This window comes from Astatotilapia calliptera, chromosome 20 (assembly GCF_900246225.1).
Source record: "Astatotilapia calliptera chromosome 20, fAstCal1.2, whole genome shotgun sequence".
Classification (NCBI taxonomy): Eukaryota; Metazoa; Chordata; class Actinopteri; order Cichliformes; family Cichlidae; genus Astatotilapia; species Astatotilapia calliptera.
Window position 1 is genome coordinate 15,920,810 of NC_039321.1, and position 288,358 is coordinate 16,209,167.

Genomic DNA, 288,358 nt, shown 5'->3' on the forward strand with positions numbered 1-288,358 from the left:
GGACATATACAGGTGCAGAGGAAGACTGAGTCACGGCTGCCTTCACCTGGGGAACAGGTAACGGTTGGACACCAGCTGTTCCCACCCAAGGAACAGTTGGGGACAGCTAAGAGTGGAGACAGTCTCAGAGTACCGACTGAGTGGCACAAAACACTATACACAGTTTTTGAATGGGTGACCCTAGGAAAAGAAAACACAGCTTCTGAGAGCTGGGAAACACACAGTCCAGTTTATTTGGGGCCCAGTTTGGGTTCAACACAAACAGAAACAGAAACTTCTGCTTCTTCAGATTTAGAAACAAAATCAAAGTTTTCGAGCTTCAAAGAAAAACAGTCTGTATGAACTGATGAGATTGGCCAGCTCCTGGGCTCACAGCGAGTGAGATCCCTTTCCCTCTCGAGGTGAGCAGAATCTGCTGGGTCTATGGTGTGGTCGCATTGTTCTGTGAAGATTGCATTGTGTGGCTGGCAGGATTGGACATGGATGTGAACATCTGAGCATAGCAAACATAAAACGTAAACTAAACAAGAAACTAAACTAGGGAGCTAGGAAAACAATAAACAGAAAAACTAGGAGCCAGGAGCTAACTAGTAACCACTCGGGGAAACAAGGAACATGGGAGAGACACACAGGAACATGAGGGACGACGTGACAACAGGCAGAGGGAAACACAGGGCTTAAATACACAGAGAGATAACGGGGGAATGAGACACAGGACGATAGCACAGCTGGGAGTAATCACACACAACGAGACTGGGGAGAAGCAAAACTGAACACGCTGCACACACCAGACAAGGAACTGTCAAAATAGAACAGGAAACATGAGACACAGAATGAGAACCGGGGAAGAACGGACATGAAAACTGAAGTTGACTAGACATGACACAAGGAACACAGGGGAGACACAGAGACGGAACCCAACAGACTAGAAACTATCCGGTTGTTCAGTCTGACGTCACTAGCCGTGTCTGGGTCTAAACTCCGCTGCAGGTCCATATATCAAACGATCACTATGGCATTACTGAGAGTTGAAAAACTGTCTAAAGTCTTTCATCTTTAATAAAATGATCAGCGTTCTGCTCTACCAGGTGTAACAATTGAGTTTGACGTCCAGGCATCCATGAAAACGGAATTTATGACATTTAACGGAGTTAGAAGTCAGGGAGTTACGGTGTGTTCACACCGAACGCGATGGACGCGAATAGAGCGTCAGGTTTACATGTAAAGTCAATGGAAAGGCGCGATGACGCGCGATTGCGGGTCCCGCGAAAATTCGGAAGCAGATTTGCGTCGCGAAAACGCCAAAACGCGTGAAACGCGCGTCAGTGTAGCGCGTCTGGCGCGTTTGACTCGCGAATAAAACCACGCGCGTGAGTTTTTGTGTTGCATTTTGTGCATACGCGCGTTTCGCGTCTACCACTCGAGTTGGAAAAATCTGAACTCCAGCGTCAAATCGCGCCGCGACAACCAATCAGGAGCCTGGTGACGTGGCTGTTACCTAGGTCAAAGGGGCAGATCCAGCCAAAGCCTTTCATACTTCAATGGAGGGGAAGGCTAATCAATGCGGTAGCAAACAACTCGGAGCTGTACAACACCAGCTGCTTTCAGTACCGAGACAGGAATAAAAAGGACCGAGCTTGGAGGAAGATATGTGAAAAGATCGGGAAACCTGGTAAGTTCATTCATTTCTCTTTTGAAAGTTTTCACTGACCCGTGAAGCCGCACAAAAGCTAGCAAGCCACCGCTATTTTCCCACTGACGTACAAATACCGTTCTGCTTTTATGCATGTTGTCATTTAGGAATATATTTTATTGTTTATTAATAAACAGTACACAGTGGTCCCGCTGTTCATCCGTCACTGCTTTGCTTTTTCGCTGATTTTTTATTGCACAGTACAGCATTGCATTCTGCAGCCTGATTGACAAATCTGCTCCATGCCGTGTCTCCTGCGCTTGCCAAATTTATCACGTTTGGTTTTGATAACCATCGCGTCCAATAGAAAAAACAGCACAAAAACACCCATAACTATGAGCCTCATTCGGAAATAGACACCTGCACCGTGAGGGGAAAAGGCGCACGAAAGTGGCGGGCAGATGAAGACAAACCGCGGCATAATAATACTTTTACGTTTTGCAATCTACAAAGGTTTGCACTTTGAGAATCAATTGTGAGAACTGTGACCAGGGGCTAGTTATTCTGAGAACCCCTGCAATAAATGAGGGACCACTGTCTACTCTACGATTATTATATCCAACCTGTTAACATTTAATACTGTATTGATAGAACCAACTGATTCTGCAGCAGAGCATCCCCAGTCCCTGAGCTCCTGCTGCTGCACCCACAGATATGTACAGCAAGCACTGATACCTTTTTAGTCGGTGGGATTCCCTTGTGATCACCTTTACTAAATATCTACAACCAATCTGATTATATCCTGTTATTGTTTTTTGTTTTTTTCAATGTTGAAATTAAAATCTAGTAGCAGCCTTCTCATTTCTTTGTGTTTTGTGCTGTTTTACAGGCCCACAGAGGAGGACGGCTCCGAGGCAGATGAGGGACGGGTCCCAGGACGGTCCATCGGCGGTGGAGCTGGCCATCCTGGAGTCTCTGAAGAGGCCACACCAGTCTCCAATGGAGCATTTCCTCCTCAGCCTTGTTCCTGCTCTGGAGAGCAGCTGGTCCTTTTTATTCCTGTCTCTCTGTAAATTCTTATATTTTATATATTTATGTTTAATGTTTTTCTGTTTGAGACTTTTAATATTATTTCAAATAAATGTTTATAATGACTAATGTCTCAGTTCTACTACACAGCAAATGTTGGCACACAACTTGACACATGTAGAATTTATTTCATATTATACTAATGACAAAATATACTGATACAGTGGGATGCAGATGTTTGGGCAACCTTGTTAATAGACATTATTTTCCTGTATAAATCGTTGGTTGTTACAATAGAAAATGTCAGTTAAATATCATACAGGAGACACACACAGTGATATTTGAGAAGTGAAAAGAAGTTTACTGGATTTACAGAAAGTGTGCAATAATTGTTTAAACAAAATCAAGCAGGTGCATCAATTTGGGCACCACAAAAAAGAAATGAAATGAATATTTAGTGTATATCAATGTGTGTGTCTCCTATATGATATATGGGGTGCCTTTGTCTGGATGTGCTTCCCATCCAGAGCTGCACAGCACAGAGGAAAGTTCCAGCGCTCCTGGAATCCCTCTGTGATGGACGCCAGTCTCCAGGTGAAGGCACAGCCATGAAGTCGTCCACTAGACAGTCCCAGATGGACGTCGCTGCCTGGGGGGTGATCTGGCTCACCGTGGACACACCGACTCTGAAACTGAACGCGATGGTCCTGAAGGAGTCCCCGGTGACAAGGAACCTGGACAAAATTGTTCAAAATCAGTATTATATGTACTGCAGTTACAAAATACATTATTCAAATTCCAAAATACTTTTGTGATGTCAGATATAAATCACAAAACTTAAATCTTACATAAAACATTTTGTAATTATAAGGATAATTACAAAATGTATATTAGGTCATACCTAAAACAGTTGTGTTTTATTTTAACTTTAATATATCATAATTTGATTGGTAGCAACTTTCACAACTACAGTGAGCCAATCACTCACAATTCCTAAACATGTCAATCAGGTAGGAATGAAGTAAGACATTAATAGAAATAAAGAGTTGTGTGTTGACATGTAGCCCTTTCCTTGCTTAAATCATTAATATTTTTGAAAAATTAATCTGTGATAAGACAGCTTATCAAGATAGAACCATGTAACTAAAGATGAACCAAACTGTTCAGTTTTATCTAACTCTGTTTTAATAAAGGCTGTGACCCCTGCTATAGAGTCTGACAGCTGCAGGGATTATATACAAATATTCAACTATCCCAGAATTAAACCAGGTCTAAATAAAAAGGAGTGAGTATCACTACAAAGGTTAACTCAGTGGTCCTAATGCTACAGTTTGATATCAGCAAACACCGAGCGCATACATTGATGTGACACCACAGCCATGCTATCATTCAAACACTGATAACAGCATAAATCGAATTAAATCGGGACTTGATGAGAGCTTCTGAGTATCACTAGAAATATTATAAAGAGTCGTCTCTGTACCACAGTTTGCTTTCAGTAAACACCGACAGCATTCACTGTTAGCATAGCACATCCATGTTAGCAGTGTATAACTGGATGGATTAGCATATTAGCACAGATATCAATAAAGGACTACCGTATTAAATAGTTTTACTAACCTCAGGCAGACGGACAGGCGCTCTGCAGGTGGGATTGAGCGCCTGTAGTTGGTGTTTAAGCGGGCGATGCTGGGACCGACGAGGGAAAGCAGGTCCTCAAACTGGCCGACGGTGATAGCGCTGGAATCGGCCGTCATCCAGGCGCAGCTCCTGGAGCAAGTGGTGAAACTCACCAAACTGCTCATGCCTCTGGAGGACCTGATGGACCCAGGTACGGCGAGGACGTCTTTTACGCTGCTGCTCTGCTCTCCACAGTACATAGAGAAGGGAGACTCTCTCATCAAGCGCTAGCTCGATAGCTGCCATCTTGCAAAGATACCAGTCTGGCACAACTCCCTCCCACATTCCTCCCACATTTCCGGTTCACGCGCGTCAAAATATCATATTTTGAGGCGCGATGGATTTTTCTTGGACACGCGTTGAGACGCGAATGTACACGCGTCAAATTAGGGGCGTTTGGGGCGTTTTATTCGCGTCCATCGCGTTCGGTGTGAACACACCGTTAGCTCGCTAGCTTCTATCTAAATACAATATAACACGTCCTGACTGCGGCGGTTTGGAAACAAATTAAATCGTACAGCTCTATTATCACTTCCAGCATAAATGAAGACAGAAAACTAAACAGCAGTGACGTTTGTAGGGTTACTGAAGTTGGGCTAGCTGGTATATAATGATGTGCTACGTGACCGCTAGCGACACAGCTATGTTAGCATAATATAAACAAGCTAACTTTTTTTCCACTCGATAAAAGTTAACGTGAGTGTTCTCGGTGGTCAGGAACAAATGTAATCGCATGGCAGGATGCTGTAAAAGGACCAAACTTCAGCCAGGAGAACAACTGAGATAATCCATCCACAATACGAGGTTAGTCATTCATATACTGCTGCATGGGCTGGGCTGTAGTTACATCCTAAGGTTTTAAAAACTGAGCTTAAATAAATGATTAGCGGTAATAAAGGCCGAGGGAAGTCAACAGTGATCACTGACTGTTTTAGGAGCTTTTTGAGATCAAATAGAAGAAAATACAAAACATTAAACATGTTAACAACCCAAAAGCCATATTAAACGCAGACTACTTTAGGCCCGGAAGTAGGATTCGTCGCGTCATCACTGAACAACCGGATAAATAACTATAAATAATTCAAAAACACAAAACACTGGGTTATAGACCCAGGACCATGACAGAATGGCCCTTATACAACAGGGCCAAATATTAAGCTGTGAACCTGATTTGCTTGTAGCTGAAAGAAACTCTTAATTAATCTCTTTGAATACAGTAACACATATTTTATGATGATAAAAATATGAATGAAGTCTAAAAGAATGTATTGGCAGCTATCTTGATCATGTAGCATAACTGTCATTTTGTCAGGGAAACTGTGAGAAAGCTTTACTTTAACAAATAAGTTTGTAGTATTCAACCTCAGTAAAAACACCAGAAAATCACATACAGCTCAATTAGGACCTCTGAATTTAAATATGTTCAACTGTCAAACTGTATTCCACAAAAACATATTTGTCATAATAAACAACAACATGAATATGTAAATAAAGAATATAATGATGTGATCGAACTCTTTTTGACGCATTCATGCGGGGGTCAGTGTTACATTTATTCTGAAATGCAATTACTCATTATGAGTTAACATCAAGCAGATAGTTTAACATTTAGTTATTCATTAGAGATGCAAAACTGACTGTGTTACAGGGTTCTTTAATATGACTTGAACTGTTCAGAAGACTTTCCAAATAAAATACATCATTCATGTATTTTTCTGAGTCGAGTCTGCCACTTCATGCCATAGCTGATTTCTGTCTCATTTGATGTCTGACATCTCATTTCCATGTAGACATTAGCTTCAATATCTGCATGCAAATGGGGAAAAAATCTTGAACATTGGCATGCAGTGAAGTTTCTACAGCAGAGGTCTTACCCTTCAGTTGAAACTAACAAAATATGCACAAAGTTCTCTGAAACAGGTGAGACCCGGGAGTCCATGAGTGACATCTCAAGCCTCACTTTTGCACATTTAAACTCCTCTACCAGGCTAGGGATAGGCAATGATAGTATCCCAACACTGCTGAGTCATTTGGGAAGTCCGAACCACTTCTTAACGTAGGAGCTCACTAGCCTCTCCAATTGATTGGCATGATTGAGTGAGACCTTTGTCAACGGCCACGGTAGTCTGGGTAACAACCCAAACTGGAAGCAACAGAGCTTCAGTTTCCCTGGGAGTGCAGTGTTGTTAATCCGCCTGAGGTCATTAGCCATATTCTGCTGTAGTTGTTCAAGTTGCCAGGTATCATTGAGATTGGCATTATACCACTGTCCCAGGCTCTTTATCATAATCATTAGTTATTAATAATAACTAATGATTAAATGCAAAATATCATATGAACACAGAGAGAGTGAAAAGAGGTGAGTGACGGAGTTCCATACATCATGGGAAGCACCCAGAAGGCTTGGCCTCTTACATGATAAGTAAGTTAAGGGTTCAGAGTCACTTGATCAAGCCCTTACTTTAAATTATCAAAAAGGAAAATTTTAAGACTAATATTTAAAGTCAAGATGCTGTTTGTTCCTGAATCCAGACTGGGAGCTGATTACATAGAAGAGGGGCTCTAGGAACCACAAGTAAGCCTGCTGTAAGAGAGAGAAGTACTCTATTCATGTGGTAATCTACTATGAACTCTTCAAGATGATGCCTAATTATTCAGGGCCTTGTGTGTAATGAGAAGAATTTTAAATTATGGATTTAACAAGTAGCCAATGAAGAAAAGCTAACATTGGAGAAATATGCGCTCTCTCTAGTCCCTGTCAGTACTCTCGCTGCTGGATTTAGGATCAACTGAAGGCTTTTCAGGGATTTTTTAGAATGACCTGATATACACTGAACAAAAATATAAACGCAACACTTTTGTTTTTGCTCCCATTCCCCATGGGATGGACGTAGAGACCTAATACTCATTCCAGATACACAATATAACCATCCCTCCCAAACAGTGGTCACAAATCAGTCCAAATGTGTGGTAGTGGGCACATCTGCTATATTGAGATAATCCATCCCACCTCACAGGTGTGCCACATCAGGATGCTGATCTGACATCATGAGTAGTGCACAGGTGTACCTCAGACTGCCCACAACAAAAGGCCACCCTGGAATGTGCAGTTTTGTCTCACAGCAAAATGCCACAGATGCCACAAGCAATGAGGGAGCGCGCAATTGGCATGCTGACAGCAGGAATGTATACCAGATCTGACGCCCGTGCATTGAATGTTCATTTCTCAACCATAAGCCGTCTCCACAGGCGTTTCAGAGAATATGGCAGCACATCCAACCGGCCTCACAACCGCAGACCTCGTGTAACCACACCAGCCCAGGACCTCCACATCCAGCAGGTTCACCTCCAAGATCGTCTGAGACCAGCCACCCAGACAGCTGCTGGAACAATTGGTTTGCACAACCAAACAATTTCTGCACAAACTGCCAGAAACCATCTCAGGGACGCTCAACTGCATGCCCGTCGTCCTCATCGGGGTCTTGACCTGACTCCAGCTCGTCGCCGTAACAGACTTGTGTGGGCAAATGCTCACATTCGATGGCGTCTGGCACGTTGGAGAGGTGTGCGCTTCACGGATGAATCATGGTTCACATTGTTCAGGGCAGATGGCAGCTGAGAATGTCCCAGTTCTTGCATGGCCAGCATACTCACCGGACATGTCACCCATTGAGCATGTTCGGGATGTGCTTGACCGGCGTATACGACAGCGTGTACCAGTTCCCACGAATATCCAACAACCTCGCACAGCCATTGAAGTGGAGTGGACCAACATTCCACAGGCCACAATTGACAATCTGATAGACTCCATGCGATGATGTGTTGCACTGCATGAGGCAAATGGTGGTCACACCAGATACTGACCGGTTCTGGGTCCCCAGACCCCCAATAGCGTAAAAAACTGCAAATTCCAGGGTGGCCTTTTGTTGTGGGCAGTCTGAGGTACACCTGTGCACTACTCATGATGTCAGATCAGTAACCTGATGTGGCACACCTGTGAGGTGGGATGGATTATCTCAATATAGCAGATGTGCCCACTACCACACATTTGGACTGATTTGTGACCACTGTTTGGGAGGGATGGTTATATTGTGTATCTGGAATGAATTTTAGGTCTCTACGTCCATCCCATGGGGAATGGGAGCAAAAACAAAAGTGTTGCGTTTATATTTTTGTTGAGTGTATAATGACATACAATAGTCAACCCCTTCACATTCAGAATACTTTATTAATCCAAGAGAAAAGGATGTGGTCACAGTGGCTCTAAGACAGTAAACATAGCAATTAACTAAACTAAATTAAAAAATACAATATATTACAAAGTCACAAAACTGTTCTAATAAGTACAAGTATCTCTAATTAAAAAGAATCTAGTAAACACAAAATTGAATGTATATATAATTGAAGTTGAGTTTCCCTTCTTACTGACTTTGTTACTAAAAGTAAAAAATGCTTGAATTGTTTTGTCAACATCACTCTGAGACCCAAGCTGTCTGATTTTAGAGACATTGCACACATGCAAGAAAGCAGTACTATAAGTGTTGCCCTCTTAACGCCATCCAGAGTATCTGGTTCAACATTATGTTTGAATTATTGTAGGGTCTCTACCTTACAGTATAAAGCACCTTGAGGTGACTGCTGTTGTGATTTAGCACTATATAAATAAAACAGAATTGAATTGACAGTTTCTAAGATTTGTAAGGGCTGAGTACAACAACCTCAGTTTTATGTAAGTTTTATGCAGTACCTTTTTTATCAACAGCATGTTCTTATCTCTGTAATGGTGATAAGTATAACACTGTGTCAACAGTATCAAAAGCTGCACTGAGGTTTAGCAGGAGAAACATGAAGAAGAGTCCACTGTCAGAGAGAAGATCATTTGTAACTTTCACCAATGTTGTTTCTGTTCTGTGATGAATTTATGTAGGGCTTTTTTGTCTTTTTTTTTTTTTTTTTTTTTTTTACAGAGTAACATCTTTTTGCCTTTTTCCAGGCAAAATGAAGATCCTCTAAATTAGTGAGACACCATTTCGTGTCCAGCTTACAGATTATCTGCTTTAGGGTGCATGTTTGTCAGTCATACCAGGGAGATAAGAACTTTGACTGATTTGGGTCTTCCTTTTGCAGAGGAGTCAGGGTCATAGGCAGTGAAGATTTGACGCTAGGAATAAAGTTTAGGTAGTTGCTCTGCACTGTCATATCACGTGGCACTGAACATAACAGTAGAGGAATTATATGCTAAATAACAATTTATTTACATGAATTTGAATAACATTTCTCAGGCTGTGGCCACAGATTATTCCTCTTAACTGATTTTTTTCTCCATTTTTGGATTTTGCTAATGGCTTTGTCACTAGCATGTGATCTACAGACCTAGAGCACCTACAGCTTTTTCACATCCGGCACATCCATATGTGCAGTCGCAAACACGTTTGCAGTCTCCCCCAAGAAGAGTCTCAAGAATGCTGATGAGGTGCCACAAGAAAGGTCATTACATGAGAAGAGCTGGATCGGAAGGGCATTAACCCAGCAGCAGGGCTGATAGCTACAAGCCTATCTAGTCATGAAGGTCCTGAAATGCTGTTCCACATCCTTCCAGCCTACTTTATCCCCTAAATATAATAAAATCATAATCAGTTTAGTGACACCACAGTTATACTCATACTCATGACTCATATTGCAGTTTATAGAGGAAAGGAAGACTCTTGAAATTTCGATCACTTCACACACTTTTCGCATTAAACCTGTTAAGTAAGACTGAGTCACTTGCACAGTTAGCAGGTAAGCTGCTGTAACTTTGTTAGGTTGAGCTGAATAATGAGTAATTAATACCTAATTTAATTACTCTTTATTGTCTTTTTGTTGGTGTGACTGTTCTACTTCACCTAGCTCCTTTATTCACAAGTGTTACTGCATTGCAGTTTGGGGCCCTATTTCAGCTTAATTATATTTTAAATACAAATTGCACAGTGGTGAATAGTTTTGACCATAATTATATATAGATTACAGGTAAAGTAAAATTCTGATATTGTGACAGCACTAGTGCAGGGTAGGACCTCGGTTTCCTTTTATTAGTGTCTGAAATCGTACACAGCAAAATCTCCAGTGTTAAATTAACACTGGAGAGTGTCTATATGGGTCCACACCTCTGAGTGTTAAATACAACACTGTTGAGTGTTAAATTAACACTTTTGACAGTGTTATATGTTTAAAAGTAACCTAGTCAGTTTTGAAGATTAACAATGGCTAACACTGAGCAGTGCTGATTTTCTAACACTGGAAAATAACTCAAAATGTTAGAAATATTCCAGTGTTAGAAAATCAGCACTGCTCAGTGTTAGCCATTGTTAATCTTCAAAACTGACTAGGTTACTTTTAAACATATAACACTGTCAAAAGTGTTAATTTAACACTGGAGATTTTGCTGTGTACAGTATAAAAGCCACTGTTGATACCCAAGTGTTTTTGCTATCATCTTGGTATTTTAAAACTGGATATGACAAGTGAGGGATATTATCTTTCTTTCTGACACTCAAAAAAAACATTTACAAAATGGACTGAGAATTTATAAAAATGTTTTATTCAATATAACTCGAAATGAGTGATTGAGTCTCAGGAGAGTTTTTACAGAGGTCAGGGCAGAGGGTTGCCCCAGGCGACTGTTAAAAGATGCGGGTTTAAAGCACTACTATGTTGGCTTTATTTTCAGAACAACAAAATAGATTTTTCTTTTCTCCCGAGTATGTCTAAAATATTTAATTTTGCTGTGGTATGTTCAAGATTAATGATACGGATGACAAATGTCAGGACTGACATTTGTAATTGTCTTCCTTGCGGATGTGAATCCGGCGAACAATATTTTGCATTGTATTTTTTTTAGGAGATTTCAGAGGTATCATTATGGAGACAAAGACCAGGATCGGGGATATAAAAGACTTCCAGCACCTCGATAGCACAGAGTTTACCAAGACCCAAAAGTCGGATCTAACTGGACCGTCCCAAAAAATGTGTAAGAACGTGCCTGGTGACGAATCATTGCATATGTGACAGTGATATGTAGCCTGTAGTTTCATCTGGAATCTCTTAAGGGATGTAATACAGTGGGGCAAAAAAGTATTTAGTCAGGATTTGTAAAGAATTTATTCGTAAATTAGGGTGGAAAATAAGTATTTGGTCACCTCAAACAAGGAAAATCTCTGGCTCTCACAGACCTGTAACGTCTTCTGTAAGAAGCTTTTCTGTCCCCCACTCGTTACCTGTATGAATGGCACCTGTTTGAACTCATAATCTGTATAAAAGACACCTGTCCACAGCCTCAAACAGTCAGACTCCAAACTCCGCCATGGCCAAGACCAAAGAGCTTTCGAAGGACACCAGGAAAAGTATTGTAGACCTGCACCAGACTGGGAAGAGTGAATCTACAATAGGCAAGCAGCTTGGTGTGAAAAAATCAACTGTGGGAGCAATCATCAGAAAATGGATGATAATCTCCCTCGATCTGGGGCTCCACGCAAGATCTCATCCCGTGGGGTCAAAATGATCATGAGAACGGTGAGCAAAGATCCCAGAACCACACGGGGGAACCTGGTGAATGACCTGCAGAGAGCTGGGACCAAAGTAACAAAGGTCACCATCAGTAACACACTACAACGGCAGGGAATCAAATCCCGCAGTGCCAGACGTGTTCCGCTGCTGAAGCCAGTGCATGTCCAGGCCCCTCTGAAGTTTGCCAGAGAGCACATGGATGATACAGCAGAGGATTGGGAGAATGTCAGATGGTCAGATGAAACCAAAGTAGAACTTTTTGGTATAAACTCAACTCGTCGTGTTTGGAGGAAGAAGAATACTGAGTTGCATCCCAAGAACACCATACCTACTGTGAAGCATGGGGGTGGAAACATCATGCTATGGGGCTGTTTTTCTGCCAAGGGGACAGGACGACTGATCCGTGTTAAGGACAGAATGAATGGGGCCATGTATCGTGAGATTTTGAGCCAAAACCTCCTTCCATCAGTGAGAACTTTAAAGATGAAACGAGGCTGGGTCTTCCAACATGACAATGATCCAAAACACACCGCCCGGGCAACAAAGGAGTGGCTCCGTAAGAAGCATTCGAAAGTCCTGGAGTGACCTAGCCAGTCTCCAGACCTCAACCCCATAGAAAATCTGTGGCGGGAGTTGAAAGTCCGTGTTGCACAGCCCCAAAACATCACTGCTCTCGAGAAGATCTGCATGGAGGAATGGGCCAAAATACCAGCTACTGTGTGTGCAAACCTGGTAAAGACCTATAGTAAACGTTTGACCTCTGTTATTGCCAACAAAGGTTATGTTACAAAGTATTGAGTTGTATTTTTGTTATTGACCAAATACTTATTTTCCACCCTGATTTACGAATAAATTCTTTACAAATCCTACCATGTGGATTCATGGTTTTTTTTTTTTCACATTCTGTCTCTCACAGTTGAAGTGTACCTCTGGTGCAAATTACTGACCTCTGTCATCATTTTAGGTGGGGGAACTTGCACAATCGGTGGCTGACTAAATACTTTTTTGCCCCACTGTATATGTTCTGTGTATGGTTTTGAAATGAATTAGTTGATGCGCCAGGTTCCTAGAAGTCAAACTCAGATTAGACCACACTGTATCCCTGTCTATATTAACCTGTAGATCTCCCAGTTCCCTAACCCAAAAAATGGCAGTTTTTCTTTTTAACACTCATGGTTCACTTTGAGCTAAAAAGCAACTACATCTACATCCATCTATCTATAGACATACATCTGTAGACAATTTAGAATCACTAATCAATATAATATGCATGACTTTGGATTGGACAGGGAGCACATGCAAGTTCCACAAGGAAACCTAGATCCTTCATGCTGTGAGGCAACAAAAAGAAAAAAAAGAGAAGAGTATAGTAAATCATGCTTATGTGTTGATTCAGCAGGAAGCTCTAAGGGACAATGAACCTCTGAAAACAACACATATAGCCTAAGAGCTTTACGATTATTGCTTAACTGATTTAAGATAATTGCATTATTGCTTAATTTTGTATTTTCCTTTGCATAAATAAATAAAACTACGCCAAGAAATGAATGTGCACTGGTGTATAAAATAATCACCAGACTGCAGGAAATGAAGTGTCTGTCTGCTCAGAATATTGCAGGGAATAACCCCCTGGCCACATCCATGCCCTCTCCCCAACATGCAAACAAAACATATGTCTTGCCTTTCTGTTTCATTTCCAGGTTTCCAATCATATTCAGTTGTCTTTGTTACTGAACGATGTGGTCATGACATCAAAAAATATGTATATCAATATTGTTCACTGTATTTCTTTTTGTAAGAAATTAAATCAAATGGTAAGTCATGTAATGCATGTTTAAAAAAGTGAAATGAACTCTTTACTCATACTTTAAAATAAAAATGTAATCTTTAAATGTTATGTTGTGTTTTGGTCAAATTTGGCCGATTTAGTGGCTACATTGTTTCAGTAGCGTTGAACTTTTTTTCTAGCTGTAGTGTTTAATGCTTTTTTGATGCCTTGCTCACAACTGTGTGATGGCATCGTGGCATGTCGATAGATCCTAAGTGAGGCTCTTGATTACATATTTGATCAACACACTAATGAGGAAAACAGAGACCAGGAAACTCACAGTGAGGATGGATTAGAGGAGGAAGTGTCAGGAGCGGAAGATGGCACAGACCAAGAAATGACTGATGAGGAGGAATTCAGTGATAATGGTCACAATTAAATCAAAGAATTGGAAATGATCCCCACCTGAGAATCAAGTTAGGCTTTCAGCTGAAAATGTCTCAGGACCTAGAAAATATGCCGCATCCTGGACTGATGACAAATCCTGCTTTGAGTTGTTTATGACAGTCCATCAAAACCACAGTGGTAAACGTAACCAACCTGGAAGGGAAAAAACAAACTTACAAAGACATTTGAAAGGAAATAATCCAGAATGATGTGAAAGCATACATGAGTCTTTTGATTTTGAGTGGTGTGCACAGATCCAGAATGGATTCTACCAGCAGTTTATGGGATGTAGAGTATGGTCAGACAATTTTTCAGGCCACCATGTCATTCAAGAAGTTTAACATGTTGTTATGGGTGATTCGCTTTGACAATCATGATACACGACCAGGTCGCCGTCAACAAGACAAATGGCAGTGATCAGAGAAGTCTGGGAGAAGTGTGTGGAGCGCCAGCCACTCATATATATCCAAAGTCGAAACGTCACAGTTAATGACCATTTCTCTGTTTGTAGGAAGCACTCTCCTTTCAAATAGTATATGCCAAGCAACCAGTTTAAATATGACATAAAGATATGGGCAACCATGATACCAGAATGTTATGCCTGGAACACGCAGGTTTATATGGATAAACCTGCAGATGGTGTTCCTGAAAAGAGCCAAGCATAAGATAACGTGAGCTGTCTCTGACACAAATGTAATTTTGTGATAATTTCTTTTGTTCATTAATAAAATGTTCCCAGTCACTTTTGACTGGGAAGACAACAGGTGTTACTTTATTTGACTGTATAAACATTTTTAAATGGATTGAAATCAAATGTTCTTGGTAACTTTCTATTATGTTTCATCTGATTATTTCCTAGAGACAAAATATTCCAGATATGATGTTTTTTAGAATTCTAATTCAAGGCATATAACCTCAGATCAATGAAACTTACAGGCCATAAATAACAAATAGAAGAAGAACAAGGCTTTAGGTTGAAGAAAAAAATCTAACACAACAACTAATGATAATATATATTTATAGTTTGTATCATGAGTCTTAATGTAATGGCCATTTTTGACTGAGAACACAAAATTGTTTAACATGAAATGAACATAAAATGAAGGTTAAAATAAGTGTCAACACTAGAGTGGTGTGATCTGTTTGGTGTGCCTGCGCTATGCCTCCAGGGGAGGTATTATGGAGAGTAGTGATGGGAATTCAAGCTCTTTTTAGTGAGCTGAACCAAAAGAGCCGGTTCTCTAAAAAGAGCCGGCTCGGCTCACTAAAAAGAGCCAGGTCTTTCAGCTCCCAACCGGCTTTTCAGGTTGTTTTGTTGCTTTAATTAATTTATTATCAAAAACAATATAAAATTATGCACAATAGGAATTACTAATGTAAAAAAAAACATGGTTTTATTTATATACGGGGGCCCCAGACACAAAGCACATATAAACTCCCAAAGAAATTGCTAACATTAACTGAACTTCCAAAACAGAGCTACCTAGATCACTTAAATTACACAGTTGAAAGCATATGTCTATTGCTTGTGTACACAAATTATTTGAATATATATATATATATATATATATATATATATATATATATATATATACATACATACATACATACATACATACATACATACACATATATATATATATATATATATATATATATATATATATATATATATATATATATATATATATATAGATATAGATATATATATAGATATAGATATAGATATATATATAGATATATATTAGGGGTGCAACGATACACAAAATTCACAGTTCGGTTCGATACTTTGGTGTCACGGTTCGATATTTTATTTTGACAGCGAATGCGCACCTGCGGACCACTTATGTGCACCCCTGGTTATATAGCTCATCATATCGCAGCCACAGAAATTATTTTGTCCATGAAACCATAAAGCTGCACTTTCTTTTTGCCTTATAGTCTGATTTGTCATAACTTCTCCGTTTTGTGGTAAGCTTTTCTTTGGCTGTCACTTCTTCACCCTGACCTGTCTTATTTGGCTCAGCAGAACTAAAATATATATCCTGCTGCTTTTACACACGCACTCACATAAGCTCAGCGATTCTCTGCGCGATCAACCTCTCACATGTTTAAGCTTGCTGCGGGAGATTTCACTTGTCATGTTTGCGTAGTAAGCTAACGATTAATAAGACGATGTCAGAGGAATTGGTGCACAAATTATCATCACTCACCAATCAGTACTGTCGCTCTCTATACACAGTTCGCGCGATTGCAAAGTGAAAGCAAAAAAACAAGCGCAAATTCAAACGCGATTTCAATATGTCACATGTCACATATTGACAGTGGCTCACCGATGCCAATGGCATAATTACCCAGCTACATTTCCGAAAGAATGCAAAAGCATTGACATATATTTTTCCTTCCTACAATAGCCCGACGGGCAGGGCAGAGATAGATTTTGGTAGCCCGACTGGAAAAATCGCTAGCCCCAGGACGTCGGGCTAGCGATATTGCGAGCCCTGTATCTGATTGAAGAATCCCTCATCTTTGGACAAGAGAGTTTATTACAGAGAAATGGCTCTTTCCAAAATAAAAGCTATACTATACGCTTCTTCTGGGCTATATTCTCAGCAGGATATTAAACATATCAGGTCCCCATAAGGAGAATCATGTGCTAACGGCTGTCTAAATGACTCGGGTAAAGTTTGTAGCATGCATGCTTGTTGTTTTTGTCTGCTTCCACTTGTCTTTGCACTAGGATGATGTCGGCGTAAATGTGCAGTCATATTTGTTGTGTTCCCACTAGTGATGTCAGCGTTAATCTCGTTGAAATGACCTTAACGCCACAACACGGCAAATCTCCGTTAATGAGCTACCCCTGATCGCCTCGTGCATGGGGCTAGACGGCCAACACATTAACGAGCTAACTGCGCTAACACACTAGTTCCCACCCATGTAATTGAGCATTGCGTGGCACATCCAACATACTGTTTTACTTTAGTCCATGACGCGCTTACCTTCAGGGTCATACGTCACTTGAAAACCAAAATAATTCCAAATGCCAGATCTGAATGAGGGTGGGGGAGGTTCAATTTGCCATGTTGCAAGGAGAGCTTCACTTCTGTCTCGCTAGCTTGCCCTGCGCTCTTCCTTATGACGATGCTGTCTGTGTTGAGCGCTCAGTGGATCTGCGCTCGACAGTGCAGCCTAGGCGGAGTAGTCGAATGCAGATTCAGTGAGCGCTCAACACAGACAGCATCGTCAGAAGGAAAGTTGATAAAATAAATGACAAATTTTGTATTGTTTGATACATATGCGTACTGAACCAAAAGCACTGTATCGAACGGTTCAATATCGATCCCGCAGGCGAATGGGAACCATGAAGAGGCCGCTAGAAAGGCTGCAACCACCAAGTACCTGCAGAGGGTCAGGCAAGTCCTGAGGAGTCAGCTGAACGGTAAGAACAAGATCCGGGCCATCAACACTTACGCCCTGCCCGTGATCAGGTACCCTGCTGGGGTAATAGGCTGGCCAAAGGAGGAGATAGAAGCCACTGACATAAAGACAAGAAAGCTCCTTACCATGCATGGAGAGTTTCACCCCAAGTCCAGCACCCTGAGGCTATACGCTAAGCGGAAGGAAGGGGGCCGGGGACTGGTGAGTGTCAGCACCACAGTCCAGGATGAGACAACGAACATCCAAGAATACATTGGGAAGATGGCCCCAACTGACCGAGTGCTCAGTAAATACCTCAGGCAGCAGAAACCCAAGAAAGAGGAGGAAGATGAGGAACCATCATGGAAGGACAGGGCCCTGCATGGTATGTACCACTGGCAGATAGAGGAGGTGGCTGATATCCAGAAATCCTACCAGTGGCTGGACAAAGCTGGACTGAAAGACAGCACAGAGGCACTAATCATGGCAGCACAAGAACAAGCTCTGAGTACAAGATCCATAGAGGCTGGGGTCTATCACACCAGGCAAGACCCCAGGTGCAGGCTGTGTAAAGATGCCCCAGAGACAATCCAGCACATAACAGCAGGGTGCAAGATGTTAGCAGGCAAGGCATACATGGAACGCCATAACCAAGTGGCATAGTGTACAGGAACATCTGTGCCGAGTATAACCTGGAAGTCCCAAGGTCAAAATGGGAGATGCCCCCAAGGGTGGTGGAGAATGACCGAGGTAAGATCCTGTGGGACTTCCAGATACAGACGGACAAAATGGTGGTGGCTAACCAACCGGACATAGTGGTGGTAGACAAACAGAAGAAGACGGCCGTAGTGATCGATGTAGCGGTTCCGAATGACAGCAATATCAGGAAGAAGGAACACGAGAAGCTGGAGAAATACCAAGGGCTCAGAGAAGAGCTCGAGAGGATGTGGAGGGTGAAGGTAACAGTGGTCCCAGTGGTAATCGGAGCACTAGGTGCGGTGACTCCCAAGCTAGGCGAGTGGCTCCAGCAGATCCCGGGAACAACATCGGAGATCTCTGTCCAGAAGAGCGCAATCCTGGGAACAGCTAAGATACTGCGCAGGACCCTCAAGCTCCCAGGCCTCTGGTAGAGGACCCAAGCTTGAAGGATAAACCGCCCGCAGGGGCGTGCTGGGTGTTAAGTATATATATATATATATATATATATATATATATATATATATATATATACATATATGTATATATATATATATATATATACATACATTAGGGGTGCACCGTTCGATACAGTGCTTTCGGTTCGGTATGAATATGTATCGAACAATACAAAATTTTAAATTTTTTTATCAACTTTTCTTCTGACGATGCTGTCTGTGTTGAGATCTCAGTGGATCTGCGTTCGACTACTCCGCCTAGGCTGCACTGTCGAGCGCAGATCCACTGAGCGCAGCACAAGCTAGCAAAACAGAAGCTAAGCTCGTTGCAACATGACAAATTGAACCTCCCCCACCCTCATTCAGATCTGGCCAGAACTATTTTGGTCTTCAGGTCTTTGTCTAAAGAAAGCTTTTTAAATAGAATATATTTTTTAGCTATGTCTACCTGGACAAGAAAAGTGTGTGGGGAGGACATGGGATAGATGTCTGATGTCAACACAAACATACCTTTAATATTTGGTGACTTGTACCAGAGGATTTGCTCTGGAGCTTGATTTTGTTGCTCTTGAACTTTATAAACATTGTGTTCTCATACTCAGTCACCAATGACAGAGTATTTAAAGCCCATTATTATGCAACACGACCGAAGCCTCAAAGAACTCTACCCATCAAAAAACTTTATCTGAAACATCATTTCATCGTCCACTAATCTAGGTGAATTCTAAAAATTGGACCACTCATTCATATTTGGATAATGAGATTTATAGCAAAACATCAATTTTTCAGAGACTGTGTGAAGAATTTTAAGAGCTTGACAGTAACAGAAACAGTTTGCAGTTGCGTATCACTGGGAAAGCTCGTCTTCAAAAGCTAGTGAATCTACTGTCAAAATGTGTTTACTTGAAATACTAGAATATACAGAAGACACAGCTGGATGTCAGCCTTACACGCTGGGTAACGAGCTTTGAATGTCATCTTGGCCTCTTTGAACAGGCAATCATAAAAGCATACAGCTTTTTAGCAAAATAACCTTTTGCACAATGATAATGAAAAAAAATGTATGTATTGGTTGAGCATCATATTTGTTTCCATAATGTTTTCTATGCTTTTTCAAAATTAGTGAAAACATCACCATAAGGATACTAGTCATAGAAGGGGAGAAATTAAGACTTTTCCATTTCTTTTGCCCTATGGTTGCAACTTGTCTGTCAGAGGGTTGTGTTATTTAATTTGTCAACATTGCTAATGGAATCTGATACAATTTGCTTTCATACACAATTTTATGGACTTAAAGTGCAGGTCAACATTCTGCCTTATATTAACAAAGTCCTTCACCGCAGGGTTCTTTTGTATATAATGATGTTAAACTCCTCTGGAATGAGCAAAGTTGTTATAATGTTTGCATTTAAAGCGTATGCTATATACAATATATGTATACGTCATTAAAAGTTAAGACACTTGAAATGATAAACAGGGATGGTTTTTGTAGAAACGTAAACCTAAAATATTTTTGGTATTTGAAATATAAACTTAAGTTAAACATTTTTTCAAACACTTAAAGGCTACACTATTAAAGAGCATGCATCAAAGCCATTCAATGTAAGAGAGCCAACATCAGATTGTCTGTAAATGACTGTAAATCAACAAGAAGAAGTGAGTGAAGGCAGAGGGAAGTATTTCTTGAGTAAGCTGGTAAATATGTTTGGTTTTGTACAAAAACTCAGGAAACTAGTGTAAAATAAACCTGAGAGATTCAAAATTCTGTCAGAGACTCACTTATAGTCCATGTCAACCTTCCTTAAATAAACGTTGTATACAGAATTACCTGAGTGCATATTTAACAAAAAGGTCGTGTTCAATGGTGTCCCTGTTGTCCCTCGCAAAAAAAAATGTTCTTGTAAATTAAAAACTTTTTTTCTGAATTGTTTTTTTTTTTCTGAAATATGTAATTATGTCTGAATTTATGCATTTTTTGTTGCACCACAGTAGTGCAATATTTGTGAAAGGAGTGTGATATTCAGCTTTTCATATGAAATATAAATGCTCCTTTTATTTAGGATTAATTTCCACTTGCAGTAGCACTCTCTCTGTGGCTATCCATCCAGACAGGAATCAGAAATACTGTGTTTTTTCCAGCCAACTGAAGATTAAGTTTGTACCACTTGGACATTCTAGCGTTTGTAGGAAATTGTTTTTCTTCCCTTTTTCGTGCAGGGGCTTTGACATCATTAATAAATCTGTAGACTGGCGGGCAGCCTAGATTACAAATTTCCTCAAAAGTTGATCTGATAATGATGTTGGAAGGGTTTCTGGTAGTGGACCAACAAGGATTAAAATCAGCATTATAGGTTCAGTGCAACACAGTGCTGTGAAAAGTATTTGACCCCTTACTACTTTTTTATGTTACACAGAGAAAAATACAAAATGTAGCTTTTATATTATTATTTATTAAGAGGAAAAAGTGTCTATACACACACACACACACACACACGCACACACACACACACACACACACACACACACACACACTAATTGCTGCCATGGGTACACAGCAAATTCAAAAGTGTTAAATGTTTTGGTGTTAATAGTCTCCTTGCAAAAGTAGAGTTAATTTTACTCTAAGCAGAGTCACATTCTTTTAATGTAACTCCGAGGTGTAAAATGATAGTAGTTAAAATCGAGTGTTAAAAATGAGTGTTTCTATTTCAAATCTGGAGGTGTTACAATGGAAACATTAACTCTTGACCTCTTAACTCTGAACTCCTACAGGGGCTATGACACCAACAGAGTAAATTCACAGACTCCGCCCCCAGCACGGCTCCAATCGAAGCTGAAGTGAAGCCGTTTCAGAACATTTTGCTCTACATATTTGAGTTGTTTGCCATGCTTGGTAAGTCATTTTTTCAAAGATTGTTTCAATTATTATTATGAGCTTTTACTTCTGTGGCTCTTTGGAGTTGAGACAAAGCTGTGTGAAAGGCATTAGCCATGTTGCTCGGTGATAGCATAATATTCTGTTTTAGCTAGCTGAAAGGTATTGTTTGCGGGCAAATACCACAGCCTTGAAAAAAAGCTTGCATGTGAATTTTCAGTCAAACTTTTGGTCAAATACACCTAAAACAATGTCTAGAATGTGAAATGTTGGTATAATGGTGCTACTTGAAGCCTGAAAATGATCGCCCATAAAAAAAAACAAAAAAACACGAGCAAACAGCAGTAGCAGACGTCCTGACTGGATTCTACGGTAGCATTTAGATCCCTCCAGAGTTTTGTGCACACGGTTTAGGTAAAAATGAAAAAGGTTGAGGTTTCACATTTAGTTCAGTATTACCTGTTGCCTGTGTCCTTGTCTTTTGGGAAAATACTTTACACAAGTAATGGCTCAAAGAGGATTCCTTTTTTTTTTTTTTTACTGTGCTGCAATTGTTTACTGGATTATTTGTGCCATTAATTAGTGTCAACTAATTTTTATTCAATCTCCGCACAGGATATGCTTGTGAAGATGGAATATGGGGGAGAGCAGAAGTGCGTTGAAGTTCCACAAAGGGATGAATGAAGGACATGCATATTGTATTGAAGAAATAAGTGATGAGAATGCTGTTATTTGCATTTACCATGTCAGACCTTTTGATAAACAAAATTCTAATGAAAGTGAGAACATGTATACTGTTACATCTTTCAGAAAATGTTTTGAAATTGTGGTGCACAGTTCAGAATAAATGTTTTTCAAAAACCATTGCGTCTTTTTAGTAAATGTTTATTTCCAAAAGAAATTTCTAGAAGTTCAGAACAGTAAAATTCCCACTTTTTAGAATGAATTAGAAGATAACTCTTACGTAGTTAAACTAAAATACTCTTTGAGAGTTAATATATAAACTCTTAACACCAAGTGTTAAATTATCAACTCCAGACAGATTTGGTGTTTAACACTAAATCAGAGTTAACGTACCAACTCTCCAAAAAGAGTTAAATTAACACTCTCTGGTGTGGACCCATATAGACACTTTAATAGTGTTGAAATCAAATCCGACAGTGTTAATTTGGACATGCTGGATTTGCAGTGTATATAAGCAGTACAAGTGTGTAACCTCTACTATTCCTTCAGTTGTTGTTTTGGAGTTAAGTGTAGTGAATGTAGCCTGTGTGCGACTCTCAAACTATAAATACCTATAAATTCTTTGGAGTATACTGGACTGGGTTAAAAACATCACTGCACTTTACAGGAAAGGCAAGAGTCCTCTCCATTTTCTGAGGCGGCTGAGGTCCTTCAACATCTGGACAATGCTCTGGATTTTATATTATTCTGTTGTGGCCAGTGCTATCCTGTATGCTGTTGCATGTTGGAGCAGCAGATTGAGGGTCACAGATGCCAACAGAGGCCAGTAATATTGTGGGGATCGTGGTGGACTCCTTCCCGGAGAGGTGGATGTTGTCCAAGATAAAGACAATGTAGGATAGTACCTCCCGCCCACTCCATGACGTGCTGGCTAGCCACAGGATAGCACATTCAGTGAGAGACTGTGATTACCAAAAAGCACCACTGAACGGCACAGGAAATCATTCCTGCCTGTGGCCATCTCCCTGTATAACTCCTCCATACACTGTAAACACTGCAATAGTTACATTCTTTTTGCATACACTCTTTTCTTACTCGGTAATGTTGCTGTCAGTTTTCTTGATATTTATTTCTACTCACCTCTTTCAATCCTTGATATTTATTGTTGAGTGATTTGCATATATTGTGTTATTTCTTTAATCTGTAAATCTGTAACATGAGCTGAATCTCGTAAATCTCGTTTTCAAGTCCCCTTATATATGAAATATGTAGTCTAGCTACAAGTCGCTTAGAAAGACATTCCTATTAAGGTCTGGTCTACCAAAGAAGTGTCTATTACTGCACTGCCACCACAGGTGGTGTGTCTTAAACACAATCCATGTGAGTTATACTGTTCGAGATCAGTCCACACATACATATGAAATATGTAGTACGGTGATATAGTCCCGCCACTCAGAGAACCTGCGTTACTATGTCACCATTTTTTGTAATTTTTGTATTTAAAGAAGCTTAGTTAACTTTAAAATACACCATTTCATTACAAAATATTAATGGTCATGATTATCTTTGTAATTTTGTAATATAACGTTTAAAATAAATGTTCATCACCTTGCAGCTGTTTTTATTTAATCAGAATCAGAATACTTTATTGATCCCTGGGGGAAATAATTTTTTGTTACAGTGCTCCATTATAAACCAACATTAAGACAAGACAGACAATACACTAACTAAGAATAGTACAATATATACATATATATACATACATACATACATAAGTCACTCATAAATAAATAGCTGAAAAAGAAACATGTGTAGTTATAGCAGCAAACAGTGTGTTAAGTGGATGCGTTGTACAGGGAGATGGCCACAGGCAGGAATGATTTCCTGTGTCGTTCAGTGGTGCTTTTCAGTAATCTCAGTCTCTCACTGAACGAGCTCCTGTGACTGACCAGCATGTCATGGAGTGGGTGGGAGGTGTTATCCAACAATGTCTTTATCTTGGACAGCATCCGCCTCTCCGACACCACCTTGAGGGGGACCTCAGTCGCCTCAAAAAATAGAGACGACTCTGGCCCTTCCTGTAAAGTGCTGTGGTGTTTTTAGCCCAGTCCAGTTTATTGTCAATGTGTACTCCAAGGTATTTATAGTCCTCCACAATGTCAACACTGACCCCCTGGATTGAAACAGGGGTCAAGTGTTTCCTGGTCTTCCTGAAGTCCACGATCAGTTCCTTGGTCTTTGCCACGTTGAGCTGCAGATGATTCTGCTCACACCACGTGACAAAGGAGTCGACCACAGCCCGGTACTCTGTCTCATCATCCCTGCTGGTGCATCCAACCACCGCAGAGTCATCAGAAAACTTCTGAAGATGGCAGGTCTCTGTGCAGTGGCTGAAGTCTGTGGTGTAGAGGGTGAAGAGGAAGGGGGAGAGGACAGTCCCCTGTGGTGCCCCTGTGTTGCTGATCACCTTGTCAGACACACACTGTGGGAGACGTACATATTGTGGTCTTCCTGTCAGGTAATCAACAATCCAGGACACCAGAGAAGCATCCACCTGCATCGCTGCTAACTTATCACCCAGGAGGGTCGGCCTGATGGTGTTGAAAGCACTGGAAAAGTCAAAAAACATGACCCTCACAGTGCTCGCCGGCTGGTCCAGATGGGTGTAGACACGATTGAGCAGGTAGATGATGGCGTCCTCAGTTCCGAGACAAGGCTGATAAGCGAACTGAAGGGGATCCAGATGTGGTCTTACTATGGGTCGCAGCTGGTCCAGGATGAGCCTTTCCAGGGTCTTCATGATGTGAGAGGTCAGTGCCACGGGCCTGTAATCCTGGGGGCCACTGGGACATGGCGTCTTTGGTACAGGGACGAGGCATGATGTCTTCCACATCACCGGGACCCTCTGCAGACTCCGACTCAGCATAAACAGTTTATGAAAGACTCCACACAGCTGGGGGGCACAGGTCTTGAGGACAAGGGGACTCACTCCGTCTGGTCCAGCAGACTTGCCTGAGTGAAGTCTCCTCATTTGCATCTCAACCTGGTATTGAGTGAAGGTGATGGGTGGGGGAGGGGTGTCAGGAATCTCACAGGAGGCAACATGTGAAGAGAGAGGCTGGCACAGTGGTGTGGCTCTGGATTCCAGGCTGACTACAGGTGAGGTTGTGGGGGTGGGAGCAGACACTGTGGTGTCGAATCTATTGAAAAACAGATTCAACTCGTTGGCTCTATTCTCACCTCCCTCAGCTCCCCTGCTGTTGGTTGGCCTGAATCCAGTGATGGTCTTCATGCCCCTCCACACCTCTCTCATGCTGTTCTGCTGGAGTTTCCACTCCAGCTTCCTCCTGTAATTGTCCTTAGCCTCTCTGATCTTGTCCTTTAGTAACACCTGGATCTTCCTCACCTCCTCTTTGTTGCCCCCTCTGAAAACCCTCTTCTTGTTGTTGAGGAGGGCTTTGATGTCCTTAGTCACCCACGGCTTGTTATTTGGGTAACAATGAACAGTCTGAGCTGGAACAATGGAGTCGGTGCAGAAAGTTATGTAGTCTGTGATACACTCAGTAAGCCCATTGATGTCCTCGGCGTGAGGCTCGCAGAGTGTTTCCCAGTCGGTCACCTCGAAACAGCCCTGTAGTTCCGCTATTGCCTCCTCTGACCACCTCCTAACAGTCCTGGTGGTCACAGGTTCCCACCTCACAATTGGCACATAGCGGGGGGTGAGGTGAATTTAAGTCTACTTTCAGGAAAAGTAGTTAGCACTGTTTACTGCAAAACTACTCGTTTTCTGTTATGTCATTTGTTTAAATCACAATTTCACTGTAAGTACAATTAATGAATTGAAGTCTGCAAGTTAAAGATATTAAGAGTAAGAGACCAAAAACATAAAATTCCCAGTAAATCAGCGGGTAATCAGGTTCTAAAGATTGTATTTAAGACTGCAACATTGTCAAGGCAATACACATCCACGGACAATTACATCCACACTCTTTGGTTCTGTCCACCAGTTCAGATGTTTTGGCGCAGGATATGTGAAGACTTATCAAAGTGTCTGAAATGTAAAATTCCAACCTCCCCTTTAGTGTGCTTGTTGGGCAAATTGGATGATGTCACTAAAGAAATGAATACAGTCCACATGGTAAGGTAAGGTAAGGTGAGGTAAGGTAACTTTCTTCATACCTGTAGGTAAGGTAAATTTACTCAACAGAAAAATGATAGCATTTGGCATTCATTCAACAACACACATACCTAATAAATATAAACCTCATGGTTTTTACTTTACTAGCGCCAAACAGTCACCTCAAGGCGCTTTATATTGTACAGTAGATCGGACGATAATAGATACAGAGAAAAACCCAACAATCATATGACCCCCTATGAGCAAGCACTTTGGCGACAGTGGGAAGGAAAACCTCCCTTTTAACAGGAAGAAACCTCCGGCAGAACCAGGCTCAGGGAGGGGCGGCCATCTGCTGCAACTGGGCTCTGGAGGCTCTTAGATGGCATTTTCCTCATGGCTGCATGCAGCAGGGCTGGTGTAAGGTGGGGGCTTGGGGTTCTCAGGGTGCTCCGCCTCCATGCTGGGGCTCTAGCTGGGCCTTGGGTCCTCGTTGGTGTGTCGCTGAGGTTATGTGTACATTGTTACACATTCAGACTCTTGACTTGCAGACTGGAGGAGCCAGTGATCGAACTACTAACCTTCCGATCAGTAGGTGACGTGCTTTAGCTCCTGAGCTACAGCCACCCGCTGGCTGGGCATGAGTGCCAGCTTGATGCCAGATCTGGGCCAGATCTGTTTTCTATGGGCCTGGACCACATAATCCAAACCACAATAGAGCCAGATATGGCATGCCATCACATAGACAGTGCCATCTATGCCAGGCCTGGCCCATATTTGGATGACATACGTCTTATCATGCCAGAAGTCAGCCAGCAGTGCCGGCTTGATACCAGATCTGGGCCAGACTTTCTTGCTATGTGGGATGGGGTGGATACAGTTTCCTCTGCGGTGGGGTCAGGTGGGCTGCTCCGGGTCTGTGGAGCTTGGCGGTGCTGCTGCCGTGGGCCCCGGTCTGGATGGCCTTGGTGGGTTCCAGATGGTGGGGGTGCCTATTGGGGTCAGTGGGGGAGCTGGCCCCAGGGAGGGGCTGCTTTCCCTTCCCTTCCTTTCCTCCCATCCCCGACTGCCATCCCCGACTGCCTTCCTCTTCTCTTCCCACTATACCACACACACCCACACAGGGGAGCCCCCCCCCCCCCCCTCCCCATTGTTTTCCTATCCCCTAGCCATGTCTGTCCCGTCTGTAACAACTGAAAATAAAATAAAATAAAATAAAATGAATAATAACAACAAAGGTCAATCAAGGCAAGGCCCCGGTGGTCCACTTGATAAAGTAAATCCGTTTGGTATCTTTGTTGGCCTTAAGACATCAATTCTGAAGGCTAAAGAACCAAACGGGTCAGGCAAAAAATAAATAATGAAGACTGCAACATTACTAGTCTATCTTTATGTCGATATTGCATTTTGAATGTCAGTTATTAAAGTTAGTATTTTGAAACTGCCATGTTTTTTTTAATTGATTTTATTGTTTTTCGGCAGTACAAGTACCACATGTAGTTGAGATTATTTTTTTTTTCCGGTTTTGGATGAGTCTCGACACCATGTGGTGCTCCGGAGGCTGTTCAAATGCACTAACTTTGCTGTACAAGTCACACTGCACCTGTGTATCTTTTTTATGCAAAGCATTAAAAGTAATATATTTATGTTTAGACTTAAACATTGGACATATAACTATTTCCTTATACTTCTCCCTTGTGTTTTCTTCCAGTGAGTTATATGACTTCTACCACTATTTCTACATGCTGACCAATGTCCTGTTCTACGTCAGCTCGGCCATAAACCCTGTCTTGTACAACCTGGTATCAGCCACCTACCGTCAGATCTTCTTCTCCACGTTGCGGTACTTCTGCATGCCCTGCCGTCACACAAACAGGAATCAACCATACCCCCTCAACCGCCACTCCATTAGCATCTCCAGTAGCCACACTCTTTCCACTAACATCATTAAAGAGACGGCATACTGATTAAGCTGCAGATAAACACACCTTCTTTCACTTTGTCATAAATTCATACATTGCCACATCTTGATTACATTTTCCCAGAGGAAATTATGGCATTGAGTTGGAGAATGTGGTCACCATCATCGTCATGTGAGGTTAAATTCTCACTCATTAAATGCTCTGATTTAATTTCAGACACATTTTCTCATGGATTATTGTGTTTCATACCTTTAACATGAGATTGTTAAATCAAAAAAGAAAATACGATGGATGGAAGAAGAGGGGGGGAGGCAAGACTTTACAAAAGATACTGATGTAAATTATTTATACTGTATGTTTGTACATATATGTTTTTATTTCACCAATCACTGAAATGAATTTAATGGGTGGTGTACCTCACTGATTCAGTTTTTCTAAACATTTAGCTTATGTAACTCCTAAAAGTATTTTCTCAAAAACAACGCCTTGTAGAAATACTTTGACCACAACAACAGCTATGATGTAACCTTCCTTTCGGATGGATTCATCTGAGGAGAAACCTAGCTTTGATGTTAGAAATAGTGCAAGGATCATGTATTTCTCTAAAATCTAAGTTGTATTGACAGCTGTATAGGAAGAATCTCTTGCATCATTAAAATTTACTTCTCTTGTGTGATTTGGCTTTTGCAGAACAAGCTTTTCAGCTAAATTCTTTTTCATTTCAATTTTCATTCTTTTCCTGGTGATATGCAGACTCATTGCTGATATGGAATAAGTGTTATACTTGCAACCTGCTGAATGAGAATTTTATCTACACAAAAAAGGGACACAAAAAAAAGGGGGGGGGGAATCTGTTTATAGGCTACTTATCAGTGAGGAGGTGAACAGTAAAATAAAAACCATAAAAAAAGCCCAGCAACATAAAAAAACCCCAGTAACATTAAAACACTTTGATCCCCCCATAAATAAAACCTAATGTGATTTCCTGATCTTGATATTTCAGGCCATGGGGCAGTACTCAGGTAACACACTAATGTTTGAATACATCAAGGTCAAAGTTTTAGCTCTAATTTGAAGCTGTGATGCTGAAGAAATAAATGGCAGAGAGCACTCTGCATAATACCGTGCACAGATCCCGAAGCACAAAGACTGGTTTAATAAGGAAAGCTGATAACCAGTGTTGTAATAACGCATTATGCATCTCTAACTGGAGTTTTAGGTTTTGTCAAGCCAGCTTATACTGAAAAAGCCCTGCTATGTTAAACTTGTTTGTTGTATGTTGTAAAGTCAGAGAAACACTTTAATCACCCGCTCTTAGATAATACGTTGTGCATGTAGTGCAAGTGATTTACAACTTATAGCACTAATTTATACAACACCACCTATTCTGATTTAATATATACGGTGGTGTCAGTGAATTAGCAGCAGTTAACCATTTGATGCACAAGATGTTATTTTCAGCAACTACCAAGAGAGCCCATGCTTTTAATTCATTTATAACAGAACCTTCTATGCACTGATGTAACCTACCTGGAGATATCAATGATATTCATAATAGAAAAAAGCAGTAATGGTAAAGGGTGAAGATCACAGAAGTAGAATCACTCATTGCAAAAGTCTTACTTTTGAGTTTTACTTTTGCAGCCTGCTTTTATGTTTGCCAGCATACACATCAAAGGATCCTGTAGCATACAAGCACTGGCTAAATAGAAAGTGCAGCTGTGGCTGATGGGTGTGTCATGGGTTTTCCAAACATTTAGGTATAAATCAAAGCACTGAACAAACTAATACCTTGACCTTATGATGGAAAAATAAAGTGATAACCCCCAGATGATTGCAGTTTTTCCCAGAGGGAAAAAATAAACAAAAACAGCTCACATCACCGCCCCTCCAAAAATACAAAAAAACAAATCAAGGCTACACTTTGGGGCCGAAATATGCAAAATATGCACAGAATATTCTGGGATATCAATTTCATAGTTGTTAATCCTTTTTTTCTCCACATAACAACAACTTTGTGAACTACATGGTGTTGTTTCATATATAGAAAAAGGTTGTCAGTGTTTTCAAAAAGGTTTAACCTCTGTGTCTTGTTTGTTCCTTTTAAAAAACTGACCCTTTTTTATTATTATTGGTGACAGTTATATGCTGTTTGTTGTAATACGACTTGAAATGTGTTTCTATGTGTTTGTGTTTGTATATTCTTTTGCATGTGCCTCATTGGAACTTCAGCCAGACAATAGATTTCCTAAAACAGAAATTGACCCAAAATCAATTGACCCTAAATCAAAAATACACAAAAAATTTACAAATTAATACAATGCACATGTACTTGTTGTTTTGTAAACTATACGGTAAGAACCTTTACATAGATGTTTTCTAATTGTTATTTTTCCTAGTCCAGAAATAATTGTAATACCTCTGCTACAGCAAATTACAGAGGGGCAAAAAAGTATTTAGTCAGCCACCGATTGTGCAAGTTCCCCCACCTAAAATGATGACAGAGGTCAGTAGTTTGCACCAGAGGTACACTTCAACTGTGAGAGACAGAATGTGAAAAAAAAAAACCATGAATCCACATGGTAGGATTTGTAAAGAATTTATTCGTAAATCAGGGTGGAAAATAAGTATTTGGTCAATAACAAAAATACAACTCAATACTTTGTAACATAACCTTTGTTGGCAATAACAGAGGTCAAACGTTTACTATAGGTCTTTACCAGGTTTGCACACACAGTAGCTGGTATTTTGGCCCATTCCTCCATGCAGATCTTCTCGAGAGCAGTGATGTTTTGGGGCTGTCGCTGAGCAACACGGACTTTCAACTCCCGCCACAGATTTTCTATGGGGTTGAGGTCTGGAGACTGGCTAGGTCACTCCAGGACTTTCGAATGCTTCTTACGGAGCCACTCCTTTGTTGCCCGGGTGGTGTGTTTTGGATCATTGTCATGTTGGAAGACCCAGCCTCGTTTCATCTTCAAAGTTCTCACTGATGGAAGGAGGTTTTGGCTCAAAATCTCACGATACATGGCCCCATTCATTCTGTCCTTAACACGGATCAGTCGTCCTGTCCCCTTGGCAGAAAAACAGCCCCATAGCATGATGTTTCCACCCCCATGCTTCACAGTAGGTATGGTGCTCTTGGGATGCAACTCAGTATTCTTCTTCCTCCAAACACGACGAGTTGAGTTTATACCAAAAAGTTCTACTTTGGTTTCATCTGACCATATGACATTCTCCCAATCCTCTGCTGTATCATCCATGTGCTCTCTGGCAAACTTCAGACGGGCCTGGACATGCACTGGCTTCAGCAGCGGAACACGTCTGGCACTGCGGGATTTGATTCCCTGCCGTTGTAGTGTGTTACTGATGGTGACCTTTGTTACTTTGGTCCCAGCTCTCTGCAGGTCATTCACCAGGTCCCCCCGTGTGGTTCTGGGATCTTTGCTCACCGTTCTCATGATCATTTTGACCCCACGGGATGAGATCTTGCGTGGAGCCCCAGATCGAGGGAGATTATCATCCATTTTCTGATGATTGCTCCCACAGTTGATTTTTTCACACCAAGCTGCTTGCCTATTGTAGATTCACTCTTCCCAGTCTGGTGCAGGTCTACAATACTTTTCCTGGTGTCCTTCGAAAGCTCTTTGGTCTTGGCCATGGCGGATTTTGGAGTCTGACTGTTTGAGGCTGTGGACAGGTGTCTTTTATACAGATTATGAGTTCAAACAGGTGCCATTCATACAGGTAACGAGTGGGGGACAGAAAAGCTTCTTACAGAAGACGTTACAGGTCTGTGAGAGCCAGAGATTTTCCTTGTTTGAGGTGACCAAATACTTATTTTCCACCCTAATTTACGAATAAATTCTTTACAAATCCTACCATGTGGATTCATGGATTTTTTTTTTTCACATTCTGTCTCTCACAGTTGAAGTGTACCTCTGGTGCAAATTACTGACCTCTGTCATCATTTTAAGTGGGGGAACTTGCACAATCGGTGGCTGACTAAATACTTTTTTGCCCCACTGTAAGTGGAACACTGCGTGAAATGCCCATCCAACAAGTGATTGGCAGCCAGTGTCTATTAGAGACTTACATATTTGAGCTATGTAGATCTTATATCCAGTGGAAGTTGTGGAGCTCACTTCCATTAGACCAAAGATCAGTGGACACTGTTGATACCCTTAAAAAGAAACTTAAGCCTGTTCAGGCTTTTTGCTTTCATTTAGTTTGATCTATTTATACAGTTTTAATTGTTGTATCTTATTCTGTATTGTAAAGCACTTTGTGAATTTTGTTCTAAAAAAAACACATTATCAATAAACCTTAATTACTTATGTTTTTGTAGAATATTTTTTGTCTTTTGTGAACATTCGAATAAGAGTTGGCAAACACACAGCTTATGAGAATGTGTCTATTTAGCAAGTAGCTATAATGAAACCCAATCAGACAATTATCTTGTGACATGGTGAAGGTGAGATTTTTTTTTTAGATGATATCAAATGTTAAAACTGTGGCTGCTTTATTTAAAGCAAAAAAAACATATGCTCATTTTGAATTTGATTCCTACGTGCATCAGAAAAGACTAAACATGACATTTTTTGTATTGTCCTTTCCTGATGTGTCAACTGCTTCCAGCGGGTGACAGGTGTGGAGAGCAGGCAGGTCAGTTTAGTACCTAGACTCTTTTACTGTGCTTCCATACTGATGAAATATGCACAGAATATTTTGACATTGTCTTGCTGAATAAAAGAAATGGCCGTTCCTTCTCTCTCTCTCTCTCTCTCTCTCTCTCTCTCTCTCTCTCTCTCTCTCTCTCCTAAAGTTTGCCTTTTGTCCTATCTCTTTTTGCTCTCTCCTCTTATCCCCCAGTCATGGTGGACAGATGTGAGCTTGGTTCTGCTGGAGGTTTCTTCTGCCAGAGGGAGTTTGTCCTTCCCACTGTCGTCAAGTGCTTGCTCATAGGGAGTTGTGTGGTTGGGATTTCTTTCTAATATTGTTATCTTACAATATGAAATATATATATATATATATATATATATATATATATATATATATATATATATATATATATATATATATATATATATAAATGAAAATGAAAATGAATTGAACTGAATTGGACATTCTTCCGCATGCAACATATATGTGCAAATTACTTATGTGCACTATTATTATTTAAAGTTTAAAGCTAAATGGGCTCCCTATTCATTAGCTGGAAGAGTGCATGGTGGAGTTTAAAACACTTTTGAGAATTATTATTGGAATTATGAACCAATTCCACAATTTCCTTAATCTTTTAATTAGATAACTTACAGCAGATGAGGGATTAAACCTATTCTCTGTCATTTTACACTGAAAAACAATTACAACTATTTCTGTCACAGAGTAGATCTTCCCATCTTTACATTAGGGGGATTTTTTTTCACACCCAATGTTTTGGCTCTTGCTAATTTAGCTAGTGAGATCCACCACTTATATTTGTAACAGTTAAAATTTCAGTCTTTTATTGCCCAAGTCTCAGTTTAAAAAAAAAACAACAAAAACATGTAGATCCATCAAATTAAAAGTGAGCATATAGTACTTAAATAAATAAATATAAATGATAAACATCACTAAGTTTATACATATAATATGTTGTTTTTTTTGGTTTTTTTAATGTTGTACATTTTCAACTTGCTGTTAAAATTAACAATGTATTTTGTTTTTTTACTATATGATTCTGTTCTGCAGATGTGTATAACATTTCTCTCAGAATGTGCTTTTGTTTCTATATAAAAAGAAATAATAAAGAATGGAGAGGTGCAGATTACAGTTTGTGTCTGTCTTATTCCTGTCAAACTGTCTGGGATTTTCTGGGATAACATGAGGTATTAGCACATGTTTATCTGTGAAGCAGGTAATGAAACTCTACAGAAGCCTCTGGTCTGAGCCTCCTGTTTGATTCAGTTTTCAGAACCTCAACACTGCAGCTCCTCCACTATCTAAAGTGAACACCTTTACTAATTTTCCAGAACAGAATAAGATACAGAGTTCAACCATGAAGAAACTTGTAATTACAATACATACTTTCGTAAACTATATCATTTTTAAACTCACCAGTTTTCCTAGTCTGACTTCTTAGTTGACTTCTTCATTTTAATCAGCTTAAAGCTCTTTGGTCGACACTCGTCCTTTGTCTTAAAGTTGGATCCTCATTCGAGTAAAGTACCACACTCTGTTTACCCTTGTTTAAAGTTAAGCTTTTATTTCTCTAATTAATCATTACACATGATTAGCAGAGGTTCAGCTGTTCTGAACACTCACTACAGAGCACATCCTCTCCATAATGCTGGTCTGACAAGAAACAAGTGAGATTTTACGCTGTTATTGCTGCAGAAATCGACAAGCAACAGATAAAGAAAGTTTCACTTTGCCAGCAGCTGTACAGCCTGGTAATATTCTCCTGAGAACCACCCTGTTTATTTATGTCCTCTGTAATGGACATTTGTGTTTTGCTCTTTTTTCTTTTGACTTATTTGAGCTATCCTAATAAGTCCTGGCATACCATTAATACCTCATGCATTTGGGTGGCCTCTTTTAGCTCCAAAAAGGAAGGAAATTACCAAAAAAAGGTAAACGGGAAGATTTATTTTTCCTCTGCTTCAGGAGGATATAAAAATATAAGATTGAAGAGTTACATTATTTTTTTCTGACCCACAGATTTTAAATAGAATAAAAAACTATTTCTGTTGAAATAGATGGAAGTTGTACATTTAAATCCTAATTTAGTTGTATGATTTTTAGTTCTAGTTAAGGGAGCTAAATTTGTATTATCTAACAGATAATTTTGCTAACAAATTTCATAGATTCCTTAGAACAAATCTATTTTATCTCTAAATCTCTTTTTTATCTCTAAATTTTTTATCTCTAACTTCAATTTTATATTTATTGTTGTTAAGAGTTTATCTACAGAGTTTGATGAAAATATTTTCATTATTTCATTTCATTTTATTCACAATTTTTTTTAATATATTTTATATATATTTTACAGTTTCAATGTATAAAATATATGTATATGTAGATAAGCAACATATAAAAAATAAATTAAAAATAAACAGAGCAGAAGGTGCTGGTGTGGTTAGCACTGTTGCTTCACAGCAAGAAGTGATTTTGGTTATATTCATAAGATGGAAGACGGTGGGGCCAGGTTTCACAATGAACACACCTGAAACTCTGGCTGATTGGGACCCACACCGAGTTTCACACCTTGGCTCAGGCGATTAGAGGATCATCAGGGGGTCTTTTTGTCCCTCTGTGGGGGGATACTCCCACTAGGTTTATATCTGGGACTCTCCACCATTTGACCGTAGAACTGAAGAAGCTTCTCGGATGAGAGGTGAAACGTCTTCAAGTAACTTAAAGAAGTCCAGATGCTTTACTTTGCAAGCTCCTTTGACTACGATGACCTGGATGACTGAGAACCTTCACAGACGAAACTATAGAACATGTCATATTGCACTGTCAGAAGTATCAGGTTGAGAGGAGACAATTGATCCAAAACCTAAATAACATAAAAATCAAACTGGACCTTATTGATTAAAAAAGTAAATGTTATCAGGCCTTATTTCAGTTTTTAAAAGAGGGGAAACTGTTTTAAAAACTTTTTTTGAGCGACGTTCCAGACCACACTCCATATCAGTTGGTGGCGGTAATGCACCTTTCAGTTTTTTGCCAACCGCCAATAAAAATGTAGAAGAAGAAGTTGCAGCATCTGGTGAAGTGAGTGTGCTGAAAGGTGAGTCTTTACAGTGAGCTCTCCACACACATTATACACAGTGCAGGTAGAGCACTGCTTTGCCCTTCTGCGTCGCCTGATGGTTCTCCAGAATCTCTTCGAGGCAGTCTAAAAGGCTTTTTCCATGGCCTCTCTAAATTCCTCCCGCACCCAAATATTTGCTTTAGTCACTGTAGCTTGCCTCCACCAGTGTGTGAATGTGAGAGTGAATAAATATTGGCATTGTAAAGCGCTTTGGGTGCCTTGAAAAGCGCTATATAAATCCAATCCATTATTATTATTATTATTATTATTACTACTGCTGGAACCGATTCAGCTTGGACTGTTGGTACTTATCGGCTGCCTCCGAATTCCCACAGACTAACCAAGTCCAACAGGACTCCTTCTTCAGGGTGATGGTTCCCCTCATCTTCAATGTCCACCATCTGGTTCGGGGGTTTCTGTTACGCCAGCAAGGGCCAGTGCATGAAAAAGGACCCAAATGCAGATTTAGGCAGAGGCAAAACTGCTGGATTTTCAGTGAGACTTTATTTACAGAAACACAAGTTAAATACTTAAGTTCAGAAAACATGGGACAAGCATCTAAACGTGAGTCAGAAGCAATCGTGGGTTGTGGACAGAGGTCGCTGAAAAAGAGGGAGAGAAATGCTAGTGGAATGCTGAGTGAGGTGGTGAGGAGGTCACTCATTTTGGGTTATAATGTATAAAAGTTTAGTCTGTTTTGTAAATCTTCCTCATAATGCTTCAAAAAAGGAGAACTATTCTGTGTATGGTCAGAATATTGAGAATAATAAGTGACTTGTGATTGACAAGTCATTAGCCAATGAAAGAGTGGTTTCATTGAAATTATTTATGCTCAAAATAAAAAAAATAAAAAAAAATCTTTTAAAGAAGAAAGTTTATACTCAAAGATTAACCCAACTGATGCTGCCACTGAATAATATCTTAACAATAAAAATCTACCGTACAGTGAGACAGGGGAAGAGGGGTCCAGGGGTTCCGAGGGTATGTCCAGGGCTCTTGGCTCCGTTTGAGAAAGGAAACACAGTCAGTCCAGAAATCCCCGCCGCGCCTCACACTCTCCATCAAGTAGATACCAGGGAAAACTGGCTGGGGTCCAGGGAGGCCTGTGTAGGGAAAACAGAGAACAACAATTAACCAGAGAACTAGTATAGAATAGCCTTTATTGTCATTGTACAGAGTACAACGAAATTGGAGTGCCACTCCCTTGGTGCAAGATTCAATAATAAATCTAAATGTAAAATATAAAAAGTACAATAAAACAATCGCAAGTACTCAAACAATAGTAAGTACAATATATACAGGATAGCAGCATTAATATAATGACAGTATGACCGCCGTAGTATTTGCAGTCCAGGAGAGGTCATCAGAGATCTGCACGCCCAGAAACCTCATGGAGAGTACCCTCTCCACACAGTTCCCGTGAATGTAAAGTGGGGCCGGGTCTGCTCTGCCCTTCCTGAAGTCCAAGATAAGTTCTTTAGTTTTCGTGGTGTTCAGTTGGGGGTTGTTAACTGAACACCACTCAGTCAGTCTGTTGACCTCATCTCTGTAGTCCGACTCATCCCCCCTTGAGATGAGTCCAACCACTGTGGGAGTTTTTCCTTCCCACTGTCGCCAAAGTGCTTGCTCATAGGGGGTCATATGATTGTTGGGTTTTTCTCTGTATCTATGAAGCGCCTTGAGGAGACTTTTGTTGTGATTTGGCGCTATATAAATAAAATTGAATTGAATTGAATTGAATTGAATTGGTGTCATCCGCGAACTTTATGATGGTGTTTGAGAGATGGGTAGGGGAGCAGTCGGATGTGTAGAGCATAAACAGGAGGGGACTCAAAACACATCCTTGTGGAGACCCAGTGCTGAGTGTGATGGTGCTGGACAGGTGGGGGCCGAGTATGACAGACTGTGGTCTATTTGTCAGGAAGTCCTTGATCCAGAGGCAGATGGGGGTGGAGAGTCCCAGGTGAGACAGTTTCTGGACCAGGATCTCCGGGATGATATGATTGAATGCTGAGCTAAAGTCCAGAAAGAGCATTCTCACATAGCTTCCTCGGTGCTCCAGGTGACTCAGCGCAGTGTGGAGCGCTATGGTGATGGCGTCCTCGGTGGATCGATTTGTCCTTTAGGCAAATTGGTGGGGGTCCAGAGTGGGAGGCAGACCGGCCCTGATGTGCTGACAGACCAGTCTCTCAAAGCACTTCATCACTACAGGCGTAAGTGCAACAGGCCTGTAGTCATTTGGGCTGACCACAGCTGTCTTCTTGGCGATGGGGATGATGGTGGAGGTTTTGAGGCAGGGCGGGACGGTGTTTGATGACAAGGAAAGGTTGAAGATTTTAGTGAAGACTCCGGTCAGTTCGTCAGCACATGCTCTGAGAACCTTTCCATGTATTCCATCAGGACCTGCCGCCTTCCTGGGATTCACTGACCTTAGAACACACCTCACTTGGTGCTCCCTAAGTGTTAGTGTGCCAGTGCTGGGGGCGGGTGGAAGTGGTGTGACAGCTGAGGGCCTGGTCGTCTCAAAGTGGGCGAAGAAACAGTTTAGATCCTCAGCCAGCGAGACATCAGTCCTAGATGTCGCCTGGTTATTGCTTCTGTAATTGGTAATGTGATTGATCCCCTGCCACATTTTTTCTGGGGTCGTTGTCAGCAAAGTGATCTTCAATCCTCCTCCTATAGGCAGCCTTAGCTTTCCTGATGCCTCTACTCAGGTCTGCCCTGGCCGCCCTATACGCAGCCCTGTCCCCTGACTTGAAGGCAGTGTTGCAGCTTTTTAGGAGGGATTGCACTTCGCTATTCATCCAGGGTTTTTGATTTGGAAACACCCTGACCCTTTTGTTGACGGTGACATTGTCAACACAGTTCCTGATGTACGAGAGTACAGTGTCCGTGTACTCCTGGAGGTTGTGGCTGGAGAATAAATCCCATACAGTTGTTGAGAAGCAGTCCTGCAGTTGAGAGAGGGCTCCTTCAGGCCAGGTTTTTATTGTCTTTGTCTGGGGCTTTGTTTTTCTCAGCAGGGGGGTGTAGGTGGGGGTGAGGGACATGCAGAGGTGGTCAGATCCAGCCAGGTGGGGGAGGGGTGTCGCTCTGAAAGCATGCCTGATGTTTGAATAGACATGGTCCAAAGTGTGTTCTCCTCTCGAAGCACAGTCTTTAGGCACGCTTTGTTAAAGTCACCGGCGACAATAAAAACCCCATCGGGGTGGGCAAGCTGTTGTTTGTTTATGGTGTTGAGCAAGAGGCTGAGAGCCGTGCCAACGTTAGCATCCGGCGGTATATAAACAGCTATCACAATAACTACTGTAAACTCCCTCGGGATGTAAAAAGGTCTGCACGAGACTGCCAGAACCTCCAAATCAGGAGAACAGTGTGTGTGAATGATCCTGTTGTTACAACACCACTCGTTATGCACGTAAACACATCTTCTGCTTTTACCTGAGTTGCTGTTTCTGTCCTGCCGGTGTAGCGTGCGGCCTGCTAACTCGACTGCAGCGTCGGGAATCAGCGGGTGAAGCCACGTCTCCGTAATAAGGATAATGCTGCAGTTACGTGCAAAGCTCGTGGTGGCTATCTGTAGCTCCAATTCGTCCAATTTGTGGGTGATGGATCTGGCGTTCAATAGGAAAAGGCTCGGAAGTGCTGGCCGGTGTGGATGTTTGCGTAGCCTAGCGTCTGAGCCCGACCGGCATCCCCTCTTCTGCTTTCTTTCTGTGTGTTCGCTGATATTCGCAAGAAACAGACAAACTATATTTAAATCCTAGGTCAATTAGGTTCTGGCGACTGTAAGAGATGGTGGCGTTGCAAACATTGAAAAATATCCACATTAAAAGTAAAAACGAGCACCAAACTGGAGAGTTAAGAGCCGCTGCACCCGTGCACGCCGCCATCTTGGATAGGTCAACTAGGAAGCACAAGGAAGAAAACAACTGATAGCCGGGCAACACTAACTGAGAATAGTACAAGCAAGGACCAACACTCCAAAGAGGCCTTAAATGGCGTCAGGGGCAATCAACCAGAATGACCATCAGGTGAGATAGAGGGTGAGGATCCAGGGAGGGAATGTCAGTGGAGTGTCATTTTTAGATCTCTCCAGAGGTGTTCAGTTGGGTTTATGTTTGGGCCCCTTTAAATGGGCTCCAGTGAACTGCTTTCTTTTTTTGAACAGAGCTGTTTGGGGTTCTAACTTTCTTCAAGCACGCATCACAAATTAATTTCATTAATTAATGCCGTGTTTAGTGTCGAGAACACTAAAAGCCGTCTAATTATTGATCCAACTTCAAATGGGGTTGGAGAGTGTGTGAGAATAAACAGCTACATGTCACATGGTTTCTTTTTTATTTACATCACTTGCTGAATGATCTTTCTCCTGTTCATTCTCCCGGTTACATTACGCTAACGCAGATGGACGCAGATGTACAGAGAAAAATGTCAAAGGAAGACTGGAAAAATAATTGAAAGTTGAGAGAAAGAAGAGCGAGAGAGAAACAAAAAATTATATGGACAAAGAGAAACCTGGATGTATAAATTAAGCAAGAGAACCAAGAGGACAGACAGGGAGAGAAGTTTGGTCAAGCGTATGAACAGCATGTTACTGCCCAGTCATTGGAGGTAGGTAAACCAACACAGGAGGTACTCAAATCCAATCTCTGGGAATTTGCACAGTAAATAGTTTTCAGAGCCAACACAGGAGCTTAGAGATGGCTTTCCCACAGGTTTTTATGAGGGAGACGTCACTCTCATTAGCTGCAGTCTGACAGAAAAGGAGACCAGTCACTTAGAAATGGCCGGGTCACAGACAACATTCCTCACTGTTCTCCCTTTCTTTTACTTCACTTTATGTTGGTACAATGATGCCAAAACTAAAAGCTGAAAAGTAATTTACAACTATACTTAGTTTGGGGAGCTTAGCTCCCAATCATAATGTCATGCATGCGGTGTCTTCTAATTACTTTTGATGGAATATGCTGTTTCCAAATGTAATCAACCCTTTTTACATTTGCAAATCTCAATTCAATTGGATAGACATTGCAAATATTACCTCCAAAAGCAACCTAATTAATTGGATGGGCCTACTGTAATTTCTAAGAATAATTTAGAGTCAATAATCAGAGATTTTAATCTAATCCACCATTTTTAGCAGTGTGTTCAGTTATCAAAAATGAGGCAAAGTTAAAGTTAAAGAACATCAATATAGTGGCAAGCATCCTGTTCGAGCCATGTTTAGAGTGGTATGGATCCTGCAAATTGCCACACTTCATATCATTATGTTCTCTTTAGAATGTCCACAGACATTTTTAAGTGTCGTACTGGAAAGCACTCAAATCATCCATCAACTACATTAAAAATTACTTCTGTTTTTCCAACTAACTTCATTATTTGCTCCCTTGTTCTCCCTGTTCTTGTACAATCTCCCTGTCCTCTTACTCTGTGTTTCCACCCTCCTCACTCAACTAGAAACTGGAAAATGACAGAAATATAATCTTATAATAATTATTATAAGAGTAAGTGGGGGATCCACAATCAGCAATAGTACAACAGACTGCTTAGCTATGTAAAATCATTATCAATGAATGTGGGTAAAGCAGAAACTACAGCTTTATCATTTTTGTTAAATTTAAGTGTTACAGTGAATAAAAAAACGAACTGATCCATATCAGTTTATTGCAATATCACACTGAATACAAACTGCTGCGGGACATAGACAGGTAACATCATTCTGATGTTTTGTCACCTGGATCTAGAGCTTTACTGTAAACAAAGAGTGAAGCTCAATTCAATCAGAACAGCAATAACAATTTTTTAGCTAAAATAATAATGCACATCGACTCTTTGGCATACCAGCAGACTAGTGAATCAGAAGGTTCAAACTACATTCGCTAGCGCTTTGGACACTATTTAGAGAACAAACAAAAATAAGCAGATACTTTAGAAGTCACAGTAACGTCCCCGCACAATCAGAGCAGTTTAAACTTTTGCTGTATTTCAGTTAAAGTGTGTTTTAAATCTGGATCACTGATGTGTGTCATGGAATTCCCTCTTTGTCGTCTTTCTCCCGCAGCAATGAAAGTCTTATTACTGATGACAATCCATGACAAGCAACAACAACAAATTCCAGAAAATAATACTAAAATATGCTATTAGTTATTTTTAGGGGCCCACTGTGCAAATTTGTTTTCAGAATGACGTGTTTTAATAGTCATTTTTGGATGTACAATTTTGGTCCACTGAGGGGGTTGTTTTGTAACTTCAGGCGACATCTTCTTTTTGACGTCTATTAAACTTCTAGTGTTATTGTCCGTAGGACCACCGTATACAGGCTGTTCAAATATGGTTGACATCTTTTCAATGTCAAACTTATTTTAGGCGTCATTTTTATAATGCTTCTACATGTATAGGCTCATGTTTCCAGAAACAGTTATGTGTGAAGGAATGCAGCGTGATTAGCAGACATCTGCTAGATGGCGGAGACTCTTGAGCTAAGACAAAAATGAGCAGCTGTGTGGTGGATTTGGAGCAGAAATGTCATCTTCTCACAGGCCAAAATGTGCGTACAAACAAAGACTGTCGAGTCGATAGTTGGGTTCATACATCCACACTTCTCCTACTTTCCATGGCAGGCTACCGATCACAACACCATTCACTTCCTCTTACAAAGCTCTTCACAATAGAACAGTGAATAAATAAATAAAAATATTACATGTATTAATCATATAAATGTCCTGCACCTGTCATAGATGTTCATATGATGTCCATAAAATTAGGCAGTCCAAAGTTCAAATGTTGAACTGGATTGATGTCCAGGTTAGGTCATGGTTGGACGTCATACAGATGTCCAGAATTGGTCATTGATCGACGAACCCAAGACATCGTCTGCACATCTATCCACTGTCCAATGTTTAGAGTGGGCTCTGATAAAATTTAGGGGGGCCTGAGCACCCCCGAAAAAGGTCTAAACTCACTAATGCTTAATGAACACTGTATTTAGCAATTTTCTTGTTAAGAAATTTTGTAAAGAAAGGGTAATGCAGTCAAATCAAAAGGTACAAAACAAAAGTTAAGTGTATGCCATACAGTACTACCTGTGAAATTGTGCATTGTAAAAATTGTGTATTGTATAAAATACAATACCTGGACTGTTTCACATCCATCTTACACAAGGAGCATAGAGAAAGTGTATCTGTCAACATTACCTTCTTATCAGTAGATCCTACATGTGGCTCCACATCTCCCTGTTTAGCTTCCAATGCATCACTTGCCTCCTCTTCGCAGAGGTGGAAGAGTTTTACTTCACCAACTGGGTCATGCATCCCGGTCAATCAGCAACTTGCTTTTAATCAGATTTAGGGCCTGTTAATGCTGGATTGGCTTCCTTTGACAGAAACTTGGCTAAACATGGATAAGTTGACCCCTTTTTCTGAACTTGCCCCTTCAGACTGTAATTATTGTTACAGAACACCAGCTTAGGCAGAGGGTTAGTCTTTAAAGACATTTTCAACTGCCAGCAGCTAACATCTGATGTTTCCGTCAGCTTTCAACTGCAAGTGTTTTAAATCAACTTGTCTACTCTTGTGCTGTGTGTACTTACATGAACCTAGACGTGGACTTACTGTTGTCCAGTGGCCTGTCCCTGTCTGAAACTTAAATTTGTGATGGCAAATTTTCAGTCACAACACTGTGATATTTGCAAAATCTCTTTCATGTCAGCCTGTCAAACCTCATTGCCTGTAAATCAATTGTGCATGATTATCTTGAGTACTGCTGGATGTTTTTCTGCTTATCAAAATAGTAATCATGCCCTCATTTTTCACAGGTCTTCTCCTCATTTGGCTGCTGACCACTAAGGCTACGTCCACACTGCAGGTCTTAATGCTCAATTCCGATTTTTGATCAAATCCAATTTTTTTGTCTGGTTGTTCACACTACAAATAAAATGTGACAGCAAACGCGCTCTAGTGTGAACTGTTCACGGCCCTCAAAGCGGCCCGCATGCGTAAAAGAAGATGTCACACACACGCTCTGTTTACAGAACTAAAAATGGTGGCTACAGAGCTAGTAGGTGTTGTTGCAGCAGTCTATCAATTTCTGTACAGTCGTAACCAACAGAATTTTGACAAATTAATTAGAGAAAGAAGGACACTGAGGAAAAAGAGAGCCCATTATCAGATATGGGTCGCATAGGGTCAAAAAAGTCGGATTTGATGTGCTTTCGCCTGCAGTGTGAACATAACCTTAGTCTCTCTGTTTAATTCCAACTGTTCAAGTATTCTTGAATCTAGCCTTGGCTAAGTAATGCTACCCAGGCACTCAGGTCTGTAGGTGAGCTGAAAGACTATTGAAAAAGGATAAACTTTAGTTTTCTTCTGACATACTATGAGATTCCTTGTTATATTGTCAAAAGGCTATGAGAGCAGCAAAAACAATACTATTGCATCTAAATCTAACTGTCACATACCCAGTGTTTATTGGTATTACTGACTGAGCAACATGTGACAACTTAAACCAGGTATTAAACTTACTTGCAAACATTTTCTTTTTTGATTTTAACCTGGGAGTCTGCTCTGGAAGCAACTTCTTTGAAGATCTGTAGCCTGGAGTACATCTGTGTTGGATTGGCACAGGTTGCTGTAGCCCTGTTGGTCAAGTCACTCTTTAAAGAGCCTAAATTCTACTGAGACTACGACAAAAACACCACACTGCAACATCCTCACTTGGATCATGGTTCCATTACAAGCAAACCACTCAGTCCCTGCCTAATGCCTTGTTAAAATTAAGAATGTCAAACATAAAAGTGCAAAGAAAATTATATTACTGGAAGGTACAATTAATCAGTACTATCGTCTGAAGTTTGACTTTTTTACTTTTTTTTCTTCATTCAGTCTTTTTTTCTTTTTGCACTTTAATAAATCCACCAAAGTGACCTCTGTCTCTGTCTCTCTCTCCCTCTCTCTCTGTCTCACACACACACACACACACACACACACACACACACACACACACACACACACACACACACACACACACACATAAAACTCTCTCCTACATCTTGTTTTTGCAATTCTTGTATGATATATTCGTAATTTGTGCTCGCAGCATATTACATTATACCCTATATGCAGTTACTTATATTCATGGAACAATCTATAAAATCTCCTGCTTGAATGATATTTCCAATCCCTCAACCTGTGTGACAGGGTGATTCACAGACTCCTGTTTACTACTGTCTTATTGGTCCCATTTTTTTCATTGTTGTGACATCAATAGAGTCCTTTATGTGGACCATAACCAGCCTTAGAAAGCACTTCATAACTATCAGGGTGAGGGCTACAGGCCAATAGTCATTCAGTCCTGTCATTGAACGGGACAGTATACCACAAACCACTGGGGTCTGTCACGTTTTAGTTAACGGACTCAGGCGCAGACCGGGAATATTTACAGAGTTAACAATCAGTTTATTGACACAACGACACCAGGTGATGCTATTTACAACGTGCTGGAGGGAGGGGAGGGGGGTCCAGGGTTCCGGGGTATGTGAGGGGAAAGACGGGAATCAGACGCACTCCAAAGGCTCTCTCTCTTCACTCCCCACACTGGGGAAACACAAATCCACTCACTCGTCCACGGGATGACAGGCAGGCAGGGAAAGGTCCAGGAAAGATCTGTACACAGAAACTTTAGTTAGAGGCGAACAGACGGAAAGAACTCACAGATTCTGATTCTCAAACTACTGAGCGACTGACGCTGATAGCTCAACGATCCAGCGACGAGTGACACAGTGCTGCTGTCTTAAATCGGCCTTGTGATCATCCCGATGGGCAGCAGGTGCGTGGGCCAGGGGCGGGAGCCCATAATGAGCACCGCCCCGGCAGGTGAGAGAGAGAGAGAAAGAGAGAAAAAAACATGTTGCCTAATACAGGATCAGCTGGTGAGGCACAGGGACCATGACGGGGTGACTACATCACACAAGATTCAAGATACTTTATTTGTCACATGAATAGTTATATGAGTAGAACACACAGTGAAATGTATCCTGACACGCTCCCGGACTGTGCAAAAAGAGAGAACATTATATACATTAAGTGGAATATACAGTGGATATTAAGTGGATAAACATGGATGAGTGAGTTTGATGTGGAATTAGAGTAGATACTGCCAGGCATCATGTCTGACCTCACAAATGCACTTCTGGAGCAAAGTTTAATCCCTAGAAAGCAATATTAATATGCTCCTTTTGCACCAATTCCAAATTTAAAAGTATCTTTCTAAAGACAAAAAGCAAAATATTCTCCAAAATATATAACATTAAAATATATAAAACTGAAATGAAACCTAGAAATATTACTACAGCATAAAACATTTTTTGATAGTATGGATACAGTGCAGATGTAGCATGGTCTTTACACTATAAGCTGACAGATGAAGTTTATCGTCAAAGAGTTAGCTGGAGACAGTCAGCTGAGAAGAGTAGGGAATAACCTTGGTGAACTACAGCAGTTCATAAAATGTGACTTTCTCTGAATCAGAAAGTAAGACATTCGTTTACTCTTTTACAGTGGTGTTTCTCCAGTCACACCAGCTGAAATAGAGACGCTTTTATAAAAAGAGTGCACATTCAGTTCTTGTTTTCCTGAAACCTGGAGAAGTTGAAGGTGTTAAGACCTTTTGGACAACTGTGACATAAACCCAGGAAACAACAAACCATGAAGCAGATGTAGAGGATGTGCTGAGAAAAAAATTTGTATTAGTGACAAATACAACAATACACCTTGAGAGGTCTCGCAGAGTCCAAATCTCAGCAGGCAAGAGTTGTTTTGTTGGAACGCAATGAACCAACAAAGGCCCCACAGCATATTTGCCTTAGGCTGAGTTATAATGCTATATGTATTACTTTCAAACCATTTGGCACAGGACATTTAGTTTAGGACAAACAATACATCAGTGAACATAAACCAACAGGGTGCTGAAATGTCATTTCTCTGCAGTTATAACAGAACAATATTAGCAGTTCAGTTCAATTTAGTTTTATTTGTATAGTGCCAATTTACAACAAGAGTCACCGTATATTGTAGGGTAAAGGACCTACAATAATTAATATGTGTACTGTAAATGAATGTCACTAAGGAGAGAGTCTTAGCAAGAGGCCATTATATTGCCTGGAGGCTTCAGGAAATCAAGGCGCAACAATCCAAGATACAGGAAGCTCATCAGTGAGGACTAATGGTGGTGTTTTTTCCTTGATATTTCTGCTACACATGTTAAACACTGCTCACACTGCTCAGTAAGAACTTGATATAACACACACACAAACAAATATTCAAATGGAGGCTTCCTACACTGTAAAAGCACAAGCATTCCTGTAATTGTGCAGTAGCTCAGTGTAGTGTGTCTAATGACACCCCTCTACCTAATCTTGCTGAAAATGTTGCAGAGGGCAATTCAGGGGAGATTGTGTTTAGGTTTACTGTTCAGAATCTTACCTTCACAGTGTCTGTGTATCAGAGGATTAGATGGTAATTTTTTCATCAATATCGCCTGAAGACAATAACACAGTGGCAAACTGAAATTCTTTTTATGAATGCTATTTAGAGGGTGGGGGGTTGAACATAAACAGATTCAATTCAAATCAGTTCAGTTTTATTTATATAGCACAAAATCACAACAACAGTCACCTCAAGGTCCTTTGTATTGTACATTAAAGATACTTGCAATAATAGAGTGAAGTCCTGAACAATCAAATTGCCTGTATTAGTTCATCGCCATATTATTGTGTGAAGTTGCACTGGGTTGGGAGTGGTCGTGTGTGTGTGTGTCCCATTTCTGGTGAGCCATTGGCTATAATGGGGTTGGACTAATTAGAGGCAGGTGTAATTGATTTCAGTGAAACGCTAGTCTACTTATAGCCCACACTACAAACACTGCTATGTTATTTTGTCTCTCTGTACAGGTATGTAATGTGATGAAACCTGATATGTTTGGGATGGCTGGGTTGTGCGCTGTAAATTGTATAGTGAAGGTGTTATTTCGTCTCTCTGTGCAGGCCAGGGCCTATTATATGCCACATCCTAAAGGCAGCTGAGTTGCAGAGGCTGGAGTGACCACTGGCGATCTAGTGACAGGGTGGTGGGTCTCAGAGGACAACCACTAACCCTGCTGAAGTCAACATATTGAGTGCAACTGGCGTTGTGGCATAGCTGGCTCTGGCCTTGGACTGTGTGTTTTTACTTAATCCACAAATGGGACACTGGACTGTTTTAGCTTTTACCTTTTGATTATTGTGTTAATAAATTACCTTTTAGAATTTTATTGATTGTCATCTTTTTGCCCACAGTTGAGATGGTTGGTCAGACCTAGAATCTTTTTGTGTGTGTTACAAAATAACCCCCTTTGAGCAAACATTTGGCTACAATTGGAAGGAAAAAACTCCTTTTTAACAGGAAGAAACCTCCAGCAGAACCCAGCTAAGGGAAGGGCAGCCATCTGTCATCTGGTTGATGTTTATAAGAAGACGAAAAGATAAAACACACATTTAATAATAACTAATGCTTAAACGCAGAGTGGTGAGTGTGTGTATATACAAATAGTGAGTGAAAAAGGTGAGTGAACACGAATCAGACCCCAGCAACCTAAGCCTATTGGACTGAGGCATAACTAAGGGAGGATCCAGGTTTACCTGATCTAGCCTTAACTATAGCTTTGTCAAAAAGGAAAGTTTTAAGCTTAATCTTGGTAGTAGAGAGGGTGTTTGTCTCCCACATCCAAACTGGGAGTTGTTTCCACAGAAAAGAGCCCTGAAAGCTGTCAACTTTTAAATATCCTAGGAACTGGGAACCAGCAATTAAGTGCTATATTGATATGTTACTATGAGGTCTTTCAGATAAGATGGAGCCTGATTATTCAAGACCTTGTATGTGAGAAGAACAGAGATGGGCAGTAACGAGTTACTTGTAACGTGTTACTGTAATCTGATTACTTTTTTCAAGTAACGAGTAAAGTAAGGGATTACTATTGCAAAATCGGTAATTAGATTACCGTTACTTTCCCATAGGAACGCTGCGTTACTGAAACCGTGATTTTTTTTGCAAGAATGTCTCATGACAGTGATGTAAGCAAGTGCGCCGTTGATGACAACAGCTGTGTGCAGATCAACAATGGATCACATATCGATTGTGGGAGAGAGTATGAGCGTGCAGCGTTTAAAGCGTGGAAGTACTGACCTTACTTTGAGTTTGATTCCATAAAAAGTGACAAAAACATTAGCGTCCGTTGTGCGTGGGAAGAAAACTTTTTACAGCGAAAAAACCCCCTAAACTTCCGAGCAAGCACCGAGTGCGCAACGACGTAATGGGAAATTCACAGAGAAACTCGCGGATTCTTCCACTGACCGCTGCGGCACACCTGCACCAGGGTAAACCTCCGCCTACCCCCAGTCCTGCTTTACAGGTGAAAATAGAGCAACAGGACCGCTGAGTCTTTGACTTTATTTGTTTTCTGCTGTGTTTTACTTGCATCTATTTGAAAGAGTGAGTGTAAACACAAAAAATATTTTATTTTATGTGCTGGAATGTGCAGAAAATAGGTTTAAATGTTAAACTAATTTATTCAACTCAGAGAATGTTGCATATAATTAATTTTTTGCTTGATGCATAAAGTTAAAAGATTAAAACTAATAAAACAAGTTTTAAAAAGAGACTTTTTCATTTGATTACATTTTGTATGATGGATTATGCAGAAAAAGTAGAACTGGGCTGAAAGATCTATCGCTTTATCACCTCTTCAGGTTGTAAATCGTGTTTTTAAAAAGTAACTAAGTAACTAATTAATTACTTTTGAAAATAAGTAATCAGTAAAGTAACGGGATTACTTTTTTGGGGAAGTAATCAGTAATTAGTTACTGATTACTTTTTTCAAGTAACTTGACCAACACTGGAGAAGAAGGGTTTTAAATTCTATTCTGGATTTAACAGGGAGCCAATTAAAGGATGCCAATATCAGACAAATATGCTCTCTTTCTAGTCCCTGTCAGTACCCTCACTTATCAACTTTAGGACAGCCAGATAATCATAAATTACCATAGTTGAGCGTAGAAGTATTAAATCCATCAACTCATTTTTCAGCATCACTAAACTCATTTTAGAGTTTAATGCAAGAAAGCAGTCCTACATGTTTGTTGACATATCTTGGTCAAACAACTCAAAGATTCCTCTCAGCGGAGGCCAAAGTAATGCTGTCCGGAGTAAGTATCTGGTTAGACACCGGTTTCTAAGATTTTTAAACCAACCTCAGTTTGATCTAAATTTCATATAATACCCATTTGATATTTTGAATGATACTGCCTCTGGGAACCACATATAATGTAAAAAGAATTGGTCCTAGCACAATCGTCTGCAGATGATCAGTTAACTGTTTTACATCTACTCGTTCAAGAATTTTTGCGATACAGTGAAGGTTTGATACTGGCCTATAATGAGCTAAGACAAGTGATGGCTTTTTAAGTAATAGTTTAATTACTGCCCACTTAAAGAACTGTGGTACGTAGCCCATTAATAGAGATATACTGACCATATTTAAGATTGAAGCATTAATTAATGGTAGGACTTGTTAAAGCAGTCTTGAAGGAATGGCATCTAATACACACAAAGCAACTCAGTCTGATTTAAGTCTGGACTAGGCCACTCCCAAACCTACATTTGTTTGTTTATTTGTTTGTGTGTTTGTGGGTGGGGTTCAAATCATTGTCCTGCTACATAACCCGAATGTGCTTGAGCTTCAGGGCACACAAACCCTTCAAATTTTTGTCTCATCACCTTGGAACTCTTCCTTGGATGCCATTTTTGCCCCATCTATTTCTTATTATGATCCCAAAAAAAAAAAGGATTTGCAATCCTTTTCAAACTGATTATGTCAGTGAATTTGTTTCTCATCTGTTCTTACATTTTGGCATTATATTATCATGCTATAAGTCATAATATTTGTACTATGTATTATTATTATCTATTTTAGCAGTCCTCAAAAGTTACAAATTTATCAGATATATTTGGACCACTTGTTATTTAGGCTGAAGGAATCATTAACAAAAAACAGATGTTATTTTTCTCTGGAGTGCAGCTTGCACACCAAAACACTACTTAAAATCAAATGGGTACCAAAACAACTAAAGAGTCAGAGAGAAAGAGAGGCAGAAAGGAACAGAGTGTGGGCTGTAGTGATTACACATTTAGTAAGAACTAATTATATGGTAATGGCAGTGAAACAATATTCCCAACAGGACATTTGGACATCACTGGCTGCTTCTCATAAAACTTTTAATTAACAAAGCAGCATCTTCTGAAATCCATCGTCTAAATTAATCAAGTTTAATAATAAAAAGAGAAAGGGAAGTGTAGGAGACCAGAACTGAGGCTGCCACAGTAGTTATCAAGGCAGGTCCAATCCATCAGCACAAGTAGGGCTAATTATTTGCAATCCAATCAGTCATTGCCTGTCAATGTAGAGAGTCATGACGTCAGTGGGATTGAATTTTGCTTTTAACACAGTAGAAATCAAAGCTGTCACCATATCTTTTGGTAATCTGACACCCAGTCAATATCAAATCTGTGCTTGCATTTTCTCACTTTACATGAGACACTAAATGACATAACATAAATTGAAGATGTTGATAGAAAAAAAAAAGAAAAACAGACAGATGCCAAATGGAGGGGTGAAGAATACACTTGTAAAGCCATTTTATAGTATATGAACCAGTTTGTGTTCAGGAACACACACAAAGACTATTTCACTGTATCATTACACAGTCAATGTTTCTGGGATGAATTACCACTTTAGCATTGTTGGATTTCGCTCACCTATCTAGCAAAGGAGCAGGACAGAAATGAATAAATAACAAAAATTTAAAGCTTTTGAAAATGGAAGATGAGACACAAACTGTTCTGTGAAGTGAAGATTCAGAGTCTGCAAACATTAATGCTGCTATGGAGCTTGAACAATGCAGAGTGACATTAGTGACATCTGGCATTCAAGCAATGCTCAGCTGTTTTATGATATTTGTAATACATATCTCAGAAATATGATGACTCACAAAAGCACTGAGTGGAATTGGAGTGATGAACAGCTATCCTGATATTGGAATTGATGCTGAGGCAATTTTGCTTGAGTTTGCCAACAGAGAGACACACAATGAAGTTCAAATTGGCAGGAAAAACATTTCACATTTTTCTCATCTGGCTTTTTGATTGTCTGTTACAGCAGCTTGGTTTGTTCTTGCTGCTGTGTGTATTTGTTACAGACATTTTTAATGACATTGTAGTGTAAGGATGCAACATATACATGAGAGAGAGAACTACAAGACTGAATATCACCTAGGAAGGAGGATGCGCTTGGGGATGGTAGGAAGGAAGAACTCTCTGTGGATGACACTGGTTCAACTAGTATTTCCATTTTTGCAGATACCTTGGCTGTGGGTTTCTGCCAATACTGACTACCAATCTTATACCAGTGTTAAATTAATAATCTGTATTCCTTACTTTAAGGAAGTGACTGGAACTCATTCTTTCATGTATAAGGAAACATCAAACTCCGCTTGAAAACATTCCCTCACTTTGTAAAATAAAATATAACCAACGTTTACGTTGAAGAATATAAATTTTCTGATTTTTAGGGGTGTTTATAAGTTGAAATAATAATTATTGTTGTATTATATTTACATGTTTAGCTGACAGGGTAATCATAGTGGGTTTGCAGATGCAAAGTTAGGGAAGATTTTAAAAAAAAAATCTGCTTCCTCTGTCTCCTTCATGCTTTTTGCTCAGTAGACATATGTGTGTGTGTGTGATTCTGAAATCAAGACATTAAAAAACACCCTTCAACAGGGTCGGGTGTTGCCAGTTCCTGTCTCTTGTCAACGTGCTCTCATGAAATCCTCCACCAGTTTCTCTGTTTTACTCAGCCTTGCATCATCGCGTAAGGTTTAACTTCTGTATTCCCTCCTGCCGTATCATTCTTAGTCCACCTTCTCACCTCAAATCAGTTAGCCTGTAGGGGAGCCATACCAGATCAGAATTATAAAAAAATGAAATCAACCAATCAGCCAATAGTAATAGAAATTGTTATGTCTTCACATCAAAAAAAGGAAATGTATTGTGTTGAAAAGAAATCAAGAAATTTAAATTCAACCAAAAAAGCAAGTGAATAGGTATGCCGCTGTGCCCACAGAGATGCTACCTCCGCAAATGCTGTGATCAACAACTACAGGTGAAGCTTCTATTTAAATAATGCCATTAATATTCAATAAATTAAAGACAGACATTATTGTCCTTAAAGGCTCTAGCTTTTGCCATTTAGCAACAGCAACACTGGCTGCTGTTTGATCTCATGTGTTAGATTAAGCCTCATTCTTTTCTTTTTTTTCTTTTCTTTTTTTCTTCTTTTTTTCCTCTATTCTTTTCTTTCTTTTTTATTTTATTCTCTTCTTTTTCTTTCTTTTCTTTTTTTCTCTATTTTCTACACTTTACCTACTGTGCTATCCCTACCCACTTCCTTATATTTCCTTATATTAAGTAGACATTATATTTAGTTGACCTATAAGGAAGATCTATAAGACTTCCTTATATTAAGTAGACCTGTAGACTCATATCAGTATATTTTGGTTGATACTGATATGTTTACTAAATATGCTTAGGCAATATCAGGGATCAGACTGCTTCAACTAAAGCTAAGATGTTGTTGAAACAAATTATTCAGCCAACTGGATGTCCAGAACAGTTGCACTCAGATTAAGGTGCCAACTTTGAGTCTGCCCTTATAAAAGAACTCAGCTAGTATTACAAAACAAGCAAAAGAAAGAGAGAGAGAGGGAGCATTGTACTGCGCTGGAAATTCATTAACTTTCGTGATCGAAACTTGTGTTTTCAAGGACAAGGACAAGCCACCCAGTACTCCTGTCTACTTTCTTCATCTAGTGACTATTCCACTTTTTTCTTTGCTAACCTCTTCATTTGAATACTCTCCTGTACTTCCTTATTGCACCACCAAATCTCCTTGTCCTCTTTCCTCATTGGTAGTTTCCCTCAGCACTTCATTTGTGCTCTCCCAGTTATACTTTTTATACAACCCAGAGCGTGTTTCAAGTCCTCCCTGTACTCTGTGCAACATTCTTCCTTCTTCATTTCCCACCATTTAATCATTGAATCTACCTTCATGTGCTTCCTTTTTCAAAATCACCCTACAGATTACCATCTAATCTTTCCTAGCTGCATTCTTACCTGTAAATGCATCATTTCTGTTACTGTTACATGTGGAGAGAACTTAATCTAAGGACAGCAAATCAACAACTGTTTGTTTTCAGAATTCTCATCCCATCCTTTTTGTTAGTGCTGCTTTGTAATTTAGCATGATGTTACTGCATATCCCCATGTCATAATTAAATTGAGATACTTGAATCTCAATTTAATTATGACATGTTCAAATTTACTCAAACCACTAAACTGCCCAAGTTAAATAAAATTGATCAGAGTTTTAACAATAGCTGAAAGCTAAAGCTTAACCCTCCCACCCCCTGCTGTGGAGGAATGTTTTTCTTCTTATTTTTACTTTTGATATTATATACACAATTTTCTAGCAAAGTGATGAGTTTTAATATTGCTTTTGTGCCAGCCTCTTTGTGGAACAGTACATAGTTTGTTAGCTAATTAAAAACATGAATTGTAGTGCCTTACATATGAGAAAGGCTGAGAGTGGAGCATCATTTCTGTTGACTTGGGAGGAGGATGTGTGAGTGAAGACATCACCTTATTGGTAATTGGTATCTTAGTCACAGGTAAGACAGCCATCCATGGCATAAATACATTTCTCAGACAGTGAAGGAGAATCATCCCATTCAACATATCAGAGAAGAAAACTAAAAGATTTGTGCCTCCTTTTTTTGTTTTGTTTTGTTTACCTGTTCCATTTGGTTCTTTAGCTGTCAGAATTGTTGTCTGAAAGCCAGCAAGGATACCCAATGGATTTACTTTACCAAGTGGATCATCACGGCCTTGCCATATTGGTCCATTTGATCGACCTTTGTTGTTATTATTTATTTTATTTTATTTTCAGTTGTTGCAGACGGGACAGACATGACTAAGGGATAGGAAAGGGAGAAAGAAAGATGAAGGAAAAGAAAAACAGAGGGGAAGAGGGACAGTGAGAAAGGGCACTTAAAAAGAGAAAGAAGAGAAAAAGGAAAAGAAAACTCCTGGATCACCTATTGAGAGAAAAAGAAGAGAAAAACAAGCAAAAAAGAGAGCAACATAATAAACACAACACCATTGCATTAATCTAGATAAGTGTAAACAGCAGTAAATGCTCTTTCGTGAGCATTTACTGCCTCAATGTGCTTTGAGGTAGCAGCCAAGAAAGGTGTAGTTTGTGTCTATGGACAGTGAACACCCATGTGCACACCTGTGTGGATCAGCGCGCTTGTATTCAAAAGCTTTCCCCATGTAACGGTCTGCTAGAGGGTGTAGGGAGCCATAGCCCCGTCCCCCAGGGCATGAAGCAGGCATGGAGCAGATTCAGGCCCCAGACATCCAGAGGCCCCAGAGTGCGAGAGCCCAAGGAGGACCACCGGAGGGGCATCCGTGCCACCCTCCTGGGAAGAGGTGAGGAGAGCCCCAGACGAGGGGTCACCCAGCAGCCACGGAACAGAAGCCAGAGGGGGGCAGCCAGAGTGAACCGAGCTGCAGGCCCAGAGGCCGAGAGGCCCGAGGGCCCCCTACGCCCCGGAAGTGGCCTGACCGAGTAACAGGCGCCAGGCACCAGGCCAGGCCCTGCCAAGTAGCCACTTGGCAGTAGCTGGTACATACCCGAGCGCCCAGCCCCGGACACCAAGAACCACCAACGCACCGACCCCTGAGGGCATCAGCCGCCGGCAAGGAGTGTGGTGAGGGGAGATAGGCCTCCATACTTTGGAGGGCCTGGGAGTTCCCAGAGAGGTGGAGTCTAAGACCCGACCTGACATATAGGCTGTATCCCAAATCAGGGTCTGCAGCCTTAAAGTACGCAGCCTCAACGATCCGCAAGGGCCGCGTACTTGGCTTGTATCCAAATCAGGGTCTTTAAAGGTGTAGAAATCTGCCTGGTTTTGATTAAATTGTAATTTTTTTTGCAGAAGCTGAAAGCTGATGTTTATAGCTTTGGATCCAAATCAAGAGATTAAGAGCACCCCGGATGGGTGTGGTAAAGGTTTTTCGTTTTTGGTGTTTGGAAAGTAAAAGGCCGCGACATTTAAGTCAAAAAATCATTTTGACTCGCTTGGATGTCAACTTGGAAGATGGAAAAGCTTGCAAGATTGGACTTGGAAGACTGGATCTTCGCAGAATGGACTGAAAAAGAAATGACGCAAAGTTCGTGAGTAAATGCGAAACTTTGTTTGGATCAACCGAGATGCTGAGCTGCAACATGAAACATTTGTATTAAACAATTATCTTTTGGACCCTGTGAAACGAATTTTCTGGTTAAAATGGAGGAACAAGAAAGAGAGCTTTTTAATTTAATTAAAAAACGCAGAGCGAAGCTTGGCGTTCTGACAAGAAAACGAAATGACATTAATGCTCTCATTGATGCTGGAGAATCAAAAGCCTCCATAGATGAACACATGAGAACATTTAATGATTATTTGGGAGAGTTTATGGACTTACAGACTTCAGTTCAAAAATTGCTGAACGATGATGAAAAGGAAACGGATCACAGCGATTGGTATGAACCTAAGCTGATCAGTTTTAAAGACTTTCTGCATGAAATTGACACTTGGATAAATGCAGACCCTGATCCACAAAAGGATGAATTTGCAGCCTCTAATGTTGAATCAAAGGTAGCATCTCATGACAGTGACATTGCGCCGCATGATAGTGTCTCACAAGTAGCGCAAGAAGCGAGCGACATGATTTCTGAACGAGTTGCTAAACCTGTCAGCAAGGGCTCTAGTAAAGCGCCCAGTAATGTTACTGCAGCCTTAAGTTTAAGGAGTAAAAGCTCGCGTGCGGCTTCAATGGCGCTGATGGAAGCTGAAGTGGAAAGAGCCGCTTTTAAAGCGGAGGTGGACGCACTGCAAGAAAAACATGCGCTCGAACTGGAAGAAGTTCAATTAAAAGCAAGAAAAGAAGCATTGGCTCTAAGAACTAAGTTGGTAAAGGCTGATGCAAAAAGGCAAATTCTCACCTCTGCTCAGGATCGGCAGAGCCTTGCATCCAGGGCTGAGGTTGAATCAGAAGGCGGGATTACAGCGCCTTCTGGAACATCTACTGAGTTCATACCTGCTGCTACAGCTCAAAAGGCTCCAAGAACAAAGAAAGCCCCTTTAGTTCATTCTCCTTTGCCACCAGGTTTATTTAAAAAAGAGGATCTGTATCTGCGAAGACGATGGAAACAAGCCCAGTATATTGCGGATCTATTCTGGAAAAGGTGGGTGAAAGAATACCTTCCTATGTTGCAGGAACGACAGAAATGGAACAAGATTCATAGGAACTTTTGCATTGGTGATGTTGTGCTTGTTGTTGATGGAGCTGCACCAAGAAATTCTTGGCCCATTGGCCGCATCACTGAAACCATGGCCGATGCACACGGAGTAGTTCGCCGTGTTAGAGTTAAGACACGAACAAATGAGCTGGAGAGGCCAATCAACAAAATATGTCTCCTGGTGGAGGCCATCTAGAGGAAACAATGAATGTTTGCCTCCAACTGAGCCAAGTTCTGGAACCTCTGGCTCTACATTTACACTGACACTCACTTTGCTCTACACTCCATTATGCAACATACACCTTTTTTGAATACACACAAAGCAAACACATGAACATCAGAGACTTGAAATCATAGAACATTGACCTTTCCTTTTGTTTGTTTTTTAAGAAGACCTATACGGATGGACTACTGAAGAAAATTATTGGTATTGCATTTTATGATGGCCACTTAGACAGATATAATTCATGTTACACAGGAATTAGGGGCCGGAATGTTGTGGCCATTTTTGTTGAATGTTTATAAAATGCAATTTGTATTCATTTTTGTTTTTCTTTTTTTTTTTCTTTAAAGGTGTAAGAATATTCTGACCTGGTTTTGTTATGTAAATTTGTAATTAATTTTATTGGAGAAGCTTTTGGAAAGTGATTGGTTTATTAGCTTATGGACCCTCCCATTAATCAAGAGATTAAGAGCACCCCGGATGGGTGTGGTAAAGGTTTTTCGTTTTTTGTTTGCCAAATGTCAGATGGGAAGACGGGAGGGTTAGAAAATGATTTTTTGACCACTTTTGAAGTTGTTAAAGCAAATTAAATTAGCTTTCGTTTAATTTTAAGTTTAAAGAAGTTATTTGGTTGATTTTTGTTTATAATTTTGCACGAAATAAACCACATATGATTTTTAAACAATGGAGTCAGAAGTGCGTTCTAAAACAAACCTCCCGTTGCCACCCACGGCCTTTTCTTGGACTTTTTTGGTGTTTGGAAAGTAAAAGGCCGCGACAGTACTCAAAGACCGCTAAGGCCGGAAGTGCGGGGCTTGTGAAATGGCCTCCGTTGCGCTGCCCAGGTTGCCTAGAAACCATGATACTAACAGCTGGAAACGTGTCATACAGCTTTGTTTGACAGAAATGAAGGAGAAAATCTTTTGTTCATTTGTTTGTTTGTTTCTACATGAGCTTTGATCATTCTCTGTAAGATTAAGCTCAGCTATTGAACGGCGTGTATTTTAAAGTAAAGGCTTTAAAACCAAGTTAGTACGAACGTCACTAATGTCACATAACTTTGCCGACATGTGGCCAACAGTAATGTTTTAATGTTCTTCGTTATTAAACATTTGCACATAAATAAGTGACATAATAGTCAGTACTTACTTAAAGTTTACTCTTCGGCCGCCCCTCATTCGCCGTTTTTTTTCGGCAAAATTATCCACACCCACTGCCGCGCTATGCATTCTGGGATATGTTGGGCCACGAAGTCTACACTGCCACAGCCTTAAAATTCAGGGAAATGAAGGACGCATTTCAGGGCTGCATTTCGAGCAGCCTTTGAATTAGGACAGCCTTCGGCACGCCGCTGTGACGTAATCGGCCTTGAAATGCGGCCTTTAAGGCTGCAGACCCTGAATTGGGATACAGCCATAGACACAGACAAACAGGACACAAAGACACAAACATGAATTCCCACCCTCATGCACACATATATCACTTGGTGTTCGCTCGCTCTGTGGTAGAGTATCACTTCCTGTTCCTGCTCAAACACTGGGGTGTTTCTGGGTAGCTTATCTGCTTAGCAATTTAATTAAAAACTTTTAAATACATTCTTTTTTCATAGTATAATCTTCACGTGCTTCATACGAAGGACACTTTCTGTGTACTCACTACCTAATTTATAGCCAGAGGATTCTCTCACTGTCTCTGTACTGTTTCGCTAGCTTAGCTCGTAGCTGACTAGTTAGCACCATGGCTACTTCACCTGTCCCTCCTGCACTTTCCTGCTCATTGTGTCAGATGTTTAGCTACTCCTCGGCCTCCTTTAGCAGTAATGATACCTGTAACAAATGTAGCATATTTGCAGCTCTGGAGGCCAGGATTACTGAATTGGAGACCCGGCTTCGCACCCTTCATTCACCAGTAGCTAGCCAGGCCCCTGTAGCTGGTGCAGCCGAAGATAGCGTAGACAACTTTTTTATTAAAAACAAAATTTTATTGTTTTGGGTCCTTTGCTTTGTTAAAACCAAAGAACAAACCTGTCTCAGTATTAAAGTAATTTATTTTCACAATTTCAGTGTCCCACACGGGACTTAAAGAGAAGAGAAAGCAAGCTATAGACTTCGGGTTCTTCAAGGTCAAAACAACAAACAAAAAGTGTCTCTGACTGAAAAAAAAAACCAATTCTCAACTAACAAAACAAGAGTGCAATGCCTGAACTCCCTGGCTGGCCAGAATCTAACCACAGAAGTGCTGGGTACACAGGATTACAGTTCACAGCAGCAGAATCACCAGCTCACAGATGCCCCACCCACGGCAGTGAATGAGTATGGCTTTTTTTATTCAGGCTTTTAGTCCACTAATGAGGAAGAAGTGACTTAGGCTGTGCATTAAGGTGTGACAACAGGCCTGCAAACAAACAAGAGAAGAAAAGTAAAACTCCCTCCTAGTAAATAGAGCCCAGTCAGTGGAGGTCAGTGGATGTAACAAAAATCAACATTACAAAAATCGTTTGATAGCTTAATGTGCATATAATGTGCATTATACAAAAGCTGGCCCATGACTGGCATCATGGCCTGGGATCTACGAAAGCAATTTGCATGATTTTTTTTCCTTATCCTTTTATTCATAATAGTAAAATAAAATTTCAAAGTCAAATGGGTTTTATTAGCCATGCTGTATTGTGCAAGCACTTTGGCGACAGTGGGAAGGAAAAACTCCCTTCAAGAAACCTCTGGCACAACCAGGTTCAGGGAGGGGCAGCCTGGATTTGAGAAATAGGTGTTTAAATTCAAAGTTTTTAAGAACATGTTTAGCGCCATTTTGTGCCAGTACAGACCGTCATATATATATATATATGTCTACTTTTCCTCTTTGTCTCTTGTTGGTTAGGACTTTATGATTGAGGAATGTGTAAAGAAGAGCCTGTTTGAGTCAGGTGCACCGGTGGGTACTAGACTGACAAGCTAGAGTCAGAGACTCAGATTTTTCTTCATCAGACAGAGACTGAACGTGGACACTATATCCCCAAACTCATTTCTACAGCCAGGGGCAAAACAAAAAGTGATGTGTTTGAAAGCTTTTGGGTTTTACTTTTAGTCTATAGTCTTAAAACTACTTTTCTAAGAAGATAGATCTTCTGCCAAAAATGTGGAATTGAGAAGCCTCCAGGCTGAAAGGGAAGAAATAAGTTATCAGTCAGTCATAAACTGGTCAGATCCTCCAAAAGGCCTGCTGAAAAAATGATTTATTTGGCTTTAATGAAAGGAGAAATTGCTACTGTCTTTTTTCCACTCTTCATAGGACAGCCAAGCTCTTATCCTTAATAAAAATGTACATGCATTCTACACAAAGAGCTATATTAATTCTTTGCTGAAATAGACATGGGCTGAAAGGGTCAGTGGATTGCTTTCCATTTGCACTGACAGATGATTGCCACCAGCTTGGATATTAACATGCAACAAATGGAAGGTGAAGACACTCATGAATAAGAGAAAAAAACCACAGGATTCAGTTTGTAAGACTTTGGATACAGCAATATTGCCTCGTGTGGCAGGTAAATTGTCAAACTTAAACTGGATAAAAAAAGATAATTTGTGGTACATGTTTAGATTTTTCTTAAAAGCTTCACTTGAGATTTTTGTAAAAGAAAACGAGCTGAGGCATATGAAAGCAACGTAGTAGATGTGGTCCACCATTCAAACACATCCTTGCCAGGTTAAATGGCGTGTTTAAATTGCGTGTTGGTGTAAGAACTGAATTACACCAACACGGAGTCGAATTCATATATGCTCTCATTTTCTATTCTGACGGCTTTCTCAAAGCAACTTGGACTACAAGCTACATTTAACGATAAAGTTGACTGTATAACTGTACTGTTCAGCGGTTTATGCTATATTTTTTAAACACTTGATCAGCTTTGCATTCATGGCAAACTTGGTATGACCATTTAACAAAATACACGTTTAACCTTGCGTAATAGAGTGATGTCTATTAGAAGAAAACACTACGCCTGAGGTCTGTACTCTAAAGCAAGTTAAACATACCCAGGATATGTTTTCTTTATCTGGGTTTACTTAGCCATACATTAGCAATTTGATTAAACAATGAATGTGAAGGTAATTTCCAACTCAATAAGTCAACCGAGCATATTCCCAATCTAGCTAAAAGCACATTCATGTGACTGGGTGTTTGCAGCCCGAAACCTGTTAAAAACATGGACATATCTGCTAGCAGGATTGAAACATACTTCACAAACAAAGAACAAACTTTTATATTAGAAGAATGAAATGAAAGTAATATTTTCTTATGTGTTCTCATAACAACGTCAGGCATTCATTTCAGCTACAGAGCTTGGGGAATTTAACTAACCCGGGAGCAAATAAAAACAGAAGTGGTAAGCTGATTTAGCTTAGGAGTACAGGGCTTTAATGCTATCAGTCTGGGTTTTTGGTTAAATAATTCTAAAAGACAAATTATAAGTTGTACTGAAATTGCTCACAGCCAACAGGGAGTACAGCCGCACTGATGAGCTGCACTGGTGTACAGTTGAAGGTCATCACTTGATGAAGGGGGTTAAGAGGATGTATTGTCAGGCCCAGGTGGCAGCTCATAAAACAGGTTATGTATACAGAGTATGTGTCAAGCTGATATGTTGCTAACAGAACAACATCAGCTTACACAGAATTCTCATTTAGACAGTCAATACTATGCAGTTTACTTTGCAGTTTATTTTGATTTCACATCCATTCATACATTGTCCCACCGAGAGGTAAAGCTCTCTCTGGGCTACTTACGTATGTCATATGTAGCAGCTTATCATGGAAGAAACACACCCATTTACACTTTTTCTTTCTCAGGAGCAGTCCCTTGAGACCCTTGAGACAGCGTCTTATCTGCTATATATACATAACAATTTTAATTAGTTTTGATTTTGCCCATCTTAGGTTGTCAAAGTGTGGATACTTGGCTGCAATTTGAAGTTGTTATGGTTGTGTTCTGCAACTGCTTCAAGGGCTCAATTCCTCCTACCGGCATGGTAATTTTGGAGGAGGAGTCAGTGTCATCACCATGCCTACACAGAGTTTTTGGTGACATTTGAACCTTTCTTTTTAAAAAAGGGGAACTGTGGGAACTACATAGTGGGAACCATAAACTCAGTACCAAATTAAATAAATAAAAACAATAAAGAAAGAAATAATAATAACAAATTAAACTTGATTTGGAGAATCTTGAGCTTGAAATCTAGTTCAATGTTATTATTTACTTAAATGTAAAACAAATATTTCTCAAGTTTTCAGAGCAAGCCCTTTTTCTTTGATTAAGAAAAACATTACGGTTTGATGGCTTCTCTTGTGGCTCTGCTGGTGAAGTGTTGCAGGGTTGTGGGGTTAATAACATGTTGGAGTTGTTGGGAGACAGGTGGGGCTTGTTCATTTGCTATTGTGGAGCACGACACACACAGAAGTCAGCCAGCAGGCCTGTTCTGGGGATTCTCTAAGACTACGTAGGGAACTAAAGCAAGCATTCAGCATGTCAAATGCCGCTTTTATCCTGGCCTTGGTTATGACAGGGGCTACAGTGAATCCATTTTGAGGCCCAACAGGGTAATTAAAAATCTCTGTCATGCATACCTCTGTGTCTCTGCAGCACTCCACTGAACAAGTCTGAAAATATAAAGGAGCATAGCCATGATCAGCATAATATTTTGTAAAAGGAACTTACCAAAATATGCAATGAAGTTGCTATGCTTTTTGTTTGTTGCTAATTTGTTGTAAAGTAGAAAAAACATGTAACACCCCTTTCAATAGTTAGGATACAGATTATAATATTTACATGGGTACTGAACCAACTGCTAAGGTTCAACTGTTAGAGCAAAGTGGTTGACTAATGAAACACGATCAGAGAACTTGGTTTGATGGAATTCTATTCACTTGTAATTTTTTTTGTCAATTTCAACATGAATAACCATTTACAGAAAAAGACAACAGCATTACATGAAAGGAAAAATGGGACAGAATCATGGAAAATAATAAACAAAATACACCCATGTAGGATTTGACTTGACTTGGGATTTGTGTCTCTAGTGTCAGCCCACACCTTTAAGTTGTGTGAGTCCAGCAGTACAGTCTCTCCTTGCAGAATGTGCAAAGGAGCAGTGAAATGCAACTCTTTCCTACCAGTTAAGTAGAATTTGCAAAGTTTAAAGCTCACCCGAAGAATTTCAGATTCTTCTCAGATGAGTCATCTCAAAGAATCCTGGAGGGTTGGCTCGCCGTTTGAACTGGGTCATCAATGAACCGTACACCCAAAAAACCTGACCCAGAAGAATCACAGCAATAACAAAACTCTCTTCTAACTAAATTATTGTGTAGTTGGAGGACTTGGACTTGGATGCTAAAATTCTAAATGGCTGTTTTGGTCTCCAATCAGCTCGCTGGCTACTACCTAATTCAGTGGAGTGCTTTGGTTTAAACTAAATTAAAAAACATTTTCGACTAGTATGTTTAATTATTTTATTTCAAAATATATAATTTTTAAGACCATTGTTGGTTTAAATCTAGTTTAAACCAAAGCACTCAACTGAATTTAGCTAGTAGCCAGCGAGCTGATTGGAGACCAAAAAAGCCAATCAGAATTTTCTCAGATAAGAAATCTTCACAGAAAGCCAAGGACTCTGTCAGTTGTCTTCCAGTCAACAACTGTGTGGTAGAAAATTAAAGGTTATATAAGGTGTACCTTGTTTTGAATCCTATATCTGAACTCTCAGCGCTGGCAATAGTATAGCTGTATTAACAGATTAACAGATACCCTTGTAAACAGACAAGTCAACACATAGCGAGATGCAGCATTTATTGGAATGAAAGGTGCAAAGAGATCACCGGAAAACATTTTCAAGCTTGATTCTGTAATTATGTGAATGTTCTGCACAAATTTGTAATTTTAGGCCCATTAGTATCCTCCCATGAAAGGACTCAAATAATTATAGTTGCTCAAAGATTTAAAATGTCATTGTACAGAATGAATACAAATTGTGCTTTGTGATAGCCAATCCATTTCCCATGAAATGACACTTTCTTGCTTTAATTCATCATAATTTTGGCTGGCATCAGTGAATCCAGAGTCTGCGTGACTGTAAGAAAAAACACTAATGTGTTGTTTAACAACATTTTATCTATCGGTATTTATGGTTTGACTTTCGTCATCCACTGGAGCATAAACTGGGTATCATCACCATCATCTACAACGCAGAGCAAGCACCATCCCCATAGATACGGCGGCCAGGAAAGCAGAAGAACATCACATGAACACATCCTTAATAAAGAAGCCACCTAAAAAAAATGCTCCAGACGATCCAGGAGACAAGGACAACTGCTACCTACACGAAAATCTTTTGTGATCCCTCGTCAGAAGTACGGGAGCTGAGCTGCATTTTCTTTAAACACCGTGTCTCTGTGGGTTTCAAACCCCAAAACACACTGCACCAAAAATTGTTCCACCCCAAGGATCCGGTCCCACAGCACAAACAGAGTAAAGTGTACGCTGTGAGTTGCCAGGAGAATTGCCATGATTTATACATCGGGGAAACCAAACACCCCTGGCAAAGAGGATGGCACAACACAGAAGAGTCATGACATATGACATATGATCATGAAACTGAACTCATGGCCATTGTTAGTGGTGCTAGCTTCAGTCCTTATGCAAATGTACTGTTTATAAGACTGTGGGAACCTGCAGTCAGCTAAGACTGAAGAAGTCACTTGGATGAGTGACGAGACCTTTCTCTCATTGAAAACGCAAGGTCCAGATGAACAAAAACAACTTTTGAGGGTTGTTAGTTCTTCTCTGACAACTATTAAAAGATGGTCATGTAAACAGTAGACTGGACTGGTCAGAAAACATTCATGCTCTGTAGAAAAAGGGCCAAAGTCAGCTCAATCTGCTACACAGAGAGGGATAGGAAACGACTTAATAGACTGGTGAAGATATCCAGCTCTGTCCTGGAGTCCTGTCCTATCCAGGAGTCTGGGACTAAATAAAATAGCATGTGATTTTCATTGCAAGTGGGTCACAGTTAATAAATGTTCTAGTACTGTCTGGACTCTAATCCCATTCACATTTCTTCCCATCTAATCTTAAACAAATATGTCTGAGTAAATTAGGAAAAATTGAAAGAAAAACACAGCATACAGAATAAGAAGTGAACTAATCCCTACAGTTAATGAATGTCTAGAGTCTTTAGGTCCTTTGTGAGTGAAAGAAAAAACAGTGTTTCCATTGAACTAGCAATTTTTGGCTCTCAGCCCAGATAAATTCCCAGAACTCAAATGAGGTATAGCTTTTCTTTTTTCCTAGGAAATGTAACATTCATTGTTGGAGCCAGTTCTGATTTCCTGAATCCGAATCTATTCTGCAACATTTAATTAATCTGAAGTCATTTTAGCAGGAACAGTAGCTGTTATAATCATGTTCGTCCAGCAAAGACCATCAGACACAATGAAAGAGAAAGTCAAAATGTCAGTCTCTGCATACATTCTCACTGTCACACACTGACGCTGTTCTCGCTATCTGGCCATCATCCATAGTGTGTCAGTCATGGAGACAACTTAATTATTTTTATCAGCAAATCCTGCTGCTTCAATAATTTTAAAGGACTCAGCTTTTTTGGTGGTGGTAGTTGGGAGCTTGTGATACAAAGATTGTGGCATCAGAAAAATGTTGCTTACATTTAAATGAAACTTGTAGCTTTATTCCAACTTTGTTAAAAAGAATGAGACAAAGGCAGATATATCACACATCGAAATTTGCAAGAAGTTTTATGTGAAGTAGTCTGGAAATACTGCTCATCTCAAAAGCTAGTATTTAATCGGCTTTACCGAAAAACCAACACCTGATAAAGCTCCCCATTCAGAGGGAGTGACAATAATGTAAGCCATCACCTGCATTATGTGCAAAAACATGCTTCCATAAAACAAAGGCTTTTGTTAAATGCTCAAAAAACTGGAATGCATGACTGTGACACAGTCGTTATAATTTTTGGATTTGGTTTCCACAGACACAACTAAGCCACAGTCTGAGGCACACAGAGGTGCCCAGATTCTAAAGAGGCCAATAGTCAGGTGCAGCTCTCAGGCGCTGCTGCTGCTGCTGCCTGGTTAACTACTTAGTCACTTCTCTATGCAGGTCCTCTAAGATGGCATTCATCTTCAAAAGTACACACAGCTTTCCAAAAGGTCTTCATATGAGTGACCTTGATTATTTATTACGTATTATTTGGATATTGTGTTTATTCATTGTTATTGTGTGATCATGTTCAGCTGTTACAACATCCACTGTCTCTTCACAGAGGTTACTCCTGAAAACGACATTTTTAATCTCAATGCCATTTATACCAGGATAAATAAATTATTATAATAGTATAACGTGTTTATATTAGCAACATGTTTATGTGCTAATTTTATTACAACAATTATGCCATATGGTTATTATTTAAAAGCTACTTATACTACTGTGTATGTTAAAAGTTGAAATGTATTTTTTACAAGAAGATAGTATTATTGTCAGAAAATCAGGTCAAAGCTGTCAAATTAAGGTAATGCAAGATAATAAATACTTATTTATCACATATTTGGAAAATAATTTTCAGCTGAAGTAATAATAGCACTAGCAGGGCCATGCAGTGGTACAGTGGTTATCACTTTTGCAGCAAGAAGTTCCAAGGTTCAAACCCCAGTTGCGGTCTCTCTGCATAGGGCTTGCATATTGTCCCCATGCCTATCTGAGCCCTCTTTGGATACCCTTCCTTTTTCTTTGCAGTCCAAAGCATTTGTTAGTTTATTCCATTATCTAATATGAATAACAGTTTATTCAGCGCTGAGATCCAAAATTGGCCATTGGTATCAAGACTTGCCGATGCTGCAACTGTCACCTGATCAGCAAGCCAATCTGCCACAGCCTTACACCACTGCTCCAGAGCAATCTGCTGCTTTTGTCAGGCGAAAAGCTTGTAATTTTGGTGGGTCAGCCTCTCTGTAAACATTTTGTTTGTACACAGGATACAAGGTGTGATGACCGTTTTTGTCATGCAAATCTGCAAGTGTCAGTCGGAGCCAGTTAAAGTTTACCTTCTTGTGCGTTAAAGTCTAAAATAATGTATTTGAAGTTTCTTTTGAAATATTTTGTTTCAGTCAGTGTGATTTAAGCACAGACGATGCGGCCAGTTTTACTTCCAGTTCCTGAAGATGCCAAGACTTTCAATGGGAGTGTCCACAATGGACAGAATTGGTAGTGCCTGAAAGAATGATATTGCAGATACTAAGCAGGGAAAAAGAGTTTCCATAAAAGGGTGGCTGGGCTCTTTCTTAGAGATAGGATGAGGAGCTAAGCCATTTAAGAAGATCTTGGAATAGAGCTTCTGTTCCTCCACATCACAAGGAGCCAATTGAGGTGATCCAGGTATGTTCCGAGGCCCCAAGGCACTTTTTGGAGAGATGTCTTGGCTGACTTAGAAACAACTCTGTGTCCCTCCAGATGAGTTGGAAGAGAGCCAGAGGGAGGTAAGTCTGGGCTTCTCTGCTTAGACAGCGTCACCTGCTACCTAAACAAGGATGAGTGATCGAAAATTGGATGTTTGGTTGTCATATTGTTATTTTTAAATTCCTACTATATTTTTCACTTTATGGCTGTGTGTGGTATAAAGTGGTATAAACCAACATCTGAAAACAAACTATTTTAAGTATCTTCTCAGTCTGATTGTGTATGTTTACCGTGTACCTGAGGTAGCAAGACAGACATCTTTACTTAAGATGAGATACGTTGTAAAAAAAAAATTCAGGTAAAAGTTGAAAAAAGTATTCTGTTCATTTACTCTGTAAGTCAAGAAAGTTTTCTATGCTGAGAAAAATGTCCCTGAAATGTATTCAAAATAAGAAAGCTTTGAAGGACATTTCTACCAGCTATTATTGTGCCAAGCTAACTTGACCTCATGCTATATTAGTATATTGCACACTGTTAGTATTAGTTATTAATTAAATTATTGCTCACAAAAATATCAGCTGATTTTAGTTGTCTACAGGCTGTGGTCAGCTAACCTGTGATGCTGTTGTTACTATAATGAACTATTCCCTACCTCTTTAGACCAGCTACTCCCATCTTCTCCCACCTGCTGCATCACCTTCTCCTCCGCTCACCTGCATCTACTCTCGTAATCAGCCCCCTGAGTGTATTTCCCCTCAGCTCATTATATACTTACCAGATGCCACTGCTTGCTTGGTTTCTGCTTCTTTGGTCTTGAATTTACTCTGTCTTTTGCCTCAGCCTGTTCCTTATCTACATAGTTTGAACTTGAAAGCTCACTTCTACTTTTTCTAGCCAACCTCTTGAGTTATGCTGTAGAGTCCTCTGAGCAGAACCCTGGATTTTTGAAAAATAGACAAAAGAGAATACACTGATGATTTGTTATTACAGAGCTAACCGAGGAAGCTACAGTCTTAATAATCACTCTGACTACTACCTGAAAAGGTAGTAACTTATTCAGTCTCAGCTGACTGCAGGTTTCCCCAATCTATCTAATCTGCAGGGGAAACCTGCAGTCAGCTGAGACTGAAGAAGTCACTTGGATGAGTGATGAAACATTTCTCTCACAAAACGCTACGTCCAGATGAACAGAATCAATTTTTGGAGGTTAGAGAAGGAGCAAGCTGCAGATGGCACAGACCAATAAACGACCAATGAGGAGCAATTCTGTGATAAGGATGATAGCAAGACTGTTGTTACAATTAAATTAAAGAATTGGAATTTATCCCCACCTGAGAATAAAGTTGGGCTTTAAGCTGAAAATGTCATCAGGACCTAGAAAATATGCCGTATCCTGAAGTTCACCAAACCATAGTGGTAAACTTGACCACCTTAGAGGGTTAACAGTTTTACAAAGGTTTACTGGAAGGAGGTATCCCAGAAAGACTGATTTTGAGTGGTGTGTACAGCTACAGAAATGATTCTACCAGCAATTCATGGGATGCAGAGTCTAGAGAGTTAATAAATTTTACATGTTGTTAGGGGTGATTCACTTTGACAACTGTGATACAAGACAAGGCCATCAACAACAAGAGAAATTGGCAATGTCCAGAGTGATTTGGAACAGGTCTCTCTTGGAAATGAGATTTTTAATCTCAATGAGATTTTTTACCTGAATAAATAAAGGACTAAAAACAAGCCACTCATCTATATCCCAAGTCCAAAAGTCACAGTGGATGAGCATCTGGTGGCTTTTCAAACAGAATAAGCCAAGCAAGCAGTCTAAATATGGCATATGGCAAGTGCCAGGACAAGTTAAAGCTGGAAAATGCAGGTTTGGAAAACATGCAGATAGTGTTCCTGATAAGAACAAAGGAAGGTTTGTGGTTCTGGAGATGAAGCAAGTGTAATTTGGGAATAATTTCACTCGTACACAACATAATACCAGAAAAATATTCCCAGTTACTTTTAGAGTCCCTTAGGGAGAACAAAGGTGTTACTTTAAGTGATAGAAAATTTTTTAATTGTTTCAAAACAAATGCTCGTGGTAATTTTGACCCAAAGTAGTCGGTAATAAACAGTATTTTATGTTTAATCTGTTTATTTTTTATAATCAAAAAAATTCAGAAATTATTTTCTAGAGCTCGACATCAAGACAAATAAACTCAGATTAATGAGATTTACAGGCCATAAATGACAAATAATAATCTTCACAAGAATTTATTATGGCTATATCATAAAAAAATCCTTATTACTACCTTTTAAAATTATCAATAATAATTTACTGTTAATCAACACTTAGAACAAAAAACAGAAAACTGCTTATTGTAAACTAGTCCGTGCATTCACAGCAGTGGTAGGAAACCTTGCCTGTGTGAGACTTTCCCTGTTTCCCACGCTCACTGGAAGTTCAGTCTTGCGAATCTCCAACGACTCTGTTTTAACTCTCAGTTAGTTTGATCTCAGTTAGCTTAGAATAAATTGATTCTACTGCGCGAATGTATGTCACAGCACTCAGATGCTCCGCATCGATGGAGCAGCAAACCATTCGTGTGTGATGCAAGCAACAGGAAATATTGGCTTTCAGAGTGCTATGTTGCTATTGAGGCTGTGTAAGTGAAGGGCTCTTTATGCTGTTTTATTATTTCCCTGTTTTGAGATGCCCCGTGATCTTTCAAAGACCAACAATGTTCTGTCTGTGTAGGAACCTGGGAAAATGTGGTTGGGCAGTTCTCAAGACTGTGTCAAGATCTCCCTTGAACTCTCACAGTCCCATAAAGCAAACATAAACCATCATTTCACTTGATTTTAACCACACTTGTGGATCTAAATGTATTTCAATAGATGGGGGTCAAATCTAATCCGCACAGCCTCAGGTTAAAAGCATTTGTAGCTCCTGTACAGTGGTTTAAATTTTAAAATGAATTTAAAAATATTTTGATATTTTGACATACTTTAGAAAAAGTTTTCATGCTAAAAGAATGATATTTACTGCTGTCAAAAAATATCAACAGATAAAATGTCACCTGAACAGCATGCAAGGGTTAAAACTTTATATTTTCTAAGAAAAACAATGTATGACTGTAAGAATACAAGAATACAACTGCATAGAATAGATTTTGTGTTGTCCTGATTTACTGTCAAGTCTGTCTTCACAATTTTGCCAATGAAGCAGAAAACATGTAATATAAAATCTACATTTATTTCACTTATATTTGGTCAAACCTTTTCCATGATTTCTTTAGAGGACGCTGTCAAACTTGGATGCACATGTATGATGTCCATATTTAAGAGTATTATTACAGAACACTGTCTGTATTATTTTGTTTGTTTTTTGGTCAGCACTCTTGTCTTGTCTTGTTAGCAGCATCAGCATCCTGACTGGGGTAGGCGAACAATCAAATTATATGTCAGAGAATTAAAGAAGAAGGTTAATAACCAAAATCATGATTTCTTCGACTGGGATTTTAAGTTTTCTCAAACTGGCTGATGTAAAGAAAGCCTAGCACTAATTAACATTGGCATTTTACCACATAGTTCTGAAACTGTGTATGGGATAGTGGGAACTGTTAACTGTGTGATTGGCGAGGTGGTACACAAAACTTGCAGAAAATGGAGTGAGGGATGGGAGTAAAATAAAGAGTGACGTGGAAGCGTAAGAAACAAGCAAATGAAATAAACAGTCTGTACAATGTACATGTTCTCACTTTCATTAGAATTTTGTTTATCAAAAGGTCTGACATAGGTGAGCTGGTAAATGCAAATAACAGCATTCTCATCACTTATTTCTTCAATACAATACAGGGAGTGCAGAATTATTAGGCAAGTTGTATTTTTGAGGAATAATTTTATTATTGAACAACAACCATGTTCTCAATGAACCCAAAAAACTCATTAATATCAAAGCTGAATGTTTTTGGAAGTATTTTTAGTTTGTTTTTAGTTTTAGCTATTTTAGGGGGATATCTGTGTGTGCAGGTGACTATTACTGTGCATAATTATTAGGTAACTGAAAAAAAAACAAATATATACCCATTTCAATTATTTATTTTTACCAGTGAAACCAATATAACATCTCCACATTCACAAATATACATTTCTGACATTCAAAAACAAAACAAAAACAAATCAGCGACCAATATAGCCACCTTTCTTTGCAAAGACACTCAAAAGCCTGCCATCCATGGATTCTGTCAGTGTTTTGATCTGTTCACCATCAACATTGCGTGCAGCAGCAACCACAGCCTCCCAGACACTGTTCAGAGAGGTGTACTGTTTTCCCTCCTTGTAAATCTCACATTTGATGATGGACCAAAGGTTCTCAATGGGGTTCAGATCAGGTGAACAAGGAGGCCATGTCATTAGTTTTTCTTCTTTTATACCCTTTCTTGCCAGCCACGCTGTGGAGTACTTGGACGCGTGTGATGGAGCATTGTCCTGCATGAAAATCATGTTTTTCTTGAAGGATGCAGACTTCTTCCTGTACCACTGCTTGAAGAAGGTGTCTTCCAGAAACTGGCAGTAGGACTGGGAGTTGAGCTTGACTCCATCCTCAACCCAAAAAGATGATACCAGCCCAAACCAGTACTCGACCTCCACCTTGCTGGCGTCTGAGTCGGACTGGAGCTCTCTGCCCTTTACCAATCCAGCCACGGGCCCATCCATCTGGCCCATCAAGACTCACTCTCATTTCATCAGTCCATAAAACCTTAGAAAAATCAGTCTTGAGATATTTCTTGGCCCAGTCTTGACGTTTCAGCTTGTGTGTCTTGTTCAGTGGTGGTTGTCTTTCAGCCTTTCTTACCTTGGCCATGTCTCTGAGTATTGCACACCTTATGCTTTTGGGCACTCCAGTGATGTTGCAGCTCTGAAATATGGCCAAACTGGTGGCAAGTGGCATCTTGGCAGCTGCATGCTTGACTTTTCTCAGTTCATGGGCAGTTATTTTGCGCCTTGGTTTTTCCACACGCTTCTTGCGACGCTGTTGACTATTTTGAATGAAACGCTTGATTGTTCGATGATCACGCTTCAGAAGCTTTGCAATTTTGAGACTGCTGCATCCCTCTGCAAGATATCTCACTATTTTTGACTTTTCTGTGCCTGTCAAGTCCTTCTTTTGACCCATTTTGCCAAAGGAAAAGACGTTGCCTAATAATTATGCACATCTGATATAGGGTGTTGATGTCATTAGACCACACCCCTTCTCATTACAGAGTTGCACATCACCTAATATGCTTAATTGGTAGTAGGCTTTCGAGCCTATACAGCTTGGAGTAAGACAACATGCATGAAGAGGATGATGTGGACAAAATACTCATTTGCCTAATAATTCTGCACTCCCTGTATGCATGTCCTTCATTCATCACTTTGTGGAACTTCAACGCAATTCTTCTCTCCCTCATATTCCATCTTCACAAGCATATCCTATGTGGAGATTGAATAAAAATTAGTTGACACTAATTAATGGCACAAATAATCCAGTAAACAATTGCAGCACAGTAAAAAAAAAAAAAAGGAATCCTCTTTGAGCCATTACTTGTGTAAAGTATTTTCCCAAAAGACAAGGACACAGACAACAGGTAATACTGAACTAAATGTAAAACCTCAACCTTTTTCATTTTTACCTAAACCACGTGCACAAAACTCTGGAGGGATCTAAATGCTAACGTAGGACCCAGTCAGGACGTCTGCTACTGCTGTTTGCTCGTTTTTATGGGAGATCATTTTCAGGCTTCAAGTAGCACCATTATACCAACATTTCACATTCTAGACATTGTTTGACTGAAAATTCACATGCAAGCTTTTTTTCAAGGCTGTGGTATTTGCCCGCAAACAATACCTTTCAGCTAGCTAAAACAGAATATTATGCTATCACCGAGCAACATGGCTAATGCCTTTCACACAGCTTTGTCTCAACTCCAAAGAGCCACAGAAGTAAAAGCTAATAATAATAATAATTGAAACAATCTTTGAAAAAATGACTTACCAAGCATGGCAAACAACTCAAATATGTAGAGCAAAATGTTCTGAAACGGCTTCACTTCAGCTTCGATTGGAGCCTGTGGTGCTGGGGGCGGAGTCTGTGAATTTACTCTATTAATGTCATAGCCCCTGTAGGAGTTCAGAGTTAAGAGGTCAAGAGTTATTGTTTCCATTGTAACACCTTCAGATTTGAAATAGAAACACTCGATTTTAACTACTATCATTTTACACCTCAGAGTTACAATAAAAGAATGTGACTCTTCTTAGAGTAAAATTAACTCTACTTTTGCAAGAAGACTACTAACACCAAAACATTTAACACTTTTGAATTTGCTGTGTACAGAGGGATATGAAGAACACCATATGAAACATTAAAATCACAAGTGGGAAAGAAATCCACAACAAAAGACAAGCATAAAGGTCATGAAGTCATTTTTCTCTTCTGAGATCCTGAGTATTTTCTTCAGCTGTGAAATAACTAAGAACACTTTCTCTTTCGATTCCTGTCTTCCTCCCTTGTTGAAGGGTTGGAATGCCAATAAGCAATTCTCTGTTGTTTCATAACCTGACTGCAGCTTATGTACAAATGTTGTGCAGAAAATCAGACGAAATAAGTACTGCAGAAACTTCAGTGTGTTCTGAATCTGTTGCCAGACTTTCAAAATATCTGCTGAAAGACTTTGCTAGATGGGTCTAAAGCTCACCAAGAATGACAATGTCCTGAAATTAACCAATTAACCATCAGCTGATTTTCTTTATTCAGCTCCTGTTCCTTCAATTCTTCTGCTGATCTGATTCTACAATGGAGAGCTCCCAGTTGCCATAGAAACCTTCTGTCTTCCATAATCATGTGGTTGTGTTCATGTTACTTTCCTCATACAAGCTGTATTTGCAGTGGAAACAGTTTCTCAGGGTGCTTTGTATGCTTATAGCAATACTGTGACAAAATGTTTTACTGTCAGCATTAAAGTCAGATCAAAGTCTCTGTGCTATCCTGTAGACTGACCTTTTCAAGTTTTCTGTCTTAAGAAAGTCTGTCTTCCTCTCTATCAAATATATGTATTAGGGTATGTATCTTCATGAAGAACCTAGATATCATATTCATCTTTACTGCTTTCCTGTGTGTAGAGAAGTGTGTAGTTCCAAACCAACAATAAAATGAATGAAGCCCGCAATCCAGCTGGAACTGTTATGAAGTGAAAATAATAATAATAGTTGGAGAGATCCTTGTCTTGGCTTTGATCCCAGACTGAAAGAATCAGCATTTCTTTTTTCTGACAGATTCTCTCTTCAGAAAAAAAATAAGAAAAAACAGCAGGCTTAGCAATCTGTCTTCTCTTTTTAAATCCCATTCTGTCTTTTTCAAAAGCTACCAAGTGTTTGTCTATGACAATTTGTGAGACAAGTATATGAATATCTACATATGAAAAAATTATTATAATTATATATGTTTATGTTGAGTATACCTTATAATGTTAAAGGACTTGGTTTTTTTGGTTTGGTAGGTAATTGCAAATGTAGAGCTCATGGGACTGTCAACTCTCAATCTGCTGTCAAAAACAAAAGAATAAAAGTTCAAACAAGCAGACAACTTAAGAAGGTATTACTGAAAGTTAGCAGTGAAAGAAATAGCTCAAGTTGTTTAAGTTTTAATTCACGAGATGCCAGCAGCCTCAGGATACATATATGACAATTACAATACAATGACAGTAAATAGTTATAACATAAAGAGTGATGTGTAATAATCATATTCAGTATATGTTATCTGTTTATAACTAAGAGAGGTAACGTGATCACAATGAATGAATATATATTATTGTCGCTATTATTGACCAGAACTATTTAGGAAGTCATCAAAATAAATAGGTAGAGAATAATGATAATAAATAAGTAAAAACTAGAACTTTGTGAGCTGATAAAAATGAATGAATTGTTTGTAGGTTTCTAAATCTAATAACTGGTTGTGCCACCCTTAGCAGCAAGAACTTCAATCTGCAAGCAATAACTGTGAATGAGTCTTTCACATCTCTCTGACTGAATTTTGGCCCACGTGTCTTTGCAGAATTGTTTTATTCACTCTTTTTAAAGTCATGCCAAAACATGTCAATCAAATCAGTCTGAACTTTGACTAGGCCACTCCAAAACCTATTTTATGTCAAACATATAAACACACAGATTTATACTGTACTGTATTCTATAAATGCTTTTTATTTGTCTCTCTCTCTCTCACTCGCACACACACACACACAGTAAATGTTAAAAAAAAATCTAAGTAAGAAAATAAAGAATGAAAATATATCTCAAACTTTTAATTAGTTCTTTAAAACCCATCAAAATGTCACATTCCCTGTTAGCTGATATCATATTTATGAATATACAAAGGATGTAACTTCAGAATCCACAAGCCGAGTGTAGATACATGCCCCATATCATCAGTTTACTGACACCTGATACAAATGTTTGAGTCAACAAGCCTATGAAACATCATCAGACAATTTGATGGTCAGGCTTGTATTTTTTCTTAAAGTTACACTGTGTACAAACTCTTGATGTCTTTTATCGTAACCTGCAGTCAACTCAGATTTGTTTACTTACCCTTCCCGATTCAAATACATAATCCTAATTACAGGGGCCGCTGTATTACAAACAATCCTACACTGTTAGCCTTTGCAGTAATTTCCATAGCTTAGTACTGCAAAATCAACAGTAAAAAACTCTAAAGGATGTTAGCAGTTTAGTACTGTAATTTGCATGTATTTGTGGGAAAATTCCATGAGATTACATTATTTTTACGGTAACTCACCGTACTCATGGAAACAGCTGTAAAATACAGCAAATGTAACAATTGGTGAAGTTACTGAGATTATACTATTACACCGTCCGGATTTCTGTTGTTTTCTACTGTAGATCTACGAGTAATTACTTAAATCCTCATTCAGAGTGTATTACTATAAAATGTGATTCACTGTGAAAGTAGTATAACATATAAACTACAATATACAGCACAATTTTTAACTTAAGGAGTAAGTTGCAGCCACACTAAAATTTAATTCCTTGAGCTGAATGGAACCTCATATATTAATAAATGTATTTGTTTATTCAAACAATGTGAAACATTATTAATACTGTAAGGTTAGTATTGTGATAGAGTCGAGTATATTGTAGACATTATGCTAGTACAATTATGGTGAACAAAAAGTACATTTAAAAGTTAATTTCAAGAATACTGTTATGTACTAAAACGGGGGGCAATATAGTCCCAAGAAGCATTATTAGTATACGTACTAGGTAAGGTATACTTGGGAAATATACCGTATTTCCCGGACTACAAAGCGCACCTGAATATTAGCCGCACAAGCTAAAATCAGGGGAAAATCCTGTTTTGTACATACATTAGCCGCACCTGACCAAAAGCCGCAGGTGTTTCAATGTTGACTTATCATATGTAAGAGAATATGCACAAAGGGAATTGTCAGGAAAGAGATGGCTGTTTGGAGACACACCCCTTTTATTAATATTTTGAAAAACAAGTTATGGGTACATATTTGCACAACTTTTTAGGTATATGAAGTGACACGGCTTTAACAAGAAGAAAAGTCAGTCATTCACCACCATCTTCCTGCGCACTAAAACCACCAAAGTCCTCTTCTCCGGTGTCGGAAACAAACAGGCTCAGGGTGGCTTCGTCATCCACTCTCAGCTTCTTTCCTTCGTTGTCACTTAATAACCAACCAAAGAAATCCTCGTTGTCAGTGTCGGAGTCGAACACCCTCAGAAGGGCCGTGGCGGTGTCCTCCTCTCCATGCAGCAGTCCAGCCCTTTGAAATCCGTTGGTGATCGTGGATGTTTTCACACTTTTCCACGCTGTCAGAATCCACCGGTGGAGTTGAGCATAACTTGCTTTTCGCAAGTTTATCGGCGCTCGTCATCCACGCCTCCCGCTGAACGCGTAGCGCTACTTTGAAGTTTGTTTTTCGCGCTACTTGTACAGCACTATGTTGCCTGGCGGATGGACATGTGACCAACATACCACTCTTGATCCCCGATACTGTGTGTCTGATCACATGCCCTTCCGCCAGGCAACGTAGTGCCGTACAACAGCGGAACAAACAAAACAAATCGTCTTACGATATCACAAAAATCATGGACAATCCATAGAAAAGCCGCACCTGACTAAAAGCCGCAGGGTTCAAAGCTGGTGCAAAAAGTAGCGGCTTATAGCCCGACAATTACGGTAATTGAAGTATACTTGTTTTTCGTATGGCCAGCAACAAAAACTAATGGCTTTAGAGTAATGTTTAAAAATTACTTCATTTAGTAGGGTGTTCCTTTTTTCTCTTCTTATTCTTTCTTATACTGGACCTTCATTTGTTTTTTATAAGGTGGTACTTTTTAAGACACCTCTGCCTAACTACAGTGAACTGACCTAATAATATGCTCTGGTCGTCATTTTACACAAGTTAAGGTGTCACATCCATGAAACCTACACCACTAACCAGCATCAGTCCTACAATTTCACTCTCAAAATTAATAAATTCTGGGACAAGCAGAAACTGTATTTTTAGCGGTGCATTTTGTTGCAGGCCAGACTGCTATTAAATGCACTCTCCTAAAGAAATAATTCCTTTGTAGCACCACTTCGTCTTGGTTCAGAAGAGATGTCCTGGATATACGTGATAATGTAACACATTATCACAGTTTAGCGCGTTGGGTTGTGTTTTTAAAGCGATTGTTACGTTTTTAAAGCTTTGTAATGCGACACGCGCGATAGCCGACACCACACCTTCACCTGACGTACAACGTGACGTATGACGCACACGTCGGGTATTCACTTTCAAAACAACAATGGGGATAGAAAATATCTCCTGCAAAGCAGGAGAACAACATGGCCATCAGCTATTCTGTGCCACAGATCTGAAGATCATATGCTATTCGTGATAACTCTGCTAGACTCCAAATTGCTCGTCCATGCGGGAGTATCTCAAAATTAAATGAAACCACTTAACACTTTTTCCCTAAAACGGACTGACATGGGACACATTAAAGTTGGATCGGAACCAGCTAAAGGTAAGTGTTTTATTCACTTATTCGAGAGAAGTCCGAAATGCGTTCTTATATTTGTTTTGACTTTTAAGCTACCCTACCAGGATATTTTCATTCAAATGCTAACACAAAATGTCAATATCTATGAATGTGGAGACTCAAAAGACTGGTTAGGTAATAGTTGCCGGTGGATTTATGAGACTTGATAGAAACTTGGACGTTTGCAACAGGTGAATCGGTGAACTACCGAGGTTGCGGCCAAATGCTTAAAGCTGTTAGCTGGTCAGTGTTTTCAGGTGTGCTTGTTCTACCTGTACGGTGCGGAGTACTGACTAAGTCATGTTAAACCCATTAAAGCGTCGAGCTCAAATATCTTTTCATTTTTGTGCACTGTTCTCTTGTCGGCACACATTTTCTTTTTATTGAAGCCTTTTGTGAATAATTTTGATCATGTAAAAACTGGGAATTGGTCCCTATTGACAATACTCTTATTTTTTGCATTGCATATGCCATTTAGGAAAGGTAATTGGTCACTGAACTTTTTGCAACTATGTGTATTTCTAAATTTTGTGGCTTCAGTGCATGCAAATTTATATTGTTCAGTTTGCATGTTAAAAGCCTGCCAAGCACCCCAAGGCTGATTATGCTTGGTAAGAAGTCATTTATGAAATAGAGCTGATTAGACCATATTAAAATTTCTGTTTGGCACAGGAGCTTTTCGTGGACACAGGTATCCAGTCTCTGTTTTGTTAGCTCAAATTTCTGTAATTTCCTTTATAAACCAAAGTTGTTGGACATGTGTCTCAGTGAATCCAGCAAAGTAACAATATCAAATTTCACATTACATATTAGTGATCAACATGGTAGTCTAGCTACACCAACAGCAGAAATACTGAATTCAATACTGTAAAGTTTAACAGCAGCGCAAACTATAAACTCCAAAATAACCATACAGTTGATTCATCTCTGGTAATTTTTAACTGGGCTGACTCTTTGTTAGGTGTGTTTAATGGGCAGAATAATTCCCAATTATGTACAATTATAATATGTTAAAACAGACTTATGTACATAAGGCCATTAATAATTAACTGTATGTAGCTACTTGCTTTATGACTATCTAGACAGTGTGCAGAAGTGAAGTATTGAAATTATTTTTTGTTGCATAATGACAACATGTTGCCCCTATACATTTAAGGACAAAGTTCAATGACCGCCACCTGCTGGATGGTGAGTGCAGAGGGGCGTGTAATTGTTGAGCTGGACAAAGAGAACACCTTTGCTGATGCAATGTCAGTCTTCTTTGGTAATTCTATGTATTGAACCTGGAATACCAGAAGTCAGCGTGTGCGAGGTTTTTTGTAAGGATAAACCCTGAAGAGGGAACAAAATGTACCTCCAAGGTTGAGACAAGCAGAAAGACTGGGACCACTGTGAAGCGAAAGGTTGTTCACATTAACCCTCATGTCACAAGTTTCCTCCAGCGGCCTACTGAATTTGAGTGGAGAACTTCAAATTAGGTAACTGTTTTTGCCATTTTAGTGAATTTCTTGTATAATTTAAGTGACCAATGTGTTGTTACCCATGTCTCCACAGATGATCCATGGCCCATGCTTTCTGGACATTTACACAAGACGAGCAACAATGAAGACAAGCTCTCTTGCCACTCTTGCAAGACGCCGTCTCTGTCCAATAGGTTTTTTGAGTGCAAGAGTGTTGATTTTTTTCCCTGCTTTTACTGTTTGTTAAAAATTATTTCAGCTACTTACACTTTAATTGTCACATGTATTGGCTCACCCTACAAATTAATGAACTCAGTCCACAAAGCAAGATCAGGGTTCAGTGCAGGTCAGTCAAGTTCCTTCACACCACACACGCTCATCCATGTCGTTGTGGACCCTGTTTTGTGCAATGATTTGGTGGTGTGAGCCAGTATTTTGGACAAAGTGCAGAGGTGGGACCAAGTCATTGTTTTGCAAGTCTCAAGTAAGTCTCAAGTCTTTATCCTCAAGTCTCAAGTCAAGTCTCAAGTAATGTCAGGCAAGTCAGAGTCGAGTCTCAAGTCACTGGTGTAAAAGTCCGAGTAAAATCACAAGTCTGAAATTTTGACTTTCAAGTCCTTTCGAGTCTTTAAAAAAAAAAAAAAACGAAAAAAGAATGTTGCAGTTATATGCTAAATGTAAATATTAGACCATGTAATTTTAAAATCTGTGTTTTTCTCAACACATGACAAAATAGTGAACTTAGAAAATATACACAAATTGTGAAATTGCACCTCTTTAAAATGCAGCTCAATTAAACCTAGCTCCAAGAATAATTTTCACCGACAGTGAGATAAGCCGCATGTTATTCTTGGATGCGGTTGTAGGACCGGCTTTAAAATCGCATGACAAAAATATCATACACATTAAAAAAACTGCATCACCAATGTAGCCTGGACAACATTTGCTAGTTAGATGAAGTCAGCTATCTCATTGTAGCATTTTTATATGCATATTTATAATTATATGGTTCTTGGAGTGAGTGCACACACTCATGAAGTTTAGTAACTTCAGGTCACTGCAACAAGCCCAGGTACAGTTTACCGACGGATGGGTACAGACCCTTGAAATGCACCATGTAGAACGAAAGACCATCGTACGTATCATAAGTTTACCAGTCTCACAAATCGTCCTCATAAATACACATTCGTTAACCGTTTATTAATAGGACCTTTGAGCTCAAGCGTAATTAATTAGTAGTGGAAATAATTTCTGGTACGCATTACAGAAATGTAGCAGTGACAATAATATTGTATGCTGTAATCGTACTGGGCAATTGGTGATACAAAAAAACTGTTTTATCCTGTGAATAAAAGTATATGTTTTTGTCAATGTACCATAATAACAGAAGCGAAACGCAATATTGTGTCAGGACAATTCACTATTTATGCACAATAAACAAAGGAGCATAGCGCGGCAATTTCTGTTCAGTGCCAGACTTGCTTGTAACCTATATCACCAATTATGTTAAGAAAAATGAAGCATTAACTACAACAGAAGACTTGCCTTTGTGGAAATGCTTGGAGCAGACTAACCTGTGAGCTGGAGTGTTCTGGGACGTTATATTTGATCTTTGAATGGCTGCAATCCAGGCCATCCGTCGCCTGTTTGTCACTTCGGAAACATGGCTCGAACAATTTCTCTTCAACGACGTAATCCGATAACAACCGATCTCTTTACCCGTCGGCTTCCCGTGGCTGTCATGCGACCGGCTATTGCAGTTAATAATACAACAGCTTCTTGCCATTTTTGTGTTTCTTTTTATCGCTGTGTGACTGATTTCAATTGAAAGCCTGCGTGCGCTAGTACCTCTTGCCACGAGTTCCCAGAATCCTTTGCGGTTTTACCCCTGAATGACGTCACATTTTCAATCTCTTTATAATATGCATGTTAAATTTTATATTTGGGGTGAAATATCAAGTCTTTTCAAGTAAACCAGTTCAAGTCCAATTCAAGTCCCAGGTCATTGGTGTAAAAGTCCAAGTCAAGTCACAAGTCTTAGAACATTTTTTCAAGTCAAGTCTAAAGTCATAAAATTAATGACTCGAGTCTGACTCGAGTCCAAGTCATGTGACTCGAGTCCACACCTCTGACAAAGTGTATATAAAGGCAGAAGTGTGGGGCTTGATATTATATTCATTACAATTCAGTTTATTTGTATGGTGCCAACAAAATGAATGCCAAGGCACTTCACATTGTAGGTTTAAGACCCTACAAAGTATAAGAAAACCCAACACTTGAGCATATGTTGTCTGCCATGATGTGGATATGACATAATATCGTTATTGTTTGTACAACCATCAGAGAAAATAATGGATTACATGGTTTAGTAAAAACAAGTGCTTCCTCAATGAAAATATGTTTTCAGTTCTTTTCAGTTTTTGGAAATGTGTATTTCAGCAGGGAAGAATCAGAAGTGAAATAAAGTGGTGTAAAGCACATGAATTATATTTTGTGTGTGTGTGTGTGTGTGTGTGTGTGTGTGTGTGTGTGTGTGTGTGTGTGTGTGTGTGTGTGTGTGTGTATCTATCCATCCATCCATCCAATTTTTTTGGAACCCTCCAGTCTCTTACAGTATGTTACTGTTAACTGAAATTACGGTAAATTACGACCTGTTAAACAGTAAATGACTGCCTGTTGGGACACTGTATCCTCTAGCAGAGATGAATATTTTTGGTACTGATGATGCGTGATGATGGTAAGTTACTGGTTAATATATTGCAGTTTATTACCTTGCAGCGGGCTTACATTGACATACCGGGAATAAACGGTAGTATACCAATTTCTTAATCACAGTATGATGTTACTTTGTTGACGTAATTTACGACATAACGACATAACGGTATCTCACTGGCGTCACTGTCACCAGTAAGATATTCAAAGTCCTGACCTGAATCTGATTGAGATTCCAGAGCATGACCTTACAAAGACGTTTCATGCTCGAAAACCCTCCAATGTGGCTGAATTACAACAATTCTGCAAAGATGAGTGAGCCGAAGTTTCTACAAAGTGTTTATTTGTGTTATCTATGTGTAATATTTAAATGTGCTTGATGTTCGTAAACATTTAAGTGTTTTCACACCACTGTATGTCTTAAATAAGAAATACAAAATTCTCTTTCTGTTGTTCTCTGTTTTTCTGCATCGTAATCAGAGGTGGGTCGAGTATCCAAAAATTGTACTCAAGTAAGAGTAGCATTACTTTAAAATATTATTACTCAAGTAAAAGTGAAAAGTAGTCTTCAAAAAAGTTACTCGAGTAAGAGTAAAAAAGTACTTGGTGAAAAGACTGCTCAAGTAGCGAGTAACTGTTTGAAATTTCTGATTTATTTTATAAATAAATGCTATGAGACAAACAAAAATAAACAAATATACAAATTATAGTATTTTCAACAGGAATATATGTAAAAACATCAACAAAATAAGGCACAACAATTCTGATTTCAGATTTTCACAACATTTTTCAAACAAGCTTTTTTCCACCAATACCTACAGTAAATAATATAAATATATAAACAGTGCAAACAATTTCCAGTGACAAGATATGCTGTAAACTTTATATTCATTTTTGCTCTAAATGGCACAGCAGCCTCAGAGAAAACAGAACGAGGCATCTTCAATGTATATACATACAAGGCAGCTCAGTTTACCATAAATTGTATGGGTGTGCATTTATTTCTGCATATTTAGCAAAAATGTGCCCTTTCTTCACTCAGTGAGCTGATGGTTAAGCTTCAGCAGCAGTTTGCTCTCAAGGTTCTTTCTGTGAAGCTGTAACTGTTTAGCAGTGAACAGGAGTCCTGCATGACTGAGAAGGCCTTCACAAGCTCCAAATGCAGGAAGAGCTGTATTGATTTTGATCAACAGCTTCTTGATGTGAGGAACGCCATGCAATATATCCACACCTCCAGTGAATGGACATGAAAGGTACCTCTCCAGCCCTGCTTCTGGCTTTCCTGACCCCATAAATCCATCATCTTAGTCGGTTAGGCTGCTGTTTGCGCTGGCATCATCCAGCTCTGAGTCTAGGTGATGTCTGATGAAGTTGAGACTAGGGCTGGGCCATATTATACCGTTCACGGTAATACCGGTATAATGTTAGGCAACGATAGGAAAATGAAATATCGCGATAGAATGGGAGTAAAACGCGCATGCGCAGTGCCTTTGTTTTCATACGCACATGGCCGATTGTTGAGTGAAACAGATGAACCAGAATTGGTTTGTAAAAATGGTGCAACTTCCGTGATGTGGAACTGGTTTGGTGTTTGTCCGTCAGATACACAACAAAGCACATTTTTTTTGCAGAACATGCAAGCGGCCGTTGTTATTGTCATATTTGTCGGACTAAGATGCTCTTAAATCTGGGAGTAATCTGGGTCCTAAACTCCGTATACTTCAGGTCAAACAACACTGCAGCGTCACTTAGAGTTAAAAACTGTCTAAATTCTTTCATCTTTAATAAAACGATCAGCATTGCTGCTTTACCAGGTGTAACTATAAAGTTTAACTTCCAGGCATCCATGAAAACAAAAGTTATTACATTTAACGGAGTTAGAAGTTAGCAGGAAGCTAGCGGAAGTTAGCTCGCTAGTTTCGCTAGTTACCTAAGATAGTTACCTATGATATTGCATGTTCTGACAGAGATTTCTGAAAAAAAATCAAACGTACAGCTCTGCTATCACTTCCAACATAAATGAAGACAGGAAACTAAACAGCAGTGACGTTTGTAGGGTTACTGAAGTTGGGCTAGCTAGTATATAATGATGTGCTACGTGATCGCTAGCGACACAGCTATGTTAGCATAACATAAACAGTGAAGCTGGAGGACAAACACTAACACTTTTCCACTTATAAAAGTTAACGTGAAGGTTCTTCATGGTTAGAGACAAATGCAATCGCATGGCAGGATGCTGTAAACGGACCAAACTTCAGTCAGGAGAACAACTGAGATAATCCATCCACAATACGAGGTTAGTCATTAATATACTGCAACAACATGGGAATAGAGCAGCTGCCAGAGAATTCAACATTAATGAAACAATGGTACAGAAGTGGAGGAAGCAAGAAGAATGAGTTTAATAAAGTTTGATTTATCTGACTGCTTTGTTTCGCTTAATGTGCCTTATAATCCCGTGCACCTTACGGTCCGAAAAATGCATACTGCACACTGCAGTTTAATGTTGCAAAGCACCTATTTTTAACTTCAGTGGATATTATACATGGTTATGCTCAGGATATGTCAGCCCATTTCTACTGGAAATGCCTTTTGGTTAAACTTTCAGCAAGGAATTTGCATTTGCACTGTTACATTTTTATAAAGCTTTAATGTACATAAAAACCAGCTTCTTGTTTAAGTGAAAATAAATGGAAGGTTGTCTTTTTGCGCTAGTAATGTTGTGGAGTTGTATTTTGTCTCGCATCAATTATATCGTCGGTTATATCATTATCGCAAATTTTCAAATATATATCGTGATAAATATTTTTGGCCATATCGCCCTGCTCTAGTTGAGACCTGTGGAAAGATGTATGGTTTTCAAAAGAATTAGGTCTGGTCATTATAGTGCTGTATACACTGCCAAGCTGTGGATGTTTGGCAAGAAGATTTGATCACACTGGAGATGTTTTTTACTAACTCTTGTAGAAAAACAAAATCTTGTCATTCATATCCCGCACAAACAGTTTGCAATGAATTCCAGATTAAGTTTAAAATAAGAATGCGTGCAAGGCTAAGCAGTGCTAGCCAATAGATCCTTCTGTTTGGCTGTTACTGTGGGAAAAGACGAGAAAGACGGTGATGGAAGCGTGACTGGAGCTGCGATGTAGCCTATATAATATTTATATTGTACCAACGTGATAATTTTGTATATTGTAATAACAGGATATTATGTTGTTCAAACGTGAAAGGTATATTGTTAGAAAAATATACTTTTCACTTTTCTATTTTTCTTTTGCCTGGGTGGCAATTCTATGCTTCTGTATCCAAGGCTTTTCAATGTGGCCTCACAAAATTATCACAACTACAACAACCATGAAAAGAGTTGGATGGACATTGCTGCTCAATCACAGCTGCCTGGTCAATGTTTTTCATTAGTAATTTAGCAAGGTTGACGGTGGTGGTGTGTGTGTGTGTCTGTGTGAGTGAGTGAAAGACAGAGAGAGGGAGAGCGAGAGACAGATTTTGTATGATAAGCTTCATGTTATGAACGCAATGAGCACTCAGGTCGCATCAGAGCATCAGGCCGTATAGTATGAGGTGCCGTAAGGGACATTATTACTGAAATGCTCTCACACACACTACTGAAACGCTCTCACACACACTACTGAAACGCTCTCACACACACTATTGAATTTTTTTTTTTTTTTTTTTTTGCCTGTCCCGTTTGGCTCTTTTGCCATCAGAATTGTTGTCTAGAGGCAAAGAAAGATGCCCAACGGATTTACTTTACCAAATTGACCATCCCAGCCTTGCCGTAATGGTCCATTTGATTCACCTTTTATTGTTCATTTTATTTTCACTTACTGAATACGGGACAGACTTGACTGGGGGAAAGAAGGGGAGAAAGAAAGAGGAAAAGAGAAACAGCTGAGAAGAGGGGCGGGGGAGAAGGGCAAAAGACAAAAACCAACAGAATGAGCAAAAAAAAAAGAAGAAAAAAAATGCATATATCGATCACCTGGGTCACCTGCTGAGAAAGAAAAAAGAAAACAAGCAGAAGAGAACAAGAGTAATAGAATAAACAACATCACAATGATATATGGGAATATGACAGTAAATACTAAATATTAAACATTATTGTGCAGCACATAAGATCAACAGAACACAGTGTGCTTTGAGGTAGGAGCCAAAAAGGGTGTAGTTTGTGGGTGTGATCACCCGTGTGTACACCTGTGAGCATGGACGCGCTTGTTGTTTTGTTTTTTTTTTTGTTTTTTTTAAAGGTTCCTTCATGTAATGATCTGCTAGAGGGTGTGGGGGGGCCACAGCCCCGTCCTCCAGGGCATGAAGCAGGTATGGAGGAGATCAAAACTCCAGACATCCAGAGGCCCCCAGAACACAAGAGACCAAGGAAGACCAACAGAGGGGCAGCCGCGCCACTGTCCCAGAAAGAGCTGAAGAGAGTCCCAGATGAGGGCTCACTCAGCAGCCGCGGAGCAGAAGCCAGGGGGAGTTGCAGTGACGCGCCCGTGAGCTCCGCCGGCAGCCAGCCGTGCCTGAGTGACCGAGCCCCAGGCCGAGAGGCCGGGGGCACCCCACCTCCGAAGTGGCCCGAGCGAGCCCCAGGCTCCGATAAGCGGCCACCAAGGAGTGAGCCGGTGTGTACCTGGACGCCCATCCCCGGACACAAAGAACCACCAACGCACCGATGTCTGAGGGAGTCCGCCACTGGCAGGGAAGTGGTGGTAGGGGGAGATAGGCCTCCAAACCTTGAAGGGCCTAAGATGTCCCCAGAGAGGTGGCGCCTGACACTATTGAAATTTTACCTCTCACACACACTACTGAAACGCTCTCACACACACTACTGAAATTTTACCTCTCACACACACTACTGAAATGCTCTCACACACACTACTGAAACGCTTTCACACACACTACTGAAATTTTACCTCTCACACACACTACTGAAATTTTACCTCTCACACACACTACTGAAATTTTACCTCTCACACACACTACTGAAACGCTCTCACACACACTACTGAAACGCTCTCACACACACTACTGAAACGCTCTCACACACACTACTGAAACGCTCTCACACACACTATTGAAACGCTCTCACACACACTACTGAAATTTTACCTCTCACACACACTACTGAAATGCTCTCACACACACTACTGAAATGCTCTCACACACACTACTGAAACGCTCTCACACACACTACTGAAACGCTCTCACACACACACTACTGAAATTTTACCTCTCACACACACTACTGAAACGCTCTCACACACACTACTAAAATTTTAGCTCTCACACACACTACTGAAACGCTCTCACACACACTACTGAAATTTTACCTCTCACACACACTATTGAAACGCTCTCTCACACACACTATTGAAACGCTCTCACACACTACTGAAATGCTCTCACACACACTACTGAAATGCTCTCGGAAAATAAGTATTTGGTCAATAACAAAAATACAACTCACCGCATTGGAGCTGGACTCCCTCAAGGTGGTGTCGGAGAGGCGGATGCTGTCCAAGATAAAGACAATGTTGGATAACACCTCCCACCCACAGTGGCGTGTCTAGAAAATTTTTCTTGGGGGGGCCAGGTAGGGGCACAGATTTGGAGAAGGGTGGCAGATGTAATTGGCAGATAATGTTTAAAAAAATTATACCAACCGTTAACCATAATTCAATAACCCTATAAACCTAATAACCGAATGCGCTTTTAACTCTTATTAGAATGAGATTTTAACCACTACGGTGCAAAGTTTTTAGATACTCCGTTGATAAAGTACAAGAGATACAATCAGTGCTTTGTCAGTGTTTACTCAGCAGTCAAGGACATCAATATTTGCATAGTATTTTTACTGACATATAGTGCACATATGTTTTGGGCAAAAACATTTTTGAATATTAAAATACGAACATTTGTAACAAACCATTGACAAATTAGCCAGTTCCAATGTAAAACTTTATCTGTCTGTTAAAAAAAGAAGATAATCTTCTCACAAACTGGTGTTTGATTTTGAAACAGGAAAAAAGTGGGGAAACAACTGAAAAGACTAACATTTGAATAAAACCTGAAAGCAAGTAAATACTTTCTATGCTGCCTTATGGTAAACTTTGGTTATATTGATGTATAAAGAGCAACACTGGCTGATGATGAAATACAGTCAGCTGGCATGGTGAGACTGCCAGTATTAACCTGCAGGGCTGGACTGGGACAGAAAATCGGGCATTTTGACTAGAGACCGGCCCACCAGGTATTAAAGCCATAAAGACTTTGAATGAAAACAAACACTGTTGTGACAGTCCCATATGGAAAAGAAAAAGTAAAAACTTACATGATTTACTCATGAAAGTGGCCACTTTCTTATTACTTTCATATATTGTTTTAGTATCCAAAACATACAAGATTCATTATATAATCTTTCGAGGGATCTTATATCTGTTTTTACTCTTGTATGCTTTTCATACAAGTTTCACACAAGACAGAAACAAACTTTATAAGATTTATATATATCTTTTCCATATGTACACTGTCTTGTTGATATATGTATGATTTCTATACATTTTACGTCTGATAAAAACTTTGGTTGTAAGATTTCGATAATTATTTAATAAAAGCTAGACATTTTAAATGAGAATAAGAAAGAAAAGTATTTCTTTGTGCCCCACCTTTCCCTGTTAATGCCCTACCTGGCAAAACTTTCCTAGATCCGCCCCTGCACAGTTACCAGCTGTCAGCTACCTAAGAAAGGATCCTGGTGTTATTTGTCTCTCAGAAACAGTTCATAACTTCAACTCATTCATGTCACCTAAAAGGTAAACCTGTTTCTCCATCACCTGTTCAGCTCTGATGATTCAGTAAGGACATCTCCTGGTTTCATCTTCATGTTTCCCTCTCACCACATATCCAAACCGACATCATGACTAGCAGGTTTACAGCTGTTGCTCCAGCCAACATCAGCTGATACTAGAAATTAATATTAAATACATTCTAACAACAGCTGATCAGCTTAAACGTGCTGCTGTTGTTTAGCGCGACATCCGCTGGTTTCCTCTTTCTGGCACAAAGTGGGCGATAAATAAACAAGAGAGAAAAGCCAATCAGCTGATCATTGATCAGTTTCATGATTGAAGTAGCAACAGGAGAGGCAGGGGGAGAGAATGAGAGAAGAAGAGGCAGCTGTGCAGCGTAAAGACAGAATAAATCCAGCTTTGTGTCTTTTTCCATTCTAGCTAAAGGAAGCTTTAAAGCTTTAAGGAGTCGTTGGCAACTCTACTAACTAATCTTATGAATATAATAAAGTTCACTATCAGTAACATCATAGCACCCACCCAGCTGTATAACAACTCCGTCAAGCTAGCTAGAACGCAGTATGAGTTATTGCAACTGAGGGTAAAAAGTCAGCACAACGAAAATAAACTCCACCTAAACTTGGTTGATATCTGACCCAGATAGACTGCAGGTCATAACTTCTTACCTGAAGTTCAGTTCACCTGACACTCGGACTGGTGGCTGCCTCGGGGCTCTCCTCCTGCCTCCCCTTCCCTCATCCACCTGCTGGCCTCTGTGGAAGCCCCGCCATAGCCACCACCAAACAACGGAGTTATTTTTACACATCGACCTGCATCTGGCCAATCCACCACCTCTCATTGTTCATGCCATTACAAAAAAAAATAAAAAATAAGTCACCGGGCATATGCCCGGGCCGGTATGCCCGATGGCCAGTCCAGCTATGTTAACCTGCAACCAAATCTGCAGCTCCATACAGCAATGTTACGACTTGGATTATATCGTATAACTCATAACTCTTATGTTAGCTGCCCTCAGTAGCATACTGTCTGAAATATTCCACGGCTGCAATAATTCTTTAAGTGTTATTTTTTCCTTGGTATTCTAATTTCACCGAAGTTTACTAAACTCAACAAACTTAATATTACTTACCGGGACATTTATTCTGTCCTCATTTTTTTTCACCGAAAAATTGTTTCCTGCAGTGCCGTCTTTCGTGCTTGGCTCTCCTACCTTTGCTAACGTGAAGCGCATAGCGCAGAAGCCGATGCTGCATTCACTTACACTCAGATATCTGAGCTTCACCGTGAAAACATAATCGTACATTTGATATTTGATTGAATTTTATTGTTTTGCCTTTGGGGTGGCACCTGGGGTGGCCAGTCTGGTTGGGGGGGGGGGTGGCCTGTGCCCCCCCAGGCCACCCCGCTGGACACGCCACTGCCCACCCACTCCATGATATGCTGGTCAGTCACAGGAGCACGTTCAGTGAGAGACTGAGATTACCGAAAAGCACCGCTGAACGACACAGGAAATCTTTCCTGCCCGTGGCCATCTCCCTGTACAACGCATCCACTTAACACACTGGTTACTGCTACAACTACACGTTTCTTTTCCAACTATTTATTAATGAGTGACTTATATATATATATATATATATATATATATATATATATATATATATATATATATATATATATATATATATATATATATATATACATATTGTACTATTCTTAATTAGCATATTGTCTGTCTTGTCTTGTCTTAATGTTGGTTTATGTTGGTTTATAATGGAGCACTGCAACAAAAAAAATTATTTCCCCCAGGGATCAATAAAGTATTCTGATTCTGATCTCATTTACACATCTGGATACCTCTTCATACAGATCTTGTCCTGTAGTCGTGCCATGCATCGGACGTAACGCCAAAAACTCTTCTGTTATAGTCAGGCTGGAGTACACTCCACGAAGGGAATGAAATCTTTTCCTTTTCCACAAGCTGTTCTTTTTGATTGGTGGACAGCTGGTCTACACGTTCAGCAATGGTGTTTCTGCTCAGGCACACGTTTGAAAATAGCTGCCTTTTGTCTGGGCACACTGCGTCACAAACTTTAAGCATACAGTTTTTGATAAACTCTCCCTCTCTAAATGGTCGGGCTGATTTTGCAACTTCTGCCACAAGAAAACTTGCCTTGACAGCAGCCTCTCCTTGTGATTTTGCTTTTGTGAACAGAGCCTGCTGGGACTTAAGACCTCATTTTAATTCTTCCACCTTCTGTAGCCTTTGTTCCGTGTCCATATTCTTGTCTTTGTGTTTCTTAGAGGTTTCATAGTGCCTATTCTTTCATTACAGCCACACTTTCTCCACACAGAAGACAAACAGGTTTGCCTTTTACCTCCGTGAACATGTACTCTGCCTCCCACCTGGCTTGAAATTCCCTGTTCTCACCGTCCACCTTCTGTTTAGCCATTATTGGGGAGGGGAGTTGCTGAAAGTTGACATCTGCTCTGAATGCTGATGAATAATGAATGAATAATGAAGCCGATCCCCGCTTCCAGCGCTGCAGTGAGTTCGCGGGCTTCTGTTGCATTGTGGGGAATGGAGTATTGGTGCGTGCAAAACCCCAGCAGGCAGTTGTGACCTGCGGGCCGATTCTAATACTAATCAAATATCATCCCGGGGGCCACAATTTGGGTTAGGGCCTTGACTTTGACACATGTGTTGTACGTGTTTCGTCTCTAGGGGCCCCCATAAATACAGTGGGGCAAAAAAGTATTTAGTCAGCCACCGATTGTGCAAGTTCCCCCACTTAAAATGATGACAGAGGTCAGTAATTTGCACCAGAGGTACACTTCAACTGTGAGAGACAGAATGTGAAAAAAAAATCCATGAATTCACATGATAGGATTTGTAAAGAATTTATTCGTAAATCAGGGTGGAAAATAAGTATTTGGTCACCTCAAACAAGGAAAATCTCTGGCTCTTACAGACCTGTAACGTCTTCTGTAAGAAGCTTTTCTGTCCCCCACTCGTTACCTGTATGAATGGCACCTGTTTGAACTCATCTGTATAAAAGACACCTGTCCACAGCCTCAAACAGTCAGACTCCAAACTCCGTCATGGCCAAGACCAAAGAGCTTTCGAAGGACACCAGGAAAAGTATTGTAGACCTGCACCAGACTGGGAAGAGTGAATCTACAATAGGCAAGCAGCTTGGTGTGAAAAAATCAACTGTGGGAGCAATCATCAGAAAATGGAAGACATACAATAGTTTTCTCTGGTCTCTGGTCCCCTCCCCAATCAGACCAGGAGTGACATGTTTAGCCGCATGTTCTCCTTAAATTGCTGGCTGTCTGAGTGGTGTCCCAGAAACGATGTGGGCTTCATAGATAATTGGCAAACCTTCTGGAGGAAACCTGGTCTTGTTAGGAGAGACGGCATCCATCCCACTTTGGATGGAGCAGCTCTCATTTCTAGAAATATGGACAAATTTATTAAACCCCCCAAAATATGACTATCCAGAGTTGGGACCAGGAAGCAGAGTTGCAGTCTTACACGCTTCTCTGCAGCTTCTCTCCTCCTGCTACCCCCCCAAATGCTGCAATAGATGTAGGCTGCCGGGGGATTCCCATGATGCATTGAGTTTTTCCTTTCCAGTCACCTTTCTCACTCACTATGTATTAATAGACCTCTCTGCATTGAATCATATCTGTTATTAACCTCTGTCTCTCTTCCACAGCATGTCTTTATCCTGTCTTCCTTCTCTCACCCCAACCGGTCGCAGCAGATGGCCGCCCCTCCCTGAGCCTGGTTCTGCCGGAGGTTTCTTCCTGTTAAAAGGGAGTTTTTCCTTCCCACTGTCGCCAAAGTGCTTGCTCATAGGGGGTCATATGATTGTTGGGTTTTTCTCTGTATCTATGAAGCGCCTTGAGGCGACTTTTGTTGTGATTTGGCGCTATATAAATAAAATTGAATTGAATTGAATTGAATTGAATTGAATACAAGACCACTGATAATCTCCCTCGATCTGGGGCTCCACGCAAGATCTCATCCCGTGGGGTCAAAATGATCATGAGAATGGTGAGCAAAGATCCCAGAACCACACGGGGGGACCTGGTGAATGACCTGCAGAGAGCTGGGACCAAAGTAACAAAGGTCACCATCAGTAACACACTACAACGGCAGGGAATCAAATCCCGCAGTGCCAGACGTGTTCCGCTGCATGCCAGTGCATGTCCAGGCCCGTCTGAAGTTTGCCAGAGAGCACATGGATGATACAGCAGAGGATTGTCATGTGGTCAGATGAAACCAAAGTAGAACTTTTTGGTATAAACTCAACTCGTCGTGTTTAGAGGAAGAAGAATACTGAGTTGCATCCCAAGAGCACCATACCTACTGTGAAGCATGGGGGTGGAAACATCATGCTATGGGGCTGTTTTTCTGCCAAGGGGACAGGACGACTGATCCGTGTTAAGGACAGAATGAATGGGGCCATGTATCATGAGATTTTGAGCCAAAACCTCCTTCCATCAGTGAGAACTTTGAAGATGAAACGAGGCTGGGTCTTCCAACATGACAATGATCCAAAACACACCGCCCGGGCAACAAAGGAGTGGCTCTGTAAGAAGCATTTGAAAGTCCTGGAGTGGCCTAGCCAGTCTCCAGACCTCAACCCCATAGAAAATCTGTGGCGGGAGTTGAAAGTCCGTGTTGCTCGGCGACAGCCCCAAAACATCACTGCTCTCGAGAAGATCTGCATGGAGGAATGGGCCAAAATACCAGCTACTGTGTGTGCAAACCTGGTAAAGACCTATAGTAAACGTTTGACCTCTGTTATTGCCAACAAAGGTTGTGTTACAAAGTATTGAGTTGTATTTTTGTTATTGACCAAATACTTATTTTCCACCCTGATTTACGAATAAATTCTTTACAAATCCTACCATGTGGATTCATGGATTTTTTTTTTCACATTCTGTCTCTCACAGTTGAAGTGTACCTCTGGTGCAAATTACTGACCTCTGTCATCATTTTAGGTGGGGGAACTTGCACAATCGGTGGCTGACTAAATACTTTATTGCCCCACTGTATTTATATATAAACATACATAATGAAAACGAAGTTTTTTTTTACATTCCTTTTGTGCATAATTTTATATTTTTGTTGATAATTAATTAATTAAAGCAACAAAACAACCTGAAGAGCCGGTTGGGAGCAGAAAGAGCCGGCTCTTTTTAGTGAGCCGAGCCGAAAGAGCCAGTTCTCTAAAAAGAGCCGGATATCCCATCACGAGTAAAGACCAGCTACTAAAACTGAAAATGCTTCACCCCCTCTTGGAAAATTAAAAGAAAAAGGTTAGTCATATTATTTCTCTAAAAACCCTCAGCAATTCTCCTCTCAGGTACACTTCCTCCGGACCTCCAAACATGTGTTCAGGAATAAAATCAGTTTAATCATCATGTTAAATCTTTTGAACTCCTGGCTCCATTCAGAGCTGCCTAGAAACAAAACCTATGTGTTAACATTAACTTCATTTTTTAAAACTCAATTTTCCCACTTATAATGCAATCTGCGTTATAACAAAACTTAAGACAGAACCGTTATCAGTCATGTTCTTCATACAAAATTTCAATATTTTTGATTTCATGTTGCTCCTCTTAATGTAATGGTACATTTTAATTTTACTTTATCAAACTCAACCAAAATATCTATGCTTTCCTTACTTTGCTCCTGTCTCCCTCCAGTACCATCTAGTCTCACATATCCTTATCACTCATGCTCTTTTAATAATTTAGTATTTTAAAGGGAAAAACCTTGGTCACTTGGAAAAGTGTTTGCTATTCTATAACTGTATTTTTATATGAAAAGTCTAGCAATCCCCTATGTGACTCATAAATATTACTTTGGTTGTAACTATTTTCTCTATGGAATTTAATTGACTTCTACAGTGGCCTGCTTTTGTTAATAGTAACATGAGTAACGTCCAACATTTTCTCCCCTTTAGCATTTGGCATTTTGCCCACTATATAATGTACTACCGTAATCTAAACCAAGTCAATAAAACAGAATTTTCTTAAACCAGACATCAGCGACCCAAAAAAGTCTGCAGCTCCACACTCATATGAACCTCCAGTCTCCCTCTCCGTTCTCCTCCTGCCTCTGCCAAAAGCAAAGCAAAGCAAAGCATCCCCCTCTCATTCCGGCATTGCCCATATGGAAAAGATATATATAAATCTTATAAAGTTTGTATCCGTCTTGTGTGAAACTTGTATGATTATAAGAGTGAAAACAGATATAAGATCCCTTGAAAATTATATAATGAAACTTGTATGTTTTGGATACTTACTAAAACAATGTATGAAAGTAATGAGAAAGTGGCCACTTTCATGAGTAAATCATGTAAGCCTTATATGATTTACTCATGAAAGTGGCCACTTTCATGAGTAATCACATATAAGTTTTTACTATTTCTTTTCCATATGGGTGTAAATTGTTTGTCAACATTTATTCATCCTAACCTTGGTCCAGTCGTTGTCTCCGTGTCAAGTCAGTCAAACCTTTACTTTCAATCCAGTCACACACATTCACTCACACGCATTCACTCAAAAGAAAAATCAATTGTTTGTCAATTTTGGTCTGGATTGACACGCGGCAATCCTTTCAGACAGGAACTCCCAGGTTCCCACAGATGGCTTTTCCTCAGCCCGTTGTAATCTGGAAAAGCCCACCTTATATTTGCTCTCCCAAAAATTTTACAGCGCTGTTAATTCAATCTTGCAGGCCTGCTTAGAACAAAAATGAGAAAAAGAGAGCTGATTAGTAGCTCATCAAAACACAAAACATAATCACCTGACAGGTTTTCTCTAAGTGCACTGTTACAATTTTAAAGGGCCCAGTTATAAACATGTCCATGATTAGTAAAACTCCCTCTATTGAAACGGACAGAATCAACCCATCACTAAAACAGCAACCCCAAAAATCTTAATCACAGAAAAGTTTTGTTTATTAATCTATCAATATGTTGTGAGGATTAGAACTTCAGGGCCACAAAAGTTTTGAGACACATGAAAATATCATGAAAGCCAGCTACGAAGTGGCTATGTTAATAGCTAAACATGGCAAACCTTTCACTGAAGGTACGTTTGTCAAAGACTGTGTCATGAAAATGGTGGAGAACATTTGCCCCGAGAAGAAGCAAGAATTTCTGAATGCTTGCTTGGCACGCAACACTGTGGCATGAAGAGTTGAGGATATATCGTCAGATATTCACAGACAGCTGCGGGACAGAGGAGTGGATTTTTATTATTTCTCATTAGCCTGCTGATTTATTTACGAGGAGTCGACGACAAGATGAACATGACAGAGGAGCTGCTGATCTCAAAAGCCTTAAGGGTCAAACCAGAGGAATGGATTTATTCATTTCTCTTTGTGAAGCTGTTGATGATGTGAAGCTACCATGGAGTAAAGTCTCTGGGATCATTACTGATGGTGCACCTGCCATGGCTGGTGAGCGAAGCGGATTGTCCACACTGATCTGCAATAAAGCAGCTAACGCTGTTAAACTTCACTGTATCATTCAGGCTCTTTGTGCCAAACATCTCAAATTTGATGATGTTATGAAATCAGTAGCAAAGACAATCAACTGTATTCGCTCTAAAGCTCCGTACCACCGACAATTTCAGCAGTTTCTGCACGACATCCAGGCTGAATATGGTGATGTAATTTATTACAATGATGTGAGGTGGCTAAGTCGGGGGTCTGCACTACAGCGATTTTTCTCTCTCAGAGAGGAAATCAGACAATTTTTAGATGAGAAGGGACAACCAATGGAAGAACTGTCTGATCCTGTATGGCTGGCAAATTTGGCTTTTTTGGTTGACATTACGAAGCATCTGAATGCGCTGAATGTTGATCGTGCTTTTGCTGTAGTTGCTCCAAAGTTGTGGAATGATCTACCCTTGCATGTTAGGCAGGCCTCTTCTCTCTCTGAATTTAAAAGTCTTCTTAAAACATATTTATTCGCTGAAGCCTTTGGCATTGATTAGAGGGGTTGACTTAATTTGTTTTGACATGTTTTAATTTATTTTAGTTTTTTAGTTATTTATTTTATCTTATCTCATTTTAATTTTTTTTACTTATGCTTTTAGCATGTACAGCACTTTGTGAACTCTGGTTTTATGTTAAAGTGCTTTATAAATAAAGGTGGTATGGTATGGTATGGTATGGTATGGTCAAGCCATAGAGACGCAGTGGTGAGCCAACTATACGCTCACATCAAGGCCTTTGGAACCAAACTGCAACTTTTCCAAAGACACTTGTCCCTAACAGAGCCCTGTACAGCACACTTCCCAGCTTGAAAGAGGTTATTGACAGTTTCCCAGTGGACATTAATGTCCAAATGAAGAGGTACACAACAGCTATCTCGTCTCCTTCTGGAGAATTTAATAAACGCTTTCAGGACTTTGCAGCTATTGAAAAAGACATGCTGCTTTTCTCATCTCCCTTCTCCGTGGACCCTGATGATGCTCCTCCAGCTTCAGCTGGAGCTCATTGAGCTGCAGTGTGACGATGAGTGCCGCGGAAAACACCGGCAGTGTTCTCTTGTTGACTTTTATCGGCAGCTAGACAAAGACAGGTTTCCTGAAGTGCGATCTCTTGCTAAGAAAATGCTGAGCTTATTTGGTTCCACATATTTGTGTGAGCAAACATTCTCTGTCATGAACTTAAACAAGAACCGATTGAGATCAAGGATGAGTGACTCCCACTTGCGTGATATTTTACGCATCTCAACCACTGCCCTCAAACCAGACCTAATTGCTTTACTAAAATCTAATCTCAGTATCACCCCTCTCATTAGTCCAGGGATGCCCAAATTCTGTGTGAACTTCCAGTTGTGCAATCTTCCAGTAGATGTGAAGAACTTTGTCTTCATGAAAGTCAAAGGGCGAAATTCACTTAAAAAAAAACTTTATTGATAACAGAACACTTTTGATTACTTATAACTCCTGTATAAATGTCCATTAGGCAAAGATATTGCAAACTCATGGAAATTTAGGGTATTCTATACAGTTTGTTCAATGTTGTCTGACTCTCCAGCTATAAATGAAAGGCGGAATTGTGTCTTTAGAGTTGTAAATGCTTGTCTGAGTGTCTTTTATTTAGGTACATTTATATTTTAAAAATAAAGGTAATTGTGACTATTAAAATTGTTCTTCATTATATTTTCATGTAACTTTGTTATGAAAAAAAAAGTCAAAAGGAACCATTGGCCCCCAGGCATCTTCACTTTATAATATTTGTCCCTCTTTGCAAAAAGTTTGGACACCCCTGATCTAAACAAAAGGCACTTAGCCTAAAACTGACATAGCTACGTTTATCCTACCATAAAACAATAAGAGAAGGTATGCCCTTTCCCATGCTCCCAGGATGTAGGTGTGAATGCCAGAACACTCTGGAATGCACACCAAGCCTTTGCAGACTATTAAGGATCAAACCTCTACCAACATGACATTGATTATAACACTCTAAGCATATATGAGTAGATATTTCTAAGCATAAATGACAATCAACAATACAAAATCTAACAGGTACACCTAACTTTTCGACTAATTTAAAAGCCTTTAAGCCGAGGTTGTCATGGTCCCCGTGCCTGCTCGGCTGGCCCTGTGTGGCTACATGTTATGTTTTGTCTTTTCTCTCTCTCCTCTCTCTCTGCTCGCTGCCTGGGCGGAGCTCATTGTGAGCTCCCGGCCTCCACCACCTGTAGGCAATCACCTGTGGCTCCTCACCTTGTTTGCTCCCGCTACTTAAGGCAGTGACTGAGAGCACCTCGCCGCTGGACTATTGAATAACGCTCGTCAGTGCTACTTTAGCCTCAGCCAGTTTTGAGCTCTGTCCGTGAAAGTTCCGTGCTAACCCTTGTTCACTGTATGCAGATTTCTCGTGTTTGGTTTGGAGACTCTGGACGCTTTTCCCAACCCCGCTCTGCACCCCTGGGAACCCTGGCCCCCTTCTCCTTCACCTGTATATAGTGCACCTGGAGTGTGTAAATAAACCTGTTTTTCTGAGATTTCAGTCTGCGCCGAGTCCTCCCTGCTCCTCCGTGACAGAATAGTCCAGCCAACCATGGACTCAGCGGACTCTGCTTCCTCGGCCCCGGCCCCGGCCCCGATTACCTTGGAGGAGCTACTACACCGGCACGAGCAGATGTTAGTCCGGCTCAGTGGAGAGGTGGCCGCCTTGGCTCTGGCCGTCGCCCAACGAACACCACTAGAGGCGAGCCCCCCCGAGGCGAGCCCCCCGGAGCGCCCAGCCTCTGCCTCATCTCCTCAGGTAACATCAGGCTTTGCTGCAAGCGCTGCTGCACCACCTCTCTCCTCTGTGTCTTTGGATAAGCTGTTGCCCACACCTGAGGCATTCACGGGGGAGCTGGGGAAGTGCGTGGGGTTTTTGATGCAATGCGCTATGCATTTTCGCCAATTGCCACATGTCTTTTCTAGCGATGAGGTCAAGATCGCCTATTTCGTTCAGCTGTTACGTGACCGTGCTTTGACCTGGGCGCAGGCTCAACTTCAAGCAAACCCTGTAATTACGTATGCTGACTTCCTTTCCAAGTTTAAGGCTGTGTTTGATAAGGGCTCCAGCACAGAAGCCGCCGGTCACCGCTTACTCAACCTTAAACAAGGAAAGCGCAGCATGGCTGATTATTCTGTTGATTTTTGGACCCTGGCAGCGCAAACAAAGTGGGGGCAGGAGGCATTAAGGACCACGTTACTAAACAACATCAACGACGACCTAAAGGACGAATTAATGATGCGTGAACTCCCTCAATCTCTGGAGGCTGTTATGTCGCTGTGTATTCAGGTGGATGATCGGCTGCGTGCGCGCCGGAGCGTGCGGAGGCACGCACCGCGGGAGCCGCAGGCAACAAGAGACCCTTCCCCCGAGTCACGAGGAGCCCGTGAGTACAGCGGGGGCGAGGAAGGAGAGCAGCCGATGCAGATAGGACGCTCCCGCCTTTCACCCGCGGAACGTCAGCGTCGGTTCTCCGCTGGTGAGTGCCTGTATTGCGGCCGTAAGGGTCACTTTATCTCCACCTGCCCGGCTCTGGCAAAAGAGCGCGCCCACCAGTAATGGAGAGGGTACTGGTGGGCGACCTGTCTGGTAAACACTCCCATCCACGTTTAACATTGCCCGCAAAGCTCATGATACAGACAGCGATTCACCCTCTTTCTGCATTAATAGACTCTGGTGCTGAGCAGACATTCATTGATATCTCACTAGCCACAAAGCTGAACGTTGCTACCACAGCTTTGCCTAATCCGCTCCGTGTGTCCGCCTTATCAGGCCAACGTTTGCCAGACATCACTCATATTACTGAACCCTTGTCTCTCACACTCTCCGGTAACCATACTGAAAGGATTAGCTTCTTCGTGTTCAAGACACCGTTTGCACCACTTGTGTTAGGTTACCCCTGGTTGGTGCAACATAACCCCCAGATAGACTGGAAGAAAGAGCGTGTTACGGGGTGGAGTGTGGAATGCCACATGAACTGTCTTAAAACTGCCACCCCCCCGGTCACTCGGCTAACCACAGTTGAGCCCACAGAGGAGTGCGATTTGTCCGCTGTTCCCTTTGTCTATCACGACCTGGCAGCAGTATTCAGCAAGGACAAAGCAAAAATGCTCCCCCCCCCACAGGCCCTACGACTGTGCCATTGACCTCCTCCCGGGGGCGCCGCTTCCCTCTGGCCGCTTGTATAGTCTCACCCAACCTGAGAGAGAGACAATGGAGAAATACATCACCGACTCGCTGGCCGCGGGCATTATGCGGTCCTCTTCTTCTCCTGTGGTTCCGGTTTTTTTTTTTTTGTCAGCAAGAAAGACAAAACCCTCCGGCCGTGTATAGACTATCGTGGCCTCAACAGAATCACGATCAAAAACAAATACCCGCTGCCCCTTCTCTCCTCTGCCTTTGAACTACTTCAAGGGGCTACAGTGTTCACCAAACTTGATCTGAGAAACGCTTACCACCTAGTGAGGATTCGAAAGGGAGACGAGTGGAAGACGGCATTCAATACACATCTTGGTCATTTTGAGTATTTGGTAATGCCCTTCGGTCTGACGAACGCCCCTGCTGTTTTCCAAGCGCTAGTCAATGATGTCCTCAGGGATTTTATTAACCGCTGTGCTTTTGTCTACCTTGATGACATTCTTGTTTTTTCAAAGACTGTGAAGGAGCACGAAGTCCATGTGAGACAGATTCTCCAGCGCCTGTTGGAGAACAGACTCTTTGTGAAGGCGGAGAAATGTGACTTCCACGTAGACTCAGTGGCGTTCTTGGGGTACATCATCACTCAAGGTAATCTGAAGCCTGACCCGGCAAAGGTCCAAACAGTCCTAGACTGGCCCAAGCCCCCAAATCGCCTGCAGCTCCAGCGTTTTTTGGGCTTTGCCAATTTCTACAGGCGCTTCATTAAAGATTATAGTAAGATCGCATTGCCTCTCACAAGACTTACTTCCCCGAAGGTGTCGTTTCAGTGGGACCCGCCAGCCCAGGAGGCGTTTGCCTGCCTAAAGGAAAGGTTTGCCACCGCTCCTATCCTTCAACAGCCTGACCTCAACCAACAGTTCGTGGTGGAGGTGGATGCGTCGGAGACGGGGGTTGGGGCAGTCCTGTCTCAGCGCTTTAAAGGTAAACTCCACCCGTGTGCCTTCTTCTCTCGCCGCCTCACACCAGCGGAGCGGAATTACGACATCGGGGATCGAGAGCTGCTGGCTGTGAAACTCTCACTAGAGGAATGGAGGCACTGGCTAGAGGGCGCTGAGCATCCCTTTATTGTATGGACAGACCACAAAAACCTGGAGTACATCCGGTCAGCGAAGCGTCTCAACTCCCGGCAGGCCAGGTGGGCTCTGTTTTTCTCACGGTTTGACTTTTCTCTCACCTACAGGCCCGGGTCACGAAACGTAAAACCTGACGCCCTTTCCCGGCTGTTCACCGTTACGGAGAAAGACCCTGACCCTGAGCCCATCCTCCCCTCCTCCTGCGTGTTCGGAGCAGTCACTTGGGCGATTGAATCCCAAATCCTCGAGGCGCAAGTCACCGAACCCGACCCAGGGATGGGCCCACCAGGGCGGCTTTATGTTCCCACGTCCGTTAGGTCACGTGTTCTCCAGTGGGGTCACACCGCCCGCTTTTCCTGCCACCCTGGACTTCATCGCACGATCTCCTTCTTGCAACGTTACTTCTGGTGGCCCTCCCTGATAAAAGACACTAGAGACTATGTGACCGCCTGTCCCACGTGCGCTCAAAACAAGCGTCCCAACCAACCGCCGTCCGGGTTGCTCCAGCCTCTCCCCACTCCTGGCCGGCCCTGGTCCCACATCGCCCTGGACTTCGTCACGGGGCTGCCGTCCTCTTCAGGTAACACAGTAATACTAACCATTGTGGACCGTTTTTCTAAGGCTGCACATTTTGTTGCCCTCACAAAGCTCCCGACCGCACTGGAGACTGCTCAACTGCTCACGGCACATGTGTTTAGGCTGCACGGCATCCCTGACGACATCGTGTCCGACAGAGGCCCTCAGTTCAGCTCGCGGGTTTGGAAAGAGTTCTGCACGACCCTGGGCGCAAAGGTTAGTCTTTCATCTGGTTTTCACCCTCAGACCAACGGACAGACGGAGCGTGCCAACCAGGAGCTGGAAGCTGCCCTTCGCTGTGTTGTCTCTCACAATCAAGGCACCTGGAGCGACCAGTTACCGTGGATTGAGTACGCTCATAACAGCCTCACGTCGTCCGCCACGGGAATGTCGCCGTTCGAGGCTTCTCTGGGGTACCAACCGCCGCTGTTTCCTGCTCTTGAAGGCGAGCATGTGGTCCCCTCTCTGCAACACCACCTCCGAAGGTGCCGTCGGGCCTGGCGTACTACCAGAGCGGCCCTGCTCCGAACTAAGGAGCGAAACAAGGCCCTCGCTGATCGCCGTCGGACCCCTGCCCCTGCATACGCCGCGGGTCAGAAGGTATGGCTGTCCACTCGCTTTGTGCCTATTCGCGCTGAGTCTAAGAAACTGGCGCCCACCTTCCTTGGGCCTTTTGAAATTGACTCTGTTGTCAACCCGGTGTCTGTTCGCCTGAAGCTGCCGCGCAATATGCGCATACACAACGTCTTCCACGTCTCTCAGGTCAAGCCCGTGCTCTCCAGCCCGCTGTGCCCCCCTCTTAGGGCCCCTCCGCCCGCCCAGCTTGTGGATGGTCAGGAGGTGTACGCCGTCACTCGTATTATGGACTCTCGGCGCCGGGGACGGGGTTTCCAGTACCTGGTGGATTGGGAGGGCTACGGGCCGGAGGAACGATCCTGGGTGCCCCGGTCGGCTGTCCTGGCCAAGGAGTTGATCCGGGACTTCCATCGTCGGTATCCGGGTAAGCCTGGTGGGTCGCCGGGAGGCTCCCGTTGAGGGGGGGGTACTGTCATGGTCCCCGTGCCTGCTCGGCTGGCCCTGTGTGGCTACATGTTATGTTTTGTCTTTTCTCTCTCTCCTCTCTCTCTGCTCGCTGCCTGGGCGGAGCTCATTGTGAGCTCCCGGCCTCCACCACCTGTAGGCAATCGCCTGTGGCTCCTCACCTTGTTTGCTCCCGCTACTTAAGGCAGTGACTGAGAGCACCTCGCCGCTGGACTATTGAATAATGCTCGTCAGTGCTACTTTAGCCTCAGCCAGTTTTGAGCTCTGTCCGTGAAAGTTCCGTGCTAACCCTTGTTCTCTGTATGCAGATTTCTCGTGTTTGGTTTGGAGACTGGACGCTTTTCCCGACCCCGCTCTGCACCCCTGGGAACCCTGGCCCCCTTCTCCTTCACCTGTATATAGTGCACCTGGAGTGTGTAAATAAACCTGTTTTTCTGAGATTTCAGTCTGCTCCTCCGTGACAGAGGTCTAACCTTGCTGGTCAATCAACCCGCTTCGGAAACGCCCTCACCGATAGCGGTCAAATTTCTAGGCCCTAATTAATTTATAAGTGGTCCCCGTGGGTTGACCGGAAACCCCACTCCTAGGCGCTTCGGAATCCCGTCTGCGCCTGAATCTTTTCTTAAGGTTTACCTGTCAATCACGTTCAAACAGGACCACCCGAGTCCAACTCTGTCAGTCAAATGGTGCAAGAAATTGACCACTGATTATGACTGTCGCGGGTATCACCCGAATTAAGCCTCTCGCCGGAGGAAATTGCTGCGCGTCCGCTGCAAGATGGAGTCATAACACTCAGAACATTTTGCACCCCTGAAAGTCCAACTTTCATCCTAAAATATTGAATACATTTAAAAGCACAACTGTGGGGATTCCACAGTTAAATTACCTGGTGCCCGAGTCCAACTCCGCTACTCAATACAGGTATAAATCCCTTAACCAAATATCCTAACCTAATATCTCTTTTCTTAGCTGACGTCACACTCAACAAACATAACACATCAACTTAAACACGTATCACATCAACTTAAAATGCACCCCAGCAAATTTTATCAATCAAATGTTTCCCAAAATCTTGCTTTTTATTTATCACAAATTACCCAAAATTATCATGGACATGTCACCTAAAATCTACTTAACAGATTTTATAATTTAGTTTAATTTCACCACCACTGAGCCAATTTAACGGTTACGATCATCAACTCGGCGGACAAATAATTTAGAATTCATCCAATATGCACAAATTTGCTTTGAACAGGCTTGTGCCTACCTTTAAATTTTTTAGACCGGTCTGTTGTCTGCCTCATATCAGATTGTACCCTAAGGTCCGAATTAGTCCTCTCAAAAGAATCCGGGTCACTGGCACCAAGTATTAAACTGCCTGCCATCTATGGCTACGTTCACACTGCAGGCAAAAGCTCATCACATCCGATTTTTTTGACCCTATGCGACCCATATCCAATCATGGTATGACAGTGTGAACGGCATGAATCCGATATTTTCAAATCCGATCTGGGTCACTTTCGTATGTGGTACTGAATCCGATACATATCCGATGTTTTAGAAAGCGACTGCTGTTTGAACGGTCAAGTCGCATTAAATCCGTTTTTTACGTCACTGCCACAAGACAGACCCCAATTATCAGCGCCAGAGAAGCGCCCGATAAGACATCGCGAACGCTTCCTGGCCATCCAGTGTAGATGTTAGTGAAACTGTTGGGAAGACAACGTGAACATTTTATTTGTACTGTATAATCTGCAGATTTTGACAGAAATCTGCAACTATTCTTTGAAGCACTGCTCCTCTCTAAAACAACAATAAGGATAATTATTAGATTATTTACATTATTATGTAAATAACAAAATAACTTAAAGCAAAAATTGGGAAACGTAAAGTCCGAAGTCTTTATATTAAGGGCCATCAGTCAAACAATATTGTTTGCTCTGGGTCTAAACAGAGCGCGTTGTGTGTGACGTCTTCTTTTGCGCATGCGGGCCGCTTTGAGCGTTCACACTAGAGCGCGTTTGTTGTCGCGTTTTATTTGTAGTGTGAACAAGCAGACAAAAAAATTGAATTTCATCAAAAAATCGGAATTGAGCATTAAGACCTGCAGTGTGAACGTAGCCTATAATCCAGTTTTGAGATCCCTTCCCAGACGCCTTAAAGCCCACTCACATCCTGGGCCATTTGACCTCAGGGAATCACGTGATAGCGTTGTGCTAGGTTTCACAATGGGTTCACCTGAAACCTTGGCTGATTGTAACCCACACCCATTTTCACACCTTGGCTCGTGTGATTAGGTAGAGAATCAATAGGGGGTCCATGACCCTCTTGGGGACACATAGGGTTTAAAATCTGGGACTCTCCACCGATTGCTCTTAGAACTGAAGAAGTTTCTTGGATGAAAAGTCTTCAAGGAAATTTAAGTCCAGATGCTTCTCTTTCCAAGCTCCTTAGACCACGATGACCTGGATGACTGAGAACCTTCACAGACATACTGTAGTTGCATCGTTTTAAAACGTGTGCTTTAAAATGTGCTTCCGATGATTAGTGGTAATAAAAACTGACAGAGGCCGACAGTGATCACTGACCTTCTTTAGGGGCTTGTTCAGATTAAATAGAACAAGATACAAAGCATTAAAACATGTTAAAAACACAACAGCCTTAATAAACGCAGAGTAGTTTGGACCCGGAAGCAGGGTTAATACTTCATCCCTTAACAACCGGATCTCACTAAGTGCTAACGGTACATGCATTAAGGCCTCTAAACAATTTTTTGGGCTGTCAAAACGTGGTGATATGTTTGGCGTTTGAGAGAAAAACAGCAATATTTGGAAAAGTATTGTATAAAATAGAAACTAATAATGAGAAAAGTCTGGGCTTTGACTCTGCAGTGAGAAATGCCACTCCAAGCAATGCAGCAAAACACAAAAATGTCATGTGTGTTCATAAACAATCTCGAGAACCAGCATACACACACACAGGCAATCTTTATTTCCTACAATGTTGTTTGCCTGAGATAGTCATGAGCTTATTTTGTTTGTGAAACAGCAATCTCTCTTTGCTTGTCTGGCGATGTTATCTATCCAGATAAACACTTGAAATCTTCACTTCAGGTGGGTAAACCGAGAATTTGACCATGATGTGAAGACAGATGGAACTGATGATATGTTAGCAGTGATAATATTACACTCACTAGATATTTATGATAAATTCATTTTTGCACTTTGCACTTCCCTTTTTTCGCTGCTGTAATTATATCATGGTCCTTTCTGTTATATGCTGTACAGCAATAAATCATTAAACTCAGGGACAGACTGGCTACAAGAGTTTTCCAGGTAGGCCAAAGACTCATTTAGAAGGAGAAAGACAAAGCTGTGAGCAGCCCAAGCAGGTCAGCTACGGCGTGGTTCTGGTTATCCCTCTCTCATTTGTTTCCATTATCCTTCCCCAGCAGTGCCCTCAGCTTCAGTCACCTGTCTGGGCCCGACAGTTACACCAGTCCCCTTACCATATCTTAGGTTTTCGGTGATTGTTTTTATGTTCCTTAATAATCCAATTCAGTTTTATTTATATACACTCACACATACTGGGGATAATTTATCTGAATTAATTAATGTTTACACCATCTGCCATTGTCTACTAGAAAGATGAACAAATCTATCAGAAAGACGTCCAAGCTAGTGCATGATGCATGATGTCAGATCAGCATCCTGATGTGGCACACCTGTGAGGTGGGATGGATTATCTCAATATAGCAGATGTGCCCACTACCACACATTTGGACTGATTTGTGACCACTGTTTGGGAGGGATGGTTATATTGTGTATCTGGAATGAATATTAGGTCTCTACGTCCATCCCATGGGGAATGGGAGCAAAAACAAAAGTGTTGCGTTTATATTTTTGTTCAGTGTATATAGCGCTTTACTAGTCCCTAAGGACCCCAAAGCACTTTACATATCCAGTCATCCACCCATTCACACACACATTCACACACTAATACCTTTCCGCTAACCAGATAATGCGTTTATTCAGAGGACATCTGCAGGAGAAAGTGGAAGAGCCTCAGGGACACCTATAATAAGGAGAAGAGGGCAGAGAAGGAGAAGAGGAGTGGGTCGGCAGCAGGATCGGGGAGGAGATGGAAGTTCTTCGCGGTCATGGGGTTTCTGGACCCCTTCCTCACCCCGCGGGAGACTAGCGGAAATATGGTGTGGACCATGGAGAACTTCTCCCCCGAGGACCAGGGACAGCCCGAAGAGGCAGCAGGGGAGTGTCAGTCAGAAGGTATGTTTACAATGAATTAATGTAGGCAGTTAATTAATGCGTGTTGTCATACAGGAATATATTTTGTTTATTAATAAACAGTATACAGTAGTCCCACTGTTCATCCGTCACTGCCTCGCCTTTTCGCTGATTTTTTTTTTATTGCACCGTACAGCTTTCAACAATGCGCATTGTATTCTGCAGCCGAAATGACAAATCTCCTCCATGTCATGTCTCCTGCGCTTGCCAAACTTATCATGTTTGGTTTTGATAACCATCACTTCAAATAGAAAAAAACAGCACAAAAACACTCATAACTATGACCCTCATTCCGAAATAGGCACCTGCACCGGGAGCGAAAAAGGCGCACAAAAGTGGCGCCGCAGACGGAGAAAAAGCGCGACATACTTTTACGTTTTAAAATTGACTTGGTTTGCACTTTGAGAATCAACTTGTGAGAACTGTGACTACTGTTCATGTGCTGCAATAAACGAGAGACCACTGTATATAATAATAAGTATATAATAATATAATATTCTCTATGACTATTGTCTTCGACCTGTTAACATTTAATATTGTCTTGATAGAGTCAAGTAATCATGCAGCAGAGTCCTCCCCTGTTGCTTCTCCTGACTCCCCAGTCCCTGGTCCCTCCACTCCTGCTGCTGCACCCACAGGTATGAACATCAAGCACTGATAGCTTTTTACTTGCTTGAATCCCCTTGTGATCACCTTTACTAAATATCTACAACCAATCTGTTCATATCCTGGTTTTCAAATTCAAAATTCAAATTCAAATTCAAATTTTATTTGTCACGTACACAGTCATACACAGTTCGATATGTAGTGAAATGCTTGGACAACTGCTCGTGACCTAAAGAAAACAAAAAAGGAAAAGGCTATGAATAAGATAGGAAATAAATATGAAAAATTAAAAAGGGTAAATTTAACTAGGAAGGAATAAAATATAAATTAAGGTTAAAAATGAAATAACTGTACAACACAAATTAGAATGAAGGGTAAATTTAACTGGGAAGAATAAGATAAAGATAAATATATAAATTAAAGTTGAAAATAAAATAACTGTACAACAAAATACACAATACACAATATAGAACTATATAAGAATGTATGAAGAAATCTAAATATAAATAAATATATACACAGTAACAGCAGCTGTACAAGTATTAACCAGAAATGAAGAATATAGTGACCAGTGTTGTGCAAAACCAAAGTCCAGAAAGTCCAGTGTGTGTGTAAGAGCCATATGTGTGGGTCAGTACTGTGTGGTGGTGTGATTGAGAGACCGTATCGCCTGCGGGAAGAAGCTCCTCCTCAGTCTCTCTGTGTTGGTCTGTGTTTTCTTCAATTTTGAAAATGAAAATCTAGTAGCAGCCTTCTCATTTCTTTGTGGTGTTTTGTGCTGTGTTTTACAGGCCCACAGAGGAGGACAGCTCGAAGGCGGGCGAGGGAAGGGTCCCAGGACGGTCCATCGGCGGTGGAGCTGGCTATCCTGGAGTGCCTAAAGGGGCCACGCCCGTCTGCAACAGAATATTTTCTCCTCAGCCTTGTTCCTGCTCTGGAGAGCATGCCGCCTCAGACACGAGAATTCGTGAAATTCCAAATTTCTAAATCAGTTTTTGAAAATAGCACAGCTGTGCTAAATTTGGAAACATTGGACCCTAATGATCAGTAGTTTTCTGATGAGGCAGCAGGTCTCCAGGGCAGAAACAATGTTCTTATGTTTCTCCTCCTTCTCCCTGAGGCTCTTCCACTCCAAGCTGGGTCCTTTTTATTCCTGTCTGTCTGTAAATAGTTAGATTTCATATATTTATGTTATGTCCTTTTGTTACTGAATTTATATATTTTATCAAATAAACATTTATAATGACAAATGTCTTTGTTCTACTACACAGCAAATATTGGCACCCGACTTGACAAAAGTAGAATTTATTTCATATTACACTAATAACAAAACATAATACAGTGGGATGCATAAGTTTGGGCAACATTGTGAAAAGTAATTATTTTCCTGTACAAATTGTTGGTTGTCTCAATAAAAATTGTCAGTTAAATACATCATATAGGAGACACATAGTGATATTTGAGAAGTGAAATGCAGTTCACTGGATTTACAGAAAGTGTGCAATAACTGTTTAAACTAAAGCAAGCAGGTGCATAAATTGGCAACACAAAAAAGAGAAATAACATAAATATGTAGTGTATATCAATGTGTGTGTCTCCTATATGATATATGTAAGTGACATTTTTTACTGTAACAGCGATTCATACAGGAATATAATGACTATTAATAAGGTTGCCCAAACTTTTGCACCACACTGTATATAGGAACATAGTGAAGACAAGTTGCAGAGTAAAAAGAGGTTAGTTTATTTTGGAGTAGAGCTCCATTTATTAAGAAAATGTTAAAAAGACAGGAACACTCTTTAGAGGTTTGTGGGTGGCTCTTAAAAGAGCCGTTGTGGGGAAGTCGTTCAGACTTCAAACAGGCTACTCCTTTGGTTGCCAAGACACGGCTCCCTCTGCCGAGAAGTGAGCCATGAACTTCTCCCTCACCAGGACAGCCTCTCTGGAGGAGTTGTTTGCTGCCATACGACCCAGGTCTTGCAACGGCTCCACCACAGCAGGCGCCACACCTCTCACAGCAGGTGCCCCTCTCTCGTCCACACAGCGCAGAAAGTTGTGGAGAACACACGTTGCCTTCACACACTTCTCCGCAATTTCAGGACGGAGTTCTATGGCGCGCCGATACAACCTCCACTGTGAGGAGAGGATACCGAAGGCACCCTCCACTATCATCCGGGCCCTGGAAAGGCGATAGTTAAAGACACTCTTCTCTAAAGGGAGGAGGCGTCCAGGGAAAGGTCTCATGAGCTCACGCCGCAGCGGGAACGCTTCATCAGCCACAAAGACATGGGGCTGGGCTCCATGGTGTTCTCCACCAGGTAGAGGCTGGTCAGGAGGCAGATGGAGAGTCCCAGCCCGAAGAGCCTGACCAAAGGTGGAGTTGGCCAGAATACCACCGTCGCTGGTCCTCCCGTACCCCCCAACATCAATGACGCGGAAGCGATGCTCTGCATCCACAACCGCAAGGAGAACAATGGAAAAAGTTCCCTTGTAGTTGTGGAACATGGATCCTGAGTTGGGGGGTGCCTTCGTCTGGACGTGCTTCCCATCCAGAGCTCCACAGCAGAGAGGGAAGTTCCAGCGCTCCTGGAATCCCTCTGCGATGGACCGCCAGTCTTCAGTTGAAGGCACAGCCATGAAATCGTCCACTAGACAGTCCCAGATGGCCGTCGCTACCTGGGGGATGATCTGGCTCACCGTGGACACACCGACTCGAAAACTGAACGCGATGGTCCTGAAGGAGTCCCCGGTGGCAAGGAACCTGGACAACAGTGTTTAAAATGAGTATCTTTCTCCTCCCCTTTTGTGAGTGTGGACGCTTCATCTCTTTGCTCTTTAATGCTTTGCTTCTTTTATTGATTTTATTGATTTTTATGCTGATTTTTTCCCTTTTTTCCTTATGAGCTTACCTGCGATAGCTTCTGGACACTCATAGATCATTAGGACTAAAGTGTTCTTAACAGAAACAGCAACATTTTTATAGTTACCTTATCCTCAGCGCTCCGTGTGTCTGTGGCCTAGACACAGCTGAAGCCTGATTACAGCGTCTGGGCACCGAGCAGCCTCAATAGCCTGGAAAGGGGCTAACCGCTAGGCTAACTAGCAACAAGATGCCTTCCCTCTCCACAGATGACTACCACAGCCTCCTGCAGAAGATTGCAGTACTGGAGACAAAAATTCATCGCTTAGAAGTAAACGTGGAGGTAAATGGACTGTGTGGTAATGAAACAACCTTGCCTTTGATTCAAAACAATGGCGATGAGCAAGCTAGTACACAGCTAAGGAGCACAGATAACATGACCAAGAAAGTAGACTCTGTGCATTATTATAAATCCTCAAGTGATAATCCCCCCTTGGACTGTCTTGGTGCAAAACCAAGACATAAATCATGTCTCCTGGAAGGGGGAGGACGTACCACAGGCAGGGCACAGCGAGCTGAAATCTCTGAAACCGACTGGCTTTCACTTCCTATGAGACAGAGAAGCTCTTCTACCCCTGTATACGGGAGGAAACAGGACTGGACAACCGTGAATAGGAAGAATAACAACAAACCTCCAAAACAACTGAATGTGAAACTGCAGAACAGATTTGCTCCACTATCAAAGGACCCTGGATCTATATCGGACAACCATCCATCTAAAAGCAGCGAAGTAAGGTCTGAAAATCTGTTGAATAGCAAAAGACCACAGGGAAAGCTAAAGGCTAGGCCTGAAACTCTGATTGTGGGTGACTCTGCCGTAAAGGATGTACAAAGGATGTGCGGTAAGAACACTAAAGTCCTCTGCTTTCCTAAGGATATGGTCAACAACCTGAAGGAGAGAATTCTTCAAATTGATGATGAATATCCAACTGTGACAAACATTGTTCTGCATACAGGGTCAAACGATGTGTCCAAACAACAGTCGGAGGTTCTGAAACGGGACTTTACTGGATTATTAAATACTGTAAACTCTCTGAATGCAGCTGTATTCATCAGTGGACCTGTACCGCCGGTCAGAGGAGGAGACGAGAGATTCAGCAGGTTGTTTACACTGAATAAATGGCTTATATCAGCATGTGCTGACCACTCAGTGCATTTTATCGACAACTTTAATATTTTTTGGGAACGCAGGCATCTGTTCAAAGCAAATGGATTTAATTTTAACAAGTCAGGGGTGAAACTGTTCACCTCCAACTTGTTTTATTCCATACGTCATCCATCTGTGCTTGGTGCCAAGGCTGAGATAAACGAGGAGTTATCTCATAAAGAGGCACAAACAGTACTCCAAGAACAGACAAAGCCCAGCAGAAACCTTGAGGAGGAGCTCCATTTGCCCCCACCCGGGAAGAGCCTCAGAAAAGAGAGACATCTAAGGCATCTGAGGAAGAGCCTCAGAAAGGCGAGACATCTAAGGCAAGAAGAGGGGTCCCTATTTGCCTCCAACTCTCTCAACAACACCAACGACCAGGACAAGGGACCACGACCTTCCCCAGTCCCCCAAACCCCTGACAGGCCATCACCCTCCTCCCCCTCCCTTTCTCCCTCCTCCCCACACCTGAAATTCACTGAGGAGATGATGGAGCGGGTCAATGCTGGGCTCAGATCTACCCCCCGTCCCAATCCCTTTTTGTCCCCCATAAACCCCCCACCAGAGCGGCCAAAGGTTCGCCATCGAGCCCCACCCTCAACAGAGCAATCGAAGTCACATTGCCCAGCCTCGCCCCCCTTAGTTCCTCTTCATGCCCTGTCTCCGCAGTCTGATGTGTGATGTGTGAAGGGTCCGGGCTGTGAGGATTATGGCAGTGGTGACTTTTCCCAGGAGAAGCTGGGACCCTGTTTACTAGAAGGTTTTAAAATTTCTGTACTTTTAGGTGACAGGAGACATGTGGCCTGGTCAAAACACAGAGAGCTGCACTCTAAAAGATCTTTAAACATAGTAAACATACCTTGTGTGCCACAGACTGCTCCCAAACACGAGGGGACAAGTAATACCTCTAAAACACTTAAGTTGGCTTTATTAAACTTTAGATCTTTAGCTGGGAAAACATTTTTAATTAATGATTTAATCACTGAGCACAGCCTTGATTTTATGTTTTTAACTGAAACTTGGTTGGACCAAAGTAACAGTGGAGCTGTTCTCATCGAGACGACCCCTCCTAACTACAGTTTTATCAGTGAGGCCAGGGTGAGCAGGAGAGGAGGGGGGGTTGCTGTCTTATTTAATGAATCATTTCAATGTAAGCAGCTATCTCCTGGAAGTTTTCAGTCTTTTGAATATGTGGCTTTACAGCTGAAGGCCCCATCCAAAGTTGTGTTTCTTAATGTTTACAGGCCTCCCAAATACTGCACAGACTTTTTTAATGACCTCAGTGAACTGCTGTCTGTGATCTGTGTTGATTTTGACTGTGTAATTATTGTTGGGGATTTTAACATTCATGTGGACAACCCTCAGGACAAAGGGACTAAAGACCTGAGTAACACTCTGGGCAACTTTGGGCTGACTCAGCATGTAACAGAGGCCACACATAATAGAGGACACACTCTTGACCTACTGATCTCCAAAGGCCTGAGCATTTCAACGGTTACTGTGTCTGATGTGGGCCTGTCTGATCATTACTGTGTTTTCTTTGAAAGTAAAATCTCAGCCCACACAAATATATCAACAACAGTGATCACAAAACGGTGTATAACTGAACACAGTAGTGCAATTTTTAACCAGGTCTTCCCATTAACACCTGACCTGTCCAGAGGGTCAGTCAATGAGCTCGTCAATAGCTTCAATGCTAACATGTTAAATGTAATGGACACTATTGCTCCCATTAAGGTGAAGGTTATCTCTGGAAGGAAAAAGTCTCCATGGAGAAACTCCACAGTGGTGAAAAATGAAAAAAGAGAGTGTAGGAAAGCTGAGCGCAGATGGAGAAAAACAAACCTCCAGGTTCATTATGACATTTATAAAGAGAAACTTCACAATTATAATTTACAACTGAGGAATGCAAGGAGGTCCTACTTCTCTGACATCATCACTAAAAACAGCCATAATGCTCGGGTCTTATTTTCTACAGTTGACAGGCTAACAAACCCTCCTGTGTCAGTGGCAGCTGAACTTCATTCGACCATGGCCTGCAATGACTTTGCCAAATTCTTCACAGAAAAAATCCAAAAAATTAGACAAGCAATTGGTACATCAACAGCAGATCCAGGATATGTACTGTGTCCACCAAAAAAATGTTTAAACACCATGAAACAGTTTCACCCTATTAACAGCAAAGACCTGGAGGACATCTTAGGTAAACTGAACTCCTCCTCCTGCTGTTTAGATGTCCTGCCAACAAGTTTTTTCAAAAAGGTCTCAAAGACTTTAGAGTCAGACCTGTTACAGATCGTCAACTTTTCTTTATTATCAGGTGTGTTTCCAGAATCACTAAAAACTGCTGTAATCAAACCTATACTGAAAAAGGACAATCTTGACAAGACACAAATGAACAACTACAGGCCGATCTCAAATCTCCCATTTTTAAGTAAGATCATTGAAAAAGCAGTTTCTCAACAGCTCAGTTACTTCTTAAAACAGAATAATTGCTACGATGCCTTCCAGTCAGGTTTTAGACAGAACCACAGCACTGAAACCGCTCTGACCAAAGTGTTTAATGACATATGTCTGAATACAGACAGTGGAAAAATGTCAGTCCTAGTTTTACTGGATCTCAGTGCAGCATTTGATACAGTTGACCACAACATATTACTCAAACGACTGGAGAACTGGACAGGTCTTTCAGGAACTGTACTAAACTGGTTCAAAACATACTTAGAAAACAGGAAATACTTTGTATCAATAGGTAACTTCACATCTGAACAGACAAGTATCACATGTGGAGTTCCCCAAGGTTCCATCTTGGGACCCCTTCTGTTTAACATCTACATGCTCCCACTGGCACAGATTATAAACAACAAAATAAACTATCACAGCTATGCAGATGACACACAAATATATATCACAATGTCACCAGGAGACCGAGGCCCTGTACAGGCTCTTGGTAAATGCATTGAGGAAATCAATGACTGGTTGTGCCACAATTTTCTCCAGCTAAACAAAAACAAAACTGAGGTAATAGTCTTTGGCGCCAAAGACACGGAGAAGCTGCATTCAGCTTTTATGCTCCTTATATCTGGAACAAACTCCCAGAAAGCCTCAGATCAGCTGAAACACTCAGTTTATTTAAATCCAGGTTGAAGACTCACCTGTTCTCAGCTGCATTTGAATAAAGCACCAAATCCACACTTTTAAGCTTAAATTTCAAAACTTACATTTAACTACTGATTTTATCTACCGTTCTGATTTTATCTGTTTTGATTTTATATACTGTTTTGTTTGTTTGTTTGTTTGTTTGTTAGTTAATTAGTTAGTTAGTTAGTTTATTTGCTTGTTTTAATCAATTTTAAATCATGCTTTTTATTTGTTCTTGTTTCTAATGTCTCTGTAAAGCACTTTGAATCACCTTGTTGTTGAATTGTGCTATACAAATAAACTTGCCTTGCCTTGCCTTGCCTATTATGTGTACTGCAGTTACAAAATACATTATAGAAATTACAAAATTACAAAACATAAATCTTACATAAAACATTTTGTAATTATAAGGATAATTACATGATATATTTGATATAATCTAGAACAATCTGCCGTGATCATAAACAAATATTCAACTATCCCAGAATTAAACCAGGTCTAAATGAAAAAAGGAGTGAGTATCACTACAAAGATTAACCCACATTGGTCCTAGTACAAGTTTGATATCAGCAAACACCGAGAGCATACCTATGACACCACAGCCATGCTATCATTCAAACACTGATAACAGCATAAATCGAATTAAATCGGGACTTGATGAGACCGTCTGAGTATCACTACAAATATTATGAAGTCGTCTCGTACCAGTTTGCTATCGGTAAACACCGAGAGCATTCACTGTTAGCATAGCACATCCATGTTAGTATACACTGCTAACATGGATGTGCTATGCTATCAGTAAACGCCGACAGCATTCACTGTTAGCATAGCACATCCATGTTAGCAGTGTATAAATGGATGGTTTAGCATATATTAGCACAGGTATCAATAAAGGACTACCGTATTAAACACTTTTACTAACCTCAGGCAGATGGACAGGCGCTCTGCTGGTGGGATTGAGCGCCTGTAATTGGTGTCTAGGCGGGCAATTCTGGGACCGACGCGGGAAAGCAGGTCCTCAAACTGGCCGAGTGACAGACGATGATATCGCTGGAATCTGCCGTCATCCAGGCGCAGCTCCTGTAGCAAATGGTGAAACTCACCAAACTGCTCACGCGTCTCGAGGACCTGATGGACCCAGGTACGGCGAGGGCGTCTTTTACGCCGCTGCTCTGCTCTCCACAGTAAATAGAGAAGGGAGACTCTCCCCTCAAGCGCTAGCTCGACACCTGCCATCTTGCAAAAATACCGGTCTTGCAAAACTTCCTCCCACATCCCTCCCACATTTCTGGTTCACGCGCGTTAAAATATGATATTTTGGGGCGCGATGGATTTTTCTTGAACACGCGTAGAGGTGCGAATGTGCACGCGTCAAGTTAGGGGCGTTTGGGGCTTTTTTCACGCGCCCATTGCGTTCGGTGTGAACACACCGTTAGGGACTAGTAAAGCGCTATATAAATACAGGCCATTTACCATTTATTTACCATTTTAGTGCATTAGCGCAGTTAGCTCGTTAACGTCTTGACGCCATCCAGCCCCACGCACGGGCGATCCGTGGTAACTCGTTAAGGGAGATTTGCCGCGTTATGGCGTTAACGTCATTTTAACGGGATTAACGCTGACAGCACTAGTGGGAACACAATGAATATGTGTTCCCACTATTCATTGATTTCACACCCCATCGTTGCATCCCTAATAAATATAAAAAATAGCCGTATTCTAATATTACAGATGTGACAGTGTTCAATATATATTATACATTAAGGATTCTTTCACTAAAATTAGCAAAAGTAGACCAATGTAAAGATACTGCACAGTTCCTTTAATCAAATGAAGACAGCAAGGACAACAAATTTGATCTGAAATAACTGAAATACAAGAGTGAATCGTGTTCAAAGTCATCCTCCTTCCTCTGATCTTTTGAGTCTAGTCATTAAAATATCAACACATACAAAAACCTCATCAGTGCTGTGCAGCAGTCTGTCAACCATACAGGGATCAAGTCCAGTGTGAGCAGATGGGATATCTGGCTACTGCACACCCTTGTAGTGCCACTCCACTGTTCCAGCATGGCCAGCCGAAGCACCTCGTTGCTGCATCCAGATTCATTCCCTTTTGGACTGATACAATAAACTAACTCTGGCTTTGGCTCCTAAAAGAAAGAAAAGAAAAATATATATATATATAAAATCAATGGACCAGTGTCTGCATTACATTTTAGAAGTACTTTGTTGAGGCATCAGATCTAAGCCTATCAAATCTGCAAACACATCAGTCATGGAAACTCCAATTTGCAACTCACAGGACCCACAGGATCCCTCAATAAACCACAAAGGTGAATATTTATATAGCTATAGGTAGTGTATACTGATTAGGTAAATCGCACAATTACACTGATGGTATTTCCTCTGTAACACAGGCTTATTGTTGACAATTACAATGCAGAATAGTATTACCAAAAAAGTTTTTTGTTTATTTGTGTTTGTTAAGCTTTATTTGCCTGCCTCTTCTACATTTAACTCAGTAAGTACAACATGTTTATACCTCCATCTGTGAAATGTAACTGTGTTGAGCTACATCTGACAGCTGTAAATTTGACACCTTTGACAGTTGTGGTCAGTGTCATTTATAGCAAGTCATTGCAACATTTGCTCATTTAGAAGTAGCTACCCCTCCTACTCACCTTTTCACTGCTGTATCTCCCTCAATTTTATCTTCATATTAGACGTTGATGGTTTTGCAGGGAAGCTGTGGATGAGCACTGTTGACAATCAGTTGGGTCTTCATGCCAGAACTGCCCCCTCAATTTCAAAAGCATTCTAGATTTCACACAGTCATACTCATCTTTTACACCCCATACACTCACATAAGCCAACAGATGCTCCCAGTGTAGAAGCCATTATACACCAAGCATGTGTGAAAAAACGACACAAAATCCCACATTTTCCAGATCTGAATCTCTCATGTAACATAACACAGAATGTGTCACGTTTTATGGAAAATTTTCCCTCACAAAACAAGATTCTGTCAGCTGGGTCGGATTGACCCAGGATCCCTGAGCAGTTATGAATTATATTATTATTGTATGTATATTTGGTGTTGCTGTCACACGGGAGTCAGGGGAAACCACGGGGATTTATTGTTGTTATTTCCAGACACTGTAAATAAACGCACTGTTTATCCGGTTGTTCAGTGATGACGCGACGAATCCTACTTCCGGGCCTAAAGTAGTCTGCGTTTAATATGGCTTTTGTGTTGTTAACATGTTTAATGTTATGTATTTTCTTCTATTTGATCTCAAAAAGCTCCTAAAACAGTCAGTGATCACTGTTGCCCTCTCTCGGCTTTTACTACCGCTAATCATTTATTTAAGCTCAGTTTTTAAAACCTTAGGATGTAACTACAGCCCAGCCCATGCAGCAGTATATGAATGACTAACCTCGTATTATGGATGTGTAACCCGGGTTTAAAAGATGCATAAATAGTAAAAGATAAGTGAAGTCTGAGAATATAAATATCAAAGAGTTCATTTATTTAAATTTTCTTGTTTATTAAAAAGGTAAAAGTTCATGTAAAATTATTAAAAACATGTTTGCATTGTTTAAAATAAGTTATCTTTCTTTTCTTGTGAATTGTTTGTGAGAACTGTAATTTCCTACGGGGATAAGGTCGGTGAAGGTAACACAGGGTGGAGAAGGAAAAGGGAAAAAGAGACGAGAGCGCGAGAAGAGAGGGCGGTGGTGCGTGAGTTACACGGAGCATCCGGAGAAGTTAGCTTGTTTTTTATGTACTAAGAGTAAGTGTGTTTTGACTTTTCGGACAGATAAGTCACAGTGTCGGTAAGCTAGTGACATAACACGTAAAGTTTCAGCGTGAGTCTGCTGGACTGTGTGCTTTGTTTCTTGCGGCTGTGCATGCATTAAGTTAAAGTGAGGCTAACCCAGCCGTTCGCTAATAAGGACTACTGTAGGCTGCCGTTTCGCTATAGTTGTGGAACGTAACAAGCTGCAGAGGATCGTTACCGAACTGGATAACGACGGACACACCCCAGATAGTCACTCTGAGTGCCCGCGTCACTCAGAGTACCTCTGGCAACGTGGGAAGCTAAAACAGGTAGCTTGTGGAGCACGTGGAGATCACGGACCTTCCTCATCTTTGTGCTACTGCATTCAGAGCGGAGTGTTTCTGACGGAGCTGAAGACAACTTGTTACCTGGATTAAGCTGGTGGGAATTGCACGTTTCACAAGGTACTGAGTTTATTTATTTATTTTTTGCTCGTTGAGTGAAGAACTTCCGGTTGGGAGATCGTTTTGGATTTATACTGGAGCAATACAGGCCTGCAACGTAGGGTTTATCTCTGCCGGCTTTAGGTTTAGTTTGGGACTATAATTGTTTTATCACTGGTGGTTTACACTGTATGTGTGGAGATTCTGTGTACAGTGGGTAAATTGCTGTGTGTGTTTTTGGTTTGCCTGAATACTGAAATCTGCCATTTTATTATTTTCTTGTTTTCATTGTTTGGTAAATTAAAGGAGGGTTGCAATGCTCTACTTTACATGGTGTATGACATGATTTACTGCACTATAGACACTAGTGTTAATTTTCGCGTGTAGTGCTACTGTTAAGGAATAAGCTTCATTGATCCCAGAAACAAAAGAGAAGTTAATTTAAAACATCGTACGAGAGTACACTAGAAAAAGAACCCAAAGCCCATTTATTTAATGGTATTGAGTAAATGAGGGCTACATAAAATGGAGGCACCGCTGGGATGTTTTTGGGTCTCATAGAAGTATTAAAGGAGCCACACGCTTAAAAAAATAAAAAAAAAATAAAAAAATAAAAAAATTAAAAGTTAACCTACAGTAGCTAGTTTACACTTCTTAGTATTTTTGGCTATTATGAGTATGGCAGACCACACCGGGCTCGCTGCAGAGCTGAAGAGGTGGTGTCGGGGTGAAGGTTTGGAGGAAGCTAAAGCACTCTTGGTTCTGGTTCCAGAAGAAGTGGAAATAGCCCAGATAGAAGAAACCTTGGAGACTATTAAGTGTCTAGGACGAGTCCGGGTTAGAGGGCGCTTGTTCCACACCCCCTTGAGCTGCCTAATGGTTCTCTGCGAGTGCAAACAAAGTATACCTAAAGATAATGCACCCAAGGAAGTGCTGGACCAGCACAGTGGTGAGAGATGGCCGATAGTGACTCTTAATGAATGTGCAGCTCGTGACGATTTTGCTGTGAAGTTGAAGAGTCTCTTAGACACTGAGGGTAGGACTATGGAAGACATACAAAGCTTATTTCGAAGCTTTGCTCCTCCGCAGCGCAGCTCTGATCCTTCCATAAACTCCACTGAGTCTGTCTTGCAAGCGGTTGGTGATTTTTTGGAGAAGGCACGTAAACCACAAGCTGAAGGTGGTTATCGGCGTTTGAGGCTGTTTTCAGGGAACTTACCAGTTCCCCCTAGTGAAGACCCCTTTGACCATTGGCTTGAGCAGGCATGGCTCATGGTAGAGGAAAGTGACTGTACAGACAAGGAGAAAAGGCGCAGGCTGATGGAAAGTTTAAAGGGGCCGGCGTTGGAGATTGCCAAATCGGTCCGTGAGTCAGACCCTGAGGCGGGCCCTGTTGAATACCTGGAGGCTTTGGAAAGCGCCTTTGGCAGTGCTGAGTCTGGGGATGATCTCTATTTTGCTTTCCGCTTAATGCAGCAACAATCAAGTGAAAAACTGTCTGATTTTCTGAGGCGTCTGGAGAGGGCCCTCAGTAAAGTTGTTCAGAGAGGAGGATTTCCAGCTTCTAGCAAAGACAAAGCTCGCCTAGAACAACTCCTGAGAGGGGCTGTTGTTTCCGATCTCATGCTAATTAATCTGCGCCTGAGAGAGAGAAAGTCCAAACCCCCAACTTTCCTCCAACTCTTAAGTGAGATTCGCACAGAGGAAGAGTATGAGGCATCAAGGAGGAAACTCAATACCTCAGTCCAGCATGTGCAGACAAAACCTTTAGGGACTGACAATACAGAAATACAAAGTCTCAAAGCTGAAGTTAAAGAGCTTAAGGCCAAGTTAGCCACCTGCATGACTAAGTCCCCTGATGTCAAAGAGAAAGGCCCGTCCTCAGTGCAGTCAAGTGAGCCCAGTGACACCAAGGAACTGGCTGCTTTGAAAAAACAAGTGAAAAGACTGCAGCAGAAAGTAGCCCAAAGAGATACTGTTCCGGACTCATCTTTAAAACTGGCTACCATGGCAGCAGTAGAGGCTAACTCAAAGACAAGGACCCCTTACCAGAACAGAACGCCTTTGGATGAGCAGTTCTGTTACCGTTGTGGGGAAAAGGGACATTTTGTCGCAAAGTGTCAAAATCCTGAAAAGCAGAGCAAAGTTATTCGAAAGCTCATCCAAACTGTCAAGACACTGAAAGAAAGTTCAAGTACTTCAACAAGTAATGCCCCTGACACTGACTGTCATGTCAAGCAGGGTCTTCTGACTTCTCCCACCCCAGCTGGAATTCCGGAGGGACTGATTGGGCCCCCAAGTATTGTGCCACTTAAAGTGAATGGACAGCCCTGTAATGCCTTATTTGACAGTGGATCACAGGTCACCATAATATTCGAGTCCTGGTACAAAGCCCATCTGCCTTCCACCCCAGTGCATCCAGTCACTGGTCTCAACATTTGGGGTTTAAGTGAGTCCAATGTCAGTTACCCCTACCTCGGCTATGTTGTGGTAGATGTTGAGTACCCGGCTGAAGTGACTGGCACCAAACACGCAGTACCTGTCCTTGCCCTGATCTGTCCAAGCCCAAAAGAAGAGCAGATTCCTGTCATTGTTGGCACTAACACCAGCCATGTCCGCAATTTGGTGCAGGAATGCAGAAAAGAGGGGCGTGACATAACCAAAAGCCTGGGCATCCAAATTCACAGGGAGTCGCTACCCACTTTCACAGACTCCATCACCCTAGGCTCTCAAGATGACCAGGTTGGCTGTGTGACTTGGCAGGGTTCAAATCCCTTGTCCTTACCCCCTGGAAAAGACTTGCAAATAACCTGCAAAGTTCATTTTCAGCAGACAGTTGGCAAAGAGATCTTGATGTTTGACTCTTCTCCCTTAGCTCCTCTGCCGGGTGATGTCCTGCTTCAACCCATGGTTGTGCCCGCCAATGCGGTACAAGTTAACAGCTTCAGGATCCTGGTGCAGAACCAGTCCGCCAGGGAAACCATTATCCCGGTTGGAACCGTCATGGGTCACCTTTATCGCACCGAAAGCGTCATCTCCATGCCAAACAAAGAACCAGAGACGACAGCATTTGACAGCAGCCAGATCGACTTTGGTGACTCTCCTGTGCCTGAAGAGTGGAAGGGCCGGCTTAGACAGAAACTAGCGGAACGCTCCCACGTCCTCTCAGTCCATGAATGGGACGTTGGCCTTGCAAAAGAGGTGGAGCACACCATCCGCCTGGCTGACACAAGACCTTTTCGGCAAAGATCACGTCGACAGGCACCTGCAGACATAGAGGATGTAAGAAAACATCTGCAAGAGTTACTCTGTGCCGGCATCATTAAAGAATCCCGTAGCCCCTATGCCTCACCAATTGTAATAGTTAGAAAGAAAAATGGCACCATACGGATGTGCATAGACTACAGGCTCCTTAACAGTCGGACCGTGCCAGACCAGTACACGACCCCCTGCATTGACGAAGCACTGGATTCTTTGTCTGGGAGCAAATGGTTCACAGTGCTGGATCTGCGTAGTGGATACTACCAGATTCCAATGGCAGAGGAAGATAAAGAGAAGACGGCGTTCATCTGTCCCCTAGGCTTTTTCCAATTTGAGAGAATGCCGCAGGGAATAACAGGAGCACCTGCGACTTTCCAGCGTCTAATGGAAAAAACAGTCGGAGACATGAACCTCCTCCAAGTCCTGGTTTACTTGGACGACCTGATTGTTTTCGGAAAGTCGCTGGAGGAACACGAAGAGCGGCTCATTAAAGTCCTAGATCGTCTTGGAGAAGCAGGACTAAAGATCTCCCTGGACAAATGCCAGTTTTGTCAGCCACAGGTGAAGTACCTCGGGCATATTGTGTCTGCCCAAGGTGTCTCTCCTGATCAGCAGAAGATTGAGGCTGTTACCACCTGGCCTCAGCCCCACGACCTAAAGACTCTGAGATCGTTCTTAGGTTTCTGCGGATACTATAGGCGATTCATTGCTAACTATGCTGCCATTGTGAGACCTCTCACTGAACTGACCAAAGGTTATGCTCCGACACAAAAGAGCAAGAAAAAGAGTCCAGACATCAACAAGTCCTACTTGAAAGAGTCAGAACCCTTTGGAGATCGGTGGGATGACGCCTGCAGCAAAGCCTTTCAGCAGATCATCCACTGCCTAACCCATGCACCGGTATTAGCCTTCGCTGATCCTACCAAGCCCTATGAGCTCCACGTGGATGCAAGCTTCAAAGGATTGGGGGCTGTCCTATACCAGCTACAAGAAGGGGACCTAAGGCCAGTTGCATTTGCCAGCAGGAAGTTAAGTCAGGCTGAGAAGAGGTACCCCATACATCAGCTGGAGTTCCTGTCATTAAAGTGGGCTGTGGTTGATCGCTTTCATGACTATCTGTATGGGGCGCGCTTTACAGTGCGAACAGATAATAACCCCTTGACTTATGTTCTGTCTACGGCAAAGCTCAATGCCGTGGGACACAGATGGTTAGCTGCTTTGTCCACGTATGACTTTGATGTCCATTACAGACCAGGCAAGCATAACATAGATGCAGACATCCTCTCCAGAAACTTTGACACTGATGCTGAATGGGAGACTATACCAGAGGCAGCTGTTAAATCCATCTGCAAAAGAGTACAAGTTTCAGAAAGCCCAGGGTGTCCCACCAGATGTGTCGACCAAACCGGGGCTTCCCCGGAATGCATCCCTGACATCTATGCATTTCCTGTTACAATGGAGTTACAGTCACTGGAACACGTCTCAAAAGCTGATCTCGCTAAGGCACAGAAAGAGGATCCAGTCATTGGTCCAGCGGTCAAAGCTGTTCAACAGAATTTATGGACAGGCAACACACCGGAGCTGTCGCTCCTAAAAAGAGAGAAAGATAAGCTGACCCTGCTGAGTGACGGTCTGCTCTATCGCATCACCAAACGTCACTCAGGGGAGGAGGTCCATCAGCTAGTCCTGCCCAAGGTGTATCATGATGTTGTGTTGAGATCAGTACACAATGACTCAGGACACCTCGGCATAGAGAGAACTCTGGATTTACTCCGTCGAAGGTTCTACTGGCCCAGAATGTTGCAAGACACTGAGGACCATATCAAAAGTTGTGGTGAATGCATAACACGCAAGACTCCTGCCCAGAGAGCCGCACCGCTTCACCAGATCTCCAGCAGTGGACCTATGGATCTGGTGTGCATTGACTTTCTCTCAATGGAGACGGATTCCAAGGGCATGAGAAATGTTTTAGTGGTCACAGATCACTTCACGCGCTACGCCCAGGCATTCCCGACCAAGAATCAGACGTCTCAAACAGTGGCCAAAATCCTAGTGGATAAGTTTTTCGTCCACTATGGTCTTCCGGCTCGTATCCATTCAGACCAGGGGCGAGACTTTGAGAGTCGTCTGATCAAAGACTTGTTGAAGAACATGGGGATACGGAAGTCGCGCACTACTCCGTATCATCCGCAAGGAGACCCTCAGCCAGAGCGGTTCAATCGAACGCTGCTTTCTATGTTGGGTACTCTAAGCACAGAAAAGAAACGTCAGTGGAGCCAGCATGTCCCTTATTTGGTCCATGCTTACAACAGTACAAAATGTGATGCAACTGGTTTTTCGCCATACTTCCTAATGTTTGGCCGTGAAGCCAGACTGCCAGTGGACTTGTGCTTTGGGACCACAATTGACAAAGCTGAGGAAAGTCATTCACGCTATGTGTCAAAGCTTAAAGAAGATCTCCGTCAAGCCTACAAGCTAGCATCCGAGACGGCAGACAAAGTCCATCAGAAGAACAAAAAGGGCTATGACAAGAGAGTTTGTTTCCAGTCTCTAGAGATAGGAGACAGAGTCCTACTAAAGAACTGGGGTCTCAAAGGGAAGCACAAGTTGCAAACAAGATGGAGTCCAATACCTTACCAAGTTGTTGGAAAAATGCCCAACCTTCCTGTCTACCAACTAAAGAAAGAGAATGGGAGTGGTCGTCTGAAAACAATCCACAGAGACCATATCCTTCCTATTGGCCAACATGTGAAATTGCCAATCCCTGAAGAAGGCAATAACTGTTGTGACGGACAAAAACCAAAGGGCAAGAAACCAAAGCAGGCCACAGTTGCGTCTGACCCTCAGCTGTCACAGGATTCTGATTCGTCCTCAGAAAGTGAATACTATGAGCCTCAGAGATACTACTACACTCAAGAAAGAGTGAGAGAAGCATTAAGACAGGCTCTTAGATCTCAAGCAGTGCCACAAGAGGATTGTGCAGGAGACCAGGATGACGTCAGTGATGAAACGGATTCTGATCAGCGCAGTGAAAAGGAGGAACTGCCACTGGAGGATGAAGACGTTAATCGGGACAGTGAGACTGAGCCCGACCACATGGTGGATATTCAGGAGGAGTCTGACCAAAATGAAGAAGATGATCAAGATTCTGCCCCAGAACCTGATCTGGATCCCATAACAGCCCGGTCTGCCAAAACTCAGAAACCAAATACACACCGTAATTTGTTGGGTGACACTCCTAAACTAAGGCCTAAGAGACAGATTAAACCAGTAGTTCGTTTAACCTATGATGAGCCAGGAAAAGCTAAAGATCAGCCTATCACTATTATACATAGAGGGGTTGTTATCACTATAGGCAAAGACTAAGAGCCAGAGTATGTACAAAGGTCATCCTACTTCCCAAGTTCTTGTAGTTCCTTGGTAGTCTGTTGAGGACACCAGACATTTAGTGGGGGGAGGGTGTAACCCGGGTTTAAAAGATGCATAAATAGTAAAAGATAAGTGAAGTCTGAGAATATAAATATCAAAGAGTTCATTTATTTAAATTTTCTTGTTTATTAAAAAGGTAAAAGTTCATGTAAAATTATTAAAAACATGTTTGCATTGTTTAAAATAAGTTATCTTTCTTTTCTTGTGAATTGTTTGTGAGAACTGTAATTTCCTACGGGGATAAGGTCGGTGAAGGTAACACAGGGTGGAGAAGGAAAAGGGAAAAAGAGACGAGAGCGCGAGAAGAGAGGGCGGTGGTGCTTGAGTTACACGGAGCATCCGGAGAAGTTAGCTTGTTTTTTATGTACTAAGAGTAAGTGTGTTTTGACTTTTCGGACAGATAAGTCACAGTGTCGGTAAGCTAGTGACATAACACGTAAAGTTTCAGCGTGAGTCTGCTGGACTGTGTGCTTTGTTTCTTGCGGCTGTGCACGCATTAAGTTAAAGTGAGGCTAACCCAGCCGTTCGCTAATAAGGACTACTGTAGGCTGCCGTTTCGCTATAGTTGTGGAACGTAACAAGCTGCAGAGGATCGTTACCGAACTGGATAACGACGGACACACCCCAGATAGTCACTCTGAGTGCCCGCGTCACTCAGAGTACCTCTGGCAACGTGGGAAGCTAAAACAGGTAGCTTGTGGAGCACGTGGAGATCACGGACCTTCCTCATCTTTGTGCTACTGCATTCAGAGCGGAGTGTTTCTGACGGAGCTGAAGACAACTTGTTACCTGGATTAAGCTGGTGGGAATTGCACGTTTCACAAGGTACTGAGTTTATTTATTTATTTTTTGCTCGTTGAGTGAAGAACTTCCGGTTGGGAGATCGTTTTGGATTTATACTGGAGCAATACAGGCCTGCAACGTAGGGTTTATCTCTGCCGGCTTTAGGTTTAGTTTGGGACTATAATTGTTTTATCACTGGTGGTTTACACTGTATGTGTGGAGATTCTGTGTACAGTGGGTAAATTGCTGTGTGTGTTTTTGGTTTGCCTGAATACTGAAATCTGCCATTTTATTATTTTCTTGTTTTCATTGTTTGGTAAATTAAAGGAGGGTTGCAATGCTCTACTTTACATGGTGTATGACATGATTTACTGCACTATAGACACTAGTGTTAATTTTCGCGTGTAGTGCTACTGTTAAGGAATAAGCTTCATTGATCCCAGAAACAAAAGAGAAGTTAATTTAAAACATCGTACGAGAGTACACTAGAAAAAGAACCCAAAGCCCATTTATTTAATGGTATTGAGTAAATGAGGGCTACAGATGGATTATCTCAGTTGTTCTCCTGGCTGAAGTTTGGTCCTTTTACAGCATCCTGCCATGCGATTACATTTGTTCCTGACCACCAAGAACACTCACGTTAACTTTTATCGAGTGGAAAAGAAGTTAGCTTGTTTATATTATGCTAACATAGCTGTGTCGCTAGCGGTCACGTAGCACATCATTATATACCAGCTAGCCCAACTTCAGTAACCCTACAAATGTCACTGCTTTTTAGTTTTCTGTCTTCATTTATGCTGGAAGTGATAACAGAGCTGTACGTTTTAATTTGTTTCCAAAACCCCGCAGTCAGGACATGCTATATTGTATTTAGATAGAAGCTAGCGAGCTAACTCCCAGCTAACTTCTAACTCCGTTAAATGTCATAAATTCCGTTTTCATGGATGCCTGGATGCTAAACTCAATTGTTACACCTGGTAGAGCAGAACGCTGATCAATTTATTAAAGATGAAAGACTTTAGACAGTTTTTCAACTCTCAGTAATGCCATAGTGATCGTTTGATATATGGACCTGCAGCGGAGTTTAGGTCCAGACACGGCTAGTGACATCAGACTGAACAACCGGATACACAGAGCACCGCGCCTGGGTCCTCCTTCCCCACATCCCCACGGTCTGCCATGCCAAACCATGACAGATTCAATCAACATCAAGCAATTCTGAGGTGGTCCTGATGTTTCTAAACAGGAAGAAAAGGAGATTGTGGGTTTATCCACTCTCACAAGAAGGCAGCTGCAGGGAGAATTCCTTTGTTTGATCCAGGAGTTGAAGCTGTATCTCAACTACTTTCGCACATGTTTCAGGATGTCAGTGGGGCAGTTTGAAATCTTGTTGGCAGAGTTGGGACCTTGTTTGAGGAGATAGAGAAATAATTTCAGAGAGCTGATTGACCCGGTGCAGTGTCTAGCAGTGTATCCGAGGTATTAATTTACTATTTCCATATCATTGTATATTCCATACCAGTGCAACTTTTGAGCTATGAGCTCATGTGTTGGCAAATGCAGTGATCTGATTGGTCGCATCTGTTTATTCTCATCTGAGAAATCTGAAAAATCAAGCATGGTTCAAAAAAATAATGCTGTCCAGCTAAATTACGTGGCCGGTGTGAATGTCTGCATTAAGAACAAGTGAATCTGACCTGGGTGGCATTGTGGCTTCAGTGTGGTGAATTTCATGACAAAGTTACATACACAGACACACACACACACTCTCTCTCTCTCTCTCTCTCTCTCTCTCTCTCTCTCTCTCTCTCTCTCTCTCGCTCTCTCTCGCTCTCTCTCTCTCTCTCTCTCTCTCTCACACACACACACACACACACACACACACACACACACACACACACACAAACAACACAGGGAAATTGCAGATTTATGTATCTGTGCATTTTCATATTTTGCTGTTCCAGGTGTTATATCTTTTCTTACAGTTGCACCTGTTCCTTTTTTTCCTGCCAGTTAGCTGACAACAATGCAATACCCTGGATACAAAGCAGTTACTTTTGGTGCATCCCTGTGTACTGACTGATTTTTTTATTGAATAATACGTTGTTTTGGGAAAGGGTTAAGACCATTTCACACCATTAGCATTCTTTACAGTGTTTTTTTTTTTTTTGCTGTGTCAGACCACCACATTTTCATTTTGTTAACTATAGCAGTAAAAAGTAATGCTTTTTGGAATCTGTATCATTTCTACGTTCTGTTTTACGGAATCTCATCGGCACAAAGAAATAATGATAACAGCAAGAACAAATATTATACAAATATTAATCCTCAAATTTCTGTCAGGACGTCATTCACTCATTCTGCCATTTCTTTCTCTGATACTGTAATTTTAGAGCCAAACACTTCCACTTGCTGATTCAAGTCATCAGAGTGTGTGTTCCGTCAGCACTCCAGCCTTCTTTTGAATCCAGCCTAATTTACCTTTACCTGTAAATTTAAACAGGGGTTCTATTAAGTGGGTTAAAGCTCATTTAGTGCTCCAGGAGAGTAGAAAAGTGTAGTATAAGAATCAGTCCATTTACCATTTAATTTATGTACCACACAATTTTTCACACCTGTGACACCCTGGGACACCTTGTGCCCAAATAACTATAAAATAACAGCCAAAATAACTACCAGGACAGTGTTACACAATTTTAATAAGAAAACAGGAGAGACTTTTTCTTCCCACCACCCCTGGTATTCATCCTAGCTCAGACACAGGAAAAACTAATGAATAATTTTAACCTCCTCTGCAATCCACTTTACATTCTAGTGCACCTTTTAAGATAAGAACTTATTGTGTACTTATTCATTACTCTTAACCCGCCTATTGTGTTCACCCCCACCCCCTTACTTCAGTGTTCTGGTCACAATTGACCAGTCTGTTTTAACTTTCTATGGTGACCACTTTTGACCTGGAACACCACAGATGTAACAAAGCTGATTAAAACACTCAAAATTCAACGAAAGAGGTGGTCATCACTGTTATATGTTCAAGTGCATAGTGTAGAGGATGTCATAAGGCCACGAGGCAATTGGATGTAATATTAACTACTAAGGATCAGGTGGTCCCTGTTACCTGCTTGGATAAAATGGGCCCCAGACCTCTGTTTGAGGCATTTGTCTGCAGGGTGGGAAAAGTTAGTCTCTGTGGGGAGCAAGTTTTTTTTTTCACCTGCACAAACGACACCTGGCACCCCTCCATCCACTGGACCAGATCCTTTTGGGTCAAGTCAGTTAAGGGTCTGGTCAGGTCCGCGAAATCACTGGTAGTAGCCAGCCAGCCCCAGGAACCGCCTCACTTCCTTTTTGGCCTTGTGACATGGGCAGGATGCAATGGCGGCCATTTTCTCTACCTTTGTATGCACTTGCCCGCCTCCAGCTGCACACTTCTTCGGGTTGGCTGTGAGCTTCGCCTTCCACAGGGACTCCAGGACCACGGCCACCCGCTGCACATGCTTCACCCAGGTCTCACTGTAGATGATAACATCATCCAGTTAGGCGGCAGCATATGCAGCATGAGGACGCAGCACTGGGTCCATGAGGCGTTGAAATGTGGCCGGAGCTCCAAACAAGCCAGACCAAAGTGTGACAAATTGGTGCATACCATATGGAGTGGAGCAGGCAATTTTTTCCTTGGACTCTGCAGTCAAGGGAATCTGGGAGTAGCCCTTGGTTAAACCCAGTGTCGTAAAAAAGCGAGCAGTGCCAAGCGATAAGCATCAAACTGTCACACCTCATTCACCTTGTGGCAGTCAACACAAAATGGTGCTCTATGAGAATCATGGACTTTAACGTCTGACTCAGCTGCTCCACCAGCCCATGAGTCTGAGGGTGGTAGACGTCCGAAAAGATTTAATGCCCAATAACTCATACAGTTCCTTTAGTATGCCAGACATGAACAATGTACTCTGATCAGTCAGTATCTCTTTCAGGATGCCGACTCAGGAGATGACCTGAAACAGCACCTGTGCCACACTCTTTGCATAGATGGTGCACAGCAGCACTGCTTCTGAGTATCACATTGCATAATCCACCAGAACTAATAGAAAGTGATAGCACCAACCTTCTGATCAGTAGATGCCCTGCTCTACCTCCTGAGCTACAGCCTAATCCCATTCTAAATTGCCCATAGTGCATGCAAATGGTTGTCTGGCTTTTTGTGTTAGCCATTGCAACAGATTGGAGATTTGTCCAGGGTGTAACCAGCATTTCGCCCCATGGCAGCTGGGATAGGCTCCAGCCCCTCACCCCCCAAACCTGAATTAGATAAGCGGAAGAAAATGGATGGATGGATGAACTAGAGATTCTGAAAGTAGAATGAGAGGGGGAGCATTCAGCTATCAGATCTCTCATGTGGATCCTGCTCTGTTTGGATTCAAGAGACAGATATCCTTTCTACTTTTAAGATTAGGGTTGTAGTAAGGGTTGGATCATGGATTAATCCCTTAATTATGCTGTTACAGGCACAAGCTGCTCGGGAGTTTCTACGATCCACTGAGCGCTTCAATCTTTTTTTCACTGTGTGGCTTTATTCCCTTATTGCATGTCATTAACTTGCCTACTTACTTCTGTACTTTGTGTTTTCTCCTGTTTAATGCTGTGCTTCACTTCTGTCTCTTTTCTTTCACCCCTCAACTGATTGCAGTAGAGGCTTGTCCTTCCCTGTGCCCAGTTCAGCTAGAGGTCTTTTCCTATTCAAAGGGAGTTCTTCCTCCAAAGATAAATCAACATTCAAGGTGGCAAAAAGAGTAGGGGTCACAAACTGACAAAAACCATGTTAAATATGGAGATAGGATGAGGTGGGGGAAACAAATGAAGGGAATCTAATGATTTCAAGTTTTAAGATTATTAAGTTTTAAGATTTAAAATGCTTCAAACAAAGAGAGGACAGATTCTGAAATCTGATAAAAGGACAGTAGTTGCAGCTGTCAGCACATTGATAATTGTAACGGCCCAGAGCTGCATTCCTGACTGATCCACCGTTCAATAAAAAAAATAATGTCCCTGTCTCTGATGTTCCCCAGCTGTTGAATAGAAACTGGAGGGGGGGAAAAACCTAATTTACTCCCCTCGTGAGAGTAGGTGTTCTTTCTCTTGATATCTGTGTCTAGCCTGTGTGTCCATATTTTTCTTTATGCATATGTCAGTTGAAGGTGATTCACATCTTGACATCATTGCCTTTTGTCATCACACAGACTTCACACATCTACGGGCATTGCAGCGCGTTGTGTTTGATTGCACTTCAAAACAAAAGACTAAACGTGTCACTGTACAGCTGAAAAAGCTGCAAACAAGAATGGGAAAGGACACGAGAAAGTGAGAAGCTGGGAAAGTAGAGCAAACTTGAATTGTAGTTTTTGGCACACAGATGAAGTTATTTTTGTATAAGATGATAAAGTAACACAAGGTATGTTACCTTGGGAAAGCATTATTTGGCTTAATGACCATGTTGCGATGTAGCTCTAGTATTATTTTTTTATACCCTGTCATAAATGCATGACAGGGTATGTATGTCATGTATTATTTATTTGTTTTGTTTTTGTACAAATCTGGTTATAGCATCACCACCATCACCAATTCAACACCCAGTGACATTTGAATTATAGTCACAAACTCTATGGGCAGCACTGCCTTGCTTTCATTGCTCTCCCATTGCTTTCTCTGGCATCAGATGCACCCACATGGAGGCTGTGCATTCAGAACAAAGGGTAAGAAAGTTTATAACCCAGCTGTTACGTTCTGTGAGGCTGTGGGAGTGTGTGGGTGGGGTGTTTGCCCACTCTCCCCGCCTCCACCCCTCTTGCCACTCCTACCCCTCTCTGTCTCTCTCACTCTCCTCTCTCCCCAGGACACAGCTGCTGCTGATTAGCCTCGTTTGCCACCTGACTCCAGTCAGCAATCATCCTCTGAGGCTATTTAAACTGGGGATGAGCTGTGAGCAGGGTGGCTTTTTTTCCTCGGTGGCTCTACGCGTTTCGGTGCTAGATGTTGGACAGACAGCCTCTTTCTGACCAGTGAGCAGACGGGCTTGTGGGCCCTGAGAGTGTCTCCCCGTGGTGGGGAGTAGGGTAGGAAGTGTGGGAAGTGCCTCCTTTTTTTATTGTGTTTGTTTGGTAGTCTTCCTGCCTTTCGTGGCTGCGAGCGTTTTCTTTGTTTCTTTGGCGTTGTTGGTAAGACGGCGTTGCCGGCCCTTTAAGTTAATGTTAATGTCGTTTGTAATCCACCTGTACCATTTCGTAATAAAGTTCTATTAATACAGAACAACTCTGTCTGTTTTCCTTTTCATTCTGATTCCGGACTCATTTGTTACTGGTCCCCTCACTCATATGCCTAGACCCCTTCGGGGGGAACGTAACACCAGCATACATTTCTACATGGAGTACCCCTTCAAATGTTAGTCTTTTCTCAGTGTGGTCGAAAAGAACACTTGAAATCTATCGGATGTCCTTTTTAGATCCTAGATTTTATATCTAGCATAGAGAAGGTTGTATAAAAGAAATGTTTATATTATCCTTGCAGCAACATTTTTACAACATATAGTACAATATACAGTATAGACAAAATCACAGTAAAATCATTGTCTTATGAGTATGCTTATTTTTTCACACAGCATACATCCATCCATTTTCTTAGCCATTTCTCCTTTCATAGCGTGAAAGATGGGGTACAATCTCGTCACCCTGGTGGCCAGTCTATCTCAGCGCTAAGCCAGAGACCAAGTTCGCCTTTCAGGGAGATAGCCCATCCAGGCAAAAGGAGAACCTGCAAACTCCACACATCAGGGCCCCTTCTTCCAGGCCCTTAAGGCCTGGAATTCGACACCCCTGGTGTAGGCGCAATGTTTGGGCCATTCACAATGACGACTTATTGCTTAAAAAGGAGGATATGGGTGATGCTTCTAACGCTACGTCTTCTATAGAGCCAGCTGGAAAATGAAAGCAAAGTGCATTTTAAAACAGCTTTTGGAGCTAATGTTAGTTTAATTAGCTGTCTAGCTACAAAACTACAGCTGTAAAACTGATGAGAGCCAGCAATCAAAGAAAAACAATCTCAAAGCAGAAGAAATACCAGGAATTATTATTATTATTAGATAATGAATCTGCCACTACTGCATTACTACTGCATGCATATTGGGACTGGATTTTTATGAATATGTTTACTAGTTACTTACTTCAGTTTCTTACATATTAGACATAGGTTTGGCTTTTCCTTGCTGTATGTGAAAAAGATGTCACCAGATAAAAGGGATTCCAGTTTTAGCTTCTCTCAACTTTCTCTTTCTCTAAACCTTTGATCAGTCTGTTTTATCTCCTACTCCCAAAGTTCACAGTTAATTTTTCCATTGCTTAATCACAATGCGACATGTGCAAATATGATTTCTGTTGTCAAAGCAAACATTAGACTAAATTCATCTGCAAAGTTTTCACTTCATGTGTGTGTGCACCTGTTTTTCGATTGAAGTTGCAAAGGTGGTGAATGAAAAATGTGAGAAAATCCACTTCTCAGTACAGCCGAGTGACAAAAACAGCAAACAACATGCCATTTCAAATGTGCCTGCGCACACACACACACACGCGCGCACATTGACACACGCAAAGGTAAAATATCATGTACTGACTATTTAACATCCCCCACTTCATAAAAAAAGAGTGTGTTATGCTCAGAGGTGATTTACACAGCTGTTATATCTCAAAACACTCACACACATCCCAGAAACCTGAGACACATGTGCACCTAAGCATTTGAGAGCTGGTCTGTTCTACTTATTCTTGTTTAAATTCTCACAAACATAGTTTTTAGAGCTAATTTCACTCTCCTGCATTCATATCCTAAAGACCCACCCTAAACCAAAGCAAACCTTGATAATTTAGTTCAATTCAGTTTTATTTATATAGGGCCAAATGACAACAGCAGTCACCTCAGTATGACATGCTAAAACAATAGAGAGAAAACCACAAATAATGTGATGACCCCCTGTGAGCAATTGTCCTTTGACTGTGGGAGTAAGCCGAGAGAGATGCAAATTCTACACGCGAAGACTCCAGTATGCCAACAAATTTCACCCCAGACTCTTCTCTACTTTCATGATTAGGCTTTCCTTTTAGATAACACCTATAGTCATGCTTTCATGTCGTTTACACCAAATTCTGACTGAATTAAGCCAAATTCTCAGAAACTGAGACTCATCAAACCAGACAATGTTTTTCCAGTCTCCCTTTTTTTTTCCAATTTCGGTTAGTTTGTGTAAATTGTAGCCTCAATTTTCGGAGCAGGGGCGCCTCCAGAATTTTATCATATGGGGGCCACCAAAAATATTGGGTTGGTACACCAAAACAGAACAGTACAGGGGTCCAGCGTAGGGGAGGGGTGATGATGGCTAATCAAGGGGACATATAAAGTGACACAATACCAATGACAAAAACTGTATATGCAGGAATAAGTAACAAGTTAATTTTTCGAGTTATTGTAGGGTGTCTTTCTCTCTTTTGTGCTCATTTTTATTAAAATTATTACCAACATATGAGTCTTGCCAGGGAGGGCACCTGGGAGACAGCTATTGTTGGGGGGTAGCCAGTCCACACATGGTCAGGACTGGCTTCCAGTGTGACCTTCTGCTGGTTCGACATGTTGTCCATTCAGAGACGCTCTTCTGCATAGTTTAGTTATAATATACAGTTATTTCAGTTATTGTTGCCTTTCTATCAGCTTGAAGCACCATATCTTAAGAAATTGTGTGAATTTTAGCGGTCTGTCTTTAATATACTTTTAAGTATAAAGTGCCTTGAGGTGACTGTTGTAAATTGGAGCTTTGGAAATAACCTTTGGGGATATGCATGCACTGATAAAGGCTTGTCTGTTCTTAGATTATTTATTTTTTCGAGAGGGGTTGTTTTATCATTTAACTGTTTTTTTATACCATGTGAGCTAAATAAACTGTAATCCAGACCTATGATACCTCTAGTCTGTGCTTTTTCATGACTGTTTTTGTCCTCTACCTCTTAGTTTAGTTTATTGCCAATTGCTTTCTTGTATTAACTCAGTGTTTAAAGTTTTGTTTGTTGTGCTTTTAAAAGCTTTTTTTGACCTGCGATTAAGTCTTCTCCACTTTGGACTGAAACCTTTCAACCGCCTTTAATTTGGAAAAAGGTGAGTTAGAGGACCTCCAGCAATTTTAGCAAAATACTATAATAATGATATTATATCACTAAGATTTAATGTAGCATAAGCCTAAGGCCAAAAAGCCCGCAGTCCGCCAAGATGTAAGACAAACTGGTTCATGCACAGATACACTGATTAATCAGCACATCTGTTCACCATTAAGCTCTATTTTCACTTCACATTTGCAATTCGCTTAGATGGTTCGGAGTTTTCAAGGACAGAAATAACACTTTCTTAGGCATTACCATGGAAACTGATAAAGTCTTCAGACTTTAGAATGAACATATTTTTCTGTGACAAGTCATCAGAATCAGAGAGGCAGACAGAAGGCCACACACAGATCTCAATCAGTTTCAAGGATTGTCCAGTTACAACATTACATAACCTTCTATATTTTTTTATCTAAAAGTTCAATTGCATTTCCATTATCTACTTTTATGTTGCATGACTGGAATCTTTCCCTTTGGAGTGGTTTAGTCTTGCATAAGTCAACTATTGTAATAATCTAGCAAAGAAAGCCAGTCACACAAAGTACGCCCCACACAGACACGGGAGGTAAAAAGCAAAACTAACTAAGACAAACACAAAGCCTCAGAACCATCTCTGGCCACAAAGGTCAGAACTCTCTGCCTGGGAGGGATGTGAGGTGGGCAAATGAACTGAATCATTTCTTTAACAGATTTGATTCAGCCATGAGGCAGTCTTCAACATCGGCTGCAGACTCACCCACCCCCACTACTGCTGTCTCACCTCTGACACCTCAGACACTTCACACCTCCTCTACTCATCCTGCTCACTCCTCCCCACCACCAACAACAGCAGGCTGGGAAGAGTCCCACAGCTCTGGAAAACCTCCTGTGTTGTACCAGTGCCAAAGACTTCACGCCCCAAGGACCTCAACTGCTACAGGCCGGTGGCTCTGACATCCCACCTGATGAAGACCCTGGAGCGGCTGGTCCTAGCTCAGGCATTTCCAGTGGAAATTGGCCGACATATCCTCGACATATCCATGTATAATATCCACAAAACTTACAAAGAGGTTATGCACACACAATACGGTAATATTATGTTGAAGCACAGTACGTATCACTCCGCGATGCTCCTGCCTACGATAGCCGTAATGCTCCGACAATCCATCAAGCGGTGCGGGTTTGTAGCTTAGCAAAGTCGTACTAAAACATTTGACAGATTTTCGAGCGCCATGTACCACATAAAATCATTTCGAGGTCAGTAAACACAACCAGAATTCATACATAAGGCACACGGGATTATAAGGGGCACTGTCGATTTTCAGAAAAATCAAAGGATTGATTATAAGTGTGCAGTATTTTCCAAACAACACTGTAATAACGACGGCCCGCTAGCATGCTCTACCAAAAATAGTGCTTTGTTGTGTATCTTTTTTTTTTTCTTTTGCCTGTCCCGTTTGGCTCTTTTGCCATCAGAATTGTTGTTTAAAGGCGAAGAAAGATGCCCAACGGATTTACTTTACCAAATTGACCATCCCAGCCTTGCCGTAATGGTCCATTTGATTCACCTTTTATTGTTTATTTTATTTTCACTTGCTGAATATGGGACAGACTTGACTGGGGGAAAGAAGGGGAGAAAGAAAGAGGGAAAGAAAAAACAGCTAAGAAGAGGGACGAGGGAGAAGGGCAAAAAACAAAAACCAACAGAATAAGCAGAGGGGAAAAAGATGCATATATCGATCACCTGGATCACCTGTTGAGAAAGAAAAAAGAACACAAGCAGAAGAAAACAAGAGTAATAGAAGAAACAACATCACAATGATATATGGGAATATGACAGTAAATACAAAATATTAAACATTATTGTGCAGCACGTAAGATCGACAGAACACAATGTGCTTTGAGGTAGGAGCCAAAAAAGGTGTAGTTTGTGTGTGTGATCACCCGTGTGTACACCTGTGAGCATGGACGCGCTTGTTTTTTTTAAAAAGGTTCTGCCTCCTCTGCACCCTGGTGACACACCCCTACTCCAAGGCCCTGCATGTGTGGGTGGTTGTGGTGGAGCGGGAAGTGGGAGGCAGCTGGAGATGGGGAGGGAAGGAAGGGAGGGGCAGGTGACCCCTCCCTGGGGCCAGCTCCCCCGCTGACCCCAGTAGGCACCCCCATACTCCGCGACCCACCAGGGAAAGGGGGCCCAGGCCCATCCGGACCGGGGGACGATATGGGACGGAGAGTTTTCGCAGGTCTTTCCTCCCCACCACTGGGAACTGGTGAGAGCACACGGCTAGAAGAGGACCTCAAAGGAATGCTAAGACCTGCCAGCTCATACGCACATGCTCACAAAGAGAGGTCGATATGTTTTCATGACTGATCCTGATCTGTTTCCAAGGCTGTTATTTTTAGTGCTATAATCTCACCTATTAGAGCCCAGGATTGTCGCTGCCATGTTATTGAACCAAATCAAACAGGTAATAAGGAGAAAAATACACAAACAAATGCTGAAAAAACACCCAAATGACCTTTGAGAAGATCGGCAAAACAATACGATACAGAGAGAAGCTACACAAGTACACATTTTTTTCCATCGTTGTGTATTATCATTGTTATAGGTTATGCTGTATCTGTTTATTCTGCCATGTCCACTTTTCTGCTGTTTTAATGTGAATTTTGCAACTATGGGAGTAAAAAGGCTAATTTACCTTGTTAGAAGAAAATAATGGTAATCACACAGGATAGTCCACATGAACACAAAGAATGCTCACTTTATTTTTAGAAGCTATCAATGCTCAAGTTCCTTAAGAGTTTCTCAAAACATGTTCGTGGTGTGCAACTACATATCAAATAAGTTAGTATTAGTTGGGCACTCTCAGCCACTGAGCCGTGGAGCTATGACAAGTCGCCTTCTCTAATGTAGGCAACAGAAAATACATATTAAATATAATATATGTTTTATTTTCCTTGCTTCTTTTTTTTTGCTCATGTTCTACTTAAAGATATTCAATCTGAATAAAGAATTTATATTTTATATATTTTTATATTTCGCATGTATCTTTGTTTTTATGTCTGTGGAGGTTCTCAGTCATCCAGGTCATGGGAGTATTTTTTGTTTACATGTTACATGCTTGCAGCATTGTTCTGCTACTTGAGTAAGCAGGTGAGTCCAAATTTCTGACTGGTAATGTATGTACTAGCCCACTGGGTTAATGTGTGGCTATAATTATCCAGAGGATATAATCTCATTGCTCTGGGTCCTTTGGTATAAGGTTGGAAAGTTGCCTAGACTCCTTGGGCAGTTTCACTCCTTTACTTCCAAAATTTACACTGAAAATTAAATGTACCAGACTCGTTTTGTTCGAGCCACTTGACTGCAATAACATGCTTCATGCACTGAGAAGAGATTCGTCTCCAACAACAGCTTATGGAACTATTTTACTGTTTGTCCTCCAGCAATGTTGATGCTAGAATCTCAGGTTGTGCAGCTTCCTGGGTTTTTTTTTTTTTTCTAATCTGTGCTTTCTTTTACTTTAGAAACAACCCTCAATTAGATTTCCCTTTTGAGGAAAAAGTATATATATTAACACGTTTACGCTTCATTCTGGAAACTCGTGTAGAGGCAGAAAACCCTCCAGAGATCAGGACACTGTGCAGCCTGCCCATCTGTTGTAGAATCTCTTGTTTTTCAGGCTGCATATAAAAACTGTTCCCCTATTCAGATTCATGGCCAGTTACATCACTGTAAAAAAGGCTTCTAGCTGCTCTGTTAATGGTTGGTTTTTCTTCTTCTCCAGATAACTTAAAGATCTGTCCCATGGTGTGCAAGGCCATTTCTGCCTGAGCATGTAAATGACATTTAAGCAAAGCATTAAGGTAAAACAGCACACCCAGGCAAAAAGCTTTTGTCTGTTTTTTTAACCTCAGATTTCTCCTTTTACATCATATTTGGCACATCAGCTTTACAGTTTTATATACAGAGCTGTAAGGCCCTGTTTATGTATATTAGCAAATGTTCTCCAAGTTCTGCTGCTAAAGCACACTTTCAAAAATATTAAATATTTTCATCGTTTTAAAATCCTTAATATTTAATAAATATTTGGCCAACAAAGGCTACTATTACTTTGTCCACACAAAATATTCTGGGTAGCATCTAAGACCTATCATTACAAAGTTGCTTTTTCTACCAAAATTTGCCATTTATCTAACAAAATTGCAAATTTTATCAAAATCTTCCAATTAATTTACATCTTTTTCATCAATTTTACTTGACAGGACAGTCCCCTTGCACTTGTTTTGAACATGTAGTTGTTAACCAGCCAACTCCAGTCATTCCCATCCAGTTTTTCTGTAAAGGCAGTCTGGTCAGATTGCTGCTGTGGCAATACTGATACTCTCTATAGGGTCCAGAGTCTGTGACCAAGCTGCAGTTCCAACCATGCCGCCACTCAAACACTATATGTAAACATCAGTGGCTGCATTCTTTTTGAATTCTATCTGTTACTCAGATTCTGAGTAACTATCTAAGACCTTACTCAGATTCTATCTGAGTAACTGTTACACAGATAGTGATCTGTTAATGTGTAGGTTCCATTTTTGTGTCCAGCACCCAGTTTTATGCTGCATCAATACTTAATTATTATGATACAACACTGCACTCATCATTGGGAGGTGATGCATATAAAAACTCAATTTACAAATTACCTTTTACAGTAAACTGCTGCTTCTTATGTGGAAAGTAGTGAGTGTCTTTTCACTCTGTTTTTTCTTTCTCTTTGTGTAAACATTGCCAGAGGGCACATTGCATAAGGGTCATGACCACTTACTTTAGGGGAAACTAAACACTAGCACATTGCAGACCATCTGGACGCTTGCACAGTGCAGTGAACCTGTTTTTATCTTCAGAGTTTCTTATTATTCCAAAGTCCATCATTTTCTTTTGACCATTTCAGCCTGTTGACATCAGAGACATTGCAAACCCAATGGCAAAGCAGAGATTGTTAAGTGTGATGGTTCACAGGGTCTAAATGTTGTGGAAGTTTTCTGTTAGTAACACTGTTTTGAATTTTATCCATTTTCTGTACAAACCGGCATTGCATCCTTTATTATTTCATCCCTAAAAGGAGTTTGTTTGACTTTTCTTAAGCCTATAAGACCACAGTGTCATGGTCCTGAGTGATAAGCTGTGAGTTTGTTTTCAGAGTTCCTGGACCAAACCAAACAGATTGTATGGAAATATACAATCTGTTTGGTTTTGGTCCAGGGTGACTGTGTGATTTTGACTTTTCTGATTATTCTTCAGTCTTTTGTGCCTTTTGTGACATTTTTCTTAACCCTTCAGGCCAGCTCCATACCTGGCCCAGTGGAGGTTCTGCCATGAGGAAGCGGAGTTCTAGCCCTCACCCATCCTTGTGGTGTCTCACATGAGACTGCTCCATACAGGATCTCTTTAGAGACTGAGATAGTGCCATTTAAGTCTTGACAGGCTTCCTTAGGGACTATGCCCCAGCCACAACGGAGCAAAAAAGATGCTTTGGTGGCCTTGCCCTGAGACTGTTAGCAGAGGCTGTTAATCCTATGTATTCTATCCTGAGCCCCTGAATCCAGAGGGGCCTGAACTAATGATGCCAAATCCGGAGACCCAGCCCAAAACCAAAACACGTTACTGCCCATAGATTACCATTTTAAAATGCTAGATATTTTAGAATCAAAAGTACTGTTACAAAACCTTGCTTAGGATTCTGTCTTTTCTGTCAAAAACAGCCAAAATGAAATCATTCAGGCTTCAGATTTCTGTTTTCCAAAATCTGTGTAATGTTACAATACATCCATCTTTATATACATTGGATGGCTTAAACATTTTTACACAAAACAGCAGAAAGCATTTATCGATGCAATACCAAAACAGTGTGTGTGTAGGGAGACAAATACAGATGTGTAACATCAATTAAGCAAGCTTAGAGGAGTTTTGCTCAAACCTGTACAAGAAGTGACAAAACTCGATGTACAGGATTTATTAGGATGTGTCTGATCAATCAGACCAGACACACCCTAATGTTTAATAGATCTACTAAAAGATAAAAGATTATATTGCTGGCATCACAGGGAACATCCAACACATAATGCCTAAATACTTAAACCTAAACCTTATTGATGTGTCAAAATGAAGTAGTTGCTCAAAGGATAGAAGGCGTTAGACAAACTCATGGTTTACATGCATCTCGAGTGCAACTGTCAGAAAAGGTGTGAAAACATGACAATAAGATGATATGAAATCTTATAGAGTAATTTACGCCTACTTATTGCTAAGCTTTTTTATAGGCTTTGAATCATGATTCATTATTTCTGTGTATCTCTAAATGCATCTTGATCTCTGAATGTCTGTCTCAGAATAAAGTCTGTCATTTAAAAGAGAGCAGCATTGCAAAGGCATTCAGCAACATTAAAGCTAAACAGAACAAAAGAGCGAAAAATGAAATAAAGAAAGGAAACTTGTTATTCTTGCAGCTCTTCTGCTACACAGCTCATGTCCCTTAGGCACGACTTTAAGTCACCTAGTCCATCTGCTGTAATGGTATGGCAATTTCCATCATATCTTTGATGGCTCTTGTAACCCACCTATACACAGACCTATGATCATAGAAGTGTTCCTCAGGCTCACATCAGCCATGAAATCGAGTCCTGCCATTCCATGGTGGGAGGCATCTTTAAGGTATGAATGATATTGTTGGCAGACATGCCATCCTGAGTGGGCTTACACACTGATGCAGCATCATATCAAACCTTAAAAAGATCAAATGAGAGTGTGGGAGGTGCTGACATGTTAAAAAGATGTGATAGAATCAAAGACCTTCTTATCCAACGGAAATATTTTCCTGATAGACTCTGGAAATTCATGCGTCGCTGAGCATTTCTGTCTGCACAGAAGCAGAAGTTGTCTGCTTCTGTTTGGGTGAAAATACAGTCAGTGTTGCAGACAAATGGCCTGGACAAATAGATGGCAATTTTTGGGAGAAAGGGATAATTTGTTTTAAAAGTTAAAGAAACAAATCCTCCCCATCCCCGGCTGCCTCCCTCTTCCCTCTCCAACACACCCACCCACACAAGTAGGGCCTTGGGGTGCGGGTGTGTCACCAGGGTGCAGGGGAGGCATCCCCCCCGTCCCCTTCTGGCCATCTGTGCCTCAATTTTATTCCACAACTTAGACATCCACATTACTCACACTCTCATAACACATACATATAGGGCCTTGAGGGTGGGCACATTAACGGCATCCAGTGGACGGTCTGTGTATTCAGCCCCACCTCTGGCGCCGGTGCCCACCTCTCGATTTTAAATCCATGTAGACATTGAGATTTCTCGAGAGGGGCCATGCTAACACCTGCTGCTCTCTGGCAGCAGCACCATGCTCTCCCGTATTTTAAATGCACCTTAGAACAACACGCAACAACACTGCACATGAGCGAGAGGAGGGAGGTTTGGGGTCTTCACATACGCATTACATTTTTTTTCAGCCCCCCAATCGAGAAAACAAAACCAATTACATGTTCAAAGCAACGGAACGGTGGACCAATATCGGAGAGAACTCCACTCTTCAGTGAGCAGTGATAATTGAGCAGTCCGTTTTATTCTGCAGATTCAAGCTGCTCTTCAAAATTTTCGCCACCAGATGTCACCAGAGAGGACTGTGTTGAAAAGCTTCGAGTAATGAACCGTTTTTCAATACAAGCTTCAGTGCTTCGGAAAGCTTCATTTGGCCATCACTAGTATAGAGTTTGTTTGGGGAGTGTGATTGTGTGTACAGTGTCCATGTATGTCTATCCCTACGTTGGGTGAGGGCTGAGTATTTGTATATGTGTGCATGAGGGTGGGAATGCATGTTTGTGTCTGTGTGTGCCTGTTTGTCTGTGTCTATATGTCAGGTCGGGTCTTACACTCCACCTCTCTGGAAACTCTCAGGCCCTCCAAAGGCCTTTCTCCCCTCACCACACTTCCTGCTGGTAACTGATGCCCTCAGGGGTCGGTGCATTGGTGTCATGTGACGGCTGTGTACAGGCAGGAAAAGGACCTAAAGTGCAGACTCCGGAGACAGACGTGAACTCAAAAACAGCTTTAATGCTGAACTCAAAGTAACAAACTTCCAAAGTACAAACATTAACGCAGGCAGGAAAACCAAAACACATAGCATACATGAGGGTAGATAAGAGTAGATCACAACACCAGCAAACTGAAACACAGGGCTTAAATACATAGAGGGAGCAATCAGGGAATGGGCAACAGGAGGGAAACACAGCTGGGGCAAATCAGGCCTAATGAAACAGGGGAAGCAAGACCAGATACATTAAGATAAGACATGGACCTTCAAAATAAAACAGGAAACATAACACAGACTGAACTTACAGACACAGACTCACAGGCAGGCACTACAACAGAGGGAACAGAGACGTGGGACCAGGGCAGACACGTGGGACCAGGGCAGACACAGACAACACACTGGACACGAGGATATAGCAGACAGGGGAGACAGCAACTAAGAGACATAAACCATAAGACATAACTCTTAGAAACCAAAGACTAGAAATGATAAATAATATAATAAACTCAAAACCCTGGGTCAACGACCCAGGCATCCTAACAGTTGGTGGTTCTTGGTGTCCGGGGCTGGGCGCTCAGGTATGTACCAGCTCACTCCCGGTGACTACTTGGCGGGGCCTGGTGCCTGTTGCTCGGTCAGGCCTCTTCCGGGGCAAAGGGGGCCCTCGGGCCTCCGGCCTCTGGGCCTGCAGCTTGGTTCACTCTGGCACAGCTGGCTGCCGGCAGAGCTGGCGGGCACGCCACTGCAGCCCCCTCTGGCTCTGTGGCTACTGGGTGGCTACTGGGTGATGCCTCATCTGGGATGCCTCAGCTCTTCCCAGGAGGGTGGCATGGATGCCCCTCCGGTGGTCCTCCTTGGGCTCTCGCACTCTGGGGCCTCTGGATGTCTGGGGCCTGGATCTCCTCCATGCCTGCTTTATGCCCTGGGGGACGGGGCTATGGCTCTCTACAGCCTCTAGCAGACCATTACATGGGGAAACCTTTTGAATACTAGCGCGATGATCCACACAGGTGTTCACTGTTCATAGACATAAACTACACCTCTATTGGCTGCTATTTCCAAGCATATTGTGCGCTGTCGGTCTTGCTTGCTACACAACAACATTCAATATTTAGTATTTACTGCTGTTTACACTTAGCTAGATTAACGTGATGGTGTTGTGTTTAGTATGTTTTTTTTTGCTTGTTTTCTCTTCTTTTTCTCTCAACAGGTGATCCAGGAGTTTTTTTTTCCTTTTTCTCTTCTTTCTCCTTTTAAGTGCCCTTTCTCACTTCTGTTTTTTTTCCTTCATCTTTCTTTCTCCCTTTCCTATCCCTCAGTCATGTCTGTCCCGTCTGTAACAACTGAAAATAAAATAAATAATAACAACAAAGGTCGATCAAATGGACCAATACGACAAGGCCGTGATGATCCATTTGGCAAAGTAAATCCATTGGGTATCCTTGTTGGTCTTCAGACAACAATTCTGACGGCTAAAGAACCAAATGGGACAGGCAGAAAAAGAAAAAAAAGATACAAATCCATCAAACACATTCTTATTTCTTTCTACAAAGCAATCAGTCTCATTGTTCAAATCAAATCAAATCAAATCACTTTTATTGTCACATCACATGTGCAGGCACACTGGCACAGCACATGCGAGTGAAATTCTTGTGTGCGAGCCCCACAAGCAACAGAGATGTGCAAACACAACAACACAAACGAGCAAAATACAAGAATGGCCAACCTGAAACTAATAAATATATGTACAATATATAATAGTGTATGCATTTCTGGATGTGTATACTAAATATTTTCCTACGTGTGTGTGTGTGTGTGTGTGTGTGTGTGTGTGTGTGTGTGTGTGTGTGTATACACATTTTTACAAATTAAATAGTAAAAAAAAAAAAAAAAATGATAATAATAATAATAATAATAATAATAAAATATATAAAATATACAGAGTTGAATATGTGCAAAACAAGTGGCATTTATATACAGTGTGGAGTGCATAATGTTGAAGTTCCAGTAGTGAAGCTGAGGTGTCTATGACGTGTTCAGCAGTCTGATGGCCTGATGGAAGAAGCTGTCTCTCAGTCTGCTGGTACGGGACCGGATGCTGCAGAACCTCCTTCCTGATGGAAGCAGTCTGAACAGTTTATGGCTGGGGTGACTGGAGTCCTTGATGATCCTCCCCGCTTTCCTCAGGCAGCGCTTCCTGTAGATGTCTTGGAGGGAGGGAAGCTCACCTCCAATTATCCGTTCAGAGCACCGCACTACTCGCTGGAGAGCTTTGCAGTTGTAGGCGGTGCTGTTGCCATACCAGGTGGTGATGCATCCAGTGAGGATGCTCTCAATGGCACAGTGATAGAAGGTCCTGAGGATGCGGGGGCTCATGCCGAATCTTTTCAGTCTCCTGAGAAAGAAGAGGCGCTGCTGCGCCTTCTTCACTGTTTTGTTTGTGTGTACTGACCACGTAAGATCCTCAGCCAGATGTACTCCAAGGAACCGGAAGCTGCTCACTCTCTCCACAGCAGCGCCGTTGATGGTGATGGGGGTGTGTACTTCTCTGCACCTCCGGAAGTCCACTATCAACTCCTTTGTCTTTGCGACGTTGAGGGTGAGATGGTTGTCTTGACACCAGTGGGTCAGGGCGCTGACCTCCTCCCTGTAAGCCGTCTCATCACCATTGGTGATAAGACCCACCACTGTAGTGTCGTCCGCAAACTTCACAATGATGTTGGAGTTGTTAGTGGCTGTGCAGTCGTAGGTGTAGAGTGAGTACAGGAGAGGGCTCAGTACACACCCCTGTGGAGCACCAGTGTTCAGTGTGATGGGGGATGAGGTGATGCTGCCCAGTCTGACCACCTGGCGTCTGTCAGACAGGAAGCTAAGGATCCAGCTGCAGAGGGAGCTGCTCAGTCCTAGATCCTGCAGTTTCCTGTCCAGCTTCGAGGGAACGATGGTATTGAATGCTGAGCTGTAATCTACAAACAGCATCCTCACATACGTGTCTCTCTTCTCCAGGTGTGACAGGGCAGTGTGTAGTGTCAGGGCTATGGCATCATCAGTGGACCTGTTGTGGCGGTATGCAAACTGTAGAGGGTCCAGTGAGTCGGGTAGTGCAGAGCAGATGAAGTCCCTGACCAGCTTCTCGAAGCATTTGCTTACGATGGGGGTCAGGGCTACAGGTCGCCAGTCGTTCAATGAGGAGATGGTGGAGGATTTGGGTACAGGGACGATGGTGGCCATTTTGAAGCAGGCTGGGACTACAGACAGAGAGAGGGAAAGGTTGAAGATGTGCGTGAACACTCCAGCCAGCTGAGCCGCGCATGACCTGAGGACGCGGCCGGGAATCCCGTCCGGACCAGTAGCTTTGTGTGCGTTCACCTTCCTGAAGCACTTCCGCACATCCTCCTCAGACACAGTGTGCGCACTGACGTCATCCGCGGTGCGCACACTGTCCGGTCTCATGGTGTTCGCTGTGTCGAATCTAGCGTAGAATACGTTTAGATCCTCACACAGAGAGGCCGTGGTCTGCTGTGTGCTGGTTATCCCTCTAAAGTCTGTGATCGTGTTTAGTCCCTGCCACATACTCCGAGGGTTGTCAAACTGTTGCTCCACCCTGTCCCTGTACTCACGTTTGGCTGCTTTGATCGTCTTCCGGAGCTGGTAATGTGCGTGTTTGTAGTCCGATGTGTTCGCGGAGGCAAAGGCGGTGTTCCGTGCCGCGCGAACATCTCCGTTAATCCAGGGTTTTTGATTTGGGAAGGATTTGACTGTTCTGGATGGGACGACATCTTCCACGCATTTCCTGATAAATCCACAGACTGAGTCTGTGTATTCATCAATGTCTCTGGCGGCCACGTGAAACATTTCCCAGTCCGCGTGATCAAAACAGTCCCGCAGCGCAGACTCCGATTGGTCCGTCCAACAGTGCACCGCCCTCCGGGTTGGAGCTTCCTGTTTCAGCTTCTGCCTGTAGGCGGGCAGGAGCAGGATGGAGCAGTGATCTGATTGGCCGAATGGGGCGTGGGGGAGGGCTTTGTACGCATCCCGGAAAGAGGTGTAACAGTGGTCGAGTAGCCAGTTTCCACGTGTGTTGAAAAGGATGTGTTGATGGAGTTTTGGTGAGACTTTCTTCAGGTTTCCCTTATTAAAGTCTCCGGCTGTGATAAACGCTGCCTCTGGGTGTGCGGTTTCCTCGCTGCTGATCGCGCTGTACAGTTCCCTGAGTGCACGGTCAGTGTCGGCTTGTGGGGGAATGTAAACAGCCGTAATAATCACTGCTGTAAATTCCCTCGGTAGCCAGAATGGCCGGCACTTAATCATCAGGTACTCCAGGTCCGGTGAGCAGAAGGATTTGACCGGGTGCACGTTCGCATAATCACACCAGCTGTTGTTGATCATGAAACACACACCACCGCCTCTGCTTACCTATTAGTGTTAGAATAAATTACCTAATATGCTCCCACACATGTGAGCTGGATTGCCAGATTGGTGAGAATTCTCACAATAAATCAATGGCAATTACTTGGAATTCAGTAAAACACATAGAAGCAGATGCACAGTCCTAGTAAAATATAGTTATTGTGCTCAAGGGCAATACTGCCATCTAGTGTGTGAATGATGTAGCAAATCGTCAAACAAATTGAGAATTTTCTCGCTTGCTTTAGAAAATATTTTTGAAGTACTCAGCTTGAAAGATGCATTTCCCAATGTATGCAGCATGAAATCTCTGCTACGGGTTTGCAAAGCACTGAGACTTCATCCAACAGCATATTTCATTATTAGTCTTGTTACACTATACCAGGGGTCCCCAGTCCCAGTCCTTGAGGGCCAGTGTCCCTGTAGGTTTTAGATCTCACCCTGGGTCAACACACCTGAATCACATAATTAGTTCATTACCAGGGCCTCTGGAGAACTTTAAGACATGTTGAGGAGGTCATTTATCCATTTAAATCAGCTGTGATGGATAAAGGACACATCTAAAACCTGCAGGGACACCGGCCCCCTTGTGGACTGGGATTGGGGACCCCTGCACTATACAGTCAACATTCTGGAAAATTGTCTTTATAACAGTTTGTAACTGTTTCCAAAAGAAAAACATCTGTCAGGTAAACAAAGCTGAAGGTTAAATAGCCTCCTGTCATTTATCTACCCATTTTCTTGGGGAAAACATCTTTTTTTAGTCAGAATTCGTTGTATCATAGTTTTTCTTAGTCAGTTCATCATATGTACTTCGATACCTAAACTAAGCCTAACTACTTGGTTTATCTCAAATCTAATGCTGTGAAACAGCCAAAAAAACCTGACACCTTACACCTGTGTAATTAACTTGTCATTACTGGCTGTTTGTTGGCTATTCCACAGACACTATACCTGAACCCGGCTGCATCTTTTTTTTTTCTTTAATGATACGATTTGCTAATTGCATGAATGAACAGGAGTGCTACCCTACAAACAAAAGACTGTACTTTTAATTGGTAAAATACTACAGTGTGTGCTTTCTGGAGTCCTCCTTGTTAGATATTATAATTGAGTTACAGTGGAAGTGTTAGTGCACTTGTCTATAAAATGAAATTACTCTTTGCTCTAAGGTGTTTGTCCTTAAAAAAATATATATTTTTAAAAATGCAGCAAATAGCAAATATGATTCAAACTGAAACTCATATATGCAAATTAATTTTGAATTATTTTTCAATAAATGCTCCAATATCAAACTATTTGAGTTTTCTGGCAATTATTTCATGGTTTAAGCTTCAAAGGGGAATGACAGTTTTATTTGTTATTCACAACCAGCATTAAAAATGGAAACGCATGAGATCATCTTGTTATGAAACTAGTTTCTTTGGCTAGTATAATGAAATTATGAATTGACAAAATTTTTGTGCAAATGGTATATGAGAATTCAAATCACTTAAGTGTAAATAATAATGCTAATATTGATTAATAAAGTGGGTCCATGGACTTATTTAGCACTTTTCTACCCTGAGCACTAAGCACTTTTTTCTACAAGCATCATTCACACATGCACTCATATTTATACCCGCAGTTTTTTTCTGTATCTAAGCACCTAGATGGATGCATTGGGCCAGCTCAGGGCTCAGTATCTTGCCCAAAGATACTTACATGCAGACTGGAGGAGCTGGGAAATGAATCACCAAACTTTCAAATGGTAAATGACCCTGTGCCCCTGATGCATTTGTGTGTGAGAGATAAGTAGGTTTAAATAATAAAGAGGTGTGTGAATGGGTAAATGAAGCCTGGGAAAAGGGCTTTGGGTGGATAGAAAAACTCAAAATGTGCAAATACCGATCCATTAACTTTTAGAAATAATATATGTATATGCTGTAAACAAATTATAAAATTTGTTCCTATCCTAAACCTAAAGTCTTTTGCAAATTAAACAGAGAACTTTGCTGCTGTGCGCTCTGTCCTTACCCAGCTGAGCTTCTCAGGTGTTTTAGATGAAGAATTGTCAGTGCTATCGATTTGGGCACATGCACACTTTTTCCTTTCTAAACGGCAAAAGAGAGGCATCAGATTGTCAGGTTATTGCAACCGCCTCTTACCTCTTAATGCTCACTGAAATGCAGTTCCATGAGTTCAGAAGTCATATTTATGATGTATGAAACAGCCTGTCATTTTGCCTCTGACTGTTTCCAGTATCACAGGCAGAAGTAAAGAAATGGAATGTTAAACAGTGTGAATGAACCCCAAATGCAAATGTACTCACAAAGCAAATTTAAGTCAGGGACTTTCAGGGGCTGCTTTTGTCTCCAGTCTCAGTTACATAATAATGACATTGTTGTTTCCCACAGCCGCCACAGTTCTCCATTGATCTTCTCACTGCAGGGAGCGTTTTCTGTTGTGAACGAGGCAGGTCTCCAGCACGTTTCTTTTTGTCTATTTGTGTCTCCTCGTCCTCCTGCCTGTGACCCAGAAATTTATCTGGAGGACAGAGGAGAGAGGAGGCTTGTTGACTAAGGATGCACAGGTGTATCCTTTGCAGGATACTCCTACTTTACTTGGACTTTGAACAATTGCTGGAGCAGACATGCAGAAATAAATGTGAATTTCCCACCCAACATATTTGTGTTTAATCAAGTTCCCTTTCTGTAAATTCAAACATTATACCATGATGTGAATTTTATTAACAGACAACATAAAATGTCATGAACAGTGTTATAACAGGCATCGGTAGGCCATAACAGAAAAGTGAACGAGCAAGTGAAGCACAAATGCCTGAAGATATTTTGAAAGAAAAACAAACTTTGGGAAAAATAAGGTGAAAAATGCAATTATGTATTACATCGAAGAGTCATTTCATTTGGGGAATGTAATATTCAATTCAACTCAATTCCATTTTATTTATATAGCGCCAAATCACAACAACAGTTGCATCAGGTGCTTTATATTGTAAGCTAGACCCTACAATAATAGATACAGAGAAAAACCCAACAATCACATGACCCCCTATGAGCAAGGACTTTGGCGACAGTGGGAAGGAAAAATTCCCTTTTAACAGGAAGAAACCTCCAGCAGAACCAGGCTCAGGGAGGGGCGGGGCCATCTGCCGAGACTGGCAAATATGAAAATTAAGAGATTAAAAAGTGCAATAGAAAAACAAAACATCTTTGTAATATTTTCTAAATAATTAATGGTTATATTTTATGTTAATTTAATGTCACATTAGTCTATTGAATGATTTATTTCTCTTTATATTTTGTGATCAAGGGTGTTTTCAACCGTTTTGTTCGTCACACTTCCAGGTGCATTTGTTTGCACAGTTTGCTTCTTTCTTGTTAATTTTTAACAACAACGAAAAAAAAGCCAACACCAAAGAAGCAAACATCCATCCTATTATCCAATTCAGGGTTGCAGAGGGGTCAAAGATAAACCTTGTCAAACCTTCTGAGCTCTATGAGTTTAAAATAAATAAAAAAAACACACAAAGGCTCAACTCACATTTGCCAAAACATATCTTGATGGTCTCTTTTAGGAAAATATTCTATGGTTTGATGACACAAAATTTGAACTTTTTGGGAGGTTTGCATCCCTTACACCTTAAACCTAACACAGCATTTCATAAAAAAGAACAGTTAAACATGGTGGGGGTGTGAGGGTCTGAGGCTGCTTTGCTGCTTCAGGACCTGGATGATCCAACATAATTGATGAAACCATGAATTCTGCTCTCTGCCAGAAAATCCTAAAGGAGAATGTCCATCAGTTCTTGCCTGATAAAAAGTGCACTTGGGTTACACAGCAAGACAAAACTCACTAGCAAGTCCACATCATGTCAAAACAATGAAAATAAGGTTAAGGTTTAAGAGTGACCTAATCCAAGTCCAGATTTAAATGTGAATAAAATGTTCTAGAATCACCTTAAACAGATTGTACATGTTTGAAAACCTTCCAGTGTGGCTAAATTAAACACTTTTAGAAAGGAGAGTGGGCCAGAATTCCTCCACAGCAATGTGACAGCCTCATCATTAGTTATTGCAAATGCTCTATTGTAGTCCCTAGGTTTAGGTAGCGATTACTTATCACATAGTGACAGGTACGGTTAGACAGCTTTTTCTTTTTTTACCTTAATAAATGAAACCATTATTTAAAAAATTTATTTTATCATAACTCGGGCTATTTTAGGACTAATATTATTATTATTATTATTATTATTTATTTTTTTATTTTTTTTGGATGAACCCTAAACACGTAAGCATGATAAATTTAACAGGAAACAGTGAAACCGTGCAAATACTTTTTCACAGCAATGTATGTGTATTTTTTTTACATAAACACAAATAGAAATATGAACTGAATATGTGATCAGCTAATTATCTTCATACACCAACTGTGGCAAAGGCACTCCAGCTTTACTGATATAAGGAAAGATAACTCGTACTGTATGTGTGCACATCCTTCATCTTTCTTCATGATGCTTGCCATGTTGAAGCGCCGTGAGGCGACTTTTGTTGTGATTTGGCGCTATATAAATAAAATTGAATTGAATTGAATTGGTGTTTTCTTAATATTCCCACTAGGGAGCAGCATTGAGAGGAACAATGTTCAGCCATACATACACAGATCCATAAAAATGTAGAAAGTATTATAATAGCAGTTTTATTTGCAAATGTATACTGAGACCTGTAATTGTAATTCCATTCAAGAAATGTACTTTCTTATTCTTTATCATGAGTGAACACTGATTGTTTTGTCCCTAAGCCAAGAAACACTGATCATTATTTACTTACATCTACACTCTAAGAACTAAAACTGATAATTACTTAAATATTTTGGTGCAACACTTTTACACTCAAAAATAATGAGTAAATGCAAAAACAATCACATCTCTTAAATACACCTTATTAATTGAGTAAATCCAACTAAAATGGAATAAGTTGTTATGAACAATTAAAGATGTTACAGTAACATACAAAATTGAGTAAATACAATTGAAAATCTAAGTTAAAACAACAGTAACCAAAAGTTCAAACTACATAAAATATTAATTAGGAAATGCTGAAATGCTTGGCACATTTAACCTACACCATTACAATTATTTGTTTTTAAATAATGGTGCAATTTACTTAATATTTTTAAGTTAATTGTAATTAACGTTTTTGCTTAAATTAAGTGTTTATTTTATTTATACACACACACACACACAGGAAAAAAGAACCACGTCAATTCAACATTGTTCACAATGATTTATTTTAAACAGCTTTTTTGTGAATCACACATTTAGCAGATTCCTTCTCTGAACACAGTGAGCTGAAATCTGTTCTACATTCAGTGGAATAAAACTTGGATAAAATTTCAGTCACAACAGCCTTATATAATAAAATTGCATCCAAATTGGCATGCTTGATAAAACTCTGTAAAACTGGCATATTGATGCTAACAACAAGAAAAATGTACCTGCCATACAAAGAATAAAAGTGGCTCAAGTGAACGCAGTGCTTTACCTTTTCAGAAAAGGTCAAATGACAAAAATAAAATTAAGATCCCAAAAAGATATAAATCCTGAAAAAAAAAACCATTTGCACTGTGACATAGTTTTTGAACATCTTATTTTGATTCCAAAAAATTGGGAAGATTATAACTAAAGAGTGACCAAAAAACATCCATAATGATACTCTCCCATTTACACCTTAATGTGAATCTGGAAAGTTAATACAAAAACAGTTTATGGTACAAACATTATTTATGAACAGGAATGTCAAAACAATGTAATGTCGCAACTGAACCTTTTGATTAGCATTACATGTCACTTAACAAGTCTAACACTTTAAGAACAGCCCTGTGAAATTTTGTCTACAATGAACAGAGGTCATTTTTCAGTCTTTGAACCTTGACAGAAAGGTTTCCTGGATCCAGCTCCATGAACACTTTTCGAAATGCTTCAAATGTGCATTTGAAATTCTTGGGGTATTTCAGATCCAGAGCATAGCACAGTCCCAAAAGATAGCAACAGGCTTTGCTCAGATTCCCAAGTTTGCCCAGAACAGTAACGCCTTCAATAACAATACCCACATCAGTAGGTTCGCCTGACCTGTCTTGATTCTGCAGCAGGTAAATCTTCATCACCTCCTCAGCCAAAGCCTCTTCAACAAAGACAGCATCAGCACCGTCCTTTAAAAGAGAAACAACTGTTTTAAGCTCACATATTTCCAAACATTGAAACAAAAAGTTTCATTTGTATGACATCACCGGTACTCATAATATGTAGACACTGTGCTCCAAAATCTTATAGCAATAGCAAATGCAAATGCTATTCTTTTGTATGCTTTGAAGTGTTTTTTTTTTTCTTTAGAACAGTATCTTAAAACTTTTCTATGATCTCACAAGCTAAAATAAACTACCGTAATTGTCGGGCTATAAGCTGCTACTTTTTGCACCAGCTTTGAACCCTGCGGCTTTTAGTCAGGTGCGGCTTTTCTCTGGATTGTCCATGATTTTTGTCATATCGTAAGATTTGTTTTGTTTGTTCCGCTGTTGCCTGGCGGAAGGGCATGTGATCAGACACACAGTATCGGGGTTCAAGAGTGGTATGTTGGTCACATGTCCATCCGCCAGGCAACACAGTGCCGTACAAGTAGTGCGAAAAACAAACTTCAAAGTAGCGCTACGCGTTCAGCGGTAGGCGTGGATGACGAGCGGTGATAAACTTGCGAAAAGCAAGTTATGCTCAATTCCACCGGTGGATTCTGACAGCGTGGAAAAGTGTGAAAACATCCACGATCACCAACGGATTTGAAGGGCTGGACTGTTGCATGATGGAGAGGAGGACACCGCCACGGCCCTTCTGAGGGTGTTCGACTCTGACACTGACAATGAGGATTTCTTTGGTTTTGAAAGTGACAACGAAGGAGAGAAGCGGAGAGTGGATGACGAAGCCATCCTGAGCCTGTTCGTTTCCGACACTGGAGAAGAGGACTTTGGTGGTTTTAGTGCGCAGGAAGAAGAGAAAGATGGTGGTGAATGACTGACTTTTCTTCTTGTTAAAGCTGTGTCACTGCACCTGAGCCTAAAAGGTAGTCTGAATCTATTTTTCTGGTGTGCTGCAGGTTATTGTTATGTACTACATTTGTTACTCATTTATGAAGCACAGTACATGTGTCCTACTTGTAATTACCGCTACTTGTACATATATCTAAAAAGTTATGCAAATATGTACCCATAACTTGTTTTTCAAGATATTAATAAAAGGGGTGTGTCTCCAAACAGCCATCTCTTTCCTGACAATTCCCTTTGTGCATATTCTCTTACATATGATAAGTCAACATTGAAACACCTGCGGCTTTTGGTCAGGTGCGGCTAATGTATGTACAAACCAGGATTTCCCCTGATTTTAGCTTGTGCGGCTAATATTCAGGTGCGCTTTGTAGTCCGGGAAATACGGTACTAATATTCCTAAAACAGATTTATTGCACCAACCTCAAAGGTTTTGATTAAGGCACTTGGATCCTCTCCCAGATGGTCAATGAAACATCTGATGATGACTTCTCGTTTTTTCTCGATGGAATTTCCACTCTGTAAAACAGGAAGTCTCAACTGAGGCAAAATTTGCACATTTAAAACATGACTTACCATTTCTAGCTTAAACATAACTATTTTTTTTCTGTTGTTGACCTGTTTTCACACCCACCATCAAGGTAAGAACACCTGTGGAGCTAAAATATTGAACAGAAACCTAAGAAAAGCCGTTTTTAGTGGAAGGGCCTCTTCAATGCTGTGTTAGAACGTTTTTGTGGTTAGAAAATGCAATCTTCCTTACCTGAAGTAGAAGGTTTAACTGTGCCCTGTGGCGTTGTCCAGCAGCACCTTTCTTGGCTTGAAACAAGGACAGGAGTTTGGATGAATACAAGTCCAACGATGACATGAACTTTGGTTCAAGGTTCAGGGTCGTGATCCTATGAAATGCTGCACTGACCTGGATGGGAGAGGACAAAAAATCTGAAGGCCAAAATTCTGATTCAATCAAAAAAATAAATAAATAAAAAAATCTACCATTTTTTGCAACCTGGACCTTATTTTCTAACATGCAAAAGATTAATTTACACATCCAGACATAAATCCATATAAGTGGAGTTGTTCAGTATGCAGACTAAACCCTCAACATAAAGTATTATCTTCCACTAAGCTTCTAAATTTTATGTTATGAATTGCTTGCACTATTTCCCTGTGAGATTGTATAATCTTAGAGGGAAGAGGCGGAGCCAGGTTGCCCTCTGAACCATCGTCTGCCAGGCAGCGATGCGAGAGGAACACACCGCTGAAGTGGCGCACATATTCAGAATCGCGTCAGCGGCTTTACAGAGAAAGCCTTTCAGCTCCTCTGGCAGCTCTGCTTCCTCCACCTTCCTGGAGATGACAAACGCTAGCAAATCAGTGTTGTTAGTCAATGCAGCTGACTGAACAGTGCATTGATGTGCGCGATCAGTGAACCTTGCTATCAGCTGGTCAAGTTTGGCGGGATGGGCCGGTCGCTGTCCAACGACCTTGGTCATTTTGGTGCCGAAAACTGAAGCGAGGCTCGGCTCCAGAGGGGGAACAGGCGGAAAACTCCGGTCTGTGAAGCCCTAGGTAGAGACCGGCGCTCTAATCTTCGCTGGCTCTGCTGCTGCCTCAGAGAGGTTGGTCATCATCCCTGGGAACTGAGGCCAGATGGGATCTGGGCAACGAGAGTGAGTGGAGCCATACCTTCCCGCCAGATCATGGCCTGTATTTATATAGCGCTTTACTAGTCCCTAAGGACCCCAAAGCGCTTTACATATCCAGTCATCCACCCATTCACACACTGGTGATGGCAGCTACATTGTAGCCACAGCCACCCTGGGGCGCACTGACAGAGGCGAGGCTGCCGGACACTGGCGCCACCGGGCCCTCTGACCACCACCAGTAGGCAACGGGTGAAGTGTCTTGCCCAAGGACACAACGACCGAGACTGTCCAAGCCGGGGCTCGAACCGGCAACCTTCCGATTACAAGGCGAACTCCCAACTCTTGAGCCACGATCATCAGATGGGGGTGGAGCAGGCTGAGGGACGGGAAGTTCCTTCTCACCAGCTGCCTCCTGGATGATGCCAGGCAGATCCAGGAGCAGCGCACCAACAACTGGGAGCGGCGTCCTTGCCGACATGTGAAGGCCAGGGGTGGATGAGCGTTGGCTCATCCACCCTTCTGTCACCAGAACTCGATGGCTTCTTCCAGCGAGTGCCTCTCTTAGTGGGAACGCCTCCTCAGCATCAGCCTTGAAAAAGGCTGACCTCCACTGCTTTTCCTCTGGCGGGAGGAGCTAACAGGAGCAGCAATAGGATTAAGGTGTGAGGGCAAGGTCCGCATGGTGAGGACCGAGGCAGCCCACGCAGACGGCATGTCGGTCATACGACATGATGTAGCCGGTCTGGCAGGATGGACACAGACGGATGGTCTCGCTGGACATCTTCTGGCTGGCTGAAGAAAAACGGTAGAGCCGATTTCCTGGTCTCACCGTAACTTATACTAGACCAGGGTGAGGCCCACACAGCAGGTGGGCGTGGACTAAAATACTTCAGTGCTGCGCGCACAAGGGGAATACCCACTTAAAGGGCTGCGCCTATACTCATGGTGACACTGGATGACAGGCCATGAACTCATCAATATATTTACCGAACTGAAAAATTCTCAAAATTTAGATTTGGCATTTGTATGACTAAAATAACCCACCACAAAACCACTATAAATATTTAGGTGGTATCACCATCCACTACTCAGCTTGTATAAAACAATATCATATCCTTCCAAAATTTAACACATCAAGTCCTCTGAGTAAAATTACCTGCTTTACTTTGTAGTTGATGCAGATTTTTTTCCTGGTGGTGAAGATGGTGCTGAAAAAATACAAATCAAAACTTTATCATTACAAAACATGTCACTGAGTAATCTGCCATAACACCAATCTCTTATAAGAAAGTTTAGCTTGGATTGAAATAAACATTTATTTATGTAAATTGGGAGTAACTAGGCAAGGCAAGGCAAATTTATTTGTATAGCACAATTCAACAACAAGGTGATTCGAAGTGCTTTACAGAGAAACAAAAACAAATAAAAAGCATGATTTAAAATTGATTAAAGCAAGCAAACAAACAAACTAACAAACAAAACAGTATATAAAATCAAAACATAAAATCACAACAGTAGATAAAATCAGTAGTTAAATGTAAGTTTTGAAATTTAAGCTTAAAAGTGTGGATTTGGTGCTTTATTCAAATGCAGCTGAGAACAGGTGAGTCTTCAACCTGGATTTAAATGAACTGAGTGTTTCTGGAACTATACTATACTAACTATATACTAACTATACTGGAAATGATGGTACTTTTGGCTTGACCAAAAGGACCAAAGCTTTTTTTTTTTCATTATTTTCTGAGATCTGAAAGGAAGTAGGGCCCCCAGTCTAAATTTACTTAAGGCCCCATAGTACTTTGGACCGGCCCTGGATGAGGTAATCTGCTGACCCGGGCGGTCCTGTCAGTGTTCTCTCAAAAACTGGCCCTGTTCGGGACAAAGCTGAAAGCAGCGTCTTATATGCTCTGAAAGACCCCACATAGAACAAGAAAGCTAAGCAGCATGGTTGCTGCTATGAACTGTTCCGCGGGCAGGTCTTCTTAGTTACCAAAGCCATTGATGACGTCTGTTCATCTCCTGAACAACCTGACAGAGTGAGTCAGGCCGCGTGACTACCGCAGCTCCCGCACCGCGACTCAACAGGGCCATTTTCTAGAAATGTCTGAGCACACCTGCTTTCACGTGGTTCCTAAAATGCCCCCAATTAAACGGTCAGGTCACTGGTACCGGGACATTCCGGTCAAATTACCCGGAACGCAGATAGCGACTCAGAACGTAAAAGGATAAAAGGGCGCGGTTTCCCGCCGCCTTGACTGGAAGACGGGTTGAAAACTTAAATTAACATGCACAAACACGCTGCGAAAAGTGAGCCACCATGACAAACGCTTTCTTCAGAACATGTTATAAAAGAACGGTGTGGATAAAGACAGCTAATGTAAGAATTGGTCACTTACCTGAAAACGTTACCAAGTCTGCAGTGGATGTGTGTCTGTCTCGTTCAAAGTGCAGAAAATCTCCCATGAGGCCATGCTCCTCGCGTGCGGTACATGCCAAAGGTCATTAGTCTTACTCAAAGTTTTAAGTTAGTATTGGGGGACAAAATTATGTTGATTTTTGAACCATTAATAATTAAAGTTAAAGACAATGATAAGTATGAATACCAGTGTCTCAGTTATTATGAGTACTTTCTATGAGATATATTGAGTAGATTTAAATAATGCACCCTGTGTTTCAAATACAGAATTTTTTCTTTTAAATAAACTTGAACAAAAGAACTCAGTTCAACTCAAAAACTGGTGTTGAAAATTTAAGCATTCTTTTCAGTATTTTCAACTCAAGATAACACGTTTGTGATTTTCAAAGATTTAATCAAGGTCATCTAACTTAGAATTATAATGATATTTACTAAGCCCCTGAATAATTTTTTAGGGTGTATGCAGGTAACTATAATTTTTTATCAATGCCCTGCAGTGCCTCAGAAAATAAAGACTGCATTGCTGCAGAAAAATTGCAACCACTTCAGCATTAACAATCAATACTCACATCCGACCCCTGAATTTTGATGCACTGATGACCTCCGCAGGTTTAAATCTATTTCATGAAAAGGTGACTACATGGGAATTAGCTAGTTTTCCCTGTTAATTATTCACAAAGTGATTTGATCTTCATCTAAATCTATAGACAGCATTAAGCTCAAAATGTTGATGTACAAAATTTGGGGGAAAATTTGGTTCTACAGTCAGAATTTGCTCAGCATTGCCACATTTGCAGGATATGAGATGTGATGTGCCACTGTTAAAGACATGAGTTGCGATCTGGGCTTTAACTTGGCCAAACCCTAACATTTCCCTGGAACATGACTTGATAGATGACCCTAGTTGAACTTATTTTATTCCTAAGCCTCAGTGTTCTTTTGTAAACTTCAAGTAACATTTTTTGTCATATCTGGTCTTTGGGCAGCTCGTATGTATTAGACTTGTGGGCATCTAATAACTTATTTTAGCCGTTAGCTATTTCCTTTGGAGTCATCTTAGCTGGTTTCCAATAGAGAACAGACACAGTACCAATACATCTTCTTCGCCTTCTCCTGCTCTCTCTGGTAGCTTTCATTTTCACACTCCACTGTTTTGTCATAAAAGCTAAAAAAAAAAAAAAAAAAGGCCCAAAACTGAGATATTCTGAATGTCTGTAAGTGTTTTTATCGATGATGACAAAACCTCACATGGTTGAGTGACAATACAGTGTTTTTGATAAGTTAAAGCAGCGCCAACCCTTTGCAGCTGTCCTCTTCATCCATATCCACCAAATGGTTGTAAATCAAGAGGAATGACTAAAGCTGGGCAGCGAGATGACCATTAAGCAGAGGTGACACACTTGGGACACCACACGTCGCTGTTGAGCAGTCTGGAGTGTTTGTTGGATTAAATTAACGACACGCTGACGATGAACAGTGCCCACCTGACAATCAAACTCCTTTCAAACTCACTCAAGACATCAGGCAAGAGGCAGCGCTTTTAGGTATGGGATGATACCATCAAGTCCTGTCAGCTCTTGAGACACACCTGGCAGTTTTCAGGAAGTTATTTTGAAATAAATTCTAAATTACACAAAAACTGCACAGATACAATTACCAACCAAATGTCATGAGTTTAAAAAATGCCACATTTTACATTTTTACCACAACCTAAGTAGCAAGATGGTGGCTATCAGTTCAAGATTCTTTTAGTTTGATCACTTTGTGGCAGCTGTATCGGAAGGTAGAGTTTTAGTGACACAAACCCCATCTTGTACGTGCATGTGGAAGTGTCCTCGGGCAAAATAACTCCTAATTTTCCCCCAGAGCCATGGATTAGAATCTGAGTGATGGTTAAAGGCATGAAAGTGTTGCGTGAATCTCCAAGATTTTGTTGACGTCATTATCCCAGGGATTATCAAGGGAGTTTTTCTTTCAGTTTAAGGCATTTCTGTTTAATTTACACTGAGCATCATTCTGTGAGGATCTGTCCTATTCATCTGTCCCTCAGTTCTTTCTGCTCTAAAAGAGAGCTCAGTTGCCCACATATCAATTCAATTCAGTGTTATTTATACAGCGCCAAATCACAACAACAGTCGCCTCAAGAAGCTTTATATTGTAAGCTAGACCCTACAATAATACATACAGAGAAAAACCCTACAATCACATGACCCCCTATGAGCAAGCACTTTGGCGACGGTGGGAAGGAAAAACTCCCTTTTAACAGGAAGAAACCTCCGTCAGAACCAGGCTCAGGGAGGGGCGGGGCCATCTGCCAAGACTGGTAAATATGAAAATTAAGAGATTGAGATTAAGATGCATACTTATTTTATTTAGTTGTGTAAAAGCTTCTTAAAGATATGTTGTTCTTTTGTGTGTTATCTTTGTCATCTGGAGTGACATCCCAAAGGCATCACAACAGTGGACTTTTATGTTTTAGTGTCAGTTAATAAGCATGGTTTAACTTAACTCTCATAATTAGTTGATAAGATGACAATGACCCCTAATTATTTTATTTAAAATACTGTTTATATTTAAATATGCATGCATTTTCACACACCAAAGGAAAATAAAACTCAACACTTTCAGTTTTCTGTAAACATGGTTAAATATTTGCACAATTCTAATAGAAAAACTTACCATGAATAATTGACGGGGGTATATCAGGTATATGATCTTAAATGAGTTTCTTCAGCTAAATATAGCTATCCACATAAAATCAGAAAAAAGAAGAAAATCCAAATATGACATAATGGAGCATAGGACAGTGTTCTCAGTAATGATATATAGGATCAACTTCCTACTTTTAGAAATATACACATTTAAAAAGACACAAAGGTATGCCAGAAGTGCCTATTAACATTTTTAAGATTTTTTTTCTAGTAAAAGGTATTGTTTCTTGAACTATGGCTGAGACGGTCAGTATAGGACAATTTTGAGATTTGGCACAAAGTCTTTAAAAATAAGTAAAAGGAAGTCAGGTTTTATTACAGGTCTATGTAAAACAAAGAAATGTTTAACCATTTAATAGCACTTTAAATGAGGACAATGAAAACTCACTAACTCTTGTTTATCTTGAACGCTGTACAAAAGTCTTTCTGGAGGTCTTTCAAAGTTTTTGTTTGGACACTGGCTACTTGTCTACTTCTCTCTCATCCTCTGACCAACATCCCCTTGTGTCACACCAACCCTCTGCATGTCCTCCTTCACAACATCCTCGAACTTTCTCTGTGATCTTCCTCTTTTCCTACCTCAACATCATTCACACAGAATGTCCACTTCCCCTCCTCTGCACATGTCCGAGCATATATTTGTCCCTCTGATTTACTCATTTAAAATCCTGTCGATCACTCCCAACAAATATTTTTACATCTTCACAATAGCCATAATTATATATTTATTGCAGTGTTACCTAGTAACAGACCACTTTCTACTTGCAGTGACAGCAGCCCTGTCTCTAATGTATTCTCGGTGTTAAAGAAGCTTGCACTGTAGCTTGCACTGAGCTGAAGCCCGACAAATGAAGCAGTGTTTCCCTTTAAAAAGATCAATCTGACGTAACGTGACGCAGATGCTTCCGTCCATATACCCTTGTGCCTCTCCTCCTCACGCGGCGGCCATCCAGTGCATCTCCCTGCATCCCTCCTGACTCAGCCCCCTCTCTCCCTCCTCCCCACGCCTCCTCGGACGTGCCGCCGCTCCATCAGGCGGAGCTCTTGGTGGAAGAAATGAGGGACACAACAACAACCATGGCGATGGAGCTGTGGACGGACTAACAGCGGTATACGGGAAGCCGGGCACAGGTAAGCGGGGCCGGGTCAAGCCCGTTTATGGAAATCATCGGTGCCATCCGTGGATGCTGCAGAGCTCTCTCAGTGCGGAGAACGAGTCTGCGTGTAGTGAACCGAGTGGCTCACAACAGCGGTTAGAAATAATAAGTGAATGGAGCCCCCGTGCAGGGAATTTGTGGAGAGTAAAGCTCTTGGTTGTCGGGTCAGGCTGTTTTCTGGCCTGTCTGTTTGTTTTGGTGCAGCTGATGGAGGCATGATGATGATGATGTTGATGCGCAGTGCGCTTTCTCCGGCAGATGTTTTCGCGTCTGGTCATCCTGCGCGTCCATGTTTGAACTCTCACGGGCCTTTGGGCGTCAGATATAGTACACACTGTCCACGCAGCGTCACAGCAGACAGTTTTTAAAACCCCTGGCTCCGCATGCACAAGTAGCTCACACTCAAAGTGAGTGTCATCCATGTTTGCAGGCGGCAGAGTCGTGACGGGCTGCCTGGCGCTGCAGTTTGACCTTGCAGCATTCCTGTTTTTCCACAAACGTAACGTCCTGCCTGACAGATGACAGAGCCAGAGCTCTTTTTTCATGTCCACATGGCTTTTACTCTGATCATATCACAGAACAGTCTAGTTTCCGTGAGCAAATTCATTTGCGCACAGTTTTCTTTTACGGGTTTTCTGTCAGGCTTAAGCCTGATTTTAATAGAGTGGCAGAGAAGCGTAGTCAGTGAATGGATGGAGTTATGAAAGGAGTTTGATTGAAGATTCTGGCGCAAGGATCTCCCTGAATATTCTTGGCACAGAAAGCATATTGTGCATTTCTGTGCCAGTGCTGAAAGAACACTTCCTCCACTTTGTCATCATAAATGCTCAACGTTTTTTACAGTTAAGTAGGTAGACACCGAGAAGTACATGTGTGCAAGCAAAGACTGTTAAATACATTTGGACACTAATGCACTATGAGACACTGAGCCCATTTTCTTTCATCTCTAGCAGCTTTTGCATTTTTTGTGTTGCCATGTTGCATGTCTTGGTAGTGATTGTCTTTTAGATTTGAGTTTTCTACTTTTGTGTAAAACTGTTTTCAGTCTCTGTTTATAGGCTTTTGATCTTTATATGTAAGAAATGTTATTTTTGTTGTTCTCTGTCTCTTTGCCTCTACTTTTGTTTAATTTGCATATTTGTGGAATGGTTTTAGGTGTTGTTTTATTGGATCTTTCATAGTTGTTTTGGGTCTTTGTAATTGTTTTGAATCATTTGTTGCCTTTTTAAGGAAATGTGTGTATTTGTGCACTTAATTTTAAAGCCATTCCATTTCCGTTGCCATTTTAAGTTCTATTTTCATGTTTAAATTGTTTGTTGTTGAGTCTCTTTTATCCTTTCATTTTGAATCTCTTTTTAGATACCCTTCAGAAAGGGGCTACCAGACCCAGGCACCCAAGGAGTCACAGGGGCTCTTGGGGAACTGAGCCTGTTCCGTTAGGACTGTTCAGTTCTCCAGCCACACTTATGAACCTTAATTAATTTATGAGGCCACATACGGTCAGTACGCTGTCTGAAACAGAAGTCCAATGCATTGCTGCAAGCTGTAAGACTGAGCTGTCCTTTGCAGCATTGCCATCTTGTCAGCAGCAGGCTCCTTCCTTCATCCTGTTCCTCAGTGCACCCAGCCAATAGCCGCTCTCCTTCTGGTCACGTTCCAAACAAGTGGCGGACTGACCGTTGCCATGGTGACGTAGTCACCAGGCAAAAATGTGTGCCATTTATCCAGATGCACTCATGGAGAGTAAATTTTAGGAACAACAAGCAGAATTGTTGATCCTTCAAGTGTGGCACTGCTCCGGTGGTCTCTCAGTATATGAAATGCTCTTTGTTCTATTTGTTGTAGTGTCAATCAAACCTTCAAATCCATGAATGCTGCAAAGGAAGAAAGGGTATTCCCTTTTAGTATAGGTATAGCCCACATGTGCAGTAAAACATGTCACTTTGAATTTCAGTTGTTTGCACAATATTTCTACAGTAACTGGAGATAAGGTTTAGTGGCTATAAAGAAGAAAGAGCAGGGGAAATAGCAGAAAGCTTAATTTTACACAATACTAAGTTTAATTGTATAAGTGGCTCTTCAGACCTCAGTTACACACCTAGAGACCGGTCTGCGGCCCTCAGATCTCTAGAGAAGAATGTGTACTCCCTGAGCAGATAGTGATTTGTAGCTGAAGGTTGCTGGTAGTCTTTAGTAGCAGTTGTTAGGTGAACCTGGTCGTAAAGACAATACTGCACAAGCAACCTTCATATAATTGCTTTGGTTGCTAGATTGCTGCAGTCACCTGTTATGTGCATGGAAGATGATGACTTGCTTGCAGACTGGGGTGGCTGTAGCTCAGGAGGTAGAGCAGGTCATCTGCTAGTCGCAAGGTTGGTGGATCTATTCCTGGCTGTTACTGCTGCAGTCATACTCCAGTACATCTGTTGGAGTATGAACTCTGGTGCTTCCGTGTGAGTGTTTTTAGGTAGAAAAACTACATGTATAAATGGATGAATGAGGTAAGTTGTATAAAACACTTTTTAGTGCTCAGGTAGACAATCAGCCCATTTACCAGATACTCGCTAAATAACCACCAAGCAGTAGTGAAACCTGAAAAAGTGCAGCACAAAGAAACTGAGAATGTTTGCTTTAATGCAACGTATGTCTTACTGCTGAAACCAACACATTTCCAAACACTGCAACTTTTACTATGAAGACAAACAGTCTCTTTTTGCATTCACACAAAATTCACCATCACTTAGAGACCAAGACTAGTGATTGGTGGTTGCAAGGGGGTCAACGACCAGCCTCTATGCCTCTGTGACTTACTTTAGCAAAGGACTTAACAGGGAATGGCAGCAACCTCCAGTAACCACTCACCACTGGTTTCTCTAGTGGCCAGTGTTTGCCTGGTCACCAACTGGTGTTTAGGCCTGTGTAACTGGAAGCTAAATGTTGCTACAGGTAGATAAAGACAACCAATTTAACAAATTGAATCATTATTACAAATTGTTATTTGTAAGGTATTTTCCGTCACTGGGATGATAATCAAGTGTGAGTATGCACCCCTGTTTTTACATTACAAAAACAGAGATTAAAAAAGTCTCGTCTTCACAACATGTTGGTGGAAATACACAAGTGAGATTTCTTATGATCTCATGAAATCTTCCAAGTTGTTCAGCTGAACACAGAAAAAAAAAATAAAGGAATAAAAATAATGGTTTGGAACAGCCAAGTTCAAGTCCAAACCTTAAAGTTATGGAAGGAAACTTAGCAACATTAAATTATGTTATAAACTATGAAATGGGCAAAAGATCCTCCAAAGTCGATGCAGGACTCATCAACAGTTATTCAAAAGATTAGCTGCAATTATTGCTGCACAATGAAGTCAAACCAGAGGCTAAAAGCAAAGGTTGTAAACAATTTCCTCTCATTTTTTCACTTTATATGTTTGATTTTGGTCCTGACGATCTTTTCTGTGTTCCATCTCTCGCCCTTTCGTGGCTGTTCACAGTGAAGAATTGAGTACATACGTTACTCAGGAGATGGTGGAGACCAACACAGAGAAAAAAGAGAGCAGATATTCTTCTATCCATCCAGTGTTCACAAAAATACCACTTCAGATGATACATGCCTGAAATAGGCAGGAGAGATAAGCAATGTCAATCGACAGTGAAAGAGATTCATGTAGGCAGTGCTGAGTTGTACACTGTAATAATGTGATTATTGATTTCCTGCTTTTATCAATGCTCTTTGGTTCACACACGCTATTAGCACGATCATTTAGGCTGCAGCACTCTGGCGTGGTTTCATTTGCTGCTGCTTGGCTCACTAATGACAAACCTATGGTGTATTGGATATTTTGAGCATTTGACCTGATTAAGCTCAGACAGCCCCTTAGAAATCCAGAAGTGCTTTTTAACCAAAGCCAAATGAGGGCAAAAGTCCAATAAATGCCTGATGTAACGAAACTATAAGAGCACCATTAACCCTGGTGAGCATAAAAGAAAAAAAACCAGAGTCTTGTTATTATTGATTGATTATATTTGTTCAAGGATTAGAACATTATTATTTTTTCTTTGTTATGTTAATTAGTAAGAGCACTGCTGTAGCAGCTTTATTGCTGTGCTCTGCTGGACCTTATTCTGCATGCACTGCGGCAATAGGGTGACTCTGCAGGACTGGCCTGATCTGCGTTTGCCGTTTTGACCTCCTTACTGTATGTGTGAATAAGTTTGTATATGCTCATGGCTCATGTTCATGGGGAAAGGCTTGTAAGAAAGAGGAGCTGGTCTTCACGTTGCCATCTGTTTTGAGAAACTGACATTGTGCAGCCTTTACTGCAGTGTGTATTTGCATCACTATCAGCTGCTGCTATAGAGACTTGCTGTGGGTAGGTTTATACCACTTTCTATTGTGAAAGGGCAATAAAAATTGATTCTTTTTAATTGCACCTCTCTGGAAACCTCAATTCAAGATTTTATCGGTCAATAACAGCTATTTGCCATTGCAAATGCCAGTACCAATTAAAAACATAAAAAAGAGACAAACACCCTTCATCCATGTAACGAGTGTTTCCATTGCATAGTTTGTTCCCCAGAGTGCACTCTGCAACTTCCCTGTCGGCAACATATGTTTGGAATGCCACAAACATGACAACCAGCTGAGCCAAGCAGAGCTGGGCAGAGCATAAATCAAATAAGTGCTGCACTGGATGCATTTGTATAAAACTTCCACAAAGAAACGCAGAGGATTAGTGACTTCTGTGATTGTTATGAAACAAAGTCCCAAGTGTCTTGTTGTTTTTTCCTTTAGCTGCACTGTAGACTGCAGAGACCAAACCTGACGACGGCTAACAAACAGATCAACCAGCAGATTTTTAGTTATTTCCAGTGTTTTATGTAGTGTTTACATGTAATTTGTCCTTTGTAGGAAAAATCCAGGAAACCAGCACCTCTACCATCAACATCATAACCATGTTTTTCTTGTGTAAGACTTGGTATTTATAGCACTTATGGTGGAGGGTCATATTGTTATGTTTCCCCAGGTAGGATGCTACTAGAAGCGGCTGACTGTGCTGTATGTTAAGATAAAAGAATGAGTCATCATCCAGTGCGATAGAGACTGTTTACCTCGGAGAGCCGCAGTGTTCCATTCAGTCTACAGATTTACTATTGAAATCAGATGAGGAGTTCACTGCTTGTGAATTCTTCGCCTTCACTAGTTTGGGAATAGTGTAGCAAATAAGACATAATTAACCTTTGACCCCTAACACACGGAATATATCTAACTCTGACACTGTGATGCCGGAGCCAGCAGCTGTGTTGGAGAACTTCCTGGTGCCTAAAATATAGCCATACATTTCTAATACTTCAAATGGACACAGTGATGGTGTTTCATTCATTGTGATCTGCTTTATTTTGCCACCTTTTAATTACATTAAGGTATTATTCCATGAAGAATTGTCATCCATTGAAATGCTAAAGACTTTAATTTAAAATAATTACAGAAAGGATTGCTTATGTATTAACATGCTCTCTTTTTGTGTGTAATAGCAACCCTGACCACAAGCTGAAACACATTAGTAAAGGACTGTGTTCTATATAAGAACACTTGTTGCTGGAGTTTGACCTATATAAAAATATATCTTATATAAAGGATGGATGTCACCACTGTGACATCATCCATTGCTTAGCTCGGGCCCAGCTTCTTTTATACTGATAGGCCATCTTAAACTATACGCTGATTTATCCTGATTTGCACCATTAACTATGACTTCAGTTGTTACTGGAATCAACCAATGGGAGACAGAGGCCTTTTTTATTAATAGACGTCTATGAAACAAAACAGCATTTTAAAACTAAAGGAGCCATTCCTTAGAAAGATAGCAGGTGTAAAGTTCCCCCAAATTGGGTTTCTGTTTAAAACCCAGGACGCCATCTTTTATTTACAGTCTATGTTTGTCTTTTATTTGATCTTTCTCATTGATCATTGATACGGAGCCCCGCAGGGGACATGGGAGAAAAAAAAATTAGGACTGACTTTTGCGAGATCCCGAGATCCCAAAAGTTTTGCGAGATCCCGAGATAGTTTTGCGAGATCTCGCAAAAGTCAGTCTTAATTTTTTTTTCTCCCATGTCCCCTGCGGTGCTCCGTACATTGACCCCCTCAAGGGCGGGAGAATTGTTGAATTGTTACAGAACAACCACAGTTGCTTTGTAAGATCAACACTCACCCACAAGCACATCCAAACACACACCAGAGGTGTTGAATGGCTGTTCTGGAATAGCAGCAGTGACTCAGTGTTCAAGACCCTATGGCTATCAAGCAGTTTATGAACCTCTGGTTTCCAGCATTTTCCTGTTTATTAGATAGGCTTGCATTATGCATTCAGGAGGCTCTGGTAACTGGTGTGAGTCACACCTTCACACACACACACACACACACACACACACACACACACACACACACACACACACACACACACACACACACACACACACACACACAGCCTCCAGTCCCCCAAGTCGTGAGTTATGTTACCACTGCAGTCTGCTCGATCTAGATGAAAGACTAAAGGAGGAGTTTAAATGCAGACTTGTGAGTCTGCATTCCTCTCACAAATTATGTTGTGCATCCTGGAATAAGTCAGATCTTTGTTACTGTTTTGTACTGCCTGTAAGTACTTTCACGTACTGACACTGCAGAACATTTGTTGCAGATGCTCTGAGATTCATCAAGGGCACATCATGGTTGGACAACAAGGACACGCTGTCTTTCATGAGAGACAATGCACTGTGTGTTCTGCTCCAGACACATGGGGGTATGAATAATCCGGAGTTTGTGAATGTGTGTGTATTTAATCATGCCATTCCATAGTCCTGTGTGTCCAGAATCATCCTTCTTTCAAACCTCCTTCCTTTCCTTAGTTACTATTCTTCTCGCAACACGTGCTGTCTTCTCCTTTCATCTCATTGGCTCCTCTTTCCTCCTCTCATCCTCACGTTCTCTTGTCTCTTACCTCCTCTCTTTCCAGTTTTGTGTTTCCATGTCGTCAGCACAGAAGCTGCTTGCCTGTTCAGCACACTCAGGCTGGGTATGGTGTTGCATAACAGGCCTAACTTAATAAATCATCTGCATCATGTGGTCTGGTGTGGTTTGATCTGTGGTGACAGCAACCAAAGCAGGATGACATGCTGACTTGAAGTTAGATATAAGATAGTTAAGGCAGCTAAGATTGGTAGATATGAATTATAAGCTAAGTAAACTTTTGCTCTAAAAAGTCAAAAACAGTGAAGTTAAGAGAAAAGGTTTTAAATTGTCAAGGATCTTAGCCAAATGGTATAATTTAATGTAGATTAAACACACTTCCATGCTGGTTTCACTTTTCAGATCTACAAGTCACATTCATTATCTAGAGGAGCTTCAGAGTCCAAACACAAAGAAGGTGTCTTACCAGCTAAATTCATCGTTTATATACAAATCTAATAATTACAAATACAAAACTAATAATTAATATAAAAGGTCCAGAAAAAACGGTATCTACTAGCAGAATAAGTTCTCTTGCTTATTTAAACTCAGCTAGTTGAATAAATATCTCTGTAAGCTGAAGCATTAACATTTCTCCTCACTGCATCGAAGGAAACCAGAAAAACAATGCCATAGCATTTTTCTTCCAACACCAAACTGTACAGTTGGCACTCCGGCAGGTAATGTTCTCCTGACATTTGCCAAACCAGACTTGTCCATCATAGTGCCAAATAACGAAATATGATTCATCACACCACAGACCACATTTCCACTGCTCCAGAGTCTAGTGGTGGTGTGCTTCACTCCGCTCCATCTGACACGGCATTGTGCTTGGCAATGTATGTTTACATGTTGCAGCTCAGCCATAAAAACCCATGCCATGAAGCTCCTGGAACATAGTTTTTGTGCTGATGTTGCTGCTGGAGGAGATTTAAACTACATACTATAAAATTTGCATCTGTAATGTAAGATGGGCTGACACTTTGTGTCTATGTTGCCATGGTTCATAAATGCTTCCACTTTGCAATAATACTACCTACAGGGTCACATGGGGGTGCTGGAGCCTATCTCAGAAGTCTTAGGGTGAGAGGCAGGGTGAACAGGCACCTTGAACAGGTCGCCAGTCTGTCACTGGGCTAACACACAGATACAGACAACGATTCACACTCACATGCCCTATGGGCAATTTAGAGTTTCCATTTAACCTATCCCTGCTAACTACAAGTCTTTGGACTGTGGGAGGAAGCCGGAGTACTACAGTAGATTCTCTGTGGATACATTTTTCTGTGATGTGCTCCTAAGGTTGCTTTGTGTTTATACCAGGGGTCAGCAACCTTTAACACCCAAAGAGCCTTTAGGACGCGATTTCCACGCAAAAGAAAACACTGGGAGCCGCAAATACTTTTTGACATCTAAAATTAAGATAACACTGTATATATTGTTTTTTACCTTTATGCTTTGTGTGAACAACTAAGGTGTGTTGCTTATGAAATCCATGAAGTGCTACAGAGAAAATTACATTTTATTTATGTAATTAACATATTTTGAACTCTTAAAGAAATATAACAAAAGGAAAGACACCCAGCTGAACTAAAATGATCCATGTAGCAAACAAAAACTGTTGTGAGCCGCCACCCTTATATCACCTTTGGGCTTTTGGAGCCTTGACCTGACTTTTAAAAAAATAATTGGGATAAAAAGCACTATGCTGCTAAAAAAAAGAAAAATAAATATTTGCAAAATTCTGCCTAAATATGTATTTTACCTGGTTAATGTGTGTGGCGGGGTGTGGCCTGCTGCGCCGCTGCAGGGGAGGCGGACGCACCTGAGTGGCACCCGCAATCACGCCTCGCCGCCTTAACGTCTGTGCTATCTGTGCTGTTGTGTTGGTATGTGTCGGGCTGTGAGCTGAAAAGCTACAGCCGGCTGTATGCGTACAGCAACTGTGTGTGAAAAGTGGTCAAAGAGATGCTGAAAAGCGTGTTCATGGAAACATCGTCGGGTCTGCTGTGATATGTTTACAATGGGACTTCTGCTCCTGAACCTCTGCGCACAGCGTCTGCAAATCGGGGCTGTACGAAGTCACTTCATCTTTACGCAGGACTGTAAGCTGTCACCTGTGAGGTGTGAGCGGTGTTTGTTTTTAACATACAGTGGGGCAAAAAAGTATTTAGTCAGCCACCGATTGTGCAAGTTCCCCCACCTAAAATGATGACAGAGGTCAGTAATTTGCACCAGAGGTACACTTCAACTGTGAGAGAGAGAATGTGAAAAAAAAATCCATGAATCCACATGGTAGGATTTGTAAAGAATTTATTCGTAAATCAGGGTGGAAAATAAGTATTTGGTCAATAACAAAAATACAACTCAATACTTTGTAACACAACCTTTGTTGGCAATAACAGAGGTCAAACGTTTACTATAGGTCTTTACCAGGTTTGCACACACAGTAGCTGGTATTTTGGCCCATTCCTCCATGCAGATCTTCTCGAGAGCAGTGATGTTTTGGGGCTGTCGCCGAGCAACACGGACTTTCAACTCCCGCCACAGATTTTCTATGGGGTTGAGGTCTGGAGACTGGCTAGGCCACTCCAGGACTTTCGAATGCTTCTTACGGAGCCACTCCTTTGTTGCCCGGGCGGTGTGTTTTGGATCATTGTCATGTTGGAAGACCCAGCCTCGTTTCATCTTCAAAGTTCTCACTGATGGAAGGAGGTTTTGGCTCAAAATCTCACGATACATGGCCCCATTCATTCTGTCCTTAACACGGATCAGTCGTCCTGTCCCCTTGGCAGAAAAACAGCCCCATAGCATGATGTTTCCACCCCCATGCTTCACAGTAGGTATGGTGTTCTTGGGATGCAACTCAGTATTCTTCTTCCTCCAAACACGACGAGTTGAGTTTATACCAAAAAGTTCTACTTTGGTTTCATCTGACCACATGACATTCTCCCAATCCTCTGCTGTATCATCCGTGTGCTCTCTGGCAAACTTCAGACGGGCCTGGACATGCACTGGCTTCAGCAGCGGAACACGTCTGGCACTGCGGGATTTGATTCCCTGCCGTTGTAGTGTGTTACTGATGGTGACCTTTGTTACTTTGGTCCCAGCTCTCTGCAGGTCATTCACCAGGTCCCCCCGTGTGGTTCTGGGATCTTTGCTCACCGTTCTCATGATCATTTTGACCCCACGGGATGAGATCTTGCGTGGAGCCCCAGATCGAGGGAGATTATCAGTGGTCTTGTATGTCTTCCATTTTCTGATGATTGCTCCCACAGTTGATTTTTTCACACCAAGCTGCTTGCCTATTGTAGATTCACTCTTCCCAGTCTGGTGCAGGTCTACAATACTTTTCCTGGTGTCCTTCGAAAGCTCTTTGGTCTTGGCCATGGCGGAGTTTGGAGTCTGACTGTTTGAGGCTGTGGACAGGTGTCTTTTATACAGATGATGAGTTCAAACAGGTGCCATTCATACAGGTAACGAGTGGGGGACAGAAAAGCTTCTTACAGAAGACGTTACAGGTCTGTGAGAGCCAGAGATTTTCCTTGTTTGAGGTGACCAAATACTTATTTTCCACCCTGATTTACGAATAAATTCTTTACAAATCCTACCATGTGGATTCATGGATTTGTTTTTTTCACATTCTGTCTCTCACAGTTGAAGTGTACCTCTGGTGCAAATTACTGACCTCTGTCATCATTTTAGGTGGGGGAACTTGCACAATCGGTGGCTGACTAAATACTTTTTTGCCCCACTGTAGTTCACGGTGGAGAACAGCTGCTGACATAATGTGGATCCGAAGATCCATAATTGGCCTACCTGGGGTTGAAAGTCTTGATAAATGCACGCCGTTTCAGCGGGTATACCGGCTTCCGCGGGTATGACGCCTATTTTGAGCAATCAAAAAATAATAGAATATAATTTTATATTTCAATATCACAACACTCTTCCAATTTAGAACTACAAGTTAAAAAGAACATAAATAAACATAAATAAAATACGCTTCAGCTAAATACTTTAAAAAAACTAATTTATTTTCCCAAACCAAGCGGAGCTGCACTATAAGGACTAAAGAGCCGCATGCGGCTCCGGAGCCGCATGTTGCCGACCTCTGGTTTATACAAAAACACTATCATAAGGATCGTGTGTGTGTTTTCATTAGGATAGAGATTTGTGCCACTGCGCGGGTCTGTGGTTTAGTTTGCTCACTGCTAACTATGCAACAATACATCTTAGACCAGCTTTAAAATAATGATAGAGAGCCGAGGAACAATGGAAGAGGATTTAAAGTTAGAGCTCAGATGTGGATGAGGTTCTACAGTAGGTAGATTATTAGTATCGACAGGATTTGACTGAAAAACTGTCTTTCATTCAGCTGTCTTTGTTCGCCGACTTTAGAAGCAGAAGAGAATATGAGCGAGGCAGTCATGGTTGATAGGAAAACAACACAGCAGAGAAGTGTTAATGCAGGAAGCTGACTGACAGCAGGCGTCCTGCGTTTCCACACATACAGAAACCTGCCTCTCAAGGGCCCACCAAATTGTTTGTGGTGTATTATTGATGAGAATAATCCTCCTCTTTCCCCCCTCTAAGTTCTTCTTTCATCCGCTTTTCTCTCTTTTAGCCTGTCTTTCTCTCTCACAATACAACTCAGCAGGATGTTATTTGTAAATATTTTTGGACGTACTTACACTACAGCTGTGGCAGAAACCTGCAACATGTATATATGTGTACATTTACAGATTTATTCCTGCTAAAAGGGAGTTTTTTCTTCCCAGTGTTGCCAGATGCTTCCTCATATATAGGGGGCTGTAATATAAAGCACCTTGAGGTGATTGTTGTTGTGATTTGGTGCTATGTAAATAAAACTGAACCAAATCTGTCCAGATGCAGATGCAACTCTCACTTCTCTTTGCTCACCTCTGCCACTGTTATTTGACCTGGAAACAGACAAAGAAGTGGTGATTGGCTAGTTGTACCACATGATTGAAATGTGATTTGTTGCTGAACGCTGATGTCCACTCTGTGCAAGCTAAGTGTCAGCTTGTGTCAGTAGCACAAGGGAGCCTGATGAAGGCATCTATAGCGGTGCACATGGGCAGTCAGCAGAAATCACGCTTTATTTGAGTGTGTAACAGTCCTCTCTTTCTTTGTGTGACTCTGTGTTCACTCACTGCTTATGTCTGTTTTCTGTCAGGCTGCAGGCTCTCAGTATAGAGCTGAAAAACTCAGAGAAAAGGTTAGAGCACAAGAAACCCGAGACGTTGCCTGGCTCCATGTCTGCCCCTGCCCCGCCCAATCAGAGGTCTACATCGGTCTCTCGCCGGTAAGTAGAGTGAATACCTGTTTTGTGCTCACCTGTGATAATTATGGGCTTTCTGTGCACTGCAAGGTAACCATGGTTGAAAAGTCTACAGGGAATAAGTATGTCATATTGTACTGTAGTGTCTCAGAGCCCTGAGAAATAAGTAGAGAAAAATTCATTTCAGTGATTCATGGTTTCTTAAATACTTTTTGTCTGTAAAATAAAAAAAATAAGAAGCAAAAAATGAGATTCATCTGCTAAAAACCAGTAACTTCTTTTTATTGTGCTCAATTCGACCACAAGAGTCTAAAGTGTCCTTCCTCACGAACTAAACAGAGTAAAAAGTATAAATACTAAACCATCCCTGAGTATTGTGTGGCTTGCAGGCAACATCCAGGCCCAGCCTGGTGAGGTGTGAGGTGTGCGTGAAGGTCAAACATAAAGAAGTACACATTTTGCAGTTTATCTCATTTCAGACACCAAACACTCTTCAATAAACTCCTCATCTCCTGTCTTTTGCAATTTTGTGAGAAATCATAATTCAGCTTTTTTGCTTTTACTTTAAAGGCAGCTGTTTCTTTTCACTACTTTAAAAACCTGTGTGTATGCAATTGAATCCAGCATCACTGTAAATGTTAGTGATAATAGTGTTGGTGCTTTTATTATGCATGTTTCACCTCTTCATTGCCTAACTGTAACATCTACTCTTACCAGTAGCAGATAATAAAGAGATAAAATTAATATTGTGCTGAAATGAGTTCAGCTTATTGGTGCAGTCCTTGCTCTCCAGTTTTTTCATATAAAGCAAAGCTGTATTTCCTTTGCAGGAGCGTTCAGAATTATCCAGAAAAGAAGCTTTTTGTTGGCCTCTGAGACTCCACACACTCCCTATCAAATTGTGATGGGAGACTTGGGCTTTATATCAATATATACTGATTCCCCTTAAACACAGAACCTGCGCTTACATTGTTGGCTCATTTTTATCCCACTAATTTGATTCTCCTGGTAGATTGCCCTGGTCATTACTGAAATGAACTGGCTTTGTCACCCACAGAACTTTCCACTCCCATCAGTGCATTTTTACAAGTGTGGCATTATGCTCAATTGCTCCGCAGTAAATGTTTTTGTGTAAATAAATAAATAAATAAATTTGGAGTACAAACAAGTGTCAAAGACTGGAAAAACTTTTTTCTTCTGTTTCACTGATGAAAAACAGATTACGGGACAGATTATCCTGTCAAAACCCCATTTTGAATTGTTCTTAAATCGTCTTAATGACTTAAGAAAGCTGGATTAACTGTATAAAGTGAATCACATGACCTCACTTGCTTTTCGTGGATGTCATTGATATCTTTGCTGGTTGGTTAAAAAAGTTTCCAAAGAGTTTTAACTTAGGACCATCTTTGGGATCTACAAGTTGCGCATTGTTAGTTTAAAACTTTAAGTTTTTCTGTTATCAGAGACCAAAGTCTCGGTCTCTGATAATATGTAGGAACCATCGTGAAATGGAAGGAGAAATAGAAACATGTGCTGTAGAACGATGGATTGGCGAACATATGGTTCCCCAAAAACATGCAGCTTTCCAGCAATGATAATAATATATACACATATAATAATAATAATAATAATAATAATAATAATAATAATAATAATAATAATAATAATAATATACACAGCTAGGACTACATCACAATACATACATCTCAAAATATCACCTTTTTATAATGTTCCTTTCTAATCTTGCTGTAGTATCCAAAATAAGGTCATGCTAAACAAAAAAACAACAAAAGCACATTTAAATCAACAGTTATTATCTCTACTACTCCCAGACAGAAACATTGCCGTATTCTGGCTCAGTTCTGAAGACAAACCATATGGTGCGATGACCTATGGGCATCTCAATCCTGGCTGCCTAATGTCAGCCATATGTGGCCTGCATTTGTATAGCGCTTTACTCAGTCCTTAAGAACCCCAAAGCACTTCACACTACATTCAGTCATTCACCCACACATTCACACACTGGTGATGGCAAGCTACATTGTAGCTACAATAGTAGCTACATTGTAGCTACAGCTGCCCTGGGGGCGCACTGACAGAGGCGAGGCTGCCGGACACTGGCGCCACCGGGTCCTCTGACCACCACCAGTAGGCAAACACGTTAGTATCTTGCCCAAGGATATTTTGGCATGCAGCCAGGAGGCAGCCTGGGATCGAACCACCTTCTGATTAGTGGCTGACCTGCTCTGCCACCTGAGCTACAGCCACCCCATATGTGGGCAACAGATTAGCTAAATGTCAGCCACAAGTTAACCAAATAAACCATAAGTGGCCTTGAGCTGGATTTCTGCATAATCCATCATATAAAATTGAATCAAATGAAAGAGTCTCTTTTATTAGGTTTAATCTTTTAACTTTATGCACATTGCATCAAGCAAAAATTAAATCATATGCAACCGTCGTTGACTTGAAGAAATTTGTTTAACATTTAAACCTATTTTCTGCATATTCCAGCATATAAAATAAAATTATTTTTTTGCGTTTACACTCACTCTTTCAAATAGATGCAAGTAAAACACAGCAAAAATAAATAAAATAAATGAATAAATAAACAAGATTCAGCGGCACTAACTCCTGTCGCTCTTAAGTCTGTTTTCACCTGTTTTGCAGGAGTGGGGCTGGTGGAGGTTTGCCCGGTGTCAGTGGGGGGGGACAACAGTGTGTGTGTGTGTGTGTGTGTGTGTGTGTGTGTGTGTGTGTGTGTGTGTGTGTGTGTGTGTGTGTGTTTATCTTTAACAAATATTCATAGTCAATGTGGTGCCACTTTTTAATAAGTGAGAGAAAATAGGGTGTTTTAAAATTAATTGACAGTTGTTTTAAACAGTAATAAGTAATTTAACTCCATTAATGAGTCTTTTATAAATTCTAAAAATTTTCAGCAGCGATTTAATGACATGGTGGGGTGTGCGCCTTTAAGACTGCAGTGGGAACTGCGAGACTTGAGCTTTTTCCGACACGGTTAGCTGTCAGTATTTATGAAGGATTAAAAAAATATAAATGAAAAGTTAAGGCAACATTTACTGTTACTGCTACGATTTGTAGCAGCAATAATTAAACATTTACAAAATTACACCACCAAATGGCAAGCTGGCATTGCAGTTAGCACTGAAACTCAGTTATCAGTACTTTCAGTAAAGAATATGTAAAAATCTTCTGAATAAACAGTTAAGGAAACTGCTGATTGCAAACCAGGAAAAACTGGCATGTGTTACTTTGTATTGTAGCTTTATAATAAGTCAAATTGTAAAAGACCAACATATCATATAAATATATCTGTCTTTATTTAAAAAGTGGCACCATGCTCAGTTTGTTTCTGTACTTCCTGTAAATAACTCATCTAAGACTTGTTGATGAATAAATGGACCTAAAATTGAGAACTAGAGTGCTATGAAAAGTATTTGCTGCCTTTTTTTTCTTTTTTTTTTTTATTTACTACATTTACATGTTGAGATCATCACACATTCCACATTCATTGTGCCCTTTCCAAATGAGGTAGCACTCTGGAATCCCGTCTCACAGTGTTCTTACAATGACAATAAATCTTACAAATTTTAATATTAGACAAAGATAAATACAAAATGCAGTTTTTAGATGATGATTTCATTTATTAAAGGAAATAAGTTATTCAAAACTCCTTGGCCCTACACGGAAAAAGTAATTGTTCTCCCTAATTAAATAATGTATTGAATAGAATAGAATAGAATAGCTCTTTATTATTTACGAAATTGTTGTGATCAACCACATTGTTCACTTTCACTAGTCCATCCCTCAGCTTGTGTCCTGAACCTTATGCAGCACTAATCCAAAACAGTAAGTCCAACTATAATTTTGGAGTGTTCAAAGTAAGTCTGGATCTAAGTCCAGTTAAGATGTTTTGGCAAATATCTTAGGCTCTTTTTTGAATTAAGTGGGCCAAAATTCCTCCACGGCGATGTGAATGACTCAGTGCCAGTTATTGCAAACGCTTGATTGTAGTTCTTACTGCCAAGGGTGGCGTAACCCGTCATTATTGTTCCACCAAGGCCAGTTAGGTTTAGATAACTTTTTTCTTTTTATATAAACTCAGTCTGTTTGTCTAATTTTAACATTTGTTTGAAGGCTGTGAGTGTGCCAAGAAGAAATTGGGAAGGGGGCAAATACTGTTTTCATAGCAGTGTATGTTCTAAATGCTGTAAATAGCAACCGACTTGAACAGAGTTTATTGAGTATATTGATGTTCTCTCCTCTAGCCACTGGACTAACCTGGCCTGTTTACTGGACACAGGATAAAGGATAAGATGTATTTCTTGTCTGTAGGGACCACTGTTGACTTTCGCACAACCATTAACTTGTTTCGGAATGTGAATGCTGCAGTAATGTGTTGTTATATACTTAATGCATGAGTGATGGACATTGCTTTTCTTCTGTGGTCCAGTTTGACACTACCAGTACTTTAATACCACAGAAAGCCAATGTGTCGTTTCTTTCAGCTGATGTGTTAAATAGTCTTTGCTGTCATCTAGCTGTTGCTTGCTATGGTGTATGTGTTGGGCACAGACTGATAAATGGTCTCTTAAACTGGAACCAAGCTGAATCTGTCTGGAGGGTTTAATGTTTTTACAGGAAAAGTTGTGTAACTGCAGACGGATCAACGTATAGTTGTGGTGTCCTCCTCTCTCTTATTTATTTTCCTCAGATTCAACCCTCTGAAGGTGCTGCAGCCCAAACGTCGCTTGCAGCAAATACTGGCGTCCTCGCCCGTGCCGGTACCCAAGCCGGCGTCTGGGTCGGGGACTGCTGTGCCAACCGCCACAGCACCAGTGGCCATTCCTGTGCCCGCGCCCCCTGCGTGAGACACACTTCAGTTACAGTCTGAGAGAGCATGCTCCATAGCTGTAGCTGTAGCTTTGGCATGCACTGTAGCCACTAAAACCAAAATTGGAAATTAAATGTTGGAAAAATAAACAACAGCACACAGGCAAGTTAAGGTTCTAACCTGTGAATGATGCAGTGAAACGTGGTCAGGTTAGGATTAATCTTTGCAGTCAGGTGTGTGGCTTCTCCTGTCAACATCACCTGTTGCAAAGCTGCACAGCTCACATTTTAGGGAATTTCAATGTCAACGATCAGGCAAGCGGTTGGCACAAAGTAGATTTTTTATTTGAGTCTCCTAATGCTGTGAATCTAGTTAATTTCTCTTTTATTTGGTAGTTTTCATGCTAAAAACATGTGTTTGTGAGTTTAATAAAATGTTGCAACAGAACAGATCCTGATCTACTGTAAACGGTGTCATAGGATCACAACTGCCAAAAGTAAAAGTCGATTTTTTTATTTGACTGTTGTTTGCACTGAAGACTTTATCTAAGACGCAGTACTGAAACTCAGAAGTTGGGATAAATATTCATCCCCAGCATAGATAAGAATAATTTAGCAGACACAGACATGTATGTGCAGGTAAACTGAAGAGTTTACCATCAGTAGCTAGCTTGTTTAGTTAGCTAACATTACCTCTGGATACTAGATGGGTACTTGCATGCAATCAATGCTAAAAGACTTATTCTTGTTATACAGCGTAGAGCTAGTTGATGACTTATAAGGTAGTCCTGTTATTCATTAAGATTTAGCTTTAAACTATGTAAAGCAACAAGAGACTTTCAAAGGGAGGTCTATGTATTGAATTTGCCAAAATCTGCTATATTTTCATTTACTTTAGATGATGTTTGCTACAAGAAAACCTGCACCATGCTACTGTTAACATAAAGGCTAAAGGTTTATGATTAGTTTAGTGCGGAATTAGCATAGTTCTTTATAGTGCATTAAAACCTCAAGCCAAGATTATCCTCCGTTGTGGACACAGACATGGACTGCTGGAGACCCGTAGGCCAAGTAGTCATTCCTCTTATACTACTTTGTCACCTGCTTGTTCTTCACCTGGGGAGCATGCCTATTTGGTGCATTGTAATGTAAAAATGTGGTCCCAAAAAAGCAGGCATGCCTGGAGTCTATTATACATAGGGCTATAGCAAAATGACTTCTGTTTGACTTCATGATATCTTTATAAACATTTTTTGATTGGAGTTGTGGCCTCGGTTGCTATTTTCAAGACTTATCCAAAACAACATGATGTACTTTTTTAAAATAGATAGATATAGATATAGATATAGATAGATATAAATAGAAATAGATTCAACAATAACATAAACGCCTTGTGTGACTACCATGGATATGATAAGTCCTGACTGAAGTGTACAAAAATCAGAATGGTAATGTGGAAAATGCTCAAACCAAATCAGAGGGTAGTGTCATTGTGGCTACTTTCAACACATGTATACAGTCTGTGGCCTGTAAGGAGCACAGAAAGTGGCAAGAACTGTGTGCGTGTTGTTGTGTCACATCACCTTCGAATACAGAGTCTGTGATACTATCATGCACTTAAACGCAAGAATTGGTGCTAATCTTTCAAGGATTAGGTTTAGTGGCTACATGCACGGTAGAAATGGCACGTTTAATGTGCATACTGTGATCACTGGTTGACCGCAGCCACTCACTCAACAGCACTGTGTGAAACACTCATGTGCAGCAGCATTGCCTGTAATGCGAATGTGCTTTTGGTTTATCGAGATATTGTTTACTAAATCAGTTTCAGCCTCTTGAGCAAAGTTGCTTTCGTAAAGGAATATCTCTTCACTCCTCTCCACCCACTCATGCTAACACCTGACAACTGGGAAATGCTTGCCTCAAGCAGACAACACCCACACCCCAGACATTAGTTCCATCCCAGCAGATGGCTGGGATGAACTGTCACGCCCTAAACACTGTTGTACTGTGTATTTTCCAGGCTCAGTGTTTCTGCTGCTTCTTTCTCCCCATTTCTGTGCTATCAAGTGTTGAGCTGTCAATATCTGGCTTCCTCCCTAATTATGTAACACAGGACACGGTGACTCAGTTCAGTAGCAAAATATACAGTAGAAAATGGAAACAACAGACGTGCGTTCAATAATAGTTTAAATATAATGTATCTGTCTATTACAAACTGTCTCCAGCGGTTTATTACATAATCCAGGTGATTAAGGTTTTTGTTCTTTTTACTTGACCTCATGTGTAAAATTACTTTTTGGAACCTTTGCTGAACCTTAGCTGCATGCTCAAATAAACCCTGAGTAAAATTATTATTAATCTTTTACAGGGCACTCAAAATTCAAAATTTCATTTATAGTGTTGCAAGAGTTTTTAGTTTGTTTCTTTGTTTGGTCATTTGTTTGTGCACACATGTGCATGCATGATTTCATACACCACTAGTTGGACTTGGTGTATTGCTTAATTTTTTTTTAGAAGTAAATTTAAAAACTTTTCCATAGGTGCTTTGTGACAATAACAGGACAGTAATTAGCTTCTTCTCCTGTAACTTCCTCATTGTGTCGATGGACTTCAGCTCCATTGTCTTAGACGGCAGCAGACCATAGCAGTCCTTGTTCTGCTCTAGAGCCCTGGTGGAGTCAGCTTAGCAGCATTAGTTCCAAAAGTCTTTGAAGTTTTGATTAATGTGGCCCTCAAGCTCACAGCTGAACTCTGAGATGATTAAGACAGCCACTTACCAATATCTAATAATTCAGTCGTCAGCTGTTTATCTAGCAACTTCCTCAGTTAGTAAAATCCTGTGACAACAGTCAAACAGTTTTGACCTGCAATTGGCAACCGTGATCTTCTGGGAGTTCAACATAGCAGCAATTGAACTAGTTCTCCAGCAGCTGTGCATTTGGGTTTAAAGTGAACCTCCAGCTTGTTCCAGATCTGCAAGATTAGCATTGTAAGCTGCAGTCCATGATGGTGGAGCTGGAGAAAGAAAAGCTAACAGAAGAAGAAGCTGAGGACCCCCCGAACAGTGAGATCGTCACTTTGCCATCATGGAAACATGACATAGTTAACAACTGTACTTTCAAAATAGAGTGAAATGAACTCAAGAGCAATTAAAAAATTTCAGCCAAATTGCAAAAACATTGTGCTTCATTAGTTTTTCTGTGTTGGTGAAATAAGTAAGATATGTATTTCTGGGAAACACTGACTATCATCAAGTATGATATATATATTTATATATATACATATATATGACATGAACAGCAAAAAGTTTAAAGACAGAGACGAGTTATATACAAGACTATGTGCATGTTTAGTGTGGAGTTTTCGTGTCCTGTGTCCAATACCATCATGGCTGTTCTGATTGACCCTGCTTGTCCTCCCCTCCCAGTGTGGTGTCCAGTGATTGGGCAACAGTTATGTCCTTGTTAAAGAACAACAGTAACTCAGTTGGTGAACATTCATTATAGACTTTAAAACCACACAGACGCTGACAGAAGTTGCCAATCACAGATAACCCTTTTGTTTTTCCCTATCTACCACTGATATAATTAAACTGTACTAACAAACTGTGTCATGTTTTGCTGGATAGTAAAAATGCCTAGAGGTGAAAATATATATACACCACCAATTCTACTCTTTGATATTATGTGGTTTTACTTGGTCTCTATAGTGGTTTTGCACAGGTGTCAGTTGTCTTAAAGTTAACTTTTTTTTAGCTAAGCTAGTTTGCACTTGTCATCAAAAGTGGGGCGAAATTTCTATAAGTTTGCTGAGATAGTTTTGTGAAAGTGTGTTGCGAGTTAAAATGGGGCGTTTATGAATTATTGTTGTTGCAGCTGCTTCCATGTTGCTCTTAGAAGACCTAAAACATTTTATCACTTGTAAATTGTGTTTCAGGATGCAGTGTTAGTTTACATTCCAGTAAAAGCCTCATAGCAGTAAACTGCTCCTATTAGCGGTGCAGTATAGGAAGCCAAACAGAGGAGCCTCAACATTGAAGCATGGCTTTTAGAAAGCAAGCTCTCCTGAGCCACTTCACTGTTTGAGTTCTTACATTTTAAAATTATGCTGAGATATGCTAAATGTCAACCAACCTTACCTCCCTTCAGTGTGCAGCAGGCACATTGCCACCCTCTGTGATTTAACACCCTCTTGTCTCTGGTCAGGTTTGACTACTGCAGGTTCATAGAGTTAGACTACGTGCCCATGGAGTCAAGCTGTATGGTGTCAATGCGCCCAACTAAAGGCTATGTATCGACCAAGTCACCGACCAAGGGATACACTTCCACCAAGTCTCCGGATCGCCACGGTCGTTCAACAAACTCTCCCTCTACCCCTCGCTCCCGGTCTGTCCCGACTCACTCTTTTTTCCTCCCGATCAGTCTTGATCCTTTAAAGCATGGGAATGGCAAGATGTTTTGCACTGCTGTAAATGTTTTGTGACGCCACATTCTAGAAAACATCCTGTCTAGTCTGACTCTCTTCTTCTTTTCTGTCCGATTGCTCTCTTTTAGTTCCCTTCTGGTGAAAACTTTCTTTTTTCATTGAGTAACGCTAATTTGATGTCCTTTTCAGTTTCAGCATTGTTGTGAGTGCCAAGAGGAGTGTGTGTATTTGTTTCTCAGGCCGACATGCTGAAATATTGTACTCTGTGTATCTGTGTAGACCTGTGTTGTATAAGCATGGTGGTGGACCTGGATTGAAGTGTTTTCCATTCATTTCTGTTTGCACTGTGGATCCGTTTGTCATGGTTTAGCTTAGCAGCTCACTTAGTGTCTGGACTGTGGTTCCATGGTGTTGCCAGGAACACATTAACATGTCTCCTCTTACTGTGTACCAGGCGCACTCCGGCTGCGGCCAGTAATAGAGATCCCTATGGAAACGCTTCTCTCAGCAGCAGCAGCAACTCAGGCTCATGTAAAGGCAGTGAATGCAGCCCAACCAAAGGGTAAGAGGTGTAGCACATTTCTACTAGCTCTTGTACCAGCGTAGTCCCAATGCTAGAGCTAAATATGTTTGCAATGCGGGCCACCGATTCTGATTCTTCCTACTAATGTTTCCCCAAATTCCAACACTAACATTGCAAAATAATGACTTCTCTAACTTGTCAAATTGTGGGCTTGTTCTCTAACAGCAGTGCACCACAAACTCTGCCGCACTACTGCATTGATGGACAAGAGGTATAACGTTAATGCCTTGGGATAGAAAATGGAACTCTTTGTGACTTTGTCAACTCAGTGAAAACAGAACTTAATATGATTTGCTGTCTTATTACCTTAATTAGCTATTTAATCAAAATTTATCAAATTTTGATTAAATAATTCAATCAAATTTAATCAGAATTTTAGTGATGATATGACACAAGAAAAAATTATTTACTCCAGTTCGCTTTCCAAAAGTATGAAAGAGCACATTTGCAGTCTCTTCTTTTTTCAGTTTATGCTCATTGGTTGAATATGTGAATGAAAATATGGTGAGTGCTGTTAAAAAGGAAAAAAGCCCACATTACTGATAAAACAGCAGCTCTGAGCCCCAACCTACTATTTTGAAGATAAGCAAAAAGTTATTTGTGATATCATCATCACCGATGACCTAGACCTCAGAAGGTTAAGAGTGTTTGAAACTCTTAATTCTTATAATAGTGATGTTAACTTTCCTTCCATCACTTCTTTCTTAACATCTCAAAAAATGGAAAACACCACTTATTCTTTTCATAAACTGAAGTCCTGTCTTTTTTAGACGCCATCAGAAGTACACGTCATGTACAGACAACCATGGCATTCGGCCTCCTCCACCAGAGCAGTACCTCACACCCCTTCAGCAGAAGGAGGTGTGTATCCGACACCTGCGGGCCAAGCTAAAAGAAACCATCAACACCCTGCAAGACAGGTGAGATACTGAGACAGGATGAGAGACTGGCAGGTCCTATAAAGTAAGGTTTTATGCTAGTTCTTCTTAGATCTTGTATATTGGTCTGTGCTTCTTATCGTCAAAGGTTCTAACCCTTTCTCTGTTGTCACCCTCTTAGGGACACGGAAATAGATGAGTTGAGAGGCCGGCTTTACAGAATGCAGGAGGACTGGGTTGAAGAAGAGTGCCACCGCGTAGAGGCTCAGCTGGCCCTGAAGGAGGCGCGTCAGGAAATCCAGCAGCTCAAACAGGCTGTGGATACTGTTCGTGCCAGGCTGAGCGATGCCGGAGGCCTCAGTGGAGATGTAGGGGTCCAGAAGTACTTTCAGGATATCAACGCTCAGAACCACAAGCTGGAGAACCTTTTGCTGAGTATGGAGTTGGCCCAGGCTGGATTAGCAAAGGAGGCGGAGGCCATGCCAGGCTGTCGGACCCGCGTTGGGGGTTCAGCACCAGCATCTGTTTCAGGAGAAAGTCCTGGCGGAGTACCCAAACTTACTGTAGGAGGAAGAGGGTCTTGCTCTTGTGATGGCTCCCCAGCCCGGTCTTTAACTCGGAGTTCCACCTACACAAAGCTGAGTGATCAGGCACTGGCGGACCGCAATGACAACGGGTCGGACTTTCCTTGTCTCTCAGGCGACGGCACCCAGGACAGCGGCTTTGTGTGCTGTGGGGAGAGTAACATCCCCAGCCGGGCTGACCTTCTGCTGGAGGCCGCATTCCTTTCTGAGGAAACAGCATCTTTACTTAATTCCTACACGCAAACCTTCTCCCACTCTCTTCCCCATTCTCATCCCCACTCTCTGCCAAACTCACTGTCTCACACCTACTCACATACCTTACCTCATTCTTTCCCTCACAATTTGTCCCACTCTGTGCCGCATACTATGCCACACTCTTCTACGTATGAGAAGCTGTGCACAGGGGAGGGGCTGGCACCCTTTCGTTGTGGTCTGGGTGGAGTGAGCTGCATGAGCCACCCCTGCCTCTCCCACCACCATCTGTACCTGCACCCTTTAAGGGAGACTGGCATTCAGACAGAAAGCTGCCCCATCCCTACAACAGCAGGGTATCCCTCCGATCTGGACACCATCGCAGAGCAACGTACTTTCCGGTCCCAGGCCTGTAGCCCCACTTCAACCTGGATGTCTGATGAAGGGGACGAGGAGTTGGACTCCATTACCACCACAACTTCAGTAACCACAGCAACAGTCATGAGTACAGCAACAGAGCCAATCCCCAAAACTCCAGTGGTCCCATCTTTACCACGGTCCGCCACTGTTGCGTGTTCCATGGAAAGTCCTGTGCATAAAGAGAAAGAGTATGGAGAGGAGGAGGAAAAGCAGGAGAAAGAGGAAAAAGAGAAGGAAGCTTTTGTGGCAGAAGAGCAGGTGGAGATAGTTATGATCAAACTGGCAGAAGAAAGGCAACAGACGCTGATTGGTTCAGTGGGAGAGAAGATAGGAGGGCAGGTTGCTGAAGAGAAGCCGGCTCAAGGAAAACTCTGTGATCTTGCTGCGATGCCAGCAACATGGCAGGGTGAGCTTAAGTTAAGAGGATGCTGTGGAGAAGGCAGGCAGGGTGGGACATCATTTGAAAACCTCGGAGTTGTGGACACGCAGCAAGAAAGCTGTCCTTTACAAGAATCAACCCAGGTAGAGACACCTCACCTGAGTCCGAGTCACCAGGGATCATCTCCAGCTATAGAACAGCCTCACACAATCCAGCCAAGAAGGTCTACTTCCCATGAGGAGATAGGTGGTGTTACAGTGGTGGAGGTGCACAATGAGGACAATGATAACGGTGAAACAAAAGAGCACGGTGCCACAGGGGACACTGCAGAAGAGAACGGAGAATCATCTAGCTCTGGGACGATTCAGAAAAGCTACTGGAGTCGTCACTTCCTAGTTGATCTGCTTGCGGTGGCCATTCCTGTGGTGCCGACGGTGGCGTGGCTCTGCCGCGGTCCAGTCCGGGAAGGACAGCCAATGTATCACATAGGATCACTGCTGAGAGGCTGTTGCACTGTGGCGTTGCACTCGCTGCGCAGGGGAGGCGGGCTGAGGCACTACCCCGCAGGCGGGGGAGACTTAGGAGGATCACAGATATAAGAGGAAAATCTGCTCAGCACCTCTGTGGCCCTTAACCACGACCTTTCCTGTATAGGTTTTCTCTTGGAAGATTCAAGTGCAAGAAGACAAGGACTTCCTGTCCTGCAATTTCTGCCAAGAATAGGCAAGAGGGGTATAAGAAACAGGAAATGTGAAGCTCTTGGACTGACAAGCTCTGCCTTGTTTTGGTTCTGCTCCGCAATGTCTGTCACCCAATGTTCCTCAGCCTTGCTACCGAGATGTCTGCCAGCTCTACTGGCTTGTGGAAAAGTAAATGAGCTGATTGAAATGAATGATGCCTGAATCTTTTATGCTGATTGTTTCTTTTGATCTTAAATGCAGGGAAAACTGTAAAAGATTCATTGACTACTCAACCTATGAATTCTAACACATTTGACTGGTTGTGTGTGTATATGTGGCATATATGTATAAGAGCTTGTATACATGTGTAACCAAGTTACAAAAAGCTACAGCTTCACCAAGTCATTAAGCAATGGCTGAGGGGAAAATCCACTCTAAATCAGAATTTACATGTTTCTACGACTGCAGACGGTTTTCATTGATCTTCAAGACTGAAATCTCAGAGTGTGTCTGCCATCATGACGTAGACACAAAACTCAGGGATGTTCCGAGGGTAGAAACACACAAACCTATTAAATTTGCTTCAAATCATAAACACCCAGCTGTGGCCAGTTCAGTTGTGCTGCCAAGTTAAACTCTACTTACTTTTAATCGTATTAAGGTTTTAGTTCCCTCTCCTGGCCAAAGAAGCGTTTTGGTTGAGCTCAACCCCCCAAAGGAATGTTGTTCATCATTAAAATGACCTCTGCCAAAAATCCTATGTAGATGTTTATTAATCAAACACAGTAGGTTAATCTGAGGTGTGTATACATCAACTGCATAGAAGCTGATTTCTAATTTTCTTTCATGCATTTAGCAGTTTGAGGCATCTAAAAACAAAAACCATGATGCCATCACACTTAGGATGAGACTGTTTTTAAGATAAGATAAGATAGATCTTTATTGTCACTGTTACAAGAACAATGAAAGACTGTTTGGCATCTCTCCATTAGCAGCATGTAGATTTTTTTAGATTAAAATTACTTTATAATAAAAGATAAGAGACAAATTTCCCACCTGTGGGACTAATAAAGGTTATCTTATCTTCTCTTATACACAGATACATGCATTGATTTAGGCCATAAAATTGCATATGTCGTCAATCATTCTCATCTACTTATAATATGCATAACCATCACTTGAAACAAAAAACAGGTTTTGTCCTTGTTGAATGAAGTCTTCATGTTGCGCCTTTTGTAGGCAGTTATTTAGTCTAACCTGCCAATTAACCTGATAAAGGCAAGTACCTTGTTTGATTTCTGCAATTTTTTTTCTAAAGACTGCTTAAAAATTTCCCTGCACTTGATGTTGACGTTAGAATGTGCACTTTAATTTCTCTTAACCTCTGCATCCCCAGGAGGCCAGCCAGAATCTCATTAATAATGAAGGAGATGTTAATTATTATAGAAAGTCCATGGGTGATTTACCTATTCTGCCATGTTCGTTGTGTTTCTACCCTGAGAGCATTACGATTAGTTCTCCTAAATAAATAAAGCTATTCAGATTTATTAAACTCAAACTAAGATCAATACCACACTTATAACTATACACTAAAAATGAAGCTCAGTTGAGAGCCAGCCTGAGTCTTTGCAAAGATAAACTCAAAAATTAAAAAGCAAAGCTCTCTAAATAAAATCTTAGATTTGTTTCTGTAATCCATATGAGAGCTTTTGTTTTTGTTGTTTTCATTTTATGTATCTATTTATTTATTGGGGCAGTCTACTTGTTTGGGAAGGTAATAATAATAACATGCACATTATATTTTAGGGTGGAATATTTTCCATACTCAGTCATATTGTCTCATATGGGCCTTATCTGCTTAAGCTTGTATTCAAAGCAAAGTTGCCAGAACCAACATTTGGTGAAAATAACAGACCTCAGTTTGTGTTACTTAAAGTCACCTGATTAAATCTAATTGAAATGCCATGTCACGATCAAACACTTTGTTTGTAGATCCTCACCGGCTCACTTTGGTGTCTTAGTGTAGCTCTGAATGGAATGAGTTGTGCTCAGTCTGTGATCTGTGCTGTATATTTCTGCTAAACTTAATGCTCTTGTGGTGTAGTTTTAACTGTCATTCTGGTAGTATGTATTCCAAGTCAACTGTACAAGAGCTAGTCAGTCACTGCTAATAACTCCGCTTAACTTGTCTAACAGATCATTCTGAAAGGCATTTACAGACATCGTGTGCTACATCTTAGTCGACAGTTCAGATGTACATTAATAAGATGTCTGGGTTTTAAATGCACTTAGCATCAGGGTATTTTTTCATTTGTCTGAATGTGTGCATCACGAGAGGACTGTGATGAAAGATGAATGTGTAAATGAACAAATAAGCAAATCATGGCTGGATAACTGAATGGGCCTGCTGGGCACAGATCTAACTCCTAAGACTGCTAGAACAAAACAAAAAGCTTCCCAGAAGTTGGAATGGGATCTGAAAGCTCACTAAAGAGCAATATGGCTGCAAGAGGGTGGAAAACAATTGCCAGTAGATAACAGACAAAAATGCTATGTAAAGGACTAATTCTTACATAACACTTACATACTCTCTCCCAGAGTACTCAAGGCACTCCATACAACATGCCAGATTCACCCAAGCACTGTCTTCTATGTTTTTAAATGTTTTCTAACCACCATTCACACACTTTGATGCTGAGATGGGAGAGCAACTTGGGGTTATTATCTTGCCCAAGAATATTTGGCATGCAGACTAAGGGGAGCCAGGGATTAAACCACCAACCTTTACAATCAGTAGATGACCTGCTCTACCTCCTGACCTACAGCCACCTATCAGTCATATGTCTATTGACATATGACTGATAGGTGGCTGAGTTTAAAACAGAGTTTAAAACTATTCCAAAAAGAAACCAAGCAACTACAAAAATGACACAAAACAACTGCAAGAAACGTAAAACCAATGCAAGAGATGTCTAATGTCTACAAAAAGGTTCAAAATGAATTCAGAGAGACCTAAAGTGACTACAAAGTCATGTACAAGGAAATAAAACATAAAGAACCCTACAAAGAGACAGAAAATGACAATAAATACTAAGGTCTGCAAGACAGTTGGATAAAAAAACAGAAAGCAACTACAAAGAAAGAGAAAGTCGCTGCAGTGATATAAAATGACCTCAAAGATGTATAAAACAAACAATTGTAGAGGTGCCTAAACTGTACAGAGATTAAAATGACTTCAAAGAGATTTCCTAAATGACTTTGAAGCAACAAAAACATGCAGAGAAAACACAACTGTAGAGATGTCTAATACTTAAAAGAGATGCAAAATCACTTCCAAGAAATTTGAAGTGGCTACAAAAATATAAAACAATGACTTCAAAGAGAGCTTAAGTAAATACAAATAGATGTGAAATTATATCTAAATGACTACAAAAAGATGTAAAAGGGCTGCAGGAAGAAGAAAAACAACTGCACAGACATAAAACCACAAAATGACACAGAGACACAACCACAAAGATGCTTAAAACAACTGCATACAACTACAAAGACACGCCAAAGAACTTCAAATACATGTGGAACAACCACAAAGAGAACCACAGTGACCAATAAAAGAAAAATCAACCACAGAGGGAAATCAAAGCAGCGCAAAATCACCAAGATGTTATTGCAGGCATAGCTGGACTGGCCATCGGGCATACCGGGCACTTGCCCGGTGGGCCGCTGGCGATTTTTTGTTTTTATGGGCCGATGGATTTTTTTTTTTTTTAGGAAGGGTATATATAATGAAAGGTGTTGGATTGGCCAATTGGTCATGATCGACTCTGGGCTGGACCAATTACAGCCGAGGAGGCTGGATGCACCCTCCCCCTTGTTTAGCAATCACGTGATTTTCGCGCATTGCATGCCGGGAACTCGTGGCAAAACAATCCAAGTACCGCATCAAATGCAAGCGTTTGCAGCACCGCAAAACGTTCATTCTCCGGTTCCAATACCTTCTTGTTTTTTCTTTGCCGCACAAAAAAGGAAGGTACAAAACAAAAGGAGAACAATGCCGGTCCATACAAAGACAGACTCGACGAAAAGACAAAGAAAAATACGAGGAAAAAATCAAAGGAGTGAAAGGGTCAGACCCTTAGGAGCACCCAGAGTGGACAAAAGACGTCAGCGTGCTGCTCAACTTTCACCACGCTCAGATTTATAATTATACGGTTCTTGGAGTGAGTGCATACACTCGTGAAGTTTAGTAACTTCAGATCACTGCAACAAGCCCAGGTACAGTTTACCGCCGGATGGGTGCAGGACCTTGAAATGCACCGTGTAGAACGAAAGACCATCATACATATCATAAGTCTCACAAATCGTCCTCATAAATACACATTCGTTAACCGTTTATTAATATAACCTTTGAGCTCAACGGTAATTAATTAGTAGTGGAAATAATTTCTGGTAGCATCACAGAAATGTAGCAGTGACAATAATATTGTATGCTGTAATCGCACTGGACAATTAGTGATACAAAACAACTGTTTCACCCTGTGAATAAAAGTATATGTTTTTGTCAATGTACCATAATAACAGAAGCGAAACGCAATATTGTGTCAGGACAATTCACTATTTATGCACAATAAATAAAGGAGCATAGCGCGACAATTTCTGTTCAGCGCCAGACTTGCTTGTAACCTATATCACCAATTATGTTAAGAAAAATGACGCATTAACTACAACAAAACTCTGACCTTTGTGGGAATGTTTGGAGCAGACTAACATGTGAGCTGGAGTGTTCTGAGACGTTATATTTGGTATATCCAGACCATCCGTCGGCTCTTACTTCGGAAACATGGCTTAAAAATTTTCTCTTCAACGACGTAATCCGATAAAAAAAACGATCTCTTTACCCGTCGGCTTCCCGTGGCTGTCATGCGACCAGCTATTGCAGTTAATAATACAACAGCTTCTTGGCATTTTTTGGGTTTCTTTTTATCGCTAGTACCTCTTGCCACAAGTTCCCAGAATCCTTTGCGGTTTTACCCCTGAATGACGTCACATTTTCAATCTTTATCCTGGTGGGCCGGTCTGTAGTCAAAATGCCCGGGCCGATTTTTTGTCCCAGTCCAGCCCTGATTGCAGGGGTCAGCAACCTTTAACACCCAAAGAGCCATTTGGACCTGGTTTCCACGGAAAAGAAAACACTGGGAGCCGCAAATACTTTTTGACATCTAAAATGAATATAACATTGTGTATATATAGTGTTTTACTCTTATGCTTTGTGTGAACAACTAAGGTGTGTTGCTTATGAAATCCATGAAGTGCTACAGAGAAAATTACATTTTATTTATGTAATTAACATATTTTGAACTCTTAAAGAAATATAACAAAAGGAAAGACACCCAGCTGAACCAAAATGATCCATGTAGCAAACAAAAACTGCTGTGAGCCGCCATCCTTATATCACCTTTGGGCTTTTGGAGCCTTGGCCTGACTTTTAAAAAAGTAATTGGAAAAAAAGCACTATGCTGCTAAAAACAGAAAAATAGATATTTGCAAAATTCTGCCTAAATATGTATTTTACCTGGTTAATGTGTGTTGTGGGGCGTGGTCTGCTGCGCCGCTGCAGGGGACGCGGACGCACCTGAGCGGCACCCGCAATCACGCCTCGCCGCCTTAACGTCCGTGCTATCTGTGCTGTTGTGTTGGTATGTGTCGGGCTGTGAGCTGAAAAGCTACAGCCGGCTGTATGCGTACAGCGACCGTGTGTGAGAAAAGTGGTCAATAAAGAGATGCTGAAAAGCGTGTTCATGGAAGCATCGTCGGGTCTGCTGTGATATGTTTACAATGGCACTTCTGCTCCTGAACCTCTGCGCACAGCGTCTGCAAATCGGGGCTGTACGAAGTCACTTCATCTTTACGCAGGACTGTAAGCTGTCACCTGTGAGGTGTGAGCGGTGTTTGTTTTTAACATAGTTCACGGTGGAGAACAGCTGCTGACATAATGTGGATCCGAAGATCCATAATTGGGCTATGGCCTCGAGGGCCGGTGTCCCTGCAGGTTTTTAGATGTCCTTGAACCAACACAGCTGATTTTAAATGGCTAAATTAGCTCCTCACCATGTCCTGAAGTTCTCCAGAGGCCTGGTAACGAACTAATCATGTGATTCAGGTGTGTTGACCCAAGGTGAGATCTAAAAGCTGCAGGACACTGGCCCTCGGAGCCTGGAATTGCCCACCCCTGGTCTATGGGTTGAAAGTCTGGATAAATGCAGGGCGTTTCGGCGGGTATACCGGCTTCCGCGAGTGTGACGCTTATTTTGAGCGATGAAAAAATAATAGAATATAATTTTAATTTTATATTTCAATATCACAATAACCTTCCAATTTAGAACTACAAGTTAAAAACAAACTAACATAAATAAAATACACTTCAGCTAAATACTTTATTTTCCCAAACCACGCGGAGCCGCACTATAAGGACTAAAGAGCCGCAGGTTGCCGACCCCAGTGTTAGTGGAATGTAAAGTTACAAGCAGGTGCAAAACTACTATAAAGTGACACAAAACAATCATACAAAGTATCTACAAAATGTTTTGGTCTTCAGTGTAAACTCCTGTGCCCAGGGGGCGTGTTTGATAAATCCCTCCATGGAATAACTCTAAATCTGTCCGTCCCGATTTAAATGTCGAATGAAAACTGTTCCAACACAACCAGCAAAAAAACAGCAACTCAAATTGTTCTGCGTTAAAAAAAACACTTTTGTTCTTTTTTCTATTCTATTCTTTTCACCAGTTGGTTTATATGTTTTGCACTATTGTTCACTTTATGAATTTTAAGCAATTACTTGAAGTTGAGATTGTAATTTAGCACTGGCAAGTTTGAGGTTAGCCCGAGAATTTCATGCTCTTCATAAAAAGTCATAACTTTTTCAACATAAGTTGAAAGTGAAAAGATGAGTGGACATCTGTTTCTCTAATGACAGATTCTGATGTACTGGTCCTCTTACCTTCAACTCCACTTTTTATTCTGGTTACAGAACCAAGCATTGTGTTGATGAAATAGCAATTGAAGTTGAACTCGGACTGGCAATACTTTCATGTAATACTAACTCGGTTATGATTATTGAACAATTTATTGTCATTTAGAATATTTCTGGTAAATCTAATATATGATTTTAAATTCCAACAAATGTGTGTTTCTTTAGGAAAGAAAGAAAGAAAGAAAGAAAGAAAGAAAGAAAGAAAGAAAGAAAGAAAGAAAGAAAGAAAGACGCATTTTTCAACCCAAATGTTTTGAGCTGCACTGTGTGTGTGAGCTCACTGAGCATTTTCTGATTGTTCTGTTCTGCAGTGATAGTTTAAAGTGCAGCTGAAGCAAAAATTAGGCATAAATAAGATACTACAGACATGTAGGTATGGCTTGTTCCTGTGGATGCTGTAAAGCAGTATTCTCTCATGTAATAAGAACTGTTTATTTAAGCCCTTCACATTTACATACATCTATGTATTAACATACATAGATGCCATAACATTTCTAAAAAGCTCTCATTTCAAAAACATAATTTTTTTTTCTCATACTGTGTGATCCGATTATGTAATTGTCAGATGTCAGTGACAATCATGATAATCTGAATTAATGCATTGCTATCCATGAAAAGATCGAATGAATGCCTTACGGACACAATCACGAGGTTTTCTCAGCATCGTTTGCATTGTTATGATTTGTGCAAGAGCTGTGCGCCCATCATCCAGCTGCATTGTGGGAAAGGTTTGGCTAAAAATAATGAAGAGGCTAAAACAATTCCCTGTTTTACCAAAAGCCATAAATCTGTGAGGGAACTGGTGTGACAATGTGGAAAGCTACCTCCTCCTCTCAATATTAATGTATTATGTACCAAAATGTCTACTATAATAATCATGTAAGTGATTACTGATGTAAACCTGCACTGTACTTTGATGTGACAGTCCCGCTGTTAATTGCAGCTGATTTTTGGAAACAGGATGACAGAAGGACCAAAGGGTACATCTACCAAGCAGCAAATGAAAGGTGGCTGGTTTGATTCCAGGCAAACACAAATGTGCTTTGCGTCAGAAAGGTCACCTGGTGTAAAATATCTGGTGCCATATCATCTGGTGACCCCTTGTAACAAAGGAGCACTCAAAAGTAGCTCTTTAGCAAACAGCTAATTGTTAATGGTAGTAGCAACCATCTCAGCCGTCTTGGTTTAGCACCATTAGGTGGGCACATGTTTATTCTCAAGGCTCCTGTTCCTGAAATGTTTAATTGAAATACAATGCTAGATAATGAAGATTTGGCAAGCTGCTTTGATAATGACTTTTAGTCTCACATGCACAATTTGAATTAGATGTGGATATTTGATCTTCTTGTTTAATTACTTTAAAAAAAATGGAATGCAAGGTACCATTCTTGAGCATGATAAAATGTATTTTGTGCATTCGTCTTTTTTTTTTTATGCAGCTATAGTAATATCTTCCAATGGTCACTTTTTAAAGATTATTTTGGGACTTTGGAGATTCCGTATTAGCAGCTTTAAGTCTATTGCATTAAAATATTCCTGTGGTGTATTTTTACCATGTGGAACTTTAAAGCCAAGGAGAATGCCTACGCTGGTACTACAGGTGTGCTGAAAAATGTAGCTGTACCCGACTGTCCCAAGATACACCTGAACTTCCTGTTGTAGTGTGCTGTTATGTCAGTGTACAGTGCGTGGGGGTGACTGATTATATATACATGTCCCCTGTAGACACATGTGATTTTAAATGCATATGAAAAGGACTACGGAGGATGTTTGGCTTTTCTTTTTTTTTTTAAATCAGACAATATTTGAATGTGTACTGTCACTTTACGCTTTAGTCCTTGTCTGACTGTGTGTGTTCCCTAACCTATGTAATAGTAACTAATGTAACAGAGGTGGAGTCATTTAACATCCTTCCACTGAGGACATTCAATGCCTCGTGTAGAAATTTAGCTGACATCATAAATATTGCCAGATAATATCACGTAAATGAACTATTTTAATAGCAACAGTAGTGTGTACAGGTACAGACATCAGTAGGCTACATCTTCCACCACACTGTATAAAGAAAGAGCAAAAGCCCCTATATTAAAGAGCATGGAGGAAACATCTGCTTTGCCTTTGTGTTTATTCCCACACCAGCTGATCTGAAGCAACACGAGAAATGCAATGCTTGCTTTGAGACCGAACACGAATGTGAGCAGAAAGACTTTATTTGTTTACAACATTATCATGGTTACATTCGTATATAAACTTTGAGATTTTTCTAGCATTTGTTTTTACAGAATGACAGCGGTTGTTTTTTTTAAATCAGATTGCATACCTAGAAAATTAAAGGAATACATGCATCCGAACATGAACAGCATTAAAAGGAGAAATTTTATATAACAAGTAGAAATTCACAACTGTGAGCTCTGCTGTGAGTCTTGCTGTGCTCATCAGTCAAGGAAGGAATTTTAAAGAGGATAGGCCTTTAACAAAACTTAGCAGAGGACAGCAGTTCACTGGATAAACCCATGACGCGTAATTTAAATGCTTTCATTTGACCGATTGATTTTTCAGCATCAAATTTAAGCTTTTAGTTTTCTCTCGTTAACATGAAGCATCACAAACACAACAATTATGAAAAAAAAATTGTTGGAACTTGAAATGAATATAGGAGAGAGGACCTCTTATAAGGTTAATGGAAAGTGCACTTAGTGGGTCCGCCTGGCGCCGACCCCTCCATTCAAACACCAACTGTTTCCTCGATTCTTTGAAGCACAAAGCCTCACAGGACTCCTGCAGCCTGTGGTGCGCTGGGCACCTGCTAACTCATGTTTTTTTACTCTGTCATAGCTCTTAAAGAGTGTTTGTGGACAGTCCCAGCTGCATAGGTTAATGATAATGTACTGCTGCTCCCTTTCCTTACACTTGCTCCCCAGAATGTGCACACGCACTATCTGCAAACTTAATGTCAGAGGCTTGAAAATGCGTTACAAGGATATGTCGCCATCTCTTGGAAAAAGCGGAAACTGCTACTCAGACCTGGGTGGTGAAATGTTGGGATTCTTTTTAATGTTGAAAGAAAAAGAAAGAATAGTAAACACCACCATCACTTTCACTGGCCATGTAAAAATGACTGTACACTGGAACCCACAACACACCTCTTCATATGAGTCTGCAGGTGTTAATTCAGCTCAGATTATTTACACGTTAGGGGTTGGGTGCAGGGATCAGGAGGGCAGCTGAATATCTGCGTGGACGGCTCTGATGGCTGTCCGTCAGCTTTTACAGCATTATGAAAAGGTGAATGATTCATCTCCACACTGAGCAGGAAGCTCTGGACTCATGATGGTATGCATGGCTTTTTTTAAAAAACATTTTTTTTTGTTTTACTGTCCTTGATCTCAAATACAAAACAAGAAAAAAAAAACATATCAGAGTACTAGGTTAACATATAAAACATACTAATGTCAGCAGGTGAGGGAAATGTAGAAAAGGTAAAGAATAGAAAAAAAGGCATCTTAAGATTATGTTAGAGATGAGCAAGGGCAGGGTTGGTGATTGTGATGTAGGAGGAGGTTTGGTTTGATGACAGAAATAGAGAAAAAGACATAAGGAAAACAGAGAGAAAGAATCTGCACTGTAGACATCTTGACATCCTCTAGTCCTCTTCCTGGTCCTCACACCTCTGGGACAGAGTGATCCATGGCTGACCGCATCAGGCCAGAGGACATCCTGGAACACAAGCACACAACCTGTCAACAAAACGCTGCATGGGTTCCTGATCTCTTGAGCTGGGCACTCAGCTACTCTTTAGAGGGCATCACTGTTTCACTTGTGACAATAAGCACTGTCTGAATCAGTGCAACCACACTTCTGAGCATTTAATTCTCTACCCCACCATCACTAAACCAGGGTCTGTGTTCATCTGCACGGTGTGGCAAATGAGAGACCTGCGCCATGGCCCTGCTGTCTGTGGATCAGGAACAGCAAAAATGCCTCACAGATAAATACCTTCAAGGGACTTGAAGATAAAATTCTTGTGGAAATAATAACCATTATGTTTTTCTTTTCTCCAGTACCAAAAGCAGCACTGATAGCATTGGAGCTCATCTGCATTCTGGTCTTCGATAATTAAGCCCTGTGGTCCATTTCATGCCTAATTTCAGTACACATCTCTATTAATTACTCATTTAAACCTTTAAATTTGCTCAAGAGTGGTAAGCAGTATGTTAAGATAATGTTGGCTAGTCAGGCGAGAGGTGACTCAATGTGACTCTATGGCTTATTCCACACAGATCGAGCCAAACACATTGGGTTTGACTTGAGATCAGATGTTAATAACTGATGCATGGACAGAAAAAGTCTCTGCTGCAGTCCTACCTCTTAACCATGTGCTCGTAGACAAACTTAGGCATGATGGTGATGGTCATGGTTGTCGGAGAGGTGGTCAGGATGTCTTTGATCTGAGAGTCCTGGAAATTTCCACACAGGCAGAGGCACATGTAAAGGCTTTGTGTAATCAGTGCAAAACAAACACACTCGCTTCACAGTTTCACTCTGTTGTTTAGACGTATTCCAGGAAACAAGAAAACAAACAAACAAAAAATGGTCTGAAATACAGCACAACTGCTCTACGAAGGCCGAGGGAAGCAACACAAACACAGGAGTAGCTGAGAAATTGGGGTTTGTTGTTTCAAGACTACCAAACAACTACCAGGTATACAAGTGCGACAGGAAACTTTGCCTTTACGCTTTGTCATTTTCAGACCTTTAAAAACAACCTACAAGTTGAATGCAATAGATGACTCGTTACATACAGGGGTTTACATATTTGTTCTACCAGAGTCAAGGGATGCAGGCACAGCACATGCTGCTGCTCTGCTGAGCTAAGCTACTCATTAGATGAACTTAGGCTCAAGCCCAGTCACTACATAAGGCATTGTGTTCATCATAAATGGTCTTGTAATTGGCAGCTGGCTGCTAGTGGACATTCAGATGTGTAGGTCACTGTCTTAATTTGTTTGCCACACTGTCACATATTTTGCTTTGGGGGGGGGGGGGTTTACATTGAAAAATCAGAATGTAATAAGATCTGGTCAGTAAAATCTAGTTACTTTCCAGGATAGCTAAAACTGTCTGTACAGATTCCTCCGATATTGGTTTCCCTTCATTGGCTCCCTGTTAAATCCAAAATTGAATTCAAAATCCTGCTCCTCACATACAAGGTCTTAAATAATGCATTATGTATTTCTTCTTCAGTCACCTTTCTCACCCACTATGTGTTAATAGACCTCTCTCCATTGATTCATACTTATAAATCTCTGGGTCTCTTCCACAGCATGTCTGTCATCCTGTCTTCCTTCTCTCACCCCAACTGGTTGCAACAGATGGCCCCGCTCCTCCCTGAGTCTGGTTCTGCTGGAGGTTTCTTCCTGTTAAAAGGGAGTTTTTCCTTCCCACTGTCGCCAAAGTGCTTGCTCATAGGGGGTCATATGATTGCTGGGTTTTTCTCTGTATGTATTATTGTAGGGCCTTGAGGCGACTTTTGTTGTGATTTGGCGCTATATAAATCAAATTGAATTACTCATGAAAGATGAACACTGCATTGTGACATCTTCCACAAATTAGTGATGCTTCAATCTGAGTTTTTTTGTCATCATCATCTTGTTTTAACACTGGTGTGAGGGGCAGATAAAACTGAGGAACCGCATAACATGATGCTGCATGCTCAAGGACTAGCAGCTTATCAATCCCATGATAAAGCATGACCTGATCTAGGTCTTTATTTATCTTTATTTATTAAATGACCAGACTTTAAACTACAAACTAAACTCATTAGCTCATCACTGAAGTGTTTACTGCAGTCACATAGACATATCAGGGGAGCTGAAGGCTATTCTCCCAAAGACCTTTCAGACCTGTATGCTACATCTGTCTTTTATATACTGTATGAAATTTGCCAGCTTTTATTCACATTTTACTACAGCTTGTTTGTTTTTTTATTTATTTTTTAAAACATCCACAGAACCAACTTGCCGTGATCTCATTGGATACTCTCACATGGTGAATCATGGTTCTATGAAAGGTCAAGTGGTGCAGAAAGCCAGAAATTTTCAAAAGCAAAGTGAATGCTTCCATAACCGTGAGCACTGCAAAGGTGCATCAAATCGATGTGCAAACAAACCCGAGATAAGAACATGTTGCAAACCTGCATCACAGGGTAGACAGAAACTACGCACCCACTGGAAGCAAACTACTCAACACTTATTAAACACCTCAGAGCTGGGGAGCACTGCACTTACTTAACACTGCTGGGCGTCCCTGTGTTTTATTACGTTCTCCTATTATGGAAGCAGCCATCTCAGTGCAATCTTTAAAATCAGTCACCAAACATCTGATGAGCATTGCAAACGTTCTGAAGTCACTGTCATTTTCGGTCCATGGTATTCTCTATACTGAACTTCATCTATCATAATACAGATTCCACAACACACACAATATGACAAAATATCCTACCAAACTATTAGATGAAAAGCCTGATATTTGCACGAGTGAGAGTCTGACCTTGAGTCCGATGACATTCTGTCCATTGATTTCACAGATGTAATGTTCAGTCAGCAGGCCATTGCGGGCGGCTGAGCCATCTTTGACCAATGAGGTGATTTTCCCATTCTTGTAGATGAAGCCCACGTGACCAGAGCTATCTTTGTGCATGGTGACGGTGCGCTGAAATGGCCTAGAGACACACACAGGAAAACATCAATAATCCATATGCAGAAAGTCTTAGAGCTTTTGCTATAAAGCAGCATACAACATGCCTGTCATCACAGAACTGTGACTCAGAAAAAAGCATTTCATAACAGTCGAAAAAACAGAAACTAAGAGGAGAGATGACATGTGTGAAACAGTCAGAAGAGGGAGCCAAAGATCTCAGCTCCACAGAGGCTATGTGTTAGGTTTGTAGCATAAACCTATTCGCTGGAACGTTAAGACAATATAATTACACTGCAAGCAAGACGCAAGTAGGCAAACTTCTTCATGGTACTCGTGCACGGGAGAGAACCGGACAAACGCCGTTCCTTCGCTTGGCCCCAGTTGCTCTCGTCCGTCCTCCCGTACACTGTCCTTTTATTGAGGTTACATGAATGTGCATAGGTTCACTAACATGTGACGTCTACATACACAAAGAGTACCTTGCCTGTGTGTGTGTGTGTGTGTGTGTGTGTGTGTGTGTGTGTGTGTGTGTGTGTGTGTGTGTGTGTGTGTGTGTGTGTGTGAGGTCAAGATGTGACCCTGTGAAGCCTCCCCAAGGCTGGCACCTAGAAGTCTAACAGATTTATCTAAACAAAAAAGCACTTAGACTAGAACAGATGTAACTACGTTAATCCTACCATAACAATTAAACAAGGTACGAACTTTCCCACGCTCCCAGTGTGGAATGCACACCAGGCCTCTGTAGCCTGTTAAAGATCACACAACTTATCACTACCCAATGGATTATACACTTCTAAGCATCTATGGTTAAATATTTCTAAGCATAAATGAGTAAATGTTTCTAAGCATAAATGACAATCAACAATACAACTCTATCACTATGATACTGCAACAATACCCCAGCAGTTTAAATATTTTACAGTTTTACATTGGAAATCTGCTCACACATCGATATCACCGAACACATCCTGTTACAGATTCAAAATCCAAAGTGTAGCACTTCTGTATAAAAGGCAAGGTAATAATACATCGGCCGAGTAGTCAGAGATCCTTTGATCCTTTTTGTGTCTGTTCTGTTTTGATGTGTCTAGTTTTAATGTGCACTGTAATATTTATAATTTGCAAGCCCGCAGAGAAATTAAGACGTTCGCAACAATTTGTTCTTAAACCAATGGTGCTACCACTTAGCCTCCTATAGGAACACCGTAGGATACACTTATGGTATCAATTTCAAAATGCTACGTCGCCTCATTCTCAAGTTATCACATTCACAAACATAGGTGTCCAACCGTTTTACCACAGTCGAAAATGAATTTTTGGTGACTCTCATTTCTGAAACAAAACTGAGACTGAAACCAAATAAAAAGTCATCTTATGATGAACACTGAAACTTAATGAGCACCCTTGAAAGTCAAAGTTGGACGAACAGAAAAACTATGACAAGAAAAACATTTCATGAAAAGCTTATTATTCAAACAGTTACTGGAGATCTTGTGAGAACCAACAGCACACTGTAGATGCTAGCTTAAAATGGACAGAGTCTGCTCAACTCCAGCTCCATATTATTATTATTTCAAATTCACAGTTAAATGTAATGCTTGAGTTCAGGATTTCTGCTCTTGGAAAATGGGTAGCAGAGAACTCCGCAGGTCTATGAGACCAGAAGTCTTTTTCAACTACAGCTATTGCCATCTGGTGGCCTACAGAAAGAATGCAGGTGTAAGGCGCTGGCTTCATGGCTTCACGACCGACATGCACATTTATATAGAAAAGCACTCCACTTAAGCTAAACACAACCATGGACAGAATATGGACCAGCTGTATGACATCTGTTATGTTTGAAGCATCAAGTCCTGATATAAGGTTTGACAAGCCCTGCTGCACACTACAAGTCCCCTCACCTGTCCCTGACCACCAGCTCAATGCGGGTCTCAGACGCAGCCTTCAGAGCTTTGTGGGCCTTGTCCGCACTCCATCCAGCAGAGTTCTGCCCGTTGATCTGCAAGACCTGGTCCCCAAAGCGCAGCCCAGCCAGGGCAGCGGGGGAGTTAGCCTGCACCAGCTGGACAAACACTCCCTGAGAGAAACAGATAAAACATTCAAAGTGTGAGGAATGGAGGAAGAGACAGAAAACAGATGCAGGTAGTGGAAAGAATACAAAAGAAGGTGACAAGGACACAGAAATGGGCCATAAAAAGGTAAACAGGATGTTTATGTTCTAACTATCCAATGAAAATGTTTTGTTTGATGGATCTGCGATATAAAAATACATTTGATAATCTCTATTCTTAGGTCTCTTCTCTGGATTCTATGTTAACCTGAATGCAAAGCTGACTATACTCCTTGGTGCAGAAAGAAATCAAGAGTGCTTAATTTCAGGTCCACAATGATCCCCAACACACTTATTTCAGCTTACTTCACATAGGGCTCATTGTATCAGAACACAAAGTACATGATAACTTAACTACATTAGGAGCCTGTTAGCACTTTCAAGCTACCTGAGCTGACACTCCATCTGTGGTTTGTTGCTGACTTTTTTTTAGGTTTAGATATTCTAATAATTCACTCACGGCATCCCATCATGCCCATAAAAATGGTTCTGTCTTAAAAATGAAACAAGCACAAAAGCAGGTGGTTCCAATAGAGGCTTTATGAGTTTTATCAAAACACATAAATGCTGTGCCCAGTAGTAAGTTACTCATATGATTTCAGGTAGCACAGCCACACTTACAAAGTAAATGTGTAACTAGACCTTAAAAAGAAATACGAACCTATAATTTTTAAAAGAACTGTAACACCAGACTAAAAGAAATCAGCACAATAACAGTATTACCCAACAGATACAAGGCACCAGTTTATTCTGTATCATAGAGCTGATGTCAACACAAGACTCATATGACAGCTTCATAAACACGCTCAGATGACCGACACTATCATCTCTGTGTTACTCACTGACGTGTTCAGTTATTTTTCTGATGCAAAGTATCACACAACCCTGCTCTATGGGCCCCTGCAAGGTAAGAGCAATTCAAACATTTCCCTCTGCCATGCTGCAGAATTCTATAATTACCTCTTCTTATCAATTCATATTACTTGGGCAGAGAACAGGACCTTGTTCTTTTGAACCTATAATAATTATTTTCCATTCAATCATACAGTGTCAACACTGACCTTCAACCTGACCTAAAAAAATCTTGATAAGCCTCACAATGTTCTCTCAGAGAAGGGTCTGTATTACAAAGCAAGCCCAACAAACCAAGGATATCTTTTCCCCATGCGGCTTCACTTACCCTAAAAAAGGGCACTTCAGCCAGGGTTTTCCAATCTGGCTATAAACATGTTTACATGAAAAAATAAATGCAGAAAAGGGTAGAAAAACAACAACAACAAAAATAGCCCACTGCAGAGTAGTCACATGGTAAAAGCGTAATTATTCATTTAAATATTTTATGTAGATATTACTTGAAATTAAAAGTTAGCTAAAGTCATTATTTCAACCCGTTTTCACTAGTAATGTTGCTAAGTTTATTTATACTTATAAGCTGTCACCCTTCATTATTTTGGCCTTCGTGCTTTTGGGATGTTCCTAAGCTGAGCTGACTTACAGCTTTGCAGGCTGTCTTCTACATGCAGCATCATCTGCATGAACTACACGCAAGTTTGTGTAGGTTCTGTACCTCTCTGTTTAGCCAAATAACACCTTAAAGGACACAAACATACTACTATAAGATAAGCTTACACCTTATGTTTTATGGCTCCATGCAGATTTTGGCACAGCCACATTTTTAACACACAAACAAGCATTCAGCAAGCATTTCCTTACAGCTTTCCTCTATTCAAAACACTATTTATGAGTGCCTGCATGTGGCACACTTAGGGGACATCTGCTATAAAAATATTCAGAGTTACACTGTCCCTGAATAAGCTCTGCTCTAGTTTAAGTAGATCAAACAGCTGACACTAGTGACCTATTCGCTGGAAGAAAAGATGTTTCAGACAGTTTGACCCACATCACAACTGTGATTCTGTGCTTAAGAACGCAAGATGTTAGTGTGGATTTCCTCAGTCACTGGTATGGTTTCAAAGGGCTGTTAATGACAGTCAGCCTGTGCTGAATAATTCATGAAGGAGTTGGCTTTTGGCTGTTGACTCACATTGTCGATGGCCCTGAGCCGGAGTCCAACCTTCTTGTCCTGGTCTTTGCAGAGGATGATCTCCCGCAGTCCTGGGCGGATTTCTGCCCTCCTGATGCCAATGTCTGCTCCGGTAACCGGCCGCACCATCCCTCCAACACCTGAGCCAGAGGGCAGTGCCACTTGCTGGAAAGGGCAAACAGCGAGGAAGGTGAAAAGGTTGAAAGACGTGGGTTAAAAAAAAAAAGAGAACTAGCAGGGGTGATTTAAAACAGATTTAAGAGCAAGGCTACATTAATATTCAAGTCAACATAAAAAGGAAAGCTGTATCACATAGAGTGGGAGGATTCGGTTTCATCTCCTCCTCCACCAGAGAATGACACGCTTTAGGCTTTTCTTTCAAAAACTTCTGTCGTTAATATGCTTTGAAATTAATTTTTTAAAAAGCAGGAAAATAACAGTGGAGGTGCAGAGAAGCAGCAAATGGCAAAGAACTCAGATGGTTAAATGCCAGGTGACAAAACTGAGCGGAATGTGTCGTCGCCCCCCCGCTCCTCCACACACACACACACACACACACACACACACACACACACACACACACACACACACACACAGTGTTGGAGGGGAGTGAAGAGCTCACACCCTCCCACACAGTGCTCCAGGCCTGCAGTGAGTCATTTAGTAATGTGGAGCTCCAGGAACACAGTACTGTTGCACTCTCACAACTCCTACATCCAATAAAAGCAGGTTTTGAGTCATTAAATGTTGCTGGTTTGATGTGAGATTAATTATGAAGTTTTAAATTAAATGTGACCAGAATTTAGTGTAAATAAAATGCCAAAATGCCTATTATTATATCTTTTAGTCACAACTGTTAATAAATAAAAAACGAAACATGCCATATATCCACACATAATGGGGTAGCATGAAGATCAAAACACACACAGTTATAATGCTTACATTGTCAGCAACAGGCACCAGGGCCAAGTTCTTCTGCACTTCATCGCTGTTGAGGGCCAGCCCCATGTAGTCTCCCAGTTCCTCCAGATTTGGGTACAGGCCTGGGAGAACAGGCGGGACAGAGAAGGAGGTGAGTGGGTGAAAAACAAGGTCAAGAAGGAACTGAAATAAAGGGAGCAGTTGGAGGCAGACAGAGCAGGTAGAAGGAGGTTGATGTGGTGAGTAGGAAGGAAAAAACGAGCTTTCTACATAATATGCTACCACTTAGCCACAGTATATAGAGAAATATCATCTTGATCCACTGGTATGTCTGTGACCACACCTCTATGACCACCAACACAAATCTGGTAATGTTGTGTGATAAAACTCAAAATGAAGATGTTAGTGGTTCTGAAACATCCTAGCATTGGGACCTCATTTGGTCCTCATTTAGAAATTAATGTTCAATCAGTGGTCCGAAGTCTGTTTGGTATGATATGGATCTCACTTCTGAGAAACACACAAACAAGAACACTGAGGGAAGATTGCTGCAATACAATCAATAAAAAGTTTTAGTGTCACACTCAAGATCATTCGTGCTTTCCTCTCAGTTAGATTATTGTAATAGCCTTTTAACAGGTATCGATTAGAAATCAATTAGTGAATTCTACATTGCCCAAAACGTGGCAGCAAAATCTAGGAGGACCAGGAAGAGTGCACATAATACCTCAATTTTACTCTATCTTAGTGCTTTTAAGGCCCTTGAATGCCTGGACCCAGACTACACTATACTGGAATTGCTGTCCCTGTACCCACCAGTGTACAGTCTGCTAATTTCTCCCACTTCATGCTTCTCAGTTGCAGAATGATGTGCCTGGCATACTCCAGCTCGCTTCATCTGTATCTTTTTTTAAAATCCCCTTTTAACGACTTAGGAGCAGACCTGCTTCTAAATTATTTACACTTTTTTAGGTTATTTTATTGTTGACTGCTGAGTCCCACTATAATTTATTCTGGACATTGCACTTGACTCTTGCTGAGACACTGGTAACTTATCCTTGAAGTGATTGAAATGATTATAATGTGCACTGTGTTTTGTAGCACTGGTTTTGATGAAATCCCATACAAATACATTTTAATATTTTTCTAATTAATGCAAAAGAAGTAAAGAAGGTAAAGAAGTGCTACCTCTAAACATAACAATGAAGACAGGTTTCCCGCAGTCACAGGTTTTTAAACGATTTAAGTTTGTTTAGCCGACCACCTTCTTTCCAACACTTTATATTTTATTCATGCCATCCATCACTACAAGGGCACAGCCTGAGCTATTAAGCTTTCCGCTGAAGAAATTTGATAATGAGCGGCCTGTGTTGCTGTGCAGTACAACCATTCAGACATCAGCACTGAGCTCCGTGTTATGACATCAAGCCCTCTATAACCTGCTATGGAAAGGTTTGCTTGTTTCTTGTATGTGTCCATTGTGTGTTCTTGTTTTGCCTACGTAAATATCCCAAAGATATAAAAATATAACCATGTAGTTTCATGCAAAGTGATGATACATGCCTGCCTGAATTTCTTTATTTTGGAAAAAGCAAAAGGAAGAATGTGTATGGTAGTATTCAGAGGAGGGAAATAGGTATCAGCCAAGTTGCTAAACACCTATGAAAGTAAGAATGAAAGCCATTTAATTACAAGTTAATCCCCATGTATGATGTTCTTATGTACTTTGAAAGCACATGCAACCACACCCAGAATGGATTGCCAGCAAATTAAGTCATATGTCTACCTGTTCTGTAGCTAAAATTATTAGTAGATTAAACAGGAAAATAATGAACAACTGGTAGCTGGTGGTGTAATTCTTGAAGTAATTTACTCACTGCTGACATGTTACCCGCAGTTACCAGAAAAGCTACAGCTTCAATAAGGAAGTGATTAAAGAGATTTAAACTGTACTGCCTGTGTGGGGGCAAGTGGCTTTTTTTCTTTTAAATAATGGTCTGTGACCAGTTGTGTTTGACCCTATAATTTATCAGGAAGGTCTGACAGGAACTCATTGCTTTTTTACCTTTTCTGTCAAAGGTTGTTGCTATTGGATTCTGACTTCCTGTTTTATAATCACAGAAACTTTTTTGAAAACCAGTGAGGTCGGTTTACTGAGGACAAAAGTGGAAATGAAACAAACTAAGCAGTAGATAGGTGGTATATGTTGAGCGCACCAGAGAGTATGACAGGACAGCAGGAGGGAGTAGTTTAATGATTCTGATCTATTAATACATCACTGAGACAAAATCTTAGTATCATATTCTTATTTTAACATGATCTGAATATGCCATTTTAATAAAATATACACTCCACCTACACACTCAGAAATCCCCCAAGGCACACTAATAAATGACAGGTCTGATCATGGTATGGAAGAGAAGCATAGAGACAGAGAAGCACCCACAACTCGTTGGTCAAGCCTTAAGCAAACAACAAAATATGCTAATTCAAAGTGCAATCCTACAATAGGTCCTAATTAAAATCACTGAATGTGCTCTGCTATATCAGAAAATGAGAATACTTTGTCATAACAGTTGGCTTGTCCTCTCTGCTTTCCTGGTCTATCTTCCTATGCTCTCTTATTTTATCTCTTTGGTTCACCTCTCCCACACATGCCTGCTTCACATGCTCCCACACGGGCAAGTATTAGGAATGATAATGATTTCTCCTTTTTTATTCAATGATGTTCCGTTGTCCTCTCAAATTAGCAAAGCAAAGAAAAGACTACTGGGGTGAAGTATCAACAGTAACAACCTGTGAGCTCTGTAAACAAGGACCTGAATTCAAATCTCCACACTCCCAGGGATGATTAGGATGAGCATGAAGGATGTCCTGTTTTACTAGAACTAGAAATCTCCTGTCTTAGAGAGAAGCTGAAAAACTATTCTATGCATTTATAACATCTAGGATTGACTACTGTAATAGGGATAGGGACTAGAAAGAGAGAGCATCCTATTAAATTCAGAATCGAATTTAAAATCTGTCTCTTCACATATAAGCGCTTGAAAAATAATCAGTCTGTTACTTGGTTATTTGAAGAGTAGAATGGGAGGCAGAGCCTTCAGCTTTCAGACTCCTCTTCTGTGGAATCAGCTTCCAATCTGGATTTGGGAGACAGACACCTTCCCTACCTTTAAGATTAGTCTTAAAACTTCCCTTTTTGCTAAAGCACATAGTTAGGGTTGGATCAGGTGACCCTGAACCCTGCAGTTATGCTGCAATAGGCCTAGGCTGTTTAGGGCTTCCCATGATGCACTGAGCACTTTTTCTTCACTCACCTCTTTTCATTCTCATTTAATATTAGTTATTACTAATAGTAATTACTATTAATATAAATATGCTAGCTCAAAAGAGGTCATCTGATTGTTGGGGGTTTCTGGCTATTATTGTACGGTCTTTTCCTTAGAATATAAAAAACCTTCAGGGAATTGTTGTGATTCCGCAGTATAGTAATAAAACTACATTGAACTGAACTGTTTCTGTTCAGTTTGTTCAATCGAAATGACAAGACACCCTGATATTGTTATTGAACAAAATGAGTATATCCAACTAGGCTTATGTCGATCATACTGCCCCCTTTTCACCTCCTCCTCTTCCTCCCTCCTTTTCAACTCCGCCTCCTCCTCTCCCTTTTCCCTTCATGCCCTGTCCCACCACAACTGCCAGAGCCAGTCTCCATGGTGACTCATAGACAGCTATGCTGAGGTAAAAACAAAAGACGGAAAAGCCCACAGGACTTTGCATCCAAGCAGAGAAAGAAGAAATTGAATGAGTGGGAGAATGGGATAAGGGGGAGTGAAAATAAGTGGTTTTCTCTAATCTCCAAAGGCCCTTTTGCCCACTTTTAATCTTTTGTGGGGTCGTCATTTCTCTCGCCTTGCTTCCATCTAAATCCAACCCACTGCACAGTTCAGGCTTCCGTGCAGACAAAAACACAGAGAAACAAAAACAAATGCACAACAAAACAGAAACAAGTCACAAAAAGACAAATAATAGAATGTGTGAGGCCCCTTTACTCTAGTTATTTTCCTAAATAACTCCTAACACCAATCCCAGTCCTTTATCTTTCCCTTATACAACTGCAAAGTTCTTAACTAAAAGCTCCGAAACACAGGCCCCCCACACAGAGACACAAATACCAAGCAACAGAAACAAGAGAAAGAGAAACCAAAAGACAAAGAAAAAAAGGTGGTGGTGAAGGTTTTTAGGTGACAAAACAAAAACACTTTCTAAAGATTTTTAACAGTGTAAGTGACACTCACTTGATCCTGGCATCCCAGCAGTGGCAGCCTGGGGCTGGTAGGTTCCCTCAGTGATGGCTGGCATGGGTGTGGTAGTCTGGGCGAACTGGGCCTGGGCCTAAAAAGCAATCAAACACACAGTGATTTTTAAATACTGAATTAGAGATAACTGGGCTCAAACCAATACATAAGTATTTTACTGCTGGTAAGGAGACTGACTGAAGGATTTCTTTGCCTACAACAAATATCAATGGCTTTGGAGTGCAAAAATTTCCATTACTGTAAGTAGTTAATTTCCTGATTTCTTACAATGTTCAAACTTAATGTGGTATTACTGGGCTATACAGCTCAGCTTGACCTCTGCTATTCCTGCTAACTCAAAAAAGTTAAAAAAAATTATTAATTTTAAGGCTTATACCATTTTCAACAACCTTAACAGAAATTTTGACCAGGGGTTCTTAAACTTTTACACTGAACATCTTCTGTGGCAGGCAGGTTTGATACTGATATCACAAAGTTATTTAGCACTCAGTGATTGCGATGCCATGTGAGTGTTATATGTTTATTATTATTATGTTTTCTGTTCTCTCTGATTCAAGTACCGAGTTAAATTAAAGTCAGAGGCACAAAGGATAGGTTAAAGGTTGGTGAATATCCAAACCTCCTGAGGAGGGACAAGTTTTACAAACCATTTTATTAAATTACCTCCAAAAAGGTCCCATTCACTGCTTTAGAAGCTATGGTGACTAAAGTGAGTTTCCAAAGAGGCTCTACAACATCAGTAAGACTTCTCATTTTGAAAATGAAAACCACATTGGGAACATATTTGTATATTTTACATGACCTGTTACTTACAAAGCCAGCACCACATTTAATATAGATTCACTTCAAAACCCTTACCTTAATGACCTTGTCGACCTTAAGGTCCTCGAGTGATGGGTACAGAGACATGCTGTGGAGATAACACAACCAACTGTGAGTGGAAATAACAAGATAACAACCCAACCAGATAAGCATCACCAGCTCCAGACGAAAACTGTCTTCATGTCATCCATTACAACTCTCTAATGTAATTTCGATGCTAGTGTTTGAAACGAAGAGTAATAACACAGATTAAGAGTGAATGATGCACACAGTCAAACACTCAGAAAGCCAAAGTAAGAAACTCTGCTCTTGTCTGTGAAGGTTCTCAGTCATCCAGGTCATCGTAGTCAAAGGAGCTTGCAAAGAAAAGCGTCTGGACTTCTTTAAGTTGCTTGAAGACGTTTCACCTCTCATCCGAGAAGCTTCTTCAGTTCTAAGGTCAAATGGTGGGGAGTCCCAGATATAAACCTAGTGGGAGTGACCCCCCACAGAGGGACAAAAGGACCCCCTGATGATCCTCTAATCGCCTGAGCCAAGGTGGGAAACTGGGCGTGGGTCCCAATCAGCCAGAGTTTCGGGTGTGTTCATCTGCTCTTGTGCACTTCACCACTGAGTAAAACTGTATTTCTGGCAACTTTCTGGGGCAACATGGCATGTGTGTGTGCATGGGCAATAGGAGCAAAATCCATGCTTTCTAAAATAATGAACTAAAACAACACTACAGATAGTTAGAAGCACATAAAATAGTAAATAATTGCACAATAACCAGTAAGTGTCATATCATACCGTTCACAGTAAAACTGTTATAATGTTGGGCAACGATAAGAAAATGAAATATCGCGATAGAATATGGCTAAAACACACATGTGCAGTGCCTTTGTTTTCATACACACATGGCGGAAAAAGCATGGCGGCAACGGAGAATGAGAAGGGCGAAAGCGGATCGTTGAATGAAACGGATGAAGCAGAATTGGTTTGTAAAAATGCTGCAACTTCAGTGGTGTGGAACTGGTTTAGCTTTTGTCCGTCAGATACACAACAAAGCACTATTTTTGGTAGAGCATGCTAGCGGGCCGTCGTTATTACCGTGTTTTTTGGAAAATATGGCACACTTAAAATCAATCCTTTGATTTTTCTGAAAATCGACAGTGCCCCTTATAATCCCGTGTGCCTTATGTATGAATTCTGGTTGTGTTTACTGACCTCGAATTGATTTTATGTGGTACATGGCGCTCGAAAATCTGTCAAATGTTTCAGTATGACTTTGCTAAGCTACGTTCCCGCACCGCTTGATGGATTGTCGGAGCATTACGGCTATCGTAGGCAGGAGCGTCGCGGAGTGATACGTACTGTGCTTCAATTACCGTATTGTGTGTGTATAACCTCTTTTTAAGTTTTGTGGATATTATGCATGGTTATGCTGAGGATATGTCGGCCAATTTCCACTGGAAATGCCTTTTGGTTAAACTGTCAGCAAGGAATTTACATTTGCACTGTTAATTTTTATATAGCTTTAATGCACAAAAAAAACAGCTGCTTGTTTAAGTGAAAATACGTTGATGGGTTTTTTTGCACTAATAAAGTTGTGGAGATGTAAAGTATTTTGTCTAGTGTCAATTATATCGTCAGTTATATCGTTATCGCAAATTTTCAAATGTATATCGTGATAAATATTTTTGGTCATATCGCCCTGCTCTAATAACCAGCTGCTTTTCCATTGAGTCCCTCATCTTGTGATTGGTCTCCACCTCGGCACACTCAGTGAGCTTTTTACATGTTTTAAAGACTTCTTCTAGCAACTAATTCAACTGTCGCTGTATATCGAGATGAAATAAATCAAATCAAATACATTTTCTTCACCCTCAGAAAATAACTGTTTAGCAACCTCTCACTTTGTATTATTATTGTATTGCCAAACCGTAAGCACATTAACACAGATTTAGAAATAGCATTTGGCTATTTCTAAATCTGTGTTTCTAAATCTGTGTTAGGCGGTGAATAAATCCAAGCTAAGGTGACCTTTTGTCCAGACAGTACATGGAACAGTTTTCCATAGTTTAACATTAGCAGCAAAGCTCCAGAAATGAAGAACCTGGCAACGAATGGCCAGGTGAACACACAGGCACTGTCAATATATGTAAAGGACCATAGAAAAAACAAGGTCACTTATTCCAATGTGTGTCACCTAGGGACACAGTTATCTTCTTCAGTCTTGTTTTAACACTGGATGAATGAAGGTGTGCACATGTGTGTGCTGACTTTGAACTCACATTACCGTAAATGACGTATTCTGGACAAAGTAGACATGACACAAGGTATTTTGGTAGAATGTGTACAGTGCACAAAAGTAGGACAATATATAAGAAAGTCTTTTAATCATCTCCTCTGAACTGTGGTAATGATGAAGGTCTCTGCTAAGGTTCAACAACATTGCACTGAATAACACTCAGGTCTGTAAATATAAATGAGTTGTACAGAGCACATGCGGCTTGCCACACAACATAATATTGAGTCAACACAGGTGGAGGAAAAAAGACTTATGGAGAAACACATAAGCAGAGAGTATTAGCTCTCAGCATCCTACAATGGCAAAAACCATTATAATGCAACCTGGACTCCTTTGCGGTTTTAGTCTAAACAAAATTCAGGCCAGAAGACATTATCATGAACACAAACAAACAGCTGGGTGCAACAGGAAGAGGAAATGAGAGGTAGTAGACAGTCAACAGTCCAGCAGAACAGGCTAAGACATGCAGTGGCATGGTTACGCATTACAAGGAAGCATGTCTGCATCTGGTGTATGTTACTGTAGAACCTGCTCGCTCATTTGCTTTGTTATACAATAATGCTCATGTTTTCCTGTACTCTGGTGCCTGGTAATCTGACACAACAGAAAGTTCATGGATGCTTCTACAGGACAACACCTTATGTAAAAAAAAGTTGGTTGTCCAAAGTTTATGTAAAATAAACTATAGCATCCTCTGGTAACATGCTCAGGTAGCATGTTGACTCAGGTCCTGGCTTCAAACCAGCAGGTTTCTTTGGGTTCCCATGCTGATTCATCTCACCAGGACATTGTCACAAAACAGATTCTCAAGAGTTTCCTGCTACTTTAATTTATTTTATCTATTTGCTCAACGTTTTATCCTTATTATTTTGCAAATTGTTATGTTTGTTGTTGTTATTGCTTGTGTACAGTGTCCTTGAGTGTTTTGAAAAGCGCTTTCTTAAATAAAATGTATTGTTATTATTATTATAATTCTTATTATTATTGTTGTCAAGAGATGTATTCTAAAACACTTCTTCAGCTGAGAATCAGAGAGGAGAAACACACAGTTTTACTTGCATGCAAGGGCAGTACAGAGCACTCGCACTGAGAGTGAGAGCTCTGAGACTCACAACTTTGAGACTGCCCTGGTCTTTATTTATACATCAGTGGGTGTTTGTTCCTTACATTGGAATGTGGAGGTGTATATGTCTGTGTGTGTGTGTGTGTGTGTGTGTGTGTGTGTGTGTGTGTGTGTGTGTGTGTGTGTGTGTGTGTGTGTGCGCGCGTGTGTGTGCGCGTGTGTGTGCGCGTGTGTGTGCGCGTGTGTGTGTGTGTGTCAGAGTGTGACCCCATAAACGACTTCCCTAAACCTGCTGGTCTGGAAAATTCAACAGTTCATCTATATGTAAAAAAGGCACTTAGACTAATACTGACATAGCTACGTTTATCCTACCGTAAAACAATAAAAGAAGGTACAACCTTTCCCATGCTCCCAGGATGTGGGTGTGAATGCCAGAGCACTCTGGAATGCACACAAAGCCTTTGCTTATATTATTAAAAGATTATACTGACTACCAAGTACAATTTTCTATTGACAATTATTATTATCATTATTGAATTAAGTGCTGACCTTCACCGTATATCAACCAGACTCCATTTTTGACCCATTCTTTTCAGTTTACTGTCATAGCCAGGGGAGGACAGACATTTGTTTAGAACTCTTAAAGATGTCGAAGAAGCAAGCTCCTTTAAGCGATTACTTTGGTGTTCCTCCACCTCCAAAGAAATGTCAGAAGGAGTCCGAACCGCAAAAGAAGGGCATATTCCCGGAAAAGTGGTTGCAGGAAGTGAGCTGCCTTCAAACAAATGATGAACGCAGAGATGTGGTGCATATTCCCATCATGTCTGTCCTCCTCCAGAAAATCTTATGCACGCAAACACGCGTTGCAACTTCTTATCTGGTGCGCATCTTTTATTTTGACAGTGCATGCACACGTGCGGACAACTTATGTGCACCCCTGATCATAGCATCCTAAAAGCAAAAGATACTTGTATAAGTTGAAACCTGAACATCTGTCCAAATGTTTCTTGCAAAACTGGTTTTATAAATAATAGCTAACTGTAATTGCTATTTTTCCTGAAAACAGTTTTATATCTTCTTCTTAGTAATATTAACATCATAATCTACTTTTCTTGCTAGGCACAATTTTTCTCAAAGAGATTTTATCCAAAACCAATCATTCATTCTGTAATAAAAACAATCTGCTAACGAGATTTCTTAATTGGAATTTGTGACAGACTCACTGCTGGAACTGTATATTCACTAATTCTATTTATGGTCACTGCTCAGCAGCCCATTCTGACCCTGGAAAACCCCACCTTTGTTGGTCTTGCATTCTTTAAATAACCCAGAGAACTCTGCAACAACTCCACTGTACTTGACCAAATCCCAAAACAAAAAAAGAAAAAAGAAAACACACACTTACCCACACATTACCACGTGGGAATATATAATAGTGAAAAGCGGAGCTTCATAAACTTTATCTGCCCACTTCAGCAGCTGATTTGCTGCCACATACACCAAAAGTATTGATCTAAAAAATGACTATAAATGTCAATACCACAGCAATAGCAAAGCCTGGTTTCCATACAAAATCCATATCCTCATATTTACCTTAGTTTCACTTCATATTTTATTCTTGGTCCACAAAACCCCTCCCACACTGGTTCAGCCCCAGTTGCATGAGGGCAAACGTAATCATGGATCTATATTGCAAACTTCATAAACTATCTCTTTTTAATCAATAGTTTATCATTAGTAGCTGGAAAAGGTGAGCAGTAAAAAAGAAGTGTGGAAGGTGGAAGTAAATCAGTTTTACTGAATATGACCACTGTATCTGAACACTAAGGAAAAGCACAGATATCCTTTTTTGAAAATAAAACTTCTTTGCCCCACATTGTGTTGAGGTGTACACTACACCAGCGGTCTCCAACCTTTTTTGCGCCACGGACCGGTTTATGCCCAACAATATTTTCACGGACCGACCTTTAAGGTGTCGCGGATAAATACAACAAAATAAAACTAGTACTGGTACCGAAAAAAAGAAGATTTATTCATAACACACGTGAAAAAACCCAGGAAACCGAGTAAACGATATAACAAAATAACGCTGAAAACCGATAAAAACATGGAAAACCATACATTTCACACCTGAGCCTCAACTCTCGCGGCCCGGTACCAGTCCGAGGCCCGGAGGTTGGGGACCGCTGCACTACACAACAATTAAGCTTTTCAGCTTGTGATGTTTTGTTGTTGTTTAGTTTCCAGATAACAATCTGCAGACTTCATACATGAAAGGTAACAAGCAGCAAAGAACCGGGAAAAGCAGAGAGCATTACAAATGGAACATGTTGCAATGGATGAACTTTTTAAACCTCTTCATTTTCCAGCTACAGTGCATGATTGCCTGTGATAGGCAATCATGCACTCACACACAGAGGGCACTCATGGCATATACCCAACTACTTTGTGAAAATTACTTTTTTAATTGTTACTGTATTTCATGAGAGGCTTTCAAAGACTTTCATGGATGTACAACATGATGATCTTTTTCTTTTTAGTTTGGTAGCTATTTATGTATCACGGATATTATCAAATATGTACCATTACATAATGGAAAAAGTCTTGTTTATGACATCAACACTAAGATGGCATTTACTGACAGGAATGAAAGGTGTTTATCTCTTGTGACATAAATCTTGCACTGGACACCTTTTCAAAGGTAGTTGTACTTTTACAATTCCAGTCTTGTATCTCCCCCAGCAGCAAGCTGATGAGGTCACTGTTATGACCAGCTATTAGATAATTTATCTTTGGAGAATCCGTCATCCTGTAGTGAGACGTACTTCAACTGTACTGCTGTCGACAGCAGCTGGTGACAGTAATCCTTGTTATACTCTGGAAACCCGCTGCAAGTTAGACAACGACAGTGATCAGAACCTCCAGCAGCTGGAGAACTGGTTCAGGTGCCGCCACACTAAGTTCACAGAAGCTGCTGGTCCAAGATCTTGGAGTCTGCGTCCATGGACAGGATGAATAACTGACTGGAGAGGCAGCTCACTATTGATTATTTACTGCTACAAATGATAAATATATTACAGTTTATAATTGTATTCATAAAAGCAGTGGTGTGCGTCAATGCCCCTCCTGGCAATAAAAATACATTCTAATTCAGTTGAAAGACTGTAATGTGTTGAAGAGCTCAAAGACTTCAACAGAATTTTGTTTTTTTTTCCTAATGAAGATTTCTTGGTTTCCATAACATGAATACATTTTTTTTTACTAAATACCCACTGCTCTCAACTACCAAAACACTATCTGGATCTAGGGCTGGGCCATATTATACCGTTCACGGTAATACCGGTATAATGTTAGGCAACGATAGGAAAATGAAATATCGCGATAGAATGGGAGTAAAACGCGCATGCGCAGTGTCTTTGTTTTCATACGCACATGGCTGATTGTTGAGTGAAACAGATGAACCAGAATTGGTTTGTAAAAATGGTGCAACTTCCGTGATGTGGAACTGGTTTGGTGTTTGTCCGTCAGATACACAACAAAGCACATTTTTTTGCAGAACATGCAAGCGGCCGTTGTTATTGTCGTATTTGTCGGACTAAGATGCTCTTAAATCTGGGAGTAATCTGGGTCTAAACTCCGTATTCTTCAGGTCAAACAACACTGCAGCGTCACTTAGAGTTAAAAACTGTCTAAATTCTTTCATCTTTAATAAAACGATCAGCATTGCTGCTTTACCAGGTGTAACTATAAAGTTTAACTTCCAGGCATCCATGAAAACAAAAGTTATTACATTTAACGGAGTTAGAAGTTAGCAGGAAGCTAGCGGAAGTTAGCTCGCTAGTTTAGCTAGTTACCTAAGCATGATATTGCATGTTCTGACTGAGAGATTTCTGAAAAAAATCAAACGTACAGCTCTGCTATCACTTCCAACATAAATGAAGACAGGAAACTAAACAGCAGTGACGTTTGTAGGGTTACTGAAGTTGGGCTAGCTGGTATATAATGATGTGCTACGTGATCGCTACCGACACAGCTATGTTAGCATAACATAAACAGTGAAGCTGGAGGACGAACACTAACACTTTTCCACTTATAAAAGTTAACGTGAAGGTTCTTCATGGTTAGAGACAAATGCAATCGCATGGCAGGATGCTGTAAACGGACCAAACTTCAGTCAGGAGAACAACTGAGATAATCCATCCACAATACGAGGTTAGTCATTAATATACTGCAACAACATGGGAATAGAGCAGCTGCCAGAGAATTCAACATTAATGAATCAATGGTACAGAAGTGGAGGAAGCAAGAAGAATGAGTTTAATAAAGTTTGATTTATCTGACTGCTTTGTTTCGCTTAATGTGCCTTATAATCCCGTGCACCTTATGGTCCGAAAAATGCGTACTGCACACTGCAGTTTAATGTTGCAAATGAATGAATATTCTTTATTGTCATTGTCACAGGTACAATGAAATTGAAAGATGTCTCTGGTCAGTGCAACATCACAAAAGATAAATACTTAAAAACTATAATTAAATACTTAAAAACTATAATGATAGGATATAAAAGATAGAAATACATATAAAATACAGTATTCTCATACCGTAGATACACCCAAGCAATCCAGGCCTAAGGCCCCATACAGACACTCAACATACGACCTAGTTGATATATCACTCAAACAATCAATCACTCAATCAATTTGTTAGCGCATCCAACAAAACATGTCTGAAAGCATTCCAACATCAAGGGCACAAATGACAACAGGGGCAATGAAAGTCATCTACTTTTAGTAGCATTGAGACATGATATTGCAATTGGGTAGAAACTGTGTTTGAGTCTGTTAGTCCTTGTGTATGTTGTTCTATACCGTTTACCTGAAGGCAGCAGTTCGAACATGGAGTGTCCAGGGTGTGAGGTGTCCTTTATGATGTTATGGGCTCTTTTGAGGCAGCGGGAACTGTGTAGGTCTTTCAGTTTGAGGAGAGGGCAGCCGATTGTCCTTTGGGCAGCGTTGATTACTCCCTGGAGTGCTTTCCTCTGAGCCACTGTGCAGCTAGCGTACCATATGCCTATGCAGTACGTTAGTATGCTTTCGATGGAGGCTCTGTAGAAAGACACCAGCAGTCTCTGTGTGATGTTGTTCTTCCTAAGCACTCTCAGAAAGTACAGTCTCTGTTGTGTCTTTTTCAGTAGCTCAGAGGTATTCACACTCCAGGATAGGTTTCCCTCTATGCTGACTCCCAAGAAGCGGAAGTCTGCCACCCTCTCCACACAGTCGTCGCTGATGATTAGTGGTTGGATTTCTGTCTTGTGTCTTCTGTAGTCAATTATGAGTTCTTTGGTCTTTTTCGTGTTTAGGAGAAGGTTGTTATCCTTGCACCATGAAGACAGCCGCTCCACCTCATCTCTGTAGGCAGACTCATCTCCCCCAGATATGAGCCCCACCACAGTAGTGTCATCTGCGAACTTTACAATGGTGTTGCTCTGGTGGGCGGGGGTGCAGTCATGTGTATAAAGCGAGTAGAGCAGTGGACTAAGCACGCAGCCCTGTGGCGACCCAGTGCTTAGATTTAGGGCTGGAGATGTGTAACATCCCACTCTCACTCTCTGTCTGCAGTCGGTGAGGAAGCTATTGATCCACTTACAGGTGCTGTGAGGAAGCCCTAGGTCTTTTAGCTTGGCGTCCAGTTTGTATGGAAGAATGGTGTTAAATGCCGAGCTATAATCCACAAAGAGCATACGCACATAGCTTCCTTGCCTCTCCAGATGTGTTAATGCTACATTGAGTGCTGTTGCTATGGCGTCCTCTGTCGATCGGTTTGCTCTGTAGGCAAACTGGTGTGGGTCAAGGCTGCTGGGTAGGGCTGCTGTAATGTGGTAACGCACAAGTTTCTCAAAGCACTTCATCACCACCGGGGTTAGTGCCACTGGTCTATAGTCATTTAGGCTAGAGATATGAGGTTTCTTGGGCAAGGGTATTATGGTGGAGGTCTTGAGGCAGGGTGGGACGTTTGACTGTTCAAGGGATTGGTTAAAAATCCTGGTGAAAATATAGGCAAGCTGGTCTGCGCAGTCTCTCAGCACACGTCCTGGTACGCCATCTGGGCCGGCTGCCTTCCTCGGGTTAACAGCCCGCAGGGTGCGCCTCACTTCATGCTCCTCCAGAGTGATGATGGTACTGCTGCTGTGGGCTGTATGGTGTAGCTGTTCCTCTGAGGCATAGGGTGCAGTGACCTCAAAGCGTGTGAAGAAGGTGTTCAGCTCCTCCGCCAATGCTGGGTCACCTTCAGCCATACCTGATTTGGACTTGTAGTTTGTCAGCTGCTGGACACCCTGCCACACCAGCCGGCTGTTCTTACTCTCCAGGTGGTTCTCGATCCTCTTCCTATAGTCCGCCTTGGCCTTCTTAATGCCTTTTTTCAGGTTGGCTCTAGCCCTGCTGTAGCTCTCCCTGCTTCCGGACCTGAAGGCGCTGTTCCTCTCTTTTAACAGCTGCTGGACTTCCCGGGTCATCCATGGCTTTTGGTTGGTGTAAACCCGGATCTGCTTGTCTACTGTGACAGTGTCTATACAGTGTTTGATGTAACAGAGGACACTGTTTGTGAACATTTCCAGGTCTTGATGTTGGAAGATATTCCAGTTGGTTCTGTCAAAGCAGTCCTGTAGCTGTTGAGAAGCGCCCTCTGGCCATGTTGTTATAGTTTTAGTGATGGTCGACGCAGTTTTCCTGATTGGGGCATATGCAGGAATTAGGAGCAGGGATAAATGGTCAGATTGGCCCAGATGTGGTAAGGGTCTTGCCCTGTAGCCCTTCTTGATGTTGGAATAGACTTTATCTAAGGTGTTAGCCCCTCTCGTGGCACACTTCACATGCTGGTGGAAATTAGGGATAGCTGTTTTTAAATCCACCTGATTAAAATCACCCGCTATGATGTGCACTGCGTCAGGATATTTATTGAGTTTATTGTTGATGTTCGTGTGCAAAAGCGCTAGTGCCACGTTAGTATTTGCATCTGGCGGTATGTAAACAGTTGTTATTACCACAACAGTGAACTCCCGTGGAAGATAGATGGGCCTGCATTTGACAGTCAGATATTCTATGTCCGGAGAACAGTGACGGTCTATGATCACTGTGTTTGTACACCAGCTGTTATTCACGTATATGCAGATTCCCCCTCCTTTTCTCTTACCGGAATTGTTTGTTCTATCCTGGCGCTGTGCGGTGTAGCCTGCTGGCTCAATAGCAGAGTCCGGGATGGACTGATGCAGCACCTCTTTTTAACTTCAGTGGATATTATACATGGTTATGCTCAGGATATGTCAGCCCATTTCTACTGGAAATGCCTTTTGGTTAAACTTTCAGCAAGGAATTTGCATTTGCACTGTTACATTTTTATAAAGCTTTAATGTACATAAAAACCAGCTTCTTGTTTAAGTGAAAATAAATGGAAGGTTGTCTTTTTGCGCTAGTAATGTTGTGGAGTTGTATTTTGTCTCGCATCAATTATATCATCGGTTATATCGTTATCGCAAATTTTCAAATATATATCGTGATAAATATTTTTGGCCATATCGCCATGCTCTATCTGGCTCTATAAATTATTTTTATTTTATGAATGTGCAATGGCAGTTAATGGTTCATTGATATTAAAAGGCCAACATTCACTACCTGGGGCTGCAGATCGAGGCACCCTTATCTCTCTCTCTTGCTCTTTATGAATGTGAGCTGTAAATGAGCAAAGAGGAAAGTAAATATATGACAGCTGTGCTAAGCAGTGCTGTTCTGCAAACCTTTGACGTTAAATGAAAATGAATTAATAAAAAAATAAATAAAAAAGAGCGACTCTATGTAGGCTTTGTCAGAATAAACTGGAAAATAACGAAGCATTTGAAGAGACGTGTAACCATATTCTGCACCAGGATGTAGACGTTAACATGGAAAACCCCAAGGCTATTGGTGCTAGCAGTGCTAATGTTAAACAAACTCTGGACTTTCTACTTCTCTACAAGCTCAGTTGTCACATCGTGACAGCTAACTGCATGTCATGATCACAAGACATCTGGACACATATTTATCAAAACAAAACAGGAAATTGGTGAGGAGGATAAAGGACAACTAGGACCAAACTAGGACCAAAACTGAAGCTGAATGACAGAGTTCAGCAAGAAAGACAACAAAATGGAAAAACTAAATGGAGTCAAGTTAAAAAATAATGACTTGCTCTCCATCCTGCTAATGCACCCATCACAAACAACTTCCCAAAGAAAGCTTATCCACATACTGAGGCAAATATAGCCAATCAAAAAAAACCCTGTTGTTAGCAACTCGTAATACAGCACATGACTTGTGGTGTAATGTCCATATGTCATATGATTCTTCTGAAATAAGGGTTATATTTTCAGTACCTGAAACTACTTTGCAGTACCTAAAATACTTGTAAATGTAAAATGTATTGTGAGTATTTTTAAATACCAAACATTACATGGTAAATGCTTTGTAACTCGCTGTATGATGCATTACCAAATTATTGTACTAATATGTGCGATATATCACAATCCTGTGGCAAGACATGCAGTCAGACACCGAGCTTAACACCAGTGAATAAAACTTGAACTCAGCCCGTAAAGTAAGCAAATCACTTGACCACAATAACATCTCACTCTCTCAGCTACTCCAGCCAATACTCTATTCTCTTCCTCCCAGTCCTCACATACAAGTGCATCATTGTGCCAGTGGATACAGAGGCACATTCTTGTACCTTCTACTGTTTACTTTTCAGCTCTGTTTGTTTGCTCTCCTTATATCCCTCCTTCATATCTGCAGGTTTTAGGTATAAGGGAGTAACCGTGGTGGAAAAAAAGGAGAGCTGACCAACTTTTGCCATGACACAATCCCATCATTGACTCACTTCTGCATCTGCAGCTTAAAAGAAGTGGGCAGCTGATATTTCCATCAGCTAAATGCGCTAAAGTAAAAGCATTTATACTGCAGGTTGTCTGTGGCTGGTTATAATCTAAGATTGTTAGATTATAACCCTTGTGAGGAGCATTTCCCCAGCCTGTATTGTGAAAGTTTCACAATTCACAAAACTTCTTTCTTTTTTTTACTCTGCTTTTTTGGGATCTTAAGATAATTTCGAAATAAAGAAACCCTGTGGGAAAAAAAGCCAAAGGGGAAATAGCTCAGACATTCATCTGAAACCTACAGGGCTGTGACTAGGCAACCATTTCAAAGAAAACTTACACAACACAAAAAGTCCATATCACATGGCTTTAAAGCAAATCTTCATCTGCATACACTAGAATAAGACATGGCCAGGAACAAAGCTTATTATAGTTCACAAAAAACACAACTACAAGCAGGTAATAAAAAAAAGTTTAATTTTAAGTAATTTGTCTTTTATTATTAACTTGTGGGCATGTAAAACTAACTATGCTTTTTGAAACTGGTCATAACTGAAAGTCAAAGGTGGCATGTATTGTACACAGACTGCATATAAAAAACAGCTGTACCTTTGAAGTCTGAAAAGTGAAGCCAAATCAGGAGTGCCTGAGACCTGAAATGTCTCTAATCGTCTGCAGGGGGAGATTCCTCACAATAAAAACAAACATCTAGTCGATGGTCGATCTAGTCCATGGAAAATAACCGTACTGCTGACCTAATCCATGACCTCAATAAACACTTTCCTATTTCCTGAATCCATGTTCTATATTACTAGTTTTGAATAAAATACAATGTTTATTTTGGAAATTATGGTCCCCAAATGAATCAAGAAGTTGGATAAAGCAGCGTATTCTTTACAGAATGACTAAGCATGACAGTAGGTGGCTTTACAGTAGCAGCAGCCATCTTTTACATTATTTTACATTTATATTATTGTTATACCTTATATATTTGTTATGACTTGCACTTGATAAATATGCTCCCTCAACCCTTCACTTATTATGAATAAAAACTAAACTAATACAATACTAGTAAAAGTATTTTTTTTTTTTAAAAAAAAGCACAAAACTAAAGAGCAGACCCACTGTGGAAACTAAGAAAAATATTTAAAAAGAAAAGAAATTAAAACGAAAACAGACAAAATAGACAAAACAACAATAACTCTGTCCTGGGAGTGTGAAGCAGGATCGAATAGAAGAGTGCAAGCAAAGTCCAAGTTCCCCAAAAACTAAAATACTGAATTAAAGCACTTTTCATCACTTCTATTCAGCCTGATAATATGGAGCCAGCGAAGCAAAAAGCTTGGATGGATAGTGGAAAGAAAAGAGAAGGCCAACTTCAGTAAGCCTGAACGAATTGGTTCGATCTAAGAATGTGGTCTTCCTGGCAGCTTATTCCGGTCTACTGACATGGCTGGGAAAACGAAAGAGGGAGGGAGAAGGACTGAAAAGGTAAAAAAAAAAAAAAAAGCCCACACCCTTGCTAATGTGCCCTATTTATCTGTACCACGTTACATTACAGGACTTAAGATAGCTAGCATACCGTTATGCTTTAGGCTGTTGTTTTAACGCTATAACAACACAGGAACTGCATTTTTCAGACGACTGGTCAGTAATATCAGGTTCGCCATTGCCATAATACTCTAATAATGGCTAAGCGTCTTTATGACTTTAATGAGGTCGTTCAGTTGCGTCTAAATCATATGACAATCATTAAGTTTTACGACACTAAAGTGTTGCGAATAACCGTTAGCTAACCTTACCGCACAGCCATTAAATATTAATGAGGTGCTTTAAGACGACGGGTACATTTTGGGCAGTCATAACGCTGCTAAAAAAAAATAGCTGAAATGAGAACACACTGGGAGGTGTGCATATCAAGAGAAAAGCAGCGGAGGAGCCGAGAAGCAGACCCCCTTTGTTCCGACATAAACAGCAGGAACGCAGAGAGCTAGCCGTAACGACGTTAGCTTGTAAGGTACACGAAGTCAGGATGTAACAGTTAATACTAGGAAGGCTTTGCTACAACAATTTGGTAAATGCCGTCTTACCTTTTAAATTTTTGGTTGAAAAGTCAGCTTAAACGCTCCTGAATTTCAGATAGCAGCGAACGCCTTTTTTTTTCTTGTCTCTGCTTCGCTGTGGCTCTCCGCCGATCAAACCTGAAGGGGACTTCTGGAAAGTGATGTCACTCCTGGCTTCCTGGTCGTGCCAACCACGTCAATCAGTATTGACGTTGTAAGCCACGCCCAGTACCGGTCACATGAATATTAACTCACCAGGACCATAATTATACGAAAACATTGTGATCATCGGTAATTAATGATAAGACAACTGTTCATTTTTGTTCTCTTTGGGGAACATGAGTCTAAGACTTTTAACTCAAGCGCAATTCAGTATAAATGAATCCTACTGTACTGTGAAGAGGCCATGCTGGGTTAAGCTAAAAGACAACATGGACTTTGTTTTCAGAGCGACGTCATTGTAGCTCATAGGAAAAAAAAGGAGGTTAAGTGATTATGTTGCAAACTTCTTCTTCAGTATGACACTCTTAACTTCAGGTTACAGGCATTTCTTTCAAAACTAAACGTTCACTCAGTGTCCTTTGTAGTGGACAACAAGTCTTACTAATACCTCCACCCATGTCAATATTTAAGTAAGCTGAGGGCAGAGTGAGGAAGGAAGGACTTTACTCATAGTTGTAGAAGAGGAGTCAGACTCAGACTTATTGCTACCAGAGTACAAAGTGAGGGAGGGCCAAACAGTAATCATCAGCCAAAAAAAGTGATTTTACAATGTTTCTATGTGTTTTTTATGTCTGATATCTTTCCTTATGTCCGTAAATAGCCTGTAGTCAGCAGAATATATCAAATAAAGAAATCACCTGGTTTGCAAGAGGCTTTATGACTCAGCAGTTTTAAACATACTCTGTGTTCTACATCATAATCAATCCAGTCCTTTTTGGACACTTAAAATATCGTTTGTAGAATTTAAAATTCTGTCTGTCATTCTTGCTGTCAATACATCCATGTTAAGGAGAGGTCAGAGGTCAAATGTGACAATGATGTTTTAAACTTCTATACAGTATGTTCTACATATTGACAATACACAACATGCTTTAAGAATCATATGCTGTAAGAATCATAGTTTCTAAGTTATAAGGCACTTTTGTTGAATTTTGAACTAGTTATTATTAAGCTGACTTTGAAGACCTCGGTTGGATGGGGAGTGTCAGTGCACAGCCATTTTAAGATCTCTGCAGAGGTTTTAAGTCTGGGCTCTGCCTGGAATACTCAGGGATATTCACAGAGTGCTGAAGCCACTGCTTTGTTATCTTGGCTGTGTGCTTTGGGTTTTTGTCCTTTGACCAAGTCTGACATCCAGAGCACTCTGGAGCAGATTATCATCAAGCATGTCTCTATAAATTCCTGAATCAAACCCAACTAGTCTTCTAATTCCTGCTGAAGAAAAATTGCTTGGCGCTTGGTGCTGCTACCACCATGCTTTATTTTAGGGATGGTATTGGTCAGGTGATGAGCAGTGCCTGTTTCCTCCAGACATGACTCTTGGTAATAAGGGCAAAGAGTCCAATCTTCTTTTCATCATTTTGTTTTATTTTTGTTTGGAACAAAATTCAAAGCTGGGACCTGTGCCTTAGGAGGTAATACAGGTGTAAGGACAAGAAAGACATTGTGGACAAAACAGGGCACCCCCCAAGGTCAAGGTTCTTTATTTGTCACATGCATAGTTATACAAGTATAACACACAGTGAAATGTAGCCTGACACGCTCCTCGACATGTGCAAAAAAATTGTGGGGGGGGGGGGGGGGGGGGGGTGTAGAGGAAAAACATTATACATATATATATATATATATATATATATATATATATATATATATATATATATATATATATATATATATATATATATATATATGTGTGTGTGTGTGTGTGTGTGTGTGTGTGTGTGTAGTATATACATTGGGTGAATGTGCGATAATCTTTAGTTACAATATTATAGTTAGTTAAATGGTCTTATTGTTCAAATATGTATTTTCTTTGATTGTGGTAAAATAATGTGTGCTCCAGTCTCCAAAAATGACATAGTGCAGGAAGGGTAGTTATTCCTCCGTTACACCACAAGAGGGAGTATCCCCTAAAATGAGCAGCTCTAGCGGGAGTAAATAAGACCAGCCACTAACCACAAGGCAGTGCGCCTTGAGTTGTGTGTTGTGTGAGACTTGATAAGTGTGTAACGTTGTGCTATGTCAATATATATATATTTGCAGGTAAGCAGATACAAGATGGTAAATAACTTAAAATGTATCTACAGATGAGTCCACGGGGTTGCAGAGAATGTGGGAAAGTTGGCCGTTGATCCCCACTATGTGTCATTAGTATATAAGTTATTGGTAGCGATGTGAATTAGCCGTGACGCTAACGATTAGCAGCTAGATCTGATTCATTAGTTTGTGCGGGAACCTCGTGGTGCTTTTGTGGATTTATACCTGTACCGGGCTGTAATCACAGCAGATATAGACTGGTGGATCACACTCTCTTTTGGTCATCCTCTAATTGGAAGGTTGGTGGTTCAATCTCTGGCTGCTCTAGTCTCCAAGGAGTTGCAGTTTCAGTATCTTACCCAAGTTGTTCCATTGACGTGTTAGATGGAGAGCACTTAGGTATAGGAAAAATGTGTGTGATTAATGTTTGTATTATGAAGTGCTTTGATGGCTCACGCAGAGTAGAAAAGCACTATGTAAGAGCCAGTCCTGAAGGTCCTTCAATGGCCTACCCAATTTGTGGAGGTTGTTCATGATCAACAACTGTCAAATCAGCAGCCTTTCTTATGATTGTGGTTGGGTTACCATATAGGCCTGACCATGCTGCAGAAATGGATGTACAGTGGGATGCAAAGGTTTGGGCAACCTTATTAATAGTTATCATTTTCCTATATAAATCATTGGTTGTTACAATAAAAAAAATGTCAGTTAAATATATCATATAGCAGACACACACAGTGATATTTGAAAAGTGAAATGAAATTTATTGGATTCATAGAAAGTGTGCAATAATTGTTTAAACAAAATCAGGCAGGTGCATAAATTTGGGCACCACAAAAAAAGAAATGAAATCCATATTTAGTAGATCCGCCTTTTACAGAAATTACAGCCTCTAAACGCTTCCTGTAGGTTCCAATGAGAGTCTGGATTGTGGTTGAAGGTATTTTGGACCATTCCTCTTTATAAAACATCTAGTTCATTCAGGTTTGATGGCTTCTGAGCATGGACAGCTCTCTTTAACTCACACCACAGATTTTCAATAATATTCAGGTCTGGGGACTGAGATGGCCGTTCCAGAACGTTGTACTTGTTCCTCTCCATGAATGCCTTAGTGGATTTTAAGCAGTGTTTCGGGTCATTGTCTTGTTGAAATATCCAGCCCCGGCGCAGCTTCAGCTTTGTCACTGATTCCTGGACATTTGGTCTCCAGAATCTGCTGATACTGAGTGGAATCCATGTGTCCCTCAACTTTGACAAGATTCCCAGTCCCTGCACTGGCCACACAGCCCCACAGCATGGTGGAACCACCACCATATTTTACTGTAGGTAGCAGGTGTTTTTCTTGGAATGCTGTGTTCTTTTCCCTCCATGCATAACGCCCCTTGTTATGCCCAAATAACTCAATTTTAGTTTCATCAGTCCACAGCACCTTATTCCAGAATGAAGCTGGCTTGTCCAAATGTACTTTAGCATACCTCAAGCAGCTCTATTTGTGCTGTGGGCGGAGAAAAGGCTTCCTCTGTATCACTCTCGCATACAGCATCTCCTTGTGTAAAGTGCGCCGAATGGTTGAAGGATGCACAGTGACTCCATCTGCTGCAAGATGATGTTGTAGGTCTTTGCTGGTCTGTGGGTTGACTCTGACTCTTCTCACCATTCGTTGCTTCTGCTTATCCGAGATTTTTCTTGGTCTGCCACTTCAAGCCTTAACTTGAACTGAGCCTGTGGTCTTCCATTTTCTCAATATGTTCCTAACTGTGGAAACAGACAGCTTAAATCTCTGAGACAGCTTTCTGTATCCTTCCCCTAAACCATGATGGTGAACAATCTTTGTCTTCAGGTCATTTGAGAGTTGTTTTGAGACCCCCATGTTGCTACTCTTCAGAGAAAATTAAAAGAGGAGGGAAACTTACAATTGACCCCCTTAAATTATCTCATTATTGGATTCACCTGTGTATGTAGGTCAGGGGTCACCAAGCCAATTTGAGTTCCAATAATTAGTTCTAAAGGTTTTGGAATCAATAAAATGACAACAGTGCCCATATTTATGCACCTGCCTGATTTTGTTTAAACAATTATTGCACACTTTCTGTAAATCCAATAAACTTCATTTCACTTCTCAAATATCACTGTGTGTTTCTCCTATAAGATATATTTAACTGGATATGGATAAAGTCATACCTTTCTGACAGAGGTTTCTGTGTTAAGCTGGGGTTAGCTGCATCTTCTGTGGCTCCTCTGCATTGGGGTGTGCCCCAGGGATCTATCCTTGGGCCATTACTCTTTTCGCTGTATTTACTCCCTCTTGGTGCGATATTTCGAAAACATAAAGTATCTTTTCACTTGTATGCTGATGATTGTCAGCTTTATTTACCTTTTAGCCACCTGGTTACTTCTCCCTGTCAATCTTTACTTGACTGTCTCAGTGAAGTTAAAGTGTGGATGGCAAATAACTTTTTAAATTTTAATGATCATAAAACGGGAGCAATTTTATTTGGCCCGCATTGCTCTATTGTTTCTCCAGATGCTCATTTTGGTGTTTTGACCTCCTATCTGAAAAGTTCAATCGTAAATCTTGGTGTGAATTTTGATTCCGCACTTACCGTGGCGACCGTGGCTCAGGGGGTTGGGAATCGCATCTGTAACCGGAAGGTCGCCAGTTCGATCCCTGGGCTCTCTGTCCTGGTCGTTGTGTCGTTGGGCAAGACACTTTACCCTACTTGCCTACTGGTGTTGGCCAGAGGGGCCGATGGCAGCTTCGCTTCTGTCAGTCTGCCCCAGGGCAGCTGTGGCTACAACTGTAGCTTGCCTCCACCAGTGTATGAATGTGAGAGTGAATGAATAGTGGTATTGTAAAGTGCTTTGGGTGCCTAGAAAAGCGCTATATAAATCCAATCCATTATTATTACCTTTGATGGTCATGTAAATGGGGTGGTAAAATTGGCTTTTTATCACCTCAGACACCTAGCGAAGGTCCAGCCTTTCCTTTCCAAACACAGTTTGGAAACTCTTATTGATGCCTTTATTTTTTTATTTTTATTTTATTTATTTTTCTATGAGTCTGTGGTGGCCAGTGCGATCCTCTATGCTGTTGCATGCTGGGGGAGCAGGCTGAGGGTCGCAGATGCCAACAGACTTAATAAACTGATCCGTAAGGCCAGCAATGTTGTGGGGATGGAGCTGGACTCCCTCAAGGTGGTGTCGGAGAGGCGGATGCTGTCCAAGATAAAGACAATGTTGGATAACACCTCCCACCCACTCCATGACATGTTGGTCAGTCACAGGAGCTCGTTCAGTGAGAGACTGAGATTACCGAAAAGCACCACTGAACGACACAGGAAATCATTCCTGCCTGTGGCCATCTCCCTGTACAACGCATCCACTTAACACACTGTTTGCTGCTACAGCTACACATGTTTCTTTTCCAACTATTTATTTATAAGTGACTTATGTATGTATGTATGTGTATATATATGTATATATTGTACTATTCTTAGTTAGCGTATTGTCTGTCTTGTCTTAATGTTGGTTTAAAATGGAGCACTGTAACAAAAAATAATTTCCCCCAGGGATCAATAAAGTATTCTGATTCTGATTCTGATTACCTCACATTTGGACTATTGCAATTCCCTTTTAATTGGGGTTGGGTTAGGCACCCTGTCACGCTTGCAATTAGTGCAAAATGCGGCGGCACGTTTTTTAACTGGTAGAAGGAAATTTGACCGCATCACTCTGGTTCTGGCTTCACTACATTGGCTTCCTATTGTTTTTAGGATCCGTTTTAAAGTCCTTTTATTGGTTTTTAAATCTTTAAACGGTCTGGCCCCTGTTTATTTATCCGATTTGGTGAAGCCTCATGTTCCTACTCGCTTGCTCCGTTCAGCTGATCAATTGCTGTTGCCAGTCCCTAAGTCGCAGCTGAAACTCAGAGGAGATTGAGCTTTCTCAATTGCGGCTCCGAAGCTTTGGAACAGCCTTCCCCTTCATATTAGACAAGCGTCTTCAGTGCAGCTCTTTAAGTCCAGATTGAAAACCTATTTTTATTCCCTGGCTTTTAACTCTGCGGGAAACTGACATCCCTCCTATTATTTTATACTATGTTTTGCTTTTCTTTGTTTTTGTGTTGTTCAGCACTTTGGTCTGCCTGGTGCGTTTTTAAAGTGCTATATAAATAAACGATGATGATGATGATGATGATGAAATAAATAATTAGCAAATGCTATGCATATTTACAAAGGCATAGACTGTACACTCAGAGGAATGTAACCATAGTTATAAATGTGCAAAAGTATATGTCTTAGATTCTAGAAGCAAACCAACTGACAAATGGGGAGACATTTTCTCTGGCTCAATGAACTCATCACAATCTTGAACATTTGACTGTAAGCAGACAATATCATCAACACGTTTCCATTTATTTTGCAGTTTTCCAATAGGGCCATGCTTTAAAACTAAATGCACAAAGTGATGTGTAGATGACCTCTTTTTAGTTTGAAAGACTCATGGTGAGTACTTTTCAAAGACTGACCTGCACAGGCCCATCCATTCAGTGTCCCCCTCATTCATGCTGGTTCCCATTTATGCTGCAGAAGCACTAAACTACTGTGAACTAAATAATTAAATTGAGCTTGCATTTCAATACATTAACAGTGATATGGGTATTTAAATTTTTCATTACCATACTGCATGAATTAGTGTATCAGTAGAATTCAGCTGAGGGAGCACAGGGACTTTACTGGTGGGCCCTGTCAATAATGTTCCTACTGTACCACATTTTCTTCTTTAATTCAACTTTCCAATTAAATGCTAACCGGAGCACCCTGTGACTGGTGGAACCTGTGGCTTAGGAGGTAGCGCAGGGCTTCTTCTAATTGGAAGGTTGGTGGTTCAATCTTTGGCTAATCTGCTAGTCTAGTCTAGTTTCAGTGTCTTACCCAAATTTTTTCACTGAAGTGTTAGCTGGAGAGTCCTTAGGTATGGGAAAAATGTGTGTCTACTGTCGTGGAATTTTGTAAAAAAAAAAAAAAAAAAGTCTGCAACACAGAAAGAGCTGTGGTCAAGCTATTTATTACTGCGTGCAGGAGAGCCAACACACATCAAACATCACAGTACAATGTCCTCAACAGTCTGTAATGAATACACAGTTTGTTATTATTTTTACTGGCTTTCTGCACTGGAGGTACAGATCAGGTTATGCCATAGGTTAAAACACAGGGTCTCAGAAGTGTCTACACTTATGACATGAATAAATCTACGGTGTGCATAATGTATATTTGTTAGGATGCCTGGGTCATTGACCCAGGGTTTTTGAGTTTATTATATTATTTATCATTTCTAGTTTTTGGTTTCTTTGTTAGAGCTCTGTCTTATGGTTTATGTCTCTGTGTAATCTTTAGTTGCAGTCTCCCCTGTCTGCTATATCCCCGTGTCCAGTCAGTGTCTGTCTGCCCTGGTCCCACGTCTCTGTTCCCTCTGTTGTAGTGCCTGCCTGTGAGTCTGTAAGTTCAGTCTGTGTTATGTTTTCTGTTTTACTTTGAAAGTCCGTGTCTCATGTAAATGTGTCTGGTTTTGCTTCCTTTGTCTCGTTAGGCCTGATTTGCCCCAGCTGTTTCCCTCCTGTTACCTATTCCCTGATTGCTCCATTTGTGTATTTAAGCCCTGTGTTTCTCTGTGTCCGTGTTGTGATCTACCCTTGTTTTGCTGTGTGTTCTGTCTGTGTAAAGTTTACCTTGGAGTCTCAGTTTTGTTACTTTTTTGTGGAGTTCAGCATTAAAGCTGTATTTAACTTCACCTTTGATTTCTGTGAGTCTGCATTTTGGGTCTTTCATATCACCACTCCTGCCTGCACACAGCCGTTTCATAACAGAAGATCGCGACCAGAACATGGACCCAGCAGACGTTGAACTGCACGAGCGCCGACAGGTAGCTCTCTCCCAGCTAGAGGAGGAGCTCCGGTGGAGGCCATGGCTCACCCCCACTATGGGCACATTTTTCATGGGACTCGTTAAGCTCTGGGGGGTGCCCGGAGTTGCCATGCTGCTTCACCTGCTGCTTCGCCTGCACTTGTGCTACCTACACTACAAGTGGGAGGTCTTCGTTTAACTTCGGACACACATTCCTTGCTGGAGCCACAGCGTTGCTCCTCCCGAGGAAAGCGGTGCCCACGCTGCCGTCATAAGGACAATTCTGAGCAACTTGTGGTGGTGAGTCGAAATGACTACATTTCCCACACTCCTGAGCCAATAAACAGAAATGACTATAATCTCACCTCAGACACCTTCGGGATCTCTTTTCTCGATGATGATTTGGATTGGGAGGCCAGTTTTGGTTTAGCTCCTCACGAGCTAGTTAATGACAATATACATTCCTCTGAGATTTTTAGTCCTAAGACTGTTCATCGTGGTGGAAATAAGCTAAAACCCACTTTTGCCAAGTCTGTTTTTTCTAAACCTGGCCACGTAAAGTCTGAGACTGTGAAAACTGTTAAATCAAAGACTGTTAAGACCTGCTCCGTCGCCGCCGCTGGCTTCATGGTCAACCCCCTGAGCTGTTTTCTGGACTCTTGGGCCGTCGACCTCAAGGCCGGCCCCCTGAACTGTTTTGGGAGTGTTTTCCTGGTACCCTGCGCATTTTGTGGGCTTTATTTTGGGGGGGACACTGTAAAGATAAAAGAATGCACTAAAATGTTTATGGTTTTTGTTTTTTTTGTTTTTTTTTGTTTTTATTGACTGGTTTGTCCTTGTTGGCAGCCTCTCAGCTGGTACAGATGGAGGCCCTGGGAATTCGATGATAGATTAGTATTGCAAATGTGCTTATGCCAAGAGATAATAACCATTTGAATTTATACCTAAAGTGATGCACAGGAAGGGTAGAATTTATAATTTAATGAGTGCCATATTTTAAGCACAAAGCAAATATGCATCAAAGGGGTGTAGGGGAGATCAGTGGAGCTTAATGTCACAGTGCCATGAGGCTGTCTTTTTATCTGGCTGGATCGCTGTGCACTGTAAAAAAAATTAAGATAAATAATAAGGGGCCCCAACATAAAAAGAGAACATTTTAGTAACAAGTTGCACAACTTCTTAAAGTGCTGGTCAACCATGGAGCTACATTGTGTCAAATAAATGACAACATGTCATAGATAAGCTACAAAGGTAGCTGACACTTTACAGAAGACCAAACATTATAGCCAAAATGTGCTTAATAGTCAAATATGGATCCAAACATCTGGCGAGTCAGGCTGATTTGTACACAGAGAACAGTGTGAGCTCTCAGCAGCTGACTTTAATAAGAAGGACAAACGTGCCAGAGGAATTACCGAATGGATGTCCCGCTAACAGTCAGCTATCCCCGTGTTGGTGTTATTCTAACAATATCTTGATTAATACTGTTCTAAGACCATCATTGCAACTGATCAATAACATTTTGTGACATCATGTGATGCTTTGTGAGTCAGGGAAAGAGTGGAGCAATACTAAATGCTTAGTTTAAAACTCCAGGTCCTAGTCCCTGGGTTCCCAGATATTTGTAGCTGTCCTCGATGTCTGCAATGTTGCCTCCTGGGAGTGCATTCCCTCAGTTCTGACTACTTTCCCTCTCTTATTTACCATCTCGTGACATGAACATTCAGAGGTCATTGCTGTAAATTCTAGTAGTGTGGATCAGTGAATCGACGTCTCGCTCACTCTTGACATACTATCACTAGTTAGTTAAACAACTATATATATATCATATTCAGGTCAGACTTTGGGGAGTACCCCTCATGAATCTTTGAAACTAAAAAGAGGACATTCTTCTGCGTTTGCATGTAGTTTTTAAGCATGACCCCCCCCCCAAAGCATGAAAATTGCAAAGAAATTGGAAATGTGTTGGTGATATTGTGTGCTCACAGTCAACTGTTCTAGTGTATAATAAGTTCATTCTCTACTTATAAAATGTCTCCTGTTTGGCTCCTGCCTTCGCTCTGCAATTTAAGACCATTTTTTGACTACTGTGACTACATTTCTCTGTGATGTAGTGTGCCTATATGGTTGTAAATATTGAAAAGCAAGGTGACTTAAATGCCCCTTGAAAAAGTAGGTTGCTAGTACATGTCTGCTGCTGACCCTGACTCTGGATCAGTATAAAACATGATTCTTTTTATATATATTGTAAAAGATCGCTGATTTATTTATTTGCATTATACTATTAGTATAAGGGCTAATTTACACTACAAAATCCTACTCTCAAAAACTGACATAGATGTAACTCTGTCTGTGAAGCTGAATTAAATAAGTGCTATAAATGTCTTAAACATGTTTAGCGCCATCGCGTGCCAGCACAGAATGCTTGAGTGCGTCGCAGCACCCAGCATATCTCCACTCTTGCCGGTCATTCCACCTTTGCTTTGGAGGACTCATCGGAGGCAGCGGGGGAAGAGAGACGGTTTCCTTGTACTACTTCGTCAGCTTCATCTTTATCTTTTATAGCTATGCCCCGCAATACATTTTTATACCAGGTGATCTCTTCGAGCTTTTACAGCTCTTTCGAGATGATTATGATCAAAATTGGAAGAGATCAGCTCATGTATGATATTTTAATTTATCTTCCACCTCCTGGGTCTGCTTAATCTTTTCTGTCAGTATTTCAAGTCTTTTTAACTCCCACTATTAGGTTTGGCATGGTCATCACTGTTAGGGACTTATATTCATGCAGAAGATCCATCAAATAGTATCACTAAGGAATTCCTGAGCATTACAGACTCTTTTAACTTTGTTCAACATGTATCAGGGCCTACTCATATTCATCTTGCAATAATTCAGAGATTCTTGGCTTATATACACTCAACAAAAATATAAACGCAACACCTTTGTTACTGCTCCCATTCCCCATGGGATGGACGTAGAGACCTAAAATTCATTCCAGATACACAATATAACCATCCCTCCCAAACAGTGGTCACAAATCAGTCCAAATGTGTGGTAGTGGGCACATCTGTTATATTGAGATAATCCATCCCACCTCACTGGTGTGCCACATCAGGATGCTGATCTGACATGAGTACTGCACAGGTGTACCTCAGACTGCCCACAACAAAAGGCCACCCTGGAATGTGCAGTTTTGTCTCACAGCAAAATGCCACAGATGCCACAAGCAATGAGGGAGCGTGCAATTGGCATGCTGACAGCAGGAATGTCAACCAGATCTGTCGCCCGTGCATTGAATGTTCATTTCTCAACCATAAGCCGTCTCCACAGGCGTTTCAGAGAATATGGCAGCACATCCAACCGGCCTCACAACCGCAGACCTCGTGTAACCACACCAGCCCAGGACCTCCACATCCAGCAGGTTCACCTCCAAGATCGTCTGAGACCAGCCACCCAGACAGCTGCTGGAACAATTGGTTTGCACAACCAAACAATTTCTGCACAAACTGTCAGAAACCATCTCAGGGACGCTCAACTGCATGCCCGTCGTCCTCATCGGGGTCTTGACCTGACTCCAGCTCGTCGCTGTAACAGACTTGTGTGGGCAAATGCTCACATTCGATGGCATCTGGCACGTTGGAGAGGTGTGCGCTTCACGGATGAATCATGGTTCACATTGTTCAGAGCAGATGGCAGCTGAGAATGTCCCAGTTCTTGCATGGCCAGCATACTCACCGGACATGTCATCCATTGAGCATGTTCGGGATGTGCTTGACCGGCGTATACGACAGCGTGTACCAGTTCCCACGAATATCCAACAACCTCGCACAGCCATTGAAGTGGAGTGGACCAACATTCCACAGGCCACAATTGACAATCTGATAGACTCCATGCGACGATGTGTTGCACTGCATGAGGCAAATGGTGGTCACACCAGATACTGACCGGTTCTGGGTCCCCAGACCCCCAATAGAACAAAAAACTGCACATTCCAGGGTGGCCTTTTGTTGTGGGCAGTCTGAGGTACACCTGTGCACTACTCATGATGTCAGATCAGCATCCTGATGTGGCACACCTGTGAGGTGGGATGGATTATCTCAATATAGCAGATGTGCCCACTACCACACATTTGGACTGATTTGTGACCACTGTTTGGGAGGGATGGTTATATTGTGTATCTGGAATGAATTTTAGGTCTCTACGTCCATCCCATGGGGAATGGGAGCAGTAACAAAGGTGTTGCGTTTATATTTTTGTTGAGTGTAATAAGTCAGTGAAAGAGGCTAAATACTCTTATTTCAATAATCTCGTAAATTGTCATAATCTCAAATAATACCCTTGGATTATTCTTATCAACAGTATTGTTTGTTCTCCAACTCAGCTGTCTGATGATGATTGCAATACATTTCTCAATCACTTTGTAAATAAGTTGATGGACTTGAGATCAAAAATCTCCTCAAATGGCTCCCCTCATGAAAATGGTCCTTGGTGCCCTGGATCATCTACTTCTTTTTCTCCAATTACAATGAATGGTTTAACTTCAGTAACAGGTCAAATGAAATCCTTGTCATAATATCCTTAGATATATTACCTCCTTCTGTCCTTTCTGGGACTCACCAGCAATGGTCCCACATTGCTGTCTGTCATTAACAGTGACTCATTAATACTGAGGCAAGGTAACTGTGAAGTAACAGATTCTGAAGAAACAGAATCTTGATGCAAGTTCTACTGGTAATTATTTGCCTATTTCAAAATTGCCATGTAGAAGCAAATTATTATAAATTATTACAAAGCAATTGTAGAAAATTAGTTCTTGGGCAGCACCATGGCTCGGTGATTAGCACTGTTGCCTCACAGCAAGAAGATCCTAAATTCGGTGATGTTTAGGTGATGAAGCTTAAAAGACATATACTGCTGATTGTCATCGGCATAGAAATGATAAGAAATGTTATTAAAAGATTGAATAATGCCAACTAGAGAATGCATGTAGAAAGAAAATAATAATGGATCCAAAACTGAACTCTAACCTGCAGGTCAGGGAGGTGAACTTGTTTGCTCTAACAGTGAAGGTCCTATCAGATAAGTCAGGGGTGCCCAATCCCGGTCCTCGAGAGCTACCGTCCTGCAGCTTTGCATCCTTGTTCCCACACACCTGAATCAAATGAATGGCTTGTTATCAGGCCTTTGCCAAACATGATGGCATGCTGAAGAGGTAATCAAACCATTTGATTCAGCTGTGTTAGAGTAGGGATGCATCTAAAAGCTGCAGGATAGTAGCTCTTGTGGACTGGGATTGGGCAGCCCTGAGATAAGTAGAAACCCAGCCTAAGGAAAAACCAAAATACACAAGTGAAAACTTTAAGCGTATTAAGTAGGATTTTATGGTCAATGGTATCAAAGGCTGCACTGAGATCAAGCAAAATTATTACAGAATAATTCCCTGCATCAGAAGCTATTTAAAGATCATTATAGATCTTCAAGAAAGCAGTCTCATTGGAGTACTTTTGAAAACCAGACTGAAAAGAGTAAAGAATCTGTAATTTGCATAGTAAAGATCAGAACTGTCCATCCATTCTCTTCTGCTTATCCATGTGAGGGTTGCAGGGGGCTGAAGCCTATCCTGACAGGTCGCCAGTTTGTCGCAGGGCTAACACATAGAGACAGACAACCATTCGCACCTATGGGCAATTTAGAATTACCTATTTACATAACCCCAAACCATGCAAACTCCACACAGATGTGAAATTTAAAATTGAGGTCAGAGGTGACATGATACTTAGACGCAAACTAGAACATATTTTGAATCCCCATATTCCTGTGTCATTTCCTGAATGTTGCTAATACAAAGGTAGCAGCATTTTAAGCATAGTTTTAAAGATAAAAGACATTTTATTAAAGATTTAACTTATTTGACCTTTAGAAGTAATGTGATACTTAGAATCCTTCTATATTCCCTATATGCCTATATGTTGTCAATAATAACTATAACCAGAAACACAGAAGGCAAAAGGTTTACTTAACATGAATTCAGGCGTTAATTCATTATTTGTCTTCAAAGATTTTAAGAACATGGTATTGCTTGCTGTCTAGATGAAAGCAGTTATAACAAGGTTAAGCCAACAATGTATGTGTATTCATTCAGTATTAATCCAAGTGGTCTTTTTGCAGTGCAGTAACTCATACAGAGTTCCAGTCAGCTTGAAGCAGCACATTTTTACTTTCCCCCCCAGTAAGCTCATGCATCCTGAGCACCTTTTAAAGGTTCCAGATGGCACCAAGTGGAATTCTAGGAGAGATAAAAAATATGCACAAAAGCTTTTATTTAAGCTGGTATTTATGATTAGCTTGTAGGCACTTGTGGTAAAATAGTTTCACAAGTTATTGATTTTTAAAGTGTTTATCTAATGTTAATACAATTTATTATATAAGCTGCTCATCAGTTTAGTTGTCTAGGTTACCCCACCCTTGGCTTGCAGGTCAGTGAGCAGCAGTCAATAAACAGAGGCAGCCTCTGAAGCATGATGATTGGTCTGCACTTTGTCACGCCCCAAATGGTAATAAATCAAATACAGTGGAGTAGAAAAAAAAAAGCCAAAAATAAACTTCATAGGCATGTGGAGAGTACTTCTTTTATTTTAAATATGTCTTCATTGGTTTAGCCTGCATACAGTAATGCATCAGCACAGAACTACACAGTACATAGGTGGACTGCTGTCACACCAGTTGCAGCTTGGCCAATGTGCAACATCAACAGTCAATATCAGACAGCCAGGCCAGCAAATCCCTTCATTTAAACTCCATTTAAAACTACTACTTTTTTTTTTAGATACAAAAACCACAAGGACGCCTGTGTGTCAGCAACTTTTTTTATGACAACACAGACTTCAGTTAGGCAGTGTGGTACTTAACAGTGGCAAAAAAATAAAATATAACTAAAAAAAGAAGAAAATTTATCGTCATAGGTTGAACATCAGCCATGTTGATTCTAGAGATAGAAAGTGAGCATCTGAAAAAATACACAATTGTAATTGATCCACAAAATAAATCAGGGAGGTTGCAATTTGACTGACACCCTCCCCTTGATTTCAAACATTTCCATCCTATTTTTATAAGACAAAAATAACCAAACTTCCAATTGACACGTGCTCCCACAAATCCCGTTGTTGCACCGTTCGACCTGTGTATGGCTTTAAATGGGGTTTAAAGACTTGGCAAGATGAGAAGGCAGTAATAATAAAATCAGATGCAAAGCTTTCAGCATGTACGCACTAAGTTTCCATCAGGCCTACAACATGCAGATAGGGTAAAGTAGTAACCGTGTATCTGGTGAGAAGATTTAGGCACACATGAGAGCTATCTACAACTGTTACTTGTTCTCTTTTGTGCCAGCTTAAATTCGCAAGTTCAATGAAAAAGTAAACACAGTGGTGTTTTACAGAAACTACGTTCCTGTGTCGCACCATTAAGGCCTTCCCTGACTTTCACAACAAGTAGCCATTAAATTTAACCTTATGCCTATTTAACCCAATTTGAAGCTGGGCAGGGATAAAAATGTGTGCTTTTAATATGTTTTTGTACTTTTTTTTTTTTTCCTTTATTTTTTTTTTGGAATACAACAAGCTGTCAAACATATAACATCAGTATGGGTTGGACTTATAAAGATGAATGTTTCGGCTAGTGGTTCATTGGTTATGTACTTTTCAGCGTAACCATGCACAACATTTCTAAAACACAAAGAAAAGCAATTCAATTAGCATTTTAAGTTTAAGAACGTGGAGGTTTTTAAGGCTATGACCCATGGTTTTTCTAGGAGGAAGAATAAGATGGAAAAACAGAATCAACTCAGTCACAGAGACAAAATAACACAAACTGTCATAGTTTGATGAAATAAGTAGTGGAATATTGACTTGAGCCTCAAGTGCAGACTCTCCTAGCTTCTCTCCTGGTCGCCCGTGTAGGAAGTCCCCTGTGATGACAACATGAAGGAGAACATCTTGTTTAAAAACATTTTAGGATGTACAGATGGAGATACCTCTGACACTTTAGTTTGGATTGAGATTTAAGAGTCATCTTATCAAGCTTAAGTGTTTAACAGCAGTATATACACTCAGGGCACTTAATGGAATAAGATAACCCCCCACATCAACCAGACAATCGCCTATTTGGCAACTGGGAAGGAAACACTCCCTTTAAACAGGATGAAACTTCCTGCCACGACCAATTCAGGGGTAAGGGTAAAAACAAGGAGTGTAGGAAGTCAATTAAGCATAAATGCTAAATGGATGCTGTGAAACATATTTGAATAGGTGCACTTCTGGGATCCAAACTGGATTTAACTGAGACGGTAACTTGGAATATAGGATATATATGAACATTAAAAACAAGTATCAACTTCTAGGTTACAGAATTAAAAGCCAAAAACTTCATTTCCTCTAATGGCCAGTATAAACTGGCTACAAACAGAGCTTTAGCTGTAACATTACAACCTGGAGAAATGGTTTTGTTCTTTATAGCTAATTTCCACATTAATAACACTTAAAGTTAGGGGAGTGGCCCATAGCTGTCTGGTGTCACATCCACTAAGCTGATTCACTGTCATTAAATTCTATTTTTTAGTATTAATTACACTAATTATGGGGTATCTATGTCTTTGTGTTATACCTGTAGAGTTTTAGGAGATTGTAAACCAAGCTTTTGAATGTCAGCTAAAAACTAAAGCTAGAAAAAAAAAACACCCACTGAAGTAGAAGAAAACAATGCTAACACCGAGGCTTTAAAAAAACAGAGCCCAGAAAGAAAGTTAGAATGTAGCCATAACTAGCTACATTATAACTATAGCTACATTAGCTCAGTTTTTAACCCAAATTTAGCCAGTTCATATTCATGTGTGAATATGTTAGTTCTGTAACATAATGAAATGCTATAATAATAGGTAGTGAGTGAATTCAATACATGCTGCAGCTACAATATGTCATGTAATGTGAAATAATAAACTAGCTACTGAAGAAGCTAGCCAACTGTTATGCTATGGTACTGTGTTAAAGTAGGCTAGTTGTGTCCTGTCAGGACAAAAAGAAAAAAATTAAAATGACAAAGGTACAACAACAACAGCTCATCTGTGGTGAGAGGAAAGCTCTAGGACAGCCTGAACTTGTGAGTGTGCTACCAGTTATTTTCTCAATAACAACAACCCTTGTATTCTAGCCTTATGAGTTTATGGGGCTTTTGGGTGGCTGATTTTTTATTTGAATCCTTGGGCAACGCCAAGTTGCTCTCCAGGGTGTTCGTCAGAGTATGAATGTGTGTGTTTAGATGGAAAGCAATTAAGTGTAGGAAAAAAGTGCTTGCATGAATGGGTATAAAGCATTCCAAGTGCTCAAGTAGAGTCGAAATGCATGATACGAGAACCAGTCCATTCATCACTTGCTGTGCTGCCCTGTGTTTAATATGTAAGCTAGCTAAATGTATATCAGACTGTGACTTTTTACAGACTACTTACACAACATTAAAAAAAAAAAATAAAGCCAGCGGGTTTGTTTCACTCCAAACCCAGCAGCTCTACATCAAAGATGAGGGTGGCATTAGGTGGGATGATGCCCGGATGGCCTTTGTTTCCGTAAGCGTAGTCAGGCGAACAGGTCAGCTTGGCCCTCTGACCAACACTCATCTAGATGCAGGAAGATGAAGAGGAGGAGACAGAAACAGGACAAAGGCAATGGATTGTTATTGAGCACTTGTTCTGCTAGAAAATACAGTTAATTGGATCATAATGTAGTCTCTGCAGTGGAAGTTAGATAATAAGCCACAGGGGACAGTAAAAATATCTTGTTTACTAATGATGCTTCAGTTTTCCTCAATCTTATCCACAGTGCATCTACTCTGACTGCTTTACTGCACAATAGCAAATCAATCTAAATGCCCTGTGGGTATATTAAAGATCACACTGAGCACACAGAGAACTTGAAGTTGCTACCATTAAAAATACAGGATGTCCACACAGGCAGCACCAGCCACCTCATCTAAATGCTGCACGGCTGAGCGGGTGAGATATGGAGCTGTGTCCTTGCTGTGTTGGTGCACAGAGGAACAGAGTTAATGGAGAGCTTGGTAAGTGAAAACTCGATAATGGAACCATGTCAATAAATTTATGTGTTACAGAAGCAAAATACATCTTCTTTGAAACCATCCCAGTTACATTTGCCTCTAAATCATGACTGCTGAAGCTGCCGAGCTTTATGACTTTTCCCCCAGAATCTGATCCAGTGGCATACAATACACTGCAGAATGTCCTCTGAGGACATCTGAATAAATTCACACAGCTTATAGACCAGCTTTAGCTTCATTGCTTGATCATTATTTTATATGTGCTGTATTGGGGTTTCCGTATGGGGTACTAGATACAAATTTAAGACTGTTTAAGACACATAATAAAATGTTTATTTCCTTTCTGCAATCAAGTCAGTCCAATGTAAAACCAGTGGGAACAATAAGCTCAGCACTTACAGTATTTACAAAGCACATGAGCGGGTACATTGATATCACTGACATCACCACCTCATTTTAACCAGCTGAATTTCATAATTGACAGTAATACAACTAACTAGTTACATGACCTGGAACCAGACAAGTAGCAGAAACTATGGCATTTATGGCATTTGCTCCAGGTATAATGATACTGTTTATAAACAGGAAACAATGAACACGTCTGAACAAGCAAACTCTAAAGGGCACGATTTTTGGTCCTGGAGCCTTTCTAAAGTCAGTTTTTTTAGGCTGTTTTTAGTCTGGGTCGTTTTGGCTAATCGTGAATGAATCTGTTGTACTGCAAGTCTGCAAATAGCCTAAGCAGAAGTCAAAAGACATTTTGCAAAATGCAATCTCAGTTTTCATTTTTTGCCCGGTAAGAATTTTACTTCGCACTACCTCTTTTCATATATCTGCTTTCATGGTCAGACTGTTTTTTTCTTTTGTTTTTGTGTCCAGCCCATGCGCCGCTTAGCAGACAGTTAATCAGAGTCCCTGAACTGTTGATTGAAATTCTTTGTTTTTTTTTTTTAGTGTTCAGACTAATTAGCAACAGCATGTCTGCTAACCAAACTAGCTAGCATATGGTGATAACTTAGCACACCATCCTCGGCTGTAAATATGGTCACTTCTCGTGGCGATCGTGGCTCAAGAGTTGGCAGTTCGTGTTATAATCGGAAGGTTGCTGGTTCGAGCCCTGGCTTGGACAGTCTCGGTTGTTGTGTCCTTGGGCAAGACACTCCGCCTACTGGTGATGGCCAATGGTGCGATATGGTAGCCTCGCTTCTGTCAGTCTGCCCCAGGCTACAACTGTAGCTTGCCTCCACCAGTGTGTGAGAGTGAATGAATAGTGGAATTGTAAAGCGCTTTGAGGGCCCGAAAAGCGCTATATAAATGCAATCCATTATTATTTCCGGCTCCAAAAGAACTACAAAACCAGTGGAACACGTCAGCTTTGTTATTTCCATCTTCTCAGCAGAGTCGATGGTTGTTAACCTGACTGAAAATAGGCTGAATGAGCATAGATGTATCCATGTTTTATTGAATCATCATCAACTTCAGTGAATGTTGTAGTTAAATTCCACCATCTTGGACTGCAGCTGGTGAAGTAAGCTTTCTTCTGTTGTACAGCTTAGAACTGCAGCACATGAGCCAGTTTGGTGGCCTTCCAGCTTGCAGAAGATCTCCAGTAAGGAGTACGAACACCAGCAGCAGTCCAAGATAGTGGAGTTGGAATCTTTCCAACCACAGGACTAGATCCTTCCTACAAAGCAGCAGATGGATATTGAAGACCGCCACAACAGTAACCTACCCAGTGACTCATCTAGTAGGGAAAATACAAAATGGTTAGCAGCAAATTAACTTCCCAAATAAAAGTGAGAAGATTATGGCCTAGTAAACTGAAGGTGGGTATCACTGGAGGGATGAATATATAAAACTAAAACGTGCTAACCCACCATGTAAAGTCTATGATGGAAAAATGTAACGCTACTAATAATAACCTTTTTACCTTTTCCCAAAGTTCTCCAGCCTACCTGCACTACACCCTCTTCCCAGCCTCGGATCACTTCCTGCTTGCCAATCTTGAACCGGAAAGGCTTGTCTCTGTCACGAGAAGAGTCAAACTTCCGTCCGTCTGTGAGAGAGCCTGCAAACAAGGAAACGGTAAGATGGAAGTACAGTGTGTGAGAGAAACAGAAACAGCTGCTGGTGCACGCCCTCATCCTGCTGTTGAAAAAGCCAGCCATTACCCCTGAACATGAACAATTACAGGACTAATCACTCACAGAATGTTCAGGCCGGCTAATATCTAACGTGTACAAGTTGTTTCATAAAACCATTGCAAACAGTGATGTCTTCCAAGCTTCTCTGGCATCCATCATCTCTGCTGTGTTTATACAGAGCGCACAAATAAAGGGATTCTCAGCATCTCAGAAATAGAAGCTGCAGCTGTCTGCATGGTGGGTTTGAATGTGAGTCAGGAAGATGCAGGCATGGGTGCACAGAATAGCAGCCCTCCAATACCATTTCCGCCATCGTTATTACTGTTATTACCACCACCGTGGAAGGGTGTGTGTCTGTGTGTGTGGTTGCTTGATGCAACATAATACATATCGATACGCAGATCAGGAGGCGAGCTGGCAAGATGCAGCCTGTAATCCCAGCGGCACGGTGGGGTGTCCTGTCCTCTTCTGGAAATCTAGATATCAGATTATCTGGACAAGCTAAAGGTCCCATTCGATCCGAGCACTGCAGTGCAAAGAACCCAATAATGACTTTCTCACACGCTGATCATTTCCTGGATGCAGAGCTGCTCCCAGACAGACCAAGTTTTGATCTTCATACAGATGTCTGCATCAAAAAAAGACTCGCTTGTGTAACGGAATATCCTGTTTCATGTCAAGATAACTTTGTAGGCTTGCAGGAAGGGAGACGGCTCAGAGAGGAAATCCTGCAGATTGTGGGTTATTAAAAAGGAGAGAATGCAGTCTCAAGCCTAAAAACAAGTTTTAAAAAATATGCTTTGCCTTGCAAAGCCCAAATGAGCTCTGACTTCATGTTACATAATCTCGAAGCAAAGAGGCTTGTGTTACAGGGTGAGTTATGTCTGTCTCACCAGGCAACACGCTTTGCCAAACTAAAAACAGGTGCAGACAAATATGTAGTCTAGTATGCTGGGAACTGCACGACATGATCTACATGTTACTCCCTTTTAATACACTGCAAAGCATGCTAATGATATCTGTCAGTCTGTCCACTGCTTTTACGTCTCAACAGCAACACGAGGAAGGATTTCCATGAAGTAGTGTGCAATTTCCACAAGAAAACTCTCAATGACTTTGCTGATCCACAAACTTCATGCTCCACTATGAGTGGCTTGTAATAAATTAGTTTTTCATATAGCACTATCTGAGGAGAATTTTAATTTATGCAAAACTTTGGCAATAGAAAAAGCCACAAATTTGATTGCACAAATTCTGCTAGCATGCACACAACCGACTGCTAAACCTCAACATACGGTTTTAGCATTGCATTGCTAGCGTTGCGGAGCTCAGATGGGAGAGGAGTCCAGAGGGTAGGGCTGCCACATTGAAAGCTCAGCGGTACAGAGGTTAGAGCGAGGGACAGACCCATGGCTGAAGATCGTAGGATCTGAGACGGTGTGCACGGGTGAAGGAGGTCAGACAGATACTGAAGGCCAGCGTATGGAGGGATTTGTAAGTGAGAAGGATCTAGTAAGTGATGTGTGACTTGATCGGCAACTAGAGATTAATGGGGGTTGGGGGGTATATGTTGCCAAAACTTAGTCTGTTTAAATGAGAGCCAGTATAAAAGATGGACACAGTCACTCACTGGATAGTTAGTCACTTTTCTCTATCACCAGTGTTTTGAAACCAGATGTGACGAGTGAGGGCTGGATCTGACTGTGAAACCCCGTGCTTATTAGTTAATAACTCTATACTCATAGGCTTGTTAATATTAATAGGTCAAGTATACGTCATTAGTCAATTAAACGGTGCTACCAATTTGCTAATGTCGACAATTTGTCATGGACGAGTGTTCATATTTTGGATAATCCTTCTTTATCCACTATTGTTTTTGCCAATCAGTTATGCTATCAATAATAATAATGGATTGCATTTATATAGCGCTTTTCGGGCCCTCAAAGCGCTTTACAATTCCACTATTCATTCACACACTGGTGGAGGTGAAGTGTCTTGCCCAAGGACACAATGACCGAGACTGTCCAAGCCAGAGCTTGAACCGGCAACCTTCCAGTTACAAGACAAACTGCCAACTCTTGAGCCACGATCGCCCCAGTCACTACTTTAGACTTTTTTTTAACACAGTATGATGTTCAATTTCAACCCAACTCCTCCCTGAGCCTGGTTCTGCCGGAGGTTTTTTCCTGTTAAAAGGGAGTTTTTCCTTCCCACTGTCGCCAAGTGCTTGCTCATAAGGGGTTGTTCTATTGTTGGGTTTTACTCTAATATTAAAGGATCATTATCTTTCAATATAAAGTACCTTGGGGCAACTGCTGTTGCGATTTGGCACTATATAATTAAAACTTAAATAAATTGAACCATTTCAGTCTTCATCTGCACCCTGTGGCTTTGGATTATTAGTTAGACAACAAAACATTTTATGCTGCCATCCAAGTTGACTCCAGTGAACTGTAATAAGCTTCTTCCTTTCTAAACATTTTTTCTTAAAAAAAAACACAAAAAAACCACCAAAAGACAACTGAGATATTAATTAACACAGAAAATAAGTCTTAGCCACAGACTGTGCTGTACATCAGTCCTACAGCTCTATCCTGGTGGCACAAAGGAGGGGTTAAAAATAAAAGATGTGACTGATATTGCTAACTCTTGTTCAGAGTGACGAAGTGACCAACATTCAGTGTTGTTCACATAACGTGCAATTCTCCAGAAAATAGTAGAGGATTGAGCCTGCTATTATTACAGTCAGCCAGACGGTTATAATCGGCTCAGCTAAACGCCACCAACCCCCCAACGACCCCAGAGAAACTCCAACAAAGACAGAAAAGCGCTGGAAATCAGACGGGATTTAAAACCGTGCTGTCTGGGCTCCTCTGGTCTGTCTGTCTGGTCCTCTGAGTGAACCCTGCGGCGGAATCAGTCTGCGTCCCCCCTCCACCTCCTCATTTGTTAATTATCCAGACAAGACAAATGACCACATTCATCCAGTGATCTTCATGAGGCTGTAATGGAGCGGTCGGCCCCAGACTGAGGCGCGCATTATTTTACGCAGTGGTGAATCTAGAGCACCGTCCCCGGGACACACCACCACCTCCACCACCAACTCCACCTACTGTTGCTGATGCTGCTTTGCACGTTTTCACCTACCCAACACACCGAATGTGCGGGGAGTAGAAACGCGACGAAGGGGTTAAATTTCCACGCAGCTCGGTCGGTGACTGACAGTAATACCTCTTTGCCCTACTGAGAAATCACTGCCTGGAAAGGTCTGAGGCACAAAATATGTCTGCTGTGCACACTTTGTCCGGCTGCACGTTGCTCTTAATCCAACCCTCACAGCGTCCCTGCGAGGATTCTCATCATCTCCTGCGATACTTTCAGGATTATCACGCTGAGCTATTTTTCAGAACGGGTGTAGGACACAGTGCCCACAGCCGTTACTCCACTCGGACGGCCTTCCCGTGAACCCGCCGGTGTGCCTAACGTGTACAGTGTGTCCGTGCACGTACAGTTTAAGTTTGTCACGTCAAACTCACCGACATAATGCACCACACACGTCTGTCCTTTTTTGGGGAAAGTCCGTCCTGTGGAGAAGCCAAAAGGGAGCTCAACATAACATGCTCATGACGCAATTAAGGCGCTGTTTCTATGGCTGCACGCAAGCACGTTAAAATGTACAGCAGGCTTTACCGTCACCGGGGGTGATGGTCTCGATTTCGACTCCCATTTCAGCGCTGTGCGTCCTGGAGCTGCTGCTGCTGTCCCTGAACACGGCAACACTCCTCCCGCAGTCAGTCTGTCTGCGCGCTCCTCCGGCGGATGTTCCACATCTCTCTCTCTCTCTCTCTCTCTCTCTCTCTCTCTCTCTCTCTCTCTCTCACACACACACACACACACACACACACACACACACACACACACACACACACACACACACACACACTAGCGTCAATGGCTCACATCAACACTTCCGCCCACGACCACCAAAGTAAAACCCAATCTAAATCACTGGAACGGACCCCTGGCGGCCACAGGCCACCCGTTTTCATATTTAGATGAATGTTATTAGAATAAATAAAATCAGTTTTAAAAGTGAATAATATATTGTTCAGATATTATCTTGTGATTTAAAAAAAAATCAAGATTAAAAAAGTTTGCAAATAACAGAAAAACAGGCCTTCAAAAAGGAAAAACCGATCACAGCGCACTGGGTTTACTCTGGGCACCAGCAAGTGCTCCTTAAATGCAAAAGCACAACGTAGCAAGAAATTAAAAAAGTTACGTGCCATTCATTTCTGACTGAAAGAAGAATCAGAACTGACCTGCTTCTTAGGTTTTTTCATTCTCCATGGTTCATTTTTTTCAACCTTATGTCTAAATTTTATCTTGCCATGTTTATTATATTGTTATTAAAATATTATTTTATTGTTGCTATTGTTCTTGTACTATTTTACGGTGACCTTGAGGGTCTTAAAGGCACCTATAAATAAAATGTATTATTATTATTATTATCGTTAAACTGTAGCGCAGTAGTTGAGACTGTTATGCTAAAGTCACTATAAAATATTTGCATGCCAACCGAGTCCACGTGGATGTGTGTGTGTGGCCTCTGAGATCTTAATTCATCTTAATTCAGAATACAGTAAGCTTAAACTGTATGTGAGAACAGGAAAGGAAATATTTAAAGTGGAAGCTTTTTTTATTCATGAGAATGATTTTAGGTTTCTTAGATCTAAACACTATACAGTGAGTCACGTAAGACAAACAATAAAACACTATTAGAACAAAGGGGGCCCATCAGATCTGATCAATAGTCAGATATTACACAAAGCTTGACACTTCCATAAATCCATCTACCATGTGTTGCAGATTGCTCAGACCTCCCTCTTCCCACACAACACTCTCCAAAGGGGCACTAAGAGGCTAGGAACAAAGCCAGCCAAGAGACACAACTGACAATCTCATGTCCAGCTGGGATCGTCTCCCTCCCTTTTGGCATGCCCAAATCCAAGGAGGACCCCTAGATTAGAAACCACATCATCTGCCTTCCTCTCAATTCTTACATTTTACAATTTTCAACCTCACAGCAGAAATAATCAGAAACCAAGACTCTACAGATATTTTCTTAAGAAGTGCTATACAGTGGGTAAATATTTTTAGAATGCCTTTGTTTTGTTAAGGAAGGTAGCCACTTTGAATAGCCGGCAGCTGTGTGCCAAGCTTTACCTCTGCTAATTACAGTTGGACAAACAATAAAACCTGCTGCCAGATGCAGAGAATCTGTTTGCTTCAGTTTTGGTGAGTTCAGTCTTAGTATTTGATAAGTCTGCTACTTAGTAGTTGCTAGCAGATGTGTGTTTAATGTTGCATTCATGCAGTTCATTGATGCACCTTATTAACCAAACATGCTAGCATGCAATAACTTAGGCTTCCAGCCTCTTGTCCAAATATGGTCACTCCTGAAAACAAACCAAATATTCTGACAGCCAAAACATCCAGAAGGGCGACGTACCTGTGACAACATCCTTCTTTTAGATACAGTCTGTGTGCCAGACTGACAATGGAAATGGCGGTATTTGGCAATAAGGTGTATACACACCTTTGCTGGGTCCATGTGTAATTTCTTTTGGGAAGTCTGACAAATGGAGGGATTTACACATTAGAAAACCAACATGAAATGTGGTTACGTCACTGATAAACTCACTGATGTCCCCCAGGTGAAATGCTAACATTATCTAGCATATTATAATTCATGTTTTCTCACTTTATAAAAGCAGCAGATATCCCACTAACAATAACAAAAACACAAGACCATCATTTCTTTATACATCAACCATAAAATGGATTTATTTCACCAGAGGTCCAAACATATTTTTGTGTTGCCCCAGGATGCATAGAAGATGTCAGTGTATCTTAAGAATTCAACTTCCGCTAACACAAACCAGTGTTTACAATCTAAATGTTCTTTTGCTCGACCATTGGTTTAATAATAAAGCCATGTGTAATTGGTGTTCATATATCAAAATGCCTCTGTCTAACTGGGACAATCTTACAATCGGCGTGAAAAAAAAAAAAAAAAGAGAAGGAAGTGATAAAAGGAGTTGATTTAAAAAAAATTATTCCATCTTCATTTAAACAAATGGACAGGTGTGATTGTGGAGATGCGTAAAGAAGAGTAAGGCTACTGGTACAGGTTTGTTTGGAGAGAGAAAAATCCTTGATGTTTTGTTACATCATCACCCATTTCTCTCCAACATGAATGTGTGGAGAGAAATGGAAACTTGTACAAAGCCACGTCATCATGCGATAATAAACTGGCTTTGGTTATGTGATTCTGGTCTGTGCTGTTGAGACAGAATCAAAGTGAGAATCTGTCACGGTGTGGATCTGCCAAAGCACCGGCTACTGACAGCTGATGGGCTGAGTTAAGGTCTATAGAAAAAGAAAAGATGGGTTAATGGAAAACAAACAAATCTTTAGTGAACACCTTTATAACTAAACTGTCGTTCAGACTGCATCTTCAGGCTCCGACAGGCTCTTACATGAACTCTGTTCCAGTCTGGAAGATTTTTAGTTTCGTCCCCGTTACCGTCTTTCACAGACAGGGAGAGGGGGGAGAATTTGGGGGGACAGGGCTGTGAAGCAGAGTGTTAAGTTTCACTTTAGAAAAACAAAACTGAGAAATTAGAAGTCCATACATAAGTCTGTTTTCTCTCCACCCTCGATAGGGCAGCAGGTTTCAAAGAGCTGCTTAGCCACACCACAGGGAGAGGGAGGAGTGGAAGAGGGGGGAGGGCAGCTGGAGGAGGGGGACAGGGAGAGGGTTCATGGGGCTGATCTTCCTCTCTCATCCTCACTTTAGCCGCTGGACGATTACAGCATTGAGGAGGTTGGCTTGCTGCAGCGTCTGGCTCTCATCCATCAGCTCCTTGTTGGGAAAGGTGGTCATCAGGACGAACTCTCTGGCAGCCATGGCGGGCCGGGCCGCCACCACAAAGTGCCGCAGGTCAGACACCCTGAGAGACACAAGAACACGGCAGGACAGGAAAGAAGGGTTATATGACAGGATGAAATCTGACAATGTTAGCTTCTACTCTTTGATACAGGACTGATTTCACCTTCTTCGATTATTTAGGCTGGTAGCACTGACCAAGCTAAATGTTGTCTACAGACTCGTGTACCACAGTTTGTGTATCTGTTTCTTTCTCTCTTCTTTAAGAACATGGTTTGTATTGGTGTAAAATCACAGTGTGTTGGGTTTATGAGACAGGGATTCACTGATTTACAACCCCCCAAACCTTGTGTCCCTAATAAGACACTTGAAACAACACAATGTCTCTGCCTTAACAATCACAAGGACTGGTTGCATAACTGGGACCAAATATCTACAGATCTTGTCCTCTTCATATCCACGTCCAGCAGAAACACATGCAACTTAAATTTTTTTTACCTGTGGGTATGGTTGAACTTTTGGACCAGCCTGCCACCATCGGCAAGTCTGATCTGAATGTTAGTGACGGGCTGGGAGGGGTCGAGGGTCACTGAGGCACTGGCTTGGGCCTCGTTGGCAGCTTGGTCCTGCTGGGAGGTGGGCGGAGCTGAAATCAACTCTGGTGTGGCGCTGGAGAGAAAAGGGCAAAAAAACCCCAAACATGACCAAAGTGAACAGAAGTTATGAATGCAAAACATACACAACGTATACTTTAAATACATGAATGTCCACATCTGAAGAATAAAGTAGCTACTGATTTGGTTTGCAGTTATTTTCCAAACATTTGTCTGAAACACTTTAGTTTGGGTTTTGCTTTTCCATTTGCTGCTTGCTGATCGATTTTACTGGGGTTGTATTCAATCAAACATTTAACTATTCAAATTACATGCTCCTGCAGTCCTGTGGACAGCAGACGATTTCATGGCCTGAGGAAAAGGTTTTTAGCTTGAGATTGTATTATTTTCAGATAATCACCGGCCTATAAACCACAACAATGTTCTGGAAACTGATAAAAGTATTAAATATCCCCATCCACAAATAAATAAAGAAAATCAAATAGTGAGAATTTCGATATATATTACAGACTTCTTCCAGGAAATAACTTTGGATGAGAAGATTTTCCAAGCTTCGACAGTCGTGGGTTATTTAATTTTGCTGTGGTACGTTCAAGATTAATGATACAGATAAGACATCGTATCCAGAATGATTCCATACAAATGTCAGGATTGAACCATTGCTTTGGAATTGTCTTCTTTGTACTTACCGTCAACATGCATGACTTATGCAGGTTATTAGTAACCTTGGAGTTTCTATGACCCATAGAAACCAGTAATTCATCCAGATGATTCATGATAACTTGAAAAACGAGGCAGACTGGTTCACTGGCCTTTATATGAATGAAGCTTGCACTGAGCTCAGTCAGTGCTTTTTTAAAAACCATACAATAGACACAATACAGCTACAATGTTAAATCAAACGTCATCCTCACCTCCCCAGCTTCTGTCCTTCACCGTCAAAGGCTTTGAAGGCCATCCTGGGCTTGGTAAAGTCCTCATCTCTGTGGTCCTCCATGTCTAGGTTGACTTGGCCCCCTCGAGACCGCTGTCTCAGCTCAAGAGGAATCTCCCTGTGGGATGAGGATGAACGGGTGAGTGTGGAACTAACATTCATCAGGACATAAGACGAGCCGAAAAGCAAATTACTGAAATTGCAAACAAATAATAGATTTCAGCTAATCTCACCCTCTTCTGATCGCTTCAAGGAAGTTGGCATTTCCAGGATCATCGTAGCTTCTGAGTTCACCGTTATCCAGACTGAAACCGGTCTTCCACAGCTTAAGCACCACATGTACCTAACACACACACACACACACACACACACACACACACACACACACACACACACACACACACACACACACACACACACACACACACACACACACACACACACACACAGTTTGAGACTGACAGACAGATTGGTGAGGCACTGAATGAGACGCTGTACCCACCCGTTGCTCTGAAGAGACCCGAGCTGTCCACTCACAATTCAACCTACGTTCCTAGCCTTAACTAGTCACAAAGTCACAGATACAAGCATCAGAAATTATTTTTCTTTAAAGGCTGGTTGGGTGGAGCAGAGGCGCAGCTCCTCCACAAAGAAAAGGGAGCCAGCTGAGATGGTTTGGGCCTCTGACTAGGATGCTTCCTAAAGGCCTCCTAGGTTAGGTGTATGATTTGCATTATTAATGCAGTTAAATATAGTTATTCTAACAAATCTAGTGATGATTTCTTAGAATAACGCTCTAAAATCAGCTCCTTTTATTTCGTACTGTTGGTGCTGCTGAAACATGCATTTATATACTTTCAGGCAAACTGTGCTCTGCAGAGTGCATTCAGGCTTGATACATAATTGCAGCATATTTGCCACAGAGTGCCTGTAATAGTGCAACATCCCTGCAGGATTTGTCTGGTCTTAGTGGCTAAAGAGACCTCTACTCTGCCTACATATTCTCTCAGATTTATGGGCTACTTTTAGAGCCAATATACTTTTTGAAATACTCTCAGAACAACAACTTAAGTGCATCATGCCTTTCAGCACTGGTATGCTTTGTGAGATGGCCGTGAGTGCAGTTTATATAACAAAGCAACAAAACAAACATCTCGGTGTTATGTGACTCTACTCATCAGGACACTCTTTAGGATTTGATTAATGATTAGTTGGATTCCTGGAACAGGATTGATCACCCTTCATCTGTTACTGTCTTGTTTTATTGCTATAAACGTAAGAGCCCCAGGCTTTGATTGACTGAAGTCTACCTTGGAGCAGATTCAGAAACACAGGACAGGAAACAATGCAAGGACTGAATTACCCACAAAAAGAAAGAATATAATCTACACTCACATCCTGCTGCCTGTTGGAAGCTTGCCTCTCACCAGCCACATAAGTTGACTCCTCCTCAGGGGCTGCTCCTAGCCTGTAACCTCCGCCAACAAACGCCTAGAACAAAAAGTACAATCAGAACAGAGTAACTGATTTACAGACACAAAAGAAATCTGCTAACAGGAGCAACATAGAAGAGAAGGAGCCTGTCATGGACAGCTGTTCACAGTAGCTATACTTCACCTTAGCTTTGCTGGGCTCCCCCAGTCCTCTCCCGCTGCGGTCCAAAGGCACAGCTCCGTGTTCCTTCGCCCCCTTGAATAGATCCTCTACCACTTCATTGGAGCTCTTTTTCTTAGGAGGTCCCACAATCTGTTGCCCACTGCGCTCTGATCCTCCTGCAAAAAACCTGAGAGGGTGGGAATAGAGCTAGTTAGAAGTCTTTTATAAACAGAACAACAGCCACTCTGGGGAAAGAGAGAGAATAGTGTTCTACAGGGTCGCATGTCACAGTGTGAGAGTGAGGATAATAAAGCCATAATTGCAAAATAAAGGTTGAAAAACAACAGTGTTTCTGTGCAAAAACTAAAGTCCTTGTCCTTTGTGCCCAATAAAGACTGTTTACAGTGAGTCTCTTGTCTTGCTGATGGACAACTGGCCGCAGTAATCCTTGTTCTGTGCTGCAACCTTTATAAGCTTGGCACAGCACAGGATCTGGTCGGAGTGGTCCTCCAGCTCACAGTTGGTGTCTAGAGCAAAGGTACTGACCACAAGTAAAATAATTGCAGATGGTTCTGTTCTCTTGGAGGTATGACAAATAAACTAAGTCTATTGGTGTATGGATAGCATGTGTGTTTACGTGTGATTTTTAGGAGTAAGCTTATTTGGGTAGACTAAAAAACACATTTAGTGATTTATCTTTACTTTTTCATCCACCTGAGAACACAAGGCAACTGACTGATTATTCAACAGTCTCCTGGCTTTTATTTTGAAAGTCAACTTGCTGCTAACCAGCTAGCTCTGGTCTTTCCTGTCTATCCTTTTCCTTACAAACAGGCTAGTCAGGTAACTCCTACATCTTGGACTATAAAGTGTACATGGTTTTATTTAATAATTTGTAGGAGGATCACCACAGGAAAGACAAGTTCAGAATCTTTCAGACAGATCTCAACTGTGTGTAGAAAACTGAATAAAGCCTTCATGGTGGATCTACAGGGGGAAAAAATCAATTCTGAAACCAACTGAGAAGAAGGGAGAAAAGTGCTTAGATCTAGAAACAATGAATGGACTACAGACCATTCAGCACAGTAACTGTATGAGTGAGAAAAGCAACCATATGTTAGAACTTATTCAAGGGTGTTGGACTGGCTTCATGTGACAACCTGATAGAGTGGAAAGTTGTAATCAAAGCTAAAGGTACAAACATTTAACAATCGCAAATTTAAAGCACTTTTCTCAATGTGTCTTTTCATAGTTTTAAAGTTTTGATACATAATGAAGAAAATAGGCAAAAGAAAATGGAACATCTCTACTGAGTAGTCCTTTGCAGCGTATCAGCTGTTTGGACAACAAAGAAATAAGATGAGCATACAGTTGCACTGGAGACGGGTGTCTGGGTAGCCAACTATGTGCACATTGTTCTAGTAGTCAGGCAGCAAGACAAACAATGTAACCAGACTTGAAAACTGCACAATCTACAGTGCTGCATTATATAATTCTTATGCATGTTAAAGTGTGTCGCCTGGATGGAAACAAACTTAAAAATGATAGACATGAAACGAAACTGACAACAGGTGTGCTGTGGAGGCAACAACAAGACAACAACAAAGAGGGAAAGCTTTTGCAGACCAATGCTCTCTTCTTATCCCTCCTAACTGTTTTTATTTTCTAAAGCTGGTGTCATAGTAGCATGTGACTGTACTGACAGCTCCTTAAGGTTGCACAGGTAGTCCTGTAGACTGACTTGTCAAGAAGTTCTCAAGAAATACGGCACCATTTCTACAACAGGTACTGTCTCATGCTACCATAGAAGATAATACTACTAACAAAAGGAAAACTACAGAAAACAATTAACATCAGAGGTAAAGAGAGAGCAGCTGCTGTAAAACCATTCCCTGGTCTTGTTGTTGTCTGTATACTGCACCTGTTGTGAATGTCGTTTGCACCAAAGTCAGTAAAATGGATTCACAATGGTTTACACTTCCTAACTGGATCAACTGATATCCCTGAAGTTGAACTGACTTTGATTAATACAGCAATGTGTGAATGTCCCTTCACTCATTTTGAGCTGTGTACATATTGAAATAAAGACACTCCCCCCTCCTCCAAACTATCCCAGAAGCCACTGTGCACTGAGAAACAGAACCAGAAGAAATGTTAATTATAAATGACATCATTACTGACTCTGGAATAAAATACTGTGTTCTTTAGCTCTGTTTGCTTGGATGAAATGAAAAATGACTATGAAGGTTATCAGTACCCCCACACGGTCCCCTTAACAACTAGTCCACTGCACTGATCCAGCAGCAGAATCTGTTGACACAGCAGGAAAGCGACCAGCTCCCAGAGAATGAGGTGTTACCAAAAATAGTTTGGTGCATTCTGGAACCACGCCAGCTAGGTGTGACTTTGTACCATCCATCCACAGCTCAAACAGACAGCAACATCTGTCACACCCATTCTGAAAGGCCTCCGGCACAAAAAGGTATTCACCTCCTTTGCTCGTAATTATCTATTTGAGTATTATACTGAGACACACTGAAGCTTTTCTGTAACTCAGCCTAAGAGAGCGGTGGTCTTATTTCCACACACTCACTGAAGATAAACAGACAAGAGGGAAGCACACTTACCTTTGGCCTTCCTCTTCATCACTCTCATCCTCTGCTTCATGCATTAGATCTCTGAAGGAGGTCACTCTGGGCTGACTACTGGACGATACAATTGTATAAATACATGTACAAGTGTCCTGTACTTAAACAAAAACGTCCCTCTTATAATTGTGCCATTACATTGTGATTAAAGCACTGACAGGCTGGATGGAGACTATACCTGGGGCCTGCGGATCGGGACACCGAGGAGCCTCCCTCAGGCTGGGGAAGTGTCACTATGTCATCATCGGCTCCGTCTTCAAAGAAGCTGGCAAGTGCAAGCTGAGGATGCAAAACGAGCATGCAAATGTGACAGCACGAAGCAGACAGTAAGATAATATCTGACGAGCTCCAGATGCTACAGTACACCGCTCCGGTAACACGTCAGTCAAGAGCTCACGTCAAACATTCTCGAGGATTAAGCGATTTAGCCACAGTTTCATTGACTTATTTTGTCTTTGTACACTGACGACGCTGGTACAGTGAAGAAACTGCCCATGTCTGTGTTATCTTACAGTATCAGACCACGCAAATACTGTGGATATGCGTTTATTTCCCTAACCCCCCCCCCCCCACACACACACACACACACACACGTTATTCTCCCATGGAGCAGCCCATACGACCCGGGAAGGTGGCTACTAATAATAACCATTTTATTTAGCGTTGCATGCTAACGCTAGCTAGCATGAGTCAATAGGTTTACGGCAGACCAGCTTAGACAACACTTAATGGACAATCTTCTTTATGATAACACAGCAGTAGTTACTGCACGCGTGACGCTATCAGCTGACTAACTGCACGCGTGAATTGTTGCTGATGATAAGAAGCAGTCCGGCCATTGTCAAAGGGTGACTTGCACAAATTACCGGCAAAACCCGGCTAACGTTAGCCGTCGAGCTACTGGTCTGGCACCTGCCCGGTAACCTGAGTTTCCTTCATAGGGTCTTTCATACAGTCCACCGCAGCTCCATGGAAGATCACAGAAAAGACGTACCTGCAGATTCCAGCCGGCAGACTCCAGGAAAAAACGGGCCCTCTCCTCATCCACATCAGTAACAGCGACGAACTCCCTCACTGACTCCTCTTGGTTCGCCATTTTGATTCGCTCCTTCAATAACTCGTCCGCCTCCACCTGAAGAAACTAGCAACAGATGATGGTTCCTATCCTGTTACAAACCAGACAGGAAGCAATTGTTAAACACATCAGAGTCAAAAAAGAAAAAAGTGGTTTCAAACTGTATTTTATTATTTTTTCAACGAGTATCGACAGCTCTCATAATTTTGAACACAGTGTATTTTTTTATTACAATTTTCTGCGTTGTTAACATGATTTTAACCACTTGGTGGCGACATACCCACAGGTTAAACTGAGCAGTAACTCATTAGCGTTACACTATATATATATATATATATATATATATATATATATATATATATATATATATATATATATATGCCACAGGCAAATGGGAACCATGAAGAGGCCGCTAGAAAGGCTGCAACCACCAAGTACCTGCAGAGGGTCAGGCAAGTCCTGAGGAGTCAGCTGAATGGTAAGAACAAGATCCGGGCCATCAACACATATGCCCTGCCCGTGATCAGATACCCTGCTGGGGTAATAAGCTGGCCAAAGGAGGAGATAGAAACCACTGACATAAAGACAAGAAAGCTCCTTACCATGCATGGAGGGTTTCACCCCAAGTCCAGCACCCTGAGGCTGTACGATAAGCGGAAGGAAGGGGGCCGGGGACTGGTGAGTGTCAGCACCACAGTCCAGGATGAGACAAGGAACATCCAAGAATACATTGGGAAGATGGCCCCAACTGACCGAGTGCTCAGTGAATACCTCAGGCAGCAGAAACCCAAGAAAGAGGAGGGAGACGAGGAACCATCATGGAAGGACAGGCCCCTGCACGGTATGTACCACCGGCAGATAGAGGAGGTGGCTGATATCCAGAAATCCTACCAGTGGCTGGACAAAGCTGGACTGAAAGACAGCACAGAGGCACTAATCATGGCAGCACAAGAACAAGCTCTGAGCACAAGATCCATAGAGGCTGGGGTCTATCACACCAGGCAAGACCCCAGGTGCAGGCTGTGTAAAGATGCCCCAGAGACAATCCAGCACATAACAGCAGGGTGCAAGATGCTAGCAGGCAAGGCATACATGGAACGCCATAACCAAGTGGCCGGCATAGTGTACAGGAACATCTGTGCCGAGTATAACCTGGAAGTCCCGAGGTCAAAATGGGAGATGCCCCCAAGGGTGGTGGAGAATGACCGAGCTAAGATCCTGTGGGACTTCCAGATACAGACGGACAAAATGGTGGTGGCTAACCAACCGGACATAGTGGTGGTAGACAAACAGAAGAAGACGGCCGTAGTGATTGATGTAGCGGTTCCGAATGACAGCAATATCAGGAAGAAGGAACACGAGAAGCTGGAGAAATACCAAGGGCTCAGAGAAGAGCTCGAGAGGATGTGGAGGGTGAAGGTAACGGTGGTCCCCGTGGTAATCGGAGCACTAGGTGCGGTGACTCCCAAGCTAGGCGAGTGGCTCCAGCAGATCCCGGGAACAACATCGGAAATCTCTGTCCAGAAGAGCGCAGTCCTGGGAACAGCTAAGATACTGCGCAGGACCCTCAAGCTCCCAGGCCTCTGGTATATATATATATATATATATATATATATATATATATATATATATATATATATATATATATATATATATATATATATATATATATATATTCAAACTTTGCTTCTGAACTAGGATAAAGAAGTCTATAAATTTAACTGTGTTGGATTATACATTTGCATTTGGTTCAGTTCCAACTGGGGACACAAATCCCTTTTGGAGTTACATCAAAAAGAGTATCTGGTGTAAAGGCTGCCTGCTGGGCTGACCCCTTGTGACAAGCGAGTTGCTGGGAGAGAGAAAGAGAAAAGATCACCTCTTATTTTAAACAGACTATAACAACTTTCTAGCTTTTCTTCAGGCCCTGTCAGGGTTTTCATCTCATTTTGTCTCGTTAATCTGATTCCATTCCAACAAACTCTGACACATCAATGTGGGAACTTCTAAGCCCCTATCTCTAGTTTATATTTTTATGCAAGTGCTCCGTGAAACAAATGCTGACTGAAATGTCAAACACCCTCACCTCTGGCAGAACTGCTCCAGGAAACATGTTCCTCTGATTCCAGTATGATAAGCAGATGGTGAGAATATTCCCATGGGTGATAGGCTACCTTTGTATTCCAATAAAGTGTCTGATCGCAGGCTGGTCAGATGGCACAAAGCAATCCACATTCAGACAGATTTGGACCATCTTAATTTTTTTCTGGGGTGGGGGGGGGGGGGGGGGGGGGACATGGGTTGGTGGGGTTATTTGTGCCATGTGCTCTTCGTTGTTTGATCTTCAAGGCTAATTAATCTGTAGTGAAGTGAGAAAACCCTGCTGTCACATTGGTGAAGCACAACACCCACCATCCCCCAACAGACGCAGACAAAAGATGGAGATAAATAAAGGAAAAATACAGTGAGGAAGTTTAAGAGGCTGTGATCATATAGTTCCCCCTTTGGATGTTTTTAGCTTCAGGCTCTGCGTAATGAGGCAACAGCACCCAGATTCAAAGCAAGAGAGGGAATGATATCAGGAAGAGAGTGAAGTGTAAACCTGCAGACCAATGGAAGAAAAACAAGAAAAATCACATGCACATGATGTATAAAGTGAAAAAGGAACAAAACTAGAAGTAGTTGTTATCATGTCCTAAAGCCTGTCACACACCAACACACACTAGAGTCAGCTTCAACCCATGTCACGGCTTGACATCAGTGAATCTTGCCTCAGGAAATCCTGAAGGCGTGAGTGTTGATTTATGTGTGTGTTTATGGTCCCATGAGATTGGAGGCTGATGTTGTCGAAGTGTAATGTTACAGTGAGCCTACAGTTGCAAAATGTTAGAAGTAGACGGCAGACTTTAGATGTCAGCTGAAGTTAACTGGAATGTCACTGGAAGCATCTGATGAACTGACGGACAGAAAACGTGACCTCCTCCCCTCCTGTGAATAGTAAATACATAGTGAAATGTAAATAGTGTTTTCACCTTTAAGGTTCAGTGGGACTGGCACCACACTGATATACAAGAAAATTAAGGGTTTTAACATGTTTCTAATGTTGTAAGAGATTACTTTTAAGACATGGTATTTGCCTAACCAAGTAGTTTTGGTGGTTAAACAGACAGAACTAAAATCTCCTGGACAAGATTTCAATGTGTTTGTGTGTGTCATTCCCCGTTAGTGCAGATGGTTTTAGGCTTTTATAGTGGAAAGATTATTTTAGCAACACTTGAGATTGTTAAGATATTTAAGATAGATAATAAGAACACACAATAAATATTACAAATATGTGTCATACACCAAAATAGTAGTGGACTCTAGAGCAGTGCAGACAAATTAAAAGTTTGAGAGATTTATTAAATAATGACAAAGAAATACTGGAGGAGATGTCAGCTACGAGACTTCCTGGGGACCGTTTGGCTTATGAGGACTGGAACCACTGAGAGAGAGGAAGAGGCAGGTTGGCTCAGGTTAACCTACAGACAAGACTTCCACAGCATTGTCCCAGAGGGTTTTACTTAATTCAATTCTATTTTATTTGTACAGCGCCAAATCACAACAACAGTCGCCTCAAGGCGCTTTATATTGTAAGGTAGACCCTACAATAATACATACAGAGAAAAACTCAACAATCATATGACGCCCTATGAGCAAGCACTTTGGCGACAGTGGGAAGGAAAAACTCCCTTTTAACAGCAAGAAACCTCCGCAGAACCAGGCTCAGGGAGGGGCGGCCATCTGCCGCGACCGGTTGGGGAGAGAGAAGGAAGACAGGATAAAAGACATGCTGTGGAAGAGAGACAGAGATTAATAACAAGTATGGCTGATCTGGGGAGGATACTTGGAAGGGAAGCACTGATCTGTTTTGTGCCAGGGCAGACAGGTGAGTAGATGCGGTAATTCTCTGACGGATTCCAAAGAGAATGGACCAGCTAGATGAGAACAGGTAAGTTGGGCCACACAAGGAACACTGGGAGACAAGGAAATTGAGACTTTAGTTTGAAGGTTTGTGAAAAAACAAGAAAGTCACAGAGGAGCCTGATGACCACTCTAAGGAGGCAGACAATCAGATACTGGATGCTGGAGCTGGACCTTAAGTGCTGAAAATAAGACTGACAAACAACAGTGTGGCGGCTGAAAAACGGGACTCCATCCTCAGGCACATCTTCTTCTTCCTCCTAGCGTTTTTCCCGCTCGGTTGCAGGGTCCGCTTTTCTGCAAAGTCGTCTCCACTTGGGTCGGTCAAGGGCGTCGCTCAGATCTGCTTCGATCTTCTTCACGTCGTCCTTGATTCGGTCCATCCATCTCCGCTTTGGTCTGCCTCTAGGTCGACGTCCTTGGGGGCTGAGCCGTAGTGCTGTTCTCACCACTGAGTTCTCATCGCTCCGTACCACATGTCCGTACCACCGCAGCCTCGCTTCTTGCATCTTATCTGTGATTGGCGCGATTCCCATCCTCTTTCTAACGTCGGTGTTCATGATGTGGTCCCATCGTGTTAGGCCTAGGCACCATCGCAGCATCCGCATTTCCATCGTGTGAAGGGCTTGTTCGTGCTTTCCGGTGGCTGGCCAGCACTCGGATCCATAGAGGGCGACGGGGCGCACTACACTCTTGTAGATCTTTGACTTGAGGCGATTGGGCATTCTTCGGTCACACAGGACGCCGGTGACTTGGCGCCATTTCATCCACGCTGCGTTGATCCTGGCTCGTACATCTAGTAGGATATCGCCGTCATTGCTGATCATCGATCCGAGGTATTTGAAATGAGGTACTTTCGCCAGATCTTCTCCATCGACGCTGATCGTGCCGTCGGTCTGGGGGCCAGCCTCTAAGTATTCGGTCTTGTTGGTGTTGAGCCTCAGGCACATCATCACCTGCTTAACCCAACTTCCAACCTACTTGTTGAAAGTGGAATACCAAAACAGCAATGGGACCAGTGCAGGACCATGACTATATAATTGTTTAGCTGGAGGACCTTCTGGAGAAAATAAAAGATTTAGAGATTTGCTACCTGAAATGCATGTGTAATTTTTTATAACGACTACAATTCAGTAGCCTACTCTCTACTTAATTGTGGAATGGTAAATTCATGACCTTGCCTTAAAGGGGACATGAAACGCTACACATATAAAGGCTAATTTACACCATTGAGCCCTACTCTCAAAAACTGAAATCGATGTAGCTCTGTAAAGTTTTAAGAACATGTTCAGCACCATCTTCTGTCAGTAAGAAATGTGGTTGGTTGCAGTTAATAGACTTACACTAGTTTATGTTAGCTAACTAGTGACAGAATCGGTAACTCAGGGGAAAATAAGGACACTACAACTGAAAATCTGTTTAAGGAGATCACATTTGTGCTGCAGCAATGAGTTTTATGTTAAGAAACAGAGGACACACTGTCCACTTTCACTGCCTGTCTCTGTAACTCTCTGTCTCAGTGGCTGTTCGCTGTTTGGCTAGTTGCACTCAAACAAGAAAATCCAGCTATTTGTGATGCAGTATATCCTCGGCTTCTTAGCATAAAACTCAAACACAAAACTGTTGCAACCAGGGACACCACAGAAGTGATCCCTTGAGCTGATTTTTGGTTGTAGTTTCCTTATTATTATTATTATTATTATTATTATTATTATTATTATTATTATTATTATTATTATTATTATTATCCAACAATATTCCAGTTCTAATCTAACATATATCATATATGTTGGCTGTTTCTCTTGCTCCCACTCTTTATGCTAACTGATGCTACTCTCTCCTGGCTCCCCCTCGGCATACAATGCATAGTTATAAAAGTGGTATCCGTTTTTTCATATTTTGTACAAGAATGCTAAATATAGTATTTCTCTGAATTTAAAAGTATGTAAATTGTAGTTTGTTTTATGATGTATTTAACATTAGTAGATATGATTAGAGAGTAGATAAATTAGATATGATTTCAGGTTCTATTGTGATAAAGTTACCATAGGATTATAGTTTCTGTTCATATATGTGCAATAGCATGATAATCTTAATATTGTATCTTTCAGTTTTTCTTATTAGAGGTAAAAACACCTTCCTATTATAGGACACAGTAATTTAATTTTGAACTGCCTTCAGGAGGTCAGTATCCAGCAGAGCGTAAAAGAAAGCTGCTGTTTGAGGTTTGTTAGTCCAAGCGTACATAAACCTAGAGGCCCCTGAACTTCCCTCCACCTCCCTGCCACTCACTCTTCTAAATCATGTACAAGTTGCACAATCGCAATTACCAGTGGTGTCATGTCATAAAAGAACCACAGCATAGAACAACTCAAGACTTAGTGAAGGTCTACAATCTTCAGGAGAGCACCAAATAAGTGATGGCTACTTTTGAAGACTATGCCATAGAAATTCAAGGATTTATTATACTTACCACTTAACTCTTGACTGGTACCAACTTGTATCAGTACATATTTCAATAATTTGTTGTGTTCCTGCTCTTTATTCATCCTCCACCTGCTTTAGTATTGTCAAGCATAGCAATATGCTCATTTGTCTTTAGGCAGGGAGTAGCTAATAGTAACAATTGCAGGCTAAAAGGTCAAGGCCTTGTGTTAACTGCCCTGTTAAAGGTCAGCAGAGTCTCAAACAATTCATTCTGCAGAGAGGAATCCTGCAACAAAGGAAGCATATATGTGCAACAAGGTGATGCTGGGGATATGTCATAAAATAAATAAAAATCACTATAATTTCCAATCAAACTGGTAATTTCTGCTTCGATAGACACACACCATGTGTCATAAGCTTTTATTGTAATCTGATATTATGTGTAACACATTATTTAAAGTTTACTTTAAAAAAATTAAAAAGTTTAATTTAAAGTTTATTTTAAAAAATGTTCTAAAAACACTGGGATTCTGTATAAAATGTCAATAAAACAAAATTTAAGGGTTAAAATCCACATTTTATTCATAATAAAGCAGGGAAAACATGTCACTGTTTTCTATGTTCTATGGTGAATAAAATATTTGCACATTTACAGATCATTGTATTCTGTTTCCACAGCATGCCAACCCTTTTGGAATTGAAGGCGTATCCATGTTATATTCTGTAATAACAAAGCAGAGGATTCTTGTACCCCTCTAAAAGTTAGTACACTTATATCGATGTCATCCCCAGCGGTGGTTTTTCATCTGTTGTAAGCACCAGTGCATTCACAGTGCCACACTGGTATTTCCCTTTGGGAGAATTTTTAATCCCAGCAGACAGACGTCATAGAAGTCCAGGTGAAGTCAGACCTAACAATGGCTGCCCTGAGGGTCTCTGTCAGCACGAGCTTTTCTTCCCACCTATCATGAGTCTAACCATAATTACAAACTGACAGAGCTATTTCTTAGAATCTGGCTAATACATTACTGGGATGTCACTGACATCATGCGCTAAAGTCACTGAGTGCTGGTGACTCAGGAACCATAGAAGTAGCACTTGTGGTTGTTACATGAACAAAAGTAGTGCTGCCACACAGACTGAACTACGTGTGTCACTTTAAAGCAAAGCATTCCAACTCCTGCATTCAAAAATGGAACGACAATTTCCGAATATTTGATGTCTTGCACCATTTACATACACCATTTGCTATGTTTTGGTTCCCTTCTTCTACGACTTTGTTAGCACATAGAGGTGCGTGGTTTCCAGAGTCATTATGTGAGAGTGTAAACGAAAAGGAAAAAAAACAGCGGACATACTTTTTGCTACAATACTTCATGCTAAAAACTAACCAAAAGCCTTTATAGGCTCATTTTTCAACGTCACCAACAGACATTTGATTTTAGCTGTAAATTATTGCAACAATAATTGTGTTCCAGCAGTGCTTACAACTTTTTTTTAAGTCTCCCTAGAAAAAAGTCTGGTATGCTCAAAAGATGTGTCCTTAATTTGTTTAAGTTTTGTCTATTTGTGTGTGTTTTGTCGTTGCACCGAGCTCTCGGGGCCTTCTTTGGATTTCTGGTGGACAGACATGCACAGGAGACTAGACTTGCTCAGTATGTGTTAGATGATTGATAACATGTTTTCCACATCCACTTACAAGGTGCTAAGTATTATCCAAGTGTTTGCGTTAAAGGATTTGTGGATTTCCACTACTTTTTTAAAGAGAAGTTGCCAATGTGAACAAGATTTTCACTCTCCACCACTGAGTTTTCCCTTGAGTTTCGTGGGCAGGGCGGATATCCACACATTATTATCTCCGTTTTTTTTTGTTGTCTTTTTTCTGTCTTTTGCTTCTGCCCATGAGGCTGTGTAGCCTGCACAAGATAAACAGTTTGGTATCAGCAGGAAGAAGGAAAGAGGAAGGGCCTTATTATCTTCGTAGCCATTATATTGTTACTTTTTCCTCTTTCTCCACGGGTGCATCTCTGCATGTGCAGATACTTGAAAACTGCCTGTCTGTGCGTCCAAAAGACCAAAACCAGAGCCAGCTCCATTTTTATCTCCGTGGCAGCAGACAATCACCTGATAAAGTTGGCAGAACCGGGTCTGCAGGGACGAGACAGAAGCTTCTGACCTACATATGACAAGAAGTGTAAATTGCATTAGGTTAAAGGGTGTGCATATTGTAGCAGATCATAGAGTACATAAATCAGTGTACAGCAGCAGGGAGGTCACTCTGGCTGTAGGCACTGCAATGCTGTGAAGAGGGCCACTAAAAGGGATACAGTCCATTCTCTTATTACCCCAGCATGCAGTCATGAATCTGGCTGCCGCTCTCTCGACTGCCAGAGAGAGATTTACTACAGCCAGGATGCTTTCCTCTGCCTCCTCCTCCTCTGTTTTCTCTATTCTTCCTTTATTTTCAAACCTCTGTCTCTTCCTTTTCCCCTCTTCCCTTCCCTGACACCTTTTTCCTCCCTCAATTTCCTCTCTTTCCCCCCCCCCCCCCCCCCACACGCACACACAGCCCAGTGTCACCAAGGGTCAAACACCCGCTGCATCACATTGTAACTTGGGGACACACACTGACACAGCAGTGAACACGTTTTAATTAAACCCCACAGTGATTTACAGTTCACACAACAGCTGTAAAGCTGAAGGCTGCAACTGATGCAGAGTTCAAAAGAATATATATGTTGTTTATTAAATAGATTTATTTAATGTTGTTTCTGGTGCATTCTCAGGTCAGATTCTAAACAATGTATTATAGCTCACATTCAATACCTGCGTTCATGCAACCACCTTGAAATGTAAACACTTGTTGTAGAGATAAGATCCTTCTCTAAAAATGATCACGCAACTGCTTTTTAATGCTACTCTGTCGTGGATTATATATGAGACTTTGCATAAGAGTGACACAGCTTCCATGTCTGAAAGGTGGAGCCATAAGTGCCTTATTATTAAATAAAACACAATTTTCATTTTTCAATTAATAGTCCTAAACAGAGAAGGTTAAGGCTGGCCCTGTGATTTCTTGTGGTTTCTCAGTCAGACCCCACACTCTCCTGTCAGGTCCACTTTCAAATGATCACAATGGTGTCTGCAGCTTTTGAGTTCACTAAGATGCTACACTAAGCAATAGGATATGCCACAGTGACTACATTAATTTCTTGATTTACGGTTGAGATTATTTAGTATTACAAAGTAGTTATTCAGTTGTGATTATTTATACGGTAGATGAATGGAAAATGGTTCAGCCAACATTTTGTTGTTCTGTCTGCTAAATGTTTTATGGTGCATGTTGTGCATCCATAGTAAAATTAAGCTTCCCTTCGATGACAAAAATGTTGAACATACCAAGGGACACTGCTTATATACGCATGCCTGCTGAAAAGCAACATATTTGGATATTTATTTGTGTGTTATGTTTCACTTATCATATATTTTCTCCAATCTCCAAATCCGTTATAGATGTTTGGCGTCTAGGATGTGAATGTCTAAAGGACATCTTAGGAGGATACAAACTCTGGGGCACATTGCTGGCTGACCTAATTACACTATCTGTTCATGTGGAGACAACAGTGTGTTTACATTTTTGAGGATGTGGATAGCTTTCCGTTTTGCACGTGTTAGCAGCAACCATGATAAATTGGTCTGTGTTCCCAAGTTCTGGGACTGCAGAAACTGACAAGAAGCAGTATTCTGTGTAGTGCACAGTATTCTGGTGGCATGCACATTTAGTTTACATTGTTTTATCAATAATTTATGTAAGTTGCTGGGGGTGGACCTGGTTTAAAGGTACAGCAAGTAATTTTTTTTTTTTTGGGGGGGGGGGGGGGTAAAAATGTTGTACTCATAAATATATATTGATTACTGTGTAATTACATCTTCCAACAAATTAATGGATTAATGAACATAGAATTAAACTATTAAATATACACAAGAAGAGGCACTGTTTTGTGGAAGCCACCCTGATGTCTATCTTGAATGGGTATCCCTGTTCTGCCTAATCATGTTTCATGTATCTTGCTAGAGGCTGGCCACATACAAAGTATGCCTTTAAATTACTTGTTTACAAACAGCTATTTCAAATTGCATATGACCAATTAGGATTTGGACGTAGATATTTTCATCATCTCTTTCTCACTATGTCTATCTACTCTGCTTCTTCATCTCTCTCCTCCCTCATTCCCTCCTCATCCTCTTCCTCACCTCAAATTTCATCTCCTGTACTGAAATCAGGGCTCTAGTACACAGAAACATTCATAAACACGCTTACTTATTCCCAATTTTGTCGCAATTGCTTCTTGTCAGTAGATTAGACCCTCCCATCTCCGGACTGCTGACAACAAGCTGGCTAAACAACAACAGCAACAGCTGTTTATAAGCTAACATTATGCCAACTAATGTTAGGTTCTGGTATTCATGCAGAGAGGAAAACGGGGTGTAAGGAGTCAAGAGATGTACAAAACCAGCAGGGACAAGTTAATGGTGAACAGGAGAAAACAGACTATCTGGAGGAGTAGTTAGCACTGAGGGCCAAAGTAAAGAGCCAACAACAATAGACTTTTTTTTCCCACTCACATATGAAACGTGAGGAGGACAATGTGAGTCACAAACAACGTTTGAGTGTTTCAGCTGCATGCTGAGTGCAGACCCACACATCATCAGTTCATAAAGCTCAGTCAGCTGAACCACCTGATCCATCGCCTTTGGAGCTTGACGCCAGTCTCCAAGTTGGTCTCAGAGTAAGTCATTCAGCACTTCATTGTGTTACTATGTCACAATGCCTCTTTTTCAGGTGTTCACTTGCATAAACATACATTTATAAGTGCTCTCTATAAGTCAACATCATCATCTATATATATTGCTAAAAGTGTGTTCAAGGTTCTGTATTATTCAATTTGCATTCTAATGTCCATTGGTGTATAGGATTGTTATTTATATTTACGGTATATGCAATTTATTATTAGTAGTAGTAGTACATGTGCCGGTGTACCGGCGTCCTGCAGGTTTTAAATATGGGTCAACACACCTGAATCAAATGATGAGTTCATTACCAAGGCTCTGGAGAACTTCAAGATATGTTGAGGAGGTAATTTAGCTATTGAAATCAGCTGTGTTGGATCAAGGACACATTTAAAACGTGCAGGGCACCCTTGCTTTACTGCTATGTCCTCCCCACAGAAGGAGAAACAAGTGAGAGTGAGTTCTACACACTCAGTGTGAGGATGGAATGAAGAGTTTAGGACGGAGCCAAAGTTTAGGCACTGCTCTCACAGCTCTGAGCTATCCACCCAAAGTGCTAATTATGCACTCGTTCTGATAACATCTCCCTCTGTCATTCCAAATAAACAAACTCTTGTAGAAGCTTTTTGTCAGCATTGCATTTACTGCAATTTTTCTTTCTTGAAGTAGAAAAAAGACCACATTTTTGAAAATGACACCTGTACCTGCACGTCGTTTGACAGCTCGGAAAAATGACAATTCTACTTTTGCTTAACCATTAAGAAAGACTTAGCAAAACATAATAGAACCCAAGTGGGTCTACAGTATTATGACCCACTGGGAAAACATTCAACTGTCATGCACGATACTCAGTTTTTTGGGTTGTTTTTTTTTTTTTTTACCACACTCCAACAGTGTCTGCGCCATACCTGAGATATAGGTGTATTGTTCCTTTAATGCCAAGAACAAAAAAGGAATAAGTAAGTAAATTTCAAAATTAAAAAAAAGAAAGGATCTTGGCACAAGCATCCTTTTTTCATTCAAATTTGCTTGTTTTAGTGTTTTGTTTTTGTTTTTTTTAACCAAACATGAAGGCATCATGTGGTTTTAGTTGCTTTAAAAGGAAACCTGAAATAAACAATATTTTAATGTTTATCTGTGCATTTTGGATGCAGGCACTTAGTAGTGGTAAATGTATGGAAGGCTGCATGTGCCCATATAAACAGACCCTAATGTGTGCATCCACAGTTGAATTTAAAAGGAAGTCAATGAGCCGGTGTAATCATTGGTGCAATAAAGCCCCAGGAGCTGCGTGTTGCTGTTAAAGGCTGAACCTAAATCAAATGAGGTTTGAAAAAGAAAAGAAAAGAGCCTTGAAATGAACCTTAAACCGTCAAACTCTTTGCGTGTGTTTTATTACCACACCAGACCCTTTAAATGTCCAACACTAACACTGTGTGCACTAGTACACACTCTGTTTGGGGTAATACTACATGACATTCCACTAAATGCCCCCCAGACAATCCTCCTTTCTGCAGCTTTTCGGCATTTTTATTGGTCGTGAACGAGACGAGACATCGGGGTCACCGTGGTAACCACACACTCAGCTGGATGCAGGAGCTCATCTGGCTGCATACGGACAGCAATGTTGTGCCCAGGAGGAAACTGCCCCAGATCTCAGTCGACATTTGTCAGCCTTCAGTGTCTGCACGTCTAAGTTAGTGCACAGTGGATGTGTTTGTGGTAGGGGGAGGGGCAGGTGACTATGGTCTAGTTTATTCATGTTCATTCATGACATGAATAAAATGATAGAACGCATTAAGATTTGGGCTTTTATCATTTTTTATGATACATCATAGTTTGCTTCTGCGTGAACACGTTCATGTTCTGACAGTTTCTTTGTCAGTTTTATCTAAAGCTCTATATACTAAATTACACGTGGAATGATGATGAAGGATAACTTACTCATTTTCTGCCCAAATGAGGTTTTCTAGCATGCAACACAGATGCTATGAAGTGTCCTCTTTTTCATCAGAATTAAAGATTCTCTCTTTTTTTTCTTGTGTCGTTTCATCTTCTCAGATTTTTTTGGAGGGGGATGGGGGGGTGGATTTCTGTTTCAGTCATCATGCTTTGAACAGACCTAGTTCCTCTCAGTCTACGCATGTGCTTATGCAAGCCACCGACACTGCATTGTTACACAGCGAGAGAAAAAATGGCAAAAAACAAAGCACAGAGTTGGAAAGAGATAGAATGATGAACAGGATTATACAGATGCATGGTTAGTTACAAATGATTGTCCTTGATGAATATTTGGTGAGCCAAATGATGAAATCAATTAACACCTTAGCAGCTATGCTTTCAAGTTTATATAAAAAAAACAAACCCAAACAGAAATGTAGTAACTCTCTGTGACTTCATTTACACATAAAGGTCAGTTTACATATCATTTAAGTATCATGTGAATACAAAGGAGAGTCCTCTCTGATGCTCCTGCAGTAGCTCTGTAAAGTCTGTGATAATCAGCGCTGGGAGTAAATGAGCACACTGTTACATGTTACACCATGTCCCTGTTGCTTTTGCTGCACCAAAAAAAGAAAATCCCTTTTTCATTTGGAATTTTTGCGTCCAACTGTGTTCTAGTTGAATTTGAATATGATATGTTTTGCATATCAGGACATAAAACCTTAGAAGGTCTTAAAATAAGGTAAATCAGATGATTCCACAGAATCATCTTTTTTTCCCAAGTGTAGAGGTGGGGGTGGATGGAGAGACAGTCTTTGAATACACAGAGTGTGAATTTGCACCTCTTACTGACTTTTATGTGGTGTCTAGAGCTCAGCGAAGGACAAAACATCGTCTCTCTGAAATAAGGATAAAAAAAATGAAGAGTGGTGGCAGTAATAAAAACCTCCAGTCGTTATCTTGGTGAGCACATGTTCTGTAAACAAAGCCTTGAGCTCTTTCAAACAGCTCAAATTACAAACGGTGAGCTTTAAGCAATATTTTATTTTGGCTCACACTTGCAAACCTGTAAAGTAAAAACTATTTCATGGTAATATCTAAGGAGCAAAGCAAACACAGCATTCAATATATTAGAACACAGCATTACAGGACCTTCATCAGGTTGCCAAAGGACCCTGAATAAAGGTGTGTTATGTCACAGATGTGAATTAGACATTAGTTAGAGGGTTGACCTCCCATTACTGGTCACATGTCATCACGCTTTGATTTCAGGCACACACAGGTGTGCCCTTTCAGGAAAATCAGCTTCAGGGCAGAGCTTCACTTTAAACAGCCCCTCGTAAAGAAATGTTTTGTGTGTGAGGCGCAAACCAGTCAGAAAAGGCTGAGTTAAAGGGCGAGTGGCTAGTTTCAGACAGACATGAATCAAGGGCCTGCACCAAGACCCAGTGTAAGAAAAATAAAGATGATTTTGGACCAATTAATGATAAACATTTGATTGACATTTTAGATAGTTGTGAATCAGCTTCTTATCTTAAAGTCTTCACAGTATCATATCACCCAAAAAGAGCACTTTACTCTCAGATTGCTGGATTACTTGTGGTTCCTAGAGTTTCTAAAAGTCGTAGTCCTAGGTCTCTGAGCTTTTATTCTGAGTTTTGTTTTTGGACTTCTGACTTTTGGACTTCTGAAGAAGCATATCTGTAACCGGAAGGTTGCCGGTTCGATTCCCGGCCTCTCTGTCCTGGTCGTTGTGTCCTTGGGCAAGACACTTTACCCTACCGCCTACATGGTGTTGGCCAGAGGGGCCGATGGCGCGATATGGCAGCCTTGCTTCTGTCAGTCTGCCCCAGGGCAGCTGTGGCTACAACCGTAGCTTGCCTCCACCAGTGTATGAATGTGAGAGTGAATGAATAGTGGTATTATAAAGCGCTTTGGGTGCCTTGAAAAGCGCTATATAAATCCAATCCATTATTATTATTATTATTCTTTTAGATTTAAGACATATTTATCTTTTAGCTCTGTATTTGCCTTGAGTTTATTAGTTCCTAGAGCTTCATAGTTTTGTTATTTATATTTCTAGTTTTTGGTTTATTGCATTAGTTACCTTTTTATGTACAGTCAGTCCCAGTCTCGTCTCTCTGACCTGTCTCCAGCGTCTCCTGTGGTAATCAGTCTTGTCTCTGTGTTTGTTTTGTCTCTCTGTGTCCTGTCTCTGTGGTTGTCTGGTTTCCCTGTCTTGTCTAGTTAATATGTCTTAAGACCTTTTCCCTGTGTTTTTCACTTCCTGTTCCTTTTATTATCTCTCAGTGTTTGATCCTTTGGTCCCCCCTGTCAGTCATGTCTCCTTGTCTATTTATCTCCAGTGACTGTTTCAGGTTCATATGTCTTAGTCTGGGTCTCAGTCCTACTGACTTCCTGTTTTATTCTGACAGTCCCTCATCCTGTGTGCATAACCTTCAGTTTTTGTTTCCCTGTCTCGTCAGATTCTGTTCAGCTGTGTTCCCAGGTGTGTTCACTCTACCATAATCTCCTCCTGTGTATATATTGTCATGGTGTATGTAATTTGTGTCAGTCTTTTTTGCCTCTGGTTTGTTCCAGCCTGGGTGTGTTCTTGTCTTTGCTGTTTTGCCAGCACAAATAAACACTGTGATTTAATATTTATTTCTGTCTGTCATGAGTCCTGCATTCTAGGTCCACCTGCTGCTGCCACACACCCCACTTCATGACACTAAAAGTAGAATGGGAGGCAGAGGCTTCAGTTTGCAGACCACTGTTCTGTGCAAAGAGCTCTGAGTTTGGATTCAGGAGACAGACACTTTTTCTACTTTTAAGATTAGATGTAAAACTTTCCTTTTTGATAAAGCACATAGTTAGGGCTGGATTAGGTGACCTCGAACCCTCCTTTAGTTATGGTGGAATAGACCAAGGCTGTTGGGTGCTTACAATGATGCACTCAGTGTTTCTCTTCACTAAGTTCTTTTCACTCAGTATATCTTTGTACACCACCCCGGATTTCATCATTAGTTATTATTAATCTCTGGCTCTCTCCCACAATGTAGCTTTGTCCTGCCTCCCTGCTCCCATTCCTAACCGGTCATAGCAGATGACTGCTCCTACCTGAGCCTGGCTCTGCTGGAGGTAGGAAGGATGTTTTCCTTCCTACTGTCACCAAGTGCTTGCTCACAGGGGGGCATCTAATTGCCTTGGTTTATTCCCTATTCATTTAGCACCATAGAGCGACTGTTGTGATTTGGAAGTATAAAACTGAGTTTAATTCAGTTGAATACTACCATCTCATAGCAAGAAGGCTCTGAGTTGTTGAAGGTTTTGTAGAATGGAAGAGGATAGCTATTTTATTGTCATTCAGAACATACACCAGCTGGTGCACATTACAATGAATTTTTGCATTTACTTGCCATTGGATTAATACAACATAAATAAATCTCCAATATCAAATATATATGTGTAAGAATATAAGAAAAATGTGTCTACATACAAACATAGAGGAAAAAGAAAAAAATTGTCCTTTCACTTATACTAATAAGTGCAATTTAAATTTATCTTCCAGTCTTCATTACCTTAGGTGCTTTGCTGTAGAATCATCTGCCGTGTAGTTTATAGTGCATTTCATTGTTCCAATAAAGTTGTGCTTTGAATTTTGTATATTTTCACTGTGTGTCAAAACTGGTGGTTCAGCCTTCTAAAAAGTCTCAGCTGAGCCTTTTGTTCTATTCTCATTCAAATTAAGGGCTTTGTACATGGCAGTGTTATTCAAATGCTTACATGTATGCCAGGTCAAAAATAGCAGTGAGACACCGCGTTATTTGAGCTATTCACTTCTCACCCTCATTCAAATCAGTTTTAAGCAGGGAGAAGCAGGCTGAGAAAAGCCGGCCAAAGTTGTGCTGCAGACACTTGGTGTCAGTTACAGAGTCGGCCAGCACAGAGAAAGCGATACCCGGCCTGTGTGTGAAGATAACAAGGAGACAGAGGCACGGCACCAATCGCACATGAAAAGGATTTTGGAGGTTGAGTCGAGGTTCTTTCTCCCCGGAGTCCCCTCCACCCTCTGCCACGCACACATGTATACACACACCAGGCATCACACACTTCTTCCCTGTCTTTCACTCTCTTTCATACATACACATGTAGCTCCTGGCTGCCTCCTCCTCCTCCTCTCTGATTCTCATGAAGACAAAACAAGTCCTTGGATCCTGCGACACAATTGCTGCCGTGCTATCTTTGTACATTTCCCTGCTGTCTCCTACTTTTTTCTTTTTCTCCCAAGCTGCCTATCATCCCTCTCCCGTTCTCCCCTCCCATTTATATGCTCTTTCTCAGCTTTTTATCTTTTTCGATTTCATTAAACAAGTGCATGACAGTTCCCATCTTGTTTCAGTGTCATTCTCAATAAGTTAAGAATCGAGATAAATATAGTCTTTTCTATGTGACAACTTCTTCTACCGAGTTTGATCCCCACTTCCTCTTTTCCCTCGCCCCTGTTTCTCCTGGTGGGGTTTCCTCCAGGTCTTCCAGAGATCTGCATTATCAGACAGGAAGTAGTTGTGAGTGGCTTCCTGTCCTACATACCCAAGCCAGCATAATGGTGCCAAAGCAAAAAGGAAAAGTCAGACTGTTTATGAAATATGCAGTGGATACAGCCAAGAGCTTGTTTGAGCATAACATCAATTTTTAATTGAGGGCCTCAAGAGGCATTCTTTACTATATTTTGCTGTGCCTTATTTGGGTCTTAATGGTTTTATGTGTGTATTTATACTAGTATAATTACCCCGTGTTTTCCTAACTGCACAGAACATGGTTTGAGGGATACTAAATTAAATATTTCTGCATTCACCTCCAAATTTACTGAGAGTTAGTGTCATTTTAATGAAGGTGGGTAACAGTATTGTGTAAAACATGCAGATAAAACAGTGGTCCATTCATTCCTACAGCTGTGGGCTTTTGCAGGCGTTGACCTGTTTAGGCTCAAAGAGCCTCTACAGAGGTCTTGTAAGGGGAACCAAGAACACTCACATCCAAGATTTTGGATATTTTCCAACAGTCCTTTTTTGATAAGTTCAGTTTTTTGTTTTGTTTTTTATAAAGAATGTTTGTAACTGACCAAAGTGATCCAGATGTTTCTGTGTGATAGTTATAATAGGAGCTGTTTGAACTCTCCACATGGTAAGGAAAGGAGCTTCAATCCTTCTTTTATTACCTTCTTTACCAGACCATACTTTGTAAAACGAGAAGAGAAAATGCGTACTATAATTCATTACAATGATAAACAGAACTGACAAAGTGCCACATTTAATGTAAATGTTGATTATGTATTGATCATGTTGATTAAGGCATTTTCCATTTTATGTCATAACCTGCTAAAATATTTTGAATTTTCAACAGCAGGCTGTTAAACTGAACATGACTTCTTGCAAAAGAACATAGATTTATACAAGCTTCCTAAATCTAGATTATGAGTTATATTAGTAATTTGTTTTGCATTAGTAATGAATGCTGTTTTATTGCAGTCTTTAGGATTAATTTAATTTTATTAATTTCTTTTTAAATTTTTATTGGGGCGATCGTGGCTCAAGAGTTGGGAGTTCACCTTGTAATCGGAAGGTTGCCGGTTCGAGCCCCGGCTTGGACAGTTTCGGTCGTTGTGTCCTTGGGCAAGACACTTCACCCGCTTCTGGTGGTGGTCAGAGGGCCCGGTGGCGCCAGTGTCCGGCAGCCTCGCCTCTGTCAGTGCGCCCCACACTGAAAAAAAAAGTTCTTTCAATTTACTTGATTTTATTGTGTACATCGGTCCCACATAATATGAATAAGTATGACTGACTTAATTTTCCACTTTCCCTCAAGTAATTAAAGCTTGCCAAATCAAAGTATTTTATTTACATCAGATTACTTTAAAAAATCATGTTTGTTGTACTAATATTAATCTATTATCATAATATCAATGTATTGCATAATGTCAATATATTTTAATGTTTAACACCAACTTATTTTTATTTGCCAGTGGTATGCAATGATATTATGTAATGTAAACACATTGCAATTATGTTCCTGCAACACAAATTATGGCTTTAAATCCTGCTTAATTTTTTCAATTGAAATATTAACTGATCATTATTGACAAAAAAGGCAAAGACTGTGAGTGCTACTGAACAGTTCACCTTTATTAAACTGTAACAGCAGTGAAAGCAGCAATTCTGCCATGAACAAGTCCAAAATCACATCCATATAAACTTGTTAACACATTTTTAAAGATAGCCTGCAGAAATAACTAAAAGAAAAAGTTAGTTTGAGAATATATTTGCAAATATTTCACAAAAAACTGACCTTAGCAGCAAATAAAAGAAAGTGCTTATAGATGATCCTGTCATCTCTTACATATAACATTTGTATTAATTACACAATTGAAAATGTAAACTAAATTAAGACTACCTGAAAAAAAGCAACACGCTTTTATGAATAAACAGATTTACACAAATATAACTTGTGTGTTATTTGACAACAGTTTCAGCTTCTGTACAAGTATTTACCTGTACAAGATTTCAACTAAGTTGAGCCTTAAATGACATTGTTACATAACTAATACCAAACACCTACATGAATTTTAATCTTCATTTTAAACATGTAAGCAGGACATTAAGGTTGACTTAGAACATATTGCTAAAAATCGTCAGTAAAAATTTCTTACAACATGATACCAAAAGGAAAAATCATCCTGCATTGCAGTCACATGAGGGGAAAGCAATAAAAACATAAGCAGTATAACGTTACTGAACACAAAATGAAAAACTGCAAAGAATTGCAGAAGTGCAGTCTTTGACTTCTCAATGAAACAGATGGTTTTTGAAAGCAAGAACTTTAGAGAGTTTAGCTCCATCCAGTTCCATGAAAACCTTCTGGAAAACGTCAAAGTTGTAGCGAAGGTCCGCAGGGTAGGCAAGGTTTAATGCATACATGAGTCCAAATAGCATTATCACAGCAAATGCTACATTATCCAAAGTCTTCGCCACCCTGATGCCTGCAAGGACAACTCTTGTTCATCTGCTGAAGCTTGCTCTTTAAGAAGATAAATTCAAACAGTGGTGTCTTCAACAGTCTCACTGATGGCACGTTCTTCCATGCCCTGTAAAAAAGAAGCCATGTTAGTCATTTCATGCCAAGTAAGTAATATGACACACTGTGGAAAGTCTGAAAAAAAAGAAAAAAAAAAGGAATGAGCTTCAAAGGTTTAATACCTGGAAGAAGGCTGCAATCACTCATGCTGAAGAAATGGGCTGTCAATGGGCTGTGCCTTAACCATTTTAGGCTAATACCACAAGAACACCGTGTATGAGGCAAACCTTACCTCATGGAAATCAAATAGAGCAGGCCATCTTGCCATGAAAGCCTCCACCATTGGTGCATCACGAACACCTTCATGTCTTCTGTATGAAAAAGTCTTTTCCATCTTGAGTTTCACCAACTCTGTTACTCTTTTTTATGTCCATGTTGTGGGCTTTGACATGTCAATAGCTTTAAGAGTCCCTTTGTCTGCTACTTCTGAAACTGAGGTAAGGTTAAGAAACTCATTCCCAAACAAGGAATCCATAAACTGAAGTCTGAAACTGCCCTGAAGACAACACTGTCTCTTGACTTCAACGATGAGATCCTCAGTTGATTCAGGCGCTCCATTAGAGAGTGAGCCTTCGACAGGTTCCGTCAGCCAAAACAGTCTTTAGGACCATAGGACTCTGTAGGCAACAAAGAATTACATATCAGACATTCAGAAAGAATCATTTCAGTTTAGTTTTCATAAAGCTATCCATACCCAATACTCAAAGTTATAAAGATCAGACATAAAAAAGAAGAATTTATCTAATGAAATACATGCGACTGAACCTATTACACTTATATGAACACCTTTTATTTCTATATGCCTTTTTAAAGTCACAATGTGGACTGATCCAATCTCATAGTCAACCAATGGATAAGTATCAAGGAATTTACAGAGTGAAATGAGAGTGAATATTCTTGTGGATACTGGGCGGAGCTCAAAAGCTCTGTCGTGCTCTCTGTACCAGCCACCAAGCTCTCTGACAATGTAGAATATGCTGTGATACAATGCAGATATGGTTTTTCAGTATTCTGGCAATCCACCTGCTGCCCTTTGGGCCAGTACCATTCCATTTCTATAAGTTATGCCCTTTAATGTCACACACTGTGCAAGGTTGACCTCTAGAATGTCAGGGAATATGTACCTAATGACTTAAGCTATCTCCTCTTTAAGCAAATCCACTAGAAAGGCCGATACAGCTGAGCTCTCTAATTCAGACTTGCCAAGAGATGGGGAGTTTAGATGGTAAGCTATCATCATCTGATGTTTTGACTTCTGTAATCATAAAGGTAAAAATTCCACCATCACAAAAAACATTAATTTTAATTGAAAAAAGGTATTCCAGTCCAGAAGAGCATCAAAGGTTTCTTTAAAGTACCAATCTTTCCCTCATTTATACATAATGTATAAATGAGCTCACATATGTTCTACACAAAGTAGAAAAAAAAGGGGGGGGGGGGGGATCCTAATTTTTGTTAGGACGATGTTGGAAAATTCACAATACATCACTTAATAAGACATAGTCTGTTGAACAAACTTATCTCCTTGTAGATATCTGCTGTATTATTTGGCCGTGACCAATAGAATAGTCAAGTAAGTGACACTTCACCTAAAACAATGACTAAATGGAAAAATGATTTGGCATTTATGGGCACAGGTTCTTAAACCCACGTCTAAGGTGGCAGGATACTTATTATAACTTGAGTGCATGTCATCAGCAATAATTAAGGTATGGCACTGTGGCCCTCCCAGCTTCTGAAACTCTGACGGTTACAGCCAGACTAATTAGCCAATGTAGCCATAATAACTAGCACCAGTAACACAAACACTATTGTGCTCTCTCAGTGACGTTTTAACTTGCTAAGCCATCAAAAACGTCAGTGCTCTCTGTCACATGCATAAATTCCATATCTGACCGACAACAGCTGCTTTCTCCCGACTATGTGCAATTTGTTAATATTTTTCAGCTTTAGCCACAAAGCTAATACCAACTTTAGCTAGCACTGTAAAAACAACATGTAGATGCATTACAGATTACTTTTTATATAGCATGCACTACAACAATTCTGTGAAAACGTACCCAACTAAAACAAATGTATTTAAATTACTTACCTTCTCAGTATGCCTGACTCGGTGCCAAAGGTCGCATGTGGCTGAACAGTCTTCCAGAATCTGGCGGTCAATTGCGCTCTCCTTAAATTATGTTGTTGTCTTATTGGATAAGACTCTAGGTCGTATTATCCAATCATATTTAGTTGTTGTCTTTGAATATATTGCATCATTTCCGGTTGTGGTCAAACATGATTACAATGGTTTTAGTATTCTAATTTAGTCACTTTAAATCAATGCAAGAAAAATGAGTAGTCTCAGTATTGTTTATAATCAAGTAAATGGTACTTTATTTAATCATGTAAATAAGAGAAACATGAAAAGCTTGTGTAGCATTAACTAAATTCATTTGTGCAAATTCAAAAGCCTGCCAATTCCCGTTTTTTCAGTGCAGGGTGGCGGTGGCTACAACGTAGCTTGCCATCACCAGTGTGTGAATGTGTGGGTGAATGGGTGGATGACTGGTTGTGTAAAGCACTATACAAATACAGGCCATTTACCATTTATACATGAGTTACACTGGTGCTAAAGAGAACCACAGAATCCATAAATGGTAAGATGACAGCTTTACAAAGGGCTTAAAAAAGTGCAACAAACTTGCTTTCTAGGCTGAATGAAGATCTTCTAATTTCTGATTTGACTTTCTTTTTCAGTAGAGCCACTATATCTCGTGTCAAATGGGACGAGGATGTAATACTATAAACAAGATAATAGAGTAGAGTTCAGATCGCTGCTCTGTGTTGTGTTGGCACAAGGAATTGAAGAAGAGAACTCTGGAGGAATTATATTCTTAAACTTGTTTGCAGCATTTTCAGAAAAAAACATCTACTGTAATGAAATGTATCTTCCACTCTTATCTCTATGCTAATTAAAATACTCTTACTGTGTCATGTGGATAAATGTGCACATTCTTTTGCCAGAAAATTGCAACCAAAGCCATCCAACCAAAGGACCACTTAAGCACTCATTCTGATAACATCTCTCCCTATTATGCCAAATAAACAAACATTGTTAGAAGCAACTATCACAGCAGGCAAAAAACATTGCATTAGATTGAGCACAACTTGCAGCTGACTGCAAGCAGCAAATCTTAGTAAATCACATTTGAGTGATTCATTTTAATGTTCCCCTCCTGAAAGGGAAACTCCTACAAATACGTATCCCATAACGTCAGCCACAAAATACCCAACTTTCAGTCACAAACCTGACATGAAAAATTGGTCTGACATGGAAAATATCAGACTAAAAAGAACTAAACAGAAGCTGGTATTTTTGTATTGTATTATTCACCAGAATGTGTTGTGTAAGTCAGTGCTAAACATTAACCATGTGATTGATGTTCTAACTGAAATAGTTAAGAGCACTGAGTCACAGACAGTTTGTTGCACTTCTGATTCATTCCTGACAGAGCAGTTCCAGTTGTGTCACTGCTGGAATTATATTTTTCTCTCAAGAGAAAACCCCTCCATAGACATGCTCAGAAGATGTCTTTGTCTCTACCTTCATATGTGAACAAATAATCTCCAGATGTAAATCCTCTCCGTGACCTCCTTCACATTTCCACCTCAGACACTGCATCTTGTTTTAATTTCCATTTCATTTGTTGAAGAATAAAAAAAACAGGCTGGATTTCTCTCACTAAACAAGAAAAAGAACTAAAACAAGGCAGATGACATAATTAGGCTACAAGCAAAATAACAATCTCACCATCTGTGAGTCGAACCTCAGATCCAGGAGGAACAATACATTTTTCATCCTGGTCACAGAAAATTGGAGCAGCTTTGGACGCCTTGAGGATATTTGAAGGTGTGTTGGAGTTTGCCCAACCAACTTACACATGTTTTGTGGACTTGGACAAGATCAGTATGAGGTTTCTGGTCTGTTGCTATGAACCATTCGGTCTGGCTGTTTGGCTTCATCAGGTGGTGGCCTCCAGCTCTCACTGGATCTATATCTCTTATATCTCTGGGCTGGGCTGGCAACACCTTGGTTTTACTCAGGATGAACCACTGGAAGAACCAGGCGCAGGGAAGGACAGTCATTACTCATGACTGGTGGGGGGTTGGGACAGGGAGACAGGACAAAAGGTACACTGTGGAAGAGAGCCAGAAGTCAATAATAACTAATGATTAAATGCTGAGAGGTGTGTATACACAGAGAGTGAGAAGAGGTGAGTAAAGCAAAAACACTCAGTGCATCATGGGAATCCCCCAGCAGCCTAGACCTATTACAGCACAACTAAGGGAGGATTCAAGATCACCTGATCCAGCACTAACTATAAACTTTATCCAAAAAGTAGTGTTTCTGTCTCCTGAACCCAAACTGAAAGCTGGTTTAGAAGAGGGGGGGCTGAAAGCTGAAGACTCATTTCTCCCAATGAAATGAAACTAATATGGGAGAAATATGCTCTCGTCTGCATTTCCTCTTCTTCATACTGTAATAGTTGTATTTTTGTGTAGTTGTTACGCTTGTTGTTACGAAAAGGTTAAGAGGAACTGCATTTTTCAGCTGTCTACACATGCTTACATTATATATGTGCTCTATGCCCATAAATGTATACATTGTATATGTTTATCCTTTAAGTCCATCTCTCTGCATTTCATATGCCTTGGTTCAGTGAGTTTTGCGTTGAGATCTGAGTGCTACCACAATGCTGATCACATACAGCTCATTGCTGACACATATGGAGGACTGATGCCACAGTATACTGTTGATTCTTGGTATTTGATCATTTGGATAACCTCCATCATTCATTTCTTGCAAAAGCAGATTTACACCTGCCCCACTGGCAAGCAGCTCAATACAACAAAAACATGAACAAGCCTATTTGGGCAGACAGAAAAACACAGTGCACTGATACCAAGACAGAATGACATATCTGTGTGTTAATCATAGTGAATGAC

The 288,358-nt window shown here is 41.1% G+C and overlaps 8 protein-coding genes and 1 long non-coding RNA gene across 13 annotated transcripts in view; 4 read left to right on the top strand and 5 right to left on the bottom strand.

The window, feature by feature from the left end:
* Nucleotides 1-30,714, top strand: part of ntsr1 (neurotensin receptor 1 (high affinity)) — a 91,671-nt gene extending 60,957 nt beyond the window's left edge. Inside the window, exon 4 of the mRNA XM_026154669.1 lies at nt 28,061-30,714. Coding sequence (XP_026010454.1) covers nt 28,061-28,316 — 256 coding nt within the window. The 3' untranslated portion in view covers nt 28,317-30,714. The remainder of the gene's footprint in view (nt 1-28,060) is intronic.
* A 78,298-nt stretch (nt 30,715-109,012) lies between these two features.
* On the top strand, nt 109,013-110,568 carry LOC113013949 (uncharacterized). Its single transcript, XR_003270897.1, has 3 exons — nt 109,013-109,075; nt 109,642-109,731; nt 110,491-110,568. It is a non-coding gene; the product is annotated as an uncharacterized LOC113013949 (long non-coding RNA).
* Nucleotides 110,569-120,489: 9,921 nt separating this feature from the next.
* LOC113013722 (uncharacterized) lies at nt 120,490-127,977 on the top strand. Its single transcript, XM_026154863.1, has one exon. The coding sequence runs from the start codon at nt 121,810-121,812 to the stop codon at nt 127,762-127,764; it is 5,955 nt and encodes a 1,984-aa protein (XP_026010648.1). The 5' UTR covers nt 120,490-121,809; the 3' UTR covers nt 127,765-127,977.
* Nucleotides 127,978-155,544: 27,567 nt separating this feature from the next.
* LOC113013974 (uncharacterized) lies at nt 155,545-161,886 on the bottom strand. The gene is made up of 5 exons (XM_026155244.1): nt 161,008-161,886; nt 160,174-160,225; nt 158,132-158,287; nt 157,792-157,887; nt 155,545-156,486 (listed from the first exon to the last, which is right to left on the bottom strand). Exons 1-5 carry the CDS (start codon nt 161,106-161,108, stop codon nt 156,169-156,171), a joined length of 723 nt encoding a protein of 240 aa, XP_026011029.1. The 5' UTR covers nt 161,109-161,886; the 3' UTR covers nt 155,545-156,168.
* Nucleotides 161,887-164,585: 2,699 nt separating this feature from the next.
* snphb (syntaphilin b) lies at nt 164,586-193,365 on the top strand. 4 transcript variants are annotated; one of them, XM_026154269.1, is made up of 7 exons: nt 164,586-165,275; nt 177,510-177,638; nt 182,350-182,502; nt 186,677-186,856; nt 187,351-187,458; nt 188,250-188,399; nt 188,539-193,365. In XM_026154269.1, the coding sequence occupies exons 2-7, from the start codon at nt 177,589-177,591 to the stop codon at nt 190,529-190,531; spliced, it is 2,634 nt and encodes an 877-aa protein (XP_026010054.1). In that variant the 5' UTR covers nt 164,586-165,275; nt 177,510-177,588; the 3' UTR covers nt 190,532-193,365. The 4 variants fall into 4 exon arrangements, with proteins under 4 accessions (XP_026010054.1, XP_026010056.1, XP_026010055.1 ...); XM_026154271.1 differs by lacking the exon at nt 186,677-186,856 and having other exon boundaries at nt 164,587-165,275; XM_026154270.1 differs by lacking the exon at nt 182,350-182,502 and having other exon boundaries at nt 164,588-165,275.
* Nucleotides 193,366-199,747: 6,382 nt separating this feature from the next.
* sdcbp2 (syndecan binding protein (syntenin) 2) lies at nt 199,748-229,071 on the bottom strand. The gene is made up of 9 exons (XM_026153495.1): nt 228,906-229,071; nt 214,597-214,648; nt 213,718-213,814; nt 209,435-209,535; nt 208,493-208,657; nt 206,240-206,415; nt 204,189-204,360; nt 202,005-202,096; nt 199,748-201,356 (listed from the first exon to the last, which is right to left on the bottom strand). Exons 2-9 carry the CDS (start codon nt 214,645-214,647, stop codon nt 201,302-201,304), a joined length of 909 nt encoding a protein of 302 aa, XP_026009280.1. The 5' UTR covers nt 214,648; nt 228,906-229,071; the 3' UTR covers nt 199,748-201,301.
* Nucleotides 229,072-243,650: 14,579 nt separating this feature from the next.
* fkbp1ab (FKBP prolyl isomerase 1Ab) lies at nt 243,651-253,136 on the bottom strand. The gene is made up of 5 exons (XM_026154259.1): nt 252,982-253,136; nt 252,828-252,875; nt 249,103-249,215; nt 246,543-246,710; nt 243,651-245,009 (listed from the first exon to the last, which is right to left on the bottom strand). The coding sequence occupies exons 1-4, from the start codon at nt 253,016-253,018 to the stop codon at nt 246,582-246,584; spliced, it is 327 nt and encodes a 108-aa protein (XP_026010044.1). The 5' UTR covers nt 253,019-253,136; the 3' UTR covers nt 243,651-245,009; nt 246,543-246,581.
* A 1,972-nt stretch (nt 253,137-255,108) lies between these two features.
* On the bottom strand, nt 255,109-263,191 carry nsfl1c (NSFL1 (p97) cofactor (p47)). Of its 2 annotated transcripts, none has more exons than XM_026154536.1 (9): nt 263,030-263,191; nt 262,214-262,314; nt 262,015-262,089; nt 259,409-259,574; nt 259,187-259,282; nt 258,025-258,134; nt 257,772-257,909; nt 256,742-256,912; nt 255,109-256,307 (listed from the first exon to the last, which is right to left on the bottom strand). In XM_026154536.1, exons 1-9 carry the CDS (start codon nt 263,129-263,131, stop codon nt 256,145-256,147), a joined length of 1,122 nt encoding a protein of 373 aa, XP_026010321.1. In that variant the 5' UTR covers nt 263,132-263,191; the 3' UTR covers nt 255,109-256,144. The 2 variants fall into 2 exon arrangements, with proteins under 2 accessions (XP_026010321.1, XP_026010320.1); XM_026154535.1 differs by having other exon boundaries at nt 262,015-262,092.
* Nucleotides 263,192-267,332: 4,141 nt separating this feature from the next.
* Nucleotides 267,333-268,023, bottom strand: LOC113013779 (uncharacterized). Its single transcript, XM_026154926.1, has one exon. It carries the CDS (start codon nt 268,021-268,023, stop codon nt 267,334-267,336), a length of 690 nt encoding a protein of 229 aa, XP_026010711.1. The 3' UTR covers nt 267,333.
* Nucleotides 268,024-288,358: the final 20,335 nt, after the last annotated feature.

What these genes read in the sequence shown, in the direction of transcription:
- LOC113013779 (XM_026154926.1), bottom strand. Translation starts at nt 268,023, where the DNA reads ATGTGCCTGAGGCTCAACACCAACAAGACCGAATACTTAGAGGCTGGC.
- LOC113013722 (XM_026154863.1), top strand. Translation starts at nt 121,810, where the DNA reads ATGAGTATGGCAGACCACACCGGGCTCGCTGCAGAGCTGAAGAGGTGG.
- LOC113013974 (XM_026155244.1), bottom strand. Translation starts at nt 161,108, where the DNA reads ATGGCCCTGTTGAGTCGCGGTGCGGGAGCTGCGGTAGTCACGCGGCCT. An exon ending in AGACGTCATCAATGGCTTTG is followed by an intron (nt 160,226 to 161,007) that starts GTAACTAAGAAG and finishes GTATTTTTTCAG; the next exon opens with CACCATCTTCACCACCAGGA. An exon ending in CCTTAATCAAAACCTTTGAG is followed by an intron (nt 156,487 to 157,791) that starts GTTGGTGCAATA and finishes TCTCTTTTAAAG; the next exon opens with GACGGTGCTGATGCTGTCTT.
- sdcbp2 (XM_026153495.1), bottom strand. Translation starts at nt 214,647, where the DNA reads ATGTCTCTGTACCCATCACTCGAGGACCTTAAGGTCGACAAGGTCATT. An exon ending in GGCTCAGGGCCATCGACAAT is followed by an intron (nt 206,416 to 208,492) that starts GTGAGTCAACAG and finishes TGTTTCTCTCAG; the next exon opens with GGAGTGTTTGTCCAGCTGGT. An exon ending in GAGCTGGTGGTCAGGGACAG is followed by an intron (nt 204,361 to 206,239) that starts GTGAGGGGACTT and finishes GTGTGTCTCTAG; the next exon opens with GCCATTTCAGCGCACCGTCA.
- nsfl1c (XM_026154535.1), bottom strand. Translation starts at nt 263,131, where the DNA reads ATGGCGAACCAAGAGGAGTCAGTGAGGGAGTTCGTCGCTGTTACTGAT. An exon ending in CTGCCGGCTGGAATCTGCAG is followed by an intron (nt 262,315 to 263,029) that starts GTACGTCTTTTC and finishes TTGCATCCTCAG; the next exon opens with CTTGCACTTGCCAGCTTCTT. An exon ending in GATGAAGAGGAAGGCCAAAG is followed by an intron (nt 259,575 to 262,014) that starts GTAAGTGTGCTT and finishes CCACCCTCTCAG; the next exon opens with GTTTTTTGCAGGAGGATCAG.
- snphb (XM_026154269.1), top strand. Translation starts at nt 177,589, where the DNA reads ATGTCTGCCCCTGCCCCGCCCAATCAGAGGTCTACATCGGTCTCTCGC. An exon ending in CCTGTGCCCGCGCCCCCTGC is followed by an intron (nt 182,503 to 186,676) that starts GTGAGACACACT and finishes GTCTCTGGTCAG; the next exon opens with GTTTGACTACTGCAGGTTCA. An exon ending in CCCTCTACCCCTCGCTCCCG is followed by an intron (nt 186,857 to 187,350) that starts GTCTGTCCCGAC and finishes ACTGTGTACCAG; the next exon opens with GCGCACTCCGGCTGCGGCCA.
- fkbp1ab (XM_026154259.1), bottom strand. Translation starts at nt 253,018, where the DNA reads ATGGGAGTCGAAATCGAGACCATCACCCCCGGTGACG. An exon ending in GACCATCACCCCCGGTGACG is followed by an intron (nt 252,876 to 252,981) that starts GTAAAGCCTGCT and finishes GCTTCTCCACAG; the next exon opens with GACGGACTTTCCCCAAAAAA. An exon ending in GTGTGTGGTGCATTATGTCG is followed by an intron (nt 249,216 to 252,827) that starts GTGAGTTTGACG and finishes CCTTGTTTGCAG; the next exon opens with GCTCTCTCACAGACGGACGG.